The sequence below is a fragment of the Ixodes scapularis genome, unplaced genomic scaffold (genome assembly GCF_016920785.2).
Source record: "Ixodes scapularis isolate PalLabHiFi unplaced genomic scaffold, ASM1692078v2 PGA_scaffold0__279_contigs__length_252992795, whole genome shotgun sequence".
Taxonomy (NCBI): Eukaryota; Metazoa; Arthropoda; class Arachnida; order Ixodida; family Ixodidae; genus Ixodes; species Ixodes scapularis.
The window spans coordinates 166,562,239-166,850,596 of NW_024609835.1; the positions used below are offsets into that span (position 1 = coordinate 166,562,239).

Consider the following 288,358-nt stretch of genomic DNA (forward strand, 5'->3'; position numbering starts at 1 on the left):
TTCGACGCAACAGTAAAAAATGCCTATATTGAAATACAAAACGTCGCGTTTATACGAGTCAACATCCATTTGTTTACCTCAGGGCTTAGGCGCATATATTTTACCTGAATCGAAAAGTTGCTAGGAAGTGTGGTAGGCCGCCTGAAATGCCCGTGATTTGTACAACGCAAAGTTGAATGGTAGTTGTGCACTTGAACTAAGGCATTAATTACAGTGCATAAAATCATGGAATGCACACATCGTCGCCATATATATTCTGCAATCTGGTTTGCGAAATAGGTTTCACAACACATATGAGGACGACGCAAATGAGCCAAAAGAAATCACATTTTGAAAATCTTACGGAAGTTTCTAGAACAAGCTGAAACACCGACCGGCAATCACAACGCTTGTTTTCCTAACCCACAGTAATGTAGGCGAAGAATCAGGTTGAAGCTGGCCAAAAATAGCGCGTACCCAAGTGAACATTTTCGCATTCAAGGTTAAACTGGCATAGCCTGTCTGTTGAGGCATCTTCTTGGCAAGATGCAGGTCAGTTCAATTTGCAAATAAGCGTCATCCTTGCTAATTAATGGTTTTTGTTAAACAGAACAGTGCAGCATTTAATAACTGCATAAAAAGCCCCTATCTTTTTTTTTTTTTACGCAGTCTGGTTGAGACACGGCGTGTCAAAAAAACAAATTTTACGCGAAAAAAAAAACTTTTAAAGAGCAATATTGACGGCGATAGATGTATAGGGTGGTCCAAGTCACCAGGCTCGATCTAAAATGGACCGTAAATATCGACGCCTGCATGTAGCAATCTAAACTTTTCGTCAAAGGGGTATTTCACAAGTCGGTTTCTTGAAAAATTACAAAGCGTAGTTCTCTTTCTGCAAAACTTGGCCAAGTGACTTGCCAGGGTCTACGGCGGGCAGCGACGCAGACGATAGGGGTTCAGTAGCGGTGTGTGTTTGGTGTTCGTATTGACAGATGGCGCTACCTCCTTATTGCGACAGCTCGCGACCACCGTGGTTTATTAAAATGAACATAATATTTTTGAAATGTACCTTCGGTTAAAAAGGTAAATGCGGACAATAAAAGCTAAACTTAGAGTAAAAAAAAAAGCGCGTCTGCATAACGGTGGTGCTTTTGCTGCCAACGGATTCGTTTGCGTGTCGTCTGCTTTCTTTCGCTGGTCGGCTGCACCTTGGACGCTGCTTCCGACGCCATCTATCAAAACGAACGTCAAACACAACCCGCTACTGAACCCCTGTCGTCCGCGTCGCTGCCCGCCGTAGACCTTGGCAAGTTTCTTGGCCTTATTTTTCACAGAAAGAGAACTACGCTTTGTAATTTTACAAGAAAAAACCGATGTGTGAAATACACCTTTGACGAGAAGTTTACATTGCTACGTGCAGGCGTCGATTTTTAGGGTCCATTTTAGATCGAGCATGGTGAATTGGACCACCCTATATTTGAAATTCTGCGCGCGATGCCCATGACGTCACTGGTCATTCCGGAATGATCATCCCGGTCGTGAAGGCGAAGTCGCTCCACCTTTCCTCCACGCGCCCGAAGTACCGAGAGAGAAATGCCGACTGAATCGCGTCTCGCACCGTCAATATTGCTCTAATTAATTAATTAGAGCAATTAACCAAAGAATCAAAGTTTCCAGGAACCCGCCGAAAGCCAGAATAACGGCGGGTTCCTGAAAACTTTGATTCTTTGATTAATTGGATTAAGTACGGTTCATTCATCTGCATATGTTCGTTTATATCCTCCTCGGAGACCACGTACGATGGTGTGAAGTGCCCGTGTTGTATACTATAGTCGGTTACAGGTCAAGAGGGTAGCGGCAAATGCCCCTCAAAGGGAATGAGATATCCCTCCGCCACCTCCGCATCCAATAGCGTCCCACCGCTTCCGTGACGTCGCGGCCAACGCGCGAGGAGGGTCTTGCCTTTCTGTACATATTTGCTTTATCTTTGGACTTTGACTTAGCATTGTGGAAGCCACGAGAGGGAGATTAGAGTTCTCCCCCACCGACGGAAACAAATACGACTTTCGGGGATTAGCTTCCCCCCCGATGGATACAAAGGCTGCTTTCAGGGGCTCGGTTCCCTCTCCGATGAATACAAAGGTCGCTTTCTTAAAAAGTGGGATCGGAGACAAGTGGGAATCCATTGAAGCGGAACAAGGAGCGTTTCCAGTGAACTCTTCTTTCGACTGCGGAGAGATTTGAAACGGGCGCATCACACTTGTGGGAGGAGCTTCTCCTACCTTCTTGACTTGTAACCGACTATATATATATATATATATACAGGGTGATTCAAAAAGAGGCCAGGCTCTTAAATCGACCGCAAGATGTGGTTTCTTAACATATAGCGCTGCGACTTAATGCAGCGTTGCCCAGAGATGGTGCTTTTTTTTTTTTTTTTTTTTTTTGTAAAATTTGCAAAGAGCGAATTTACCTGAGGAAAAAGTAAAAAAAAAAGAAAAAGGCTTAGCTCCTATGGAAACGCAGTGACAGTGACGCCACCGGTCTTCAAACAACACGGCGCCGTTTCGCACGGAAGACAAGAGATGGCGCAACGAACGCCGCCAACGAACGAGCATACGGCGCCGACAGCCAGCGTCTTTAGCAGACGATCTTTCCGACTCAAAAGCGGCGCGCGTTTCGCAGGCGGCGACAGTCGCGGAAACAAAAACAGGCGCGGTAACAACAAGGAACTGCAGTTTCTTGTCTGCTAAAGACGCCGGCTCTCGGCGTCGTATGCTCGTTCGTTGGCGGCAGTTGGCGTCGCGACCGCTTGCGCCATCTCTTGTCTCCCGTGCGAAACGGCGCCGTGTTGTTTGAAGACCGGTGGTTTCGCTGCGTTTCCATAGGAGCCAAGCCTTTTTCTTTCTTTACTTTTTCCTCAGGTAAGTTCGCTATTTGCGAATTTTACAAAAAAAAAAAAAAAAAAAATCACCATCTGTGGGCAACGCTGCACAAACTAGTAGCGCGATAGGTTAAGAAACCTAATTTTGCGGCCGATTTAAAGAGCTTGGACACTCCTTGATTCACCCTGTAAAGTGCGGCTCGGAAACTTTATTGTTTTCGGATTTCCGACCACCCAACGTGGGCAAAGGACTGGGCCGTCATGCCTTTCATCTCTGGGGACACTTTTAATTCTTTTTTCGATGCGAATACGCATGAAGTATTACCGTTTAGCGGTAGACAGCTCCACAACTGAAAATTAGTTTTTTTTTTTACTTTTTGTAATTAGCGGTGTTTTTTTCTGGTGGAAAGCTCTGTGTTCTTCTAAAAAAACTTGGCCTTGGGCAATATTTTTCAGGCGTTGCAAAGAGCTCAAATTGGTTTCAGTCAGCATTGACCTCGAGCAGAGTTGAATCGACTTTCTCAAAACTACCCCCCCCCCCCCCCCCCCCCCCCGAGCTTCTTTGCACTAGACAAATCTGTCACAACGGCTGCAAAAAAAAAAAAAAAAAAAAAAGGAGATTGTGAAATGAAGTTGGCACCGTCCGTGTTGCTTCACTCGACGTCCGCAACGTACGTTTCCGCCGCCGCCGACATCAAAGTTTGCCACTGCGATGAACCTAAGTCGAACACCACGTTTGACAAAAACAGCAAAATCCCGTCGCTGTGAGTGTTGAGCAAACATACACGACGTCCGTGTCTTCTATGTTTTCTATAATTCCATATGACCGCGCTTTACACATTCAAGAATATTATATCAACAAACTATCCTGTTTAGGTCTAGAGCTGTTTTACAAACCTCGTTTACCGACGCCAGATCAAGTGTATAGAAATCGCTGCAAAGCAATGAGATTATTTTCTGGCTTTCCGAAGTATTTTTTTTTTAATATATAACATTAAAATGAGGGTTGCGTAAAAGTTTCAGGATTTGGCACGGTCACGTGTCTAGTGGTCAAAATAGTACAGCATGGCGGCAGCCAAGTGGGGGTCACTTGTGCCTGGTGTACGGGATATCAGTTTATCGCTCTATAGGCCCTTCACCTCGTTGTGCAAAATGCACACTGCAGAAGGTGCACGCTCAGCAGCAAGGCCACCACAATAGCAGCAAATGTAAGGTTAGTGAAAACCATGTATTTGAGATACTCAAATTATTTTTGTTCGGTGCAGCGTCGTGAAGCACGGCGCGAGCGTTTGGAACCGCGAAATGCGCTTTCTGAGTGTTTTCGCGAACCAATTAGTTTCCGGGTTCACGCTCACGGGTCTGTGTCGTAGATGCGAGGCCGAGGAACCTATACAACACTGACATTTTTAAAACTACCGCCTTCTTTTTCTTGTTTTTCGTTGCTCTTCAAGACCAGGGGTGGCCAGGCTGACCCGGCCTAAGAGCCGCAAAGGAAACCATAAAACTTCTAAGAGCCACCGGGGAAGGGCCGGGGGGGACAAAACAAACACCACTGCCTGGTTACCCCCCCCTCTCCTCGAAAGCATAACTAACCAGCTTGCGGGTCACAACTGCAAGCCGGTAAATATAACAATAAGATTGTTCCTGGTCCTTTGGGAACTTGAACATAACGTCTGTGACTATACGAGAAGAGGCTCTGAGTTCCAGTTTCAGGAAACTAACACACATCTTTCATATATTTTTATTCAAATGAGGTCATTGACAACTAGAGCAATCGGTGACACAGTAAAAGTGAGGAGAAACTATATACAGCCACAGGTTCCTTCTGTTGATGAATTGCACAGCCGCCACGCGCGTGCCAAGACTGAATGTCACGAAAGGCGCGTACCGTCAGCCACTCTTCTTTTTTTTGACGATACTGAGCAACCTCATTTTCGTCCAGATACAAAAGATCCACGCCTTTCAGTTTCTCGGATAGAACGCCATCTGAATTGCGTTTATTGAACGTACTCTCTGGGTTGTTTAGCGCGGCCTGGTGCTATAGGAGTCCGCCAACTCCGTCGCATGCATTCTCCCATGTCCAGGTGCAGAAAATAACCACTCGGGTTGTGGGCAATCGTTCTGTGCAAACTGGTGAAGTTGGTAGCAATTCTTAAAATGACTGGCAGCCCCGTCACTTACGTACGTCACGTGCGAGTATACCAAACGTTGTCTTCAAACTAGGGATGTCGCGAACCACCCTAGGTTCGATTTCGAAAGGTTTCGATATTTGCGAAACGAACTGAGGTTCGATTTCGAAAATTTTCGATATTTTCGTACCGACCAAGGTTCGATTTCGAAAAATTCGCAAATTTTGACCACAGCGGAGTTTCGAATTCGAAAATTTCGAAGCTTTCACGGTTTCCAAAATTTCGAATTCGAATATTTCGAATATTTTTTTACTTCAGGTTCGATAAATTCGAAGATCTCGAAATTCTTTGTAAAAAAAATTCGAAAACTTCGAACGCTTCGAATTTTTATAGACATGAAGTTCGAACAATTCGAAGATTTCGATTTTCTTTTTGCATAAAGTTCGAAAAGTTCGAAGGTTTCGATTCTCTTTTAACGCTAAATTAAAAAAAGAAAAAAGAAAAAAAACTTTTAAGATTTTGAATTTTTTTCTAATCCAAGTTTTCAAAGTTCGAAGTCCGATTTTCAAGTTTTTCCACAGTTTCAGTTTCAAATTACGTTTTCACGACTCACTGGTTTTCACGAAATCAAGTTTAGAAAAGTTAGGGTGTGATATCTAGATTCTGCGAAGTTAGTGAGGCAATGAAATGAGACGACGAGTGTCCCGGACGTGCTAGAATATTTGCCAGTGCAGAATTGTGACCGCCAGCCCCGGGGGGGGGGGGGGGGGGGGGGGGTCTTTAACCTGCATCACGCAGTAGTGATTGCACGAACACACTGTTTTACGAGACTCATCCAGTTCGAAACGGCCAGGGGCGAGCAGGAGGTTGAGGCTCAGAAAAACCTTGAAGCGACCTGACAAACTACCTCGCCACCCCTTGCACGCTGGTAGTAATCCGATCCGGTGAAGTTTATAATTGTCCTGGAGGTTTATTCTCTGGGACGGAGGAATCGCCTCGCAAAAAGCACAAAAGCCGACACAACTCGAGGTCGAGGAGCGTTCTACCATACAGGTGGCGTCAGAAGAGGAAAAACGGGGGGGGGGGGGGGGGGGGGGGGGTGCTTCAGCCTCCTTCTCCTTCTTGCAGGTATTCCGAACTGTTAAAGAAAACAATACGGGGAAAGAGGGCGTGGTCGAGCTTATTTTAATCTGAAATTATTTATGCATATGTATAGCTACTGTCGCTCTTCACTGCATAAAAGGTTACGTAGATGGTCATTGTTAGAAACTCGTTGTCAGAAGGCACTGCTCGTCACATACTTAGTGGTTCGGAAGTTCAAAGCTGTCTTTTCGACCTAAACACCTGTGCCGATTGTAACAAAAAAAAAGAATAAATGCGGGAATAAAAAGCAGGAGAAAAAAAAAGCTATCAAGAATTCGTCGGAAGTGTTCTATTCTTGCATATTCAGAGGTTCAGAACTTCGAAACAAGTTTCTTTTACCAAAATGTGTACAGGCTAAAAGAAACACGTCCCAGGAACGTGAAGCGAAAAAAAAAAAAAAAAAGTTTTCTTTTAATGACGTGCTGCACTTGAACACTATTAGAAATCTTCTCCCATGAGTTAATTTATTCCTTAACGTGAAAAAACAATAAATATATTATTTCGTATTCTGCAGATGGCAATGATATGTACTGTCTGTGGTGTTAATTTAAATGCGATACCTCAAACAACTTAGACGAAAATAAATATCAAGTTTAGGTTATAATTGCATGCAGATACATGTTTGGACATTTCTTCGAAACTCACGTTGAATAACAATAATCACATCTTAAGACGGCACTTACCTAGGCTATACATAGATCATTCTTTAAAAAAGTATAACATATCTACCATAAATAGCTCCGGCTGCAGCGTGCTTCAAATCTGGCACAAACGATAATCGTCAAAAACCCGTCGTCCTTCCTCGCCCCTTCGGGGATTTATTTCTTTAAACCTAAGCATGCCAGAACATTGAAATAAACGACATTGTCTTTCGTAAGGAACGCAGCACCGCGTGTAAAAGTTCGAGAAAAAAAAAATATTACGAATGTACCCCACTACTTGAAATCAAATGAAACCGTCCGCCGGTCTTTCGAAGTTCGACGAACGTCGAACTTTTACCCTAAAAGTCGAAGTTCGTCGAACTTCTGACTTTTCAGAATCCGAAAGTTCGAAACTTTTCGAATTCTCTTGATAAATAAGTTCGAAAGTTCGAAATTCATCGAATATTTTGGTCAGTCAAGTTCGAAAGTTCGACAAGCATCGAACCTTGCAGCGCAATAAGTTCGAAAGTTCGAAAAATATCGAATTTTTTAGCGTAATAAGTTCGACGGTTCGAAAAGCGTCGAACTTCTTAGCTTAACAAGTTCGAAAATTCGACCTCCGTCGAATTTTACGATATAGACAATTCGAAAAATCGAAATCTTTCGAACCGCTTGAATCGATCATTGAAACTTCGATTCGAAAAAAAGTTCGCGGCATCCCTACTTCAAACCACCCTTTCACTTTTGCCAAGCACGTGTGAGCGGCGTCGTCACACAAGTTCTCACTGATGATAGCAATGCTGTTTGTAGATTATCTGGTCGTCAATACATATGTAAATATTGTAACTTTTTTTTTTCCAGTGGCATGCTTTACTTTGCAGGAACCATAATAATCCAGTTTCTTGCAAAGTCAAAATGAAGGGCAATGCTCCCGCGTTTGCACGCACTGCTTTTCATCATAAATCGCTTTATCTTGCTTTTGTCGGATATGGTTGCGAAATATCGAACTTCCAACCGTTACTTGAACGACTTTTAAGAAAATTTCAGGATTCATGTTTTTTTTCACAAGTTTGCTGGACTCCCATGTTGTAAGCACAATTTCTTCATTCTCACGAATATGGAGTTCCTCGAGTGTAAAAACTGGTATTTTGGGCAGTGATCACAGTCTCATTAAAGACACAGACCTCTTAGTGGGTCGCACAGAAATGCCGAGTTCATTTCACCAGTGTTGAATGTTGAGCCTGTAACGTTCTCTAAAGCGACAATACAAAGGTAATAATTGGCGGAGCGCACACAAACGCACACTTCGAGGTGTGGAATACATTTGACTCACCTAGGGCGCAAGGAATAAAATTTCGTTAGCCCAACGCCGGAATCAGGATGCTTGTCTTTGTATACAGTACACGAAAAGCCTCTCGGATTGAGCGTGTCAGGGAGCGCATTGGCACGAACGTTTTCTCCCCGTCCTTCTGGTTGGGACCTTGGCACAAACATTGTAGCTGGTCTTTCGTCAAGTACTCAACGGCAGCAGACACGCTCTCAGGGCTCACCTTGAACCTCGTGTAAGGATCCGGCTCATACCACACGCCACGCTTTTCTTTACCTAAAGCGTAAACACTGTCACACTGTTGCCGGTGTTAACCTTTCCTTGGTTAACATGGCGACAGTGTTTACGCTTTAATGTACTTAGGCGGGGCTCGAGTATTTGGGGATTCTGCTGTCTGTCGGTGTTCCCCTTTGTGCCTGATATTATCGCACGTGACGCCAGCGAGTGGGATGGCGACAGGCACGACTGCTCAGCAAACAGGCATCGGCGGCCATATTTTGCTGGTTGAAGCGAATCCCCTTATCCGTGACAGCGAGCGGCGAACTACGAAAAAAGATTGTATCGGCCGCTTTGCCAGAACTAGCGACGAGTGTCGTCTGCTACTTCCGTCAACTATTGCGCTCTAATCGTGATCTTCGCGAGGAAATGATACCTGCTAGCCACAGAATACAACCACGCAGAAAGGAAATGTTTAAAAATGTTTTTATTCTAGATATAAGTCAGGGATATATATAAGAGAGAGAGAGATGGAGATAGAGGGGAAGAAAGAGGAGCATATAATGCCTTAGGAAAATAAAGTAAACCAAGTTCCCAGTGGCCGATGGCTGCAGGATCTTTTCTCGATCACTAGCTCGTAATATGACAGCTTTTTGTAGAGTAGTTTCTCCTCACTTTTACTTTGTGAACAATTGCTATAGTTATCAATGGTCTCATGTGAATAAAAATATATGAAAGATGTGTGTTAGTTTCCTGAAACTGGAACTCAGAGTCTCTTCTCGGCACTGCTAAGTGTAGGCTTTGAAAAAGGACCCTACATTGGGGAGTTATGTCTTCTTTCTCAATAAAATAATGCAACAAACTTTTTAATAGAAATGAATTCCGAAATAGAGTACGACAGGGTACAGAAATTAAAAAAAAATCGAAAGTGTTTTTTTTTTTTTTTTTTGCATCGGAATTTTGTGCTGCTTGACTTCTTCCCTTTGCTTGCCTAAATATATCACGACTGTCATATCATTCGGATATCTAATATATTTTTAAATAATAGCCATAAATAAGTAGAATACTACCTGAAAAGTATATGATGGTGATTAAATTATTTCATGGGATACAGGCCTCCAAATTTTGCCATTTGTCGTTTGAGCAGGCGTGTTTGGCAATTTTTAGATAAAGAAATATAGTGTAGATAAATATACTGTAAACGACTTAATTTTCGCGGGCTCAATTTTTCGCGAATTGAGCCAAAGCTGAAAATTTGAAATTATTTGCGGGTTATAATTTTTGCGAATCGAGTGTAGCTTCCGTAGTGTTCACATATTGCCCGAATTGTTCGCGGGACGTATTTTTCGCGAACTGCAGACGAATCGCGAAATTCGTGAAAATTAGGTACTCGAAAAAATGTTGTCGTTTACAGTAATTACTCTATATTACAAGCAAGCTGTACTCATAATTTGTTTTTACAGAGTATTAGAATTCTCCTAATTTTATCGTTTCAGTTATTCACTTTCAAACGTGCCCCCTCGATCAGTGCGTCCACCTCTTGATGCCTTACGATTTTTCCTGTCCCCCAATTATTTTTTCTGGTCAAAACTAAGTGTGGATTCGTTTATACCAGGAAGTAGACAATTGTATATAAAAACAAAAGTTGATTTAAAAATGTCGACCAGCCACCCTTTGGTCGATCTTATCTGAAATCACCCAGTTGCAGATGCAGCCGAATACCAGATCGGAGCCCCGGGTCAGATTGGCAGCCTGGGAGTAGGAGATCGTAGCACCACCACCCGGTAATACGCTGTGAAAGATACGGAAGATGCGCGCTTCAAAGGGGCTCTTTTGAAGCGCTCCAAATCTGCGAGCGAAATTCACCTGGGGGAAAGGGGGGGGGGGGGGGGGGATTGCCACGCGGAGGTGCGCTCTGATACGAGGGACATCCACTTCATCGGAGATGCGCGGAAATCCGCGCTGATACGATCGACACCCACTTTATCGTCATAGAGCCAGCCGAACCAGTGGCCCATACCAGGTCTTCGATCGACAGGGTGCTCACGCTGCTCAGTTGCAAGCTCGACCGCAAGCTGTGAGACTTCAAGGCCCGCTTTCGCGAAGTCCGCCGCCTGACGATTACTGGAGCCAACCACTAGAGCCCCAACACGGGGATGCGGGACTCCCTGCCTCGCCGGAAATTCGGCCGCCTCGTCTGGAAGCTGGGTACGCAGGGGGCCTTCGATCGCCAGGCGCTCAAGACCGGCTGCCCAAGGAGGCCCCGTAATGACTACCGTAGCGAAGACCGCTGCTAGACTTAACGCTCTCCACTGTCTTCACCATTCCATCATCACCCCCAACATCATCTTGCCCCCCCTACGCCCGCAGGCTTCATTCGAACATAATCAGCACTGTAAAATGCCATTTAATAATCATTGGACGCGGTGCTGCAAGCTTTCGTGGTATAGGCGACTTGCCTTTCTGCGGCGCCGTGGCTCTTCTGAGGCAGAATAAAATATCAATATATTAATATCGAAACCCAGAAACGCGTCCGAATTTGGCATTTTTCCCGAACGCTGTTATATGCTGCGCGTGCCTTATATCATTGTAACGTGGGGTGTACTTAGTAGTTTTCCATAATGCACAGCAAGATTCAAGATTTTGGCCCTATTTTTTACAGAAAGGAGCTGCGCTTTGTAATTTTAGAAGATTAAACCGACGTGTGAAATACAGCTTTGACGAAAATTTTAGATTGCTCCGTGCGCGCGCGCTATAAGTATCCGTCACATCAATTATTTCTCGAAATGCACTCGAATTCACTGGTTTGCTTCAAATTTTGTTCAACATATTAAAATGCACATCTAAATCTAAACTATAGTAAAACCCAAAATGCATATGACAATACTATTTGTCATATTACTGAAGTCTTAAATTTGGGATGAGAAACGTAGGCTCTACTGGCAACCGAAAGTGTGACGTCAGATGGTGTACAATGGGGCAATACGGGGACATTACAGTTTGTTCCCAAAGGGTTACAAGGCGGTTGATGGTGTGAAATGAATGCGGGTTAAGTTTACGGCAGAAAACCGAAGAAACGTGCCCAGAATATCGAGTTGTTTAGACTGCCTGCTCAACCAGCAAGTTTTACAAAACATGACGTCACCCCTCTGCAGGGGAACGCGGGAAACTTTGAATAATTGGTTTTTGAGCTTCCTTTGCCGTTTTCTCGGTAACTAGTTTGAGAATTAGAGATGGTAAATAACATGCCGGAAAGAGTAAAACCTAAGTTTCACAAAAATTGTGTTTAGTTCGAGTTGCTTTCAAACTTTCTGTAGTCTTGAAAAAAAAAACAAAAAAAACATGGGTGCCTTTGACTGCGTTGCCACGTATGCTACCTTTGCACTATACTTCCAGGGCTGAAATGGATAACTGTGACAATATTTTATCCCCATGAAATTTGGAGACTTGGAAGGAAGAGATAAATTAAATGAAAATAAAGCTTTATTTTTCCCAACATACAATAGAATTTCCCAAAACAAACAAAAAATACAAAAAAAAAAAGACTGCTAAAAGCAGTTTGACGGGACCTGTTTGCTCAGCAATAGAAAAACGACGACGAGAGGTCAGAATAACGCCCATCATCCAAATCGCCACAACGTGATCGACGCGTCGTTGGTGACGTGAACTTATCGAAAATGTGCGGAGTAAACTGAGCCTGAAATGTTTTGAAAGGTAAACATTTGCCGTTCCGGATTTGATTGTGTGTGTGTATGTGTGTGTTTGTGTTTCCGTGCGTGTGTATGTGTGTGTGGGGTGAGAGTTGCTATTGACGATGACTATAATTGCTCATCGTTACATGAAGAACAAGTGCACATTTTATTTTTATCAGGAGATGACGATAGTATGGTGATTTTGTTTCAAAACGTGCAAAAAGACGTGCTTAATTAAAAAAAATTCCAAAAAGTTATGTAGCTGGGTCAGCTAATTAGAGCGAAACTGAAAACCGCATTTATGGCAAATATTTCTCTCCAGACTTTTTGACGCCAAGAGCATTTTGGAGATCGTCGCAGTTCGCGAATAGACGGACCTCACTAAGCGCTCCACGCACGCGCGACGCCGTCATAGCTGCAGTTCATAGGAGGCAGCCGCCAGTTCACAAGACAGCTCGTGCTCCGGTCGCGCAGACGGTGGCAGACCCCCAGCAGGGTTGTCGCGCGTGCAGAAACACTAGTTCCCAAGATGCATGGCGGCAGCGGTGCCGTAATGAAACTGGCTGTGAGATCGGTCAATTGGGGTATTTCGCCAGGCTTAGATACTTTTTTTTTTTTTCACATCAAAGAGCCTTAGTACATCTTTTTTTCTTTTCTGACGATAATAGAACATTCTCGAAATTCAGTCTTGTATCTTTAGTGTAAAACATATGTGCCAAACAGTGATGTAAATCTCGGGAAGGGGGAGGGGTATTAGGGGGTCTTCCCTCCCCCCCCCCCCCCCTTGTGTGGTGCCTCGTAGAGGGCACCATGTGCAATTGTCCCCTCTCAAATTTACAAACCGGAAACAATCTCCCCCCGGTTGGTATTGAAGGGTCGAAGCAGCAGCGCAGCACGAACGCAGGGAGATCAAGGAAGGACTCAAGCCTATCCTCTTTTCTGAAGGATGGCCTAGCACCAGTCAGTTGTCCACATAACGTTTTCATGATAGAAATAATAAAGGAGATGCGGACGAGCTGCTAAAATTACATCTTCGAAGTCCAAATATTATTGCAGAAAATAAATTACCCTACGCCTATGGTAAAGAATACATAGCAAACAATTCGTAATCGCAAAATTTTGTACCCGCTAAATATTCCCGACACAGATCTCGAAATTCTCAAGATATTGAGCCCGACAAAATGAAGTCGTTAACAGTATGCGGAGCTTACTTAATTACAAATCAATCACTTCATCTATTGTTTTTTTTTTTTTTTTCGAAATTGTTATAAGAAGCTGTGTCTCCCCCTCCAAGCCTACTTCCCTTTCTCGCTCCCGGAATTCGGAAGGATTATTTACACTATTGGTGCCAAACTAATAGACCTCTTGCAAAATCGATGTGATCCTATGGTCGGTGGCAGGTTAAGGGTGAAGTGGAAGCCCCTCCCACCTCTTTCCCCATTAGCAGAGCAAACGTTAGAGAGGAGGTCGCCTCCTCTCCAGCCAACACCTCCTAGAAGAGAAGGCCATAGCGCTCCCAGTCATTACGTCACAATGTCGGAGAAGGAAGGCCATGGCGCATCTATGTGAGAAAATATGTGGCATCGACGTGAAAAAAAAAAATATTTTCAAGCGGCGCGGTGATGTTCGTGCACGTTTATCCGGTAGTAATATACGTCTTAAAAGCGCAGTCTTCTACAATTTATTGTATATATAATATAAACGTAATATACAACGCGCTACCAAGGTTGAAAGTATCAATTTTATATTTATGATTATCCCCGTAACCGCGGGACTACGTGCAGTCCCGCAGCTCCCTACACTTTTCGAATGAACCGGTCCGGTGCGACATTTTCTTCTCCCGTACGGGCTCCGATTCTGGCAAATTTACGTTGTGTGGCAGCTGCTGACTCAAAAAAATTGTGGTGGCTTAGCTCGGCTATGCCAGGACATACGTGTATACACGTAAGCTTATGCGCACAAAATGAGAGGCGCTATCAAGCGGCTCCGGTGCAGCGTCAGACTTGGCTACTGCGCAACGGAGGCGCACAGCTGTGCACGCGGCGGTGCCAGTGCGTCTGCCGCGGCTAAGACGTCACTCCTCTGGAATGCGCAGACCGGCGAGGCGGGCGCGGCGGCGGCGGAGCGCGCGGCGGTGGCGGCTCCGGCGCGCCAGCTGTGCGCCGTGTGACGTCACTGCTCCTCGCGCATGCGCGGCACGGAGCACGGCTCATTATGCGAGCCACGCGAAACTGCTCATCCTCGGCCAGTGTAGCTCACGCTACAAAAGGAACACTGGGACTTTCAGAAGGGAAGGGAACCGAAAAAAATCCAGTCATCGCCGCAGGAAGCCCACACGAGCAAGAGATGGGTCGACAACGTTAAGCCTTTCGCCCGACACTGCTGCCGGTGCTCTAGTGTGTAGTTCCTTTGAGACTTCTTTCCTTCTTCCCGTCGTTTCTCTGTCGTCACCGCAGTCTCGGGTATTTTTTTTTTTTTTTTTTTTGTGATCACTTGATACTACGGCATTTACTTGGATTCGCGGAAGTGCTGCTAAACCAACGATGACACTGGTCGATTATCGATAGACCTCTCTCTCTCTCGATAGAGAGAGACTTCTTGGAGTTCGTGATCAAGTGTTTTCGTGACAGATATTGTGGGACCTATGAATACGATCAACAGGTGAGAAACAACCTATTTACGGTCTTTCTTGGTCATGTGGGACGCAAGCAAATGCTGCATACGTTGTTGTTGTTTTTTTTTGTGATGAATGGAATCTAGTTTTTCGTCGTTATTCGTGTGCAGTTGCGTCGACATTTGTAGATATACGTGGTAATATTCTAGTTTTCACTGGAAGGTGAATAACAAGTTTGTGTGATTATACGAAGTGCGTTGTTTGTGCTTATATGTTTATTTATGCTAATATTATTTTATTGCCTTTACCGTGTTTATTCTAGAATCTTAACTGTATTGAGGTAATAGTATTATTGTATACAAAATAAGTTACATTTTGTTCTAGGGCAGCTCGAGCCCATAGGGAGAAGTAAATTATTTGACTGTAAATAGTAAGTTTAGTACCGCTGCCACGCGGAAAAGTTAATATATTTTCATTGAATGATATGGGATTTAATCAGCTCGCGGTCTTGAGTGATTATACGAGCGTCGACCGCAAGCTGATTCGTTGACCCCATAATGACATTCGATCGAAATGACATTACTTTTATCATGTGGCCGGGGACTGATGCAAGGATTCAGTGACTGCACGCGATAACATCGCTTACATCATCGTAAATGACCCTTGTCTAGCCGTGTCCGCGTTGACTACGTCTACCTGATTTTTCAATGTGACCTGTTTTGCTGTGTCCAATCACTGCGTGTCTCGCCATTTTGTCGAAGTGTTTCTGTATAAGATATGCATTCCTAGAGCAATAATTGCGTGACTCGATGTTTTCGACTTAAAACACTCACATTTTTCTATAGACGTCGTATACGCATACCTCGTGCCATTTCGTGCCGATTATTTAGCGGTGTAATATTTTGCCCATCTAATAAAATGCTTTCTAGACCCATTGCTATGTGCAGCTTTCATTTTAGCTAATGAGACACGCGTATGCAAAGTACGTTGCGCGTATGCGACTCAAAGCGCGTTACGACGGTCGATCCACGCGCGTTGCTTTCGCTTCGACGCGCGCCCCCGATGGCCTTCCTTTGCGACGTCAAGAGAAGAGCGCTACGGCCTTCTCTTCTAGGAGGTGTTGGTCGTGTTCCGTGCCGTCCCTCCCCCAACCCTTCTTCCCCGGCGTCCGCGACTCCGCTTATCAGTTGCCTTTAGACTCACGATGGGTCGGCAGCGTGCTGTTCGTTCGGAGAAAGAAGAGCGCGGGAGCAGAATTAGCGTCGACGTGCGCAGCAGCGCGAATGGCTGCGAAAACGCCGCGATGCCGCTATCATCTCGAGTTCCACTTCGTCGAGTGGTTACCAATCCCTTGCGAAAGAAGAGCAGATCGCGCGCCTGAAACGCCGCCGAGAGCAGAATAAGCCACCATAGTACAGCTTCGATGCAGGTCTTCCTTCTTCACCAAAGTGAAAAGGCTGAAAGTTTCTTTTTTTTCTTTTTTTAATGTCACCCGTGAGTTGGGAGGGTCATACTGCAGTCTGGAGTGGTAGCCAGGCCACCAGAAAGGTATGGGACGCGGCCGGCCGTGCTCCTACTCCTGTTGAAAGTAGTGAAAGCGCACAATAAAGACGAATACGAAGACGGAGAGGCAAACAGGACGAGTGCTGACTATCAACTGAATTTTTTATTGGAAAAAATAGAAACAGCAAAATAAAACCAGCAAAAGCCACAAATACTACAAATGTGACTAGTTATCAATGATTCGGCCACCACACGTGTCAATAAAGTCCACTTTCTTTTTGTGAAGGAAAAGTGAGGGCTGACTGATACACTTATCAGGACATTCCTTCTTTATCATGTAAGCCTCCAGTACCTCCCTCGCCACCTTTTCTTTACCTCTCCCAACGATTGTAGTGCCTTGAAAGTTGGGAATGCAGCGGCAATCTCTGCAATGTATGTGTAAATGGGCTCCTGTTGTTGAACGCAGTGATATAGCATGTTCACGCAACCGTTCATTCAAGCACCTTCCGGTCCGGCCTATGTAAACCTTGCCGCAGCCCAATGGAATTTTATAGATCACGCCCACCGCACATCCCACGCATTTGTTTACGTGCTTCACTGTGCATTGCCGCTTATCTTTGCCTTTTTCTTTTATCCTCGGACATAATTAGCCAGTTTACGCGGTGCTGAGAATACCAGAGGTACCTCGAACCTTTCTGCCACTTTTTTTATATTGTGTGACACCCTGTGTAAGTAGGGCATCACGTAGGGTCTTGCTCTCTTTTTCTGCTTGTCCTTTTGGCTTTTGCCCCTGAACTTCTTCAGAAGTTTCTCAGCCACTGCGAGCATTAGGGAAGTAGGATACCCTGCGCTTCCAAGTCTCTTGACCTGACTACAGAGGCTGTCGTGCATGGCATGGTGACATGACTTTCCAATTGCCGTCTCTAGAGATGACGACGCAATGCTCCATTTCACCAACTTCGAATGCGCCGAATCATAGGGGAGGATTCCCTTCTGGGCCGCGGGTTTGTAACCCCAGCACACGTGTTCCCCTGTGAAATGCATTCGCAAATCCAGAAACTGTATACAAACTGCCCATCCTAGCGTTCAAGGGTGAACTTCAGGCCTCTAGAACTTTCTTTAAGCACGCTCATCACATCTTCAACAACTTCACATACAGTAAGGTTTTCACAGTTTTGCAAAATCACTAAATAATCGTCTACGTACCTAAACGACTTGGTCACAGGTTTGCCTTTCAAGGCATTCTCAATGGCTCGGTCATACTAGGCCAAAAAAATATCACAGAGCACTGGGGCAGCACAGGAACCAATGCAGATACCAGCCCTCTGCACGTAATGGCGGCCCTCAGAAAGAATAAAAGTCGACTCCAAGTAAAATTTTAAAAGTTCCAAAAAACCATCAACACTCACACCACAGGCGTTTTGGAAACCAACCACGCCGTTTCTCTCAATACATTCACGTACTGCCTCAAACAATTCTTGGTCGGCGATAGAGTAATAAAGATCCTCTACGTCAATAGAAAACGCCACGGCATCCCCTGGAACATCCTTCCTAAGAAACTCCACCACTGATTGAGAATGTTTTACCAAATAGGGGTCACTGATATCTAGAGCACTCAAGTGCTTCTGCAAATAGAGGCTAACCTGTTTTTGCCACGATCCCCTCTCCGTGACGATTGCTGGAAACGGCGTATCAGGCTTATGGGCTTTTGCCGAGAAAAAAACATCATGATGGGCGATCTTGCATTTCTGTACGTTTTTTTCCAATGTTGCAAGCTCAAGGCCATTGCACAATTTGAGCGCAGCACTTTTGACCTTTTTGGGTTCAAGATGAGACAGCTTAAAGTTCTTCTGGATCGCGTTCCTAGACCTGACTTCCATCATGTCTATTGGAAGCGCCACGAACCCTCCCTCTTTGTCTGCCTGTAATAGGCTTAGGTTATTGCTCTAGAAAAACGAAACGACTTTGTTTAGCCTGCCCCATTATGTGTCTGGGCCTTTATCGAGGCACACCGTAACAGGCAATCCACGCCCTCCAAAACGCATCTCTCCCGCTCTTCAGCTGGCGCCTTGTCGGAAACAGCCCGCACCTCGGCTAAAAGCTCATGCGGTTTCATGCGGGGTTCTACACTATACTTAGGTCCTTTTTCCAATGTACTTGCGACATCTTTAGGAACGTGAACATCTTTCAGAATTGTCAGACCACTTTGACTTGTGGTTCCTGACCGAGTCTTTTTGGGAATCCCAAGTCTCACGCGTTGCCACATGAATTCAGTCACCTGTGTCACCAGTTGAAGGTGGTCCTGATGTTTTCGTTTCCCGGTTGTAGGAACGTTGCTGTACAAGTACAGCACCCTAAGGTACTCATGAAAAAACCGCACTTCCCTCCAGCATTCTGATCTCAAAATCCTGCAGATACGCTGGGTGTGTCGGCTGGAAGCCTGCAGACATCCGAAGAGGCTGCACACTTTAGGTGGTGCTTGGCCGCTCCTTATGCAGGATGAAAGGTACCGGGCACGGCACGTTGATGTGGCGATTAAGTTGACACAGACGATGGCTTGATTGCTGTTACCGTTGAAACATGTAAAAGAGCCTGCTGTATGAGAAATGAACTGAACTAATGTAGCGATGCAGGCGAGTTGGTTATGCATGTTGAAAGTAGTGAAAGCGCACAATAAGGACGAATACGAAGACGGAGAGGCAAACAGGACGAGCGCTGCAACTGAATTTTTTATTGGAAAAAATAGAAACAGCAAAATAAAACCAGCAAAAGCCACAAATACTACAAATGTGACTAGTCATCAATGATTCCTCAATGCCTCTCCGTCTTCGTATTCGTCTTTATTGTGCGCTTTCACTAGTTTTAACATGCATAACCAACTCGCCTGCATCGCTACATTAGTTTACTCCTACTCCTCTCTAAGCCTCTCCTTACGGCCGCTGGAGGTTCGTGTTTCAACGGGAGCTGTGAAATGCAAGCGAGCGCTGACTTCATATTTACGCAGTGCTGAGATGCAGTACTTTGACAACCTTCGAAGTACTGCTGAGATGGACTACTTCGAAACAGAAAGCTCATGAAAGAAAAAGTTGAAGGTGCTACCAAATGGAGGATATATGAGGCCTGTACACGTTTGAGACGTCAGTACAGCACGACACACGAATTAGATGCAACGGCTGCTGCGTAAGCGTTTATTTCAGGGTGTGGTCCAATCAATCTCTTGGCACATCTTTGGCTTTAAAGCTTATTAAATAGAAATCAGTGCGTGTCTTTTCCAAATTTTCATTCAGATAGACTAGCCATAACATCGGGAGTTCTCCAGGGCAGCATTTTAAGCCCATTGCTATTCATTCTGTACATTAACGACATCGCAAACGTGGCTCAAAACACTGATGTAAAACTGGTAATTTACGCGAACGATAGCAGGATTTTTTCTTCTCATGACAATATCCGCACTTCTATTTCCGCAATGCGAGAAGTGTTAAAACAAATTACTGCCTGGACACTGAACAACAAATTAAAGTTAAAATGTAGTAAGACCAAGGCCATTCTGTTTAAACCTAGAAATTAAAGGGTAAACGATCCACTTTGTCTTAAAATCAATGATAACAAATTGAATTTGTAAACTGTATTAAAATACTGGGTGTGTTGTTTTCACAAAGACATAAGCTGGAATGCTCATATAGATTACGTCCAAGCAAAGCTATGGCAAGGGCGTTGGCCTAATAACGAAGTTTAAAACTACTTCCTACTCATATTAAATTAACTATCTATAAATCGTTAGTTTGTTCCCATTTAAATTACTGCTACCTTATTTGGGGCACCACAACCAAAACAAACCAGACAAAGTTGCACCTTTTACACAAAAAAAAGGGCTGTACGTGCAATATCTTCTGTTCCCTCTCTCCATCCCACTGCATCGTTATTTAAGGCCCTAAACGTAAAAACAATTCGGCAAATATATGCGCTCAAACGTTTAACAACGTACCGTAGGGCTGTTCAGCAAAACAACGTTCATTACATTCACTTACCTAACCTAAAGCATATCGCATCATCCTGCGCGGTCTTAGGCAAAATCAGCCCTGGGTAATCCGTCCATCCCGCACGAATTTCCTTGATCAGACGCTTCATTTTAATTTGCTCCACCATACTAAACACTCTCTACAAAAAGAGTATAAATTTAGAGGCGCTTTTACATAAAGGCTTAGTAAATTTTATTTTTCTCTATGACTTTTTGAATACTGGCGTTGTTTTTATCCCGTGTGCTTTCTTTATGTATTTGCTGACCGCTGTCGCGGTTTATTGTCGGGTAGTGTGTTTTTTGCCTAAAGTGTCCATTACACCAAACATTTGTATAAAATCTGTAAAATGTAATAGTTTTTTTTTTTATTTACCTTTTTTCTGCTTCCAACTGCACGGGGGCTGACATTGGTCAAGCTACTAACCAGCAGTTTTTTGTCCTAAGTCCCCTGTTGCCATGTAAGGAGATGCGACAACAAATAAAAATTGATTTCATTTGATTTGACTGATGGCGGAAATTTAATCAAGGGGCTTATGGGTAGCGTATCGACGTTTTTTGTTTCTTGTTGTTTTCAGCAACGTAGGTTCCGTATCTGGTATGTGGGACGAAAAAATAATAAACCATTTCAACCTGGAATATGCGAGAAAATTTGCGTGAGGCAAAACAAGAATCTGTGTCAATCACGCACTTTTTGTAAACACCTTCCTGCGGCGTGGATAAATGAAAACGATGTTTTACCGCATACCAGAAGTGACGACATTCAAGATGGCTGCGCCCTTGTGGAAAAGCTGCATAGGGAGTATTCACTGGCGGCCATCACCGTGTGCGCGACTGCAGAGAGCGTGCTGATGGCGAGCTTTCACAATTATTTTGCAACGTGTAATCCACACCATCAAGATTGCCGGTCTTAGCAACCTATTAATATGAGCTCGTTCTGAGCATGCGCTCTAAACAGCACCCATAAATATGGCGACCAGCGAATACTCCCTATAGAAAGTATTCACTGGCGACCATATCCGTGTGCGTTGCTGCTGAGCGCATGCTGACGGCGAGCTTCCGCAGTCCTTTTGGAGCGTGCATTTAGCACCATCAAGGTTGCCGGTCTTAGCAGGCTATTAATGTGAGCTCGTTCTGAGCATGCCCTCTAAACATCACCCTCAAATATGGCGTCCAGTGAATACCTCCTATAGGTGGTATTCACTGGCTGTCATAGTTGAGCCCGCTGTCGCAGAGCGCTATTTCACGATGAGCTTCGACAACACTTCCGCAACGTGCAGTTCACACCACCGAGATTGTAAGTCCTCTTTGAAGATAAGTGGGGTATCGTTCTAAGCATGCGCTGTGAACGCTGCGCTCAAGCATGGCACCCAGCGAATACCACTACGGTGGCTAGAAGGGGAAATGTCAGAATCGGCGCTCGAGAGAAGGACTAGCCGGTCAGGATGCAGCGGTGGCGCTGCTATCGACACGGAGAAGCGTCGTCCGCTCGCGTCCCCTCCGATTCAGAGGCCAGATTCACGAAGAGCTTCTTAGTTTACGACAACTTAGCTAAGAAGTTCGTAAGTTAAGAACATCGTAAGAAGAGGAGAAATCGGTATTCACGAACGCGTTCTTAAAGACAATATATTTCATATTTCAAATTTCAACGAAATTTGAAATATTCCCGTCGTGTTCAAAAATAGGTTGAATATGATCCTCAATATCCGTAAATGACAATCGCACGTTTGTATTTTGAGCCTGGTGGCTGTATTTTTCGTTATAAACGGCCCACTTGGCAAGCGCTCGGAGAAGGCCCAGCTTAGAGCACGTGACATCCAACGCAATCGTGACGTAGGTCGTCTCAAGACGAGCAAAGCTACGGCGAGGCTCACGTCGAGAGGATGGCCTAGTCGTTCCAGCCACCGAAACGGCTGCTTTTGTACGAATTTTGAGTGACGGGTTAATCTTCTAGGGGGACAATAGCGACTTCTGCGACACACAAAAGGGATTCTCGGGAAGAGGGGAGTTCCTCCTTCCCCCCTTCTCTCGTCGTGGCCGGAGACGAGACAACCTCCGTCACTAGCTGTCAAGGTTCCTAGACGAGCGTTACAAACGAGGCGTTAGCGACATCCACCAGGTGCTCTTTGCTAATCGTTTAATTCGTTTTAAAACTCCTTTTCGAGACTTTTTTAACCAGATATTGGTATGTTCCATGTGATACTGCTCTTTTGAACACATATAGACCAAAAAATGAGCGCCGAAATTTCGTTGTAGTATCCCTTTAAGTGAGAGGAGGAAAGCGACGTTGTCATACGGAGAAACTAAAACTTACCGGTGCTGTTGCTATGGCGACGGCGTCTTCGGCAGCACGAACAACCAATCGGAGAGCTCGGCATTTGTTCGGAGCCGTTCGGAGCCGTTCGGAGTTCGGGGATTTTTCATAACACAGGCGGCCTTTCTGCCACCGCTTGTCTGGGGTTCGTATCCGTGCAGTGATATGTCGACGCTAAAACGATTTAAACTCGCCCGAATGTCGAGGCCGGGATGCGTAACCACCCCCATTGACTGCTACGAACTCGATCGCTACCAAGTCAACACAACTGTCATCGTTGGTAAAAGACGGCCCGCAGTCGTTTGCAAAGCGACGTAGATGGGAACAAATTGCCGCGGCGTTTTTTGCGGCCTCGGAGATGCAGGAGCGGGCCGACGTTAAAAAAGATACGTTTGAACTACGACAGTGTAAGCAAGAGCCACGTAAATGTTTGTTTACACTACGGAGCGGACGCGCGCGCTTGGTCGAAGTGCTGGATTTGCGCTGTTGGACCGCGAATTTATAAGCACTTCGGGACCGATCCTTTCCAATTGCAAGTCGATGCTGACGTGACACCCGGCGAAGAAAGGTTGGACCGGCATTGCGACCCACGAACTGTTACAGCGATCGACAGTGAGGTGCAGTCGTGTCAGAATAAAATGGAATACTAATAACAAAGTGTACATACCATGTTGCGAAGGTAATCCATACGGCGTTTATTTGAGCTTGATATCACACAAAACAGAGATAGAATCGATGAGAGAAATACTTTTTCAAGTTAAAGAGAAAGCCAACCGGTCTAGTGGCACACACCATGTCTTCGATCGACAGGGTGCTCAGGTTCCTTGGTTACAAGCTTGACAGCAGGCCGGGAGACTTCGAGGACCGCTTTCGCGATGACCGTCGCGAGGCCAACATCGACGCCAACCCCTGGAGCCCCACCCCGGTGGGTGCTGGACCCCCTGTGTCGCAGAAAATTCGGCTGTCTCGTCTGCAAGCTGCGGGCACGCAGGGAGCCCTCGCCAGGCGCTCGAGACCGGCCTGCTAGGAGTCAGTAGCCCATGGCAGCCCCGCGAAGAGCACCGTCGCGAAGACCGCGCTAGGCCTAACGCACTTGTACTCATAATCACCATTCCTTTCATCGTGTATATTTCATCACCTCATAATCACCATCACGAGACGCGGTACCGCGGGCCTCCGTGGTATGGGCTGTTGCCTTTCTGTGGTGCCGCGGCTCTAGAGAGCCAATAAAGATGATTATTATTATTATTATTACTAAACTGTGTTGATTTCAGAGTGTCGAACCGGAACCGAACCGAACCTAAACTCAACCGACCCGAAATCTTAGCCACCATCTTAAAACTGAACCAGAAAAAAAAAATGGTAACATGTTCAATACGATTCATGGTTTTTTTTTTTTTTGTTGTTGTTTTTTTGTATCCTAAAATTAATATTTGAGAATAAAAACTTGGCAGCTCTATTTCTTTTTGATCAAATCGTCATATACAGGATGGCACTGTATTAGAAATTGTGGGTTTTCGCTGCGCTTTTGCATTGGCACAATGATTAATAGTGTGTCACGTGGTCACGAGACGTCATGGTGTCAAAACATGCTGTCAAGTCATGTCACGTCGCGTCGCTCCGTGACGTCACGTGACAAAATCACGTAACTCACTGCGTGAATCGACGTAAATTAAGAGCATAACTATATTCGTTAGCGTTGCTGATACCGTGACATCACATGACATCACGACTTCGCGCCAAAAGTCACGTGACACCGTGACGTAATTGAGTGTCATGAGCCCGAGTCGAGTGCTCGGGTTCATGATAATCAGCATCGCCAAACATTCGGATAATGGCTCGTGTTCAATCAAAGATGAGAATAGCTGAACGCTAACAATGTCAAAAGCTCAGCCCACGCACTTGCTTTGCCAACCCCAGCGCAGAACTATGAACACTATATAATCAACGTCAGATCACGTAGCCGCTATATTTGTCGATTTAACACCCCCAAATGGAGGAGGGAGTCCCTCAGGAATAAGAAGTATTCTTAAGAGGACTGACGAGAAAAGAAAAGGGGGAGGGGGGGGGGGGGGAGTTTTCAAAACATACTATATTGTAAAGGTTCCTCTGCCCCGCATCTTCGACACATACCAAAAGGCGTGGACCCGGAAACTACTTTGTTTGCAAAAAGCACTCTTGCCAGAAAGCGCGTTTTCGCTGATGTACCAGACTCTCGCATTGTTCCTCACGACGCTGAACAAAGTAAAAATTATTTGTCTCTCAAATGCGTGGCTTGCACTTTGAAAGGGTTGATAAATGGGCTAGTTGGCATTTGAGCATCTAAGCGGTACTAGCGCACACGTAGAGAGAAGATACAGGGAAGATCGCTACTCACAACTATATTTACTGAGATTTCATCTCAATAAACATAGTTGTGAGTAGCGCTTTTTCCGGTATCTTCTCTCTTCTCTCTACGTGTGCTTGCACTTAGCGCGGACATTCTGCAGCGTGCATTTTTACCCACCGGATTTTATTTTCTCAGCAAGGACAAATCGCAAATACCGCCACCAGTGCAAGTGTCGTCTGCTCCGCAATTTTCGCCAATTTAGTTCGCTACAACATCCAACGACGTCTGCACCACTGAGGCCCCAGCTTGCGCTTTTTTTAAAAAAAAAAGTAATTTTTCTCAAACGCATATTTCAGAAGCATTTTTAGAAGCTGAGGAATACTAAGCAACACATGTACATGCACCAGCGTGCCAAAGCCAATTTCCGCAGAAACAAATTAACTCTAGCATAGTCAACAGCTTAGTGCATTAGCTTGCCCTCACGAGAACGTTGATGCAATAGAGCTTATAGTAAGTCACAGGTCAAGAAGGTAGCGGCAAATGCCCCTCAAAGGGATTCATATATCCCTCCGCCACCTCCGCATCTAATAGCGTCCCATCGTTTCCGTGACGTCGTGGCCAACGCGGTAGAGGGTTTTGCCTTCCTGTGAGTATTTGCTTTATCTTTCGACTTTGACTTAGCGTTGTGGAAGCCACGAGAGGGAGATTAGAATTTTCCCTCTCCGATGGAAACAAAAACGACTTTGGGGGGTTAGCTTCACCCTCCGATGGATACAAAGGCCTTGGGTGCCTAAATGTTCCCGCGGCGGAAACATGTAGGCACCCTGCAAAGGCCGCTTTCAGGGGCTCGGTTCCCTCTCCGATGAATACAAAGGTCGCTTTCTTAAAAAGTGGAATCGGAGACAAGGGGCGTTTCCAGGGAACTATTCTTTCGATCGCGGATGGATTTGAAACGGGCGCATCACGCTTATGGGAGGAGCTTCTCCTACCTTCTTGACTTGTAACTGACTATAGTTACAACAGCCATCGCACAGCCCACGAAGCGCTGCTGTGTGAGGTGACGTGTCAAATTATCGTTCCCCCTACACGCCACAATAATGTGTCACCGAAAGTTTGGCGACAGCAAAGCTTTCAGTACGAAAGGACCATCAATATCATGTGGACACCGCGGTAAGAACGTCATTTTTGATACAACGTAAGCTCGTCACACGGGGAGAACTTTTTTGGCAATGAAGCAGGCATGTGAGCGCCCGCGCGCTTGCGGATTTTCAGCGCCAAACAAAGATGTGCCAGCTTGGCAGATCGCCACGAGACGCGGCCGCCGAAAGTGAAAAGGTAGAGCGGCAAACAACCGGTGACAGGAGAGAGGAGAGGCGTGTAACGGGCGCCACGCTGCGGCGAGACACCGAAGCACACTTGTCCCGAGCGATGGAATGTCCGCTCCTGCTCCTCGCGTTCCGCTTCATTTCTCGTCGGGTTTGAAAACCACGTTGCGGGTCCTCTCCGCTGCAAAGCTGTGCGCTGACTACAAGCTCTTCGAGAAATTCTATGTGCTACCACATCCTCGCGCTCCAAATCTGACCGGGCACCTTACGGCTCCGTCGTCGAACTGCCAGGCTTTGTGAGTATAGAGGAGGCTATGGTGCCGTTTTTGTTTGTTTTTGTTTTTAATACGAAAAAATGTCCATGCGCATCCCCAGTTTCCGGGTTGGAATCCCGACGGAGGTGCCCGCAATTAGACGCGGGCTTATTGCCGCGAAGGCGCCGTGTATTCGAGATCTCAGTTACACGTCACAAGATCCCCAGGAGGTCCATATTAATCATCAGGTTTCCGCTGGGGCGTGCCAGGCGCCCTTCGTAGGACTAGCACATAAACCTCCAAGTTCACATTTATTTTCCCGAAAATAGTTGAGTCTGCGCGCCTTGTATCTACAGGTGCATACTCGTACACTGGGAAACGCCCAGCGCGTAGTGCGACCGACGCGGTGGTCGTTTGACCGCGGCATATGTCTAATCCTTTAACAGCCTGAATCGCGTACCTTTATGAAGCTGTACGGCAGACTACACGTTTGTTGTCAATAGCAAAATATTCACCGGAAATTATGAATGCAGTGATAAGTATGCTTCATGTGCACATTCTTTTGGTTTCACAGCGCAATTGATATTGTCACGCACGTATTTGGCTGGTAACAGCAAATTAGTGTCATGACCATAAGCAATGAGAACAGATCATTGTCCTGCGATTTGGCGACAACGGCTTTCCGGAGTTCCACCAGCACGGGATGTCCGTCCTTACATTCAGAGGCGTACTGTCCCGTGGAAACTTGTGAAAGACAGCTCCCGGGCTGGTCAACTGAGTCCGAGCAGGCAGCAGCATAACATAGTGAGCCCATGGATATTTCGCCAGGCATCGCAGTTAGGCATCGGATATGCGGCCCACGCTTGTATCGTAAACAAAACGTCGTTCTCAAGCTACAACCGCGGCGAGACGAAACAGTCTGCTCTCCCTGCACCAAGCTCTCAGCTCTGAGAAGCGTGCAGGGCGGCGCAAGCGCATCCGTTGAGCCAACACCTGGAGGAGAAATTCATGACGTCATTGTTCAATTTCGATCTAAAAATTAGAAACAAACAAAACGTGAGAATGTCGTAGACATGAGTCTGACGTAGTGGCTCTATGTTGGCTGTTCCAACTCCGTGGTACTAACTGCGCTGTTGCTTGCGCCTCACGTCGCACGCTAGAGTTAGCAGATTTCGGCAACCTGGCTTATTTGAAAGTTTGCTGGCCAGTTTATTAAATATATAGACGGAATTAGATCGTAATATTTGGCATGTGACCTTTCTAGATGATACTGAAGAGAGCTACATAATTTTCTCAATATAAGAAATGAAGCGGAGTTGCCCTTGAAAAGGCGACTCCGGTCGAAAGCGAAACCAAAATAAATGACATGTATGGCTTTAGTGGCACGGAATGTGATCACAGCCGAAATATTACGTCAAAGTGAAACCATGTACTCCACGAAAACCGATTTTAAATATGCGACCAGCTACTGTTTAGCGGGCGGCAAGCGGGTTAGGTTTTAGTCAGGGAACACAGGCGCAGCACCCTCGATCGTGACGGAACGTGACAGTTTAGAGGTATGGAAATAAATGAGGAAGGCACGAAAAGTCTGGGGAGCGACCATAAGAGAATCAAGATCAAATTTGGCACAGTAAAACCAGAAATGCAAAATGAAAAACAAAAGGGTAGAAATAACATAAATGATAAACAATTACAGGAGGTATCTAAGCGAATCGAGAACAGAGTATCGAAGCAACCGGAAAGAGGATGGACATATGAAGACTTAATTAGTGTTTTCAAAAGAGAGTTAGAGAAATATCGAATCAAACAAGGATGAAGAAAACTAAAACGCAAGCTCAAAAGCTGGTGGGATAAAGAGGTTAATGATACCGAGACGCCAAGCGGCATCAAGAGGACACATATTGACAAAGAAAAAGGGGGCCACACCAGCTGAAGTAGCATCAAATGTTAAAAAAAAAATGCGCTATATAGAAAGTTCACGAAAACTAGAGATCCCAATGACCTTCAGACTTTGAAATCGTACCGTAATCATCTGACAAACGCCCCGAGAAAAGCAAGGGAGCGTTATCATCATGAATTCTTTAGATACTCTGTACGCCGTACTCACCTTACGTGGAAGAACTTAAATTCAGTTATAGCAGGTAAAACATCCCATCGTGTAGAATGCATTATTTCTGCAGGAAAGAAATTAACTGGTGTGTCGTTGGCAGACGCATTTAATGGCAGGTTTGTTGATTTGTCTCAAATTAACTGTAGAGATGCCACATGGGATAATATATAACTTTTAAAACTAGGGATCCCATTTTTTTTATTGCCAGTTACTGATACAGAGGTGTCTACTCTCTTTATGAAATTAAAAAAAAAAAATAGCCATAGTTATGATACCGATGGTATGCAGATTCGGCCGGTGAAATATGCTTTACCACTAATCACTTCCTTCCTTACTTACATTTTTAATTTATGTTTTTCAATTGTGGTGTTTCCGCAGCTTATGCAAAAAGCTAGAGTGTTTGTACTTTATAAAAAGGGGACAAGAACGACATAAATAATTATAGACCTATCTCTATCTTGCCAATTTTTTCGAAGGGCTTAGAAAAACTTATACACATTCGCCTGTCAAATTTTTTTTGAATAAGTATCGTGTAATTACTAATGATCAATTTGGGTTCATGAAGCATCGTTTGACAGGTCTTGCATTACTAGAACAAAAATATTTTATTTTAGAGAGTTTTGAGGTAAACCACATGACTTATAGCCGTATTTATTGATTTTAAGAAAGCATTCGATTATCTAAATCATAATTTATTGCTAAAAAATCTTTATTTTTATAGAATTTGGGGCCAAGCACTTACGTTGCTTCAGTCATATTTGAGTAATCGTAAGCAGTTTGTCTATTTAAATGTCTTTTCATCTAGAACAAATTTCTGCTTTCTCCGGTGTACTACAGGGGAGTATTTTGGGTACTTTGCTATTTTACGTTTATGTTAACGATATTGTTAACATAGATTCTCTTGCTAAATTTTTTGTATACGCAAACGATACAGCCCTTCTATTTTCGGCCAAGACTAGTGATTAACTTATCAACTGCGCAAATGATACTTTAACAGGGCTGCAAAATCGGACATCCGACAACGGACTTAAGTGAATAGCAGTAAAACCAAAGCAATTCTCTTTCGAACCAAAAAATAAAAGTGTTCTTATGTCGAAAAGTCTCGTAATAAATTCATATCTTATAGCGATAGTAAAGATTTTCAAAAGTCTTTGCGTTATTTTTAACCAGTATTTGTCTTGGGACGACCATGTAAGTGATATACTTCCTAGATTGTCCAGGGTCATTGGATTAGTCTCACGAAACCGTTTTATTTTACCAAACAACGTTAAACTCCTTATATATCAAACTCTATTTATATCCCACTTAAACTACTGCCACCTGGTATGGGGTACAACCTCCAGTTTAAATCTACAAAAATACATCTATTAAAAAAATTGTCCGCCTCATTGCGAATGTTTCTTATATTTCAAGCACCGAAGGTTTGTTTGAAAAATATAATTTATTGCGTGTTTTCGATACTTATACATATAAACTTATGGTTCGCTTTAAGGTAGAAAAGAAAAAAAAGAAACGTGGATATTCTGGCCAAACTTTCTAAACTAAGGGAACATGTATACCTCCTATCCAACTCGTTCGGCGGCACGTTGGGCTGTGCCTCTTTGCCATAACAACTATTCCATGCAGTCTTAAAGGATATGCTACCTACTTTACTGAATTTCCTCTTAAACAAAGACTTATTTTCTTATTTGAATTGAATATATTAGTTTTGTGCGATAGGTTGTAATTTATTTTTGTATACAATGTTGATATTTTTGCTGTTGCTTTGTATTCTAATCTGTCATGTGGAACTGTAAGGAAGCAGGGGGCTCCGTCAAGCTGTTAAACAGGATTTTCCCTCTGTTTCCTCAATTCCTGTATTGAATGGGAAATAAACTTTATTATTATTATTATTATTAGAATGGGGGAGGACTTTCAGGAAAGAAAGCGGGAGGCATCAGCATTAATACAGGTCGAAATTGAGAGGGCAGGAGTCCAGTGGATAATAGAGATAAACCAGAAGGATAGGAATGCGGCAAAAAAGGTTTTGGGAAACCATCAGTGCTCAGGGAAACAAAGACTGAGGGGTACCAGCAGACACTAACCACTCAGGAAGAGGCAAAGCTAAAGGGGGAAGAGGCAAGATAATACATTAGACATACAATCGAAGCAGCATTTTCTGAGCTAGAACCAGATCAGGCCGTAGGGAATGGTAGCATCTACACAACACAAGAGGAGGATCGTACTGAAGAAGAGAAAATGACCACTGAGGAGTGGGAAAAAGCAGGAGGAAAGGTTCCGCCTAGGAACTGTGACAGGTCCAGACCAATGAGACTGATAAAAGTTCTAGGCACAACAACTAAATTGAAACTAAGGCAGGTGATTGACCAGACACTCATGAGAGTGGAGCTACCCAGTGACTGGAAATCGGACAGAATGATATGATTATATAAGGGCAAGGGAGGCAAAGGCAGTATCAAATCATACCGTTCAATCACAGTAACTTCAGTAATATACAGACTAGCTATGCAAATTGTAAAAAGAAGAATGGAAGAATGGGCATAGAGAAAGCAGATTCTGGGGGAGCTTCCAATCGGTTTCAGGAGGGGTAGACGACTAGATGATAACTTATTCGTAATTACTCAGTGCATAGAGATAGCAATGAAAAGTCAAAGGCCATCATGGGTAGCATTTTTAGACATCAAAGGGGCATATGACAATGTGAATCAGGAAAAACTCTGGGACCAACTGAAGGGATATGGGCTAGGGGGAACCATGGTGAAGTTTCTAGAACGGGTCTATACGGAGAATAGAGTAGTTCTAACATGGAAAGCCGAAACTACAAGACCAGCAGCAATAAAAAGAGGACTTAAACAAGGTTGCCCACTGCCTTCCGCGCTCTTTATGATATACCTCAGTGAGATGGGAAAAAAGATTAGAGCAGTGCAACCTAGGTTTTGACCTGACTTACATGCAGACGACATTGCACTCGTATCAGAAAATCGTGAGGCGATACAGGAACTGATTAGGATTTGCAGCAGGGAAGGTGACAATTTAGGCCTAACATTCAGTAGGGACAAGTCGGGTATAAAAGTTTTTAATGACGAGAAAGGGAGATACATGACACAGTGATAGAACATGTAGAAACGTACAAATATCTGGGAGTGTGGTTAATTGAGGGAAGGAAGTATATAAAAGAACATGAAGATGTTTATAATAAAGAAGGGGAAACGTGATTCAGCTATTATGAGACACAGGACACTCTGGAACTATGATAGATATGAAGTGGTTAGGGGTGTATGGAAGGGAATCATGGTGCCAGGACTGCCATTTGGGAATGCGGTATTCTCTATGAGGTCAGCAATCCAGGCAGGTTTAGAGATACATGCCCTTTTTACATGAACAAAATCGCCCTTGGACGCTAGGGGGAAGGCAGTCAACCTCTTCGCCGCCCCCCCCCCCCCCCCTTAAAATAATAATAATAATTCATTTGTACAGAAAAGAGATAATAATAACAATATTAAAAATAATAATAATATTGTTGTAGCCAATTCAAGTAACTTGTAAAATACAAAAAAAAACAAAAAAAACGGGGTCTTTATTCTAGTGCGTCCTTCACAAACCACTTCGGAACAGTATAAAATCGTATAGACGAAGAAGAAAAAAATCGCAACACCGAATGAACACCAACTCCGGACATCGCCATTGACTCCTCGGAAGTTCTAGGGCTGAGCGGGCGCTTCGGGAAGGGGGCGGAATGCAAAGAGAAACAAAAATGCGCAAGATGCTCACGCACACGCCCCAGCGTTGCGACAACGTGGTTGCGACATTCCCCCCCGCGCTCTCCCCCTCCGGTGGTGAGAGGAACGACGTGTCGTCACTGCGGAACAAATCACCCGGCAAGGCAGACCTGACGCCAAGCTGGGCAAGCGCGAAGAGGCGAAGGCCACTTCGCCCGAACTTCATCCTTCACGGCTCTCGCAAGAATTGCGAGGAGGAAAATGACCTCATGAACCGGTGACGTTGTTGAGACCGATCACCCCGAGAGAGGAGATGAGTGGGAAGAACGAGGAACTGCAACGGGAATATCGTTTGGGATGCTGACAGTTCTTTTTTTCCTCCACTCTCAAAGTTGAACGCTGGTCTTGAACCCGCTTTTTTGGCATCCCACGTATCGCGTTGAGTGAAACGGCCGTGACCGCGAACAGGAATTTACTGCCCGTTCGCTACCAGAAGCCTGTTGCTCGCCTTCACCGACACTCGAGGAGGGGTCAGACTTACGTGTGCTTCACCTTTGCACGTCATATGCCTTGCAGCGGCAGCAAGCAGGAACAGGGGTGCTATGCCGCGCTTTTTGCACTCCCATGAGACTTGGAAGAAGGAAGTGACGTCAACGACTAGAGCAAACGCAGATTGGATGTTGACAGAAGAAAACAAAATCAACATCCAATCTGCATTTGCTGCGTTGTTGACGTCACTTCCTTCTCCCTAGTCTCCTGGGAGTGCAAAAAGCGCAACATAGCCCCCCAGCTCTTGACAGTGCCGTAACCACCCCATAAGACCCCCCCCCCCCCCTTTCTCCTCCCCCGCACCCCAAGTCATGAACATCCCAGCCCCCAGCCTCCCCCTCCCCCCCCCCCCCCCCCCCCCCCCCGCCCCCTAAAAATTCCTGGCTACGCCACTGGCCCCATATAATATTATCTGCAGTTTGGAGATTCGATGTCTTGATCCTTTCCAAGTGATTGCAAAATGGCGCGAAAACAAAATCCCCAACAAGTCTTCAGCATTCAGGTGCCTCCTCCGTTTCTCGTGGAATTTTAGCAGATCACTCCGGTAGCTCCGATGACGATATCCGATACCCCGCCAACGTCTTTCCGAAAATAAAAGTTTAAACAATGAAAAAAAAAATATATATATATATAAACTTCCGAAGCCATTCTTTCTAACCACTAAGGGAGGATCGGTGGCCGAGTGGTCTAGCGCACACCAGCTCGGAGCACGTGGAGCGAAAGCTCGCGCTGCAGAACCCAGGGTTCCAGGGTTTAATTTCCACCCCTCCCCGTTTCGATCTGGATGAGCATCGTAGCGGCGTGCGGTCGTGTATCACTACTGTGTGATGCACGTTAAAGACCCCAGGTTAGCGGCTGTACTGCACTGGCTAAATTGCTCATCTACAGCTGGGAGACTCGTCGCCCGTTGAGGCAGATCAAGTTCTAGGCTGTATAAACACACACATAACCCTTTTTTTTTCTTCTAACCACTAACAGGCGTTTCAAGGAGCCGGCTCTTGACATGTCCCCCAAAAGTTTTCGAGAGGCAGTGACTGCAAGCAACTTCTCTGGAGCCTGTGTCTGATCTGCCAGTGCGACACAACACTTTTCGTGTCATCGAATGATATGAGCGCTGGAATATTTTACGAGCCTCTGAGGTATGATCTAATATTCTTAGCTAAAAGTAATACGTTTAAATGAATAAAAATATACCTAATCACTCCAATTAGAAGAAATAAGACCACTTCCAAAACTATTCTAAACATTTTCCCCTTAAAATAGGCAGCATGTGGGAGAAAAACTCAAAAATAAATCATTGATCTTCTTGAGAAATGCCTGTGAATGTGCCCAAATGACAGTGGTTGCTATATTTCAATCGCATTAAGTCTCGCTTATTTATTTTATTATTTAAATGCAGAAGTCTGCTAGTTTGAAACACGAGAGAACAATTATTAGAAGAGAGTGGGCGAAGCGGTTTGAGCCCTAAGTACTTTAACCACCAAGATGACTTCGTTGTCTGTGTTGCTACTGTTCAATTCAGTGATTAATTAAACAAGGGCTAGCTAAACAAGCTCCAATCAATCGGAGCAATTTCTGGAATAAAAACACTGTATTCCCGGGACAGTTGTCGAGTTGCAACTCGCGAGTTGCGAAACATGTCTTTAGGGGCAGCGAAATTGTTTTCTCTTTCTTGTAATGGGAATTTTGCGGGTATCCTTTCTGTTACCATGTTTTATGCAATTTGTGCTCAAGTAATCAAGCCACTCGACATCAAGGGGGCCATATGTTCCATCTGTCTAACTCAATATGATGATGAATTTATGCAAGCCGCCAGAGACACGTACTGCATAAATAAGGTTGTAGACCTGGTCAAACAAGTTCATAGGAACGCGGAGTCATCATTTTCAACTTTTCAACGGAGGTTTACGAGGCCATGGAGCTGCTCAACGTGCGCGACACTTCTTAACGTTTTCCCTGGTCGTTCATGGCTTTGTGCATGCTCTTAGTGAGTGATTGACTACTTCCAAAACAGCCCCTAATGCACAATCGGATCTGCTTCATTTTCACCCAGTAAAACTCAAATTTCTTAATCATCGAATCTACCGATGCAGAAACCTTATAAGGTGTATCATAAAATGCACGAATATTTTATAAGGTGGTGAAATGTGCATGTTGTCATCATCGTTGCTACCACAACCACCGCCGTCACCACGGTGATAGACACCATATTCAGTATTATCATCGTCATTAGGAACCTCATGAACTACCTTTGCCCAGGGCCCCTAAATTCCTTAATCCAAACCTGCATAATTACGGGGCCGTTTACTTGAATGTCTCCATCAGTGCACGCTGAGAAATACACGGTGGAAGGAAGTGTCTGTAAGATACAGACATCAAGGCATGCCAAGAGTGATGCTTTTTTCGTAGCAATGCAAAGTCTGCTAAGCGATGTTTATTAACAATGATTCGGCACAGTTTCGAAAAGGATCCTTACAACGTTGATAAATGCATAGAGCAAAAGGCTGGGATCGGTGACAAAGTGTATTAGCGCCATGCGGCAAAAGCAGTGTGCCAACGCAGGCTAGCAGTCGTTATATCCTGACTAAATTGACTTTTCGTAACAGACTAACTTCACGCTTTATAAACATGCATACAAAACCGATCCCTATAAACTAGTACAGCGAAATAGCGATCAGTAATAGCATGCATCGGGTCACGGTCTGCTAGCGGGGACATCGTAAGCCGATTGGTCACGCTTGATTCCTTTCGTGTCACTGTTCTTCCCGTGGACCAACGATAAGCGCCGTGCATTCCTTGCGCGTGACGTCACTCTATTCACCGTAATCGTGACTTGGCCAATTCTAGACCGGTGCAGAAACCACTCTTCAATGAGTCGTGGAGGCATCGCACGGACGGCCAGAATTTTAGCGATGTTTTAATAATTCCGGCGGCTTTTCGTCTAGGCCGATTCCTTTCTGCGCTATTTGAGGTTACTCATCACTTGTTCTTTGTTCGAGTGATGTGCAGATTCCCGTCCCGAACTTGTTTCCGATTCTTGTCGTCGTTTTCTACGAATTCTAACTCGGGGTTGCACGTTTCATAAACGAACTTTATTTGCAGCTTTCCCATCTAAAATAAAATATTAAAAAATGCGTATCGTTTTCTTTTTTCGTCTTTTTACTTAATCTTAGGATACAGCGGGAATTGCTCTCCTCAAATTAAACGGGTTCTTAAATAGTTACCACTTCGATCACGTGGTATCACATTATTCATATATAAGCGTGTGCCTATAAGTAGGGTTCCACGTTTTCGGTTTTTACTTTTTCAAAATTCGGCGTAATTGTTTTGGTGTTTATTTTAAAATTCAATTTTCGTTTTTTTTCGGTGTGTATCTATTCCCAAAACGTTTACCTTTTTTTTTCGGTAAATATAAAAGAAACATCATCGGACACCGGATCAGATGATTCTTGTAGCTGTGATGTTTGTGATCACTCCAAAAATAACGGCACATGGCATACGTTGTCTTCGCGACAAGTTCCGTCAGGACACACCTCAAAATTGCGGAATTCGCGAGCATAATCTTCAGCGCGCTTAGTTTTCCTTCTCATTCTGACGACGTGACTGTCTGAGGTGACGACCGCACAAGAACCAGCGGAATGGCGAAAAATAATAATAATAATTGTATTTATGTTTTAAACCACAGGGAAGTTTGAGAGAGAGTGTTAAGAAAGGTATTAACGGCTTTCTTCGATGTCCTCTGAAGTGCATGAAGCGAAAAAGATCGAGGTACACGTAAGCACTTCTTATGAGTTGTGAATGCGAAAGCATGCAAGCCGCTCGTCCGCTCCCTTTTTCGTCTGGTGCGTACTTTCCGTCGCCGGTCAGCGCGAGTGCTCCCCTGGTGACCTTGGACGCTCCGCTGGCTCCGCGCTGATGGACACGCAGCGCCATGGGGTAAGCGGTCGTGGAAACTGACGAGCGCAGCGGCCAATGGAAGCCCCGTCGACGCGCGCCAGCCAATGGAACCGAAGGAAACTATCTGCCGTTTTCGCGCTTCAGACTGATGACGCCAGCTCGCTCCATGAAACAGTTAATGCTTTCGCATTAAAACCTTATACAAGCCCACATCCGAACTTCATTTTTTAGGACCGGAAAATTGACACGTAAATCCCGATCACAGAAAGGACACAGATGTCCCGCGAAGGCCAATCCAAGACCTCTTTTTTTTTTTTTTTTGCATGTTGAATTTTGGAAGAGGGAAATCACGAAACGAAGACGTTGCACAATGTCGAACCATGCAAAGTCCTCTCTCTCTCTCTTCCACCCCCTCCCCCACCCACCTCGACGCGGCCCTAGAAAACTGACCTTTTTCGGTTAAAACCGAATTTTAGAAAACGGATTAGACATACTTTTACCGGTTTTTATTGATTTAAACCGAAAACACCGAACCTACAAACTGACCTTTTTCGGTTAAAACCGAATTTTGTAAAATGGATTCGGCGTACTTTTATCGGTTTTTATCGGTTTAAACCAAAAAATCCTAACCCTACCTATAAGGCTATAAGTGACGCAGAGTGCAACAACCGAAACACATTGTGACTCCGAGTAAATATCTTCAAATTAGGATTGAGCACTCATTAACATTTTTTAACCAATTAATCAAATATTTTTGGTTCATTAACTAATCGGTTGACCGGTTTGACGTCGAGGCTCGTATATTGAAGTATCGCGCAATTATAACAATACACATTTGGGAAATAGAGATGTTAGCATCGCTTATTGATTTGTTTGACATACATTGAAATACGATGAGCAGGTAATAAGACAGAGAGAAAGGTAAACCCTTTTACTGACAACTTGCACGCTGTTATTATCTTAAGGGGCATATTGAACGAGGAAAAGGAGAGCCCTGCCCTTCCTCGTCCCGTGACGTTCTCTGGTGTCTGCAATTGTTCCGAGGTAATTGATGATTGATAATGATTTTAATAGAGAAATCGGTCACGCATAAATGTAATGTTTCGTGACCCTTTAAGTAACCTAAAGGCCGACGTACAACCTCGGTTTTCTGCAGGGAAGACAATCTCCTTAGCGCTCCCCTCTCCTAAGCTGCGAAGGGAGCCAAGTTGGGGCAAGCTAAAAAGTGGAGAGGATATGGGAGAGGAGGAGGCGGGCAAGAGTGGGAAGAGCGAAGTGCATGTCAGGCCTTAAGAATGTGAGTCTCTAGAAATTTGTAAATAAACAGATAAAGCGAATGTTCATTTCGAGAAAAAAAAAACAGTTACGAAAATCTGAGTTCCAGGGTTGGTCAGTATCGCGATACAAATGTATCGCGAGAGTATTTCAGAAATACATTTCGTATCTGTATTTCTGTATCGCGATACATTTTTTTCATCGGTATCTGTATTCCTGTATCGAAATACATTTTGAATGTTCCTTTGTATCGCGATACAATCAGGGTGAAATGTATTTCGTTACATTTCTTGAGAAATACTCCCCCCCGAAAAAAACAAAACAAATCCAAACGCATTTTCTTGTGTTTTTTTTTTGTTTTTTTTTCCCTACAGAGGGCACCAGGGTCAGGGAGATGCTGGGGATTTGTTACTATGCTGACCAAGGTTCCTTCCGATACTTTAAAACAGTTTTCTATGCGTCCTCTTCTCTCTTCTGAGAAGTGTTGCGTAGTCGGGGACTCGAACCAGGTGGCGTGCCAGGAGTGCAGTCAGAGCATTTTGTGCCGCAGGTTTTTAGGTAGGGATTCCTTGAGTCATTGTTTGCTGGCATCCAATGCCCGCTGCTAACCGTCTCTCTCGCCTTAGCGTACAGAGTACACCCAGCCAGCAAAGCTGAGTCACAGTCCGTTGCAGCACGAGCCTGGCGGTGGTTGGCTTGAAATAGTAGGATGACTCACGCAGTGAAGTTCAACACATATTCGAATGCGTCTGCGGCTGCGCCCGCAATATTGCACGGCTCAGGGGTACGTCATCTGCCGACGTGAATGTGACCTGCTGTTCTGGTGATCCGAACCCAGGAAGGAGGTCAGACGTGGCCTCTCTGTCTCTGTGCCGACCCAGACTTCGTACACCTGCGACTCGTCTCGAGCGCGCTGTTTCTCAGAGAGCTCGCACTAGGGAGCCTTCATATGCGCTTTGCTAGGGTGATGCCATTCTTTGTAATACCACTCGCCGACAGACCAGCAGCCATCTTGGTTCTCGGCGATGATCCGTGGGGCTTATAACCCTCCTGGAAGCAAGCACCTTATCTCACAAGTTCGGAGCAGCGTTGTGGAACCCACGGAACGAGGATTAGCGTTTTCCTCCTCGGTTGGGAGGACCGATGGACACAAAAGCCACTTTCCAGCGCACGGCGAAACAATGGAGAACCAAACTGGCGGTGTGAGAGGGACTGGGAAAGGGAAACGGGCAGTTGGCATCACCCTATGCGACGCGCACATGAAGGCACCCTAGCTCGCACCTGTGCCGGCAATATCAGGTCGCAATCCACGAGGTCTCTATTCGGAGTATGCAAGACGGAACTTGAGGACTGCAATCCATGCGTTGGTAGCGGAGGGTCGGCAGGAAGCACCTTCACAACAGGGATGCCACCGTATTGTTTTTTCAACCGTAACAGAAGATAAAACATGTTTCAGGATGCTTCAGGTGGTCTACTATTCTCGAAAATTCCAAATGACACTGCCTGCACGATCTTCAACGAGGTAACCTACAACGAAAGTACGTATTGCCCTTTCATATAGCAGCGTGGTAAAGTTTCATGTTCAAGGCCACACGTACAGTTAAAAAGTACCAGTTCATTCCAGCGTGACGTCATGTGATAAATGTTGACCGGGCGTCCTTATTGGACAGGGGCGTGGTGACGCTTTGATGTGATTTAGGATGACATAGAATTTATTTAGAGGTCGAAGTCTTTTCGCATCCCTCGTCAGACAGACAGGATGTCAGGAAAGGGACCACGGTCAGTACTTAATGGAAAGTTTTTTCTGAGCCCATTGAAGACTCCTCGTCGTCCGAAATCACTACCTTCAAGGCAAAGTGCCAAGCCCACGCGAAAGTAATTTCAGGATCGAAAAAGTCCACTTCCAACTTCAAGCTTCATCTCATTTGGCGTCTCAAACAAATTTGAAAAATGTATTGCAGTATCAGTATTTCTGTATTTGTATTTCTGCTCTCCCTAAAATGTATTCCTGTATTTGTATTTCCAAATACTTTTTGCCTCTATTTAAAATGTATTTCCGATACGTATCGCCGATACACTTTTACAGATATATTTCAGTATCAGTATTTTAGCTACTATTTTAATGTATCCCAGTATTTGTATTTCTGCTCTCCCTAAAATGTATTCCTGTATTTGTATTTCCAAATACTTTTTGCCTCTGTTTAAAATGTATTTCCGATACGTATCGCCGATACACTTTTACAGATATATTTCAGTATCAGTATTTTAGCTACTATTTTAATGTATCCCAGTATTTGCATTTCCAAATACATCTTTGAGTATTTCTGCCCAACCCTGAATCTAACATATGAAGTGAGGACATTGGTGCAAGCTAGCTGGTGATGGATCATTAAGAAAAATGTAATTAGTCGTTCGTTGTTTATACAGCGGGAAGTTAGTCTGCCAGAAACATGGCGACATTGTTACTTACTGTAGATGAGAAATTTACTATTTAGCCAGTGCAGTACAACTCCACCTTGTGTCTAACGTGCATCAGGCAGTAGTGATACACTACTGCACGCCGGTACGATGTGAACGATCATAAACTCTGAGAAATGGGAACAAAGTAACAGAAAGAAAAAAGGAGACAACACATTAACGTCTCAATTGTTTTCTCTTCTTTTTTCTGTATTTTATTGTTTTGTGCCTCATAAGTATAAGTATGTCTAACATATTTTTGTGTATTATTATGAACAAACAAATTGCCTTATGTTGGCGCTACCATTCTCCATTCCTTTTAGCGCTCTCTGGGCGGCACCATTTGGTTCGACAGCAGCGCCCTCTCCATACATCCGGGAAATTCAGCGGGTTCGGCGGGGTAAAACGAGAGAGAGGGCACGCGCCCGACTCCGCTAGCAGACGACAAACCGGGAGGTTCCCATTCTCCATTTTTGGGCTGTATCGGAGGGCTGTACGGAACATTGAACTCTCGCTCGTGGCTGCCGTTGTGAAGTGGTTCGCGTTCTTAGAATAGTTATGGCTACTCCAAAAACAGCCTAGAGCTCTCTGTTGTTCTACTTCGGTAAATGATCAACTGACATATATTTTTTCCGTTACTTAAATAGCAGTTGAGTCAGCCGGCGGTACTACCCTCAACTACTGCGTGTATTGCGGCAGGACAGCACATTTTTATTTATTATTTTAGACATCCACTCATGGTCGCTAAAGGCCTATACCAGTTCGAACTTGTGGGGACCCTCTCCCTGGCTCCCCCGCGCTCCGTGACCTTGCCGGTCCCCGCCGCCGTATTGTCGGGCGCTCCTTCGTTCCCTGTGACCTTCCCGTTTCCAGTCGCCGGCTTGTCGCGGAACGTCCGAGCTCTCCTGGAGGAACGGGGCAAGCGCCCCCTTACCCAGCGCTGACGTCGGAGGGTCGGCTCGCAGCAAGGTTCCCGATTGGACGGTCGGCGGGACAAGGACTTGGGAAGGTCTTAAGAGGGCAACGGAGACAAAGGAAGAGGGCTTGGGCTGCCGACTTCACAAGGGACCGGTCATGGAGGCGAGCTCGGACGGCGCCGGACGCTGGCGCAGGGAGTGCGGGCACTACGTCGAGTGGCGGACTCGACTAGCGGACCGGACAGCGACCCTGGACGACGACGTCCCCGTGACGCGGTGTGGATGACCACCGCTGGGACTTGGAGAAGCTGCTGTGGCAGCGGACTCTCTCCCCGGCCTCGCTGATGACCGTCCCCCGATCCCGAAATCCCCCAAGGCAATGAGTGAGTGAATAAACCCTTTTGCCGAGAGCGAAGTATCGAAGTGTCATATTCATCCGGAGACAGGGTCTGTGGGAATCGGAGCTAGAGATGCCCGCATAAACTGGCGCCGCAACGTGGGGCCTGATTTTTGATCAGGCAGGCATTTCGATTCCTAAACTGTTTCCGGTTGAATTGGGGCACTGTTTCGCGCTCTTTTTGGGGGTCATCTTTGTCGCGGGAGCGCCGCACGAAGTTTCGTTGCGGGAGCGCCGCACGGAGGTCCTGACATTATCGCCTGTCTGACTAGAAGGCGCGGATTTCGACCGCTGTTTTAAGGGATTAACCCTTTTCCCCAGCCTGTCAGGAATTTACTTATCCCCCGTTACGAGAAGCGCCGTGAGTATTTGCTGTTCAGCGCACGGTTGGATGGTGGTAGGTTGATCCTGCTACGCAAGAGCGCTGTGTGCGTCGAAATTACCGCACCCCTCGAGGCATGTAGCGTCGGGCGTCACCCCACCTACGCCTCCGGCCGTCCACGTCTGCTGGGAAAGATGCCGGCTCACGCTTTGGGGGATGTGACGCGCCTAACCGCCTTTGCTCGCGTATCGATGTAATGGTTTGTAACGCTTGTTACGGATCGGACGCGTTAAAGAGGCATCGCTCTGGGTGGACAACGCTCCCATTGCGCATGGCGGTTGCATGGACTGTGTTTGGAAATTATTCCCGCATTGCATTTTGTCCGGGAGGAGACTAGCGTCTCGGTTTGATCCCATGCTAGCTCCCAGTTGGCCTTGCTTGAGCTGTCGGCGCGGTTTTGAGCGTCGTTAGTTGACAGCGTTTTAAGGTACGGATACGCTCTTGTGGTTCCGACCAAGATCGCTTTGAACGAGTACCTTGTGGCCAGAGGCTACATTTAGGGGCTGAGCCCACTAAATTGTGCCGGATACGCGATGTCTGGTGCGTAGACATCGAAATCCCGAAAGCCACAGAGTTTCCGTGTTCACTTATCAGTGGCTGTGCGTGTGTAATGCTCCGTGGAGTCCAGTGTGACGCGATGGGCATGACCCGTGCGTATCTGGTTGTAGAGTCGTGAGGTTGATCCCGTTTGATTGTGCGCACAGTTGGTTCCGGATCCTCACACCGCCATATCGATGGTTGAGCCTCGAGGCGGGAGTTACTCTTTATTTCGTTTTCTCCGTCTCCGGAGGAGCGGCGGCCAGCGCGCGCTTTGCGCTGCCGCCGGATACGGTTCTCAGCCGTGCTTTGGTTCGCGTTGGGACGCGAGGGCTTAGAGAGCGTAATTGGTAGTGCAGAGACCTGGATTAAGTGAAATTATAAATTTAGGGAAGAAAAGACAGCTAGGTGAGGAAAGAGCTGGGCTCGTGCAGTCAAAACCTGCACGAGGGGAGTGGCGGTCTTGCGAGGATGTGACGAGTTGTTCATAGTTTTATCCTGTACAGATGCGCGGTTGGCCCGGGAAAACGTACGGTTCACGTCGGCGGGTACGTGCCCGGGAAGCCTAGAAATTATGGCAGCGGCATGGCCGTCGGCGGCCTATAACTGTTGTGCGTTGGGTCAGCCCGTCGCTGTACAAACTGCAGCCTTTGCATGAATGGGTAGCGGGTGTTGGAATGCGGCGGTAAATGCCGTAGACACCTCGACGCTGCGGAAACTGTTTATGCAGAGCAAATATAGTTTATTAGCTCGCCCATCTCCAAGACTGGCCGGTTAGATAATTTGGCATTTTGGTATCGCGCTCATTGCGCGGAAGTTGAGAGGTGCGCGTGTGGGATACTTACATTGTTCGAACCCTGCCTGTCCTTACAGTCGCAAGAAGACTTTTCAGTCATGCGGCGTGTTGACTTGGCTGGGGGCGAGCTTTGTGCGTAACCTACTGCGTTTGTATGTGGACACGTTGCTCGATTCGAGAACGTCGAAGAGTCGCGAGACGCGTTGACGGCGTACCTTTATTGCTCGATCCCGGCCGGCCTTGACATCAGCTGGAAGACTTTTTAGTTATGCGGTGTCGGGGTTTGGCCGAGGGAGAACTCTAACGTGCGTCGATGCGCTTGTCGCGGTTATCGAGCCCGTGCGGGGTTCGGTGCGGACCGCCGTTACGCGCTCGTCGCTCCTGTTGGGTGGTCACCTCCGAGCGGTGAAGCGGTAACGTCTGGTAGATGCCCAGACGTTGCGGACATAGCTTTGTAAATAGGCTGTCCAATGAGATCTGCTGTTCGCACGATCCAGGTACTGTTCCCTTTGTACTGGTGTAAGTGGCCGGTACCACGGAACAATGGCCTCTCAGTAAGGTGATTACCCCTTCTGATGAAGGCGTGCTGCGTAGCTCGGCTGTAGCGTGTTTGTAGCTCGGGTAGCGTGAACGCCGAGTGCATGAGTGCCCGTCATGGGTTGTTGGCAGCGTGTTCCTTCCGAGTCGCACCTCGCGCACGGGACTGGATTTGTGACCGTTTCTGTTTTACGGAAGGTTATTCTTAGTTTTTGAGGTTTTGTGCGTTCTTCGCGAGTGTGTTGGAGATTAATATTGTTGTCAGAGGTGTGCGGTTCTGACGCTCTGGTAGATTGTTTTCTGTTTTGAAAGAATGCGGTTGAGTCTGATAGGAGCAAATGTTGTATAGTGGGCGGATGTACGATTTGAGTATACAATGAGTGCTCACGCTTTTTAGTTCAGGAATAGATTTCCTCTTATGTACCTCATGAACGCGCAGCGTGATGTTCTTGATGATTGCCTGCCTGCTAGTATTGAGATGAAGAGTTTCGTTTTTATTTCGTGGCATGTCCAACGATCGAAAGATTTTGGTTTCGTCGCGCTGTCTGATATAGCGTGCCGGTATTCGTTTTTGCGCGATTCGCTGTCTGCTACATTAGGGACGGAAGCGAACTTTAAGTGCCGGCGTGTTGTGTGTGCCTGAGTGCCCGTCCGTGTTGTGAGCTGTGGTGCTCCGGACCAGTTCGTGGACCGTGCTCCGTCGGTGACGAGCTTCCCAGTGAATGGACGTTCACCGCTGACCTGCCTGGTTTGATGCCATCATCATCATCGAAGGTGCTCGTCGTCATCGGCGACACTCAGCTGAACGAGCTCCCTGCCCAGGGTCCTGGAGACCACGCAACCTCAAGCCCCCCGGGGTCCGAGCCTTGAGGGAGGGGAGGTGTGGGGACCCTCTCCCTGGCTCCCCCGCGCTCCGTGACCTTGCCGGTCCCCGCCGCCGTATTGTCGGGCGCTCCTTCGTTCCCTGTGACCTTCCCGTTTCCAGTCGCCGGCTTGTCGCGGAACGTCCGAGCTCTCCTGGAGGAACGGGGCAAGCGCCCCCTTACCCAGCGCTGACGTCGGAGGGTCGGCTCGCAGCAAGGTTCCCGATTGGACGGTCGGCGGGACAAGGACTTGGGAAGGTCTTAAGAGGGCAACGGAGACAAAGGAAGAGGGCTTGGGCTGCCGACTTCACAAGGGACCGGTCATGGAGGCGAGCTCGGACGGCGCCGGACGCTGGCGCAGGGAGTGCGGGCACTACGTCGAGTGGCGGACTCGACTAGCGGACCGGACAGCGACCCTGGACGACGACGTCCCCGTGACGCGGTGTGGATGACCACCGCTGGGACTTGGAGAAGCTGCTGTGGCAGCGGACTCTCTCCCCGGCCTCGCTGATGACCGTCCCCCGATCCCGAAATCCCCCAAGGCAATGAGTGAGTGAATAAACCCTTTTGCCGAGAGCGAAGTATCGAAGTGTCATATTCATCCGGAGACAGGGTCTGTGGGAATCGGAGCTAGAGATGCCCGCAAACTTTGTATAGTAAAAAAGGTACGGCCACCGGATTCACTTTTCGCCGGAGAGACCGGCCAGTCTGACACAGTTTTCCCTTTTTTTTTTATATGCACGCAGATAACAGCGCAATTGGACTCTGTTAGTCTTCTTGATCTAGCATAGTAATACACGATAACTGGCATACCAAAATCTGCGCATCTGCGCTTGAAATTCCCAAAATGACGCGATTTTAAACAGAGTTTGTACGCCAGCCGGATGCTAGGTACTGCCCACTCGGCGGAGCAGACGACATGAGGGCGAGAGGGGGAGGACATTTTTTTCTCTTTTTACCCTCTCTGCTATGACCCTAATAGAACGGTCTATAAGGCGATTGGGGGGGGGGGGGGGGGGGAATGAGCATTAGGTCAGTCTTTGAAATCCAACAAACCAGACGTAACGTGTAATAGACGATGAATAAGTTTCGGAAATGAGACCCGCGGACTAGGAAAATATACGCATCCCGTGACATTGATATCATGACGGGAAAAATTCGCAGCTCAAGCAGATTTGCAGCGTTAAATCTCACCATTACCGTGAACCGTATAGTGGGCTGCGTGTCCGAATTCACAGATTTAGTGGCTGCTTTTATCGCACGCGTTATGCGGCAGAATCAGCGCCTCTTATGCTTGGGATCGTGCTCCCGCAGCTTTCGTTGTGCTCTAGAGTAGAGCCGTCACGTGCTGCCTTCTGGCAAATCTGGCACCGAAGAAAGCGAACACGAAAAACCTCAGCGATGAAGCGGTGTTCTTTTTTAATTTCGCTTAGGAGACAATTTTCAAATCTGACAATCAGAGCGCCCGCTGCATGAGCGCAGAACTAAAGAGCCTGGCCGCCTGGAGAGCACTCTGCGTAGGCCAGCACGTGCGTGTTCGTCGCCCAGCAAGAGCAAAGCATTTATATAGCCCCCCCCCCCCCCCCTTTTCTAAAAAAAAAGTTGTTTTTTTTTTTTTTTTTTTTTGCAGCAATAACTTGTGCATTGCTGAATGCTCCTTCTCCCCCCCAATCGCTAGCGGTCCGAACCAAATAGCCAAAATTTCAGTATTGTTATCTCATTCAGAAGTGATTATCGGAAATTTTCAATAGGAAAATGGCGGACAGCCTACGGAGCTTTCGAATAGCGTACTTGCTCGAGCCTATAGCCGCGCTAGCCTGTTTTCCCGCGGAGCACGGGGATAGTGGATCACCGCGTTCGGTAGAAAGGAAGCGATTTACGGGACAGAGAGGACGTCTTCACGCGAATCTTTACGCAGTATCGCGTTCTCGATCCTGTTATTCGCTGCGTTTTTTTTTTTTTTTTTTTTCGCGAGCGCTCCAGATCAACAAGCGGCACACAGAGAGGTCCCTCGCATCTCGCGAGGGCCCTATGCGAGGGGCACAGGATTCCGCTTGGCGAACGAGCGCCGAGCGATCGCTTTTTGTCGGATGAAGGGCTACAAGAGCGACCTTATGTGTAACCCGCTATGGATCTCTTGACTCGTTGGATCTGTAGTGCTGATATTGTCACGAATGACAAATGTTGAGGCGGCGAATAACTGAAGAAACTAAATTTTTAATGGGGGCGAACTCGTGCCCATGTCGGCGAAACAGCAAGATCGAGCGCTGGGCGAGACAGACTCCGGCTCGGCACGCGGAGCTACTTATGTACACGCGTGGGCTTTTGGAACAATCGGCGTAGAACATTCGGACTTAGAATAAGCAACAGGGTTCTCGAATTCACCAGAACGCGACATTTGCGGAAATTACAGAAAGGTGCGTCCGCTTTCAGGCCCTCGGCCCAAGGAATTGAGCGCGATAATCATTCGGCCAGGGGCGCACCTGCTCGAAGATGCGCGTGGCAATTTATCCGGCATGGTTCGCGTTCAGTCACAGGGGTCCTTGCGGCGACTTTCCGGCACCTCCCCTTTAAGTCGTGTTGCAGTCGTAGGGGGGCTGACAGTCCTGTTGCGATGCACCGTCGTAATCTGCATTTGGTCGTACTGCGACTGTTAGTGGTGGTAAAATTTTGCCTTTTACGTCACCGTCTAGGATTATAAAAGATTAATCTAGCGGCCAGTTAGTAATCACGCAAAGAAATGCAGACGCCCTTCACTTTCACCCTCGAACTTGAAGTACCGACAGTGTCGTGGGTGATACGTGCTCGCCGGACCAGTCATATGCCTATCTTTCCCCACGTGGTTACATATCTGCCCATACCTACGCGCAGAGAGGGTCAGGCGATGAAAGGAAGCGGTTGAATGGACAGGCCAGTACGTAGCTCCCACCGCACCGTCAGCTTTGGGCTCAAAAGCCAAGCCGCTATTCTTCTCGCATGCTGGCATCTGCTTGTACCACCGGGTGCCTCACCTGGTTCGTTCATCTCAACAACTCTCTAGAAAGCAATTTACCAACAAAAAAACATCAACAGCGGCTCTACTTTTTTTTTTTCTCTGGACGATTTTTTTTTAATTTTAAACCTTTTTTTTAGCTTTCTTTTTCTTTTTATTAGAGAACGAAATCTGCTTCTTTACTGTTCAGCAACCGCATCAAACACTAAAACGGTCAAATTTTTTTCTTAGATCTCATTTTGACATATTCTAGAAATGAGGAAAAAAAAAAGCATTGAAAATTTATTAGGCCAATACATCACTCCGTCAGAACCAGTGCATAGCGAATCACTGCCAATCGTAAAACGTCGAACACCCTAAATATTCTCGAAATTTATACTTAGCGAAATTACGTGTCCGCAAGAATAAAGCTGTTTACAGTCCAGAAATTAAGGTCTCCAAGCCTTTATTCTACGTTGTTCTCAAAGCAAAGAATACGGGAGGACGGCCTAAAACAGTACATGCGTCAGAGGAGGAGACTGCGGTAGGGCATCAGCTTAGAGTTTCCCATGTTGAATAAACCTGGGACTGCAGGCGAGCTGGTGAATTAACATTCACCAGCTCGCCTGCACCCTTACTATATTGTCCATATCAGTTTCCGGCTGAGTTTAGCATGACAATGTTCGACCTTCTAGAAGGGATTCACTGAGTGCCATCACCATGAAAGCGACTCCGAGAAACATCGCTATCCTCACATAACCCCTCAATAAGCGAAAAACCGGCTTACAATGGTGTATAGCCGTCATTTATTGGTGGCATGTCTGCGCCCTTGAGCCTACACCCTGCCGCCGAAACTTAGCTTGGCGCAAAATAATAATTAAAAGTAACAATAATAAGATTACACAATTGGAAGCTCTCCGTTCCAAGTTGGGCTTCCTAGCCGGCGCCATTTTAACGAGTGTAGCGCCGCCTACCCTCATCCGGGCATTTGGGAGAATCTGAACCCGCCCGAATGACCGTCCGCCATTATTGGACTGTTACCCTGCTCACCGAGTCACACCGATCGCAGCTGTTTCTGCCGGCACGGCTGCCGCATTCGGCGTCCTCGGCTCATCGTCTGCGTCCACGGAGGAAAGCCGTATCCTAATTAGTATTTAAGGCATGGGGAAAAGTGCATCCTGCTTTCCTGGCATCTTTTTGTGGGTAATTTTTAGCGCGGATCTGGGGCAGTCGTCGCTCCCAAACCGAACCCGGCGTTTTGATCGCTAGCGAAATTGGGGATCGCTAGTGAAATTGAGGATTGAACGAAGCCAGGATGGCACAAATTACGGCATGCGAATTTGCGCCGAACTCGAGTTGTCGCAGCTTGGGAGCGCCGGGAACATTTGAACTAATTGCGCGGTTAGCGGCTCAGACCTGCGCTGCCACGTCTCCTTTAATTGAAAGAGTAGAAACCTCAAATTTAAATATGAATCGATATATAAATACCAAGTATAGATAGCAAAAGCGACGGATCTATTTTTTTTCCCTGATTTTGAATCTATCGTCACAATATTGGCTCATTGATGTGTCTCTGTAATCGCCTCGCGTGAGAATTATTTGCGCGCAAACTGTGTCGCGGCGTGTACTATTAAATCAGTAGACCAGGAGTCACGCAACTGTTTTCTTTTTTTAATGTCTAAGCCGCCCTCCGCTTACCTTTCGGTCGTAGCCCAGGCGAAGGAACGGCACGGGGTTCTCCGCAGTTCGCCCGCCGACCGTCCAAGAAATGGTCGGAGCACACACGACTGCCCTTCGATGGCAAGACGTCTTTCCTGTTTAAATTCGCCAGCCACCGGCGTCGTAGGTCCGGAGCAGCGGGGAACCGGTGCAGCATAAACATGCCGCACCCAAATTCATCCTGCTTGACAGCGTGGGTCTCGCACACTAAATCGGCGTTTATTTTAGGTGTTTCTTTTTTTTTTTTTTTGTTATTTGCACAACCAATTACAGCACAGTGCTGCCCGGGCAATTCTTTTCTTGCATAGGCCCTGTCACGCGCAAAAACACGCTATAATATCAAAGCGGCGCCTAACATTGTCGAAACAACTGGCCTCCATACACTGCGCACGTGCTTTTGTAACAGTCCATGCACTCCGTGAAGCAGACGAGCTTTCGAGGGAAAGGGTAAGCGGAGCGTTGGCGCAGCCTCGGTGGTGTTGGCGCAGCGCTCTGGTTCGAGAGTGTTTTACCCTTTCTGCATCGACCTACTTGGAAGGGTGTATAAAAAGAAAGAAAGAAAAAAAAAAAACTCCGTTGACCCTTGAGCTGACAGTGCTGTGGAAGTTACACGCGCGCCGGACTAATCGACCGCCTCCCTTTCATCATTTGACCCGGCTCCCTGCGCGTGTGTATGGACGGAAGCGTAATCACGTAGCAAAAGATAAACATAGGACTGGTTCGACGAGTACTTAGCTTCCACGTACGTCAGCTTAGGAATGAGAAGATTGAGTATGGTCCTTCCCGGAAAGAAACGCGTCCACGAATCCGATTCAAGGGATAGCAACAGCACCTTTTGGTGCTCATTTCCTGCCAGTGTGACGAATCCCCGTTTCTAAGGTTTCGAGCCGCTTAGCATGCGAGGACGTAAAGTGAGAAGAAAATGGGAGGGGTTACGAAGGAAATGAGAAATCTTCTGCCAGAATATATTTTTGTGTGCCTGGCTTTAACACGCGCCCGTGATACAGCCACCGTCCCCCACTGCGCGGCATCCGCCGCAATGTTTTTCACATTGGCCCAGGATCCCCATTGCGCTTTATAGCAATAAAATTCGATCAGGCCAATGTTAAAAAAAAAAAAAAATTATATTCTAGAAAAATACTTTATTCAAACTTGGCCCGTTTGCTGTCCTGTCCTAGTTATAAGCTACATGCGTAAAGTATGTAGTATAGACCCAACACCTTTTGATCTTTGCTTTGAAAAACTACATTTTACAATATTTTAATATTGCCAATTACCAAAACTCAAAACTTGCTTTGCGTGTAAAAAAAAAAAAACTTTTTTTTTTCAACTTTGCTTGTTTGTTGTGCAAATTCTGTACTAACCATGACCGTTGACTATATATATATATTTTAGACCGACCACCCGTTTTTTTTTTCTTCTTTTTTTAACAGTATTTTGGCCAATGTTCAATATTGTATATTTATTTTAGACAACACAGTGTAACAATTTTTTATTCGTCAAAATATTCTATAAATATATTTCGTTTTCCTAACACAAAAAGTTTTAAACCTTGATCATGTAGCTGGGTAGTTTTGAAAAAAAAAAGGAAATAACTGCCAAACATTGAATTTAGAATAAATTTACCTACTAAAAACGGTGCTTATTCCGTAATCTCGTTGGGTTTTGTTTCTGCAAATCCAGTGTTGTAAAAAAAAATAATACAGCAAAGATATTTTGGAAAAGTAACTTTTCCATCACTAATAACACAATTTCGAACGAGTCCATGAGGGCTGAATTTAGGCCTGGATCTCGTTTGGCTTGGAATGACCCTACTAAGAGTCAAACAAGTGAAGGTAACTCTCGAAAAGGAAATGTTTAATGGGCCAAAATATCAGCATGTTAGAATAAAATTTTATGTGCTGCTGCCGTTTCTAGATAGACTTCAAGCGCGCAGCAAAAATCTGCAAAGTACTGCTGTCCGCGAGAGACTGCGGCATCTCAAGTTATTTGGTGTGGAGCTAGGCGGCCCTCCACTGCAATAGAGAAGTGCGTCAGAAACGTGTTTGTTAATAAATTCATTTTGGAACATAAAAATGACAATCGGTACACACCTGCTTTGTTTTCATCTCGTGACACACCCAGAGCATTTCACTCGGCTGGGTTTCCGGCACGCTCAGAAAAGAAGAAGAAGATCGCGTGCAAATAAAAACGAGGAGATCAGTTCGATTTTGGAATGCGTCAGACGTAGTCGCTTTTCGTCTGTCTTTCTCTACATTGGTGACCCGGACGTCCCAGCATGGAACGTCAAGACGTTCCCAGAGCTGATGCTGGGCTTCCTGCAACCTCCGCTGCGACCGTCTGGTTTCTTCTCCAAGAAACTTACACCAACCGAGCAACGATATAGTGCCTTCGGCCGTGAACTCCTCGCGGCTTACCTTACCATCAAGCACTTCAGATTCTTCCTGAAAGGACGATCGTTTGTGATCTTTACAGATCACAAGCCACTAACCAATGCCTTCAGATCATCTAAGGCCACATACTCTCCTAGAGAGACGCGACACTTGGCATTCCTAGCTGAATTTTCTACCGACATTCAGCATATCAAGGGCGTCCACAACATCCCCGCCGACACCCTCAGCCGCGTCTCCGCGGCTCAGTACCGCGGGTGTGACCAACTCCCTGCTCTACAGGAGAGTGATGAAGAGCTCCGCAACCTTCGCTCTTCCCCAACCTCCTCTCTCCATCTTGAGGACGTTTACTTCTCCGACTTGGGCACAAACATCGTTTGCGACGTCGACCCGGCGACCGGACGGAAACGGCCTTATCTGCCCTTACCACTTCGGCGTCAGATCTTCAACAACCTTCGTGCACTCTCACACCCAGGCATCCGCGCTTCTCAAAATCTAATCGCGGAACGATTTGTCTGGCCTGGGATGAACACTGATGTCCGCGCGTGGGCACGAGCATGCATTGCTTGTCAGCAGAGTAAGGTGTCCCGGCAGGTAACCGGACAAAAGCTCACCGGACAGAAGCTCACCGGACAGAAGCTCACCCGTTTTTTGACAGACCCGGACAAAAGCTCACCCATTTTTTGACAGACCCGGGCAAAAGCTCACCTCGATTTTTTTTTTTTCCTTCCCGGGCGAAACACGGGCTGAAGTAAAGTGCGGACGCAATGGACATTCGACCATTTTTAGGATTTTTTTAAAAGTACTTTGAAAGAACGGGAGTTCGGCCTTTTGGAAAAGTACAAGACAAATGACCAATTTAAAAAATTGTGCGGGATTTTAGATAGGCTCGGGTTCCTTCCACCACAGCTTGTTCCACAAAAACTAACCACCAGGGAAAAGTTTACCGGTGACATCGGCTACCTGCTGGACTATTTTGATTGCACGTATTTCAACGGCCGCTTCCGTCATGCTTCTGTTCCATCTGCGGCGGCACTCAGAGCGAATTCTTCCCTTCGCCTGACTCTGCGCCGACGGCGACCGGAGTTTCCCCCGGTACGGTGGAATATGTACGACAGCAATCTTCAAGATAAAAACCGGATGAACACCTGCGAAAGATAGAGTACCGGGTTCCAGAAGCTCGTCGGCCACGCCCATCCAAGAGTCTTGAGGCTGATTGAATGCCTGCAGCAAAATCAGGCGCTCGTTGCCACGGCATTGACAAAAGCCCGGAGAGGTGAGCCCACCGTAAAGCGGGTGCGAAAAATTACTCTGCACCAGCAGAATCGTCTTAGAAATATTTGCGACGGCTTGCATGTACATCGAGATCTACCAAGACTGCTGGAGCTAGTGGGGGACTGCATTCGCTTCTAAAGAATCGATAAATAAACTTGTTTCTACTAAAATCAACAAACCATGCGCCTGTCAGATTTAATTTATCGTTGCCTTTTTGTGTCGCACGCATGCACCTAAGTTGTCCGTACTCCTGTGAAGACCAACATGAAATTTTCTCGTGGTGAGCTTTTGTCCGGGTCTGTGAAAATATGGGTGAGCTTTTGTCCGGGTCTGTGAAAAAATGGGTGAGCTTCTGTCCGGTGAGCTTTTGTCCGGTGAGCTTTTGTCCGGGATTCGTCCCGGCACACCATCACGCCTCTGGCAAAGTTTGCAATCCCCGACACGCGTTTTGCCAGCATTCACGTGGACCTCATCGGACCCCTACCGTCATCGCGGGGCTACCGGTACCTCCTAACCGTCATCGACAGGTTCACGCGCTGGCCGGAGGCTTGTCCTATCAAAGACATCACTGCCGAGACTGTCGCCTCTGCGCTTCTGTCCACCTGGATCTCCCGCTTTGGGGTTCCCGCCGAAATCGTGACCGATAGCGGGCGCCAATTCGAATCGGCCCTTTTCCGAAGCTTGACAACTCTTCTTGGCATCGCTCACTTGAAGACGACAGCCTACCACCCGCAGGCAAATGGTTTGGTTGAGCGGTTCCATCGCCATCTCAAGGCCTCCCTCATGGGCCACTCCACACCAGATAAATGGGCCACGTCTCTACCCATCGTCCTCCTAGGGTTGCGCACAGCCATAAAGGAAGACCTCGGATGTGCCGCATCACATCTAGTTTATGGAACATCGCTGCGCCTCCCAGCTGAATTAGTCAGCCCTACCACACCGATCCACGGCGGCCCTACGATGACTGCAGGATTGCCTTACGTGGAGGACTTAGCCCGTCTGTTCGGTGACGTGCGCGCTACACCGACGCGGACACGCCAGACCAAGCCTCCTTTCTTCCATCGCGACCTGCACAACAGTGGCTACGTGTTTTTGCGCGTCGACAGCGTTTGCCGTTCGCTCCAGCAACCTTACACTGGTCCCCACCTCGTCGTGGCACGTGGCGAAAAAACATTCACGCTGCGAGTTAACGGCCGCGACACGGTCGTGTCCGTTGACCGCCTCAAGCCAGCATTTGTTGAGAGCGATACGATCGCTCAGCCGACTGATCTTCCCAGCGTGCAAGCCACCTCGAGCTCAACAGTAGCACCCGCGACCCACATCAAACACTCCAGGACAGTTCACTGGGACGACTCCGTCTCCAAAGGGGGGCTATGTGGCGATAGCCACTGAGAAAAGAAGAAGATCGCGTGCAAATAAAAACGAGGGAGATCAGTTCGATTTTGGAATGCGTCAGACGTAGGGTGCCTTCATGTGCGCTTTGCTTAGGGTGGTGGCATCTCGCCATTTTGTCTCACACGTTTAGTTTTATTTTTTGTTCAGAGGCGCCTGAAAGAGTGTGGCCCTGCACGCGTTTGTGGCGTTGACTGTATTATGGCGACATTTTGTTTTCGTTGATTTCTTTGTATTTTCCCCGTTAGCGCGTGCTGTCGGCATCGGGTACTACAAAGGGTGGCATCACCCTAAACAGAAGGACATTGAGGCACCCTAGTCAGACGTAGTTGCTTTTCGTTTGTCTTTCTCTACATGTTTATTGTTTATTCTTATTTTCAGTGACCCACCAACAGCTTGACGCCTCCTTAGTGGTGCACTTATTCCTTCAGAAATACAACGCTAAACAGGATAAAAGCGAAACGTTAGGAAAGAACAATAGCCTCAACACACTGTCGAAATTTACGCTTTTCATCAAATATATCAAGGCTAGCATTCGCACAAATCTGTTCTAAATGGTTATAAGTCAGTTGTAGGCGTGTTATGGGTGCAGCATGATAAAAGTCGATAGGATAAAACAAAGTATAAAGCCTACAAGACTGACGAGGAACGTGCAAATAGATGTGGCTGAGTAGCTCTGGGGAGTGAATTATAACATTTACAATCTTATACATTGCACTGGTCCTCCTCGCTCGCCTTTGTTAAATCAAGAGGCTGCACATGCAAGTCATGTCAGCGACTCCGAGTACTACAACTAATGTGACGGTGCCATCTTGTTCGACTTCCTCAAATTTCGAAGCTAGATGTACCAGTTATGCGTCCACGCTTCGTACCACTACGACTGGTGGTGACATGCAAGCAGGGAGACAAGTACACCCCCTACCAGTTTGGAACCGTGCACCTAACCTGGAGCATGGGGACCCCTTCGTAGCTTCGACCACCGGTAACCACGGCAGTCGATCGACTACTGACGAGGACGGATACACCCTTGTGCAAACGAAGAGGAGAGTAAAGCCCGCCACGGGCACGAACTCTACAAGTAAGCTGACGGCTGTACCTCGACCTCCGAGGAGTAGGGCGCTCTTTGTGTCTCGGCTTGATCCTACAACCACTGTTGACGACATCGCAGCAATGCGGAGGGCAAGTTCGTCTGCTTCTTGCGCAGGGGGTAGCGGTGACGTCAGAACGCCGAGCCCTGATTGGCTGATCGCGACCCCCTATCTGAGCGTCGTCTGCTCCTTTGCAACGTCGTCTGCTCGCAACGTCGTCTGCGTCTGTCTTACCTTTCCTGCGACTTTCGGAAGTGCAGAGGCCAGATTCACGAAACGATCTTACGCCAAAAATGTGCGTAAGACAAAACTTAAGAACAAATCCGTATTCACGAAACGAAATTTTCGTACGTTTTGCGCACGTTACGACGAAATCCTACGACAGCTCCGGCCGAAGCTGTCTTACGCACTTCTTACGATCAGATCAGCATGGCCGACAGCGTCGCAGTCGCGACTACCCACGGACGTTTATTTTTCTACGTGCGCTTCTCACGCGTCCCGACTTCAAGCAGCAAGAAAAAAGAAAAAAAAAGTACTTGAAACAGACCACAACGAACAAGAACGCAGGATCCACAAACACCCAGGAAAAGCTCCAGCGGCCATGATTCCACCGAACGCGACCAAGCGAGTTCGGCAGTTAGGCCTAGCAGGCACTCCGCGACTCGGCGACCGTCTGCCCACGACCGGCTGGCGTGCTGAATGGAATATGCCCGCGCGACCCTCGTGAACTCTTCCCTATTATGCTTTGATCGCTGACCTCAATTTTAGATTGAGAGGTCAATTTCTTCCTCTTGTTATCTTCTTGTTTCCCGAGGCAACGGTGACTCTCGCCGGTGAAAAAGCGGTGAATCTCCGACAGATGCAGGAAAGGTAATCAGCCATCGTTTTGACTATCAGACTTAAAGCAGACGACGTTAACTGCGCCAACCCGCCGACGCCGTTAAAGAATTAGGGGTCTCGCCGCACACGAAAGGAGGGGAAAAGTATTTGGGAGGGAACTTGCGGACACTAACACGCTCACTCTCAGTTCTTAGCAAACAAACCTCGGCGCCTCGAGACAGCTCGCCAGTGAGTCCTTTGACTTCCCTCCTTGATGCGCGTCTGCTAGTTGTTGAACAAAAACAACGAACCGCTCGAGTTATTTCGTCTGCCCCCTCCGAAAGGCGAAGTCGAGCTTGCCTCGTAAAGACCTGCACTTCCGAAAGTCGCAGGAAAGGTAAGACAGACGCAGACGACGTTGCAAAGGAGCAGACGACGCTGAGATAGGGGGTCGCGATCAGCCAATCAGGGCTCGGCGTTCTGACGTCACCGCTACTTCCTTTCTCATGCGCAGCAGACGAAAATGAGCCCACTTGCGAGGCGTATACTTAGCAACGTCGTCAAAACATTTCTGTACCCCACTTCCCTCTAGACATGTAAGCTAGGCATCGTTCCACATCGCTGTAGAGTGGGACGATTTTGACAAGGTGAATGACGCGAGTGTGTGGCCCATTGGCTGTCTCTTTAGGCAGTTTTCTGGGTTGTTGAGGAGAAACGAAGAAGATGCATGATGAGTGTACCATTTATTATCAGAATGTACGTGGTTTGAGGACTAACGACGGCGAGTTTTTTTCGGAGGCTATGTCAAGCACGTATTCAATCATATGCCTAACAGAAACTTTGCTTGTAGATGGAATTTCTAGTTCTAATTATTTTCCACCCAAGTATGAAGTATATAGACGTGATCGTGACTACGTGAAAACGGGAAAGAGCTTGGGGGGAGGTGTCTTGATTGCTGCAGATAGGAGCTTGAAAGTTCATCGGAGGAGCGATCTCGGGTGTTATCCTGAGAGCGTGTGGATTGAAGTACTGTCTACCGATGGTAGAAACTTTCTCATTGGCAATTATTATTTTCCGCCGATGTTTGATCAGATTATTTTCTGTGAGCATATCAACTTTCTGGAAGAATTGACTTCTCTAAATTTAGAGTGCACATGTATGGCGATTTCAACCTTCCTGGTTACGATTGGGAGTCAGGCAGCTTCTTAGTCAGTCACACGAACACAAGGTTGAAGCTACTTTGTCTGTTAGACTTCATTAATTTCAATGGTTTTGAACAACGTAATACTGTACGCAACTGTTGTGGAAACATACTTGACCTTGCCCTGGTCACTTCGGCTGTTGATATCAGTCTTGCCAAAGCTTTATTGTATCATTTTTCTTCCCACTTGCCAAGCAAATTTTCCATTCACAATCATGGTTTTCCTACTCCAACGGTGATTACTATTCATTGTATCAGTATCTTCGGGACTAACTGGAGTAGTGTTCTAGCTGATCAGTGTGTTGAATCATCAACTTCCACACTTTCGACTATTGTCCAGGAAAGCATGCGACTCTTTATACCAAAGAGGGTGTCTCATAAAAGTGACTATCCCATATGGTTCTCGAAGGAACTAAGACATGCTACACTATCATCGCCTGTACAAAAAAACTGGCAATGTCGTTTGGTACACGAGATTTAGCCAATGTCGTGCAGAGGCGAAACAATTGTTTAAGCGAGATAAACAACATGCTGACATCGCCGAGCAATCATTGAGCACACAGCCGCAGTGTATGTGGAAGTTTGTCAAAGAGAGCATCAAAGAGAATGTTACCACGATCACATTGCGAGATAATGAGGATTGCGTCTCTGACCGTGTTGATGTAGCTAATCTTTTTGCGCGCCACTTTAGTGCTTCATTCAGTACAAATAATGGCCTAATGCCTAGCTCGAATATAAACTGCCTGGATTTTTTTACTGTTGCTCCAATTAATGAATCTGAAGTCTTGGAGGCAATTAAAAAAATTGAAACCAAAGTTATCTACGGGAATAGATGGAATTCCCAGCTTCATAGTAAAAGGTTGTGCTCCACTCCTTTGTCCAGTTTTGGTTCATATCTGTAACTTATCACTTGCATCTGAAACATTTCCTACCGCTTGGAAGCGCTCTGTTGTTGTTGCATTACATAAATCGGGTGATCGATCCACGGTTAACAACTATAGGCCAGTCTCACTCCTTTGTAGTTTTTCTAAAGTTTATGAAATTGTTTTGCACACCCGCCTTTACGCATATTTTTGTCGGAAGATTATTCCTGAGCAACATGGTTTCATGAAAGGCCGCTCCACAGAAACAAACCTGTGTTCCTTCCTACATCAGATTGTACTTAAATAAGATATTGTACAAGTTTTTGCACGATTGTTTGACATTTTAGTGTTACAACTTATCTTTTGCTGGCAGTCCCATACAAAATTCTTTTCGTCGACTTTGATAGAAGTGTACCTAGGAATATCCCTCAAAAAGCAGCTGTAGCTACTCTCTCGGTAGTTGCGACCCCATTTCCAGATCAAAAGCCCAAATGTTTTATTGTCTGACTAACCACGAAACATCCTGGATCGGGCACACTGGCAAATCCAGCGACCTCGGTAACATGCAAAGCTACAGACGACGTGTCCATCGTGAAGCATACAGACAATGTCGAGAGGAGACTTTAGAGACAATGAGGGGACCTTTTTGTTTGGGGTTGACTTTCTCAGTATCAACTGCAAATTGAATTCCTTTTTTTTTGCAAGTTGTCACAATAGTGATACGCGAAACCTTAAGCCGTCATTCTTGCGGATTTATTAAGAGTCTTTGCCTGTGACCAACCTGGCTGACCTTGTTTGGGTGGACCCAGGCTGATCTTTTTGGGAAGCCTGTTAAAGGGGCCCTGCAATCATATTTAAGCGTCTACCTTTTTTGCGGTTTCCACGTCTCTTGGGGTTCGGGCAAGCCAGCGGGCACGGAGAGAGTAACTAAATATCAGTGCGTCATATTTTAACCGGACGACGCGGAAACCTCTTCCACCGACGAGGGCGACCCGCGGTACCGAAAGCGCGCAAAATCTGACGTCTTAGGTCCTGGGCTCATTACCGGTCAGAGCCGCTAAAAGCTTCGTTTTAGTCGAAATACAAAATATAAGTGGCGCGAACCGCTTCAATTATTTGCAAAAGTAGTTTTTGTTTACTACTTTAGACCAGAAAAGAAACAAATGCAGTTTATAAAGTACGGAAAGAAGTGACCCGTCGACATACCCGCCACCAAGCGGTGGAAAAGGCGGCGCATACTAGAATGGAGTAGTGGGATCAGGTGCCGACACGGAAAGGTCCCGGATGTACGCGGCGGCACTGCGGTCGTTTACGGACTGGGGGATCCGACCGGCTCCGAGCGTTCCGAAGGCCTTCGGCGAGTAGCTTTGTCATGCGGTTTGGCTGTTTCGCGGTACGGCAGCGCGAAGTGGTTCCCATTCTGAACTGATCTTTACCCCGTGTTTGCTGTCGTTTGTGGCCGATGAAGTGTCATGTAGAATTAGCGTTTATTCGCGCAGCAAATGCAATGAGAGCCGCTCTGGCTGCCCGCTGTATACAGCCTATACAAAAGATGCTTTAGTGGCGCCCTCTCGTGCCTTCAACTAGGAGTGCGGCAGCCGTGAGCGCTCGCATAGCTCGCTACCCCTCCTCTAGTTCACGGCCACTCAAGCAACCAAGGACGTCATGAAGGAGGTTATTTTTTGTTTGTTTTTGTAATTTTAATTTGCCTATAACTTTTAAAATAAAGCGAATTTCGAGAAAAGAAAAGTTGCATTAGGTTACTACGTTCAGTGCGCTCAGGTTCGGTGCAAATTAAAAACCAGTAAAAAAGTGCTTGCAGGGCCCCTTTAAGAGACCCAAATAGAGCAAAACACAAAAAGCCCTTGGGGTATATGTGCAACGAGTTCTTACAGCAATGAATCTTCCTATGACCGAATGTTTTGCAGAGACGAACGGGTCTATTACCAGTTACCCTACGACGAACTGGCATGTGACAAATGGGGCATATGCTGCTCAAGAACATGCCCTCAGTCTTAACAGGCGTTACTATGCCAACACTTTCTTCCCTTTGACTTGGGAGGTCGCCAAGCACCCCCTAATTCCACGCAACAGCGCTTTTCTTACGAATCAACTTTATTAACGCACACACGTCACAGACCGAGTTCCAGCAGCAAACTTTAAAAACTTTACAACCCTTTTAATAAAACAAAGATGAAAACGTCGTTATAGCGCTACAGTGCGGACGCATATATATATATAGACAGTTATATATATACGCTCAGAAAACGAGTGCCTTTCATAACCAACTTTTTTTTGGCTTCTTTTGATCTTTCGGCTGTACACACACACAACACGCGCACGCCCGCGATTGCACACATAAAACTGCACTCACTCATCACCACCAACATGCTGTGCCAAACAAACAGAACAAAGTCCAAGTGAAACAGGAACCTACACAAAATCAATTTCGGGGTGGTCAAAATAGGCAAAGTGCTACCAGGGCAACCACATCACGTGAAAATCAACCTGGCAACACAGAGTCCAAACCAGCTGCTCGAGCTCGGGAACAAGTCGACTTCCATAATGTGTGGTCATCCTACAAAACCCAGTGCGACATTAAAATCAAAGAACCGAGCTTTAGTTCTCCCTTAAGAGTCTGTTGTCAAACCAACAATAAAAATCTGACATGCTGTTCGAGGCTAAAAAAAAAGGTAACGAAGACAAAGCTTTGACAAGAACACAGGGACGGCATAAATACAAGCCCCAGTTCTCGTTGACTTCTGCTTTCTTTCTTTTCATGCAACGTTCCTCGATGCAGACGACACGGAGAAAAGACGGACAAGTAACACGGATCCACGACGATGACGAGCGAATTTCCCGATCCCGGTGCCCGTTCCGAATAGAGACACGCAACCGAAAAAACATACTTTGATGCTTTTTCATGTAGTTATTTGTTCGCGGAACGAGAGAAAGTAACGTTGCGACTCCGCTGACCAGACGTGCACCCTGGCACGTGGCCCCCTCTCCTCTCCCCCGCGAAGGTTCGCAGACAGCGTGCTCTTAGCAGACGAAACTGTATTAGCAAACCACCGGTTTCTAAAAAAAGCACCAGAGGGAGTGCTGCATTATTTTAGCTTTTCCCTTTCTTTTTTTTTTTTTCTTCTTTCGTTCGGTTCCCAAAAAAGAAACTGGAGCTACCGTTGGCTGGGGAGTTGCTAAAAGTGGTTGGTTGACGACACGCTATCACTATTTTCTTCTTTTTTTTTTTTCCTTGAAAGCTCACTTACCCACACCGGGGATGAGAACATGCGACGAAAACCTTTTATCGCAACTGTTTTTTACACAGTCTTCACCAGACCGAGGACTGCTCGGCGCCATTTAGTCCCGATAAGCGTCACAGAAGCAAACAACTTTCGTCATATAAGTATATATATATATATATATATTTATATATGTAGCAGTATATGTATAATATATGTGCGTATGTAAGTATGCAATATAGATGGACAGATAAGTAGCATGAACAGTCAAGTAAACGTCCTTGGCAACCAGCCCCACAACGAACCGCAAAAAGAGTAACACGGCGCAAAAAAGGAACCAACCAAACCCAGAGACCTGCGAACGGCTCAATATTAAGCTAAATTTCCCGCATTGCTTCTGCCTCAATTTTCATTTATACAAAGCAGCTCTCGGCCCCATCCTATAAGTGTCAAAGATACAAAAATACGACGGCCGAAGAACGCCAGCAAAAACGCCTCGTCGCGCTCCGTCGGAACAAGGTTCGGTTGTCAGCTGCCCTCCTCTCTTCGTTAGCCATGGACCTCCGTCACCGCTGCGGCAGGTCGCGGGTCGGGGAAAACCAGAAGTCAACGAGATCGCTGCTGCGGCGCCTGCGTCCCTCTTCCCCTCAAGCAAACCCAAACGCTAGTGACAAACAGACACAGCGAAACACGACAGAGAGCCCCCACACTCCCACGAGCTATGGATCTAACATTGTAAATAAACCCGAGCTCCTGTTTCCGGGTTCCAGAGCAGACAACCTGGCAAGGCTCCGTCTTCTCGACTCCCCTTCCCTCCCAAAATGGCAGTCGTCGTCTTCCCAGAGACAAAACACGAACGAGAGATTCCCCCCGAATAAACAACAACTTGGACACCGGAAGCACCACCTGCGACACTTGAGCGCACCATAATTGTCTGTGTAGTTTACGCCATCGTTTATCACCTCCGACGTCCAGTTCCCGACGAGTAATGGGCGAATAAAGGCTAGATAACAACAACTTCCGGCCGGGCCCATGGGGCCGCGGGGAAGACGACTCCGACACTAGAAAGGCGCAACCGTCAGAGCTGCCGCTCCCCACAACGTCTAGCTTGCAGCACACGGACGAAAAGAACGCTAGAGAACACTTTGTACAAACGAAGAACCGTAAAAAGCACAATCCGAGCATGCGTGCACACACCAACGCACACACACATACGACACATGCACGCAGGTCACCAAAAGATTCTGCTCCTTTCTTGAAACAGGAACAAGTGTCTTCTCTCCTCGCCCTGACTCGGCGAGGAGAGAGAAACGTGGATCCAACTAAAAAGTTGTGGTGCGAAAGAAACGCAGAGGAACCTACATAAGAAGTGAAGCCTTACCTACAAGAGATCGGGGTCCCTTTCCCTCGTCTAAACGACCCCTCACAAACACCTGAGCAAAACTTTCTCATCTGTAATCACTTGTCCTTCCGCACGTGCAGATTGATAATAGTAAAAAATAAAAATAAAGAGAAAAACCCCTAAGAGTACTAACTTGTGCAAGTATGGCGTACGTGGAATGATTCGATGTGAGAGCAGTAGTGGTACTTGCAGCGAAGCCACATAAGAAACTTCAATGGGCCGAGAAAAAAAAATGACTGTTCACTTTCCGTTGAATAGGCATACAGATGAAGGTTCTGAAAGGAACTAAGTGAAGATTGACTTTTAGAGTTACGTTCGCGGGAAGTCTCACTTTTTGTTCTAGATGCCACATCCGTGGCACGTTAAATGAGCACCACAAATGTATTCCCGCTCGGTACGAGCGAGAGTTTAAAAACTTAAAATAGGCAGTCACGCTTTACATAAGGAGTAATAAAACAAAATACCACCCTAAAAAAAATGTAAATGATGAAATACGACACTGCTGCTTGACATAAACGTGGAGATGAGATGCCCCGAGAAGTCCGAATAATGAGGATAAATAATCAGTCTCTAGAGCGAAACGATGCATGTCGAGCACCGCAAAGAAGGAAAACGAAGAGCTCACCGAACAAGCTGCACTCTCGCTCGCGGAAATCTAGATTTTCCAATCTGCGACACGTCCAACTCCCTCCCTCCCGCCCTAACCCCGAGATGAACAAAAAAAAAAAAAAAACCAATGAACGCCGTCTGTTGAAATAAGAGAGCCTGACCCGCTTGGTACGGCACTGCTTGGTACGGCAACGACAAACGAAGGGGGAGGGGGCGAGAGAGAGAGAGAAGGGAGCATCCAGGGAGACGCGAGTTGCCAGAGGACGACACACGCCGAAGAGCACCCCGCCGCAGCCAGGGAGGGAGAAGAGTGAGCGGGTTTCGGCGATCATCGGGAAAAGAGTGAGGCCCGGTCCCGTGCATGAATGCACGCCCCCTCTCAGCTCCTCGTCGCTACCGCCGTCGTCGTCGGTCCGGGGACGGCCAACGCGGCGGGAAACCCGTGGTCGGGAAGGGAAGCGGGCGTGGGGCGTCAGACCATGCTGTCCTTGGCAATGCTCGACTTGGAACCCTTGAGTGACGAGTGGTTCTTGTCGCTCGCGGGCGGTGGCTCGAACCTGAGGTCGTGCTGCTTGCCGTCCTTCAACCTGCGCCGCAGAGGGGAGGAACGGAATGGAAATGGAAGAAATGCTTTATCGACCTGTCCGTGTACTCTTTTTGTGGGAGACGCAGAAATGTTTAGAGTGCCCTACGAAAGTTTCGAGGTGCGTACAAACACCTGACAGCCGTTGTGAAGTGCCTCTGCACTTTGATAAAAGTTATGAGCAAACGGGAAAACAGTTTCAGCTAAGTGTTTCGTTTTGTCAAGGCTGTTCGTAAGATTGCAACAATTTAAACAATTTGTGGTTTTAAAAAAGTTTTCAGACCTCAAACAAGCACATTGTTAATCTGCTACAAAAAAAAACAAAAAACAGTTTACAATTAAAAAAACACTTCTGCCACTACCTGCTTGTGCTCTTGTCTCGGACTTGTAGCAGGAGTCATTCTCAAATGGTACACTATAAAATTCTGCATTAGAAAGTTACTTTGCAATGTCATGCAAAAATGCCGATGCTGCGGTTGGCAAGTAGAGGGTCTCGGCCTTCAAATTGCGACTCTTCTTAAAGCTCAGAAACGCCGACGTCGATGCAGATGTTGCAAGTTAATGCCCTCTCGATACCATTAAGGATGCCAAGCAAGAAACCCGGCACATCCCCTACACACCCCAAACGTGCCACAACAGTAACTTTTACGTAGAAAGCAATCTCTAAACGTAGGCAGCAGATGCAGACAGAGAGACTCCCAAAGCAAAAGGCAACGGTAGGCAAAGACACGAAGAGGAAATGCAGAAGGAGTGGCTAAACCGTCGCACTAGAAATCGACGAGCAGATGGCAGATCGGCTAGAGCGAGAAAGGGAGCGGACTGCGACGAGACGCAAAGCGGAAAGGAGAAAGAAGCAGAGAATGGAAGCCGGCGCGTCCCCGGGGGATTTCCCGCCTACCCTTTCGTGTCAATCATTGGCGTGTCCTCCGAAGCGTCCCTGGTCTTCTCGTCGGGGCCACTCAACAATTCCTTGCTAAGAAATTCAGGGATAAAAAAAAGAAAAAGCAATGCCAAAAGAAAAGGGGGTCAGTTCTACACAAAAAGGCAGTGGAGGTGGGCAAAATGCAACAACATAGTACAAATGCATGGCTCAGGCAAAACAAAGCAGAAACTTGAAGACATGCCACAGGGAGCAAAGGGAATCGATGCTGATTCACTGGTGAGGCACACACATATCGTGCAGTATACCTATTGCTCAACTGTGCCGATTGCAGATGAGGAGTTTGCTACTAGTGTCTAAGATCAACTGGGCATTTGCAAGAATTTGCAACATGTATCAAAGAAAGCGGGAACTTTGTATGAAAGTAGATGTAAGTGACGCTGATCGAATGGGCCTGTTGCAACCTAACATCACCTAAATAAAAAAAATTGAAGACATTATCATAAAATGGTAAATGAAATGATGGCATATCACGAAACCTTAGACATAATAAAAAATGGCATCTACATAACAAAAAACGCCATCTTATAAAAAAACTTGGGACGCTTTGCCTTTAAAGGGCAACTCTGCTTCATTTTCAATATTTAGAGAGAACTATGTAGCCCTCTTCAGTATCATATAGGAAGACCCAATGTCACATATTACGATCTAATTCCGTTTATATATTTAATAAACTGGCCAGAAAATCTTCAAGTGAGCAAAGTCGCCGAAATCTGCCAACTTTAGCGTGCGATGTGGGGCACAATCGTCAGCGCAGTCAATGCGACGGAGTTGGAGCGGCCAACGTTGAGCCACTACGTCATTCTCACGTTTTGTTTGTTTTTACTTCTCAGAGCGAAATTGAACGATGACGTCACGAGTTTCTCCTCCCGGTGTTGGCTGACTGGGCGTTCACGTGATTACTGTAACGCGGATGCGCTAGTTTGCGCTGCCCTGCGTGCTTATCGGTCTGTTTTTCCGCTCCCCTTCTCCTCTTTCGTCTTATCCCCTTCCCCCTCTCCCCCGGGCCATCATCGTCCACGCCACGCGAAGCGACCTGCCCGCGTCGCGTGTCCTGTTTCTCGCTCCCTCCCGAACGTCACAAGACCACGTGGTTCGACGTGACAAGGCTATGACTCTGACGACATGAGACTAATGTTGCCTGACGCAACCGAAGTTTCGGTTTCGGTATCAGCTGATGTTTAAATTAGGATTACACCAATAATATTCCACATTTCGTGAATCCGAAGACATAGAGTTGTTTAGTAGTGCTTTGTGAATTTGAATCACATGTCAGCCTAAATTTTTCAGAATTGAGCGGAGTTGCCCTTTAAGAGTGGAAGGCAAGACCGTTTTGGGGTCCCATTCGCAAAGCCTTTTCATATAAATGCGTGCTCTTTGCAGAGCCATGCAACTGTGTGTGCATGGCCTAGTCCGTAACGTCATGTGTCACGTGACGTCACACATGGCTGTGCTTCATGACCCTATTAATCCATTAAACTCAGCAGGAAAATTTTCCACTAAATTTGGCAGGAAAATTTTCTGCTAGATTGGGCAGGAAAAATTTCTACCAGATTTGGCGAAAAAACTTCCAGCTAAATTTGGTGAGAAACTTTTCTGCTAAATTTGGCCGGAAAACCTTTCTGCCAAATTTAGTGAGTAAGTCTCATAATGCAACGTGTGACGTCACGTGCGACAGATGTGGCTGCGCGAGTTGCATTATGGGATTTGTTGATCCCACTGATGCCAACGCCGAATTTTCTGCGACACAAACTTCTAAACGCTACCGCGTTAAAAAGCAAGTACTCAACACTTTCTTAACTCCTGATGTAGGCCATGGTATGGGCCGAGACTACTGCTGCTCAATATTGCTGCTAGCACTGCTTTCACGAGGATCAGTTTCCTGAAATGCAGTTAATTTATACAACACAAGGAATACTGTGGATTGCCTGGAAACACCCAGTTCTTTCCCTGCTTCGACAGTACTGTAAGAAACCAGATCCTTGTTTGTAAAGGTTTCAAGTCTGCAAAATACTTTAGCAAAAGTTCTGACAAACAAAACAAATGTAAATAAAAATATTATTGGATAAACTAAACATTCAGAACCCTGACAAATCGTACACAGCTGAAGCACAAAACCAATGTTCGAGAACACGACAGATTTGGAAGAGCAGAATGACTTTTGGCAAGAGTTTGAGCATGTTTAGAGAAGTAGTAGGGACTAAGTGGGTAAAGTACAGTGCCACAGGAACTGTATTTTCCAGGAAATGTTTTACCATTGAAACACAGTGTTTACATCAGGTCGCCATGTACTGACATGCTTCGATTTATTTTGCTCCTTCGAATACTATGGAAATTTACCATCAAAAGGTTAGCTTTGTGAGATATCTTTCCTGTATCTATTTGAATGTCAGTTTCAAATGAAGGGGGGGGGGGGAAATAATGTGGTCCCTTCACATTAAGAATTACAATAAGCCTGATGCCTGTCTTTTTTCTAGGACATGCACCTCAGTCCATTTTCCAGAAAGTTGAATCCTTCCTGTGAAACAAGTTCTAGACTAGAAAAAAGGAGGAATGCATTCCACAAGATACAAGTGTTGTTACCAAGCGAGCATGGTGCAAAAATATGTTGCGTCACCACAGACAAGACACCTCAATGCCACCTTGAAGCAAAGTGTTAAAGCCACAAGTTTTCCAAAGTTTTGGCATTCAATGGTATTGTTTGGGTATTTGTGCTTAACCAGTCCCTTACCATTTTTTTCCTCCTGTGTTATGCTCTTATGCTTTCCCGCTGTGGAGTCAGAAACGCTCTACCACCTTAAAAGACTAGTGTTCTGCTTACAAAGGCCATGTTGGGTACAAGAAGGCCAGCTAAAAACTACTATGATGTTTGAGGAAACTATGGTCTCCTGTAGGCAAGAAAGCTTCGACATGCAGCTGCAAAGCCAGCAGAATGCCACAAAGCCCAAGCTTTTTCTCCTACCCCATCAATTTATGCCGCAGTGCCTTCATTGATCTAGAGCGATGCTAAAAGCAAGGTTTTTGTCTAAAAGTTTGGCAAAAAATTGCTGGCCCAAAATGTAAAAAAAAAAAGAAAAACACATACAAATGTGCAAACAAATATGTCTTACCATGTCACCTAAGAACACAACACCAAAATAACACACCACACAAGCCAAGACAAAACCAAAAAAAAAAAGTTAATGGAAAAGCCGACACCAGAGAAGCTCAATGCACATAGTCAAAGTGGAGCGAGTTTTTGGCATAACTGAGCTCGAAACACATTGCCCAAGTGTCTGGCAGCTTGGCGTTCAAAGACGAGCCAACACCAAAGGCAACGCCAAGCTAACTGGAGAAGGAGAGGCCGGCCACCAATCCCAAGTAGAGAGTGAGAGAGAACAAACCAAAACCAGAGGTTACCATGGAAACGAAAGGAGGCAGAACGCAAGTCCAACCAACAACTTAGACCAGCCACTGCACAAGGTGATCAACCACCCAGTACTGCTGGCGGCCCTCAGTGAAACCACAGATTCATCGGTTGTGGAAGTTAGCGGCAGGAGCTACGGTAGTTGCTGTAGTATTAGTAGCAGCAACACGAAGGCACCCTGGCACCACTGCAGCCGGTCAGATCCAAACCTTGCAAGTTTGTTCATTTAGGCGAGACGTCAGACAGCAGACTGTAGGAGAATATTAGGAAACAGGAGGACAACCTTCCAGTTTAGTCACAAAGCGAGGACAACCTCAACTGAGCAGAGTCAAGCTTCCACCAGCGTCGGACAAGGAAAGAGAGAGATGGCGGCGGCGAGCCAGCCAATTGGGGATAGGAGTCCTTACTCAGTGGAGACGCATTTCTCAGCGTTTGATTTTGTCTTCTCCCGATCCGGTTCGGTGACTGCAGGCAGGCTGAGGCAACGATGGACAAGAAGAGTCAGAGGAACCCCCTCAAAAAATTACCTAGTAAAGCGGCCCCACCTAGCTTGGGAGGGCATTAGTCTGGAATCCCAAGCTCATTTGCATGTAATTAGAACCTTCTACAAATATATGAGTAAGCTAGTAGGCTAACCACTTTTGTCTGCAGCTTCAATACAACATTAAAAACAATTCAGAAAGAATTGCTATCATATGTTATCAGCTGCGTTTCACAGAAACCATAAACATTATAAATTTACTTGGAAAGCTGCAGCTGTAGTTGAGCAATGTTGATGTAAAGGTCAATACATTGACATATTACACCAGTGACCCCAGTCATCATCACAATGTAAAACATTACATAAAACTTGGTTATCAGCCAGTAAGAGCCTTAAAGGTTTGTGCATGACGGGTGACTTCTCATGGCATCACTGTGTAAGGTGAAAATGTTTCCTCACCTATTACACTTCAAGTGAGGAAACAGCCTGTCACCCGTCACACTTCAGGTGACGGGACACCCCATCACCCACACCCTTCTGTGATGGAGCACCCATCACCCACAGCCTTCTGGTGATGGGGCACCCCTTTGCTCATCACACTTTAGGTGATGGGGCATACCACCACCCATCACACTTCAGGTGATGGGGCATCCCATCACCCATCACACTTCAGGTGATGGGTCACACCATCACCTGTCACACCTCAGGTGATAAGCCACCCCATCACACCACCATACTTCAATGGACTTCTTCCAAAACCGACGCGCCCCATCGCGGCGAAATACGACGCAGTGCACTCTGGGAACTAGTTGGCCACTCAGTTTCGGTTTCGACTGAGCAGCTCCATCTCATGCTATCGCGTCGCGACCGAACGCGCTGCTTGCGTTTTCGATTATCTGACTTTTCACGAACGTACAATATACTCATTTTGGAGCGATACAGAATGAACACCGGGGCACTTTCCTTGGTTCCGGAAACACCGGATATTATGAGTGCGTATGCAAACGTAGTAAGACGTGGCTTAGTCACCTCACCTTTGAGTTCAATTTCAATAATCAAGTCTAGTAACAGTGAACAACAACTGAAATTTGGTCACCTGGAGCCTTACACATATTTTGTTTGCCAAACGTCCGCTTTTTGTTACTTCATTGGGCGAAAAGCAAGCCGCATCCTCACAGGAGTATCAAAGTTGAGCCCAGCGTTGACGCATAAACTTTTAAGGAAACGCAATAAATTCGACCTCACCACTGCACCAAAGTTACTATGTTGTCTTCCTCGTGTCATCATGTATCTCCCACTCAAATTTTATGCTGATAGAAGATTAAGTTTTCGCAAACGCTGAGATCGGCTAGCTACGACGGAGGCCCTAACAAGCGTCCCTACTCCTCGCTAAGCCTTTTTGGACGAGCTTTTACTGACGCCCAAGATCTGTGCCTGAACGGTGTGTCTGAAATTATCTTGGCATACTCAGGCAGGAAGAAAGCAAACACATAACAAATATTATGGCCATTAGCAACCGTCAAATGCACTTCGAATAATTTCGTTCGTTTGGCGCATTGCATAGGGGTTCATGCCCGTCCGGCGTACTTCAGGCGAACGGTGCGACGTTTTTCACACAAGTGCTCGACTTTTGCTTTCTTAAAACGGTTTGTATGTGCGAATTTGTGTATACGATTGCAGGATAACGTTATGCGCATACGCGATGTTGAATATTAATAAAATGCAAGTGGGTGGGGACTTCGTTTCGTGCAGTGCTGCGGGTCAGTACAGATAAGAGATAACAAGTGAGCTTTTCAATGGCGCCTCCGAGTTTTACCTCACGTACTCAGGCGTATTAAGAAAACAGTAATTGCAAAGAGTAATATTTCGTCTTGGACGCACGAAACAAACAAACTTCCTGATCAACAACACTAATGTAAAGTCGCGAGCTCGATGTGTGCATACTTATTGGTTGCTGCAGCTTGTTAATTCGTACACAAGCAAGATCCCCGAGCTTCGCAGCGTCGACATTCCCAGCACTGGCTGGTCCACATACTTCGAGGTCTGGCCATTTAGGTTAGTTTAGAGACCACAAATGACGCTCTCGGGACCGGAAAACGACGACGTGTCGATCGAAACCGAAACCCTGCCACTCTCCTCCCTGGCCAACTAGTTCCCAGAGTGCAACGCGTGCCGTGTTGCATGCAGGGCTTTATGGAAGTAGTCTATTGAAGGGGCATCCAGTCACCCATACTCCAGGTGACAGGTCATCCCGTCACCTGAAGCATCCCACACCCGGGCCGCCCCGTCAACGGAGGTGTCCCAATGCCCAAGTAGTCCCGTCACCCACCTGCTCTTGCCGTCGTCCTCCGTTGGACTTCCCTTCCCCTTGGAGCCTCCCGAGCCGCAGAAGGAATGCCTGAGGCAGAAGAGGAATCCCCATCGGAAGCGGAGGTAGCAGACCACGTCGAGCAGCAGGAGCACCAGCAGCACTGCCGCCACCACAATAGCCACGATGGTGGTCAGAGGCAGCACCAGGGTGCCCCCGAGGCGGGCTTGCTGCCCCTCTTCCTCCGGCACCTCCCCTGCAGGTGGTGGCCATGGCAAGAGAGGAGGGGGAAGAACAGAGGTAGGGACAAAGAAGGGAAAAGTGCAGAGAAGTGGGAAGATGGGAGACAAAGAGAAGGGTAAAATAAAAAGAGATGAAATAAACGGGGAGGGGAATGTTTGCAGTGGTAGAGAAGAAACGGAGTAGAGAAAACGAGGAAAGAGCAATACAGTGTTACTCAATAGGACAAGGACGAACACAATCATGATTTATTACTGCCCCATATACACTACAAAAAACTAGACCAAGTGGAGCCTGTAACAAAAAAAGATACTGAAACGTGCCAATTTGCTGAAAATTTCACTTCGGGTTGACAGTTTCAACCGATCCAGTCAAAGGCTCTGGACGCTCTTTCTAGTGCTAGAGTGACTGTGAATTGAGCAAGGAAGTCTACATGCCTCCGTGCTATGCCTTTTGCTTTTCCTACAACACTGCATAAATTGTCTAGTGCAAGCACATATCCATCCACAAAACAATGGGTTTATAAGCCTATGTTGTCCAGAAACTCACATATACCTTAAGCCCATTCTTTGCATCGGTAAAAGGTTTCCAAAATCAGAGCTCTAGATTTAACGTGGTATAAGTTAAGTGCTGCAAGAAGTATTTCTCACTGTCAGGTCTAAAGGGAAGGTCTGTAAATTTACAAATCTGATTCCTATACTAAAAGCAAAACGTGTTTCCACAGATTGCAAGCAGGCAATGCAATGTTTCAACTTATGCACTACACCCAGGAAAAGATGCACCACAAGATCATTACAAACAAGAAACACCAATCTACTTGAGAAGAGCATGCATTTGACACATCCAGCCAGAACTCATCAAATCTTTACTTCTGAGCAAAAAGCACTCGGAGAGAAAACCATTCACAGAATATGCGTGCATGCCAAATAGTCCTTATGGTTTCTTTATTTTACGAAAAAATATTTTAAAAAAATCTGAGAAAATAAAAAGATGCAAATATTAGAGCCAGCTAAACTCCAATCATATCATCTCTCAATTAGAACCAAAAGGGAAATTTTTGTGGAGCAGTTTCTTCCGCATTTTGCTATTGTTAAGAGACCCTAACATAATTCTATGCGAGTTCTTAAATATCCATGAAAACTAATCTTCAAGACTTTTTTGGGCACTACACAGTGGAAAATTCCCATTATTTTGGAGGTAATAGACACTTGACATTCTCTTGCAAAAGGTGCCCAAACAAACAGCAGAAACGGAAATGAAGGAACCCCCTTCACCAAAGTCACCTCGACAATGTAAACAAAAGGCATGGAAGTGAACTTCACCCAAAAAGCCTGAAGGTCACGATGACACAACACTTTCATTTTCTGTTTCTTATTTTTTGCGTCTCCATTACTGACATTACTAGCTGTGTAGACTTAGTCGTGTATCATACTTGTTATTAAGATCTTGCTTCTCTTAGAAATAAAAACCATATACCTAGATTTCATGTCCTACGCTTTGCTTCCAGAGCAGCATGCACAAATTATATCTCTGTTTTGCATCACCGTGCTAACTAGAGATATAATTTTGCTACAGGGTCGTTGAACAGCGAGGGAATCGAAAAATTAGGGAGGAAAATATTTCGTATCAACCAGCTGATGGCAAGAAGGGTCAAGAGACTGGACCAAACCTAGCATTACTTAAATATTAAGCTAGGGACTGCCACCCAGCACAATCAGTAAAGACAAGCTAAAACCAGCTGTTTAGTCAAATTCAGGCGTGCCCTTGTAGTTTTGCCTCGCTAAGTTGGAAATATTAATAATTATTTTTAATTTATACCAGAACTGCACCCTCCCCTCCCATTTTATATGCCAAAAAATGTGCTTGCGTCACTGCAGAAAACTTGAAACTTCAACTGAACACTGAGCACTCCAGAGGCAATCAAAAATTTTGTGGCTTTTCTGCTACACACAAAACTTTCGCAGAATGAAGACACAGGAATGAAGGCTGCAATCTGACTGGATGAACAGCACATAATGCTGGACAAATTAAAACATTACCAACAGAAACAGATAACTACTCTAAAGAAAAAAAAAAAAAAAAGCAAGAAAAGTTTAAAAAGAGGGAACAGACTAACACAAGTCAAATGGCAGCCTGACAGTCCATATTGTCTTCTTTATAACTTCTCTAACCTGCGCTCGAGATGCCACACTGCAACAGCATAACATATGGCATTCCACGGCTAAGCCTTGCGCACCTTTCGTTGCAAAGAATTTGTACCGTTCCACGCACCAGAAACATTGCAAGTCACAAGCGACAAGTTTGTGCAGTAGTGAGCCGTGCACAGGAAAGGAAAAGGAGGGAGAGGATGGACGGGCAGTTGAAGAACAAAATGCAGGCAGCACATGACGGGACAGCGGGGCCAGACACTTAGGACGGAGGTACACGACTGCCTTGACCTTGAGTCGGGCTTGATTCACTGTACTCCTTCACCCCCAAGACAACACTGCGGGGGCAACTACTGGCTTGACAGACCAATCAACTACCCCCTTTTTTGATCACTTCACTCTGACCTCTCCACGTGGGCAGGGGTTAGGGTGTGATCACGGAGCGGAAGATGGGATGTACAACTGGTCCAGCGAGCATGTAACTTCCACTGCACTGTCAGCATGGGGGTAAATGTAGTACAAGACCAAGCGGGCATTTACTTTGCAGCAAGACAAGTTCTGGAGTTACGGCTAGTACAACAAAATTTAAGTCTGACCAAGTTACGAAGAGACTCCAGTACACCCTGGTTATACAAGCATTCTCGGCAGTCGCCGAGTGCACGACAGTTTTGTTATCTGGGGAAATGGCAAGAAAACTGCAAATATAATAGTTCCCCCGTCTGCTCTAGAGTAAGCGTAGACGGCTTCAAGCTAGTAAAATAGTATGAACAGGGCCAATGGCCAAAACAAAGTTTTAAGAAAAATGACAATTGGAAATAAATACGACACCTGGCTAAAAACAACCAAGGGTGCCGACCCAATTGCAATTAGCTGGAGTTTCATCGCATGGCAATTTCATCAAAGGCTGAACTCAACTGACGCCCTACCACTCGGGCACCATTGTGTACCAGCAAAACCTGAAGCAGAACAACCCCCCCCTCCTGCACAACTGTCCTGTATTCTCCGTCCGGTGTCTGGCGGGACAGGCATTGACAGAAATGCACGTCGCAAGCGGTAGTTCGAGAGCGGGCCATGGCTTCCGCTTTCTCCGGAGAGCAGGCCGAGAAAAAGAGCCAAGAAAGGAAGAGAATATGTACCAGCAAAGTTGGGTGGGTTCACTGGTGTTTGGATCGAGGGATCTAGACAGGGCAGAAGAAGAAAAAGGGCGAGTGCAGGAGTGATTCCGGCTCTCTGGACAAACCAGGAGGTTGGTGTGCCAGTCCCGACGGTGCAAGGAAAGAGAGAGAGAGATAGACAACAGAAAAGAGCACCGCAGAATCCCTGTCTTCCCATGGACGGGCGACCAGTGGAGGTGGTGTTTGTGGGGAAGGTGTGCGGTGCATAGTGAGGGGGGTGCACGTCTGTGCCTGCACCGACGAGTAAAGACCCGACCCGCTTGCCCCTTTTTAGAACGCAGCTCTCAGGTGCCCGTTTTTGGCTTGAGCGGCGACGCTGTCGGCGTACTGAGCGCTGCATCATGGGATGTTTCCCTATATGACGTCACAAGGGTTACCCTCATGAGGGTTATCCTCACGAGGGTCACCCTCACGAGGGTCACGAGGTTTACCCTCACGGGGGTCATGAAGGTTATCTTCGTGAAATCACACGTGACGTCATTATAGGAAACACGTGATGTACGACACGTGACGTCACATGCATCTAACATTGCCAACATTCACACTAAATTTAGCAAGGAAATTTTTCCGCTAAATTTACTCGTGTGATGCCATGTGCGAGGTCACACGTGACGTCACAAGGGTAAAAGTTTTTCCGCTAAATTCAGCGAAAAATTTTCCCCGCTAAATTTAGCGAGGAAGGAAGAAGGGCATAGCCTCTTTTCCGTACCCTTCCCTCTTCCTCCTGAAGAGCTGAGCACTAATTCAGCGTTACAGAACATTGTAAACGTCTTAAATTTTTTTTCCTCATTGCTTCAAGGACCTTTCAAATGAGGAGTCGGTGTCACTCGATGATAGAAACGGCAAACTTCCAGTCTCTGTCACGTTTTATGTCACTCTGCACTCACGCGTCAGAAGCACCTTTCGGGGCAGCGCCTGCTTATTTGGCACCCAATATGTAATGTTCTGAGAAGGCCCAAAAACCTACATTGGCCCCACAATCCCTCAAAGAAATTTAACCTTTTTTTTTTGTCATTAAAAACAACAATGGCGAGTGATTTTTTTTGTTTTTTGGTACATGGACATTGTTAAGTACGCTTAGTGGAGCCTAATTGCAGATAATGCATAATTGTCCTATAAAACCATTTTTGGCGACTTCCGGTTTTCGAATCTTTATCATTTCGTTGAAACTCGTTTTATGGATTCACGTTTTGTGGACAACTTTTCATGGACACACGTTCTGTCAACATGATTGCTTCGTGGCGAGTCTGCAGCGGTTCATTACAAAAATGCTAACCCACCTGATCGACCCGCACATGTCGCTTCGCAGCGGCAGTCTCATGCAGCTTATTACAGAAAAAAACTTATCTGAACAAAAGGTAAGGGCGCAAACGAGCTGGTGGTGGTTAAACATTTTGACAAAAACCCCCGAGACTGGGAAAAAAAGGGACGGACAAACACAAGGTCTCAAACACAGCTGAATTTTATTTGACAACGAAGGGTCCCTTCGTTGTCAAATAAAATTCAGCTGTGTTTGAGACTTTGTGTTTGTCCGTCCCTTTTTGTCCCAGTCTCGGGGTTTTTGTCAAAAAGCTTATCTGAGCTGCCGATGAAACCATTTGACGATGAAACATTGTGTGTCGATGAAATCATCTGTCAATGAAATGCTGTTGGATGAACCGATTGCCACCGCCAGTTTTCTCTTATCTGGGAACTTGACTGCCAAAACGCTTTCCGATCTTTGGATACTAAACATGCTGTTGTATGTGGGACTTTACTCAGTGTTAAATTGTTTTTGATGTTGCTGTGCAAAGGTAAATTCTTCCGAAACGTCTGGTGTTGGGCTTACCGAAGCGCTATGCGATTGTGAGAAGCTGTGAACCAGCTCTCACAAGCAATTTTGATTGTTTTTTTTTCTCCACATGATAAACATCGCTGTTGTGACCGTCGCTTGTGGACGGCAATGCGGTCGTGTTTTGATGCTGAAATGCAGTCGTGTCGATAAAACGTCATTGGACGACATGTACGAAACGTTTGTCGATAAGCCTTTTATCAATGAAATGTCACGCCAAGTCTGCCAGGCCAAGATGTTTTTATTAGTAGGTGTTTTAAATTCTTTAAGTAAGAGGAGAGCTCTATTTCAAGCATTTTCTTCTGTCATTTTTAATCTAACTCATATTAAACTTTGACATCTACTGTAACTTTGTGTGCTGAGCAAACATAAGCTCATTGTTTTAAAAAGAAACCTCCTCTCTATCACCAATGTTTTTGCCAAACTTTTTTATAACACCTTCTAAACAAAATATGACACAACATAGGTAGGCATGTCAACATGCTTTAGAAACAATAGCAAGTACAACAAAACCACTCTTATAATTTTAGCCTCTTTCTAGAAAAAGTTATCGAAAGTTGAAACTTTTCCACTGATAATTAGGAATGAGTTGATGAAGTCTTTGCCAATTAGGAAATTTTAGAGTTAATATGTTCAAGAAATGTTACTCTTTAAGCTTTACGATTTATGAGGTATTAAACCCTGAAAAAAGAATGCAAATCCCAAATCGTAGATAAAAAAGATACCGTGGGCAAAACTTTGCGTTGTGACTAAAAAACAAATTCTTAGAAAACAGGGAATGCTTTTCAAAACTTGTCTGTAAACATCCTGGATATGAAACTTTGAATCAATGTAACTATATAGATGTGCACTTCCTGAGTGTAGTACTTACAACATATGTTCTAGACCTAGAAATCAAAAAAAGATGTTCCTAAAAATTTTTTTTTTTTAACTTTAGTTTTTTAGGTGTAGAGCCTCTTATTAACATGATGGTATGAACAAAGAATAGCCTTGTAGTCTTAACTTTTTTTCATTGGGTCTATTAATGTGGGAATATGTACGCTTTGTAATGACAGGCAGCCATAAATTATGAGCAAACTTATAACTCCTTAAAAGTAACTTACCCCATAACAAACACTGACCGGAAAGCACAGGGGCAGACTGTTCCCCAAGAATTAATATACTTCATACATCTTGCAATACTTTTGCCCTGCATTACCGCAGCACCACGGTGACCTCACGTCGCGGCCGTGTGGCTGATGATCAGTGTTGCCATCCTGCTAGCAGATGGTTTCGGTTTTGCCGCAGGCACACCAAAACCAAACTTTAAGCTGCGGTATTTATAAAACTACAAAAAAAAAAAAAGTTAGACCTTGTAATTCAGGGACATTGCCTTAGCTGAAAACAGTCGTAATCCCAAATTAAAAAATACTGACCAGCTTTGCCCTTTAATGCCCTTGCGTTTGTTGGATCAAAAGGGTCGGCGAGTTTAGGACCTCTTGGGCACACTGACTCTTGCCCATCGCGAGGCCGATCGTTCGAAGGCAGCAAGCATCGATATTACGTGCTCGTAATCGCGCGAGCCCCGTAGGAAAATGCACACAATTACCCAGCAACCGGAACTGAATATGAAAACAGAAAGTCACCATCTTCTTTGTTGTTGTTTACCTCCAAAATGGGTTTCTACGGTAGCTGTCCGTACACCAAGGATTCATAATAAGCTTGGATGTCTACCGCAAGATACATATACAGCAACACCACACAGCTGGTGCAGCCTCATTGCTCCTAAATCAATTTCCCAATTGTTTTCCTAGAGCACTGCAGAATCACATGACTTGGGGGATTTCTGTTTTGCTATCCGAATATTTATTCTTAGCAGTTGTTGTATGTGCCAATTCATTTCTATGCAAACTTAACGCATTTACCACCACTTAAAAAAAGAGCATTAAACAAGTAGCGACGGCAACCGGAGATGGACATTCAGAAGTAGGGTACTTTTAAAGTTGATAAGGATAGATGGGCGAGTTGGTGAGAGTTCATGTTGAAAAACAGCGCGACTGGGACAAGGACACAAAGAGACGAAGAGAACACAAGACGAAGCACTATCAACTGGTTTGTTATTACAACATAAGGAAGAACGACAATAAAATGAAAAACATGGAGTCAAATGTTCGCGCGCCTGCTTGGCGCCTCGTGGAATATGTCCCGTTCTTCTTTTTTCATCCGATTGTAGACCGGTTTTCTTCTTTCTTTCCTCAGGAGCTTTTGTTACCTTGGAAGTTTTGTTATCATTTGACTCCATGTTTTTCATTTCATTGTCGTTCTTCCTTATGTTGTAATAACAAACCAGTTGATAGTCAGCGCTTTGTCTTGTGTTCTCTTCGTCTCTTTGTGTCCTCGTCCCAGTCGCGCTGTTTTTCAACATGTACTTTTAAAGCTGGCTTGGAAGGCGTGATACAAAGTCCTGGGACTGCAAATGGACAAGACTGCTATTCTTTCCCACCCTTGGTCATCAGGCCCGTTTCCTTAGGCTGCTTTAGGCTGTCTAAATATCTTGACACACACAGGAAGCAGGCAAGGGGAAACAAGAAGAAGCATGAAAGAGGCAACAGGGACAGCTGATCCCTGTTACTGCCATTAAGGTACATCAACTTGAAGAACGCGTGCACATGTACTGGTAAAAGTTGTAAAGAACAAAGGTAAGTGGAATAAAGGTGCCTTGAAGCTTTTAAACAGGTGCCAAGGTCAGTAGACACATGTGTTGGGAAGCTCAACCCACCAATATTACTACAATGAAACTGATTTAAGGGAAAAAGGCAGCCTTAGTACAAAAGCAAAACATACATCCCCTGGTAAAATAAAAAATAAAGCTTTACCTCACCTCCCCCCCACAAAAAAAAAAGAAGAAAAAAAAAGCAGTAAGGAAGTTTTTTTGGATTTAGCTGCCCAATTTGAAGAATTTGTAAATGCGCTATGAAATGCAAACAAATACTAGAAACTAGAAGCTAATCCTAGAAGTTCATCTCTGTCAATGCCATATAGACCCTTTCAGGCAACCTTTCATGGGCGCCGCCATCTTGACGTCATGTGACGCTGCCGCCATAACCGCCCTTCAGTTGCTCGCCGTTCCTCCGCGTTGTGTGCTGCACCTGCCACTACCGGACCTTTGTTTTCGTGTTCTTTTACATTCCGCGTTGAATAGTGTGTTTTCTTTAGGTCTTTTCGATATTTCGGGCTTTCATTTAATCATTTGATATCTATATTTCAACATAGTTCTTGTATTTTTTTATTTATGAAATGGAATCGAACAGCGAATGGATCGACGATACAAGATTATGGCTCCAGAGACCATGTAAGTTCATCCCATTCTAACATTTTTCTCGCTAATAAAGGGCAGTCAACACCGTTGCGACATATGCAAATTTCAACTGACGCAGTAAGGCTATCCAGTCGTGCTTCTCGCTGCATGTGCGCGCTCGTTTCGGTAAAGCCGGCCCGCATGCGAGCGATATAGCGTGCGATGAGACGAGCGACGGCAACAACGACGAGAGTCAGCAACGAAGATTTCTCACTGTCGCCTGTTACATCGCTCGGTTTTTTGGGGTTTCTAAAAAAACGTCGCTCACCGTCTTGGTCGCTTGCTCCCGCTGCTTCCATACGGTTTGCCTTGTCGCGCGACTGCCCGAGCGACAGCGAAGCGGGTCAGCGTCGCTTGTCTCGTTGCACGCTAAATCGCTTGCATGCGGTTTATAGTTAATATCGAGGCGCGAATGGTTCAATGGTGTGTGCATGGAAATTAATTGAGTATAAACCGCATGTAAGCGATTTAGCGAGCGACCAGATAGGCGACGGCGACCTGCTTCGCTGTCGCTCGGGCAGTCGTGCGACGAGGCAAACCGTATGGAAGCGACGGAGCAAGCGACCAAGACAGTGAGCAACTTTTTCTAGAAATCCCAAAACCGAGCGATGCGACGGGCGACAGTGATAAATCTCCGTCGCTCGTCTCGTCGCACGCTAAATCACTTACATGCGGGTCGGCTTTATGGAAACGAGTGCGCACATGCAGAGAGAAGCAAGACTGTGATAGCCTTACTGCGTCAGTTGCAATTTACAATATGTCGCAATAGTGTTGACTGCCCTTTATTAGCGAGAAAAACGTAAGAATGGGATGAACTTACATGGTCATTGAAGCCTCATAATCTTGTATCGTCGACCCATTCGCTGTCCGATTCGATTCAATGAATAAGAAAATACAAGAGCTATGTCGAAATATAAATATCAAATGATTAAATGAAAGTCCTAAATATCGAAACAACCTAAAAAAAATACAAGATTTCAACGTGCAACGTAAAAGAACACGAAAACAAAGCTCGGTAGTGGCCTGTGCAGCACAAAACGCAGAGCAACGGCGAGAAACTGAAGGTCGGCTATGGCGGCCCGGAAAGCGCGCGAAGGGCGCGCCGACTGGTGGCAGTTCGAGTAACTGACTCGCTGAAAGCGTCTATACATATAGCATTAAATCCAACATGACAAAAAGGACCTCTTGATGATCTGAGGCCCAAAGATTGAGAGATAGAGTGAGAAAGGCCAAGCTTTCGAGGGTTACCAAGCTGTTGGTCAGCTGCTAGAAGACTAATCTTGAACCAGGAATTATAGAAGTCACTTGTGCCTTTGCTAACAGGGCTCAGAAGTTTACAATAAAAAAATACTAAAAACTTCTTGTCTCATTTAAGAAAAAGTGACCTAGTACGGCAGTGATACTAGGTACTATATGCTCAACATACATTTCTCTGCTGGCACTAATGCGTTTCAATCCAGGCTTTTGCACTACCTAGAGTCAAGAGAAAAATAGTGGGAGAAAGAAGCAGCACTTTCAAGAGGCTGTCTAGCTAGCATCACCATAAGGTACCGTGCCTTCGAATCGAGCAGTTTTTGCAGAGGACTCCTTCCCCACTTCTGTCTTTCCAAAGGAAGCACCTCATCGAGTTCCAGAAAAGACTCAAAACGCCCACCACACTTAATTCTTCGGAGGAAATGATGGAGGATTTCCCGGTTTCCAACAGTGCATCGAAAACGAAGGTTTGCTTTAGCTTATATTTTCCTAGCTAACACTTAACTTATACTATTACATCTCTCCAATGGCTCATCCAGTGGTATACTCAAGAAGACCATCAAGTTGGAACACACATATTCCTTTGGACCCCCAACAAAAGACGAGATAGGATTACACTATGTTTCACCATGAGTCAGAGATCCATCAAAGCTAGAAGACACACAAGCAAACACAAGGAGTGCAAGGTCATAATGCACTCTCGGCACTTGATTAGATTAGCTGGGGATCCCACAGACCTCGAAAGGCGACGCACACAACAGTCGTGTCTAGTTAATGCGGACTACATTAAGGGGTCAACAGGGAAAAACTTTTTTTTTATTATGCAAGATAGCTGAATTAAATTTTCGAAGTTTATAGTGCTTGACCTCCTTTTTTATAAATACAGTGTATTTTGGACATAAGTTTGTTTTTATGCTCTACATACGATGCACACGCAGAAAGAAAACATCTTGGGGGACATGTGGCGCAGGGCAACACACTTCACAGAGCCTAGTAAAATCCACTAGCGGGCTCCTTCTAAACCACAGACTGCAATGAAACAAAATAATGTATACGAGACTTATTTTATTTTAAAATAATTAAAAATAATAAAAAAGCCATCTTCAAGGGGCTAACAAAAGTTCCTTAAATTTTTCATAAGTATAAAAAATTTACATTCTAACAAATCCTATGCTCCATTTCATGATAACTTGGCAAACAGAAGAGGCTAGGGCCCTGCGACCCAATAAAAGCACCAGAGCGAGGCACGTGATCTGACGTCACGGGTGCCACTACACCAAATGTGAGGCGCAAGAACCGGAATAACTAGCTGTCCTTTACTAGCCAAGAGCCGTATGCTCCGAAACCAACCAAGTTCGGATGAACGTCCACCACAGCAACATTTCCGTCCGCTAGAATAGCAAGCGCTTCGGAAACAGTCCACGAGACAACTATACGCTCAATTTAGCTGCAAATCTGGGACGGGTGCTAATGTCAGGGCACAGTGCAATGTTCTGAATGGAAACAGCTGATTAAAACAGTTGCGCTTGACAATGGCCACGATGCTACAAGGAGAAAAAAATTGTTAGCGGATACAGATGTGGCATTATACTTTTTTGGTTTAAATATAATTGAAACTCATAAATTTGTAATTATTTATTCTTTATTCTTCATAAGTTCTCGTCAGAGATGGAATCACACGAGCTCAAGTGCCGTTAAAAGAAAAAGAAGCCTAGGACTACTTTTTGTCGCGTACGGCGCTGTTGCTGTGGCAGTGATGAGGCAGGCCCCTGTGGCGTCGACCATGAAGTGTTATCACGTGCCTTGCACCGGCGCTACTATTGGGTCGCAGGGGCCGCAGCCTCCACAGTTTGCCAAGTTATCGTGAAACGCAGTATAGATAGTTGCACATTTTCTAAAGTGTATACATGCCAAATTGGTTGTGATAGGGCATTTTTAAAAACAAAAATTGGAGTGAAAACTGTATAGATGCCCTAAAATTACATAAAAAGAAAAACGCATTCAAATGTTACCATAGATGTGTAGTGATACTCTTTCGAGGTGGGAAAAAGCATATTTTGTTAATTTTCCACCACAAAAGCAAGCTACAGAAGACTGTGATGGGGAGGAGATGGCTAGGCCAACTCGTCAAAATAAATGTGATGGCGGGAGGTGTCACAGTTTGAAAAACCACGCACAAAAGAAATGGCTCTAATTTATGCCATTCTGGTGTGCAGGGAGGTCTACAAATGTGTATTTGACTAAATTCGCAATCATAACTCCCACTTATCATTTTCATACATAACATAGGAAGATTCGAAGACAATGAAACTCCATGAAAACTAAATTTGTTTTTCAAAATGTTGCTGTTTATTTATGTGCACCTCCCGCATATCCAAGAACTAAATTCTAAACACGCCCCAACGTGAATCGAACCCACAACCATGTGACAACGAGCTCAACATTCTACCATTGTGCCAAGGTTGTCAGAGCAGCAAGCTGTGGCTGGAAAGATTAGTGGATAGACGCAAAGCTACCTGCCGTTGTCTCTATTCGCTGTTCAATTGCCAAGTGCCAAACACCATGCAGTGTTCAGGGTTCGCGCTCAGTCGGTTAGAGGAGACCCACTAATCACTCCAATCGGAATTCAGCACTCCGACGTCCCAGCCAGCCCTCATCTCCTTCTCTCCCTCAGTTTCTATCCATATGGGAAGAAATAAGATATCCAAAATAAGCCCATTATCGCAATAAAAAGGATGCAGTTCGGAAGAAATTAAAGCGCTAAAAGTTAAAAAAAAATGCGAGGAAAACTGCAATGTCTACTACAAACCCCAAAAGAATGCCGCAGAAACGAGTTATCCGTGTACCGACGTTATCCGTGGAGTCAAGAGAAATCTAGCGTTTTTCTTTTCTTGGAAGATCCGAGCCGTCTCTTGATGCGTAACTATGTGCCAAACGTTCGCTTTTATGTGCTTCATAGTTTAAAAAGTCAGCAGGATTTTGCGCTGCTTTAGGCATCAACACTCAGACCGGGAAGGGTTAAATGGCTAGCAGTCGCGAGGTGGGGGTTACTCGCAATTGAAAACTTTGAGAACCCCCGTTTCGTGAGAACAGGGGTGTCCACATTGACGAGACACGACAGAATGACGTTGCACTTTCGGCGCCGCTCGATTAACTCTACCAGCTTGAAACTTCAGCTGCGCTCCAACTGGTTAGAAAACAAAGTACTATGCAGAGCGCAAGTTCGTCTGCTTCTTGCACAGGGTTGCGATGATGTCAGAACGCCTTGCTCTTATTGGCTGGTTGAAAAAGAAATAGTGGGCGGACCTCGAGGCATCCAGCAATAAGGACTACCCACTATCCTTTCAACCAAAGCCAATCAAAGCTCGGCGGCGTGGCGACGTGACCGCAACGCCTGCTAAAAAGAAGCGGACGACTTGCCCTCTGCATAGACGCAACGAGTGGGGTTACAACAAACGCGAGCGAGCGAAGAGTGAAGACGTGTGCTCAGAAGAGGGCTCACCCCTGGCTGTGCGGAAGACGAGGGCGACCCGCTCGCTGTAGCCGATGTCGTTGTAGGCCTCGATCTCGGCCCGGTAGTAGCTCTCGGGCTGCAGCTTCTGCAGTTCCACCCGGGGCACGTTGTGCCACTTGGTCACCTGCACCACGTTCTCAGGCCCCACACGCACAAACAGGTTGTCCCCACGCTTGTCCACCTGCCGGCGGGAGAGAGAGGGGAAGCGGGTCGTGAGAGGGCTCGGTTTAAACCCCTTACGGCCAGTGCACGGCTGCCAACCACTGGTTTACGCTTGGCTACAAGTCATTGGCCAGTGACAAGAAACTGGCCAATGCCTTGAAACATTTCAGTAGTCACAGGTGAAATATAATCAACCTGACAACAACCACAGCTGGCATAGGCCTTTCTGGTTTGGCCAGATGTCGGCCAGCGAGAAGCACACTGACCATAACTTTTCGGTCATCGCCCGGCCGCAAAGTTTGGGCCATCCAAGTTGCTACGGCATAGATGCAGTACCATGGCCCCTCCAAGTATCGTCCGACGGTGCTTTCCAAACTCTGCTACCCTGCGACCCTTAATTGAAATACCAATCGAAAGATACGGGAGTTTTCCCGATATCGAAAAGTTTGAGAATCCCCAGCACTATATTGTAGGTTTTGAGATTTAACAGCAACTCCCAAGCACGTTTCTATTTCGAGACGTCAACACCCAAAACAGAAATGCATTTCGGGATCACTCTCGACTCAAAATGTGTCCAGCGACACAAAAATATTGGGCAAGACATTTTTTGTTTTTTAGGAAAGTTTAGTTATTGACACACATGTCCTATCGAGGCACGTAAAAAAAAGAATTGGCAACGACCTTTATCTCGAAAGTTCTACGGTGCATGGAATGCGGTATATAAGGAATGATTGTTTAGATTGGTTTAGAAGACATTCTACAGTTGTTTCGGGAGCGAAGAACATATATCTTTATCGATTCCCCCGCTAAACAAAGCGGGGAAACTAAATCGCTGTAGAGGGCACGTGGCAATCACTATGCTAAATTTAGCGGTGAAACTGAATTGACGTCCCATGACACGATGTGCTATATTTAGCTGTGAAATGCGCGGACGGATGAACACAATATTGGGATTCGTCGGGGTTCTGCCAAAAAGCATCCCATACCTTAACCCCTTGCCTACTATTAATAGGGAGCTTTAAAATAAAGTATGCAATTTTAGCGCACGCTAGCGCTAAATTTAGCGCTTGCATTAGCGCATGTGACGCTACAGAGTTTTAGAATAGAGTTTCTCCGTTGCGACGCAAAAGCCCAAGCATGTCGAGCTTGCGACGCCACCAAGATACAGTCACAATTTTGATTTCACAAACGTAATGCTGTAACTTAAAAAAAAAAAAAAAAAAAAAATGTTTTTTGGCCCAGAGTATTATTTTAGATTTGTTTAAACATGAGAATGCAATGCGAGCGGTTCACCGGTCGTGTCCGCTTGCGTCGCCTCGGCAAGAGGGGTCTCGTGTACTGACCTTCGCACATCGTACCTTTGCCGAGAAATGTTCGCGCGTCACAAGCATGAAGTTGCCGGTGATCGCTGCCAAACCGAGTACAATGTCGTCGCAGTCGCGAGGATGCCGCCGACGTCGCACTCACGACGCCGCCAAAGCAGCCGCCGAAATCCTGGAAGCCGCCATTTTTTTAACGCTGCTCGTCTTGGCTTTAGCCAACTTCTCATCACGAATCATCCTTGGAGAAGCGCAAAAACTCTTTGTAAACGTACGCTATTTCCGAGAAAAAGCGCACGCTAAAATTGCGCACGCAAGGTGCAAAACCTCATTTGCGTTCGGAGCATGCGCAGTGGCGACGACGCTGTTCTTTGCGTACGCAAAGCTGTTCTTTGCGTAGCAAAGGGGCACGACACCGCCGCCGGAATGTGTCTTAAACATCCTGTCCATTCCCAGGTTGCTGTGGCTGTTACCTGTGCTCTTCTTTTTGGTTCGCCGATTTGGTCGGCACCGGATCCCGTTTTCCATCGCACCGGAGAAACCCCGCCACTCCTTCAAACCTTCGGCCCGCCATCGTCAACTTCAGTTGGATCCCTTCCACGATGCTGGCAACTGGGGCAAGCCGGGCAACCCTATCTACACGGAGCATTTCTTCAAAAGCGGGCACAACCCCCTGAGTGCCTTGGGCACGACACCGCCGCCGGAATGTGTCTTAAACATCCTGTCCATTCCCAGGTTGCTGTGGCTGTTACCTGTGCTCTTCTTTTTGGTTCGCCGATTTGGTCGGCACCGGATCCCGTTTTCCATCGCACCGGAGAAACCCCGCCACTCCTTCAAACCTTCGGCCCGCCATCGTCAACTTCAGTTGGATCCCTTCCACGATGCTGGCAACTGGGGCAAGCCGGGCAACCCTATCTACTCGGAGCATTTCTTCAAAAGCGGGCACAACCCCCTGAGTGCCTTGGGCACGACACCGCCGCCGGAATGTGTCTTAAACATCCTGTCCATTCCCAGGTTGGTTTTTCATCATCATCCTACCGATGCAATAACGTGTGCATCATTGCGGTGTCGTGCCCACCTTGTGTGTATGATTGTGTGTCTTCAGCGCGTTCCAGGATTGTTTCTTTTGTGTCAGACCTGTGTCAAATTGCTGATAGCATGAGAAGAAAACTTCTCTTGTCCGGAGATATTGAGGCCAACCCTGGGCCCGATAACAAGCCTTGTGACGACACATCGCCAAATCAAATCATAACGCTACTAAGCAAGTTATCCAACGGCCAAACGGAAATCCTAGCTGAAATTAAATCCATGCAAGAAAAGCAACGTCATACTGACTCTGTTTTAGCAACCCTCAAATCTAAAATCGACGACATCGACCGCGAAATTTCGAGCCTTAAAACAATCAAAGAAGACGTGGCTGCGGTATCAAAAATCACTGCAACAAACACATCCGCGATAGCGGAAATGACACGAAGGTTTACCACTCTTGAGGATCACTCGCGACGAAACAACTTGCTTTTCTTTAACCTACCTGATGCGCGTGGTGAGACCTGGAAGCAGTCTGAAGCAAAAATAGTTTCCTTTTGCGAGGAAAATCTTGGTGTCAAGATACTCCCCCCTTGGATCGAGCGGGCGCACAGAATTGGGTTTTTCAAAGATAACTCCACGACAGCCAGACCCATCATCGTAAAATTTAATTCTTTTAAAGATAAAGAACTCGTGCTATCACAAGCAAACAGACTAAAAGGTACAGATTTCCGTTTGAGCGAGGATTACTCGGAAGAGACCCGTAAAGCACGAAAAGAGCTCCTTTCTTTTGCAAAAGCACAAGCTCGTGACTTCAAGCTTCGCCACGATAAACTAATTATCGGAAATTTGCGATATATTTTTGACCGGGAAACCGCACGTGTTATGCAGCTTCCCTCATAGCTACAGGAAACCAGAAAGTCATCCTCCCAACAACAGAAAAGACCATTATCAACCCTAAACTTTTTTATTGCCAATGTTAGAAGCGTTTATGCCAAACAAGAAGCGCTGCATTCTGCTGTCCACTCCTGCTCTGCAGACGTTGTTATCATCAGTGAAACTTGGCTAACTCCGGATATTGCAGATAGCGAATTAATCCTAAGTGACTCGTATTTTATCATCCGGAAAGATAGGATTGAGCGGCGGGGAGGGGGAGTGTTGATTGCTGTTAGAAGTACTTTGCATGTTGAAAAGTGTGATATAATATCAAGTTTTGAAGGTGTTTGGGTAAGGATTAGGACGCCTACTGTTTGTATTTTAGTAATCGCATGTTATAAGCCACCTGACTTGTCAGACTTCTCGCCATTACTTTATGATTGCTTAGAGACCCTTGCTCGTTCTTATCCAAATGATCTCATAGTTCTCTCCGGTGACTTTAACTACCCCGAAATAAAATGGCCGGTTGTTCCAAATGTCATATCTTTTGATGCATGGTATAAACTTTCAAAGCAAAGTCGGGATTTTGTTGATGTGATAAACGCCTTCTTTCTTTTTCAAATGGTTGACAAGCCAACTCGTAACTCTGCTTTCTTGGATCTTTTTTTCATTTCGGAGCCAGATTTTATAGCTTCGGTAAACTTTATGGAACCGCTCAGTGATCACACTTCCCTAAATGTTGAACTTGCTCTTCCTACGCAAAAGCACAGTCCGCTGGTAAAAGCTATTTATGATTACTCCAGGGCTAACGTCGATGACTTCTGTCGTAGCTTGCAATCTTTTTCAAGTATTTACATGGTTGGCTTTGACTCTAGGACAGTTCACGAAAACTGGAGATTATTCAAACAAAAGCTACTTGATCTATGTGATCAGTTTATTCCAAAAATAAATATACAGTCTTCTATTGAGAAACCCTGGTTTTCGAACCGCCTTAAACGACTACTGAATAAAAAGCGGAGACTATTTCAAACAGCTAAATTGTCTTTGTCCCCTTCTGCGTGGACAAAGTATGACGAATTCCAATTAGTATGCAAGACAGAGATACGTCGAGCGCAGAACAAGTTTTACAACGAAGACCTCCGCAACCTTATGACAGCTAACCCCAAAAAGTTCTGGAAAGCGGTTAACCCTAAGCAAGTGTCGAAGCCTCACCGATTCACTAATCCTGCGGGAGACGAGCTCGATGTGGGTGCAGTGTGCGAGGAATTCAGTCGTTTTTTTAGCGAGATGTTTTCTGAAGATATTTTCCCCTTACCAGAGCATTCGCCTAATTACGACATAGCCACACAAATGTGCCCAATCACTATGTCTGTGAGCGGAATTCAGAAACTAATAGAACATCTCCCAACAAATTCTGCCCCCGGTCCTGACAATATCACGACGAAGCTACTTAAGCTTAGCAAATGTGAATCTTCCGCAATCCTCTGTTCTATCTTTGAGCAATCCCTAACTAGTGGCCAAATACCTGCTGATTGGAAAAGGGCAAAAGTCACCCCGGTCTTTAAAAATGGTCAAAAGAATGAATTCACGAACTATCGACCCATCTCTCTGACGAGTGTTCCGAGTAAATTAATGGAACATGTTTTATTTTCAAATATCATGGATCACCTGTCAGCCAACAGCCTACTTTTTGTAAACCAGCACGGCTTCCGTCGGTCTCACTCTTGCGAATCCCAACTTTTTGAATTTGTAACTGATATACACAGTAACCTGCATTTTAAAACTGAGACGCATGCAATTTTTATTGATTTCCAAAAAGCATTCGATAAGGTGCCGCATCATCGACTAGTTCTAAAATTACGTGCTTTCCAAGTGGAGCCATTCGTGATAGACTGGATATCGAATTTTCTTTTTAATCGCTCGCAAAGTGTTTGTTATGATTACAAATCTTCATCCCATCAGAAAGTAAAATCGGGAGTGCCGCAGGGGACCGTGCTGGGTCCATTGCTCTTTCTTTTGTACGTGAATGATTTACCCGATAGTATTCTTTCAACCATCCGTTTGTACGCTGATGATTGTGTGGTGTATAGGAAAATATCTTGCATTAGTGATTGCATTCAACTTCAAAATGACCTGATTACCCTAGAAACATGGTGTAAAAAATGGCAAATGCAAATCAACATCCTAAAAACAAAATTCTTAAACTTCAACACTAAGCGAAGTGCCACAGTGTTTAGCTACTCTCTTTTTAATACACCCATTGAACATGTCCACACGTACAAATATCTCGGGGTTCATTTCACGTCAAACTTATCATGGGAAGCTCATATTAATCAGATCGTTGTAAAGGCAAACCAAAGCCTCGGTTTTTTGAGACGAACACTACATATGGCTAACCGGGAGACAAAACTCGTAGCTTACACTGCCCTTGTTCGCCCGCAGCTCGAGTATGCATCTACAACATGGAACCCCCACCAGGCTTACCTAATTCAGAAATTAGAGTCGATCCAAAGCAGGGCAACTCGGTTCATTCTTAAAAACTATACACACACTAGCATTACTACGCTAAAAAAAGAACTCGGCCTTCCACTGCTCGCGGAAAGAAGGAAACTGACCAGACTAGTTTCATTGCACGCTTTGTATTATCTGGCCCCTTTAAAGAGAGAATTGTACTGTCCTGCGGCTCATCACATTTCTCCTCGTACAGACCATTCTCAGAAAGTTCATCTGGTAACACCAAGGACCAACCTTTTTAAATTCTCTCCACTGCAATTATCACTTTCAGAATGGAACTCTCTGCCAGAACATATTGTTACAATTCAAGACTCATCTGGATTCAGAGCTGCACTTGCTACTTTTCTCGATATTTAGCAACCTTTAATCCTGTTTTTTCCTTTCTTTGTTTGTTTTTGTTTGCTGCCAAAGCCCCCCCTTATGTAAAGCCCTACGGGCGCTTTAAGAGAACAATAAATGAAATGAAATGAAATGTAGCGTGCGCTATTCTATAACTCCCTAATGAGTGTCGCTCGTGCAACCTTTTACGGACCATCAAGCCCAACCATGAGTGTGACTCATGTTTTGGTTTCGGCGCTTGTATAGCCCGCCCTCTTGCAGATGATAAAACCACACCTGTTGCTCCATTTAGCTTGGGCTGTTTGCTCGTTTGTTTTGCTGTTTGAAAGAAAAAAACACTCCATTTAGCCAAGAAAAAAAAAAGAAGCAGTCGCTCGTAAGCATTTGCACTAAAACGACGTGGCTTTGGTGCAGGGGTTTGCTTCAGCCGACGAAGAGATACAGAACCTTATTTTAAAACGATTAATACTGGGGCCACATGCAATGACAAATCCTTCGGCATTTGCGATTTTTTGGAATCGGACCATAGTTTGATGGACAGTGACAGGAGTGATAAAAAGATGCGAATCCTGCAAGTATTTCATCTCCATCAGAGTCTGCACATCGATGGGACTCGGACCACAAGTCCCGATTTAGAGCAAGATATTATCACACCTGGAAGCTGAGGAAATGTTTGTCTCATTTCGATGCAAATTCCCCGTTTAAAATAAAGTGTCGCTGTACGTTCCTGGAAAGAAAAAGAAGCGAGTACCGTAATGCTTCGAGAGATTGCCCACCTAAATTCGAGAGTAAATTGGGTGAAAATACGGAGCAGGCTAACTTTCAACGTAAACTACAAACAAAATTAAAGAGAGAAAAAAAAAAAAAAAAAAATTTTTAGATTGCGTTTTTCTGCCAAACTTAAAGGAGTCATGAAACGCTTTTTTAACTTTTTCCTGTTTAGCTTTCCTCCTCAACTCATAAATCGCGCATTCTACCAAACAATTCAAGAAGACGGAAAGGGGGAGTCCCCTCTTGCTCAGACTCTCGCTTGTGTAGCCGGATACAGCCATTCTCCACCCCCCCCCCCCCAGAAGATTAGCCTGTCACTCAAAAGTCGGACAAAAGTTGGTTTCCCCACCCCATCCACCCCGAAGTTGACAGTGCAGTGGAAGCTATGTGCTCGTTGGGTCAGCCAGACTTTTGCCACATGATCACGCTCTCTTGCGCATACCAACGCAGAGAGAATGGGATCAAGTGATGAGAGGGAGGTGGCTGATTGGTTCGGCAAGCATGTAGCCTCCACCACAATGTCAGCTTAGGGGTGAAGGGAATAAGTAAGGTCCGGTGCCGTGTGACGTGCGTTTGGGCCCGGTGACGCGCTTTGGGAACCGCGGATGTATCACAGCGAAAAGGCAGAGAGCTTACGAAGAGAAGGAGGTACGAAATAGTCTGCTGTGTTTTCAAAATTTTTGTACCGAAAGTCAAGCTTTTGACTTTCTACCTTTTTGCTTTTGGCCAACTTAACGATGTGCTATAAGTAAAATCCCAATATAAATTGATTTACTCCAGCCCAAAATATGTTTCATGAGCCCTTTAATACTGCGGTCAGGGACAACGAAGCAAAGAGAACCATACTTCTGATTCAGCAATGTTCGCTCGTATCCCACCATGCCAACTAGCCGCACTTAGCCGAGGTCTTCGTTGATCCCAACACTACGATTACTAAAAGTGGGCTATCTTTCGGTGTTTAAAATAAAATGGCAAATTGAGCCAAAAACAGGGGCAGGTTATCTTTCGGGGGGAAGGGGAAGGGGGGGGCATCTTCTGGGATATTACGGTAGGCAAAGGGTTAAAAAGGTTGTATTCCTACAAAAGAGGGCGGCCGAGGACACCCACCTTGAAGTAGGTCACCCGGAAGTGTCGCACGGGGCGGCCGTTGTCCCGAGGCATGGCCCAGCGGATCTCGTACTTGTTGGGGTACATGCTGACCTCGTTGCTGAGGACCGTCGGGGGGTCCGGGGCCATCTCGGGGGGCGTCTCCCGCCAGAGCGTCTCCGAGAAGGGGCCCGTGCCCACCGCGCTGTGCGCCGCAAACCGGAACCAGTACTTGGTCTTGGGCTCCAGGCCGTCCAGGGTCACTGTGTCTGTGCGGTCCACTGGAGCACAAGGGGTGGCCATTATGGCTGCCGACGCTTCGACAGACTTACTTAAAGAGCAACTCCGGTCGAAAACGAAACCAAAATAAACAACTTGTATCGTTTTAAGGCACAAAATATGATCACACAGCCAAAAAATTAAGTCAGTGAAGTTGCGTACTCGACTAAAACCGATTTTAAAGATGCGACCAGCTGCTCTTTAGCGGGTGGCAAGCGGGTTGGCTTTTGGTCAAGGAACACTGGCGCAGCACCTTTGTGACGTCACATCGTGGTAGAGCGGCGGGTAATTGGTTGTGTCGAGTGCTGCAGCACCGCATTGACCTGGCGTCACGGCCGTACGGCTGATGACCAGTGTTGCCTGCCATCCCTCTAACAAATAGTTTCGGTTTTACCATAGATGCCCGAAACCAAACTTTGAGCTGTGATATTTACAAAACTACACACAATGTCCAAAAAACAGAAAATTTTTTTTTTTGTAATTTAGGGACAGTGCTTTTAACTGAAAACAGTTGTATTCCCAAATTAAAAGAAGACCCGGACTTGCCCTTCAGGAAGAGACATGGGTCTTTGAAACTAAAAAATCAATAAACATTAAAAAAAAATATATATATATAGATCGTTCCATTAGGGTCATAGCAGAGAGGGTAAAAAGAAAAAAAAAATGCCCTCCCCCTCTCGCCCGCATGTCGTCTGCTCCGCCGAGTGGGCAGTACCTAGCATCCGGCTGGCGTACAAACTCTGTTTAAAATCGCATCATTTTGGGAATTTCAAGCGCAGATGCGCAGATTTTGGTATGCCAGTTATCGTGTATTACTATGCTAGATAAAAAAGACTAACAGAGTCCAATTGCGCTGTTATCCGCGTGCAAATAAAAAAAAATAGAGAAAACTATGTCAGACTGGCCGGTCTCTCCGGCGAAAAGTGAATCCGGTGGCTGTACCTTTTTTACTATACAAAGTTCGTACTGGTGTAGGCCTTTAGCAACCATGAGTGGATGTCTGAAATAATAAATAAAAACATGCTCTCCTGCCGCAATACACGCAGTAGTTGAGGGTAGTACTGCCGGCTGACTCAACTGCTATTTAAGTAACAGAAAAAAGATATGTCAGTTGATCATTTACGGAAGTAGAACAACAGAGAGCTCTAGGCTGATTTTGGAGTAGCCATAACTATTCTAAGAACGCGAACCACTTCACAACGGCAGCCACGAGCGAGAGTTCAATGTTCCGTACAGCCCGCCGATACAGCCCAAAGATGGAGAAGGGCAACCTCCCGGTTTGTCGTGTGCTAGCGGAGTCGGGCGTGTGCCCTCTCTCGTTTTACCCCGCCGAACCCGCTGAATTTCCCGGAGGTATGGAGAGGGCGCTGCTGTCGAACAAAATGGTGCCGCCCAGAAAGCGCTAAATGGAATGGTCTATATATATATACTATATATAAATTGACAGCTTTTTTTTTTTTTGATCTGACAAGTTTTTTTAGATTTAAGAGCAATATTTGAGCCATAACATCACTATAATATCTATGCGAGCTGAAATTGCACTAAGCTCAATGCTAAAACATTTTCTCGAAATGCAAATTTTGAGCTCTGCAAATTTTCAGGAGGGTTACCTCAGCATCTAGGGTAAAATGTCAAAAATATAACTTTTTTTAGCAACATGTAGCTAAATGGCCTACAATGTTGCAAGCAAATATTTCAATATTAGGTGTATGAAATATTTCAACTGAACTATTGTTTTCTTGCTTCCCATTGAACACTGAACTTCAATGTGTTGTAAAGTTTCTAATAATTATTTGATCAAAAAAAAAAAAGCTGCCAACAGTGCATTCTTAATAATTTGTATTATCTCACCGTACGTTAACATATTCTTTGAGAAATGGTTTTTCGCCATTGTTTTTGGAAATGAAAGGCGAGTTTAATAGAATTATCCTGAGAACTAACATATATTAATTCACTTAAGTATCAGATATTTTAAATCAGCACAAAAACCTGAACAAGCTTGTGCTGTTCATTGGTTTTTGTCGAGAAATAGGAAAAAAGCTCCAAGACAAGCGTTTCCCATCAAAATACCGTCAAGGTGTAACACTGAAGAGGAGAGTGAACTAAAGAAAATTATCACAAAGCGCACATGTGTTAGTAAGGGAATTCTTAAACGGGACAATAGCGACAATATTAGCGATCGAAGTGGGAAGGCGGTTCCAATGGGCCCGAGTAGGGGTAAAATAACTGTGACAAAGATGACATTTTAAAAGTGGGAATACCAATCTTATGACTATGATGAATGTGAGAAGAGATGCAGGATGGTGAATGCATTAGTTTATGATGAAAAACAGTGTTTTGATGGAAGGGTTTCTTCAAAAAGACACAAACTAAGGACATCGAGGTGGTGCACTCTACTCTATTGCAAGTTAGGAAAAGTGCAATAAGCTCTACTTGCAAAACCCTTCCCTCTTTCGACTTTAGCAGAGCGAATGCTCTGCTAAAGCTATATTAAAGTGACTACCCTATAGGGTGAGAAACAGTGGCACTAACTGTCGCTCCATTCGTGAATCTGCGCCAGGTCCTCCCGGTCGCCGTCCTTCCAGCGCTTGATGAGGATCTTGCCGATGGGGAGGCCCCCGTCGTCCGTGGCGTGCACGAAGGCGAAGGTGATTGTGGTGGGCGTTACCCCCTCCACCCTGGGAGTGGACAGGGGCCCCGGCAGGCGGGCTTCCTCCAGCTTCACCTCCACCGACCCCTTGCCCAAGAAGTTCTGGGCCTCGCACGTGTACGTGCCGAACCGGTCCGGGAAGCTGGGCGACACCTGCGTGCGGAGAAAAGGTTCTTTTTTATGCGTGCGGAGCCTGCGTGCGGAGAAAAGGTTCTTTTTTATGCGTGAAAGCGAGCAAAAAGAACCGAGCAAAGTCGAGCGCGATGAAGCACCTGAACGAAGAAATTCACACCTAGCGTTTACTACAAGTACCGACAACCAGTCATGGGTAAGTTACTTTTAAAAAGTAATTCGTTACAGTTACAGTTACTTTCAGAAAAAAGTAGCGAAGTTACCGTTACAGTTACCGGAACAAAACAGTAACTCGTTAAAGTTACAGTTACTTTTAAAAAGTAACGACGTTACTTTTCAGTTACTTTTCTGCAACACAAAAAAAAAATTTAGAAAAAACTAGAAAACGCCCCTCACAACGTTTTAGTGCATAAAATCAAAAAGTATGCTTTTTACTTTATATTCTAACTTAGCAGCAGTTGCTTCTCGAAGTTATTCTTTGAAAGTTTCCACGCCAGAGTAGTGGTGCAAATCAAAATACGAAACATGTGCAGTGCGGAGTAGTGGCGCTAATCAGAATACGAGACATGCGCAGTGCCCTTCACGTGTATTGTTGTTTTACGGTTGATTCACCCGATTAAAAAGCGTTTGCACAGAAAATAAAACAAAAAAAAACAACATAGGTAGTGCTTCAAGACACTAAGATGTAAGTGTTCAGGCACAAAGTACAAGCGCGTGCGTAAAGATAACTAGATATTTTTTCATAAAATCTACACGTGGCTATATTCGGGTCGTGACTCGCGAGAAAGAACGTATTCACAACTTTGTGCAAGGCCAACTTGACACTCGAAATGTCGAAATAGACGATTTGGAAAGTGCAACAAAGAATGGCTAAGTTGCACCCTCGTTCAGTGATATATTATTCATAAAACACTGCAAAGTAACGACAAAAGTAACGTCGTTACTTTCATCGCGAGAGCTAGAAGCGCCCTAGACAAGGCATTTAGGTGCGCACGGTTTTGCACCGCAGCACGGTACACAAACCCTCAACGATCCGGAAAACCCATCCTCCAATCAAAAGCTAAATCGAGATGGCTAGTAGGGCTAGCCGGCTGTTTATCTTTAACGCACTACGCCTAGAAGGTGCGCGGCAAGAGCCAACGTTTTACCGTTTGAAAACCGCTGGTCGAGGGTCGGCTGCTCGGGACAGACGGAAAAACTACCGCACTGTGGCTTCAGATGGTCGTTCCAAGACCCTAACAAGCACGTTCGCAAGAAATGCAGCCTGCTCAGGAAGCATTGCTCTCATTGTAAAGTGTAAGAGTACAAAAAAGACTAAGTAAAATTGTAAAAACAAATAAGACAGACGGGCTCTAACGAAAATAAAGATAGTTGGGCCGATATTTGACGACTATTTCTTTTCACTCGTTAATACAAAGAGAAAAATTTATGGTGGTCGTCGTTTTTCAATTAACAGGGAAGACTAGGTGTACTAGCTACAGTAGAACCTCATTAATATGTTCTCGGTTCATATGTTTTCCCGGTTCATACGTTCACAAGCGAGGGCACAGGAAACGACTCAGAGTTGCGCTGTTTTTTTCCGGTTCCCACGTTTCCAGATAATACGATTTCCCAGAAAGCACGCTCAAGATTCTGCCAAATGTTGATCGGATTATACGTTTCTTGGCAATCAACTTTGCACTCGCATATTCGGAGCTCCGAATATCTGGTCTCGACAAATGAGCGCCGAGCAGCCGTCTTCTGGAGGCACACGACATGGCGCGCGCGTGCAAAGCGGTCTGCTCGCTGATAACGCCGCCGCTGCGTCTATTCGCGACTCCAGCGACCTATAGGGGGCGCCACCCCCAAACAAACATGGCGGCTGAGTCCAGGTCGCGTCGCCTCGGCCGGGCCGCCTGAACAGGTGGCGCGTTGAATTTAACAGATTTTCTTTTGTTTAATGCCCAATTTTATAGGTATTTGAACTGAGATGGTTAAGTGTAGCCGGTGCACATAAACTTGCAGAGCATAGTTTTGTTTCCCAACTGTGTTTTTTGTTCTTTTCATGTCAAACTTTCGTTTCGGAGATTTCGTTCGAAACCGAAACCGAACTGAGACGGTAATATACTAATCAGTTTTGATCATCTAAGGAAAGCGGCAATGACTGCAGAATTCTCCCACCGACAGTAATTTTCAGCCAACTCGCATGCCTCGACCATGCGACTTATCTGTCCGCGAAATCGGGCTTTTGTGCGTATCCGCGTTTAAGAAACAGCTTCAGTGGTCTGCTCGGTCAACAACACAGGCTGCAGGAAAATTACGAAAATTAAGCAAGCGCTTCTTGAGCCAAGGTGCACGTTAACCCGCCGGCGCCCCACTAAGCAGCTGATACTCGTATTTCAATTCAGGTTTTAGTAGCAATCGAGAAGTCATTTTGACGAGCGGGTTATGTATTATATTACGTACTATGTCCCACTAAAGCTATATTAGTATATTCTTCGGTTAGAAATATGAGCTTAGTTAATTAGCTATTAGGTGAACTGCTGAATAAAAGTTTATTTGACAGACAGAGAGATACTAAGTTAAACTTAGCCAAATGGTTCTAGCCGGCAGCACGGAGACGAATGCGGACAAACTGAAGAGTCTTCATTGGAGATTCACGCAGAACCTCTCTGCATTCAACCTGACTTCGAATCGTGAACGGAAAAAATGGGTATTTTTGTGGCCGGTCAACCTGAGCAATGTAGACGTATATTGCTGCTGGCTTAATTCGACGGGGGTATAATATAAATATTGGAGGCGCGATAGCTCATAATGCCGTGACAGCTTCTAACGTTGCGAGACGCGTCCCCCACCTTTTGAAAAACAGATTATTTCCCTCATTCATCATTTGCAGCGAGCAGGCTTTCCTGAATCAAATAATTGCGAAATCAGCCCAACTCCTTCAGAGTGGTCCAGAGGATTTTTCGGCGAAAAGCAGCCAAGATGACTAGCCAACGCACCGACCGGCGTGGGTGGCTAATCGAACACAACCAAACTCAGGAAAAGCAGCTATCGAACCTTCCCATTCACTTAGAGGGGGTGGCGTTAATGTTCCCTCCAGTGAAATGCCCTCATCTGTCGTCCTCCCACTGTTCTACATCCTTATAAAGAAACCCCTTATCAGTTACCAAGCAGTCGTCACTTTGAATGTGATTCGAGGCAGACAAGAAATCAAAACGTTTTTCCGCGATTCCTCCCCATCCAAGAAATCGAAAACACGTGGTGGAAGGAAACAATCTAATGAGGCTTTACCGCACTAATGAACACTCGGGCAAACTTAAGAAATTCCCGGACCTTCGTGAAATTACACTGTTCGCCACCGCGCCGACAACACGTCTCCGCGAAAGCCACCAGAGACGCGGAGGGGCGCGGAGCGACCTGGACCGGTTGGTTCCCGGGTTTCCCGCTTGGTGGCGTCCGTTTTGCTGGAGTCGCGAATTGTTCTGTGCAACTTTCGAGAGCCGTCCAGGTTAACAAGGGCGTTTTGATCGGAATTACAGAACACACAGCGGGGTTTTACTGTCTTAGCTCATTACTCTATAAGTCATAGAATCTTTTCCATGAAATAATAACAAAGGATTAAAGTATGTACTTTATGAATCTCAAATGCAACTCGGGCAGCTTGGGTGAGAACATCGGCTCTCTTCGGCGGCGCTCTCGGCGGTTGTCAGTTAGTGTCCGCACCGCTTCGTCGGCGTACTCACCACTTGCAACAATGTGTCCATCTGATGTTGTCATTCATTTTGCTCTCTTCAAGTGCTACCGCTGGCGAAAGTGGAGCTTATGCTGTCGTAAGGAGCAACCGAAGTAGCCAAGGCAGCACCGTAAAACTCAAAACCCAAATACGACTGTCTACCGATCGAGCTTCACCCGTGCGAGCGTATGCTCACTTCAGTTGTCAACAGAGCAGTACGCTCGCTTATGGCTTTCCAAGCGTTTCCAAAGTAGACACGTGATTATGGGTCACTCTCGATAACTCCAGCAAGCACTTTGACGCATTGTTCGGAGGTGCGCAAGAGTAACTCTAGACTAAGACATAAAAGGGAGTAGTAGCGGTTGCAGTAAATGAAAGAATCTGGCATTTCCTTGTTTCCTTCTTTGCGTTGGTTCAGCTCCAGTTGCTTTGTCAAGTTTCGCCAACGCTTCAGCAGCTTTGGTTTCGCATTCCACCCCAAGCTCGTGCCATCCCATTTCGCCATTTTTCCTGTGCCGTGTAGGCTCGTTTCGTTCTATGATCAACACCATCGCAGAACTGCTTGTTTCCTTTTTTTTTTTGTGTGCCTCAAAATGTAAGTTTGGATCGTACGTTTTCCTGGGTAATATGGTTTTTATCGCAATTTCTTCAAGAAGTAGTAACGAGGTTCTACTCTAGTAGTCGCCCGGCTCTGACCCACAGAGAAGCTCAGAGTTGTCAGTTCACGGGCAGACCAGTAGTCTCCGAGAGCGGGCCGAGGAGGAGGGGGAGGCCCACCGTGAGCACGCTGGCGCCGGGACTGTTCTCCACCTTGAAGTACTGGCTGACCCGCTCCTGCAGGGGCTGCTTGCGGTAGAACCAGGCAAGGGTGGCGTTGGGGATGGCCTCCGCCAGGCACTCCAGCACAGCGGGGCGCTGTCCCCATGTCTTCACGGGGTTCTCCCGGGCAGACACCTGCGGCGGGACTGGGGAAGAGGGGAACGGAACAAGGACATGCTCGGCTCCCGTCAACGTTGCCTCCGGTCTGTTCGTTTTCGCAGGGGGGTACCGAGTCAAAGCCAAAGACGATAAGCGAGACAGCCAACTCTGACCGACCTCAAGCATATGCAGCGTGTGCTGGGTGGCACGACTAGAGGCCAGTCAGCAAACTCGCGATTGCATACCACCGAAAAGGCTTAAAATCCGGTTTTAGGCCTCTTGTTACGGTTTACGACCAGCTGCACAGAGGCAGCACAGCCAGACGTAGGCAGTCACAAGAGGATTATAAACTGGTTTGGCGTTCTCAGTCGCGGTTTCCGGAGTCAGTTCCTGTAAGCACGGGTGTGCCCAATGTTGGTCAGTGTTGGCTCATTAATTCCTTCAATTATAAACCCCCAACAGAGGCATTACACAAGGAGGGCAATACAGGAAGAAAAAATGTGTGGAACAATAACAAAAATAAAGAGTCAATGTATGACTACATCAAGATACTCAGTAGGTACAACGGGGAGGGGGGAGTCCACTCACACTGCACGGTGAGGTGTCCCACCCGTTCCACCTTGCCCGCCTTGTTCTCGGCTGAGCAGTAATACAGGCCGTCCATCTCCCGCGCTGCGCTGGTCGCACTCATCGTCAGCACCGTCTCTTGCTGGTCATTCTGCGTCTGCAGGATCTTGAAGTGCTGCACCGACCAGGAGGCGTGTCATTCGTAGGCTCGACGGAGACTCACTCGGATAAAGAGCGTCAGACTACCCCATCTACACGATTAACTTGCGCGCCGTTTGTAAACGAGGCCCCTGTGTCTAGTTGTACATGAAGAACGTTCAAGTTAAAAAAGGTGTGCAGTAATTAATGATGTCCTAGAAAACACACATGCTTGAAAACACTATTTATACTTTTAAAACCAAATAAAATAATTCCATCAACATGCTCTGGGAATTGTTATCCATGTTTCCACTATTGCTCAAGGCCTCCCCAAAGCTGCCCGAGGGCCAGGGGTGGGACCTTGTAGCGGCGAAGAAGACTGAGTTTGATGGCGTGGGTTGTGCACCCCTACCAAGAGAGCTGTTGCGAGGTAGCATAATTCATTTGTAGGATAACTCGCTCATTGTCACCGGTGGATATGTTTGTAACCGTCGAGATCGGTAGTATTATGCTTGTGTCCCGAGCCAGTAGCTCCCGTGGGGGGGGGGGGGGGGGGGGGGGGCGCGACCCGGGCTCCGTCTAATTCAGTTTTCTTTGCCGCTACACCAGCAAGTTGAAAGAGGTTTGTACTGATTCTTGTTTTGTTATCTTACTCTTTCTACGGGCCCAATGACATTGAATGTAGTTTTTTGCGTTTTCAGGAATATTTCTTTTTGGGTCTCGTCGTCCGCTATGCCCCTGACGCAGGTGACAATGATTGTTAATCCACGTGTTTTGCAGGAAAGAAGAGACATTGTTGTTACTCGGCAGCGATGGAATTATTCGAGCAAACAGGGTAGGTGCCAGGGGACTTTGAAAGAGCATGGTTACGTCTGTAGACACGAGGCAGCGTCGTTAGAATTAACCCAGGCAAAACATGCAGACTGGACTGATATTGACCCCTGACAGACTTAAGGGGGGACACCACCCCAGAAAATATATTTCTGCAAAAAAAGCTGATTTTGAAAAGGGCCCTATTTACGTCCGCAAACATCTAGAGAGCATTTCCAGAAAGTTTCATTTGTTTACAGTGCATAGTTATTTTTCTATAAATTAATTCGAGTCCACCAATGCTAAAGAAAAGAGAGGTTCGAGCACTTTGAATGCGTTTTTCTCCAATCCGTTTTTTGGCATAAATCCCACCTTAAACGGGTAAAGAAACGAAATTCCAGCGCTCATTTTCTAGCTTGAATGTGTTGCATGTTGCACCCTAACCTCAAAAACACCAGTCTTTCGTTGAAAGGCATAAGAAAACTAATTTTAAAGCTAAATAAACAATCTTCCAATGTGCACCTGGTGGGTGTATGCGGAGCCTATTTGGGAGGTAATCTAGCAACATTGGGGAACTTGCTACGTAGTTGTGATGTGGCAGATTCCTTCGGAACAGCGGCACCCTTCGGAATTTCAACAGTTTCCTTCTTAGCTTTCCTCCTAGCTGAACTCACAAATTGCGCATTGTACCAAACAGTTCAAGAAGACGGAAAGGAAGGACTCCCCTCTTTCACGAACCCTCGTTCGTGCAACCGGACACAGCCATCTCCCCCTAGAAGATTACCCCGTCGCTCAAAACTAAAAAGAAGTCGCTTTTCCCACTCCGTTCAGTCCCAAGCTAACAGTGTTGTGGAAGCTACGTGCTCCTTGGGCCAGCCACACGCTTGTCACCCCACGGGTACTTCGAACGGCTCGGTTGCAACGCGCTGACGCTATTGACACCACCACAACGCTGACAACGACACCAAGGGCAAAGCTCATAACCACGCCTGCCTTGCTACTCCACGAAAGCGGGAAATCTTTTCATTCTGTTTTTGTTTGCGCCGGATACCCCCATGATGCATCGCGCTTTCCGTTCGCTTCTCTTCGAGCACTTGCACAAGTGCACCGTTTGGAACGAAAAATATAGCCAGTCGTTCAAAATACAAACGTGCGATCATCATTTACGGTTATTATCAGTCATGCTTGACTCATTTCCGAACGAAATCTGAATATTTCAATTTTTGTTTCCGTACCCCTTTAATAAAATTATTGCTTCAGCATAAAACTATCGAGAGAGTTAATATTTTACGGCTTATATGCCGAAATATTATGGAGCCGCTACTACGTACTTAGATTTTGCATTTTAATGTGTGTTTCTTATGAAAAATTGTAATTTGCAAAATTTGGTAAACGTGAAGAAACAAAATTTCATACATTTTTTTTATTTGAAAAATGCACATTTCCTGAAATTTCTTTTTATAGCAATTGGCAACAGGTATTCCAGTATGCATTCCACCAGAAATATATATGATTATCAACACCATTTCTCAACAATAGATTCATTGAGCAGATTTCATGCAAAGCTAGGCTTTACTTCGTTCTGGGGGTATAAAATTGGTTCACAGGGCTGAAGCTTGGCATGCCCTCTTTCTATATGGCTACAAACACCCACCTGCAATTATCACGCCGATTGAGTGAGCGGTTCAAAAGCTGACATTCCCAGGTAGTGTCCCTCCTTAACACCTCAATACTGAACACCTAGCCGACAGACATTACAGCAAATAGATGCCAGGGTTGTCCCAAACATGCATCCAATGTGGCCTGAAGACCGGAGCAGGTTGGCAAAATTAGGTGTGGCTAAGAACAACAGCTGGAGATTTTATACATCAATATTTACACAAATGTGTGGTGCACTACACCAATCAAGGGCCAACATTGCCTTGGTCATGTGAAAAATTGGAATCTGCTTAAGCATTGTTAAGGCCTGGGTCCTTCAATTACAACAGGTTACATTTGCAAGTCAAGAACAGTTGCTATAACCTTGTCATGATCGACTTACATTATCCTTTCACTAGTTAAGGTGTAATAAGTCTGCAATGCTTACTACTTCTTTAGTGCCATAGCACTAGCATAGGTACTGGTAACTTCAAGTACTAAATATCGAGACATTAACTAATCAGTAATTACAACAGTTACAATGCTCATGGCAATTGGGACTTAGAGATTTATAGGATGGTATAAGAAAAAGCATGCAGCAGAAATAAGAAAAAGAAAAGGACAAGGAAAGAACAGCGTAATATCCCGAGAGATGCCCCATCCTTCAAAAGGTAACCCACCCCAATTTTTAGTTTAATTCGCTATATTTTTTAAACACCAGAAAATGGCCCACTTCTAGTAATCATAGCGTTGAATCAGTGACGGCTTCGTCGTTGATGCGGCTAGTTAGCTATGGCGGGACATAAGCTAACATTGCTGACTGGGAAGTACAGCCATCCTTGCTTCGTTGCCCCTCGCCGCAATGACAAGTTTGGCAGGGACACAACCTAAAATTAGCATGTTTTCAACTTTTCTTGATCGCACACCGAAATAGCCCACTCCCTATTTTCACCCGATTTGCTCCCGATTTGAGGTGGACTACCTCTCAGGATATTACGGTAAGCATGCCTCAGTAAGCATTACAAAGAGACTGGCACATGCACAAAGAAACTTGGTTAATATGCCTTACATACACCACAAAGAGCTGAGAGATTGTTTTAAGTCCATTCTGGAACAAAAGCAAATAGCACAAGAATGGGGTATTAACTAGCAAAGCAAATGAGCTTTAAAAAAGGTACAATAGATGCGTATCTAGTCCTCACCATCATGAAGGCAAATACCGTTGAGAATAATACAGGAAACTCCGGGCTAAAATGGGAGACGGAAGTAGAAAGCGATCCTGGCGGTGTGGAGTGGACAACTCGCCACTTTCCCCGGAAATGAATCAAGTGGTTCTGACTCACTAGAGAAATTGATAGTCTATGAAATATCCCCATTTTTTGATGGACCATAGGGACCACAAGCTCGTGATATTGGACCTCTTGGTATTTTGATGTCAAAATGCAGCGTGTTGTATAGACCAGTCAGGGTTTGTATAGTGATTTTGTACAATCTAAATGATTATTAACCTTTTCTGAGCTTGTTGATTTATTTGTTTTATTCCTACCGAAACATATGCCCTTGGCTCCAAGTGACCATAATTGGCAATAGGCATCAATTTTTTATGAGACCGACTTGAAATGACTCCAAGTGACTAGAAGTGATTATTATTGATAATTATGTGATTTTTCCGTTTGCTTACTCTTATGAACGGCTTCAGGTAACTTTGGTTGGCTATTAGCATCATCTTTGACCAGATTGACCTTAAATGGCTGCCAATGGCTATTGATAAGATAATTGACCATTATCTCTTTTGGCATTGGTGAATGCATATGGTTTCAACTAGCTAATATTGGATATCAGCCTCCACTTTTATATATATTTGATAGATATGGCTACAAATATTAATGAGTCATGAAAACTGATCTATTTCTGTTTATAAACTGGAATTACTTCAGGTGGCTATTGTTGACTATTAGAATATATTTCTGACCAGATAGGCTCAATGGCTACTAATGGCTGTTAGTCAGTATAATATCAATTATCTGCTAGGGGTGTCGCGAACCGGCCGCGGTTCGAGTTCGACCAGGTTCGACTTTTTCGAACTTTTAGTGGAAATTTTGACGAACCTTCTATTGAGGTTCGACTCGTGTGCGCATGCGCGACAGGCTGGCCAGTTGGCTTCGGATTGGATGATAATGGCTAAGAGATGAATGAAGTGCAGCGCTCATTGGTTATTTCAGTTAATACAGCACAAAACAATTAAGTTAATAACTTCTTCAGTGATTAGAATTGGTTTCTTTAATTGCAACTGTTCATAAATTTAAAAATAACCCTTCGCATAAAAAAAATTTCTCCAAACTTAGACATGCTTTTATAAAGGTCTGGCCACACTGTCCACAAAGTCGAACCGGTCGAATCTGGTTAAAAGTTCGAAGGTTCGTCGAACCCGTTCGACCCAGTCGAACCCCGAAAGTTCGACCAAAAAATCTGGTTCGACAAAAGTTCGCGACACCCCTATTATCTGCTGTCTGAGTGTTTATGAATGAGGATGGCTTCAAGTGGCTATTATTGGCTATAAGCACCTATTTTGCAATAGATTGGGTGCAAATGGCTACAAACCCGCAATTAGTCGATAACTATTACTCGAGCTATTTTTATATTTACAAAATGGATTGGCTTCAAGTAGGTAATGTTGGCTATTTGTATTTATTTTTGACCAGACTGAATTGAAATGGCTGCTGATGGATATTGATGAGATCATTAAACAATTATGTGCTATTTCAGTACTTAAAATGAGTATGGCTTCAAGCGGCTATTATTGGCTTATGCATCAAATTTCAGATAAATTTGATTGAAATGACTACAAATGGCTAGTAGTGACTAGTGTTGATATTTATAGGTGTTTTAGTGTTTACTGACTGGAATGACTTTAAGGGGCTATTGTTGGGTATTAGCATATATTTCTGACCAGATTTGCTTCAAATGGCTAGCAATGGCTATTTGTAAGTATAATTGACAATTATGGGTTTTTCAGTGTTTATGGATGAAAATGGCCACAAGTGGCTATACTGGCTATAAACATTTATTTTTATTGCAATGGCTTAGTTTGGCTACAAATGGCTATTAATGACTACTGTTGATAGTTATGAGTGATTTTCGTGTTCACCAACTGGACTGGCTTTAAGTGGCTATTGTTGGCTTTTCTCATCTATTTCTGACCAGATTGGCTTCAAATGGTTAGCAATGGCTATTAGTGAGTATAATTGACAATTATGTGCTATTTCAGTATTTTTGGATGAAACTGGCTACAAGTGGCTATTACTGGCTATAAGCATTTAGATTGGCTTAATATTGCTACAAATGGCTGGTAGTTACTAATATGGATATTTATCAGCAGGTTTTATGTTTATTAACAGAATGGCTTTTAGTGGCTATTGTTGGCTATTAGCATCTATTTCTGGCCAGATTCGCCTCAAATGGCTTGCAATGGCTATTAGTGAGTATGATGGACAATTATGTGCTATTTCAGTAGTTTTGGATGAAACTGGCTATAAGCATTTAGATTGGCTTAAAATTGCTACAAATGGCTAGTAGTGACTAGTGTTTATATTTATAAGCAGGTTTTATGTTTACTAACTGGAATGGCTTTGAGTGGCTATTGTTGGCTACTAGCATCCATTTCTGGCCAGATTTGCCTCAAATGGCTTGCAATGGCTATTAGCAAGTATAATTGACAATTATGTGCTATTTCAGTGTTTTTGAATAAAACTGGCTACAAGTGGCTATTACTGGCTATGAGCATTTATATTGGCTTAAAATTGCTACAAATGGCTAGTAGTGACTAGTGTTCATATTTATAAGCAGGTTTTATGTTTACTAACTGGAATGGCTTTTAGTGGCTATTGTTGGCTATTAGCATCCATTTCTGGCCAGATTTGCCTCAAATGGCTTGCAATGGCTATTAGCGAGTATAATTGACAATTATGTGCTATTTCAGTGTTTTTAAATGAAAGTGGCTACAAGTGGCTATTATTGGCTATAAGCATTTAGATTGGCTTAAAATTGCTAAGAATGGCTAGTAGTGACTAGTGTTGATATTTATAAGCAGGTTTCATGTTTACTAGCTGAAATGGCTTTTATTGGCTATTGTTCACTATTAGCATCTATTTCTGGCCGATTTGCCTCAAATGGCTTGCAATGGCTATTAGTAAGTATAATTGACAATTCAGTGCTTTTTCAGTGGTTTTGGATGAAACTGGCTACAAGTGGCTATTACTGGCTATAAGCATTTATTCTTTATCGAATTGGCTTGAAATAGCCACAAATGGCTATTAGTGGCTAGTCTTGATAGTTATGAGAAATTTTAGTATCTACTAACCGGACATGCTTTTAGTAGCTGTTGTCTTTTATCATTCATTTTTAACCAGGTTGGCTTCAATGGGCTAGCAATGGCTATAGCAAGTATAATTGTGGATATTCATGAATAGCCATTCAATGAATATTCATGAATAGCCATGCATAGCCATTTGAAGCAATTCAGGTGAAAATGGATGGTAATAGCCAAAACTAGCCGTATGGAGCCATTTCAGTTCGTAGACAAAGAAATAGTTGCTAATTATCAATACTACTCACTTTAAGCCATTTGTAGCCAATTCAAGCCGCCCAGGTTAGGAACAGATGATTATAGCCAAAAATAGCCAATCCAAGCCAACCGTCATGAATAGATGCCTATAGCTAATAATATCCATTTGAATTCATTCAAATCTATATAGGCTCCAATTGCATAAACTGTAAATAATAGTTGCTGATAGCCATGTATAGCCATTTCAAGCCAATCCAGCAAAATAGATACTAGCAAGCCAATAATAGCCATTTGAAGTCATTTTCCATCATAATCACTGAAATAGCAAGAATTGTCAACTTTATTCATGAATAGCCATTTGTAGCCATTTGAAGCCAGTCTGGTAAAAAATAGATGGTAATAGCCATAACTAGCCGCATGAAGCCATTTCAGTTCGTAGACAAAGAAATAGTTGCTAATTATAAATACTAGTCACATTAAGCGATTTGTAGCCAATTCAAGCTGCCCAAGTCAGGAACAGATGATTATAGCCAATAATAGCCAATCCAAGCCAACCAAGTCAAGAATAGATGCCTGTAGCCAATAATATCCTGTTGAAGTCATTCGAATCTATATAGACTCAAATTGCATAAATTGTAAATCATAGTTGCTGACAACCATGTATGGCCATTTTAAGCCAATCTAACAAAATACATGCTAATAGCCAATAATAGCCATTTGAAGTCATTTTCAGTCATAGTCACTGAAATGGCATAGATATGTCAACCATATCCACGAATAGCCATTCATAGCCATTTGAAGCCAGTCTGGTAAAAATATATGGTAATAGCCAAAACTAGCCACATGAAGCCATTTCAGTTTATGGACAAAGAAATAGCTGCTAATTATAAATACTAGCCACTTTAAGCCATTTGTAGCCAATGCAAGCCACCCAAGTCAGGAACAGGATTATAGCCAATAATAGCCAATCCAAGCCAACCAAGTCAAGAATAGATGCCTATAGCCAATACTATCCAGTTGAAGTCATTCAAATCTATACACACTCCAATTGCATAAATTGCCAATAATAGTCGCTGATAGACATGTATAGCCATTTCAATCCGATTTGGCCAAGAACTGCCCATAGCCAATAATAGTACACTTGAATCCATTCACATTCAAAACATCATGAATACTATGTCGCTAAATGTCACCAATGTTCATTCTGAAGCAATTTAAGGTGATATTGTTAAGGTGATGTGCAATTGGCTAACAATAGCCACTTGAAGCCATTTTCATTCATAGGTATAGAATAGCAGAATATTGTGACCAATAACCAGTAATAACCATTTTTTGGCAATTCGAGCCAACCAGGTCAATAACAGATGCATATAGCCAATAATAGCCATTGGAAGCCAACTCAGCCTGCATAAGATCAAATAAGTCGAAATAGTGACTGATCATTGATAGTCACTAGGAGTGATTTGGACCCCAAATTTGCCATAGAATTTATAAACATGATAATATAGCCAATAATAGCCATATGAAGCCAAATCAGTCTGCGCACAATCAGGTAAGTCGAAATAGTGACTAATAGCCATTGAAAGTCTCTAGAAGTCATTTGGACCCCGAATCTGCTGTAGAAATAAAAAATATGATTGCATAGCCAATAGTAGCCATTGGAAGCCCCAACTGAGCCTGCATAAAATCAAATAAGTCGAATTAGTGACTGATAGTGATTGATAGTCACTAGAAGTCATTTGAACCCCAAGCCTACATTATAATTTATAAACATAATCATATAGCCAATAATAGCCATATTAGGCCAACTCAGTCTGCACACAATCGGGTAAGTCGAAATAGTGACTAAGAGCCATTGATAGTCACTAGAAGCTATTTGAACCCCGAATCTGCCATAAAAATATAAAAAATAATATTGTATAGCCAATAATAGCCATTGGAAGCCAACTCAGCCTGCACACAATTAAATAACTCAAAATTGTGACCAATAGTCATCAATAGTCAGTATAAGTCATTTGAACTCCGAATCTGCCATATAATTTATAAATATAACCATATACTCAATAATAGCCATATGAAGCCAACACAGTCTTCACACAATCAAATAACTCGAAATGGGGACTGATAATCATGGAAAATCACTAGAGTCATTCGGACCCTAAATCTGCCATATAATTATAAATGTGAATGTATAGCCAATAGTAGCCATTGGAAGCCAACTCAGCCTGCACACAACAAATAAGTTGAAAAAGTGACCGATAGTGATTGATAGTCACGGAAGAAATTTGGACCCCATATCTGCCATATAATTTATAAACATGATCACATAGCCAATAATAGCCATATGAAGCCAGCTCAGTCTGCACACGATCAAATAACTGAAATAGTGGCCAAAAGTCATTAAAAGTAACTAGAAGTCCATTTGAACTACATATCTTTCATGTCAAATTTTGATCAAAAAGCCAAAGTTGGCCACTGAAAGCCAACTCAGGCCGTGCGCAACCAAATAACTCAAAATAGTTACAAATAGTCATTGATTGTCATTAAAAGTCATTTGGAACCGAAATCCACCATATAATTAGGAAATAAAATAAAATATCAAATAATAGTCATTCAAATCCAATCTGAGACATAACATTACAAATATCACGAAATGGTCGCTAATGGTCATTAAAGTCTATCACAAATGGAACAACCTAATAAACAGCTGCTTGGTCTATATGCCCCGAAATAGGTTAGGAAATTGGCCCAGAGCAATTAATAGCCCTTGGAAGGCAATCTAGTCTATACTCGTTCAAATAACTCAGAAATATAATCCAATAGTAATAGCGGTCATTAGAGGCTAACCAGGCCCCAAAACGACAGGTAAAACTGAACCAGGCACTATTTCTACTTATAAATACTGACTTTTCGTTAAACAGCCAGTGTAGCATTTACTGGCTGTAATTACTACGTAGTGTAGCATTTCCAGACTCATTGGAAGTGAATCTCATACAATTTAAGATAATGACCCATGGAGCGATTACATATTTGAATTGCTGTGCTTTATTTATAACTGCAAAGAGCCAGTCACTGCAGCTCCATAAACTGTCAATTTACTAAAAGTCACTAGTTGCCGGTAGGTCATTTGTACCAGGTGTAATACATAGATCTATATAATCTAAACACTTAGTGCCAATATGAAGCGCACCTCATTATCAGAAATACCGTGTATCAGCTCTTGCTCAATTGAAATCGGCACACCGATTTGCCATATATTCACAATTCCTGATAGTGTGAAGAGAAGAAATAGTGTAGTGAATGATGGTTTTCCTTTTAATTTCGAGCGCATAGTTTACCATCCCACACCGAGATGGCAGCACTTCTGTGTCTCCCGACAACCCCATGTATTTTGGCTCGAGTTTCCAGTATTGGCAGTCAATGGTATTTGATGAAGGTCTAAAGTCTACTAAAAAGATTCCAAAGCAAGAAAAGGAACATTTGCCTCGGCATGATTGTTGATGCAAAAAGAAGAACAAAAAATGCTTCGCTATTTTTTTTTCTCTTCTGCCAAGCCATTTTTTTTTTCTTTTGCAAGAAAAATGCCTTTAATTACGTTATGCTAGAACCTTGAACAAAGGAGAGCATTTACCATAAAACCAGCACTAAGGGCTTGGATCTTGTCTGGTAAAAAAAGGGCAAAGTAGATTCCCAAACAAAAATTAAGGACACGTTTATCTAGAATATTACCTATTGTAAGAGCCATAAATGAAACCGCCTCCTTAAAAGAGAAATTTTAAGGCACAATAAAAACAGCCTTAGCAACAACCTAGCCTGCACCTAGCGGCCAAGGCACAAACACACGCAAGCACATAAGCGCATGCGAAGCACAACAAAATAATAAATGCAAAAGCATCTGCAGAAGCACATAAAGCAAAGCAAATCAAAGTCAAGCAAAGCAGCAGCAGAACTGGTCCCATCTTTAGTGACAGGAACAAGCCTCGCTTTTGCTCATGCACCAGACAGCCTACTGCTAACCTGGACGGAGAAAAATAAAGCCCAAAAGCGCATAGTCGCCGACAGGATGAGAACCGGGGGAGAGAGCTTTGACTGTCTCGCCACCGGCGTGAGCTTCCGGCCCTCCATGGTGCTTCGGCACCTTGGGAGCCTCGAGCGTGCATGCGCAGCCAAAGCACTCCCGAAGGCACAAAGCACGTGCTGTGGCCTGGCGTTCGAAAGACACGCTCCGCCGTTCTCATTTTGTCAGCGACTAAAGCGCACAAATTCCCAGGGTAGCCTGCGGAAAGCAATGTTTGCAATTCTTCGTCTCAGAGGGATGCCGAATTTCAAAGAAACATTCTTTATGAAGCGAGATACGACGTTGCTCTTATCCCTGGCTTTATCTTAGTGTCTTGAGTGTTTCCAGCAAAGAGACGTCAAAACGAGCCTCCTGCAAATACTGCCAGCACTTTTAAACAGACGTTCCGCTAAGAGTTTCTATAACGACGATAAATGTGCATATTTTACACGCTAAAAACAGCCACTTCTAAAAACAAAAAAATTGGCACCAGCTAGCCCACACTTAACCCTTCTTACAGTCACCATGCATAGCAGCACAGCTCAAAACAGCATATAAAAGCTTCCCAAGTGTCCAGGAAAGCCTATCTCACGACCAAACTTTGAGCAGAAACTTGCTTCAAAATATGAAACTGCTTCGATTTGCCACGTACGATACTACAACATAAAATTTAAATGGAGTTGTGGAGGGAGGCAGGTTCGCAGCTATCCTCGGTCCACTTTTTTCTCGCACCTTTTCTCAGAGTGCGAAGGATGAAGGTGCGGAGGAGAGATGGGCCCTGGGTGTACCTGTCCTCTGCACTCTTTCCAGCCAATGGGAGGCTCACAAAATGATTTCTATTTTGACATCACTGTGACGCTGACCAATTTATAGAAACATTTTTGAGCTGGTACAGGGATAAAAAAAATGAGACGTTTACAGATCTCTGATGCTAAATTAGAGAGCAGCTCTCGAGGAGGAGGAGGGTACATAAGGGCAGGCATGCTCTCCTCCTCCATACCCTCCCCTCCTTCTTTGTACCCTCCCATCCTCCTCCTTCGTACCCTCCCCTCCACCCCGTTTCCCCGCTAAATTTAGCCGGAAAATTGGCGCCATATGACCTCAACACCAATTGAGGTTCCCCGCTAAATATAGCGGGGAAAATGACGTCGCATGACTTTGTGTGACGTCACCCATAAAGAAATTCAGTTTCTCCGCTAGATTTAGCGGGAAAATTGACGTCATGCGACCTCAACACCTATTCAATTTCCTGCTAAATTTGGCGGGGCGGTTACGGCGACGCCGCTATACGCGGAGACTGGCGCCAAAGAGCTGTACTCTAAACCGCATACCGTGACGCAACTATTGCATCGATAGTTTTCTTTTATTTCTCGGGGCCTTAAGTTCTACTAATCGGGCAATTAAAAAAAAGATTTTTCGGGAGAGTGTAGCGCTCCTTCGAACTTTTCTCTTAGTTGCTGCACAGAATGGCACAGTATATCAAAACAGCACATATCGCTTTCAAAGGGTTCCAAAGGAATCCCCTTGCCCCGGCAGAACTGCAAGCAGCAACTCGTCTCTCCAAAGAAAAAGCAAGTGCCACATTCAAAGTCTCTGCAAGGGGCACTCACTTGGTCGAGGGGAAAGCGCGTGGTCCCGTCCTGCCGGATCTTCATGTCGGGGGTGGGCTTCCCGTGGGCCCGGCACTCCAGCGTCACCTCCTGCCCCACGGACACCGTCGCATTGCGGAACTCCGTGATCTTGGGGATCACTGCAGGGGAAAAGGCGGTCCCGACAGTCAAAACTCAACCTTCTGAAACTGAGACGCACAAAGAACGGGAAGGCGAAGTAAGAAAAACGCCCAAAACTTTACATCTATCTTAGTTCTACAAATAAAGTTGGGAGGTATGAAATGTGCAGCTCCGTTTGAGCTCCGCCGGTTGTTTACAAGCCTTTCTTTGGATGAGCCATGCTGAAGTCTGCCAAATGTAAATCCACTAAATTCAGCGGGATGCACCATTTCCCCAATAAATTGAATGAGGAAACCCAAAGAGACTCTTCTCAAAGGTCCGTGCCAACGCCTGTCCGCCATTGCTTGATCACATACTCCGAGGACGCATAAGGACAAGAGGCCTGCTTCAGCATTCGGCGTGAACTCGGCTCAGCTAGTGTTGAAAACAAGCGCTGCGTCAGCGTTCGGCAAGGACTCTGACCCAATCACGCGAGTCATGTCCGAACAATGGCGACCGCCAGTGCTGCTCGGTGGACTTTTGAAAAGGGTCTACTAATGTATAATTACAACCAATTGAATTTTCGCACCAAATTTAGTGTGTTACACTTTCCTGGGGACTTTTTTTTTTTTTTTATGGAACCCTAGTTTTAAACACATTCTGCATAAAACAAAGGGCTACAGACGAAGATGAAGAAATTATTTGTGGTCTTCTTGGTGCAAGAACAAAAAAAGAACGCCATGCTGCACCGAAAAAAAGAATTAAAAATATAAAGAAGATGAGCAGCTATCCATGTTTAAAATTTACCAAAAACTGTTGTAAAAGGATTAGTATGTTATTGAAAAAAGCTAAGACAGATTCAAATGCAAATGGCAGGCTATGAAATATGGTTTTTCAAAAGGTTTGAAAAGGAAGTTTTGTGGTGGTGCTGCAGAAAATATGAAAAGTCTACAACTCCTTCCCCACAGTGCTCAAAGTAACTGCTCCTCATTGCAAAGTAGTCATTTCCATGCAATGTAGCTGTGGCCAATTCTTTTAGAGCAGTGGTTCTCAACCATTGATGTTTCGCGGACCCCTTGTGGATCGGCGGAGAGGATGAAGGACGCCGTTCGGGGTGAGAGGAGAGGAAAGGTAGAGGTGACGATTTAATAAATGTACATAATTAAGGGCTAATGTGAAGTAGACCTCTCTTATTGACATAGTACACATGAAAAAACTCGCCCAAAAGCTGAAACATTTCTTCGGGATCTGAGAAAATACAACTTTTATTGCCGGGCTTGACTGAGGAGGCAGGGCTTTGCAAACCCCCCTTTGAGAACCGCTGTTTTAGAGTTCTAAAACTGAATGAAATTACTACAGTAAAGTACCTTCATAGAAATCCCCGTGCGACCGACAAGAGTGCTTGCTGTGTAAGATGCTTCGCTCTACGAGTGTATTGAAAAAAAAAAATTCAACGTGCAAGATCAAAACAAGCTTAGTGCACAGTGATAGATTCGTGCAACATATGCGCCACTTAAAAAAGTGATGGCACCAAACCTTGTATAGCAATTACACATCAAAGTCTGACATTTCATAACATTTTTCAACTATGAAAGTCTGCAAGTTACAAAATGGATCTTCAGAGGTGTCATTATATTTGCCTATCTCTTATCCAAAACAGTGTTCAAAGTAAATGTCCAGATCTCCCCAAATTCACCCATGAAGGCTAGGCTGTGCAAGTTCATCATGAATTAAAAATAAATTAAAAACAAACCAAACAGGGATTGCATTAAAGGACCTTGATACAGTATAGACCACTTACAACGTAACCACTTATAGTGCAGGACCGGGTATAACGCGGCTTTTTTAAACCACCGGTTCGCCTCCCATAGAACTCCATGTAATTGCATACCGCTTAAAGGAGTACGGAAACTAAACTTTAGCGCCAATCTTTTTGCATAAATATGGGCTAGGAACAGGCACCACCTCGAAAATGTCAATATCGCGTTGTAAAACACAGGAGAACTAATTTTAAACCTAATTAAACGATTTCAAATTCACATCTGGTGGATGGTGGGAAGTTCTCGTGACATCACTTGTGGCATAGGAGCAGCGTCGTTCTGCGGCGATTCGGCGTGCCGGCAGAATTAGCCAAGGCCTGAACGCTTTTGCAAAGCCTTGGCGGAGACAGCCAAAGTGTAGTTGGCCACAGTGAGCTCATTCTCGTTGCGGCTCTTTGCACGACACGACCCGAGCGTGCTTCTGGCACGGCCGGTATTAGTGGCTGTGAGTTGCGAGCCGACGTTAAAAAAGATGTTTGAACTACGACAGTGTCAGCAAGAGCCACGCAAATACCTGTTCACACCCCGAGCGGGCACGCGCGTTTGATCGAAGTGCTGGATTCACTCTGTTAGACCGCGTTTCGGTAAGCGCTTCTGGACCGATCTTTTACGATTGCAACTCGATACTGACATGACACTCGGCAAAGAAATGTTGGACCGACAATCGCGTAGCTCCCACGAACTGCTATAGCTCGACAGTGACCTAGCGTCGTGTCAGAATAAAAATGGCATACTAATAACGGAGTGTACATACCGTGTTGCAAAGGTAATCCGTGTGGCGTTTATTTGAGCTCTATATCACACAAAACAAGGAGATAGAATCAATGAGAGTCTCTTTTCGACGACAGCGTTCGTCACCGCTGTCTCGGAAAACAAGGAGATGGAGATGACAAAGGGAAAAGATTGACCTCTGAAACTTAGTTAAGGGAAAACAACTATTCATCCGGGAAGGGTCCACAAGGGTCACGCGGGCATATTCCATTCAGCAGGCCAGCCGGTCATGGGCAGACGGTCTTGGCCAAGGATTGCCGAAGGAACGGTGCGCCGAGTCCATGTTGCTGCTAGGCCTACTATATTCTGCCGAGCTCACTTGGTCGGTAGAATCCTGGCCGTTGTAGCTCTTCTCGGGTGTTTGTGGATCCTGCGTTCTTGATCGTTGTGGCCTGTTTCAAGTACTCCTTCCTTTTTACTTGCTGGTTAAGTCGGGACGCACGAGGAGAGCACGTAGAAAAATGAATGTCCGTTGGTCGTCGCTACCAAGTAACTGAACGACGCTGTCGGCCATGTTGATTTGATCATAAAAGCTGCGGAGCTGTCGTAGGATTCTGTGTAAACCTGCGCAAAAGTTGCGACAATTTCGTTTCGAGAATACGGGGTTTCTCTTAAAGTTGTCGTACACACTTTTTCGACGTAAGTTCGCTTTGAGAATCCGACCTCAGAGCTGGTTTTCTCAGTGGTGCCGTGGCTGCCGACTTGCAGTGGTGCAGCGTGCGTGCAGCCCTTGCATATCCCAAACGGCCACGTTGTCAGAGGTCGTAAATCGTTGACGCGCCACCAAGTGGCAACGCTTGTAACCACAACATCCACGCCGTAGCCTTTCCCGGCTGGCACAAGTGACGTCACGAATGCACCCAATATCCCAAGACGCATCGCGCTCTCCGATGGCTGATTTTTGAGCGCGCCCCCAATCGGGCCCCTCAGGGTGAAAAATATAGCCATCCGTTCAAAATATGAATGCCCGATTATGATTTACGGATATCATTGATCATACTAAACCTATTTCTGACCATAATAAATGTACTTCAAGTTTCGCTTCAGTATCCCTTTAAAATGCAGGCGCGCGAGGGAAATACCGGTTATAGTGCGGTTTCTGGAACAGCCCGCCGACCACGCCGACCGACGGGCGCAGTGAGCACGCTTCCCTGTGCGACACTAGATAACGGCGCTAGCCGCAAACGGCACTTGCGGGGCAAGGAGGTTGCTCGAAGAAGCGGGGAAAGCACGTACATGTCGTTCACGTGCATGCATCCACGGCCAATGCGTGTATCCCTCCGCTGCGTTGGAAACAACCGCAACGAATGTTCGCGCCGTTCGCGCGCGTTGCATGCCGGTCGCGGGCCGGCTTCTTCTATCCGCAAACATGGCGTCGGTCATGATTGTCGACGTAGACGGCGTGGTGGAAGCTCATCGTTCCGCGTAAAAGCGCTATCCTTGACTGTGAATTTTCGTCGTGTGTCGCTATGATAACCCAGCACGTACTAGAAGGGAAGATACACCTACTCGTGCGGCGATGTCGTGGCGGCACTCTCAAGACGGCAGAAACGCCCATGTCGTCGTGTTTGTTTACTTCGACTACAGTGGTGCTTTCTAGGCATTTGTGTTTTCGAACATTGCCCGCATTTCTTATTTGGAGCATTTCATGCCTGTGCTCAAGTTGAAGGTATTACTGGCGTGTACCGTAAAAGGATGCGAATTTTCACGCGTTTCCATCACCGGAGAAAAGTGATAAGGGTTAGCAATCCTGAACGCTCGCAACGTCCGGCCGCAACCCGCGACGCCGTTAAAAGGCTGCGCCAGGCAAAAGTCGCTCATTTTGTTTCAAAATGTGTGACACACTTGAGAGAAAAGTGTACTAGTCTGGTGAAATAAAGACTTTACTCAAACTAAGCTTTATTTTTCATCTAACATAAAATAAATTCTTTTACAAAGGTAAGTTGTCTCATGGCATGTATTTTGGCCTGAAAAATTGATGTTTTGGTTATAGCGTGGTACCGCTTATAGCACCGATTTTCGTGACTCCAGCAACATATGTTATATGCGGTCTTCACTGTATTGTGCTTGACCAGTCGTGGCTGCCCTTTAAGTCAAGAATTGTTGCATTTTTTCCTCTCTATGGCTATCTCGGGTGACAATGCAATGCTTTGGTTCCTTGTCTTGGTTCTCTTTGCTCATTGTTAGTACTGTGGAAAAGGATAAAGTCAGATCCCAATAAAATTAGCAAAGGGAACCAAAACCAAATGCCCAGTTCTTGCGCCTCTGACCATCCTTACATGCTTTTCAATATGGAAAAAAAAAAAAAAAAAAAGATGAATGAAAAGAGGTTGCATCTCCACATGGTGAATGATGTTGATTGGGGAAAAGCTCTGGTGGTGCTGATGATACTGATTTTATTGTTCATACGTAGTGCCGATTTTTTTTTTTATTGCTCATAGGTTGTGCTGAGTTCCGGGTTGCATTTCGACTTCATTATTACTGCTTTATGGTCGGTGAAATGCAGAGCCAGTGGTTCTTCTAGCGGATCAGCTTTGATTCGCTAGAAGCCGTGGGAATGCATCTCCACTGCTTAAAGGGATTGTCCGGTCAAATTTTGTATTCGAGAAAACAATTGAATATCCTTGTTATTGCCTCGAGACACATCGTACGTGCAATATCTGAATTTTATATGCCCCTCTGCCTGAGTAATTGAATTTTTACTGCTCCAATCGCATTCTAGCGTAAACGCTGCTTTCGTTGGCAACATTGAAGCTCCGACGTCACAAAACACAAAGCGAGCATTTTTGTCTCGTCGTTTGCCTGCGAGTGAACGCCCCAGCGTGCTTCGTTTTTTGTTGTTGTGCTCAACTTGTTTCGTGGTTGGGCAAGATTTTTGTTGCGCGGTTGGGTGCCACAACCACCGGGCAGCACATGCGAGCCAAGACATGACGTTCCACACTTTTCCGCGAGACGTGCAGTGACGTGCAAAGTGGATCGTCGTCGTGCGTAGGGACTGGGTTTCCGTCAAGATTGAGATCCCGCTTATGCAGCAATCATCTCAGAGAAGAGAGCTTTGAGCTGAGCTCTAAGCGGACAGAAGGCTTGTAAGCTGAGGTGTGATGCTGTGCCAACGATATTAAACTACGTCCACTCACTCCTCGCCCAAATCGGATCAGTCAATTTAGGTTTGTTCGATTCGCCTGAACTGGTTGAACTAGTTTGGCAGTGCAGAAACTGGAGCATTCGATTCAACCGGAAGTTGCACGACCTCTGCACTGGCGCGTTCGATTCATCCCAGTTCTGAAAGAGTTCAGGCCCATGCAGTTTTTCAAAATCTTGCACCGGTTCCGGACTCGGTTTAGCGTCTGTGCAGAAGCAGACGACAAGAGCAGATGGGGACAGCGAACTCTTCGTCTGTCTCTGCTCGCGGTGCCATTTTTCGCAGCGCTTGCTCAAATGTCGTTGATGTTGAACAATAACGCCGATACGGAGGTTGCATTTCCTCTCATTTATGGTAATAACGTACCCGCGGTGGACGCGGAATCGAGATCATAACCGAGGGTAGGAATTTGCTTGATTATGATATTCTAAAAGCGTTTTAGGCACCTGCTCGCGTAGGTGTGGCTCCCTGTGGTGAGTGTTGAAATATTGGCTCATGTAAATTGTTTCTTTTTGATGCTATGTGGGGGGTCCACAGTGTTGATATCCTTACTTACAGACACGGGAAAGGTATTGCCCTCTTGATAGTCCCCGCCTTCAGTTGCTCTTGGATGCATATTGACGACTCCGATACATTGCAGAGGTCTGGGATTTAGTGCGTTGGCACTCGCATGTCCCTGTAGCTGAGCATAATACTGCATGCTTTGTCCGCTGGTATCTGTGGACGCCCACTAACGGGCTTCGGAAAAACGCCGAGAATAGGCATTTTTTGCCGATCCTCGCTTCAACTTGACGCCAAAGTTACGGTCGATAACTGTCTTGGCCACGACGCTATCGTCAGGCCTTCGTCTTCAAGGTGACCGGTATACCGACCGCGCTGCCGCCAGTGACTCCCGACGCAAAATCATCCTGCTGCCGCAAACCTATCGTCGAAATGCAAAGATTTCTTTTGAGGGGCATTTGCCGCTACCTTCTTGACTTGTAACCGACTATAGCACTATAGTTCAGAACTTCCTGGCCGAATCGAACAGATCTTGATTATGCAGCGAAACCGAAACCAACAGCTTGGCCATCTCGAAGTTGTATTTAGCACGCGTACAGCCCGATATCTGTTTGACCTGCGTGTGAAAATGGAGCGTATACTCTGATTCACCAAGCTCGTACAAGTCAAGTGACGACATGCATTTGAACGGTTCGCGGTTTGCCTTCGACCCGCGGACGTCGCCTCTGAGGGAATGACCCACAGCCTCATCACCGATCCAGTGGATCCGCCGAAATGTGTACCAAGATGCCGCTTCGTGTACCTAAGTGCCGCTTCAAAGGCGAAATCTGCATCCTTTGCTTTCCAAGCGCCCCCAGTTTGATCGGCGTCCGTCGCGGTTGTGTTTGCGCGAAACGGCGTACGTCTGCTCGAAGCTTATGGCTGTCTGCGAGTAATATCCTGCCAAAAAGCGTGACTTTTTTTTTTGCACGTGCTTGGGAACTGCATTAAACGAACCGTAATTCAGTAGGGTACAGCCTAGGAGACTATATAATTTGAAACAAAATACAAGACATCCATCGACCTACGCTTGTTAACCCGACCATCCGACAAACCTTTGCGTTTTGTGACGTCACGCAGCACCTACGGATGTCAGCCATTGACACTGGCGAAATTCGGGGTGCAGCTTCGTACATAGGATCATGAAAGGTTTAATTATTAACGGGAGATCATATATCAAAATAAAAATGACGTTTGTCTACATGAAGGCTCTCCCGACGTAACGAGCGCAAGAACTTAAGTACTTCCGGTTTTGACAGGACAATCCCTTTAAGTCAACGGTCCATGTCAGAAAGAGAATGTGTGGTATGGATCGTGGTTATATACACAGTTGAGCATTTGACCGCAGCGCCCTCTCGTCTATAAACGTTAAGCCAATGCATGCAAAGGTTAACGCGATTATATACGGATTTGACCGCAGCGCCCTCTCCTGTATAGACGTTGAGCGGCTACATGCAACGTTGGAGTGTAGTGCAGTGGTTAAAATGTCTGCCTCGTAAGCAAGCGGTCCTGAGTACGAACCCCCGTGCGGGTGCACGTTCTTTTTTTAAAAGTGGGCCGATCCCGGAGGCAGTGCAATCGATTTGAGCACAGACGCCGGACGGATGGACAAGGCTAGACCCTAAGGAGCCGCCTCACCCCTAAAAGCTACAGGGTGGCTCAAGGCCTAGTGTGATTGAAGATGTGGCCACTGCTCTCATCCTAAAGCATGCCGCCCAGTGCAGAAGTGAGCCTAATCATATATTTGAAATCAATTACGTGATACCTCTAACATTTGCAACAGTAGTGACTTATACATTGTGCAGCCATGTATCTTAGTAATAATTTTAAAAAAAAAAGTAGTATCAATTTGCAACAGTAGTGACTTACACATTGTGCGGCCATGTATCTTAGTAATATTTAAAAAAAAAGTAATATCAATATTTAAACAGAAATTTATTATGGATTATGCTAACTATAATAAAACAATCAAGACAGGTTCAGGACTTTACTTTGCAAAACCAGCATTTTTGATAAAGATCCATTCATCACGAAGATGATCCGACAGTATAAAGTTTGTTAATTGAAGGATCTGACAAATCTCCTTCCAACTTGTGACATGTGTAGACTAAACATGCATCAGTCGTGCAATTTCTTGGCTAGTCAAGGCGACATATCCACCTAACACAGCTATGCAGGAACCTATCTGGATGACTCGCAGCCTACAGCCTAAGGGCACTGATGAAGAGGGGTATAAGTGCAAATTTTGGAGAGAAGTTAAAGAATATATTTATGCAATGTCCATGTTTATTTATACTGTTTGTCCACCATCTCTGGAATGATGTTGCCCCCCACGGCAAAGTACTTTCTGGGAACTTCACAAAGGACACTAGTGCAGAACTGTCACTCAGGTAGCGTGCGATTGCTTCCAAGCTGCTGTTGACGTCTAGGAAGGCTACAGTTGACCAAAACTTGGCCAAGGACTCCAGAGTTAGACGCAGCGGAGTCCTCCAATAAACCGGTTCTGGGAAAAGAAACTGTATGCCGGCGGGAATATGAGTGAGACTGGTGAACTATATTCTATTACTATCCAGAAACTTCCTGTTCAAATTGCTTTTGAGAACTCGGCCCTCAGCCTCAAAAATGACAAACTCCAAATGTGTGATATAGGAGTGAATGTTGTAATAGTGCATCTGTAAAAGACTGACATTTCTTTATAAATGTATATCTGTAACTATGCTACCACCTCCACAAAGGATCTCCCAAAGGCTGAGGTATATCCTTTGTGGTCATATTATGGTAATATTATTCACAAGTGTCCATATTATTTTTTTTTCAGGTGTAATCCATACAATTGCTAGATAAACATTACTTCACTATCAGAAAGCAAAGGAATAAAAAAAACTTCAAAGAGCTAACTCATCCAAGCAGCAGTACTTGGACCCATTTGGCCATTAAAATCCAAGGGCAATGTAAATGTGATTTTGACTTGCTCCAATGAAAGGCACACTAAAATAAGAAATTCCCGACCAAGGGAAAGCTGGAAAGGCCACAGCAACGAAACCAGGTAGCAATTCAGATAAACACGAACTACTACAGTGTTGTGCAGGTTACGTGAGGCTCACCAACAATCTTGACAGCCACCTCCCTCGAGTCCAAGTTGGCTGGATTGATCGCCTGGCAACGGTAAGTGCCTTCGTCTTCCCTCCTGACGGCATTTACCTGCAGGGCGGGTCACAATGGCTAGTATCAGCAATGGCAACAGAAAACAAATGTAGATTGGGGGGGGGTAATTTCTCTAAATAAGCTTTTCTTCAGACCAAAACAACTCAAAATCCTCAAAACCCAAAAGCAAGCAAGCAAGAATCAAAATAAGCAAGTACAAAGACAAGCACAAGGCAACCAGAGAAAAACAAAAGCAAGACAAGGAAGGTGACAATTTTCATTATATTTAATAACAACTGCTAACCAGGCCTGATCTATGACTGACGTCTCACTAGCTATATTTTTTCTCTTCTAATCAACATTTAAAAAAAGGTATATATTTCTTAAAATATATTTATGTTTGCAGTGCTAAAGCAGAAGCAGACAGGGGTAACTTATTTTTTAATCTTTTTCCTAACCATCAAAACTCAAAATCTTATGCATTCCTGCAAACTCGCACAGCACTATGGTGCCTGGAACGAGTCTTCGACTGGCGCATTTAGCATCCCGTACAGGCCATGAATAACGCATAGAGTCCCCAAGCTCCCAAATTTACTCCGCTATCTCAGCCCCAAAAAAGGTGTTTCCCCAGTTTCAGCTCTATTCTAGCAGATCTGAGCTGCACAGAGACTCATAACTATGAGTCCAACACTCACTAACACGCACATTACTTTTTGCAAGGTCCGAAGGCTTCAGCACCGCTGTGTCGCATCGAGGCTAAGAACAAGGGAGGTTCCTTAGCTATCGATCGAGACATATGCATTCCTCGAGACAAAATAATTTTTAGAACCCCTGGCCTAGCCGTCATCCAGCATTCAAACTTGCGGCTGCCGACACTTCCATGGACTGCCAAGTTGGGAAGCGACCTGTTGCAGTACGGGTGTCTGCCGTACCGAACCTCGCTGCTGTGCAACTGCCACGGTCGTGGCAGGCAACAACCAGGCACGTGTGCAACGCCACGATGCAGTAATAGAGGGGCCACGAATGAGGATGCGCTCAGCACGTCAGTCGAAGACGCGTTTCGGGTGCCGTAACGGCACCGAGAAAGCGGCAACCGAGAGTGGCACTTACCTGAAGGATTCCGCTTTTGGGGTCTACCTGGAACCCGTTCACCGTGCTCAGGTTGCGGTTTGCCTGAAACGGGAACCAAAAACGAGAATCAGACCCTCGAACATCGGTAGGGGAGGAACCAACACCTTGCTGCGACGCAACTTTAGAAGATTTCATGAATTGGAAACAATCCAAAAAAAGTTGGATTGTACGAGTGATAAACCATTCGTGGTTCGTGGAAAAATTCACCCGTGATCGTGAGCCTTTGTTTTTGCAAAATATTCCAGAAAGTGGCACTTGGAAAAATTCATGCAATGTAAAGGCTGTGATTTCAGTTTCATAGTTTATAAAAGCACCAAATATGTTAGCAAAAAAAAAAGATCTACATTTTAATGAATTCTGAGGACGTCCAAGCACTTCTTACGAGTTGTGAACGTGAAAGCATTCTCGGCGCCAAGAGGAGGAAGCAACCGCAGCGCCGGCAGGGAGTGCGGCGGTGCGCCGCGCAGAATGCCCCGCGGCGTATTCAGAGACTTGACTACAATGGTGAATTTCACCTACACGCAGCGCATTTTGTAGCGTGAGCTACACTGGCCGAGGTTGAGCAGTTTCGTGTGGCTTTCAAAGAGCCGTGCTGCGCATGCGCGAGGAGCAGTGACGTCGCACGGCGCACAGCTGGCGCGCCGGAGCCACCGCCGCCGCGCGCTCCGCCGCCGCTACAAAGTGCGCCTCGCCGGTCTGCGCATTCCAGAGGAGTGACGTCATAGCCACGGCAGACGCACTGGCGCCGCCGCGTGCCCAGCTGTGCGCCTCCGTTACGCAGTAGCCAAGTCTGACGCTGCACCGGAGCCGCTTGATAGCGCCTCTCATTTTGTGCGCATAAGCTCACGCTACGTATATCCTGGCATAGCCGAGCTAAGCCACCGCAATTTTTTTACAAACAGTGCACTAAGTCTTATCGCACACGGCACTGCAGCGGTGACATCATGCTCCCCCATTGCGCAGGCACGGCGAACCTTGTCGGTTTCAAGATGGCTTCCATGACGGAGCATTGCGTTTTTGTGCTTTTTTTTGCTTCTTATTTCTGAAGCGCGTCCACTTTGACCTTGAGCGTACCCGCTGGCTTCCATGACGAGGCATCCGCATCGTTGTGCTTTTCTTTGCGTTTTTTTGTAAACTTGCGAGGCACGCTTGCTTTTACCTTTAGCGGCCGAACTGGCTTCCGTGAAAAAGCATCCGATACGACGCATTGCAGCCAATTTAGGTGCAGTTTTTTGCGGTTACTGGTTTTTATGTCTAATTTTTTAACAGTTACAGACGCCACTAGCCCTGCTCTATGGGACCAGTTAATGCTTTCGCATTAATATAACACACATACTGAAGGAAAACCAAGGATAACATTTAGCGCACCAGAAGTGCGCTTGCAAAAAAAAAAAGTAGAAGTAATTAAAAATTGTTTTGTTAGTCTGGCTGTGGCGTCTTCTACCTCTACACCTTTCTTCCTGATTGGCATGGCGGTGGTTTACATTTTTTAATGGTTAACCCTTTGTGTTTCTGAGATGATCCTTATCTGCTTCTGAACCGGCAGTTCACAGTTGCAGTGATGGAAGTGGCATTTGACCTTTTGTAGTAGTTTCTATAGCAGACAAAATAATGGTTTGGAGCAGCCACTGATCCTTTTGGAGCAGATGGCAACACCTGTTAGCACATCACTTAAAAATGAAAAAGTGGTTCCAACACTAAATGAGTTCATCTCTGATAATGATTGAGGGCTTGTTAAGTATGTAGAAATCCTGCTCATCAATTGAGGTGTTTTTTTGTTTTTTTTGCTAGAAAAGTTGCTCTTTCCAGACTTCCGTCGACATTGTTTTTTTTTTTAACTTTCTATGTTGGCGTTGGCGTTTTGGAGGGAGCATTTGCGGGAGCATCGCGGCCGAGGTGGGAGAGCTTCCCCCGCGATCGTTAAAAAATGTCTCGGGTTTCGGGAGAGCCCGCGCGTTGAGCTGCGTGTAGCTTTTAACCAAGTGTGCCTGTGTACAGAGGGTTTCGCCGCTTAGTATCAAATTGTCGCTTTTTACTCAATGTAATAATTTAGCTGTTGGCGCCAGCCAGACTGGGAAAAATGCAGGGAACGACTCTAGAAGGAATTTGGCTTTGGCGGTTGGAGCACCAAGCTAACAGCTCCCCAACCATTGGGTAACAGTGTACCACCTGGGAGTAATGGAACTTGAAGGGATTGGTTGGTCCCTCAGGGGAAAGGAGGCCCCTACGAGTCTACAAAAGGAGTGCCGAGAGGATTCTCAGGGACTGGATTCGATTCGATTTTGGCAGACTGGGGACAAAAGTATGGGGTTTAATTTTGGGATTTTAACTCACTGTTGAGTTGTTTTGTTTCCTAATAAATGTGGCCACACTGGCCACTGTAAAGTCAACCAATGTCGCAATGTGTTCAGCGGGATTCGACAACTTTTAGTTGTTTTTTTTTTTATTCAACTTCCCGGGGGCTTCTGTCGGGCAAACACTATCATCGGTCGTTACCATCCGGACCAGGATGCCCACCCCCCCTCGAGGACGAGGAAGTTGAATGGGCTCCTCTTTGAAACTGGAGCATATTAGGCACTTATTACATTCTGTAATAAGGATAGGGTGAAAAAGGAACAGAGAACCTTCTTTTCAGATATAAGGCTTTGGTCAGGGTAGTCTCTGTTTATAATGTGTCTTAAAAACATGTTTAGTAAAAAGAAAGCATAGCACAACACTTCAGTTGACATAAAGCCTCTCCCGTCCTCCCCTTTTTAGACTAAATAGTTTATTTACTCCGCGAGTAATTTTATTTATTTTTTTGTAAACTGCTGGCAAAAACTAGCATATCTGCAAAAGGTTCATAAATAAAAATATGTCTTATTAACCTACCAAACTCGAGATTTTAACATTATAAACTGCAAAATCAACCACCCACAAGTATTGTGAAAACACGCTTGTGCTTTAGAAGTGACACTGCTCTTTAGCGGCATTTAAAACAGAGTTAAGTCAAAGTTTGCTGCTCTTTTGATTGACAGTTAAACAGAAACTACCTTGACTACTGTATTCTGTTTACATAATGACCCACAAATTTTTTCCATTTCTCGGCACAGCATTTTAAAATTAGAGATTGCCTACAATCAAGACCAAGTTCGGTACCCCAGTATTGAGCATAATATCCAAGTTATTGCACTAATCCAGGCACTCACTTATGTCAGCAGCTGATCCTAGCCCTCCAGAGCAGAGCGATGAAGCTCGTGATGATCAAGAGATCTCATCAGGAGTACAAGACCCTGGTTCTGTCTTATCACAGGAGCCACCAACCCTACTATTTTGTAATTCTTTCTCGTGACTTTTAGCTCTTGGCGTCGCTGACACTAGAAATTTAGACGATGAAACCAACCAAACGGCATCAAAGCACGACATCATAGAACTCGTCCATCTTCTTGCACATGTTCTTTCATAGAATAAACCAATGAAGTGCAGAAAATGTCCAGTGACGTGTGCTTTTATGCGTGTTCATGGTTGGATCTGTTCGAGCCTTGGACTGCACTCTGACCTAAGACGAAATAAACTATAAGGCGAGTAGAGATGCTATGCAATACATATTTGTATGATTTTCCTTTCCTCCTACTTTCCTAAATATTAAGTTTGACCAATAATCAAATATTTTCTTTTTTTTTTGCTTTGCTTAGGCCCATCTCGGCGCAAGCGAGGCGCAATTTTCGGCAGGAATGGCACTTTGGTACAAGATGTAGCAGACTTTCATTCATACCGCAATTCGGAGCAGCGCTTTTATCACTGCAGTAATACTTTACATTTCTATCATATCTATTTTTAAGCAAAAATGAATGATTAATTTTACACTGAAATTACACTATCAATTATGTACTGCCATTACCATGAAACATGTCACAACATTACATGACAAGTAATGAATTCTCCATAAACCATTACTTTGAAGTTGTAACAGGTAACTTCCTAGGTGTGGAAATCATCACTAAATGGACCTTTCCTAAGAAGTCTGCTGCTGGGTGCCGTTTACAAGCGGAAAAAGTCCATTACCAAAAACAGTTTTCAAGTCAAGATCAATTTATGGCAAATTCCACTGGTCATTCTGGAGTGCATTTATTTCACTGGGCGATCGGGATCGAGATGGATATGTTCCACTCGTCGTTTTGGATCAGCTCCCACTCCAGATCTCAATCCGGATCCGAGAAAAGTCGCTCTGCCGATTTCGACGGATTTGACTGGAAACCAGCCTTGCCAGCGCTCGGCGCGCACACTTGACTTCCTTTCTCGCCAGGCATGTAGCCTCGGAAGAATTCGTAATGGCTGCCTGCGAAATGCCGCCCGCTTTACTGCTGCTGCAGCTTGATGGCAGCTCGCCGTCAAGTTGCTCGAGCAGCTCCTGCAGCAGCAGCAGCAGCTCTAGTAGCAGCGATGACGAGGACTGCTTATATGTCCCGCATGAATTCGACTGTCTTTTCGGACCTCCGCAGAAGAGGCAAAAAATTGAGACATACATGGACACCTTTCACGAGTATTTTGATGAAGAGGCAAGTGGGCTAAGCTGATGCACCATCGCTTATTGACACGCATCTTTCACATAATGATTAACTATGCTCATGCGTTGAACAGAAGTTGTTAGCGCCGTGATTGCGAAAACACGTGCTTCGAGATCTAGGACCACGGGAAGGGAGTTCCCGAGAAGGTGAATGATGAAAAGGTATCCGCCGATCCCAGAGACGTGGTCACGTTCCTCTGGGGCTCCGGAAGCAGAGTAATTCTGTTCGGATCACTTGCTCCATCTCGGATCTGGCCTACTGATCCTGGTGCGCTCCAAAATGACCAGTGAAATTCACCATTAGAGTGTGCCAGCTATGTCAGTTCAGATCCTGTAGGCATGTCACCTAAAATCTATTAGTTTGCCAAACAATTACATAACTGGTTATAGTGTGGTGCTTCGTCAGGAGCAGGGGGGGGGGAGGGGGTTACCTCTGAACGATCAGGGAAATTGTCCCTCCTGTGGAACTGGCACACCAAACGTTTATGCAACATGTTGGCTTCCTACCTGTAATTTCTAAAATGTAGTTGTCAAACCCAAGCGTGCAATTGGTAAATTTAGCATTATTCCACGTTTGAGCCATTCAAAGAGGACACTGGTCATTAAAATCAAACCTTATCAAAGGCCTCCACAATTCCATAGAAATTAAAAAAAAAAAATGCTGCACTTCCTTAATTTTTTTTTAACTGCTTGAAAAAAATGTATGTAGTGAAATGCATGTTTTTTTTTTTATAAAAACAATTAATGTAATATTTACACCACAAGGACACCACTAAAAAGAGCTGTACGAATCAGAATCAGTCCTCCACTTTTGCCCCCCTCCCCTTTCCCGGTTGGTACACCCATGCTGTTGACACCAACCTTGAAATAAAAGCCACTCTCGAGTCGGTGCACACAAGCAGATGAAATTGATCTCAACTAAAATTGCATCTGGCAAAACCAATATTCCGGTAATACTTCTTTTTAAAGGGGGTGGGGTGGGGTGGGGTGGGGTGGGGTGGGGGCGTAGAGCATATTTTTACATAACCTATCTGGGCAACTTATTTTTCTTTTTTTTTTTTTTGTTTAGTTTGGAAGTGCAGTGTTTGGTATTTTGTGCACTTTTTTATTATTTTCTTCTATAAAAATTTATTCTTTTGGTGGCAAGAAGAAACTGCTGCTGGCAACAAGCATCACCAGAGTCGCCGTAGCTATACTCCACTACAACTTTTCTTGGCAATGCAGTGGAAAATACAGGCTCGCTTTCCCTCTCCCATTTTGAGCGCTGAATAAAGCTGTGCACAGGCTCTCCTCCTCTCCCCGAAAATTCCAAGAAAAGTTGTCGCGGAGCATAGGAGGCACGAGCTACCACCCGATATAAAGGGTAGAGCCGTCAGCATCAATCCATCCATCCATACATGCGAGGGAACCCACCTGGTCGAACCAGTAGTAGAGCGGAGGCGGGTACCCCTCGGCGGAACACTTGAGCGTGCCTTGGGTGCCTTCCACCAGCTCGCTGGAGTGTGGCATCTTGGGGGAGATGCTGGGGGGTGCTGCACAAGGGCAAGGCACGCCTCAGGACAAGTCCCAAGAAACTCGCAAGCGGTGGGCGACCACACCACAGAGAAACCGGAAACCGACGACAGAAAGGAGAAGTTGTGTCCTTTGACGTTCTGTACTAGAGATGCGGGTGGTTTGGTTCGTGCTTGAAATAAAAATGTTTGGTTGCAAGATAGATTCTTGTCCCATTTACTTCTTTTCTACCGTCCTCCTTTTCTACGCTGGATGTATTTTTTTTTTTTATTTTTACCACCTAATATGCTGTTGTTCTTAGATTTGAAAGTGGCCGGCTAAGAAATGAGGAAATGTAAGCGGGTGGAACAACACATAATACGACTTTCGTAAGTGTGTCAGAAAAGGCAAGATCGATAGTGTGACCTAAACTGAAGTCCTAGATGCCTACTTGCAGCTCAACATGTGGCTCGAGTGAGGCTTTCAGTGGCCACTGCGCTTATTTATTTATCTGTAAGCTACATAACCCAAGTAAAACATCATTACAGTAAGGGGAATCTCTGACTACAGCAACAAACCCAAGTCGGCAAATCTTGCATAAAAAAGTGTCATTCATACTAATACATAAACAACACACATATGCAGACCGGGGGAAGCAGAAGCAGCAACCCTACCTTCCAAATGAAAGATGTATATCTTGATGAATCATATGTACTTACATAATTTAGTATAGTAAAGATGTTCTCTTGATTCAGGCACACATAACCTAAGATTGCTCGAGCCCCCTCTCAGTAAGATTTCGGGTGTTCAGTATTGCTTGCCACGATGCAACATTCACATTAAAACTCTAAACTGAAAGTCGTGCAACACGTTGGAAATGCTCATCTGTCATTCCGCAAGACCCACATTTGGCTTTGCAGTCTTCATCTTGATAAAGCATGTTCGCAGATAAAGCGCCCACCTCGATTAAGGACACTACGAGATTTTGTAGATTTGGAAACTTGAATTCAGGGAGCCACATTGTGACAAAATCATTTGCTGCAAATGCATTTTTCAGCTTATTGTCTGCTTATGGATTACCCTATCAACAAACTCTATCTGGCAAAACTCTCGAACATGTTCAGAGTTAATACGTCCGATTATATCGGGTTGGCAACCCAACACACCAATTCTTCTGGAGTGTGCCTTTGAAGGATGAGGAGTTCATTTCTGATGGCGTGCCGGGGGCCGCATAATATTGCTTCGTGGGCCAAATGCGGCCTGCGGGCCGCCGGTTGCCGACCTCTACCGTAGAGGGTAAAACATAAAAGCCACCCCTAAATGCCTATTGCCATGTGGCCTACATAATAGATTCAAAACGGCCAATTGCAGATAATGCCAACTGAATCTGCACTTCTATGAATTTGCAGGCCTCTTTAAAAACCAAAACTTTTAGCCTGAGGAACAAAGACATGCAACACAACCTCTTTAGGTCTCACGGAACACGTTCAAAGTTCAGACAAATAAAAAAGCAGTACACGCAGAAACAGAAACATGAAGGGCTGTCAACATGAAGGCTCTTCCCACGGAGGTATGAAGCTTCTGGAGGCGACATGAGGCCACTAGACGTGAAGCCGCAAATGTGGAGGGACACGCCAACAACGATGACCAAAACCAAGAGACGTTACTGGGCGGAAAGGAGAGCTGACTCCACTGCTGTTGTGGTCGCCTTTGGGGCCCCTAGTCTTGGTTATCATTAATGGCATGTCCCTCCATACTTCTGGCTTCACCTCTGGTAGCTTCATGCGCCTTTAGGGCACGTCTGCTCCAAGCCGGTTAACATTAACCACGCTAAAAAGTTAACTGCCCTTCCCTACTAGGTAGCTAGCCATATTTAACAAGGACTGGATGAGCGATAGCTCCAGGTTTTATTATGGGGAGGTAGCTGCTGTCACCTACTGGTTCCAGCAAATATTAGTTGCTTTCGTAGAAAAGTTTCCAAAAAGGGGGCATCCAAAAACACGTAATACCAGGTTTTTGCAATGCAGCATAGCATACATTTGAGCTTAAGGGACACTTTTTCTCGCTTGTGGCACAGATATTGGGTAAGGTAAAACTAAATTAACCTTGTTTGGAAAATTTCTAAATTTTTGGCTGTCTGAAGCGAAGACAAGCCTTGTTGAAATTTCCTTCCCAGTTCGAAGGAGGACGACGAAGTTCCGTCTTAAAAACAATGAGGAAGAAGTGAGTAGTGAAAGATGGGTGTTACACTGGCAGCATGGTTGGCCAGCATGTAATAACTGTATATAACACCATTATAAATTGAAAACCAGGTAGTTCGGTTCTAGTGAAAACAGACCTATTACTAAATTACCCAAGCATCGAGGAGAATGCTCAAAGTATAGTTCTATGCTCTGCGCACGCTAGTCTTCCCAGTATAAAACATTAAAGTAAATAATCATAATAAGGCTTTGACAAATGCACATGCAAGGTAAAAATTGTTTTAGGCTTTTGCTTTAGAACAGTTAATAGTGCAGACGCCAGCACGTGCAGCACACGTAACTACACTCGTAGCATGAACATTGGTGCTTGGGAAATTTAGCGAAGGGTCTTTTGGGACGCTGTCTGCTTCTGCGTGCTGTCAATAGACCTATCGCTAATTTACCCAAGCATCAAGGGGAATGCAAGAAATGGTGTTTCATGTGCCGCACGCGCACGCCTTTCCCGCATAAAAGATTTGAAGTAAATAACCAAATATTGAGCGCGGACGAATGCGCGTCCAAGATGCCATTTGTTTTACGCTTTCGCTTTAAAACAGTTACTGCTGCAAACGCCAGTAAGTGTGGCACGTGGAACACCATTCCCTGCATTCTCCTTGATGCTTGGGTAATTTAGCAATAGGTCTATACCTGACCGATTGAGTCAAGGCAATCCACTATAGTATTCCAAAAACGTTGCCATGCCGACAATTACTGCAATCATTTAGGCTTAGGAATGGCCAGAATCGAAAGACTATCTAAAAAATGCAACGAGGTCATTGCTCATGCTTTGCAATTTAAGTGAGGTAAGACAAAGCGAGAGCCTCCTGCACCATTCATTGCTGACTAACGCACCCGTTATTGCAGCTACTACGACATATTAATTCCAAAGCGAGCAACACTCGTTTGCAGGGGCACCGCCATGTTTCTCCGCCGCCCTTACTCTGCCGGTTACATGACCTGAAATTCCCCCTCATAGCGAAATGCGGTTAACTTTTTACGGCAGTTAAAGTTAACTGGCTTCGAGCAAACAGGCCCAGAAGCTTCCCACCTCCATGGCTCTTTCAGGGTTCATATACAGCTGCTACGTTTGATTTACCTACAGCTCATGTACCAGAAGCACACGCTTGCATTTCACCTATGAGTGCAGCCTACTCTTAAAACACATAGTGGAGGTACGCTGCCTTGCACCAGTGTAGGCTAGTGCGGGTAAATCGAACGAGGCCAGTGATCGAGCCCGGCGATCGAAACAAGAAAGAGGGGGGGACTCACTGTAGACGTCAACAGTAATGTTGCGCTTTTGGAACTTTCCCGTGACGGCGACCATGGCAGACACAAGATAGAGCCCCTTGTCCTGCTCCTGGACGCTGCGGATGAAGACGCCGTCGTCCGTGCCCTCGTAGCGCTGGCTGTCCATGAGCCGTCCATCCTTGGTCCAGGACACCATGGGCACCGGGTTGCCCCTCACCCGGCAGCGCACCTTCCCTTCCTGCCCCAGGATCACATGCTGGCTCAGGGGGCACTCCTCCCACGTGATGTCGTCTGCATGGCGAGGGAGCGGGTCGGACAGCCAGAGTTCCCAAGGGAAGATTGCAACAGACCGCACAAAGCGTGCTGCAATGCATGGCGGGAGCTCTTGCGTCGTTGAAGAATGTGCTTTGTGATACTTGCTTTATGAGATATGCTTTTAGTAAAATAGTTGTAGGAGATGTACAAAGGCTTTTACAAGATGTGCTTTTGCCAAGAAATTTGACGCTGAAATGTGCTTTTGGTTGAAATGCTCTTATACAATATGGTTTTGGTTAACTGCTGTTTCTAGACCTGCCAGAGAACCTTCCAGAACTCCAAACTGACCACATCTGCGGTTTTGGAGCTGCTGCTGTGTGCATGGCAGTGGCGAGGGGGAGAAAGAGAGAGACAGGAGGCATTAGTATGTCTTGCCATAAATGACACGCTTGTAAGGGGCAACGGTGATGGGAAGAGAGCGATAGCGCTGCAGCGATGGGGCAGCCCGTCCCCTGCGATCATGGGTTTTTACATGCGAATGCTGTCGGATTTAGCCGGAATGGGGCACTAACAGCTGCTGCTGTAAAAGAGACAGCACAACACAAGCTCCTCAACAAAAATGTGACAAAAAGTTGTGTTTCCACTTTTACATTTGGCATACAAGAGAAACTTGCATCAAGGTATATTAATTTTTATGCTTGAGAGTTAAAATGAGCCAAAACAAGACCAGTTGTGGCATTTTTACGGGATCTCAGGAAAGGGTAACAAATGTTTACTCATTAACATATGACTTCTACAAAACAAGCTGCTGGTAGAGTGCTCTAAGCATTTAACATGGCAGTTCTGTGCAGCTGACAAACAGCTGCAGTTCACAAAAGCATGGCAATGACAAAAGACCCTTAACTTGTGTACCTCCAACAGCAATGCAGAAACAAAGAAACAAGAAGTCAGAGTGACTCAGGGTTGAAGAAAGCATGGCAGTGACAGGAGACCCTCAACTTCCATACCTCCAATAGCAATGTGGAAACATAGAAACAAGACGTCACAATGACTCACGGTAAAAGGTGATGTGAACCGAAATGGTTAGGCGGATGGTGTTTCCATAGAGGGCGCTACACGTGTAGGTGCCACTGTCTTGGGGTGACGGCTTGTCAAAGGAGAGGATGTAGCTGTCATCCGTAGATATCACCTGCATATCCGGGCCCCTGAAAAGAAAAGCATTGGGGAAAGCATAATAGTCAGGACCACAGCAAGTAAACGGAAAGCTAGGACACTTAATCATATTGTGTAATAAGAGGGACTGCGGTGAAGGAAAAAAGAAAGAACTTTCAAATAGAAGAAACGAACACAGGAGCCTCAAACTCAGCTCAGCTTAAATAGAGACGTTAATCTCCTGTCTGTTTTTTTTGTTTGTTTTTTCTCCTCTAATACAGCTTGGGTGTTACACAATGTGATTAACTATCACCAGCTCGCCTGCACACTCAACATCTTTTTGCTAGGATAGGACACTGACATTATTAGAGTGACCAATTTATAATAAATTACAAAAATCGGCTTTGCAAAAAATGGCACTGTAATTTCCCATAAAAATGCGGTCAGTGTGTTTGTTTCGTGAAAATACTGAAGGGGCACTAAAGAGGATTCTGCGATCATCTGTTCTTGGTCATAACTGATCCTACGGGTCCTAGGCATCCTAAAAATCCAAAGATTACAATCACACGACACCCATTTCCTTACTAAAAATGCAACAAAAGGTCGGAACACACCACTTTCTAAGGCAATTTTTTCACTCAGCGCAGTGACGATGGGTGCGCATCGGTCCCATCGCAAGCCTCCTCTCCGAGAGAGCCAGCTTGTGATTGGCCAACGAGAGCCCATTGTCACCACACCGAGACCACTGCTGGGGTATGCCCCACCTTGCCTGAGTGGAAAAATTGCCTCAGAAAGTGATGTGTTCTAACCTTTTGTTGCATTTTTAATAAGGAGATGGGTGTCGTGTGATTGTAATTTTTGGATTTTTAAGTTGCTTAGGGCCCGTAGAGTCAGTCGTGACCAAGAAAAGACAACTGCAGAATCCTCTTTAGTGCCCTTTAAAGGATGAACCTTTCTCAATCAGAACTTATAAATAAAAACTAAGAAAAATGAGGTAATCATTTTGGTTTCGCTTTTATTTTATATTAGTCAAATGAAATGCCTCCTGCCCACGGCGACCTTTATTGCTTTGAAGTGATTGGCTGAACTCATAGGAATTCCTTTACATTACCCAGTCACATTTAATGAAGGCAAAACTTCTTAGAATACTTTTATACTACAAATATGCCATCAAACCTTTGGGGCAGATTACAGTATTATGCCTTCCAGATGATTTGTAGTTCATAAGGCTACTACTACTGCACAACTGCCAAAACAAATGTTTTATCTTTTGCAATAGCACATACATATAGCCGGAAATTTTGTTTTCTTGTTCTGCAATTTAACTTGATGTAATGTTTTAAAGGAATGTTAGCAGCTTTAACCTGTATGCCAGCCTTCTCATAATCAATCCTTGTTATATTTTATGAATGCAAGGGAAATTTAGTTAAAACCCAACAAGAAATGTTTTAACTTTTCATTATTCACAATTACTTTGGACAGCATGAAGATATTAGACATCTGAATACTTATGAAACCGGCTAGTATGTACCAAATATTCATAAAGTAAATCTGTAACCAGAAATTATTAGCTTTCAAATTCCAATACTCCTTTAAAGATCGAGACATATTACTGTACATGACTAGACTTTTTTAGGCTCAATATTTCATGAATTTTGAATTTTGGGGAGTGTAGGTTTTACAAATATTTTGCAGGCATGAAATTTCGGAAATTGGATAGATATATTACCTTATAGTGATTCACACCATGGGGGTAATATATTTTATGAAATCAACTTTTAGCACTACCTTTAAAGTTGCAAAATTCACATAAATGAGGACCTCGTAAAAAATAAGTCATTCAAAGCACTAAGCAAACATCATTGCGTGAGGTGCACCTAGATTCCAGTACTATGCAAACTCAGTCATATGAAATTCAGCAAGCAAATTGAAGTCAAATTTCAAATTCAAGATTGCCTGAAAAGCCAACACCCTTGCTTATTGGCATTCTTTTCAGCATTCTTCGTCTACTCGCCCAACTATCCACTTTGTAAAGTATTGTGAGAAATCCATTTCATAGAACAAACAATAAAATTGCTCCCGTGAGGCCTTTTAGAGACAACTCAAACCATACAGGAGCAAATCCTTTTTACTAGTACAGGGGTGGAACTCATGAAATGTGCTTGGGAGCAGCCACGGGAGCAGCTGAAACAGCCGTTTTAGAGCAGGTTGGGAGCAGCTAAAACTACATTCTGGAGCAGGCTAGGAGCAGCTCAGATCAGTTTGCATTGCACTTCAGCTTGTGTCTTAGACAAGCACGGGAACAATTTCAATTTTGCTTAGGAGCAGAGATGAACATCAGTGGTTAGGGACCCAGGCAGATGGGATAACAGTGTAATAGATGCGAAAACTTGAAACTTTGTGAGCCTTAATGAGAATCAAAAAGCTAGTACCTGATGTTTCTGAAAATAGCGTCCTTGATATTTTCTTAGTGGCTTTCGGCTGCTCAAAATGCAAACCAGCACTGCTTATCGCACAACCCGCACGTGATTGACATAGTAATTATATGTGCGAACCACGTGACGAGCGTAAACAACGGACATGCAGTTGCACGGAGGAGCAGGGCAACAAATTTCGAGTTTATCCTATTGCGCAACTCGATATCGAAGCCGCAGGCTACGATTAACGAAGTTATCGTATTTGAAGCGATAAGCAGGAGCAAGGTTAAAGTACTCCGAGCAGATAAGTAGAGCTGCTGGCCGGCAAGGTAAGAGCTGCTGGCCGGCAAGGTTTCGGATCGGACCGCGTTTCAGTCCTATCAAATCACGATTTATCTTGCGAGAATGCGGTTCCAACTGCTAAGGATGAAGTACTAAAAGGAATCTTTCGCTCATTTGCTTTCGACTGGATGACGTCCGGATCCCGGGCCGCAGAGCCTCATGCAATCTGATGCTTAACGACTCGACCTCACCTCGGCCGACTTGCCCTACCGCTTATGGTTGAAGAATAACAATCCAGTCGCAGGTGGTGTAGCGCTTTGAATCCGAGTTTTTTTCGCGCGCTTCCGACTCGGGATAGACAGGGGGAATAAACACAACAAAGGATTACAAGGCCGACCAGGCTAAACGCCCTCATTGTTGCCAATTGAGTCGATAGAAACCGAAACTAAGACGAAATAAAAAGTTTTTTTGGCGCACGTTTTGCGATTTGGCGCATAATGGCGCGAGGTATTGGCTGTGGCGCAGTTTCTGAAACATGGCGCAGGATGGCGCAGACACATGCGTCTGGCGCAAAATGGCGCAAATGGCGCAGCCGTTCTACCCCTGCTACTATCAAGCCACAAAATCCCATTATCAAAGCTTAATCACAGACCAGTACCATTCTCAAACTTCGAAATATACCGAGTGTTCCATTTCAATTAGAACAGATTTATAAAAAAAATCTGTAAAAGATACACCAATACAGTTTGGGTAGGGGAATTATATGGCCAGGGGGACATCATATAGGCGGCTAATCTTTGCGAGAAGTTGGAGAATTGACTACATTCCTTGATTAACTTTTAACTAGTAAAAATAATCATATGGCTTCAATTAGGAACATGCTGAGCATAATGAAAAACCACAACATCAGTCAATTTTAGAACGACCTGAAGCTTGTGGGAAACTCGGGGGCGTACCAAAGTTACCGCTCGTGCAGCAGGCGCAAAGCTAGCAGTGGCAAAACGCAGATCATTAGATTATCATTGCGATCCGCCACAGCTAGCTATGTGCCTGCTGCACAAGTGGTAAATTTGGTGCACCCCCGAGTTTCCCACGAGCTTCAGGTCGTTCTAAAATTGACTGATATAGTGGTTTTTGATTATGCTCAGCATGTTCCCAATTGAAGCCATATGATTATTTTTACTAATTAAAAAGTTAATTAAGGAAGTTTAGTTAATTACCAGACTTATCGCAAAGATTAGCCACCTATATGATGTCCCCCTGGCTGTATAACTCACATGCCCAAATTGTATCAGTGGATCTCTTACAGATTTTTTTGTGATAAATCCGTTTAAACTAAAATGGAACACCCGGTATACTCCACTGCAGCTCTCAGATTGCCATCCGGATAATGCAGACCCTGTATAAAATTAACTCTTTCCGTGCCCCGTCTCTGACCCCTTGATGTGACGATGCTGCATTACTTTGCATCTATGAACAGAAAATAACAAAAAAGTATGCACTAACCCGCACAGTGTGCACAAGGCATTACGATGCCAAGCCCCGAGCAAAACCACTGCCTCAACAATAATAGCGACTCGCACCGAACATCGAGCAGGACTAGGAATTCCATTTGCGGTCCTATGCACCCCAGAATCTGCAGAGGGCAGCAGATTCAAGGTGTATCTAGACGACTACAGAGGTGGCACGAAAGCAAAAAAAAACATCAGAACAAAAAATAAATAAAAAAACCTCCCCCTCTGTGTGTTTTGATGTTATCTGTTAGACCGCATTCCCATTTCCGATGCGGCTTAGTCACACAGCTGGCAAAAGGTGGCGGCGAGGTTGGTTTTAAGAGTCTGGCGGCAGGGGCCACACTTATTCTCGGAGGCGCAGGTGGGGAGGCGAAAATAAGTCGCTTCTGACGACCTGCTTCCTTCGGCATCGACCGACTGACGGCCCTCCTCTCAATGCAACGCTCTCCTCACGAGTCAAGCCCCTGTCACATGAGGGGGAAGATATGTTTTTGAAAAAAAAGTAAAGTAGAAGTGCACGCAAGCGTGCGTCAGCTTTTAGCCGTGGCCCACTTTCAGCCAGAAGCGCAAATGGCAAGGAGCTCTAGCCCAACTTGGAGAGTTGGGGCCTCGTTTTTGCTTATTCTGGCGAGGGAGAGGCATTGGTACCTCGATAAACAGAATGACTACTTCGGGATGTGTCTTTTCTCGTCCGAAGGATATTGATTTTTGTCTACCGACGTGCCTTCCAAAATGGTTTTGATGTCGTCTTGCAAAAGAAAAGGCTCCCCTCTACGAAAACACCCCAGAAAAAAGTGAGCCCTGCACTCGGACGCATAGAAAGGAAGAGTGCTTAGCCCTCTACACCCGTTTTCACCTCAAGAACTGTAGTAAAACAAGTCCGGCTCCTCGCGGAGCATTACCAATTCCCCTTTTTATGTGGATAATTAAGGTATATGCAAGTGAGTATTTTTATTATAAATGTTATGTTATCAACACATATACATTCCAAACGCTAGAAGCATAGCTTTTTTCTTCGATAGCCAAATGTCGTAATAAGACTTGCTTTTTTCTTGAGGTGAAAACCGGGATAGAATGATTTACTCATCATACACATTTCATACATTTTTTTTATGGGCTTAAATTCTTCCATAACTAAAAACAGTCTTAAAGGGCATACCATAAAGATTTATCCAAGATTTTGGGATTGCGAGCATGATACAGGTCTGGCTTTAGAGAGAAAAATTTTAAAAGGGGTCTTCCACCACGCTCTGTCCTGCATAAGGCAGGAACAGATTTTGAGAAGGAAGACAGGCCATTCAGCCCATTCTGTAGACTTGCTCCTCAGCTTGGTTGCTGAGCAGTTCTACAGGCTTGCACATCAAACATAAATAGCACGAAGGACAGACAAGCACACAAAGAAGATGGGACAAGCTCTATTTATGTTTAGTGTGCTTAACCAACTAGCCCATTTAAGTATTTTAGCATAGTTCCTGGCTACAGTGATGCCTCGTTAATATGGACACCTCCGTTTCCCTAAAATTGTTCATAATGCGAGTTTTCCATAAAAACGTGAAAAAAAATGCATGTATTTACCCAGTTCATCCTTGAACCAGGCACGTAGCCAGGGGAGAGGCCCATGGCTACGTGCCCCCCCCCCCCAAAATCTTCCATTTTGCATGGGTCCTCCTATCCCCCTTCCCCCTCATACAGCATTTTGTCATGAGTGGGCCCCCCCTGAAACAAAATCCTGGCTACGTGCATGCCTTGAACATGTTGTCCACATAGCAGGGTATCTACATTAATGAGTCCGTATTAATGAGATGTGACCGCAATTGCATCTTGCACCATGGGAACACCTCGTTTTACTTATATTCAATAAGTAAAAGAGACAGCTAAAAAAAAATGTATCCTCACGATTTTTAACAGATTTTTGACGGTCTGAAAAATGTTTTGTCTCCCCAATTTTCCGGGCTTCCCCTTTGGGTATTTAAGTCTACAGTTGGGGACCTTTCAGTTAACGACACAAGTGATGGACTGTGAGAACAAGCACACAGATAAGACTAAGGCACACGGGAGAGCAACAGAGCATACTGACCCCAAGATCTCCTGGTTGTTGGGGCCCGTCCACTTGAAATCCGTGTAGTCTGCGTCGCCCGAGTTGCCCTTGCAGAAGAGGACGAACCCTTTGCCGGCTGGCTCTGTCTTGTTTTCCCCGACGGGGTTGATCACGAGGGTGCCTTGGGACTCCACACCAGACACTGTATGGCAGAAACGGGGAAGCAGATAGGAAAGGTCAGGCCAACTCGAGCACCAACGAACTCGTAAAGCTTGCCACGGAATAAGAAAGGGAAAAGCAGGGAGAAACAAAATTGTCACCGAAAAACGAAAGCGTCAGTCAAGAAGGACACAAAGCCGCTGGAGGAACGAAAAACAATGTTTTACCTACATCGTAGTCGAGCGCGGGGACCCAAATCACTTTCCGACATAGGAAATGTCAACACAAAAAGATTGCCTTGAGAATAGATTTCATGGCGAAGATGTCGAGAGTTCTCTGAAAATTACATTAGAGCTGATAACTAGAAATAAATGCCGCAAAGGGAGAGATAAGCAAATGCAGAAGGTAATGAATGAACCTTCCCAACTCAAACATTTTAAGTTGACATGTCCACATTGACATGTTAACATTCAAAATCATTTCATAAGATACATTTTTTTTTATAAAGATTTTTATTTACGGCATAATGCTTGAGGAAAACACTGACCAAGGTCTGGGTGCATAAGAGAAGTTCACACTGCAGCCTTGCCCACTAATTCCTTCAGAAAGCTCATCTGATTGAAGCCATTCTTGGCTTCTGCTTCTAGTCCTACGTAGCTAACCCCTCGAATACATTATTTACGGTAATTGCCAAAAGGTGAGACAACTAAGGTACAGCGGTTTTCCGATCAGTGGTTCGGCCTGATGTGATAAGAAGTTAAGCTAAATGTTAATTGAAATAAAAACTGCCAGTTCGAACAGTTCAAATGATATGCAATAGTATCGTGTAGTTTATTCCAAAACTAACTTTAGTCATAAAAGAGCATGCAGTGGACTCAACCATGTCGAATTAACCTGAGACTGGGGTAGAGAAGAAACATCAAAACGTAGAAGGGACAGAAAATAGACAGGACGACGTCTCAAACTCAGCTAACTCATTCATTTAGTCCACCTCCTTATATAGTCTCATACTCAAGGTCATCTCAGGTTAATTCAAGGTTAATATTCACCAGCTCGCCTGCACCCTTACGATTTTTTCAGTGGACTCGAGTTATGCTATATCGAAAAGGTGCACCAACAATTTCTGCAAAACAAATAATAAGAATAAAAAAAAAAAAAAACTTATTTTCTTCTTTCAACGATCTCTGGGCCTTTGGGCGCTTGCGCCATTGCAGTGAAAAATGATAAAAGGGAAGAAGAAAAACAGACAAGCTGGTGGACTAGCTGAAAAATAATAAACTTAAGACTGGAAGAAATAGAAAAAAAATATACATAAATAATGGACAACCACTAAAAAAAAACTGAGTATTTTTTTTTTTTTTTATGTTTCGGGTTCTTGTAGCGTTAAAGAGACCTTCCAGCTGCACCGGTCAGAGGCTCTGCATCTCAGTATTTAAAAACAGGAAGAAGGGATCGAAAATAATTATGCATCTGCCCACAAAAAAACAAACAAAAAAAACAGGAAATTAATTAACGTTTAAAACCCGACAAAGTATTCTCTCCCCCGTCTTTTCCCGCCCCCCGACAGAAACTTGAGTCCACGGTCCTCCACCAACAAAGCAACCGCAGGTGCTGCAAACACATTTGTGCTCAGCCTCTTAAATGACGATAATGGGAAATAATTAAACTGTCCCGCCTTTCCCCTGAGAAGCAAAGCAGCCGGCTCTTTCAACCGTCCCTTCTACTTTCTCCAGGGGGGGGGGGGGGGGGGGGAGTGCAAATTATAAACAAAAAAAAAAAAAAAAAAAGCAAACTCCGCCCCACTGACAAAACAACTCGACTCATCACTCAACAGACCACATCGCAATTGTCCACCTCCCTTTACTAAAAGTAAAAAAAAGCGGAAAACTAATGAGGTTGGTTGTAGCGGATGCCACCACACGCATGCGCCCACCGCACTCGCAGGGTTGAAAAGACAAACAAAGGCAAGGGAGCAAAACCACTTGGGCTCACACTTGCGGCGGCCAAGCGAGGAGAGAAAAACTCCGACGCCGACGGCGGGTTCTCGACCGAGCGGCGCAGCGGCGGCGCGTCACACCACACGGTGGTGGTGGTCGTCGCCTCCGTCCTCGCTCGCGACAAAAGGGCGCTCTTCCAAGCGGCGTTATTTCTAAGGGAGGCCCCTTCCGCCTCTAATGGGAGACCCCCGCGGCCTTTATGCCTCCCTGAAACACTCGGCAGCGAGAGGCAAGGACCCCCGGCAGCAGCTGACTCCCCCTCCCTCCTTTGTGAGCGAGGTCCAAAGGAAGCCATGCTCGTCGCATCTGTCTAGCGTCGCCGGGACCTAACTAACGACGCGGTCTTCTTTAATACGCGGCCCCGACGAGAGGCAGCGCGGTGGCAGCTGGCAATTAAACGAGGGGGCCCAGATTTCCAGTTCCCTTGTGTCTTATCTCGGCCGCCGCGCACAACAACGCAGGCCGACGCCGAACTGTTGTCTACTCCTCTGGCCGCTTGTTCGGGGTTGGTTGTGTAGCTGCGCTGCCTGTCCCACGCCGGGAAGAGAGCTGGTGGTGTAACATCTGCTTCCCGGCAGAGCGGTTTGCAGCGTGTCTCCTTAGCAGAGACAACGGCACGCGCGACTACGACAAAGGCAACCGACTCCCCGCTCAGTGGAGCAGAATCCGATCCGCTTCGGCCTCCCCGGACCGCATAACCAGAAAACAAACCGCCGTCGCAGGGTTTCGCAAACATAGCTCGCCGCATGCTTTTTTTTTTTTTAGTTGATCGGCTTTTTGTGGACACGAGGACATTGCCGACGTGCCTCTCACACGCGGCCTTTTGTACAAGAGCGCGACATGAGAAGATGTTGATTCTCAAAACTTCCTTTCAAGATTTTTTTTCTTTCTTTCTTTTTAATTTTGCAGCATACAGTCTCGGATTCTCGGTACTTGTTCAGCCTCCTAAATTTCCCTTTGTGTTTGCGCAGGGTGGAAGCTGACGGCGTTCGATATTGGCAAAGATGTTGTCACACTCGTGTTGTACATAATACAAAACCACACAAAAAAAAAAAAAAAAAAAAAAAGATTTTGAAGTGTGACAGCAACACTCTCGGGTCACGAGTAATTTGCGATTCGCCCCAGGTTGTACGGACACCCGAATAAATGCAGCGCACGTATCCACGAGTCCAGTAAAATTTCACTGCGGTTTAATTCGCGCAGCTTCGTGTTTTCACCGCAAGGCGCTGTGATGTTATTGGTGGTGCCACGAATAGAGAGCGGTAGCTACTTCGTCTATGTGTGCGTCGGCACGGAGCTGTGACAGCACGAAGTTGCCTGGACAACTAACGCCGCCTCTTCGCGACCACGTAAGGCGTTTACAGCACCCAGCGGCCAAAACATTATGCCACGAAAGTGTGTGAAGGGGAGCTTCTTCTGGAGAAGCTGCAGTGCCATTTTAAAAACACGCCGCCACATCGCCTAATAATCCACAATCGACTGCACATCTGACTTGTCTAACTCGCTGCTGTAACACCTGCTATGGTTAGCATATTGCGCCAACCTCAGTCCCATTTGAGTCCATGGAACAGGGCTGTCGAAGTGGAAGCCCGCAATGACAATTATACCGATTTCAGCAATATTGTCACACAAGTTTATTAGAGCCCGTCAATATCCCAAACCCCTCACTAGATATGTGAATCAGCGAGCGCTTCCTGTAGTTACCGCGAACAAGGCACTATTGTCTTTAGCTGGCGTAGTACTATTAGCGACGCGGTAGCCATAAATAGCAATTATTAGGGCCATCAATATCACACAGTGATTAGGGCAATGCACCAGATGAGCTGCTAGGCTAGGAATCACACTGACTCAGCGTTTATAATGATGTGCCTCGAGCTCTTTAATTGCGTAGCCGTGGCTGTAGACGACGGTCGATGAAACTCGTTCTGAACAGGGGAGGCAGAGGAAGGCAGTGCAGCGCCCCGTGCGAAATGAGTTTGACCTCACTGCAGAACAAAGTAGAGGTGTTTCGGTGGCGCCCTCTTATGGTTCCATCCGTGAGGTCACGACCAGGATTTGCCTCGCCGTAACATAACGAGCTGTAACCCTGGCTTACTTATCAGTTGCGAACGGCAAGTGTGAATATGCGTGTAAAAAGGACGGTGGAGGCCCGGAGTCCTCGCATTCTGGATGGATGGATGTTAATGGCTGCACCTTTTATAACGAGCATCGCACCACCTAGCCCAGGAACCATACGTATACTCCTCCCTTCGGCCGTATAAGCCAATTTGCTTCCCCTCTGCATTTTTTGGCAACTATCACGAGGCAGCGTAGGATATTGTTAGGATGACCTTCAGCCAGAACCGTCAAGGTTGGTAGTCTGCACGACTTATTTTCGTCGATGAAAGCAAAATTAGTAATCGAATTCAGGACGTCACAGTGAGCGTCTAAGCCAGGGGTGGCCAAACCGCGGCTCGCGAGCCGCATGCGGCTCTTTGCTGGTCCAAGTGCGGCTCGCGGATCCCTCGTAAGGGGAGACCCGCCCCCTTTCGCCCCTTTCCGCGTTGCCCCAGGGGGAAAAAAAAGAAAGAAAAAAAGATTTCAGAATAAAGCAGACTGCAGCTTGCAGTTTGGCAGCCTTGTACTCCCATACGTACCGTATAGTCGTACACACTCGTGCCCCCATACGTACAGTCAGACTCTGAACAAAGGTTAAGTTTGTTCAGAGGTCCAAGGAGAAACAAACGACTTATTAAGATACAAAGTAATTGATGGCGTGTTTAAAGATAAACTTGGCATTCAGGTGGTAATTATAGAGCGCCCACATCGCGTGGGTCGGAAAACTAACAAAAATCGACCCGTTGTGGTTAAGTTTTTTGACTATGCAGAAAAGGAAGGTGTGCTCAAACAACGCAAATACCTAAAGGAGACAAAAATAATGTTAGAAAACGATTATTCCTGGCAAACCATCCAAAAGCGCAGAAACTTATGGGAAGCCAGTAAGAGTAACCGAGATAATGGAGAAACCGTCTAATTCGTGACAAAATAAAAATAGGTAGTCAGGTCTTTCAATGGGATAACAATGCAGGTCAAATGGTCGCAGAAAGGTTTCGACCATCTCATCCAAATACTGGAAAGTGACGCCAAGACAACTTGATCAGCGCCCACAATAAACGTTACGACTTCTGAGTTTCAATGCACTAAGTATTGTTAGTAAAACAGACGAATTGGAAACAATCTTGCTAACCCCATGTGGCTGCTATCACAGAGACATGGCTTCATAGCGGTGTCAGTGAGAGTGAAGTTCTGCCACCGCCTTACAAGATGATTAGGAAAGGTAGGGGATTTAGAGGCGGTGGCGAGACGATTATTGTGATTTAGTCGATCTTGTGCCACTGGATAAAACGGCCCAAAATTGGATTCTTTTTTTTTTTTCTAGGCTACAACGATGTTTTGTCGACATCGGTATAAACTACATGCATTTTTCTCTGGTTATTATGGAGAACTCACAATATGGACGCTTTATTATTTTTTTTATGGAACGAAGGTGTTTTTGTTAACGAGACATCACGTAACACATTTTAGTTATTTTTTTTCCAACCGATTTCATATATTTTTAAGATAATTTTTCCCCGTGGAATGTACAGTGCGCCTCAAACTTAACGCAGCCACGGCATTTGCCGTTTCTGACAGTCCCTACGGCGGCCGATTGAACTATCCGAAGAATGTTTGGGTTCCCGATTTCTATCCCTTCCCTTAGAAGGCATCCCTAACGTTTTGGTGACAAATTTAACGGTAAGTAGCCGACACGAGCTCAATGTTTGGAAACTTAGTGGCGGCGTTAAGTTTGGGCTGCACTGTACATGCGAGGGGCGTTCATACAATCCGCGCCATTTCCACACAACAGCTGCGATCACGAGGAGCGGCGTCGGTGGTGACGTTAGCCCACCTCCGCATATGCATGATGACGTGGGCAGACACACTTCTCACACCGACTAATGAGCTAGAGGACACTTTGGCTCTGAGGAAGTGTTTCAATCACCTGGTCATCGCCCTGGAAACGCACGTCACGCAGTGGCTTGTTCGCGAGAGGAAGGCAGCATATGCAACTGGGTACCAGCCAGGGCGGGTAAATACGCAGAGGCAGAATTTTATAAGCTAAAGCAGCCGCATGCGTCACCGGTGCGTTGTGGTATAGAGCAAACGCACTCCCTTGGTGAGCTTCCGTGAATAACGAGGACTTTATGAAGGCACCTCGTCCAACGGAAACGGTTCCGCGTGAATAACCTAAGCTCTCTCTCAAACGACCGTGAAAAGGTTCAATCACTCGCGGCGCTCGAAAAAGCAGAGACATGCAGCCTTTGAAAAACAGAAAAATGTGCCAACGGCTGAACTGTTTTTTTTTTTAATTAAATTGATTATTTATTTTTTAAAAAGCGACTCCTCTAAACATGTGGAACCGAAAACTACCGTTTAGCGCGCTTACAACGTCCGAAATTGATAACTGCTACTGATCCTCGTGTACATACATTTTACCAATCCCTGTCTGTGCGGGCCATAGATTTGTGGACACTATACACTCCCCGGCGCCGTAGTTTCTCTCGAGTCCATTACTGAAATCGAGAATGATCTACGTTTATTGCTTCAGTAGCAAAAGTCTGCCGACGCGAGTCTCGTGTCCCCTTATAAAAGGACGACAACGGTCCGTAATTTGCCTTTTCTACGGGATTTTCAAAGCCTGGACATGACAAAAAAATGCCCTAATACGAATGTGGAAATGTCGTCAAAGGAAGCAAGCTAAAAAAAAAAAAAGAACTAACGCAAGATTAAGAAAGGTCTAAAGCAAGGTTTATAAAAAAAAAAACACTTTTAAGCAAGATAAAAAAATGTCTGAAACAAAATAATAAAGAGTTATAAAAAAAAAAAAAAAAAAACCTCTAGATTTTAAAGGAATCGAGGACAGCCGCGTTTACAATTCCTCAGCGACGATAATCGGTTTTATCGAGTAAAAAAAAAAAAAATTATATGAATGAAATAACAAAGCTGGACCGTGATTGAATCTGCGATCCCTTTAGCAGTGCGGCCCCATTATCTTTCACATTTCGATTTCAGCCATTCTAATCACCCGCGCAAGCCCATTCCAGGGTGTCTACCCAAAATTACTTCTTTCAAACTCCCCAACTTTTCCAGGTTTTTTTTTTTCCTAAATATTTCGATTAAATTTCCCGACACTCACGAGAGAAGGAAAATCTGGGAACTGCTGCTGAAATACAACACATAAAAACAGTCTGCAATAATAAAAAAAAAAAGTATTGACATTACAGCAGTGATTGAACACTTTCCTCGATCTGCGTTCACGTGACAACATATTGTTACTGACCAGGACTATCTTCAACATGTCTCCGAACAATGGTGCTGCGGAAATGCTTTGGGAAGTTCGGGGGAACCCAAAGGCTGGTTCATACACACACTGGCATTTGACTATGCTCGAGAGCGTTGCATTCCCTTGAAATCGCCTACAACGAGAGAAGACAGTGGCGCCACCCATCAGGTAGCACTGGAACATTTTAGATCTGCGTATATAACTTAGATAAATACTCCGTGTTCTAGCACGGAGCTAAGCTATAAATCTACGAGTAGTTTTTTTAGTTAGACAAGTCTGTTTATATTCTTGGAGCATAGGTTGTGAGGTTCTACTCCTTCGGGAGAACATAGAAGTGTCAATCTTAATTTATTATGGGGATAACTTTTCTTGGCATTCTCGAGGAGCGGAGGAGAGAGCGCGCACAGCTTCGATCAGTGCTCAATGAGAGCACGAGGGCACGCACCTTTGACTGCATTCCAAGGAAAGTTGTCCCCGAGTGCAATAACAAGGCTAGTTTTACAGGAAACATCGACATCGTGTGAAAGTTCATTGATTTCACGACTGTTCCTCTCGACTGTATGAAACACGAGCGCATGCAAGCCCGACGAAGCAACAATTCCTTTAGAACGACTCCCGTTTGACCGATTCGTCGGTTGTTTTTTTTTTATCATTTTTTATTTCACTTTTATTCAACCCATTGTCGTTTTGCTTGGGGTACATGGACATTAAATTATATCGAAAAACTTCTTTTTTTTTTTTGTTACAAAAACAAATATTAAGATGACCATGAATGTGCCGTGACTCCCAGCTAGATTACTTAGGAACTGTCAAATAATTGACAGATAGAGGAGTAGATTATGCGCTAGTTTTTAAGAGCGAAAAAAGGGAGTTCATGTTTGTTTTCGCTTTTGAATGCATAGTTTTACAGTTCCAACTTTTTTATATATTTTTTTTATATTAATCTCCATTTTGGCAGCAACACCGTTCACTATTCAAACCAGGTATTTTTGCACTTCGTTTTTTTTTTTTTTTTTTTTTGTTTCGTTTAGCAGAATGTTTGATTTGATATGAATTTCTTTTTTGTTTTTTTTTTATTATAAATATGTACATTTTATTTGTTAAGCCACGCAGTTGGCATGTGCACGTTGCTAGTTGTGTCTAATGGTGAACTGCACATTCGCAGTTCACCATTGCTGACCTAAGAAACTCTCGGACCCCCCATCATAACTGATGGCTCTAAATCCTTATTCATTTTATTAAAGACAGTGATGCGATTGATCGAAGACATGTCAAAGAGCCTCTCGCAGGGGTGGAAGCAAGCTTCAGCTTTTTGTAGCAAGCCTGGGAGCAGCAAATGCCCCTTTGGAGCAGCTTTGGCTACTTTGGAGCAGCTCAGGAGCCACAAAAGTCGAGTTTCGTGGCGGCATAAGTAAATCGTGGAGCTGGTCACCCAGGTCAAAGTTGAGGCTATATAGCCCAAACGTGTTTTTCTAGATACAAAAAAAAAAAAAAAAAATGTGACAACGAAAAAATATTTTTATGTGACCTTCCAGAACCATTTCCAAACATACCCTTTCTTTAAATACAAATCAGCGCATAGCATAAAAAGCAAACGGCGTAATTGCAATTTATCTCAACGGCAGCTATTGAAAACTGACCTAATAAAGGGCTGGTTCTTCTCACAAATTTCCAAAAAAAGGCATAATAATATTAAAAAAAACACAGCCTAAGTTTTGTGAAAACAAAATATGCCGATTTAAGAACTCAAATCACAAAGTCCATAAAATGAAAAAAAAAAAAAAAAAAAAGCTTTTTAGGGTCCAATAGTATGGTATAAAATGAAGCTTAATACTTAGCACAGTTTTAATTAAGAAATACAAACGTTCGAAGTTCCTGTTTAGCCAACATAAATCTATTCCAATAGGAGGGAGAGAAAGGGAGGGGGGGGGGGGGGCGATGTTTGAGATGCTTGATTTCTGAGGGGCGGGAGTTCATACGAGACTTTACAGCATGGAGGTAGGAAGCTTATGGAGGCGGCATGACGCTGGGGAGAGACAAGCCCCGAACGATGACCAAAAGAGCGGTTGGCCACAAGTCAGCTTCCCTTTTCGTACAAGAGCGTTTCTTGGTTTTGGTCATCGTTGTTGGCGTGTCCCTCCCCAGCGTCATGTTGCCTCCAGAAGCTTCCTACTTCCATGCTTTACGGTATACGCGATTCAATATGCACAGTATTTCTAACACACGCGGTCATGCCCAACGCCAAACTGAAAAAAAAAAAAAGCAGTAATAAAAAACATTAAACGACGAATTGATGTTCCAGTACTTCTGACAAAGCCACCTACGCATGTTCCATTTTCGGAGATCAAACACCGCCGTGTTTGATCTCAGCTTAAGCCCCATGAAAACAAAACGTGCCGTCAGTTGTGGCACTGACGGCAAAAAGCAACGCGCCCAAACAAGTGGCTCGAAGGCACTGGTACGGGGAACGAAAATAAACGCACAGCCTTTATTGTACGTTTTTCATGTTCGTCCATATACGGTATATTTCTGAACAATAAGGACATTTTAGCAAACCGTTACCGTGTTCCGCACACCGCACCACCGGAGCCCGCGAAGCGTGCTTTCAAGGGATGGCACCCCCTTCAACTGTCGACTTTTAAACCAGTCGCTCAATATTGGTGAAAGGGTCTATTCATCGCGTTGCCTACATGCGCAGTATGACGTTTCATCTCCGTAGAACAATTTTCGGATAAGCTACAGGGAGCTACAAGATAGAGCTATTCATGCAAGGAAATCTACGATATAAAATTGCTGCGAAGTATTGAGCATTTCCAAGTTTTAATCGTAACTAGAACATATTGGCCAGGGGGGGCGTCTATTCTTTACCCTGAAATCTGTGCTTTTTCTATGCAAAATGTGAATCTGAAAAGCAAGCTACATAATGGGGCATTTTCTCCTCATCAAAACCCTGTTTTTTATCATTAAAAACTTGATTTAGATAAAAACAAAGCAACACCTAGCCGCATTTCTCATTAGATTTCAGTTCAGAAGCATCCACAGTGAGGAAATGCGGCAATCCACTGAAATTATAGATTTGCTCAAATGAAAGTTGCCGCAAAAAAGTGCAACTGAGAAAAACCTATTTGAAGTGTCCACACCACTACATTAGATTTCACTGGTGGTGGTGGTGGCGAGTAAAAGGCATCAAAAACATAGGTGGTGCCCTCTGCTTACCCCCCATCTCGTCCGTGGCCTTGCTGAGTGAGTCCGAGCTCAAAGCGCTGCCTTCGAATGACATTTTGTCGTCGACATGTGGACATTGATTATGAAACGAGTGAGGAACTGGATATGCTTGCACTACACCAACCAGCGTCAGCAATTATGGGCATGGCAAGCATCGCCGAAATACAAAGCAGACAAATCCACGTGACCTTCTCTAAACCAATGTTGGTTTTCGTTAGTTTTCTGTTCAATCGGGGCGGGCTTTTTTAATTCTTGGCCATGTGCATAGCCTCTTACACGGGAAAGGTGGACTTCTACTGCGAAGTGATTTTCTTTAACGAGTGTATGATCATGAAAAAACAGTTAGGGCGCAGGCGAGCTGGTGGAAGTTTACCATTTTGTTAGACCACCTGAGACTGGTAGGAAGAAACACGACGACGTCTGGTTAGCTGTGTTTTAGACGTCGTCGTGTTTCTCCCACCCAGTCTCAGGTGGTCTAACAAAATGATGTATGATCATCATTCTAGGGCGTACCGGTGCGGAGCTACAGCTGTTAGAAAGTAGGAATCAGAAAAGTTCCACATTTCCAAAACGTATGATTTTGCATCAAAAATATAAGAAATACGCAAAAAAAAGAAGAAAAAAGAACGAGGCACACAGGACAGGGCGAAACTTGCAACTGAATCTTAATAGAACACACAAATAAAAAAATTAAAACCGCACATGCGCACAAAAAAAAGAAAAAAAGAAAAACAGAAGCTTGATTGATAAAGGCCCGCTCACCAGAGAGGGCGATAGAGGGAGCGCTAATGCAAAAATTCGGACCATGGGCCCTCATCACGAAGGCCTCAAGTATTTCACGCTCCAGTTGCGCTTTCAATCTTCCCGTAACTGGCGTACTTCCCATCATGGGTATCTGAACCAACTAGCCCAACTCGCAGTCTTATTACCGAAAATGTTTTGTTTCTCCTTAAATATTTCTGATTTGCAATACAACATTTGCAGGAGTGTGCACTATTAAGGCCCGTTCACACTCTTGCAACCGAGTACGACCGAGAGAGACCGATTACAATTTCTTAGGACGAGAGAACACACTGGCACGCTGGCGCCATCTATGCGGTGACCCTGGAACTGCATTTCACAAGAGCGAAGGTTTTGCGGGATTTCCGAGGTCAAATGTGCGTAATACCTATAAAGAAGGCTCGTTTATAACGTTGACAAAAGTTTTTCGAGCCAAGAAAGAAACGATAATGCGAGAGAAATAGAAAATATGCCGGACCGCCACGCTTACGCTGCTACCCAATAGATGGCGCCAGTGTGTCCTCTCGTTGTAAGAGGTATTAAGGAACCCAGTTTTAAGAGGTCGCAAGAGTGTGAACGGGCCTTTAGTTGGTGAACCACATAAATAAAAATAAAAAAATGAGTTTTTTTTAATCTCAAAAATTTGCAAATTTAAGGTACGCCCGGGCGATACCGTGACCGTGGTGAGCGCGCTTAAAAGCATGCTTCAAAGGCTGTAGATGAGCAACTTAGCCAGTGCAGTACAACCGCTAGCCTGGGGTCTTTAACGTGCATCACGCAGTACCGATACACGACCGCACGCCAGTACGATGCTCATCGGGATCGAAACGGGCAGGGGTGGGGATTGAGCCCAGGATCCCTGGGTTCTGCAGCGCGAGCTTTCGCTCCACGTGCTCCGAGCTGGTTCGAAATAGATCATGATCATTCTCGTTAGATGAAAATAGGCTCTTGGCTCCTGTTTCCATCAACCGAGAGTCACCTGTTTTGACGTTGACACATTGGTTCAGAATGATCTAAACAAACACAACACGGTAAACAACTGCTGCCAGTAAAGCTAAGTACTCCAATCAAATAGCTTTGAAAAAAAAAAAAAAAAAACTTTTTTGGTTAGCTCTGGCGCAACATTTGCGCTTGGGAACAGGATGGCAGAGCAAAGTGGATAAGCGCACAATGGCGCAGCACTTCCACCCCTGGTTTCGAAACGGACAAAAGTATGGTCGCCATTTAGGTAATCTTAAAAGACGCAACGAAAACTCTTAGAGCACAACAACTGTTCCATTGTGAAAAAAAAAAAAAATGTTACGTTGATGTCCCCGTACTGGCCAGTACAACTAAAAGACAATGCCTTCTATAACCCCAACATTTTTCCCGCGCAACCACCTTTTATAACATCCATTACTCAACAGACATATTAGTTCACCCCAAACGCCCAACCAGCTGTTTTGTTTAAAAATACCAGACACGGAAAACATGAACGCTGTGACAACAACCAGCTGCCCCGTGTAAAATGCACCGCTGCAGCAGCCGTTTTTGAAACGCACGCTGATTGCTGAAGACAACATTCAGCGCGCGTGAACGGGCCGCCGACGGCCTCTGCCGACGGCCAACTCGTCGGCGGCCCATTTGTCCAATAGGTAAATTCGTCATGGGCAACTCGTCGAAGAAAAACTCGTTGAAGAGACCAACTGGTCGCCGCGCTTTGCAAGCCAAAATATGTAATCTTTGTCCTGAAATTTGAAAGTAAATACTGTCACATAGACCTTTTTCGCTTACTCCCGTTTCTAGCCACCTGGTAGGCATTCCGGTATGGGCGACGAAACAATAAGTAAGCATTTCAGCCTGCAAATAGCAAAAAAATAGAGGGAATGGGTGGATGGTTGCGACCATCTCCGAGATGTATTCTATTGGCGTGGCGATGACAATACAATGTTTTCGCCCAACTGGAAGTGGCAATATTCAAGATGGCGGCGCCCTTGTGGAAAAGGTCTACAGTGATCCGTAAAATTGCCGCACGGTAATTGACTAACGCATAAAGTTGGGCGAGTTGGTTTGACATCATGGAAGGGGAACAGCGCGAAAATAAACGAGGGACGAGTAGAAGAGGTAACGACAGACACGGCGCTGTCCCCTTTCATGACTGACCTCCAGTGTGCTCTTTCTTCTTGAAGATAACTTGCCGCTTTCACGGCAGATCGCTTTCATGGTGCTTTCACGGCGCAGGTCACTACGTCACGCATGTGTCACTGGGACGCGTGTTAACCTACCCGACCCACCCGTTCACGCCGCTTAGAGGCAACAGTATGCCGCGGCTCATTACGAAAATGTTAACCCACCCGGCCTACCCATTCACGCTTCTTCGCGGTGACAGTCCGCAGCGGCTCATTAAAGGGACCATGAAATGACCTTTTACTTTTGCCAGATAACTTTTACATTAAACCTTCAACGTTCACTGAATGCCGAACAGGCATCCGTTTTCGTCTCGGTTTGATAACTTCTACACAAAACATTAATGAACGCCGCGTATCAGTGAATTGAGGTGGCCCGGCGCTTTTCTTGTTTACAACGCATTCGCGGTACGACGCGGCCGGAGTCTCCGGCCGAATTTGAAAGTAGACATTCATCACGACCTCTCGCGCCTGGCGCCCAAACGCGCCTTTGCGAAAGGATGTTTTGAAGCGACTCGGTGAGGAAAGCAGCGAAGCACATGATTCGGCCATTACGAAAAAGAAATCGCACAGAAAAACCGAGCGCTGCAGCCGTGTTGCTTGCGGATGTACGTGTTTTCACCAAACCGCATGCATTTACATATATCAATAAAAAACATAAACTTCATATATTTAATTCCTTTAGTTGCAAATCATTCTGAGCAGTACACATCTGCAATATTGTGCAATGTTTACGCACAAAATAGTTATTAAAAGAAAAATACTTTTGCGGACTACTTTGTGGTGCGTAGGAATGCTCTTCTCGAAGTTGCGAACCGTCTCTCAGCCTTTTGCTGCGCTCGGACGGAAGCTGAAACGAAGTATAGATGAGCATCGTACCAGCGTGCGGTCCTGTATCATTATTGCGTACTACATGTTAAAGGCCCCAGGCTAGCGGTTGCACTGCACTGGCTAAATGCCTCATCTAAAGCTGAGACACCAGACCGCCATTGGGGCTGACTAACTTCCGGCTGCATTAACATGCACACAGCACAATGACTTTTAGATTTCGCATTTCGACGCAGCGTGCAGCAAAGCTCCGCAGGAGCGCATCTCCCCTTTCCTCTACGTACCTCCTTTTTTCCGGGTCTTTATTTGTTTATTTATTTATTCTGAGCAAAACAACGGCAAGCACAACATCCGGACTCCGGAGATGTACAAAAATCGCCTGGCTTAGACATCCCTGTCAAGCGCAATAAGGCATATGATAGAACTTGATGGGAATTTTAATTAACGACACTTTTCGTCAGAAATTGGCGGAGATGTTTCACCGTCAAATTTAGAGGAAATTTTGACGTCACGTACCATCATGAAGTCACGCAAACCATGACGTGACATGTGAGCCGTTACGTTACCATGACGTCAAGTGACACTTCACTTCTCGTGGGAGGGGTTGATGACGCAAACCCAGCAGCTTCGCTCCGCTGTTGACACACTTTCTCATGCAATGCTACGGTGCGACCAACACGAGCAACCAAGGTCCGTGGAGGGCACACTATCGGTAATGTGTGTACACTCATAGCCTCCTCTATAGTCACAAAGCCCGGCAGTTCGACGACAGAGCCATAGAGTGCCCGGTCGCAGATTTAGACTGCGAGGATCTGGTGGCACATAGCATAAAAGAGCTATTTCTCGGGGAACCTGGACGTCAGCGCACAGCTTTTGCAGCGGCGAGGACCCGAAACATGGTTTTTCAAACCCGACGAGAAACGAAGCGGTAGCGCGAGGAACGCGAGGAGCACAAGCGGACATTCCATCGCTCGAGAGAAGTGTGTTTCGGCGTCTCGCCGCAGCGGGGCGCCCCGAACGCCGGTCCACCGTGCGCTGTCTTGCGGAATCTCGGTCCGCCTCGCGCCGGTTCTTTCCCATATCAAGCTACCGCTTTAAGACACCGCCTTTGCGTCACTCATCGTCAGTCACCAAGAGCGTGTGAAAGGGCACAGATTGGAGGAATCACGCTGATTCGGGCGATTTGTCACCCTCGATGCGACTCGGGAGTCGCGAGCATCCGGTGTCTGCCGCCGCGACAGCGAGACATCACGGCCGGGTGACTTCCTTCGCCCGGCCTCCCGAGTCCTCCCTCGACTGATCGGCGCTAAAGACGCCGAGGGCAAACCACTCCACGAGTGCGCCGGCCTTGGCCGCCAAACGAGGGTTGAACGCTCGACAAAACGCGAAAGGAGGGTCGCGTGCGACGCCTTCATTTCCGAAACTGACTCGAACGCCGACTGCGACACTAACTCTTCGAACAAAGCAGCCCACTGTGCGATGCAGCGATACATGCGGCACACATTTTTCGCGGGAGTGCAGCGTTCCGCGAGGCACGCCCGAAAAAGTACGCACCGAGCTTATCAACCGACGACGCGTAAGAGACCACGATACATAATAATTTATGAGCGGGAATGCATGGTCGCCGGTTTTTCGCCTTTTGTTTTCTGCCGTCAAGAGTGCGACGCAAGTGTGCGGCCGCCAACGATAGATGACAAAATCCTGCTGCCCAACGACGCCGATCCGCGAGACGGTGCGCCAATATGAGCTGGCCCAGCGGCATTCATGTAGGGGCGGCACAAAGGCCATCCGAGAAACTTCAAATACGTTACCACTGCTAAAAAAAAAAAAAAGTTGAAACCGGCAACCGGCTGATACGATTTTTCATTGTCAAAATGCGGTATCATGCGGGGACAGCTGATGAGGCATTTTTACCTCTTTCGCAGGTTAGCACTATACTCCGTTTCAAACATAGCGTGCAACGTAGTCAAAGCTAGCGCGCCGGTTTGCACAGCCGACCGCGACTACGTTCGCTCCACAAAATAGTGCGGCCCCTGAAAAAAAAAAAAAAAAGTCGAAAAGTGTACATTTTTGTAGCTGGTAACTAATAGTGGCGTTATGATTTCGAGGGAACACCGATTCTTTTTCAATAAAAAGGAAAAGATAATGTAAACTACTCCAAATTATTTTCCGTTTTCGTTCGTGCGGCACTCGCACTCGCTTCGGGTTTTCGGGTTGTGCGGCTGCCCCTGCCTCGCCGGTTTCGTGAAGATGGCGTCTTACGCGGGAAGCTTTCTTTTCCTGCTCGGATATTTTCGAAGATTCGTTGTGTGAAGATCTCGCAAAAGTGCAAGCAGGTGATCGCCAACGTGTACGCGAGTTCAAGAACGTGTTTCCCGGAGACGTCGGTCCGTGAGGTCCTGGAGACGGTCAGTAACGACACCGGAGTGTCTGGCAAGGTGGCGTCCCCGAAGCGAAGACCTCGCAACGTGAAAGTTCCGAGCACGCGGACAGTGTTGTGAACTGCCACCTGTTATTTCTGGTGTTGAAGTCTGCCTTATGGCTTCAAAGTGAAACGAGCCTCAAGAAGGAACTGTGTCGGTGATGAATCGTGCCTACGGCTCCGTATGATTGCGGGACCTTAACGTAGGCGGTGCCCGTGATTGCATTCCGAAGCGTCTGGGTTCTTCTGCCTGCGGGACCGTAACCATGGTCGGCTCCGTCTGCCTGAGGCACCTTAACCTTGGTAGGCTAAGTAAACGACGCACATGCCCGTGCCTGTATTCCGAGGCCCCTGCTTTCCTCGAAAAGGAAACAACACTCGATCCTGATCTCGAGTGCCGTGTGTTGTGTACGCGTCTATTGTGAATCACTCCCGCTTCATGGGGGCGCCGGCACCAGAGCACCGAGATACTGCCGTCTGGATGACTTCTTCCATACACCGGCGAGTATTCTGACTGTGAAAGAAACTTCCATGAAGTCACATCACGTGAGGGAATGCCAAGCCGTGTGAACAATGGCAGTGCGGTCCTCTAATCACAATATTCGTTATATAAACGACCGTCCACCACACTCTCAAGGTACTCTCTGATTTTCACGCTACCATGTAAATAAACGGCTTTAAATAGAGACGCCCTGGATCTCGACCGTTCTTCCGTTTTGACGAGGCCGGCGCAAGTTCGAGCGGAACACCAGCCCCTACTCTACCTTCTTATAAATAAAAATCAACAAGAAAAGAGGAATTTAAATATGCACTTCCGCAATACGCACAATCTTGCACAAAAAATCGGTCGAGGAAAAAAAACAAAAAACAAAACCTTTGCGCCCTAAGTGGATTCGAACCACCGCCACCGAGATGTCGGCATCGCCGGCATCGCCAGAGCAGCGCCTTGTACCGCTCGTCCACGAAATCTCGCGGAGTAACACAATTTTGTGTGTTTTTTCATGCGCACTACTTCAGTAGCTTTCCCAGCGTTGCACGCGATGTTTGAAACGGAGTATAGAGCCACTGTATATGGCAGCGTAGCTGCCAGAGTAGCGCCACGCTTTTCCCTGTGCCGCCTCTCACAGCGATTGGTCACACGCGGTACCATAGCGACCAGCCGAGCTGTCTCGATTTCCATAGCAACTGACAGAGCCGAACACGGATGGATGGATGACAGCGGCTGTACCCTTTGTAACGGGCAGTAGCTTTCGCCACCTAGCCTGAAAAGATGCTTTCCTTGCCCCCTTGAATGCCCAATTAGTTTCGCTCCACACCCCTGCGTCTATCACCGGGCCGGGGTAAATAAGCACCAGGATGACCTTTGGGGGATCGGGCAAACACAAAGCGTCTTTTACCACACTCTTCGATGAACGGCTGGAGACATCAACGAAACTTGACTAAAAAGTTGCCACCTGGCGTCGCCTAGCAGCACGGTAACCATGGCAACCTCCCAGGCCCGAAATGGAGATCGCTAACGGCGCTTCTCACGTCATGCATCTAGATATTTTAGCGTAGTGTCGCTACGCTGCCATATACAGTGGCTCTCGTTAGCCCTAAAGAAGGGGATCGGTGGCTGCGCGTGTTAACGCACCGCGGCTCTGAGCACGTGGAGCGAAAGCTAAGCGCTGCTACACTCTAGCGCTGCAGAACCCCTGGGTTCCTTTCCCGCCTCTGCCCGTTTCGATGTCAATGAGCATCGTATACCGGCACGTGTATCAGCACTGCCTGATGGACGTTAGGACCCCAGGCTGGCCAGCGGTACTGCCTTGGCTTAATTTCTCAACCACAGCGGGGACACCAGACGCCCCTTGGGGCTGATCACTAACCTCCCGCCGTCTAAACAAACGCGCGACACAATTATTAAAAAAAAAGAAAAGAAGAAGACTAAACTGAGGCAGCGCATACTGCCGCTGATTATACACCTAGAATGCAACAGAATGTCAATGACGTGTTCGGGCTGACTAATTTATAATTATTGACAAAAAAAACAACATGATTAGGGTTATTGAAGATAAAGTAAGTAGGCAGGCGAGCTGCTTGATGTTACACATTTTTGGAAACCGGAGACGACAGACGAAGAAGGGGACAACACACAAACCGTCTCAATATTAGGGTTACGGGCTATAGACCGACACGCTGTTTACAAACAAGCCCGCCTTTGCCCAAACCAGGTGTGGGCACTGCGCGTGCGCAGAAACCGAATCTGGGAGGAGTGAAGCGTCTGCGCATGCGGATGGATGGATGGATGGATGAATACGGCTGAGCCCTTTGGATCGGGCTCAGCCGTATTCATCCATGCAACCTAGCATTTTGCTAGGTAAGCTACCTAGCAAAATGGCTAGGTAGCTTACGCCACCTAGCCATTTTGTTTTACCATTTAAGCTGTGTCGCCGACAACGCCACCGCAGCTGCATGACGTCAGGGCCGCGTGTTGGTCTATAGTTAGGGTTACGTGCTTTCGGTACATACCGACATACCTCGGCAAACCTCACTCATGAGGGCCCTCACTCACCCTCATCTTCACAGGTGAGGTGAGGGTGAGTGAGGGCAGTGAGGGCTGTAAGGACCGTGAAAGCGTGAGGGCCGTGAGGGCGGTGAGTGCGATGAGTGCTTGAGGGGCGTGAACGCGGTGAGTGCGTGAGGCCCCCTTCAGACGGAGCAACTTTCTTAGCAATTTTGGTGTTGCTAACGGATTGTTCCCTAGATTCCCCTAGATCGACACGAATTCCTGAGATCGGGTCCGTCTCGAAACAAGCGAACAACTCGGAGCCATTCGAAGACGTTTGAATCGGCTGCATCCAATCAGGGACGCGATATATCCACGCGATACCTCGTGCCGGTGATGACAACAACAAAAGACTTGGTTCTGGTCTGAAATTGATGGTGTTTGGAAATAAACTGTTTCAGAAAGATGCATTATACTCGCGGTCAGCTTTCTGTGGCAATCCGAAGAGAGAAGGAAAGCGCATGTACAGCGGTTGGTGCACCCTCTCCCCTAGCATTGACTGCATTGCCACAGAAAGCTGACCGCGACCTTAGTATTCTCAACGAGATTTAAATGCATAAAAACACGTTTATAGCACGTAAATTAATTGTCTGTATAAATAGTACAAGAAAAATAAATTTTCATGATGATGATGGCAAATTGCAGCAACTGGTTGTGCGTGTGAACGCGGGCGGCCCATGTTACTAGTGTTGCGACGTCAAGTTTCTGGGCGAAATTGCCCCGTCTGAAGCTGGCCTGAGTGGCGTGAGGGATGTGAGGGCCGCAAGGGCGGTGAGTGCGTGAGGGCCATGAGTGAGTGAGGGGCGTGAGGGCGGCGAACGCGTGAGGGCCAGGAGTGAGTGAGGGGCGTGAGGGTGGTGAGTGGCGTGAGGGCCACGAGTGCGTGAGGGGTATGAGGGTGGTGAGTGGCGTGAGGGCCACGAGTGCGCGAGGGGTATGAGTACGTGAGGCCGGTGAGGGGCGCGAGTGCATGAGGGCGATGAGTGCGTCAGGGCCGTGAGGGCGGCGAGCGCGTGAGGGCCAGGAGTGAGTGAGGAGCGTGAGTGGCGTGAGGGCCATGAGTGCGTGAGGGCGATGGGTGCGTGAGGGCGATGGGTGCGTGAGGGGCGTAAGGTTCAGTGAGGGTGAGTAAAGGGCTGAAGGTGAGCGTGACTGTGAGGATGAGGGTGAGTGAGGGGCTGAAGGTGAGTGTAGCTGTGAGGGGCTTAGGTCAGTGCGGCTGTGAGGGTGAGTTAGGGCCACCTAAAATGCCGACCTCTGCATACCAATAAACACCGAGACTTTTTTTTTAATCAGTGAAACCAAAAAATTAATTTTAACTGTCCTTGAAAAAAAAAAAGTTCCACCCTACTTTTTTTTAATTTTTGTTGATTTGGAACATAACCGAACTGAACCGTTCTTGGGGTTGTTCCTTTCAATTGAAAACACATTCCTTGCCCGTTCTCTTCCTTATTTCCACCACCATTACTGAAGAAAATATTCAAATTTATAACTTATAAATTATATTTTCTCCAGTAATTATACAGTCGCTTTACGACAGAAGACCAATAAACACCGATTTCTCTCCGGCATTGAAATTACGACACCGAAAAACACCGATTCAAAGGGTAATAAAATAAACACTAATAAATAACCCCAGAATTTGAAAAAAAAAAAAAAAAAATACCGAAAACACGAAACCCTATTTAAATGTGCCTCGTGGGAATACCACCTCTGCGAAAGCTCGTTCCCAAGATTTAATCAAAACAGCGGTATATCGACCACTTTCCAATTGCTATGAACCATTTTTGGGCAATAAACGTATTGAAAACATCCATTGATAATGAATAAAATATTGAAACAATATAATGCTCCCCGGTCACTCCTTCCTGGCCTATGTACTCCTCAGAAGGCAAGAACACAAATCGACGAAAAAACCAGTCGATCTTCTTGCATCCGTGACGAGACTCGACACGAGTTACGAAGCAACCGCCGTAACCCGACAGGAATGAGAGTTCAAGAACCTGGACAAAAACGGAATTTAAAATCGAAAGCGCCCCCTCAACCGATGGTAGCTTTTCCTGCCCTCCCCGCCCCACGTTTTTTCGGTCGGTTCGGACGTCGCCGCGCCTGGCGGGCTGACCGCACGGAACCTCCTCAATAATCCCCTAGACAGCTGACGCGGAGACAATAAAAACTCCCAAAAACCACAACAACAACAACAAAAAAAGAGAGAGAGAGAGGAAACAATGTACGAAGGCAACGCCACACACACTTCGAAACCCATTCCCCTTCGTCGACAACACCACCACCACCACCGCCGAACAAATTTAAAACGCTCGCCGAAAAATCGCGAAAAAAAGAAAGAGAAAAAAAGCAGCCGAATCAAAATTCGCGTTTACACACAACAAAGGCAAGCACGGGGGAACAGGTTGGGACGAAAGACCTCCTCGTCTAGGGAAAGGAGGACGAAGAGGCAGACCTTCATTCGGACGCGGAGCCCCGTCGCTTGTCAAGATGACTGATGTCACGTCACGCAGAAGGAACTTCTTCCAGGCCGAGTGCGCAAAGTGCAAGCGGCACAAGAGCGCCTGACGAGAAGAAAAAAAAAAAAAAGGGGGGGGGGGGGGGGGGGATCGCAAGCGCGACACCGAACGCTGCTCTCGTCCGTCTGAGGTTACCCCGGAGCACACGACGCTACTCGCGGACGACGAGCACCGCGACAGAGACGGTACCGCGTTTCAACACCGCCACGCATGATCCTCCTTGTGTTGCGTGTGCGCGTGCAGTATGCATTCCCGAAAGAAAACGGGCTGTAGGACCGACTCCCGCTACAGGGATGCGTGCAATGACTAATCAAGTTAAACGCATTATCCACCACATTTTGTTTTCTCATTTTTTAAAGTGCGCCAGAACTGGCATTTGGCGGGACGGCTTAAAATTTTTAATGCGCAAATTCGACCAGTAAAAGAGATATTCGATGAAAGTTTCTACCTGTTACGTCGAGTCCCCGGTTTTTGCGGGCAATGTTAGAGTCAAAACTTCCTGGAGTCGTAGAGCAACAGGTTTGTATTGAAGCAGAAGCTGCAAGCGCGTGCATGTTGGTTTGCACAAAGCATGAATCGTACAGGTGTGTACGCGCTACAGACAGGTTAAAGCGTGGGGTCGTATGGCTCCGTGCGTACATAACGCATAATTTACAAAAGTTAGAAGCACCGCGAGCTCGCGCATGCGTGAAGCTACGCGCTCGCGTCATGCCCACAAGCGGTACACCACGAGCAACATTACAAAGTATTTGACGCTTTGATTTCTTCAGATGAGCTCAAACCTAAAAACTCTACCGCCAAACACTACGAGGTGAGATAAAAAAACACCGGACTCAAACGCCCAAGGAGCGTTGGGTGGGAACGCCTCGTGTTCCGTTCTTGCGCTTGAGTAGGCAAACGTCTGCACGGCTACGTTCCTGAATATTTCCACCCGACCGACGCCCGTCAACCGATAACGCGCCCACTCTGCTTAAACAGGGGTACGCAGCAGTACGTTGGCATCGTGGGCCGTGGAACTGACGCAAGACTAGCGTCTACGGCTGATGCAGCGGATGCAACGACGCACCACTACCCTGCAGCATGACGGCTGGCGCTGGTTGCCGTTGGGTACGACAGATGGCGCTTTGTTCTCTGAGGGGTCTTATAGCGAGTTCGTTTCACACGCACTGGCACCGTTCGAGTTCTTTCCCAGAATGCATCGCACTCGCAGAGTGTTGCACGGAGAACTGGACTGAAACGAACACGCCAAATGCACCAAGTGCAGAAGACTGATGCTGCCGCCATTTATGTTGTAGACACGGTACCAACCGCAAACCGAAGCTAGCTCCTTTCTGTTCGGAGTGATGGGTGGGAATGCGAGCATGCAGTCGCTACCAACGTTTACCTACAAACGTTGGTCGCTGCAACCTGTGGTTTATATTTGCGATGGCTTTAAGCAACTCGGTTGTTGTAGAGGATAGTTACAGACGGCGTAAATTTCCGCAACCAGCTGTCTATAAAGCTGCTGGTTGCGATCTCTGTATAACCGCTTACACTGAAGTAAACTGATGACGCTATCCGAGCAGAAGCTTGATCCATTTGAGCATGGTGTTATGCGTGAATCACTGAAAGGGTAAGGCTTGAAACTAGTCTCCTGGAATATCCAGCAAAACTTTTCGTGGGACTTTCGATTTCGGTCGTCATTACAGGTGGATCAGATATTAGCCTTGGTGAGGGCCTCGAAAACGGGAGCTTTCTCGAACAAAATACGACGGGGCAAGTCAGCTGACGTAGGTAAATGTTAAACATGATGATGCTGCCCAAGCCTAGGGTAAAGTATGTTTAGCTTTCTCTGATGCTTATTAGGCAGTCACAGGTTTCTGCTGGGGGAGTTTTGTCGACAAATGTTCAATTTTTCATCCGCACACGGTTGGTGATAAACATCTCGGGGGCCGCTGATGCCTTTGTTCTGAGCATTTCTTTACACACTAGTATATTTCAGCGTCTGTATGGCAACAGAGCGACTTAAAACCTGCAAAGAAAGCACAGTTTATCGATTGCTTCCTTCATGAAGTAGCAGACGCTCACAATTTAAGCTCGCATTTGATTCCGTTGCCCGCGGGACGCGATTTCTACCTTAAAATCTCCTTGTTTTCTTTTCGGTTCCGCGACACATCGTAGCAGACGAACTTTCTTCGTCTGCTCCCGCTCCTCGCCGGAGCGAGGCATGACGGGATTGCATTTTGGCGTACTCCCGATTTTCTCGGTGCAGCGAGTGCATGCACGCGTGGGGTGTCGGCGCTGAAACGAACTCAGTGTGCAATTACTCGTGGAGTGCCGGCTGAAACGAACCCCGCTCCACGCTGCGAGTAGGCACGCGTGGGCACGAGTGCCGTGAAACGAACTCGCTATTAGACCTTTGCAAAAATCGCCTTTTGCACGCTGCCATCTTCGTCTGCTGGGCTGCGGAACACGTTCTCAACATGCGTTGTTGCTCTGCTGTGCGGTATATCGAATGCTACGCATGCGTCCACAGCTCAGTGACTCAGCGTCATGGACATGGCCTTTGACCATGGCCGCCCAATTCCGGTTCTTCGGGGTACAGCTCGCAAAATGACGCCTTTTGCCCGTGAAGTTCCCAGAGAGGCCGCAGGGAGCTTTATCGGGCCACCACCGGTCACGGCTGTGACGGTCGGAGGTGAAGAGAACGAACTGATGGTGCGCTTTGTCAAGCTCGTTTTCCGTACAGATCGGTGTTTACCCAACACGAGGCGCCAGATCCTTCACGCCATCTTCCTCGATCGAGCGCGGGACACAGATCTGCTGCGTCAGCGCCCGGCTGTGACTCGTGTTCAGTTGATTCCTTCCCCGATCGAACACGAGCCCCAGACGAACGCTGTCACAACTTTCAGCTACGCCAGCCGAGCGCCGCGTCAGAAACACAAACAAGTAGTTTGTGTGGTCGTTGCCCCTATAGGCCGGTTCTCACATGCAGCGAAGCGCTGATGTAGCGCTCCTCACGTGCCATCAGCTACTTATCGTATGCCATGAGCAACAGTTTCGACGGTGCGATACAAAGCTGGTGAACGCTGCCGTCAGCACGCGCTTAGCGCGAGGTTAGCGCTATGCTTGTAGCGCTCCGCTGCATGTGTGAACGGGCCTTTAGAGTTCAGTTCTTAACTTCGCCGCTAGGGACGCGACGGTTGGATCTCCCGAATTTACACCAAGACGCGGCGCTGACGTCACACAGCTGCGGTGGCGCAGCTACGAACAGACGGATGCGCAGAACTTGAGGCGAATCTGGTTTCTGCGCATGCGCAGTGCCCATACCTCGTGTGGGCAGCTGCGCGAAGCACAAGCAACGCAGGAGCCTTTCCCCGATGCACCTTAAAGACCCTACGGTAGCAGCCGTATTGTCATGGAGACATCAGATGCCAACATTACTCGATCAGATCAGTTGGCAAACTCCCACGGAGAGCTTGACCCCTTCTCGTACCCCTCAGCCGGGCAACGCTGTTCGAAGCGCCACCCTTCTTGCTCGCTGCGGCGCGCCTTGCAACAGTAGTTCAAAACACGGCCGCGGCGGTCAAAAAGGATGACGCTTCAAACAGCATTTCCGAATCTAGTCGTTATCAGCGGAAACTCACGTGTGTCAGCGCTCACGCTCTCCGTGGTAGTATGCCAAGTGAGTTGATCGAGTAACGTTGATCAGAAATGGGGTACACAAGATATCCACTGTCCAAACATCCATATGCCGAATTACTCGCTCGCCATAAAATCGCGGCAATGACGTCACCATAATAGAACGCCGCTGAGCAGCTGTGGGGCATCCTGCTCCGACCACGAGCCGGTGGACGTTTATAGCGCCACGTGTAAGTGCATTGACCGCGCCTACACGCTCAAAGCTCTCCTGGCTATGGCAGTACACCCTGGCGTGACAACGCGTGGCGCCATCGACCCAAGATTGTTAAAGGGGCGATGCAACGATTTTTGTATTTTGCGCAAATATCGCTTAGAACGCATCCCTGACGTTAATGACCTGTGAAATACCCGTTCGTTTTTCACCACACGCAATCGAAGTCTCGGAAAAAAATAAAGACAAACAAGCAGAGTTCATCCCCTCAACCCGCAGCCAGAACAAGCGGCCACGTGATCTGGAGCTGATTATATGCCGCCAATTTTGATCATAGCCATGCGCTGGGGTTGGCAAGGCACAGGACACGCGCTGTGTTCCAGACATTGTTATGGTTCGGCTGTTGTCGTCATTGCAGCGATTGGACACAGGACACTACCCGAATGCTTCTCGAGCTATCGATTATCACGAGCCCAAATCGAGTGCCCACTCATTGCTCGGGTCCAATCTATGAGCCGCATTAAAATATCGTCACTGGGCGGTACTGCTACCGCCGAGCTACGTCATCAGGTTTTCCGAAGGAGAGATTGAATGAAAACGCTCGGTTTTGTCCTCGAAATTACAGCGCAACAAAGGAGTTTCTTGGTCAGTGCCGTTGCGTGCGAGTATCCTTGAGTCCCACTAGTGCCAGTAAGCTCGTGTAAAGTTAAAAACATTCCAATTGAATATCGTTGCACCGCCCCTTTAAAGGGCAAACGAACGTCGCGTGTGACAGCGTCGTGAAGCGGCTCTCCGCCTAAAAAAGAGGAATCAATCTCGCGCGTCTCGTTAAAGGAGATCATAACGAACTGATTGATCATTGTGTACTTAAAGTAGACTGACGAGCGAAATACACGCCAGTAGGTGATCAACTACGATGCAACAATGATGTAACTGATTTAAGAGCGACCAATCCACACTCGACATATAGACGTCGTTTGTTTCCTGTCGTTCGACTGACTTGCAGCAACGATACAGGCCACTACTTTGTCTTGCTGGAGGAATTCGAATCCAACCAAACACTGGGACGGCAATGTCCAACGAGGTGCTTGAATCTATTGTTCCACCCCTCGCACACGTTATTGGTGCGGTCCTCGCCTTGAAAAGTAGCGTCCATCACATTCCAGAGGAGGGAACACAGGGTGTCGGTGCCGCGCAGCTGTCAGTTGCCCAGATCCTCCCACTGTTTGAACAGTGTCAAAGGTTCCGCTTACCTAGGCCGCATCAAAATACCTGAGTAGGTCGGCCATATCATCAGGAGTGTCGTCGGGGACGTAGAAAGTCCTGACGGTACGAGGTCAGGAGGTACAAATGCAAGCCCGTCAAGCGTCCCGAGAAACTTACTGAATACATCGTCGGTCCGACAGTCTAGGTATTTTCGGTGAGCTTTCCTCCGCATCCCCTCAAAGGCCGGTGCGCTTTTCTCTGCACCTGCTGGTTTTGCGGTGAGCTTTTCTCCGGTGAGGTTCTCTCCAGAATTCATCTGCCTCGACCGGAAAGACACCTTTCTATATGGTGTTCGGCCGCGAACTTGCTACGAACTGAAACAGGCTATTTCCTTCCCCAGAAAAAGAGGAATAACCGGAAGAACAGTTGCCTACATCCAGAGCCTTCAAAGGATAGCCGGCGGCTGTTGTCAAGTTCGGGGGAGCTCCGAGGTGGGTCAACAGCACACTCGTGACTAATAGAAACAACCTGGCTAATAGAAACAACCTGGGGAAGGATGCGGCGGCGTCTAAACCATATCCGACGACGCTCGTCTTTATCAACTTCGCCTGCAGCATAGAAAATCGATGGTTCTGACTAGGGTGCCTACATGTTTCCGCTCCGCTTTAGGGTGGCGCCAACTTCTTGTTACCCTTTCCCAGATTCTCTCCCACCGCCATTTCTTCCCACTTCTTATTTTGCTAAACGTAAACAACGTTGAGTTTCTGTAGTCTCGAAGCACCGGCAACACTGTGAGGCCACTTCCATTCATAAGAGGAGTCGGAGGCTCATCGGGATGGCGGTCGTGGTGGCTGTCGCTCTCTTTATTCGGGTGTTTCATATTTTGAAGTTGCGAGCAGGAAGTGTGCGTTGCTTTTTCACGAAACGCGAGTTCCCGCGACAAAATCAAACGCAACAGACCGGCATTGCACGCCGAAACCTTGTCGTCGAAACGAGAGCGGTGAGCGCTCCCTAGCCCTAACGAGGATCAGCGGCGTAGTGCGAGCGCATGACCGGCGAGTGTGACAAAATGGTCGACGGAAACAGTGAAGGTTGCCATGGTAACGAAATAGGCAACACTGGTTCGTCGGCAACAGATATCACAAGCGTTGTCGCCACCCCAAAGAGCGGAGCGGCGGAAACACGTAGGCACACTAGCTCTGACCGGTCCTCGTTTCTCTCCTCGTTAACATGGCATCTGGATCTTGCAAATGGATCTACAGCATCACAGAGGATCTATCCACCAAGAAGCAGACGTCCGCCAGATCGCTATGGTGACTACAGTGTGTGAGGTTGGAGCAATGTTGTGTAGCTAGGATGCAACAGGCGGGGAGGATAGTGGGCAACGAGAAGAAGAGGAAGTATCTGCGAACAAAAACCGTGCTGCACATATTGGCAGATGCAGCAGCAAGAATTGGGGTATATGACGCAGTAGTCTGCAGTTCAGGGCCTTTTTCAAAGACAACTTGGCTGAGCGGACAAGTTGTTCATACAATCCTCCCCACCATGAAACCCGTTTAACAATGAAGTTTCAGTGGTTCTTGAAGGTCCTCACTTGATAACGTACCTACTGATTCTGTTCCAAAGGTTGTGTAGTTCCTTCTTGCTTCTTTAAAACGTTCGCGCAATGTCCGTGTAAATCACTCGTGGAATGCCTCTCCTCGATATGAATCGGCGAAAAGAGTTCAGAAAAGATGTCGTTGTGATGTGTTCCACGAGGTCCAGGAGCATGGCTCTTATCACTGCACAAGTCAACAAAGCTACATACGCTCTATGGGATTGTAGCTTGCCCTTGACGAAGACCTGATTGGCAAAATCTATCCAAGCCACCTCAAACAGACTGGCTCTCGTTACGCGATAGAGAGGTAACTGAGCACTAACTTCAGAGGCGGGTGTTGAGCGTTGACAGACGATACATTCCCTGATCACCTTCCCTAACAACTCTCGACCAGAAACAATCCAGAAATGCTCCCTCGCCTGTAGGAGGGTGTCATGTACTCCAGCATGGAGCAATCGCGCTCTTGAAGCGCAAGTAGCCGGTGCTGCCACATGACTCTCGACACTGGTGTGCCTCAAGTCCAGTGACGGAAGCTCTGTTGAAACCCTGTTTGCTATGCGTCCATCGATAAGTGGCCGGCCGTACGAAGCGGCAGTGGGCAAGTGGTCGTAGTCCGACTATGCTTACGTTTTGTTACGGCGCACACTTCGTTGCTTGGTCACCACTGCTTCGGTATGATTTTTCTCGGTTTATTTGAATTTTGCAAACGCGCTTACGCTCTTCGCATTGAAGACGACGCGACGTCTGCGGAGGTACTGATCTTGTTGCGAAGAGCCTCGTGGAACGGCGGAAGCGATATAAATAAACGTCGCAGCAACTGGACCTCGTATCTTCACGCAAGATTCCGCAACACAGCCAAATGCTACTGGGTGAGCCTCGTTACCTCCGGCGGAAAGCCACTCGCGCTTGAAAGAGCGCCTCACGTCACCGCCGTAGAATGGACAATTTGGCCAGTGCAGTACGATTGCTAACGTGCGTGTCTTCGGCGCGCATCACTCTGTAGTGATTGCATGGATTAACACCAGACACCTTGTTCGTCCCTGTGAGAACTCGCAGAAGTCGGAATGCTGCCTCAGTCTGCAGCCCCAACCTTGAGTTCTTTTTTCTTCTTATGACTAGTCTAGAATTTATAGATCCTATATATTATTACTCGTTATAACTTATAAGGTAGGAAATAGAAAAAAAAAGCTTTTGTTTAGAAAGGGTGAATACTGGACAGAAGTCCATAGAACGAACGGGAGTTGGTTCGAATGGCCCGAACATCAGCTTCGGTTTAACGTGTCTGCGAACCTAAAATAGTGACTCCGCGGTCACTGGCACAGCTTAGGCAACGAAGAGCGTGGCTTAATATCACCAGGTTTCGCGATTCGTTCTTATCGGTTAATGCTACATCTGATTATCTGTGGAGCGATAATCAGGTGCTCAAAGACTCGACACGGCCTGCGTTTCTCAACTCGGCGGCACCTGTCTCGTGAATGCCTTCCCACAAGTACGCGGAGAGCAAGTCGTCTGCTTCTTGCACAGGGATTGCGATGATGTCAGAACGGCAAGTTTTTATTGGCTGATTGAAAAAAAAAAAAAAAAAAAAAAGCGAGTGCACGTGAAGGCATCTAGCCACTGAGGTCTCCCTATTCTTCCAATCAAAGTTAATCAAAACTCTAATTCTTTATTGATTCCTGAAAGGACGCAGAGAAAAACTAAACTCAAACGCTGCTTGACGAGCCTCGGCCCCCGTAGCAGCACAGGGAAATACGAACACACGTAAAGACATATTCGACATATTCATACGACAGCATGGGCAGCATAAGACGGCGACGTCATTCTGACGTTACCGTAACCCCCGCACAAGAAGCAGACGACTTGTATCCGCATACCGCAACCTGGGGAACGCCTCTCCGACTGGTGCGTTTAGCGTCCTATTCTGTGCACGCATCGAAAGTCGCCACAAAGCGGCAACAAATGACGTCACAAAAGCTGGAGTGTCACGCTGTCGTATATCGTGATCCTGGCGGTTAAGCGCAAAAGCTAAAGAAAAAAAAGAACACCAGAGAACGTGAGTGTTGTCGTCGCGGCGTCCCAACTTCCGGCTGCCCAAGCTTCCGCGGACTGCCCATCTGGAGAGCGGCCTGCAGCAGAACAGGCGTCTGTCACACACACCACCACCAGAGCTGCTGGGACACCGCCAGAATCGCGGTCGGCGACAGCGTTGACACTTCTACGACGTCATCGGGCAGAAATCGAGGGACTACATTTTTTGAACGCGGCAAACACGCCAGTCGAAGACGACAATCTAATCAAAGAGAATAAAATAATCACCTTCGGGCGCTTTGGCATCTTGTCTACTGGGCTGTGAAACACGTTCCTGGCACGCGCAATGGCTCTCTTTTGCGGAGAAGCCGCCGCGCATTACGTCCACAACCCAATGGCCCGACATCTTTTTTTTTTTTTTTTTTTTTTTTGCCAGGTTAGGCGTTGCAAGTTTGGCTTCAGGGCGCTGCCATCTTGCTCGCCTGGGGTGCGCTTAAACGCGCCATAATCCGATTACGAAGCCTTGCTAAGGCGTCGTAATCAGATTATGGCCGCGCCCAGGAGCGCACCCCACTGAGCAAGATGGCGGCGCCCTGAGACCGGACTTGCAAACGAGTAGCTGCAAACGGCAGCTGAAACGGCAGCGCGTCTCGAGCGACCTTGCAAGCGACCTTCGACGTGACGTTACAGGGAATAGAGCGACCCAGCACATCGCGCCGGAGCACCGATATCGCGGTTTGGCTGGCTGAACAAGTCCCCCGTCGAAAAGTTCAAAGCCGTGGAATCCCACCCTGCACGATGGCGGACACGCACACCATGCGAACACACACTACAAACCAACGTTACTAAAACACTCAGTAGGGAAACTCCCATAGAGACAGCTTTGAAAAAGTGGCCCCAATCTGTCTCCGAGCACCGAGCTAATGAAGAACACAGCGCCACCCTTCCTCCCGCAGCGGCCACTCGAGGAACTGCACGTGACTTCTATTTCGGCTTCAAGAACAGATACAGCAGTAGAGGTTACGGGGGCGCCACCCCCGTCTCCCCGGCGGACGCGCCGCGTTCAGCTACCGAGGTTAAAATGCACCTAGGTCTGGACGCGCTACCTGAAAGGCCCGCTGAGGCATGGTTGTATAAAAACAATATTAATTGTTCTGCAAAACCTTGCGAACTAAAGACGATAAAAACATAACGCGCCCATCATTTGGTACTAAACTCCAATAAATTTCATACAAAAAGAGTCTTTCCCGTTTGTTTTTACGCAAAAACAGGCTTTCAAAAAGCTCGAGGTGACCATAGTACAGACAAACGAAAAAGAGTGGCGCTGTTGTCGCATTTAGCTCGGTCTCGGTGGACGCCAGCGGCCCAGGTTTCGACGGCGAGTTTTCCAACTGAGTGTTTTAGTAACGTTGCTACAAACTAAAACTAAAACCCTGACGGCGCACTTTCCGCGTGAAAATAGAAAGCACACCCCCCCCCCCCCCCTCCCTCAACCCCCGGCCAAAAAAAAGAAAAAAACAATAAAAAAAAAAAAAACGATGGGTTTAGTGATGACAACAAACGCGCTGAGACGACAAACCATGATGATGCACTTTTGCAGCTGTTCGATTGGTTCCATATCGGCTGAGGTCGGACTTGCGAGTGAAACGGAGTGTAACAACCAGCCGAGTGATTTTCGGAAGGGGTTTTACACGCACTTGTTTCGATGCACGTGTTACGATGTTAGGTCAGGCTTTGTTTGGCTCTCTCCGCCTTCCTCCAAAAAGCTGTCAGAATACTGGAAGCTACATGGAAAGCAGGCAGCGACTGCTCAGTCGCGTTGCAGAACAATGTATGCGCCCAGTGTTCACGACAATCGGATGCATGGTCTGAAGCAACGTACGAACGCGCTCTCGAGAAACGATGAGTGCTCTTATGGCCGTAGATAATGCACCGGTGTGCAACGAATTGCAGAACGGAGGGACGTTCCTGGGGCAACCAATAACCACCCGATGGGGGACCACTGAGAAACACCTATAAGTAACAAAAAGGTTATTAGAAGTCACATAAGAGGGCAGTTGATATTGCCTTGTTCGTTGCCGACAAGTTCACTGTTCTTCGGACAACAGCTTCGCTTGTCGACTCTCCAGTCTGATTAACTGGATGCACCGAAAAAGGATCGCCTTTACGTCGCATTACGGACTGGAACATTCATCACCGCCTTAAATCCCCCTTAAATAAAAAATAAAAATATGACCACGGTCCACATACTAATGAAGCAACACGCCTCTTTCATGAAACCACAAAACCACTCCCAAACAGATCATATGTCACGCAAGCAAAACAAATAAACTACTGGAAGAAAAAAAGAAAGCTTAACACCAAGAACAAACAGGATAGAACTTGGCAGCACGCAACCGCACCCGAAAAATCCTGCACACAAAGCCGCTTGGGGACGGGCACTTCGACAGCGAGATCTCTCCCCGGGACCACCAGAAGAAATCCGAGCATCCCGACCGAGATTCGGAGGAACGAAGAGACCTCGAGAGAAGACGCCGGGCGCGTTTCGCAAAAAGTAGAGCAGCGAATGGGAGGGAGGATGGCGGCAGTCGCGTGTTTCTCTGTCGAAAAGCCGCTGCCGTCCCCAAACCCGAAAGGCGAGGGACACGGATGACCTACGCAAAGCTCACAAGAAGAAAGACCCCGAGCCGCCAGGGGAAAAAAAAAAAAAGAGAACTCGTTCTGTCACGGTCATCCCCAGTGGTCTCTCGTCGTATCCTGCTCGTTCGCCCGGTTGCGCTCACGCACGCAAAATTCGTGTTGCCCGCAGGAAACAAGCAGCAAAAACCACCGCGAGACACGACTCGCCAGAAAAGAAGACCCCAAAAAATGGATGCGAATAAATGCGGTAAAAGAAAGCGTCTGAAGAAGAAAAAGGAGGGGAGAGGAAGCTCGGTCCAGCGACTTTTCGAGAAAAGCCAGCCAAGTGGCGAGCGGCATTCTCGCCTACGCCATTCTTTTTTAGAAGTGCGCGCGCTCGCTCTTGTATGTTTGTGCACGAGGAGCGTTTTCGTCGTTAGGAGTGCACGATCAAGACGTTCCGGCAAAGTTCCTTATCGCCCTTTGCGCCATCACACACACATGCACAGACAAACATCGGCCTTTCTTATTTTGTTTTCCAGCCGTGGGGCGAGCATCCCCCCCCCCCCCTTCCCCACCCATTTTTTTGAAAAACGAACATCGGATCTGTTTTGCTTTGCCCACCCAACGCACAAACATTGCAACACGAACGGGAGTGTGTGTGTGTGTGTTTCGCTACAAATTCGGAAAGCACGACGCCAAAACCGTCCCATTTTTCGTTTGTTATTTAAGAATAGTCTCTTTTGTTCAGAAATGACTGGGACGGATGCAGCAGCAAAAACCCGTCGCGGCCACACCCTTCAGAAAAAAAATATGAAAGAATTTGTTCCCCGTCCCGAATCCGTCTCAAACAAATGGGAACAAAGCAGCGCAAAAGACGGGACGACAGGCGAGAGCGCGACATCGTGGGGATGTAACAATGGCCGAGCCAACAAATGATCGTTAAAAAAAGAATGAAGGCAAAAAGAGTCGGGGTGGCGACCTAGCGTGTCACTTTATCTACGCCCCACCCCAAGGTCGAATCGCGGAATCCGGGGCGCGATTTTACAAGATACAATAGCGGACAACTGGTTCTTGCACAATCGTTCGTCGGTTGTCAGCGACTTCGGCATGCTAGGAATTTTGATCATGACCCAAAACTTGCGTTTTTTTTTTTTTTTTGCTCATTTTGTTTTTTAAAAGAAACATGGTCCTACGAGGTAAGGGCATGAGTCTGAACGAAAGCGCATTAGGTAAAATGCACGAGCAGCGGTGAAGCTAGTGACCGAAACCTCAAGCGAGTTCGTTCCAGGGAAGATCAAACATAATCCCATTCAACGGTTGCCACGAACACGACGTTGTGCTGGATGACGGAAAACGGGCAGTGGCTCCCGACAGCCATGATCAGAGGATAGTTCGCGTTATTTAGCCTACACAAATTAAAACTACTTCGTTTCAACTCGATGTGTCCTCTCCCTTGACAGCAACCATCATCGGGCGGAGACACGCATTCCGGAGATAAGGACCAAAACGAAAGACCAGAGGAAACTAATCTATTCTCTTTCCTCGACGCCAAAGAGACACAAAATATTCCTCATCTCCGGTCAGCTTCGAAGAACCAGACACATGGACGACGAAACGACTGACCCGTCGAGCTTGAAACGGGATTATGTAAAATCATAACCTCCATTTACTCCATCCTGCAAGCTCCCAACCGAATTGTTTTTCGTCGGCTTTTCGCACACAGTGCTAACATGGCCAATGCCGCTACGGCCTGTTCCACACAAAACATGCAACAAAAGTGTGCGAGGAAAAAAAAAAAGTTTTTAACGACGTAGTGGGTTTTGAACGCGCTACGTCTTTCTTTCGAAGGGCTCAGGGCGGTGTAGTCTCATAAGCAGGCCGCAAGATCATGTACGACAAAACGGCCATACTGGTCGATGAACGATCAACCAAAGACATAACTCGGTCTGCCTCTGTCAGAGTTTGCGTGTCTGCTCAGGCACAGACTTCTCGTTTCCCTTCCTTTCGCAGTGTTTCGTTTGCAATAGGGCACCACGTCGATTCCGACCGCAAGGGGAAAGCAGAGAAAAACCTGAACGCTCCGATTCGCTCAGAAGGGCGCCGTTTCTTGCTCGTGTTCAGCTTGATCTAGATATTTATGGCTTAGGAATTCTTTGATTTCATTACAAAAACTCTATACTCAAAGAATCAAATGACACACAAACCGTAGAGACAATAATAAGGTAATAAATGTATATTTTCCTAGAATTATTATGAGAAAAAGGTTTGACTTATATCAATAAAGCAAAATCAGTGTCACTTAAACCACAATTCCGAACATTTTGACTTTCATAATCCACCATGCTTACGTTGCCTTAATTATTTCAAGCCCAAGGTAAAATAATGTATACGGGGCCACCCGCTAGATGGCGCCAGGTTAGTATCTCGTCCAAAACGGTCGGGCACACTGAAACGCATATATCTCAACCAGCCTTCAGGTTACGGGAGTTTTGGTCTGCTACGACCGCGAATCACCGGAACATCGTGCTTCGTATTTTTGTGATCTCGAGAGACACTTTCTTATCAAGTTTTCCGCTTATAGTAGCAAGGACTGCCCCCTGTCATGCTGCCTGAGAAGATTCCAATAACTAACAATATTTTTGTCTTCTTTGTGGAGAAAAAAAAAGGGGGGGGGGGGGGGGGGGGAGGGGAGGGCAGGGGCATTTGTAACTTCCTGTGATCTGGTTGTAAGCGCCACGTCCGCTAATCTTCGATGATTGGCGTTTGGATGGACCTATCATTGTCACAAAATGTCCCACAACTTCTGCGTTCTGATGCTTCAAAACGTGGTATCGATTGATTGCATATGGCGACCGCACTTAAAGGGCCACTCAAGTGGATTCTGAGATCGTCTATTTACTATACATTCAAGGGCGCCCGATTTCCCTATTAAAAATCCAATCAAAGATCGTGCCATGCCCCCTTCTCTGCGCCACAACGCAGAACACCAGAGGAGAAGGCAGCAGGGGAGGGCACGCGACAGCCGATCACGGGTGACGGTTTCTCGGCGGACTGAATTTTCGAATACGCGCGCCTTCGATAAGTCAGTCCGCCTGGAAGCCGTCACTCGTGATCGACTGTCGCTTGCCCTCCCCTGCTGCATTCCCGTCCTGTGGCGCCCCCTGGTGTTCTGCGCCGCCGCGCAGAAAGAGGGGCGCGGCACAATCTTTGATTACACTTTTAATAGGCAAAATGGCCGCTCTTAAATGTTGTTTGCTGGGTTTTTAGGATGCTTACACTCTGTTTCACACTTAGCGTACATGAGCATGAGGATTGTTCTCCTTGACTACTCGCACGCGTGCTCGCGCGAACGAAACAATAGACAAAGCCACGAGCTCGCAGCTTTGACATCACTGCATATTAAAGGGGCGATGCAACAATTTTTCTACTTTGCGCAAATACCGTTAAGAACGGATCCCTGACGTGAATGACCTAAAAAACACGTGTTCGTTTTTCACCCATAGAAGTCTCCGAAAACAATAGACCATTTGCAGTATTCCCAAGCGCCCCGGCCCGCACTCAAAGAATCATGGAAGCGGTGTTCCTTCAGCTCCCTAATGATCGCTAATTTTCGACTAACTCCAGGGTTACACAATTTTTGAGCGTAATTCGAGGTCACCCTGAACAAGCACCTGATATACCCCAAGGACCTGTCATATCACTTTTAAAATCGTCAGCATTTTCGATACTGCGGATGCCTTTCAACCTGGCCTGAGCTGCAGAAATCTCTTACAATATTATCATTCTCGTGATTGTTGTTTGAGCAGGAATCGCTTAAAAAGCCGACAATTCACAACAAAAACCAGGGTTTAGCTCGGAGTCCCCGGGGCTGTTTATAGCATTTTTAGCGTTTCTAACTTAATATCAGCATGATAATATTGTAAGGTTTCTGCAGCCCATCCAGGTTGAAGGGTGGGCAGCATGCACAGTATCAAAAACGCTGACTTTGAGAAGAAATTTTAAAAGCGATATGATAAGGCCTTAGGGTATATCAGGCGCTTGTTCAGAGTGACTCCGAATTACGCTCAAAACCTGTGTAACCAAGAATAGAGTTGAAATTACCGACCATTAAGGAGCTGAAGGAACACCGTTCCCATGATTCTTTTCGCGCGGGCCGGGGCACTTGGGTGATAGAGCAAAGGGTCTTTTAAAGAAAAACGAGCAGCGTTCACCCCCTCAACTCGCAGCCAGAACAAGCGGCCACGTGATCCGGAGCATATTATATGTCGCCAATGTTCATCATAGCCACGCGCTGGGGTTGGCATGGCTCAGGACACGCGCTGAGTTTCACTCGGCTATTGTCGTCGTTGCAGCGATTGGACACCGGCCACTACCCGAATGTTTCTCGAGCTATAGTAGTTATCACGAGCCCAAATCAAGTGCCCACGCAATGCTCGGGTCCAATCTACGAACAGCATTCCAATATCGTCATTGGGGTGTACTGCGATCCCCATGTTACGTCATCACATTTCGCAAAAAAGAGATTGAGTGAAAATGATCGCCTTTGTTCTTGAAATTGGACCGCAACAAAAGAAGTTTCTTGGCCAGTGGCGTTGCGTGCGAGTATCCTTGAGTCCAACTTGTGCCAGTAAGCTCGTGTAAAGTGAGAAACATTACAATTGAATATCGTTGCACCCCCCCCCCCCTCCTTTATGTATGAAACGGAGTATAGATCCCTTAGGTTAAGTTACGGCAGTAAATATATGATCTCAGAATCTACTTGAGTGCTCCTTTAATGTACCACTTTACAAAGTCGCCGTCGCCGGTTCAGGAGGTTCTGGTTAGGGAGCCTCCATGTGGAAAATACGTTAACACGTGCTCAAGCCAACACGGGCACTCCCTCGACCAAAAAAATAAGATCCTGGTGGCTCTGTTGAGCTGCAATGACCTAGATTGGGCTCCTCAAAGTCGATTTTGTAACTATTGTGGTTTATCTCTTTGCCCCTAAGTTCGTTCTATGAGGCTTCTTCCCTCGCCTTTCTAATCCCTGCATTGTTTAATCCGCAGAATCCTCGAACTCCGTCTTCTGCCAGGAGGGGGAAGGGAAGGGAGGGGCGCAGTTGTTTGTAAAAAGGTGGAACACTTTTTTAGAAATAACTGCCTCGTCTCGTCTGTTTGCCAGTAGTTTGCGGGTACATGTTGAAAAGGCATTTTCAACAAAGTTTTATCAACAAAACAAACAAAAAAAAAGGGAGGGGGGGGGGGGGGCGCATTAATGAAAATACACGCTTGTGTTCATAATAAAAAAAAATATATATATATATATATAAATACATATATATATTCCGATATCGATTATCACCAAAATTCAAAGTATTTTTGAATTATTTTATAAGTTGTATATAATAATATCGGTATTATCTTATCGTTCCATTTTAATGCAAATCTCGAGGGGAAAAAAAAAAACAAGTTTTGCGCACTGTTCTTACGCCGCGCGAAGTAAAAAGATTCTGTTGACGGGGGAAGTAGCGATTCTTTTGGCGGTGGAAACGTGGACGTCTTGATTAGATAAAACATTGAATATAAAATGCACCTACATATATCTTAACTCTACACATAAAAAAGGAAATTAATAAAGCTCCGCTAAAAGTCGACTTTTTTTTTTACTTCTATTTCTGTTTTTGAGGTTACAACGAGTATAGTTGTCGGATGGACATCCTTTTTTTGTTAATACTCCAAGTAGAACGCATCACTTTAAAAAAACACAATGGGTCAGTTGGCTATATCCATACTGATCGCCTTGCGTACAAAACGACAAGCAAGGCAAAGACCATCTGGTCTCGAGTTAATCGGAGACTTCGCACATATCACGGATAAACTGTCTTGTGTACGCATATGCACCGAAGGCCAAAAAGAACGAACACTGCTCTTATAAAACCTAGAAAACACCAGATTACCCTATCGGAAAGACCAGTTCAAACTGGTACCAGTTTCAAACTTGGTTATTGCTCCAGGTTGACCATTTTCATAATAGTTGAACTGGTCAAGGTGGTTCGAACTGGTCACACTGGTTGACTGGTCATGGCGGTTGGACGGGTGATACTGGTTGACTGGTCATGATGGTTCAACTGGTCATGGTGGTTAAACTGGTCCCACTGGTTCTACAAAAAATATTTTAATTTGTTCCACCACTGCGCTTCGAAAATCTTTATTAAACTCAACAAATGCTGACACAATACGCCTACTACAACCATCAGCTGAACATACATTGTGCGCATAAACATACACGGTACATATAAACATAAGCACAACAGCGCACTCACATGATCACTACTACCGAGCTCTGCGTTTCCGTCTTTTATACAGGTCGTTTTGAACGTACAGAATTTCTCGGTGACCGCCTAAGCAATAAAAATTATTCCGAGCATGTTGACTTTTTTCCAGCAATGTCATACCTCTGAGAGTATTTTAAACGGCTCAGGGGATTAATCTCTTAATAAAAAGTAAACGCTCGATCATGCCGTAATTATTTGAAAGCCAATAAATTAAAGTGAGAAAGCCAATAGATAAAGGGAGAAAGAGGGGTAAACTGGTAACCAGTTTGGTCAATCTGGTTACCAGTTCGGCCAATCCGCTGACCAGTTCGGCCAGTCTGGTGACCAGTTCAGCCAGTCTGGTGACCAGTTTGTCCAATCTGGTGACCAGTTCGGCCAATCTGGTGACCAGTTCGGCCAATCTGGTGACCAGTAAGGCTAATATGGTGACCAGTCAGGCCAATCTGGTGACCAGTTAGATCACTATGGTTACCAGTTAGACCAGTCTGGCTACCAGTTGCACCAGTTTGATTTCCTGCTAGACCAGTTGACCAGTCCAAATACCAGTTTTACCCGTCTGACCAGTTAGATTTGCAAACTGGTCTTTCCAATAGGGTATAGCTACATCCCGTCTGCTTTAGAATTCTTGCAACCTAGATAATACAAAAACACTACCACATAACATCGCGAGCATTTTTCCAGACATCAAGAGCATGATGCATAAGATATACTTTATTATATGCAACCAAAAAACGTGTCAACAGTTATCTTCGCGTCTCAAATTATCAGTGACTCACATGGGCGTCGGCGGGATTTTTTTTTTGGTGGGGGCAAAACTTTCGCATCAGACGTTCCTTTTTTTTTAACCTGGAGGGGGGCGGGTGCAACCATTACATTTCCGGAACAATTTAACAACATATTATAGGTATAAATCTTTAAAACAAATGTTGGCTTAAACAATGTTTAGTTCGCAGTCCTAATCGCTTATGTAAAAAGCCCCCCCCCCCCCCCCCCCCCCCCCACACACATTTAATTCCTGCAGCCCCGACGTAAAACGCTTGTGAATAGTGAACGGGCCATGAACATATCAGGACCAACGTGTTATCGCTGACGAAGGGACCACCGGCCATTTATTAATTTATCAGATTCTGCAACACGGCAACTCAGTAGGAAACTAAAAATATATTCTTGGATGCCCATTCATATACTTTCAAAACACGAAGAAATATGCAAGCAAGGAAGCTTGTCTACAATGTTTCCAGTCTTCAAATAAAATCCAGTTCAAAGATCACATCGACGAACTACACTTCCTTCACGACATTTTAGTTTCCCCGATGAACAGTCAGTCTTTTCATAATACTCAAAATATGAAGAGATAGAAAGCCAGATAACACCAAAAGGAGTGTGCGAGCTTAGAAGCTACACAACTTTGAAAAAATCCATCATTTCACTTATATTCACTACTTCACATCATTTCACCCAAATACAAAGTCCACAAATGCAGATCCCCGATTATAATCTGTTTTCGGGTGCCTGGTATCACTAACGTTTTTGGTGAGCCTTTTTTTTTTAAATGTAGCTATTTATTTATATATTTTTCTTCAATAAGTCTCTCCTTCGTCACCTCAACTGAAAACTACAGGTAAGAAAATTTACAGAAATAAATGAGGCTCTTTCAGTTTTATTGAGAATTAAAAAAACAAACAAAAAAAAACGACGTTAGAGCGCTGTTTGCTATCTTTGGGTGGGTCTTGTATTTATCTGGGCAACTTTAGTTTTGTCTGAAAATCACTCTAGGCGTACCTGTAACAGATGAGTTGAGGGTGAATCCTATATTAAGCTGAATTTTGGAAGGCAAAGGTCGCTTAGGAGTGACTGGGATAAGGATTGTCTCAATAGAATCCGACTCCGACTCCCGGCAGGGGTCAGAGGTGCCTGCTTTCTTCGTCCCATAAAATGGAAAGCTGTGATCGATGTAATTTTTTCGGTAAAACGAAGACACCGATGGAGAAATCCAGAGCTGGCAAAATAGTGACGGTCGCTACACACTTTCGGAAAGAACAACTGTACGGTTGCAATTGTGGACTGGGCGGTCTCTGTCGCACCTTTCCCTGGTGTCAAACGGTGACAGTAAATTATGGCCCGAGGGTCAGTTGCGTTGGCGACTTGGTGCGAACATGGTTTCGTGCAAACGCGGACCGTCTGACCCCTCCCCCTAACCTGCTCAAAAGGTCATATTCAGAGTCGCTCATGGCTTGCTCTTCAGTGAATAGTCTCGAAAACACGTGGCTTATTACCCAGACTGGAGAGCCCTGTCAGCTATGCGGCACTCGGCGCGGCTTTTGCAAATGCAACCTGAACCCCCGCGTCCTCAGCACCTGGGGTGCGGAGTTGGAGAAAACACAGAAGAAATTACCGTTCAAATGTCACGTGGAGCTAGGCTAGCGAAGTTGGAAAAACAAGGTGCGTTAGGTATTTTGAAGATAATATCGTTATTTTCCTTTCCCTTTGTCACAACTTTTTCCAACCACCCTATGATGTCCGCACGGCACCCAGCACACGACGATATTGAGGGGATATTTCCACGGGCAAATGAGTGGGGATCTAAGACTGCGCAAAAATGAAAGGGCCCGAAGGGAAGTTGAGAACTTGTTTTTTTGGGCCGTTTCACCAACTTTCTACTCGGAGCTGGAGTCTGGGCTTCATCACCACTGAGTATTCACTGCGGGGGACTGGGTGTTCTCAGAAACGGGTGCGCTCCCAGCGAGGTTTGGAGGTGGCAACGGGAGCAGAGGCAAAAGTAGGGCTCAGTTGCCCATTTCTTTGCAATTGTTTCTTCTACGGAATGCGGGGCAAGACATCTCCTTTTTTTATGTTTTGATAGTTACTCTCGATTTTATTTTTAGATTGGTCTCGGTTGTTTTCTCGCTTGTTAACGAACCAACGGTCACCCCGCTTGCTCGGAGGAGGACGAGGGGAAAGGGGGGCAGTCTGTCTGGGGGTGGCAACTGCCCCTTTTGCACCCCTCTGCCGACGCCATGGTGACTGACCCGGCCCGAAGCGGGGACCGTGCGAAGTCGAGAATGAGTTCATCCACGATGTTCGAATTTAAAGAGACAAGAAAATTAATAGACGTACAGCCCGCGCTGCGCGACTAAACGGGTATAAACAGAAAAGTTCCCACAAAGCTAATACCCCTTCTTCACAGTGTGGGTGCGTGCAGCGGCATTCTATGGCGCAAAAATAGAAACAAAATAAAATAAAAAAATTAAAAGGGCAAAAACAGAAGTGTTGTACAGACGAGGATGCTTCATTTCCTTCCTCACTCACCGGCGAAAGACAACGGCCTCATTTATATATCGGAACGAGGAAAACAAAAAGAACAAGAGGAACACTACGAGCAGAAAGCATAACTCCCGATCGAACTCGTGCGCGCGCCCAAAAATAAACGGTCGATACGTGTTGTTGGCGCACACAAACAAAACAAGAAAACCAACTGGCGTAGCAACTTCCCGCGCGCTGAATCGCCGCTCTTGACAAGAACGCACAAAGATGAGGCGCCGAAAGCCAAGAAGGTGCCGCGGCCGTGTGCAACCCACTCGCGCACGAAGACACCGGCAAAGCGCTTATATCGTGTCCAGAAGGAACACAGAAAAAGGAAACTCGAAATCCTAAGATAGAACAAAGGAAGCAAAAACACGAAAAAAAAACGACACGGGCTGGCTCCGCAACCCAAATCAAAGCCCGAAACGATAGATTGGAAAGGAGAGGAGGCTGCTTGGCGGCGTTCACGACCGGAGGGAATTAGAACAAACGAGGAGCTGGCTGCGAACTTCTCCGAACGTTTTGCTCGTTCGCCTCCCGGCTTTGAAGCAATAATAATAGCGGACATCGCGACGTCTCTCGAAAAGTAGGTCTCGGTCACGAGCTTCAATCGTAGACGAAAAAGTAGGAAACCAACAAAACAAGAAACATTTTTAGAACCTGCTTTCCCACCCTTTCCTTCTGCCCGAGCAAACACGACCACCGCGAAACAAAGAAACGAAACACGAAGCACGAGCGAAAATCGGGAGATGCACCGGCTGATTGGGCGTGCAATAACGCCCAAAAGGAGCCGGGTCGCTCGCTGCTCGCGCCCGTCACGGAGGTCGAATCTGACTGGCGGAGCGAGCGAGTACCCGTACTGCAAGAGGTTGGGATGCACGGCAGATAACAGGCGCGCGCGCGCACGATAACGACACCTAAACAATGCAAACATTGCCAACGAGATAAACGGAATACGTTGCGACGGGTGCAGAGGCAACGCACCACACAAATGTTTCCTGACCGTCGGCAGCGTTCATCCCGGAGCAGCTGCCTAAACGCAGTTAGCCGGAATAGCAACGCCGTTTGGGTAAACACGGGGGAAATAAAAGTCAAATGAGCCCCCACTAGGGCGGGGAAATGGGAGAGGGCGACACACGAAAACAAAGGCGAGCAGCAGGGCGCTTCACCTTGAAAACAAAAAAGCCGCAAGCTGCTTCGGCGCGAACAGCCAGTTGGCTTGGCACAGAGCGTCCGACGCGAGCGGACGGGGAGGCGGGCGTCCGCTCCAGCGAAGTCCCCGTCGGCGACCGAGCCGCAACGGCCGGACGGACCCGAAAACCTGCGCTAGGCCTAACTCCTGTTTCGTCCGTTTCGCTCTCCTCCCCGACGTGCACCCAACCACGCGCCCAACAGCGCCGCCGGGGACGCTCAATCGAAGGACTCACCCGATAAGGACGACACGATGAGGCCGAATATTAGCCACCGGGAAGGCATCCTCCACACGCTGCACAATAATTTACACGCCATCGTCCCCGTGAGATCGTTGCGGGCGTCGTAGCCCCGACGCTGGACGGCGGCGGCGAGGCTGTCTTGCAGACAGAAACGCACCAGAGAACACCTTGCGCACCCCGCAGGGAGCTCAGCTGCTGGCCCAGCCAAACACAAGTCACTCACTCACACACACAAACAAGCGCACGCGCGCGCGTTTGAAAGAATGTCGTGGAGCCCGTCGCTTCTTCCGTCTATCCACCGGCTGGGTATCCGCAGCAGTGATTCACTCGCGCAGGAGGCTCCTCCGGACGCCGTCGAACTACACCGCGGCGGTTATCAGTCGACGAATCCCTCTAGCGCTCCGTCGGCTTTGCGGAACTGATTCATGAAGGCGGCGGGGTTTTGAATCCTCCCAAAACAACGGAAGCGTCGTCGCCCCGACGTTGATGCGGCTAGCGTTGAGAGCTACCTGCTCATTGGCGGTTCCCTTTGCTTTGACATGTCAAAGTGCAACAACGTTGCGCGCAGGGTTGCCAGCGCCGTAATGGCGTCCGCCGCGTCCCGCGTCTCGCTCGCGCGTCAGGCGACGTGCGCGACACCACGCGGCGGTGGCGGAAAAGGCGGCGCCGGCGAGGGTACGTTCGCATCTCCAAAACAGACACGCCAGAGTTTTCAGGAGTCACTCTTTACGTATTAAAACAACTTGACGTTTACAAGATTAATGCGTGCGAAGGCAGAAAAAAGGTTACTTAGAGTCGCTCCTAGAATCACGTGACAACACACTAAAATTTATATATATATTTTTTTGTTTTTGTACGGAAGATGTTGGCGCAAACGCAGACGGAGAGGAGCCACTCGCGAAGCAGACGACGGGTGAAACGGTGAAACGCGGAGCAGAGAAGGCAAACCCGAAACTGGTTTTTGATTCGCTTTTTTGTTGTTGTTTTTTCGTTTGCATTATTGTTGGGCGAATAGCTTTTCCTTATTATTTATTTTTTTTCTGTTGGATTTGGAACAACACCGTTTATTCTGTCGACTCGTGACAGGGTAGCCAGTAATGGTGGCCTCTTTGAATGGCGCAATGCGTGGTTTGGTGCGAAAGCAACAAAACAAAGAGAGCAAAACCAAAAGAGGTGCGGCCATAGCGAGTGGCTTGTTTTGGACATGTCCGACTTCTAGCAATTCCACAAGAGTGGAGTGAAGTGAAATGGCGAAAGGGGCGGAGTATAAGTCAGTAAAATATGCAGCATTAGTTGTTGGCACTAAACGGGACTACGAAGTTGCACGGATCTCTATTCGAGAAAATAAAACGATGTAAGTTTTATGGAGCCAAAATGGGGTCATATAGCTCCGACTTCTTCATACGTCTAGCTACTAGAGAGAGAGAGAGAGAGTATTGACATGAGGAAGCAAAATCGGTGTTTCTCAGCCAGTAGCAGATCTAGCTACTGTTGGTGAAACTGGTTAAGTGTATAAATAAAAAAATAGAAAAGTGGTACCTAAGCGACTGAGTGTTCCGGCTACTAAAGGTAGTTTGATGAAAATCAAACTTATATCTATCTGAAATACTCTACTAAAAGTACTTTATTTCAATTATTTTTTTCGTAGTAATTTGGAATCTTGTACATGCATTTCATCGGGAGTATTTGCTACTTTATCTTACTTACACTTCTCGGTATATTGTGTTCATTATCTCAAATATATTTTTCAACCTTTTGAAACAATTTGTCACGGGAATATTTTACGGAAATAGTTATCGGCACAAACAAGCGCAAACTAGAGCCGATTGCAAACTTGAAGCGGAAACGGCCGAATACTGAACAGGAAACAAGACAGGACCAAAGATGCAGACTCGAAATGCAAACGAAAGAACAACAGGAAAGAAATAAGAAAACGCAAAAACCAAAACTACAATAGCTTTTTTTTTTTTTTTTTTTTTTTTTTTTTTAAGTACGATTTTGCAATGGCAAGAACTGACTCTTTCATGGGGACAAAAATTGCAATAAGACAGAAAACATGCTACGAGCAGGATGTGCTCCCAAAATGCAAACAGAGTCCTCCCAAAGTTGTACGCCTTTTCGAACAGGTTCCTAGAGGCCAGACCAGTGGTTCTAAAATGGTGTTTCGCGGACCCTTTGGGGAGGTCCCTGAAGGTCTCCTCAGGGTCCCCGAAGCCCTCGAATGTCAATCTACCCAAACAGTAAAACTTTTTTTTTTCTATTCTGGTTTTTCTTTACAAAGCTGCGGTGCTCAGAACAGCGGTGCGTCCAAGGTGCTCAATATAAATCCACCGGAACATCTATTTCAGCATTCGCATTTTACTCATTTATCTTTAAACTTTTTTATTCTGTATCATGCACTAGTGATGCCACTTCTCGTACTGGAGCTGCAATACAAAGAGTAGCACTGCGATTTTAGTTTTGTTTTTGTTGTTTGCAAATGAAGCATTCTAGTGTCATGAAAGTCGACGCAAACTACGCAATTACATCTCGAAGCACTTGTTCTCTACTCAAGATATTTCGCAGGGAAAGTATATTGAGTAGTACTCTAAATACTTCATGAGGCTAGCATTTAGTAACTTCTATTAAATACTTTTGTCGAGTATCCTGTCTAACACTGATATAAAATATATATTACATATTACACGATCGCAAATGGAACTGAGTATATTTCTCACACTACAATAAAGTAAGCATATTTCTCATACCACAATAAAGCAACCATTCCATGCCATGTTATTTTCAGTAACAATATATATTTTTTTTTATTCTAACAAAGGGATAATAAACGATATCGTGCAGAAACGGCCATGTAAGCTGACTAAGTAATAAATATTTAAAAATGTTTTTAAAAAGAATCTCTCCCGAAATTTCTTTTTTTAGAAGAGCTTGTAGTTGGGCTAGTTAGTGAACGTTGGAGATCGTGGTGTAGGGCGCCAGAAACAACGGACACAAGAGAGGCGCCTGTATGTCTGATTTCTCGCTTGTGTACGTTGTTTTTTGCGCCTAATTACACCATGATTTCCTTCTATTATTAAAAATGGAGTTTGCATATCTCTTGAGTTTAAGTAAACTTAAAGACGAATCTGAAGTTCCACGAAAACAAGCGAGAGGTAGTGTGTTCGGATTGCCTACGGGATGCCCAGGTCAACGCTCCTACGAGATATAAAGCAAAACCGCACAATTCCCTCGAGCTTCTCTTTTTCTGATTTTTTTTAACTCAAAAGAGCTACGTGTTCCTTTGAACCTCATCTTTCTCTCTTATAACGCAGTATTTTTCGAACTACTCCCTTCCTAGGCTTCCAAGCTCCAGGAAAATAAAGCCCTAGTGCGGCAAAGGCACACAGTGCCTTCACACGTCCATTTGTGGCAACGCATGGCTGGATATTTCGATACTCTGATATGATGTACCTGCACAGTAATTCCATATCGAAGTCGTTCTCTGCTCTCCCAACAAGGCAGATCTGAACGACTATTTAGCCGTTCAGATCTGCAGTATTTACGGCCCCCAGCCCTTTTCCTCTTACCAGACCAGCATGCGCTCTGAAAAGCAGGCCGTTCCAATATATATATATATATATATATATATATATATATATATATATATATATATATAGCAAGCTTCCGGAGGCGACGTGATGCCACCAGAGTTGAAGTGTGGAGGGACACGTTCCCATCGATGACCAAAATAGCTTTGGTTTTGGTCCTTGTTGGGGGCGTGTCCCTCCACACTTCTGGCTTCAGCTCTGGTGGCATCATGTCACCCCCGGAAGCTTGCTACCTCCACGCGTGGCAGCATGTCCCCGTTTTTGTGGCTCATCTCGTTATGAGACGCCGCAAGACAAACTGGCGGCGATGCTGAGCTAGGCGACGCTGCTGGATCCACAAGGGATGATGTTTGGGAGGGGGAGGCCCAGGCCTTGTCTTCTATAGTGGTATTGGACCTTGACGCTGAGCTTGCGAGAAAACGGGATGATCGAAGCTCTCGACAGAAGAAAGGTAAACAGCGCGCGACAGGAAGGCAGGACACGGCACCGGAAGAGGCCGGGGCTACTCACTATGCGTGAGATCGCGCTCTCCGAAGCACTGGAAAGAAAGAGCTATTTCAACGGGAAGACACGACCCTGACAGCGCGGTGACGTGCATGGGCCAATCCGAAGGGCAAAACAAGAAATGCCTACAGAAGCGCCGAAAAAGAAATTTCCGATTCCAAAACCGAGGCAAGTTTGCTTATACTCAGTCTCACTAAAACCGCGTAGTGGACGCAAAGGCAGCGCTGGGCGAGTGGAGTAAGGGCAAGCATTAGAAAGGCCGGGAGGAAGAGGAGGGTAACGGCGGGTGAGGGGAGAAATGGCGAGCATTCGGTACGTTGCAGGAGAGGTTTCTCTTCTCCTCTCCAGGCTTCCCAGTGCTTTCCCCCCTCCCCCCACCCAGCACTGCCTTTGCGCACACGGCACAGTTTTAGTGAGGCAGAGAATAGTTTTCCCCTTTGATAAATAACAGGGTATGAAGGTAAACATCTTCGACAGACGTCTGTCTGGTTGGGAAGTGATAATGGAAAAATATTTGACTCCAACCAAAAATTAAACTCGGACCCAACGTTTCAAAACCAGTTCGGTTTCTTTTTCAGGGGCGATTGATCTCGTGCACATCAGCGTTCCCTGCGTTCAAGGTACTAGCGAAGCACTATCACGGGTGCTTGCAAAACAAGGCATTCACGTGGCTCACAAACCGGTATCTACTCTTGGACGGTTCATGCCAAGACCAAAAGATCGCCCCCAGAAGGAAAAAGCACCGGGAATTGTTTACCGGATCCCCTGCTTAAAATGTCCTGCATCTTATATCGGCGAAACAAAGAACTTTATGGAATGGTCACGCCAGCACAAGAACGATGTACGCAAATTCGACCGAGAAAGCAGTGCTCTTGCGGAGCACTGTGACACCTTTGACCATCCGATAGACTTCGCGAACGCGTCCGTTCTTGGTGTTGAAACCAATCTCCGAAAAAAGACATCACCTTGAATCATAGCACATCCAAAATACACCAGGAAATATCAACAGATCTATGGGTACCTTACCATCTGTTTATGTGAGCGGACTACGACACGTGATTAGAAAAAGACTGGATGGCAAGGCGGAAGCGCGATTAGAAAATATTCGTACCACCAAAGAAGACGAGGCTGCTCCCACGCACGAGATCAATCGCCCCTGAAGAAGAAACCGAACTGGTTTTGAAACGTTGGGTCCGAGTTTAATTTTTGGTTTGAGTCAAATATTTTTTTCCATTATAACAGGGTATGTTCTAAATTCAGGCTTTATTTCTGTAGGTGCAAGTGGCCAACCCTATTACCTTTTATTAGTTGTTTTATTATAATATATATATATATATATATATATATATATATATATATATATATATATATATATATATATATATATATATATATATATATATATATATATTAGACATTGCTCATTTGAGGTCGGTAGACCTCTGGACACACTCTCCGTGGGGCATGGAGCCGAATACTCTTGCACCACCTGTGTGGCAACTTTTACATGCTCTGCCGAAACCATTTTATTAAAGTGCATCGCACCCACTCCCGGACAGCTGCTTCTAGCTCATCAATGACCGTGAACTGGCATTTGCGCAGAGGTTGTTTTATGGCCCCGAGCAGGTGGTAACCAATGCGCGGGGGAAAGATCGGGCTGCACACTTGCACGGCTAAACACAAACTAAAACAATTGTTATCCTTTAAAAAAGACGAAAACAAAAAGTCAAAGCCAATGCTTATTGGTTTAACGTCCGTGCACCCGAGGCAGCCAAGAGCAACCAAGTGCTGGCTGATTCCTCGCCTGTCTGTTAACAACTGTTGAAATATGATAATGATGATATTTATGTACTAGATTTTATGTACCGGAAAAAAAATGTTTTAATCACAGATATGTAAATGTGATTGGAAAATACTGAACCACTTCAAGTAGTTAAATTGTAGTAATATGAGTAAAGTAGTCGACCCACTGCATCATAGAGACCTACATAATGAACCAAGATAACGTGCGTGCTCGAGGTCTGTTCATGCGAAACTTCATGCTGCATCGCGGCGCAGACAGCCTATTGGAGAACACAACATTGCTGCTTCGTGAGTACACAAATTCCTGGTTCACGAATTCATTCTCTCTTCTGGAAAGTGAATGTTCGTATACTGTTCGTAAACAGCGCTGATATCATTTGAGTACGACACCGGGGATGCTTTTACCTTATCTATCGATTCTCTTTGATAAAAACTAAACAAACCAATGAAAAAGGATGGCGCAAAGGTGTACATATACACCGAAAGGTCATTTTTAGGTGATCCAACTCCTTGCAAAACCTGCAGTCTTTATACCCGTTTTTGCCTAGGAAAAAAAAAAAAAGAATGTTTGGCGCATTGTTCATACGCGGCGCGAAGTAGTTCTTACGAGATTTGGTTGTCGGAGGAAAAAGCGATGCTTGTGGTGTTTGGAACGTGTGCGTCTTGATAAGATAACATATATCTAATCTGAAATTCACCCACATATCTCTTAATTATTCACATAAAGGGAAAAATCAAATTAGTAATGGTCCGCGAGGCACCGAACTTTTTTTACTATGTTTCTTGAGGTGAAAATGGGTATAGTGCGAAATTGCAGTCCCGCAATCGTGTCAATCCAGCGGCACAATTAAACTATGCGCATAAAGAAATGAAACAACGATTTTCTGGCGCCCTCGAAATCTCCGATTGCGCGCCCAGAGCTTGACGCGTCGCCGAATCACATGGTACGAGTCAACACCTCGCTGCAAGTAGCGACGTGAGGCCACGAATTAGAAAATAATTAGGAGTGGCTCAATCCGACAAGAAGTAGCTCGCTCGTTTCGTGACTCAAGAAGGCTCCGTGGAGTTTCCGCCGCCCTTGTCATGACCGGAACCCGGACTGGGATGTATCGCGATACAAATGTATCGCGATAGTATCTTAGTAGTGGAGTACAATTACGGTGTATCAAAATACCATTGATCAATGCTGACTGTAGGTCAAGTTGGTGCTGAATATTTGAAGGGAAGAACAAGGTTATGTTTTTGTCCGTGGCTATAAGCGCGAACGGGTTTTCGAAGAGCTAAAAACCTATTTTTTGGGGCGAGTGGTTGCAGGATTTTTAATATGAACGCGTCGCATAAAAGGGGGAGAGGGGAGGGAGCATGGTTCCATGTTGTATTGAAACGGTCGCCACAATTCAGGCTAAAAACAAAATAAGAAAACAAAGTACAAAGGTGGTTTGAGGAAAGGTCACCAGAGCGAGCACTCGGAAAAAGGCGAGTGAAGAGTAGGAAACCACCAATACCAGTAGAGAGATCGTGTGAGGAATTTAGATTTATCTCATGTTGCAACAGGTTCCCCGCAGATAATGCAAACAAGCCCGGCTCCGTTATCTAATTTTCACACCCTGGTTGACTCAGAAGCGCTGACGACAGTTTGGAACGCGCAGTCATTGCAAAACACGGCTAAATTTGGGCAGACGCCTTTCGTCAAGCATGGCTTTGGTGCAAAAACTGAAACAAAGCGAGGAAAACAAAGCACTACCATTCGCAATCGCCACGAACTCCACTCGTCCTGTCACGACCGAGCGGCTGTCCGGGACTTCGAGAACGGCAGGGAGCCGAGGCAGGGCAGGTCCTCATCAGGAGAGATAAAAAGAGCGAGAGAGAGGGAGAAACTTTATTAAAACAGCCCAAGTCCGGCCAGTGGCTACTAGAGGGTGCGGCCTTCCGGGAAGGCTTGGAGGGTTAGGTTGGAGCTTGGGGGAGTGTTGTTGAAGTCAAGGGGTCTCGCACATGGGAGATGTGCTGCGCAAGGCGAGGCCAAAGGGCAGGGCGGATGTCCGAAGGTGGAGTGGCCCAGCCAGCCGAGCCAGCTCTCCCGGGTAAAGGGCATGTGGGGAGGGAGGAGATTTGAAAGGAGAAAGTGGGGAGATTGTTGGGCGCGTGGACAAGACCAGCAAATGTGTCTCACGTCGGGATTGGCGCCATAGACCTGACAATGGGAGGTTCCGAGGCGGTTCATGATGGGGTGGGTTATGAGGTCGCACGGCAGGGAGAGTGCCTCTGCCTGGAGAACTTATGTACCCTTGCGCCGCGTGAGGTTAGGGGTGGGAGAGGGAAGGGTGCGGCGGGAAAAGCTGGTCTCTCAGGCGCTGTCGCTGAGCCTTGCGATGAGCAGCACTTTCCTCTTTCGGGTTGCAGTCTGGGGGCCAGGATTCAAGGTTGCTCAGAGTCTCGTTTGCGCGAACAAGGGCGTGGGCCCTTTCATTCCCTGCGATTCCTTGGTGTCCGGGGACCCACTCAAGAAAGACTTGGAGATAAGGGCGGGCAGCCATGTGTAGGATATCAGGTCGTGTTTCACCTTTGCTTTGATCTGTTCTAAAGTTTGAAACTGAGAGAAAAAATTTATTGAAATTCTACATGCGTGCTATATTGATTCTACATCTGTGCTATATCCAGTAACTAAAAAAAACATTTCTACACACGTGTCTTCGCGAGAGAAAAAGTGTTTGTGGGCAAGAGCCGTTCTAAATTTTACTTTCTGGGTAAATATTTTAAAGTACCTACGGTTATTTTTGTAAAATCTACTTGTAACGAATAGGCATAGTTTCGGTTTGCTTCTAATCGCCTGGTGCCAATTTAGAAACTGTGTACTCCCGCGAAAACGGGGCACGATTCTATATTGGGAGAAAAATACGGGACGGCAGAAGTGGACCTCAAAAACGGGACTGTCCCGGCCAAAACGGGACGTTTGGTCACCCTAGGTAGAGTGCTTATCAGGACCCAGGAATCGGGAAGGTCCAGGGAGCAGGAGGGCTGTCAGGTAGAACTGTGTTTATTTACATATTAGCGGGTTTAACTTTGGAGTACACGCTGGCAGCCGCCTGTTGGTCCTTTTATAGCGTCGCATTTACCCCTATCTCCTGCAGGGAATCTTCATGGTCAATGCCTCGACCAAAGCGGTGGGGCCATTGTTCCTAACGTCCAGGTCCTAATGCCATTAAGAATGACATTCTAATGTCCGTCTTGTTCCCCTTCTCCGGGGATTATGTTCGTCATTATTGTCCAGCTCCCTTGCACCTTTGCATTTAATTGCATTATAACCATAACCTTAAATTGCAAGCATCATCCTTGTTGGTGTAAGACTGGTGGCAGCTGATAAAACTCGTTTGCTCTACTGACGTCTAACCCCTGGTTACCTCAGTTGGTAGAGCGCTCCACCAGTAATGGAGAGGTCCCGGGTTCGATATTCGATACCCGGACCAGGCGGATTTTTTCGGTCGCGCAGCAGTCACCTAGCTGTGTTTGGAGATTTGTGTTTGTCCTTTGTCCCTCTTGTTCCCCTTCTCCAGGGATTATTTTCGTCACTCTTGTCCAACTCGCTTGCACCTTTGCATTGAATTGCATTATAATCCCGACCCTCCCCTCTCTTCCACACACCGCCACTCGCGTCACGCACACCGATGGGCCAGGCGTCCTTGGTCACGGTTTCGCCGGTCAATTTCGGGCGTTCCACGGTGCCATCGAAGTCTGAATAGAGGAAGAGAGTTAATTCTCCCAAGTGCAGGCTTCTTGGCTTCCGTGCAGTAGGGAAGTAATCCCATAAACGCTCCAAGCTGGGATTAGGGCGCAACGCCCACTCCTTTGTCCAAGAGCGTCCCAATGCCGTCGGGGCGCCGTGCGTCGGAGCCAGACAGAATCAGCAGGAGAGGGGCCAGTTGGTAATGACGTCTCGGGTTGACACTGGCGTCGGTCAACTCTATAATCCCTCGTTGTAGGCCAGGTCGACCTTTTGTACGAGGGCACGTTAGCGACCACATGGCGCCTCTCGCTTTGCTTCCGGGCACAGCTCACCAGAACCACCTGGTGACGACGCTCAAGGCCGTGTACCTGTGGCGGTCGAACTGCAGGGCGAAAATCGTCTCGGGGCCTTTCACAACACTCCGCAATCACACAAGTTAGGGAAAAGGATATTTCTATATGTACCTATATCTGCAAATCGGGATACTTTTTTTTTATATCGTACTACAGGGAACTTCCAAGAGCCGCGGGGGGGGGGGGGGGGGGGGGGGGGGGCAAACTTTTGTCTAGAGCGATAAATGAAACTCGCACTACTTTAAATCTTTCCAAGCCAAAAGCAGTCCAACTGTACGTAATGTAGCAGTAGCACAAGACTACCAAACCGCAAGCTGCCTTTCGATTTAAAACGCGTTCCACTTCTCTTTTTGGGGAAGTGCGCGGGAGGGGGGTGGGGGGGGGGGGGGGGGAGGAGGGAGGGAGCCGGGAGCCGCACTTTCACACGCGAAGAGCCGCAGCTTGGCCACCCCTGTCCTATTACATAAAAGACTAACGTATCTCAACACGAGGCGAGACACAAAAGTAGCCGTGATGAATTTCTGCAAAATTCATAGTACCAGCTGCCGCCGCTAGCAGAACTTCGCGGTACCCCTTCCAAGTCAGTTTAGCGGCACGTTGTGAATTTTTTTTTCAAATGCTTTAAAATCATTCCCCCCCCCCCCTTTTTTTTTTTGTAATGTCTGATTTCAAGGACTTTCCACATCCACAAAATATTTTCCTTTCAAGACTTTTTTTGAATAGCGAAGTGCAAAAGCGGTCTCATGCCATTTTTGCTCTAAAATCATTTCACTGACAAGGCAATGTGTGCTGTGGCATCATCGTGATGGAACCACCAGTTCCCCCCCCCCCCCCCCCCCCCCCCCCCCCCCCCCCCCCCATTTTCACAAGTTGGGGCGTTTCTGCCTCACTGAGTTACGCAAGCGTCGCAAAACTACCAGGTTAAAGGGACCATGGAGGCAGTTTCGAAGTTTTATTCGACGATTGAAATGGATGTCAGGCACGTCTCAGATACTGTTGACCAAGTTCTAGCCCGAACAGAAGTTTGGGTGCCGCACCAATCGAGCGGCGCGGTAATAATAGCGCCGGGAACGATGCTTGAGACCCCACCGAGTCGGCGGCAGACAGGTGAACTAAAGTGCGCCGAAGCGTGACGACAACGGGCACCTCGTCTGGCGATTGGTTCAAACGATAGACGCGCTCTTGGTTTCGATTTCGGTGGAGAGATGTGATGAAAAATTTTTATTTGAACGTTGGATAATCTTTTGAAGTTGTAGTTGGGAAATAATAGGTTTCATACCGTGTATAAATGCATAATCGGAAGCGATCCCTCCGTTTGTCACTGGTTGAACGCATCCCGCACTGCTACTGCTGCTACCTCGGGCGCGTAAAAAGCATCGAGCAACCATGGACAAAAAGAAAAGAAAAAGGTACGAGCGCCGGGGGCGGCGGACTTTTGGTTTTGGTTTCGTACGTCGTCTCGTGTTCGCTTTGCGAACTGGTGTCTCACCAATCATGCCGCGTTTATGTGCAGAAAGGTCGGCTAAAGACGTGCGGTCGATCGGGTGACGTTAGTTTGCATAAACTGCCGACCGATGCAGCAATGCGCAGCATTTGGTTGCGCGCTGTCGTCTTGCGTAGAGCTGTGGACAGCGGTGTCAGGATTTGTTCGTCGTTAGTTCCGCGTCCTTAGCAGCATCTCCCGTTCAGTCGGCGTGAGGTCGCTGAACGGGAGCTCAAACTCGTTTGCGAGCGCGGCGTTGTCGTCCATTTCTTCCAGGTTTTCTTCACAGACCGCCGTGCACTAGAGCGAACCACGGGAACCACATTGAGTATTCACTAAATCCTACCGATGCCGACAGTGCTCCCTGACGTCACTAGTCTTTCCAGAGGCGAAAAAGGGAAGAAATCTGAATGTTTGTTTCGGTTTCGCAAATTTATTTGCAGGTACAGAAATAAGAGTCACAACGTTCTAGAAAAAATTGTGTGGCATGCCAGGACCCCAATGCTTCCGAAAACACCTTCTTTTTTAAAAAAATCAAATTGCCTTCACGGTCCCTTTAAACACCGATTAACGGTTTCACCAGGACGAACAAACTCGCAGTGAACACTGTCCGAGCTTTCTCGATGTTTCTATCAGTAGAGGAGCTTGAGGGTCGCCCTGAACGAGGTTGGTTGTCGATCATCTCTTCACCGGCCTTGAAGCAAGAATACGGCCCGTAAACCTGCAATTTCTTCATAGCATCTTTTTTGTAAGCTGCCTGAAGAGTTACAAAAGTTTCCGCCGCCGTTTTTTTTTTAAATAAACAATTTCACGGCCGCACGCCGTCCCTTTAAATCAAACATTGAAAAAAAAAAAAAAAAAAAAAAAAAAAAAAAAAAACGAGGAATGATTTTTAAGTGCTTGGGGAAAAAATTCACAACATGCCGCTACAACTTTAGGAGACGACGCCTGTCGGCAAACTGACTCGGAAGGGATGCCGCTAAGCGCTGCTAGCGGCGGAAGTTGGTACTGCGAACGGCCTCTCCTCCACAAATTCATTCCAGTTGCTTTTGGGTCCCCCCTCGTAACCTTATTTTGACCCTAACATACATGTACCTTACTCGGTGTTTATATTCTCAAATATTTTTTTGAGTACCTTTGCCTAGCCCTACCTGAAACACGCAACCCCAAGATTCTCGGACAGGCGAGCGCCGTTACTACTTACGCCATCTATCGGCCGCCGCTGCGCCGGCGCCCGTAACTCAATGGACCAAAGCGATCTTTTTTTATACAAAGAAAACTAATCACTCAATGCCTTTGCACTTTTGTGTCACGTTTTAATACGTTGCCCTCAACCTCCACGATAATTTTCGTGGTCCTGGGTTTATATTAAGTCTGGCCAAAATGCAACCAAACTTTTACTCATTGGTTCCTATGGCGAACCGCAGAAAAATCATACGTCTTTTCAACATTCGATGCAAACCCTAAGAAAACCACACGATCAATTTAGTTGCATTTTGCTATATATATAGCCAATGTCTCTAGCTCCATGGAAACAGTTTTTATTTTCAAATTACTTAAATTTAATGTGGTTCCCCAGGGCTTTAAATACCAAAAAGAATCCGCAGTTGGTGAGGAGACTCGAGGATTCAGTGACGTTGTTGTGTTCCTAAATACATTTTTTTAGCAACATATGTAATGTATAACAAAACGGCAACTACACTGAATATTTTCTTAATTGATAAACACAAAACCTAAATGCAGGTTTTTTTTTTTGTTTTTGTTTTTTGTTCTTATCGCGTAATTAGCTCAAATACATTATACTTGAAGCGCTGAATAATTAAGGAGTCAAAGCGTTTTTTGATCCGAACTATCTTTTACAAAGTGTCCAAATTTCATTTCACCAGCTATTCCACTTCCAAGAATGGTAGTAAAAATAAAAATGCCAAAATGAGTGGGCGTGGTCCAGACACTTTGGCGAACGGGACATGAAGAGTACCATTTATGGCGACATTTAGCACGCTGTTACTGCTAATTAATCAATCTTATGTAGGTTTGCTTCGCGTGCGCCCAAGAGCTTTTGAAACGGCCCAGTATCTCTTAAGTCATCACAACCTCAGACGTCAAAATCAGGCAAAAAAGGGGTGTGTTCCAGAAATTTGGACATACGCGCCGCCAATTGTACCATCAATGGCGACACTCAGTACTCTATAAGCCATAATAATGCATCTCCTCCAGTTCTGCGACGCATATGCCCGAGAGCTTTTGAAGCGGCCCAGAATTTATTTAGTTATCACTCTGCAAAGCTTGCCTCAACCGTCAAAATCGGCCAAAAAAGGGGCGTTTCCCACAAATTTGGGCATACGCGCCGTCCATTGTACCATCAATGGCGACACTCAGCAGTCTGTAATTCATTATAAGGAATCTCCTCTAGGTGTATGACGCGTATGCCCGAGTGCTTTTGAAGCGGCCCAGAATTTATTTAGTTATCGCTCTCCAAAGGTTGCCTCAGACGTCAAAATCGGCCAAAAAGAGGACGTTCCCCACAAATTCGGGCATACGCGCCGTCAATTGTACCATCAATGGCGACACTCAGCAGTCTGTAATTCATTATAAGGAATCTCCTCTAGGTCTGGATAAGGAATCTCCTCTAGGACGCGACTGGTGTCTTTACGGCGTCTTCAAACGTGGTCCCTCTATTTCCTCCTGACGACGCCACGAATGTGTCATGCTCTGGCATGTTGTGATCCTGGTGGTGACGCAGCAGCGGAGATGAATGCGCAGACTTCTTCTACGGGTTGCATTCGCTTGACAGACCGCCAAAGCTTCAGCAGCCACGAGTTGGGACTTCGCGACTACAGCGACCATAGCCCTCGCTAGTACTTTTTGGCGGACCTCTTCCGACCAACCGCTAGGATCGCGACATCCGACAGCATAACACGCCGGCTCTTATTACGTCATAGGTTATGGTTATAAGTGGAAGACGCATTTCAAGGACGATGTAGTGTCACCCACGATGTTCGTGCCATGGCTGATATCAGCACGAGAGACGTGTTCAGCCAAGGCTCATCCACCCAAATTTGGTTGCCGTCGGGCTGCAACTGATCGTCGGTGTTTGGCTGGACTTGATGTTCATTCATCTGTGCCGAAATGTGGTGACGTTTCATGAAGGAGGTAGGGAAAGTAAGCAGACTTCGTCTATAGTCTGTAGGTGGTGTTGGCTGAGCGCCGGAGGAGCGTTCGAGCGCCACCAGTCCGATATTTCTTACGTGCACATGAATAATGCATTTCTATAGCGTATCGGCGCCGGGGTATATCGTGTGTCATGGGATCACGAACGCGTGCGCTGCATGCTTCGTGTGTAAAATACGAGTAAACATTTTTGAGGCTACAGAGTTTTGTGATGCCATTGATATTTCTTTTTTTTTAGATGTGCCTACTTTTTCCGTATAAAATATTTTGCATGTCAGTGTTTTGCAGGTTACTCCCCTTTATTGCCTTTATTGGTATATGCCTCAATTATGTATATCCATGTATTTAATTTATTGGTTTAAAAAGTGCTTGTAATTTACTTGTTACTTTCACTCCTGCTTTAGCCAATATGTTCTAAAAAAAAAAACGAAAAAACTGGTTGTTTCAACAATTGGGCTGCAAGACTCAGCTGCTGCGTGCTTTGCGGTCAAAGCCAAATTGGACGTTTTAGTGATTTATACAGCCTAAGGTTGGTCTGCAAGAAGGGGCGACATGGTTTACACTGTAGATGAGCAATTTCGCCAGTGCAGTACGACTGCTAACCTGGGGTCTTTAACGTGCTCACGCAGTAATGATACACGACCGCACGCCGGTACGATGCTCATCCAGACCGAAACGGGCAGGGGTGGGGCTCGAACCCAGGATCCCTGGGTTCTGCAGCGCGAGCTTTCGCTCCACACGGGTCGAGCTGGGTGTGGGCTTTAGCCCACTCGGCCACCGATCAGCGCTCTATTACGCATGAACAATTCCCGTCCAGCGGCATCAATGCCGGAAAGTTTACGTCATCTCATCTTGCTACACCGCGGATACGCGAACACACGGTCACATTGGCGATAATTCCAGTCTTCTGTTCACAACGCACAACACTGCCATCGCGATGTTCCTGCTATGTTGGTGACACGCAGAAGCACAGTACCACGTTGATTGCCGGTTGGCACTTGGCACCGTAAAACAGAACCAAACTCAGCACAGAAGGCACCCGGCAGCCAGACCTGCCTGTTTGGGTGCAGTTTCCGCAGTTTCCGTACTTCGTCAACGTCGAAACGTCGTTCTGCAATCGGAGGCGGCCTTCTCAGCCCAATGTACGTAGTGCTGCTGGCGCTGCTCCGGAACTTCGCTGTTTCTAAAGGCTTCGTTTGCTCGTTTGATAAAATTAGTAATAAAAACGTCAATGTAACCGAAATGCTCTGCACGTGTGGACTGGGAGACGGAATTACAGGCGGCCTTCACTTCCGCTGCAGCTCGATCAACTCAACAACATTTATTAAACAATGCGCGCGACGTGCTCGAAAAACGAAACCGTAAGAAGATGAGGAGACAGTTCGGAAACGTTTTTCCATTTGCATGGAGAAGGAGAAAAACGTCTCGTTCCTCCTTTCTTCTCGTGTCCGCTTGGGGACGCGTCAGTAGAAGGGAGGAAGACGCGCCGTTGCTATCTTTTCGTCCTTTTTTTCTTAGTCTGGTAAATCTTAGTTTGACAACACCATTGGCATAATATTGGAAGCATGTTGGAAGGAATAGACTGGTTTAGGGATATTCGCTTTGCCTCGACAAGTTGAAGTTACTCGACCGCTTTTCAACTTTATTTAATTTTCTCAACGCGCGATTCAGGGGTTTTCCTGCAAACTATAAAAAGAAAATAACAAGGAGACACTTACAGATGATGTTCTGCTGCTTCTTTGTGCATGTTAAGGCGTCGCAAGCGATATGGGCTCATCGGGACGGCCCAATGGGGCCGTCGATGTCCGCGTCTATGCGTCTTGATCTTGACTCCATGATCGTCTTGACTCCATGATCTCGACAGAAAATCTTCATACCCCAACTACGGGTTTGTGGACGAAGTTCGTGTCAGATGAGGAACATCTTTGCGATCGACTAGGGCAAAAAAATATTTTGAAATGTGGTTATACAAAGACGGCTTTATGACTCTATAACACTGCCGCTGCCACAATTAAGGCTCGTTCACACTCTTGCAACCGAGTACGACTGAGAGAGACAAGACCGGTTTTTAATCCTCTTGCGACTTCTTAGGACCGGGCGCGCTGCTGCGGAGCTGGTCCTAAGAAGTCGCAAGAGGATTAAAAACCGGTCTGGTCTCTCTCGGTCGTACTCGGTTGCAAGAGTGTGAACGAGCCTTTAGACGTCGAATGCCTCCAACATGGCGTCAAGGCACGGATAGCAGACGACAATTATGGTTTCGATTTGAGTATAACCGGAAGTGACGTCAAGTGCAAAAAACCTATACTTTAATGCGCAAAAAAAAAAAAAAAAATGAGCACAAAGAAGCAGGTCTGCACACTCGGAGCGGTACTGGCAACTGACTTTTATTTGGAGAAAACGAACATATGCACACACTTTATTATACATACCTCACCCCCAAATGAATCTGAATTCCTTATTTAATAAAACGAGCGATAACGCACTGATGCAACCGCCATCCTCCTTTACACTGATTCTAAACACCTAAAAAATTTCCCCATCTGTTTTGGGTTCCTCCTGTCCCGGAATCTGTGTTTTCTCATGCCAATGATCACACGAACTTCCAAATTCCCCGAAGGAGACCGCTTTACAGAACGTTGATGCCCTATGTATATGATCGCGTAGTGCACAAAAGAACCCGAGGTCAAGAGCCTCGCGTCAAATGTCCACGACTGACACCCCGCCCTTTAGCCCCGCCTTAAAAAGGACAGTTTGATCAGAAGCCCATGACGCGAATCCCCACATCAGGTGGCCGGGTCCTCACCGTGAGGGCGGCTTTTCATTAAGAGACAGTGTTCCTTTGTACGCCGGAAAACAGTGCGTGCAGATGGCTCTAGGAACACGTGTCGTCCCTCCTAAAGGGAAACACGGGCGATTTCTCGAGCAACCTCAACTAACTATAGTTTCGAAATCGCCGTCTTTTACTCTTTCCGGTATGCTATTTAGTATCGCAAAATTCAGAATAGTTATTGTGAAATCGGAAAATGAAAATGACGCCAAAACGAAGATTCGATTATATCCGCGCTTTTCATTGCCGTGACGTCACGGGTGGGCCGGCTTGCGGTTCGAGCGGACAGTCTAAAAATGAGCTATGCCGAGCATTTGTATCGTGCTGCTGCGCGGGAGCTGGAGCGACTTACCAAAGCATTCATTTGACACCATAAAACGGTTTGTAATCAGTTGGTAGCAAAGTCTACAGCCCAATGAGTGAACCCCTGCCTACCCATGACGTCACTTTTTCAATGTTGCCAGTAGAGCTTTTCACTTTGAAAAACACTATGAGGACCAAAATTGTAAATTCTGTAACTTCGCGAGAAAAAACGTTATTTTGTTGAAATATTTGGGTTACTATTTGAGCGATGTTTTTTTGGTGTTTTTAGCAAGTTTTTAGGCAAATCGGGGACTATGAAGAAAACGGCGGAGTACCCCTGTGTTGTTTCTCCTCTTTGCTTTTGGCTCGGGGAAATTTTGTATTTATACGCGATGTCAGATCCATTAAAGCTCAGTTGTAAGTCAGCGCCGTGATTGTCTTACGTTTTCTACTCTGTCCGTGTCCCTGCACTGTTCATCGGCCGTTAAAATGAACTACCGACTAGCCCATTCGTCAACGGTCAGCTATGTTTAGGTTTAGCATAGGGGCGTAATCTGCATCTATGGCTAATTTCGTCTAATACGTCTGATTTTGTTTTCTGTCTCATAAATCCACTAAATTCAATTAAATAATCGAATAAGTTTACCATGCTGCGTCTCTAGTGTGACGTTTGGGAGAGGAAGACAGCTGCTAGACTTGATGCATGGCCACCCGAATTCAAGATAAAAATAAGGTATCTGTAAGAACAGGCTGCTGCAGGTGCGCCTTCGACCAATGCGGAGCGCAAGTTTGTCTGCTTTTTGCACAGGGGTTGCGATGATGTCAGAACGCCAAACTCTTATTAGATGATTTGGAAAAAAAAAATAGTTCGTAAATCTTAAGGAACCTGGCGTTGTGGTCTACCCATTATCTTTCCAATGGAAGCCAGTCAGAGCTCGGCGTCATTCTGACGTCACCACAACTCTTTCGCAAGAAGCAGACGACTCGCTCCTCGCATACCACCCACGTGGACCTTCAGAGCGTTTGCCACTTGGGGCGGGTCGGGCATCTACGAAAGATGAGGTCATATCCTCAGGCATTGTCTTCTAGGTGGTATTGCTGCGACACCTTTGAGACGCAGACAATCGCGTTTACATGGTTTGCGCCCAGAGCTGCACACTTTTTGACCTTAGGATGGACCGCAGCAGACGCCACAGGCCATTGCACCGCGAACGCATCACGTGATTACGCGCCCGTGCGTCGTCGCTTTCCTTCGAAGGTCACGTGACATTCCCGCGGCTTTGGATTGGCTTCGACGGCTCGTAGCGTCCTCTGAGGTTCATCCCTCCTAGATGGCACGGAGGAGTAGTCACCCAGTAGCATCAACCTAAACTGACATCTACGTATACATTTTTTTTAAAATTATTATTATTGAATTATTTTTTTTTCTTTCTCTCTCTTTCAGACGCCCGCGGGTTTTATTTTTTAATTTTTTTCTAAATATTTATCGGCGTAAGCGGTGCTGCCCGTGTAGCCTATATATAGCGTATCTTTTCTGCGATGTCATTTCTTAATTGAAAAAGAGGTGAGGGGTAAAAAGGAGGAGTGCGGCGTAAGTGGCCCACCGTAAATGGGGCCAGGCACGCGCCGTCGTCCAAACGGCGCCGTCTGCGATGGGACCCCTCGGCTCGAAGAGGACGACCGAAGACACGAAAAACACGCCTCGCATAAATTACGAGCCCAATCGTTGGGTTCGGCAGCAGCACTTATTCCGGTACGTTTGCCATGGATGGCGAGGATTTCGGGGAAGCGATGTGCTTGGCTCTTCCCAATCTACCGGGCCTCTGTTGTTTATTGCACGATACGTCTCCAACGAACGAAGTTTTAATGCTTTGTCCTGTGCGATTCGTATACCTCCTTTTCCCGAGAGAAGAAACATAAAGCTTTTATTTTAGGGTAGTAAATTAATACACGCTTCGGTGCCGCTGCAGTGCACAGCGCCGCCATCGACGGGACGCTTCTTTATTTATAGTCAGGGACACCCTTTCGTATATTTGGGTTTTCTGCACTTTTTTTTTTTGCTGGCAGAACTATAGAAGTGACATTTTTAGAATAGAAGGTTACGGTTACATGAGTTCAATTAAGGTACAAATGCAGCTGCATGGTTAGAACTGTACGAGTTGAAGTTCGTCACTAAAAACATGTCACGAAACGGGGTAGACAAAAATCGTGATTTTTTAAATAAAAAGAAAACCTAATTTTCGGTATAAATTATATTTACTTAATTTAAATCAGATTACTTCGATTTGAATCACCGTAGTCATAAAATAGCGCTCTTTAATCACTAGTTTTATTTTTTAAAAAAACAACAACAAAAAATGGTAGTCGATAGATCAATCCGCCCGGTCACTGAAAAAAAAATTGCAAAAAAGAATTACTGTAAACTGACAACTCTTTTATTGGGTAAACGCAGCCATAGTTTATATATATATATATATATATATATATATATATATATATATATATATATATATGGGTCGCACCAACCTTATCTTAATAAAGTGTAACAACACAATATATATAGATAGAGTAAGAGAAAGAGCTTGATGTTTTTAGGTTAGTGAAAAAGCTTTATTTGCTTTTATTGCGTTTTGATATTTTTGCTCGCCTCCGCGTTCTTATTTCCTATTATTTACTTGCTATAGGACGTTATGTAACCGATGAATGAAGTGAATGCTAGAAAGAAAGCTCAACGTTCTGATTTGCTAAGAAGACCACTGCTTTGTGCTCGTGTTCAACCGAATATACACCTTTTTTGCTTCATGATTCGTTTATTTAAAAACAAAACAAATGCACACAGAGAGCACCAAATGATAGATAAACGATAAAGTAGACATTCTTGGGATTACTTTTGGGCGAAAAGGTTCGATCGAGTCATAATAGTAAAACCCGTCCGATTTAAATGACGATTTAAATCATCTTGCTTTTTATTCTCCACTCTGCCACCAAGTAACGCATGCAGTGACCTTCTAAAGTATTGCACGATGGCGAGGCTTTGCGTGCTGGGATTAGTTGCCCGCCATTTAGTTTCCGATGACGGAAAAATATGTCGTTCCGTTTCGATTCGACGAGTCATTTCGTGGAAGTTGCGGGATCACGTCATCACTAAGGTCAAAGCAGCATACCCTGGTACATGGTTAGAAAAAGTGAAAGCCGTTTACAACTCCCTGTAACGCCGAATTAGAGCGCAGCTCTTGAGGAGGAGGGGGCAAGTTACTGAGGGGGGGGGGGTGTCACGTGACCTCGGGGGGAGGGGGGGGGGGGTAACGTGACCCCCCAGAGAAATCTTTCCGCTAGATTTAGCGGGGAAGTTTTTCGCTAGATGTAGCGGGAAACTTTTCCGCTAGATTTAGCGGGGAAAATTTTCCGCTAGATTTAAAGGGAAAAAATTTCCGCTAAATTTTGTGGGAAAATTTACCCATAAATCACCGTGTGGTTACGCCGACGGCGACGCCGACGCCGCTTAAGCCGGAAAAGGGCGCCTAAGAGCTGCGCTCTAAAAAAAAAAAATATATACAGCAGATTAAGACCCTGTCGCGAAACCCTCTAACCTTTCCAGTTAGCAGAGGAGAGACCGTCGGAGAGGAGGCTATCCCTCCTCGCGTTGCCTTACCTCCTCTCCGGCCTTCACTCTGCTAGGTGGAAAGAGTGGAGGTTTTTCGCGGGAAAAGCAGGGTTTTCGCGGGAAAAGCTTTTCCTGCTTATCTGACCCCCGCAACAAGGTACGAAATATGTAAATTTGCAAACCTGAATTTACTTCGTTTGTTTTGCAACAAAGCATCACACCGGTTCTTTGCGTTCGAGTAATGGCATTCAATAAAAATGAAGGAATAATTAAGTAAGTAATGAATATTTTTGAACCAGCATAAGTAGAAAGAGAAAAACTCGGCTTTTAAATAGAATATAAATTGATTTTGGAATCTTCTATATTAATTAGTCGCTACTACCGTACGCTTGCTTTATTTAAGTAACCCAGAGTTCAAGAAGCATATGTTTGTACCAGAGAAGAAAATTCCACCCTAGCAATGGACGTCTGTTTGGATTACTCCAACTCTATAGTTGCTTAGATATGAATCCGAAGTAACCTTTTAAAATATTAAGTGCTCATGTATAGGGTATTAACCGCCTAAGCTACGGTCTGTTGCAGCACAAGAACAGCCGAATAAGCTTCGCCTACAAAATGATCGAAGTGCCAAGGTGCACCGGTTAGGTGGAGCTGGGCGCCGACGGACGCTTTTCCCTTACGTGACATCAGAAACATTGTGGTACGTTCGTACTGAGTGGCGTAGAGACGTCATTTCTGCCTGAGAATTTGCGGACGGAGCCGCGGATAAGCCTGCGCAGGGGTTCCAGCTACCATGCCGGTGTGAATCCGGACGTATTAGAGAACGCCGTTTTATCGAGCACCGTTTCATCGAAGCCGTTTCATCGAACGCTATTTCATCGAACGCCGTTTCATCGAAGCCGTTTCACGGAACGCTACCTAGTTGAGCGGTAGGGATTTTTGATATAGGAAATTGTTTTGTTTTAGCGCAGGAAGGATCCATCATTATGATTTATGAACGTTCTTTTCCTACAAAGTGCGGAACTCATATGAGATATATTATATTCTCCTCTAATTCTTTCCTTTCTTTCTTTTTTATTGTAACCGACAACTTGTGTTGTTAATGTGACAAAAAAAAAAAAGAAAAAAGAAAAAAAAGGGAACATCAACTTTTTATTTTTTTAAACCTATGATTATCAGGGGCAGCGACGAAGGTACTTCCTTCCAAAAATGTATATCCTCGTTCTTGAAGAGACGCATTCTGCTTCTAGCACAAAAGCTGTCCTTGAAGCAATGGCCTGTTGTTATGTCACAAAAAGAAAAAATAATTGTCTTTTCCCTTTTGTGCATTTTTCATAATTGACCAAACCATGGACTTGCTGATTTTTTAGCCAATGTTCTTTGAAAGGGAGCTATTTTCCTAAGATAGAAGGAAAACATAAGTGAATATATAAATACAAATTAACGAAGGCGCAGCGAAGATAGTTATATCCCTTTTCAAGAAGTACCTTTCATGCGCAAACAACTAGGGGAATGAAGAGGAAACAATATGCGTGGTGGAGAGCAGTCGTGTGTCTTACCTGAAAACAGTAAGTCGCACACCCGCTCAAGTTTCGTATGATTCAGTAACCAAAATTTTTGTGAAAAAGTGACCAAGGTAGTTACGAGACTAAAAAAATCTAATATAGACTGTAATGCTTCTTCTAAATGAAAGGGCGTTCGATGAAATGCCCGATGCCCAGTGGCGGTGAGTAGCGTCTCCGTAGCCGTGGAGCAGCGGTGGCTAATCAAATTTATGGTGAAGGAAAAAAATTTAACCGGCTGAAATCGGATTGGAAACTCAATATGGGGAACCAACGATGTCACGGACAAGAACGTACGAGCGGTGTCAACAGTTTGGTGAAGGACGAGAACCGGTGACAGATGAACTGCACGGACACGTTCGTCAGACTACTGCAGTTACGCAACCCAGTTCGTTCTAGTATACAGGGTGTTTCAGAGCACGCAGGCCAAATCGCTCCTGCGAAAACTACTCATCGCATCGAAAAAAGGCTTGTGGCGTTTTGGTCCTGGGCCAGGGGCCCATTTAGGAAAATTATTAAAGTCCGGGATAATTAACTTGTTAAATATTTTTGCGTAATTAACTTTTTAATATTGTGTTTAGGGCATGGTTTCAATTAGAAAATTTCTCAGCATCATCGAAAAACACTAAATCAACAAATTGCAGAACGATACAAGGCACACAAAGAATTTTACGGCTTTCTGAAAAACCGCACAAAATCGACGGGTTTTTAAGTTTCGGTTTGCTATCGGAGCGCATATTGGCCCTGGCGGCACCGCGCCCCGTGGATAGATAGTGAAACCAGACTCCGCATGCTGCGTCGCGCGATGACAGCGCAGCAGAGGTTGATTGCACTATCTTCGATTTTTTCTGCATGGCTAAAAGTCCCCGTCAACCTTGAACGACCCTCGTACTTGAGCGTCCCACCGTAAGCATTCGGCTTCATGTTTTTGATAACAGTCTTTTGCCTCTAAGAGAAAAATACCATCACTAGCTTTATCATGCTAACAAAGACAGGGGAGCACATAATGTGTTCTGAATGAGCTAGGCAGATGCTGTATGTGTGTGTGTGTGTGCGATGTCACATGGCGTCACACCCACACACACGTCACACGACGTTAAGGTGTCACGTGATGTAGTGTGACGTCACTGTGATGTCACAGTCCTTTGTGACGGTTCTTCGTGACGGCTCTTCGTCACCGCTCTGTCATAAAATTTGGCTTATAAAACACGTTCTGGGTTAAAACGCAGAGCTTCTCGGTAATTGTGTGCTCATGTTATATTTAGGGTTCGGAGTTTTCAGTTTAAACCGATAAAAACCGATAAAAGTACGCCGAATCCATTTTCAGAAATTCGGTTTTAACTGAAAACGGTCAGTCTGTAGGTTCGCCATTTTCGACTTAAACCAATAAAAACCGATAAAAGTACGTCGAATTCATTTTCTAAAATTCAGTTTTAACCGGAAAAGGTCACTTTGACCTTCCAGTCGTACCGCAGAGCCGTGGCGAAAAAGTGGAACGACAGTGCCGACCGAAACGTGTCCGAATGTATGGGATACACGGATGCCATCATGACGTTATGGTTAAATGTGCACATCATCGATCGGAACTCGATGTCCGAAATTCCCCATGACTTCGCCATGAACGAACCTGTTTTCAAACTCGTTGTAAGGAAGACTGGATGCAAGCTCTGCATGTTGTGTTGTGCTTCAAAACGTCGCACCGTGTCTCTTTTGGCGGTCACAACTGGTTGATTGGCCGATTTTCGCTCAGGCAGCACTTCAACTCCTCAGCCCGCCAGTGTCCAGTGTTAGCGTTGAGAGGGCATTCTCGAAGCTCAGGGTCATATGAACAAAAAAGAAAAAGTGCGGACCAACGAAGAAAACCTGGGAAAGTACATGTGTGTGTACTATAATAAGATTACGTAATCCCGATGTACAGAAGGTAAAGCTCCATGTGTTTTGGGCATAGGGTTCATATCTGACTTGTTTGTACTTCCGTCTTTTTTGTTTTTTCTTTTACAGTTGCACACATTTGCCAAAAAAAGTGTCGATTTTTTTTTCAATCTATCTGTGCAGTTATTCTTTGAGTGATCACAAATATCAAAGCTACAAGGATTGTCTGATCCGGTGTCTGTTAGTGTTTATTTTAATTCACCGAAAGAAGCCGATAAACTTTTTTGGGCATAAATATGAACCGAAAAAAAAAACGAAAATTGAATTTTAAAGTAAACACCGAAAAAAGTAGGCCGAATTTTGAAATAATAGAAACCGAAAACGCGGAACCCTAGTTATATTCTGTCGTCACAAACTGCTTTCAAACGTGCCTGAGAGTTGCCGAGAGGTAACTGATTTCATGATTTTATTAGTTTTTATTTACCTTTAATTCACCCATTTGTGTGCAAAACTCTTCTGGAAGTTCGCTAACGCCCAGACACAAGATTAGTGTGAGAGAGAGAGGGCCAATCAACAGCGCGTAATTACGGACTGCATGCTAATTGGGACTATTACGGGTTGTAGATAGTTGAAAACGCGGAAGATGCGGCGGGCCGAAGTTCATCTCCCCGAATGCATGGAAGCGGCGGTCGGAAGGCCATAGTTTGCCCTGCCAGCTGGTCTTTGTCCACGAATTTACTCTTGCGAATGTCTTTGCCCTCAGCTCGACTTCTTCTGGGCCCGTTTGCTCGAAGCACTAACCGCGGCTAAAGTTAGCCGCGGTACCTAGGAGAGGGATTTTGAGATCACGTGACTGGCTGGGTAGGGATGCGGGGAAACATGGCGGTGCCCCAGTGAGTGAGCGCCGCTCGCTTTGGAACTAATATGTCGTTGTGGTTGCAATATCCGGCGCGTTAGTCAGCAACGAATGGTGCAGGAGGTTTTCGCTTTGCCTTACCTCACTTAAACCGCAAAGCATGGGCAATGACATCGCCGCATTTTTTAGATAGTGTTTCGATTCTGGGTACTCCTAAGCCTAAATGAACGCGATAATTGTCGGCATAGCAACGTCTTTGGAAAGCGGATTGTTGATAGCACACAAAAGCAGACGGCGTCCCTACAGACCTTTTTTCTAAATTATCCAAGCACCGAGGTGCATGCTACGACTGTAGTTGCACGCGTCGCACGTGCTGGCGTCTGCAGTAGTGACCGTTCTAAAGCAAAAAGTATAAAACAAACTTTGCCTTGCACGCGCGTTCGTTAAAGCCTTATTATGATTTTTTTACTTCAAATCTTTTATAAGAGAAAGGCCAGCGCGCGTGAACCATAGAATTACACTTCCAGCGTTCTCGTCGCGATGCTTGGAGAATGTAGAAAAAACGTCTGTCGGGACGCTGTCTGCTTTTGTGTGCTATCAACAATCCGCTTTTCAAAGACGTTGCCATGCCGACAATGATCGCGTTCATTTAGGCTTAGGAATGCCCAGAATCGAAATACTATCTAAAAAATGCGGTGATGTAATTGCCCATCCTTTGCGGTTTAAGTGAGGTAAGGCAAAGCGAAAGCCTCCTGCATTATTCGTTGCTGACTAACGCGCCCGATATTGCAGCTACAACGACTAATTAGTTCCAAAGCGAGCGGCGCTCACTCACTGGGGCACCGCCATGTTTCCCCGCATCCCTACCGAGCCAGTCACGTGATCTCAAAATCCCTCTCCTAGGTACTGCGGCTAACTTTAGCCGCGGTTAGTGCTTCGAGCAAACGGGCCCTGGCGTCCAGCAGTACAAAGTTCCATCGTGAATTGTCAAATGAAACTTCTTGGAGTATTGTTTTTACTTTCCGCCTTCTTTCCTTTCTAGTTTCCTCCCCTTTTTCCCAATTTCATTACTTGTACGTCCGTATTTGATTGCTAGTTTTCGGATTAAGTTCTAATACTTCATATCCAAGCTTTCGTTTATAAATTCCTTCTGAACGTTGCTCCACTTAGTAAGTATTAGAAAAAAACTACGTTCCCTTGCACTTAGCATACTAATAACTTGCTTAATCATGCGTTCTAATAAAGCGAAATGAGATAACACTAAGCCGCATTGCGGGGTGGAAAGGTCACTGCTGTCTACAGTATCACGTTTGCGCTATATCCTCAATTACACACGTTTTTACATTACTATCAGACAAGTGGTAACATAAAACTATCGAAGAGAAAATAGATCCTTTACTTTATTGCCAGGTATATAGATGGCGGAGTTGGCAACGCACGCTGTTGTCACGCGGAAGATCAGAGTTCGAACACGCTGGACTATGAATTTTATTCGAACACAACGCTTGTATAAAAGCACCGGTATCGCGCGGCTTTGATACAGTCGCCCTTCCGTCGTCGACGCAGGATGCGTGGTATATACCTGTCGCTTTAAATTTGGGGACACAAGTTCCCCTCATCATCATTAGACGTGAATTCTTAGTTTCACATACTTGCGCCGTTTTTTTTTTTTCGGTGACAATATAGGCAGAACTTGTTGACTGTATATACTCGTCTATATTATTGACCTCGCCTGCGTTGTTCTTGCCGAGCCAAGTTTGATATTAGATATAGCTTGGTGGTGCGCGCACTGTGTGGCAGAGATAACGCGAATAGGCCCCCATCGTAGCTCTTCGACACCTTGCTCGGAGAGGCTGTTGGCCAACTTCATTTATTGTGGAATAAATTATGTTTGTCAGCCTCTCGGAGCACTATATCAAAAAGCAGGCTCGCGCCCGGTACAGCCTCGTTTCTCCACAATACTATAGATTTAGACGGAAACCTTTTAGTGGGTAAAAGAAAGCTGAGCAGGTTAGCAATTCTTTGTTTGTGCTAACAATGTGAACCTTTGTAAATTTATTTAATGATTGGTTATATTGTTTTATGTAGTTAGTGCAACTCTTCCTGCGAAGCTACTCTGGCCGTTACATACAATACAATTTTTTTTAAATTTTTTAATACATTCGTTTTGAACGTAAGCCAAGAAGGCTTGTGTGTAGGACAATGTGTGGGACATACACAATATGATCGCCTGTTGAAACGGCGTCATCATAAATTCCTAATGTCTGGAAATTGTCGAATCTGAAGTTTTTGTTTTAATTGCGTCTTACTTTTACGCATGTATTATTTAATATAAAAACGAATGTTGTAGCATATATGATGCGAGTAACCCTTCGTTATTTAATTGTATGACAGCACTGCGCATCCAGGTTGGGCTGCACGCATGGATTCCAGCATGTGAGGCAGAAAGGGGGGCAATCTCCCGCGAAGAGTTTCGCATTTTTGAGCGCACCTTCGCGCGTTGTAGCAGTGCCGCTGCAACAGTTGACAAAGACGCACGAGCATGCAGCTTCATCCAGTAAGATCCTGAATCGTGCGGCCCGGCTCGGTCATTCGTTCAGGTACAGTTTCTATGGAAAAGAGTCGTTCGGACTAAGGAGAGGCACATGATTGCAAACGTTGTTAATGCAAATCTTTGTGAGTTCTTGCAAGTTCCGACGGAGCTCATTTTCGAGGGCCTTTTGATATCACTCTTTTCTGAATTTAGATTATACAGGTCTCTATAGACTATTATCACCATACCCATCGTTGTAAGACATGTTTCTTCCTAATCACTCTCGCTTTTCCTGCAAAAGGCGAACCGTATGAGTAACCGACAACAAATTATGAATAACAATAACAGTAACCGGTGATGTCCTCGGTGTCGGCGGGATTGGTATTGATAGGAACAATCTTGCCATCTCCTTATAATAAATACGGCTGATACCTCTCGCCGTGCTTCGTTGAAAGCAATCTACCTTTCCAGGCTGCGACCTATTGCGGCAGTGATTCATATTTATGAAGAACCAGCGGTATAAGTACCGTATAACAATAGGCGTGCTAGTTTAAGATTGTACTTGTGGACTCGTCTCCAAGTTTGGTTAGTCTCCGACGAACTTTGGTTTCCTCTTTGTTCTCAAATAATTCCCCGGTTTAAATATGGTGCCCGGCACATGTCTTCGGTCGACGTGTTTACCGTTCTGTACCTCCTATCGATCAGAATGTTCCCAAAATAGCCCCGAGGCATGTCACCGGAGCTGCCTTGTAATGGTTCGTGTTGTTTGGATTATTAGCTATAAAAGCGCTCGCGAATAAGTCGAGCGGAGGCGATCATCGCTGTCATGGCGGCGTCCCATCCAGGGACTAAAACTGGAATCGAAACCGGAACCGAAGACCGTTAAAGAGCGAAGCATTTTCGGTAAATGCAACCGGAACGAAGCCTTTATATGAAATTGATGAAAATCAAAACCGGAACTTGAACTGGAAACAATTAACCGGTAACTAATAATAAATAATGCGGCTCGGCACAAAAAAAGAAAAAAAAAAAAAGAAAGAAGGTTAAGAAGCATTTACAATAGTAAGGAATCTCGTGGCATGGTCTTCCGCTGCACAATTATACCCGTGCCACACGGGCAACTCGAATGCCATTTACAACGAATGACATTTGTGTGATCGGCGAACCAGCTCGCAATCTGTCGCGCGTGGAATGCGCCACGCCCGGAGTGTCGCGCGCTGATTGGCCGTCCGCTCAAATGTCATTCGTTGTAAATGACATTCGAGTTGTCCGTGTGGCACGGGTATAAGTGTTGTTGGGTAAGATGCTTTAGTTGATTTACATTTTTAGGTTGTGGAGAAATGATACTATAGGAAGTATTCACTGGCGGCCATAGCCGTGTGCGCGACTGCTGAGCGCGTGCTGATGGCGAGCTTCCAGGGTTCTTTTGCAACGTGCATTCCACACCGTCAAAATGGCCGGTCTTAGCAACCTATTAATGGGGGCTCATTCTGAGCATGCGCTCTAGACAGCATCCACAAATATGGCGCCCAGTGAATACCCCTTATATATGCACTTCAGACATGAAAAACGAACGTATATCAGATTGTCACGTTAATGTGCAATTGAGTTTCGGCGGGCGACAATTTCAGTGAAAAAGCGTTTGCTCAGCAACTGCGTGACGTCACGGGACGCCACGACTTGACACTGTGACGTCCCGTGACGGCAGGTTATTTTACAACGTCATCGTAAAATGTGACACCACAGCTTGAAACCGTGAGGTTTTGTCACGTGATCACGTCATGTGACGTCAGGTTACGTGACGTCAATTTATAAACAGCATGTTCTTGTTGACTCAGCGAAACGGCTGTTGAATGTCTTCTAACAAAATTTGAACGATTGCTCTTTAAATACTGCACTCCCAGCCATATAAGACTTTGGAGACAAAAGTTAGATGCCAATTTTTACACCTATATTAACACAAAATGTGCTCCATGAGTCGTTTTCTATGAGAAAATCGTCATGAACGAGAATCAAGAACAAGCGCGTCAGGAGCGAGCGCCATGAACGAGCGTCAGGAACGATCGACATGGACGAGCGTCGTGAATGAAGGTCATGAACGAGTAACACGCTGGGAACTTTACATGACGTTAAGGTTATATATAAAGTAAAAAAAAAAAGCAAGAAAAACTTAAGAAAGACAATCCAGCGGGTCTAGGACCTGAGTTGGTGTGATGGCAGTTGCGTAGTAGAGCTACTGTGCGAGCGTTGCACTTTCGGCAAAACGGAGGCAAGAGCGGTGTGACGTCATACCATATGACCACCCGCCGAATTGGCGTCAGGCGTCGCGCAAGTCATATAAGGAAGCACGTTTGCTTGGTCTCGCTCTGGCTAACATCTGTGGTGCACGATGAAAAATCTTTCCCAAACCACAGACGGAGTGCGGTTCGTGCAGGACAGATCCTGCGCTTCCTGGTCTTCGTCAACATCATCACGCTCGTCTAATTTTCCTATATATTCCTAGCTTTTGATTACGGAGTAGCATGATAGGACATATCGTTCAAGCAACCCAAGCAACCATCTCTGTCCTTCCAAGTTCCAAGCAACTCCCCCCCTTATGCCGCAGTTGTGCGGACGTCGTCGAATGTCGTAGACACCAAAGTGCGGTGCAGGCTACCTCGTTGGGTGCAGACGACTTTTGCGCCTGGCACACGCCAGCCGCAATCCCGCCCGTCGTTGCGTAGAGGATCACGTGACATCTCGTACCACGTGATAGCCATGTTCTTGGCGGCCCGAGGTCAATGTTGCCGGACGGAGCCAACATTTTGGTTTTGATTTTTGCTCGTGTTTAAAATCAGATTTATCAGTATATATCCAATTTTCGCGAAACAAATGAGGTAATGTTTTTTGTTTGTGCTGTTTAGGTGTGAAATCCCTCATTATCCCGAAATCTTTAGAATTGAGTGGACTTGCCATAGCAGCCGAACCAACTGCATCGAATTGCGTCAATATGGTATTGGCGACGTGCGAAGTCGAAAGCGTCGCTGTGGTCGGCCTTCCACGATTGGCGGAAAGCTGACTATGACGTCAGCAATAGATTTCTCATTGACGGAAATAAGAGTAATAGAAGAACTACTATTTTGACGGTGTCGGCAGCGTTCGCTTCAGTGCGGAATCATTTCAAGCATCCACCTTGCTAATTACAAACACCATCGACCTTGTTGTTCGCAAGGTAATGACGTCGCGAGAGGGAACCATAGGAGGGCGCCACCAAAACATCTCGCCGCTAATGATGGCCAATTGAAAAAAAATGTTTTACCCCATGTCTCTTGCCGCTAAAACTGGGGTAAGACATGCTCCATACATCATACAAAAAACAGTTTGCAAAACGAGTCACCGTAATATCCGTGGTTCGAATGTCGCAGGCCAAGTTTCACCCTTGAGGTCAGTGCCATGCGGCGTTCGAAGCACGAATCGATCTCGCGGTGATTCGCGTTTCAACGCGGGTAACTCCGTGCTCGCAGCGCAGCTTGATCGACCGAAGGGTACGCGTCCGTACACTTCTGCTAGTCCTAGTGATTGCATGACCCACTTATTGCTCTGTTACCTTAATGTGAATTGTGATACCGACTTTAATTTTTAGGCGGAACGTCGTGGAATAAGTTAGCGGTTCACTATTACATGCAATAAAGGAAAACAAGCACGTCGTCGTCCCGTCCTGGACAGAAAGTAGGCAAGTGAAATTTACTAAAAACACTGCGCGAAGAGGAAATAGACGCATGGTAAAGACCATGAACACCAAGAGAGCTTGTGGGGATTGCGGTGATATTTGCTGAAATACGCCACCACAAGGAGTGACTCGATGAGCGTTGAAGTCTGTCACTTGAAGAGGAAAAGCAAATTTAGAAACAAACAAGCGACGCGCAAGAATAAACAGACCGTGAAACGCGAAACATGAGAAGCCGTCGTGAATTCGTAAGCGACATTTGCTAGGCAAATGAAGCGTTCATGTTATCTCGCTTTTGAACACGTCACAGCTACGCCTAATCCAAAGCGCCCATTTGTCGCTGTGCGCATACGAATACGTGCTTGCACGTCTATCTGCGTTTTTTATTCTTGCGCAATATATTTATATATAGTTTTAGGACGCTTCTTTTTGTTAGCGTCGATATACTCTGGCCCATAAAACATGCACGTAGCCTACTCAGTGTATATGGCCCCAAAACCTCGGACTGCCTTTCCTCATCTCTTCACCTCGTCTGCTTGCTGCCTTTTCCATGGTCGGTTTTTTTGTCTGCGTGTGTGTGTGTGTGTGCGAGAGAGAGAGAGAGGGAGGGGGGAAGGGTAACGTCGCCTGCGATGGGAATGTCGTCTGCGCTAATAGGAAGAAGCAGCCTTCTTTATATATTTACGTAACGTCCTTCGTCTAGCTTGCGCTAACCTCTCGGGGCTGTACCGAAATGTCCCGCGTCGCGCTTGAGAAACTGTCTTAATCCCGGCGTTACGCACGGTCTAACAGCTTAGGGACCTCCGCGTCGCAGGGAGGATATCCCCCTGCCTTGTCGGTCGCCTGCCGCGGCCGCAGCCGATGTAGCGCGCCGAGGCGCCGCCCCATGAAGGGGAGCCCATCTGCGCCGAGCACACGGACAGCCGGGCATTGCGTAAGAAGAAACGCCGTCTCGGTTAAGACACCATCTCGAAGTACGTCCCGCTACAAGTGGGACTCGCCGAAGCTTCAATGCTCCAGGGAGAGGGGGAAGAAAACGCTGAACGGAATTTTAAATGGACCATGAAATGACCTTTTTACTTTTGCCAAATAACTTTAACAGCAAACCGTTAATGTTCACTGAACGACGAACAGGCATCCATTTTCGTTTCGGTTAATTAACTTCTACACGAAAAATTATTGAAATGTCGAGTTTGTCTTCCTCTCCAACTCACCGCAAAACAAGACGCGATGTCATTTTCATGGTCGTGACGTACTATGCTACGGCACCGGGCGGTAGGAGAATGGGAGCGTTAGCGGCGAGCTGACGGTGTGCCGGTAGGTTTTATCATAGGGTTTTATTGCGCCGATGGGGCCGATACCACCGACATATTTTCTGAATCGGCGCCTCTCATCACCGCGATAGCCATGGACACATCGCAGCTGAGAGAAATCCAGTTAGATATGTTACGCTACAGCGACAGCATGGGACTGATGCCATGCGGCGGTGCGATGCGCAGCAGGTCGTCAGCACGACAGCCGCCGCCGTCAGTCGTTTCCGCGGTATCTCTAAAAAGAAGGAAGCGCGCTGTCACTCGCTGGCGTAGCAGAAAATGCACAGAGTTTTTTATGGCCTCCAGCTTTATTAACTTTTATTTTGTCAGGATAGGCTTGCATGGCAGAGTGGACGAAAAAAGAAAAGAAAAAGTTAAAAAGGGCGGTGCAACGATTTCCGAACGTTGGTCGAACATTTGTGGAAGTTTCCCTCTAACACTTTTAATGTAAAGAACAAAAAACCGATTTCGCCTGCGTTTCCTACACTCCGTGTCACTAGTTGGGTGCAGTGCAGGCGAAAGCAACGCCAGGCGAAGAGACAGAGGGCGCGCACTAGGAAGGCGGGACGGGGGAGGAGGGAAGTGGAGGGCGAGGGGAGAAAGGGGAGAGCACTAGGAACATTGGAGAAGAGAGGAGGTTTCTCGCCTCCTCTCCAGGCTTCCTCAGGCTTGCCCTATCCCCCCTCGCCTGGCGTGGCCTTCGCCTGTACTGCACGCAACTAGTGAAAAGGAGTATAGTTGCTGTGTAAAAAAGAAGAAAAAAAAAAAAGAAAAGATAAACATTGGCCTTTCTGGCACCCCTCAACTCACTCCCCGCCTTCAGTTCAGGGTCACACCTCCTCCTAGTGCCGTAATTCGGGTTTCCGTGTAGCTTCCAGGGTGCCCTCTCGGAGGACCCTTATACCCCTGTCAGACGGGCACGTAGCAATGTAGTGTTTGTATTATTATTAATCCGGCAAACTAGTGTTCATCTTATTGTTTACTAAGTAAATAAAATGTAATGAACTCTCAGAACATGGATTTCAAACACGGTGGTGAGAACTAGGTACACGTTTTGTCGGAGACAAAACGTGTACCTAGTTCTCACCACCGTGTTTGAAAGGTGTTTTGTGGCAACTATGACACGACGTCAGCAAACCCAAGCAATCCGTAGCCGTATCCGTTCTGCCGCTTGGCTCGTCTGCTTTCGGAACTCCGTGCATCTTGCTCGCCGTTGTTCCTCGCGCTCTTTCGTTCTTCGCCGGATTCGTATACTCCGTTTACGTCTGCGATCGATTTAAGCGAAGACCGTGACCCTGTAGCGATGGAGCCTGCTGACGACCATGATCGTAGTGCGACGGATCCGGAACGTCGGATCGCGTTCCTGACGCGCAACTGAGGCCGCGAGTATATTAAAGAAATATATCGGAAAAGCTGTGCGAGATATACACGTTATAAGCATTTCTTTTTCTAAAAATAATTGCTACAGGCATTGCTTTCAATTGTATTAATATTATATATAATGTTTTATTTCAATTCGCGGAACTTGTGCTGACCGCTGTTGACAAGACTACACATTTACGAGCCGTAAATGAGTTTGGGAGAACTCAGTTGGGCTCGAATGCCATTTAAGTTAAATGTCTTTTGAGTTGCCGCGTGACACTGCCTAAATGACATTTACAGTGAATGTCATTTGGGGTAAATGTCATTTGAAGTGCCCGTCTGACAGGAATATTAATTACTCTCCCTCTCTCTGCTGACATTAGCGGGCGTTATGCTGCAGCTTAGAGCCGAGCGAGGTCACGTAAACTTTTCGCCGTGGTTCCTTCAGCTGCCACTCGCGGCTGCAGGTCGGGGAAAGCTTGACTTTTGCTTTGCGATTATGCAGCAGAATCGCGACATTTTTTAATGAAAAAGAGGTTTGCTGTATTCTCCGGGACACGATAAACAACGTAGAAATTACGAGAGGCAAATTCTTTCCATCTTGAAATCGTTGCACCCCCCCCTTTTCAAATGACGAAAGGAAGGCGGTTGATTGGTCTTGCGAGCCCGTAGCTCCCATCGTACTGTCAGGTTAAGGGCGAACGGAGTAAATGTGCTTCCCCATAACCAGGCAACTCTTTACCGCACGCTGCATCGCATCCCACTCCCCCTCTTTTCCGCGACTTGCTTGCGAAGCGTCTCGGCAGCAGTTGGGTAACAACTCCCCCGACCCATATCTTGAAATCCGCAAAGTTACGCATTATTTTTTTTATTAGGTTCCGCGCCCCCTCAGCGACAGAGATGAGGCAATCGGGCGCCCCAGGCTCCTTTTCAGTGCCTCCCGCGGCGAGGTGTGGCGTCATCCCGGCGACCCGCGCCGGAAGCCGGCAGCAGACGGTGCTCGCCAACGCCGAAGAGCGCTTCCCGGAAGCAGACGACGGCGCTAGCTCGCCGAAACTGAATCGCGCGTGAGCGCGTCCTCAAAGAGGATCCTGAAGGTGAAGCGTCGGAAGGAGTGCGCGCCGACGCGTTGCTGGCCAATCACGCGAGAAGCCGCCCGAAAACAATGCCGCGGCTAGAATCCTGCTCTCCACACAGAGACAATATGATTCTGATATTTTCGTCGGCCTCCGTGCGCCGGCTGCGGTGACGACGCGCCCGACGGATGCGGCACGCACCAGCGACTTGCCCGAATGCGGTTCCTGACGGATGGCTGCCGTGAGCCGTTCGAACAATGGGCGTCAGGCCTGACACGTCTCTTGCGCGCCTAAAAGCAGGGTTGCCACCGATACGCAAACGGGCTAGACAGCTCGCTCCGTCGCTCGTAAAGGCCCGTTCACACATTTGCGTTCGGAGCGACCACTATGCTTACGAACGAATGCAACCGCTGCGACTTCAACGACAACTGTGCGCGACGTGTACACACACATGCAACCGCATGCAACCATACGAAGCAACAGCCAATGAGAAACGAGCTTCAGCTCTTGCTCCTAGCCAATAGGAGGCGACCCAGCTACGCTTACAAACATGGCGGACGGTTTCGTGCCCGACGCGGGGTAGCGGGGTCCTCACCGGAGCAGCCCGAGGGTTCGGCTACGGCGTACAGTCACGAAGATCTGCTGTGCGCCTACAATAGCTGTGTAAAGGCTGGTTCAGACATCTAAAACGAACCCGTTATCCGCGACTGCGTCCGTTGTGACCAGAGCGACCGGAACGATCGCTCTGCGCCGCGCGTATACTCCTGCTACCACTGCAACAAGCGCAGCGGGTCGGCAGCACGGCGACCGCCTCTCCGTTGCCGTCAGCTGTTTCAGCGGTGCCTCCAAAAAGAAGAGGACGCGCTGCCACTCACTTGCGTAACAGAAAATAGACAGACCGCCTTCCATGACCTCAAGCTTTATTACTCTTTATTTCAGGATACGCTTGCAGGGTAGTGCATTAAAAAAAGAAAAAGATGCAGTACGCCGTCTTGGACGATCACGACTTTAATACACGACTTTGCCAACAGTACAAATCTCGCCACACGCCCTTTTTACGATTATAAAAGACGATGTAATCTTAGCAACGATATAGCAACGTAGAAATATAATTTGACAGACGATGCGAGCGTTCAGGATTGCTAACACTAATCACCTTTTTCGGGCGATGAAAACGAGTAAAAAATTCGCATCCTTTGTACGGTGCGCACCAGTAATACCTTGAACTTGAGCACACGCAAGGAATGCGCAAAAAAAGAAATCCGGGTGATGTTTGAGGACACAAATGCTAGGAAAGCACCACTGTAGTCGAAGTAAACAAACACGACGGCACGGGCGTTTCTGCTGTCTTGAGAGTGCCGCCACGAGATCGCCGCACAAGTAGGTGGATCTTCCCTTCTAGTACGTGCTGGGTTATCCTAACGACACACGACGATAATTCACAGTCAAGGATAGCCCTTTTACGGGGAACGATGAGACTTCACCACACCGTCCTGCCGACGATCACCACCGACGCCATGTTTGCAAATACAAGGAGCCTGGAACGACCGGCATGCAACGCGCGCGACCGAGCTCCTTGACCTGTGATTGGTCTGTCGCTCCCGTCGTTCCCGAACGTAACGAAAAAGTTCAGCCCGGCTCAACTCCTTGCGTTGCGAACGAACACGAACGAAACGACCGCTTGGCGCTTCGTTGCTATGGTAACTTGTCGCTCCAACCGGTTGCATTCGTTCGTAAGCGTAGTGGTCGCTCCGAACGCAACTGTGTGAACGGGCCTTTACACTTTTAGTTTTTGTTCCGTTCTGGCCGCACAGAATACCGGAAGCCTGTTCTCGTGTCTCACCACTGCGAAACGTAATTTCCGACGCGGCTTTTTTTCCTTTTTTTTTTTTCTTCGGACTTTGTTTTGAGAGCGCACGCACGCTTCGCGTTAGTTAAAATGAGGCTCCAGCAATTTGTGCGAGGCCTATTCAGTGTCGAGTGTCACTGATGTCATCGCTAATTGCGATGACGGTCGATTTCGAATGTCGTTAAAGTTGGGATGACCCCTCCTTTGGTACGTCATTCCGTTTACTTCTCGAACGCCCTTCCTTCTCTTTGCAATAATGAGTATCTGAAAATTCACCATAATTTCGGACAGGACGGGAACGGCTGGGCGTCTCGTTTCGATGGCCGGTCTCCAGCACTGGCTCTCCGCCTTCCGTTGTGCTTCGCCTGCGCGAGCACGCCCGAAGCTCACCAGAAGCCGGAAAGCTATCAAAGGTAGGAAGCTCGTGCTTCAAGCGGGGCAAGTAAAATACCTCTCTGTTTCTCTGCAACGTAAAATCCTGGCCGGTGAATGCAGCGGGAATAAGGACTCTGATACAGAAGGCCTCTATTGTGCTCTTCATCAAAATGAAGACGTTAACAATAAAATTTAAAAAAAAGCGGAAGCCCGCGTAACTGTAAGCGAGAAAGCGTTTGCGTATAGAAAATGTATATATTTTTTTAATTATTGCGAAAATAAACACGCTTTTGGGAACGCTCATTCTCCGTCCACATGTAACGCTAGTGATTCGGACCAGATGCCAAAGTTTTAGAGCTTGCCGTTAACCGCTTAAAAAGCCATAATCGATTTACTCAAATCTTCAGCGTGAAAAACGTGGGCGGACGGAGCCGACAAGTATACATGGAAATAAAGGGCGTCACCTTCCTGGAATGGGCCCCATTTTCTCCGTGAAACGTTCACAAAATGACATATGACTTTTGACTAAGGTATACGGTAGGTACTGGAAGTTTGGCGTTTGGTCCGTACCGCTACATTTAGGTGAAGGCTGAGTATTCGGCGAAGCGTAATTTGTTTTTATTGTAAGGAAAAAGACAACAACAACGACAATTACAACAAAACACTGTCAGTATTGTTTAGGGGACACGCTGTACATAATTAAACCCTAATGTCGATTATATTACTCCCGAGTTAGAAGACAATAGGTTCGCAATGGGGGTGGAGACCACGCACGAAGCAGAATACAAGACAATGCAAAGGCGTGTCTGCTTTCTCGAATACGCAACAAAGAAATGTACCACCGTTGAGGAATTGGAATGTCCTCGTATACATTCCACAATTGCACAATGTGTCTGAACCCCAGAGGCCGTCTCCTTTAAGTTGCAACTCATTTCCTAAGAAAAAAAAAAAAAACGAAAATGATTATATAAAAAATACAACGACATCTTCAATATGTAGAACAGGTTTTTCTCATTTGCTCGAAGTCCCCGTTTCTCGGTGCTTATTGTTTACACAATCGGCGGGTGGGTTTCAGCGTTTTTATAATAGAGTTCTTCGAAAATTCGAAGCTCCTCATTGCGGCGAAATGCCACGCAGGGCACACTGGGAAGTAGTTTGCCGCTCAGTTTCGGTTGCGATGGGGCACATTCAATTCATGCTTCGGTTTCGATTGAGCATGCTTCAATCCATGCTATCACGCCGTGACCGAATGCGCTGCTTGCGCTTTCTATTGTCCGACTGCCCGCGAATGTGCGATACTCAAAGCATTTTCGAGAGATATAGAAAAAAGACCGGGGCACTTTTCGTGGTTCCCGACAGGCCGGATATTATGCGTGCATATGCAAACGTCGTAAGACGTGGCTTATTCACCTCACCCCACGATTGTATCATTCAGCTCTCTTGACTTTAGACTTACTTACAATACTTCTGTCTAGTACCAGTGAAGCACAATTGAAATTTCGGAACTTTGAGCCCTATACACGCATTTCGTTTGGCAAACATCGGCTTCTTGTTACTTAGTTGAGCGAAAAACAAGCCGCATCCTCACATGATACTCACAGTTTAGCGCAACGTTGGCGCATGAACTTTTAAGAAAACGCAATAAAATCGCACTCACTACTGCACAAAAGTTTCGATGAAGTCCTCGTCGTGTCGTCATATTTCTCCCACTAAAATTTTATGCCGATTGGAGATCAAGTTTTCGCAAACGCTAAGATCGGCTAGCGACGGAGCCCCTACCAAGCGTCCCCTAGTCCTCGCTAAGCCTTTTTGGACGAGCCTTTACCAACGCCCAAGATTTGTGTCTAAACGGTGGTTCTCAAATAATTTCGGCATACTACGTCACGAAGAAAGCGATCACATAACAAATCTCATGACTATTAGCAACCATCAAATACACTTGGAATCCTTTAGTTTAATTGGCGTACCGCAAAGGGTTTCAAGGCGTATACGTGCTGTGCGGCGAACAGTACGACATTCTCCACGCAAGTGCTCGACTGTTGCTTTCTTAAAAACAGTTTGTACGTGCGAATGTGCCTATGTGATTGCAGGATAACTTCATGCGATATTGAATTACTCGAACGCAAGTGGATAGGGACTTCACTTCGTGCACTGCTGCGGGTCAGTATGGCTATAAAGGGATAAGAAGTGTTCGATTTTAGCTTTTCAACGGCATCTCCCAGTTTTACCTAGCATGGCGTAGTAAGAAATAAAGTAATTTCAAAAAAGTTATTTCGTCAATGGACGCACAAAGCAAGTAACATACTTGCTGACCAGCAACACTAATGTAAAGGTGCGAGCTCGGAACGCGAACTTATTGGTTGTTACAGCGTGTTGCTGTTGACTCGTACAGAAGCAAAATCCCCGACCTATACGCAGCACCGAGATCCCTAACAATGGCTCGTCGATGTACCTTGAAACGCAAACAGAAAGGCTCGAATACAAAAATAAACAAGCATGTGTCAGGACAAACTTTACATGTGGTTCGGTCTTGTGCTCAAGCTTCGAGGTCTGGCCATTTAGTTTAGTATAGAGACCAAAAACGATGCATTCGGGAAAAGGAAACATGAGATAACAGCTGTTTATAGTCCACGTTCAGTGTATGATTTCTTGTCGACGGGTAGATCGAAACCAAAACCATTCCACTCTCCTCCCTGGCCATTTGGTTCCCGGAGTGCAACGTGCTGTTGCATGCAGGGATTTATGGAAGTACTCTATTGGTTTATTTGACAGTTTTTGTTGTTTATACTTTGCGATTATGACGATTTGAAGTTTTTTTTACACTTTAAAGAAATGTTGTTTGTTAAATAATACTTAAAATATTAAAGGGATCCACACTGCACTGTCAAGACCCAATACTTATTCACCGCCACGCACATATTTTTCACAAAGAGAGAGATATCGGAAAACAACGTGTTTCCTTCCATTTTTGTTTTAAAAGATGTACAATCGTTTCCCCTAATTTCAACTGCTGTAGCAGCCAGGCGTGTTTTGCTGTTAAATATTCGGAACTTTAAAATCGCTCTCTTCACCTTTCCACTTGATAATGAGAAAGCCATGATTTTCGTTCACGGCCTCAAACAAACATAACTAGTCTGACAAATCGCACTCCTTGAAATCGGTCGTCTCATCTATTTTATACCAGTTGTGCTCAGCGAACTCACCCTCCAAGCTCTTGAGTCGTGTCATCGTGGCGCACAGCAACGAAGAAAATACGTTTGTACAAATGAGAGCCACGCAGGAGCTCGAGTTTCAATTTCGGGTTCAGAGTGCTTGCTTTAAACGCGAGGTCCTAAGTCGGAGTGCCATATACATCTGCCTTTACGCAGCAAGGAATTGCTCGAGGATATTGCGGCAGGGCTTATTTGTCAATTTAAACAGGCGTTTACTTCGACATATAATGGCGCACTTGGACTTTGTTGGACAATCCAATTGGCACGAATCGCGTGAATGACATATCAGAAACAAATGATTTCTCGGCCTAACTAAATGTTGCTGCCGAACAGAGCAGAGGCTCTCAAGACGCCAGCAAAGCTCACGCGTCTTTCTCATACCTAATTTATTTTGGTATCATCGCAAAATAATTCGGCGCATACAAGCGTTTGATCAGTCCCCTTTTTCAATAACGCCACGGTTTGGGCAAACAAATCGCATGTTAACAGACTTCGTCGTATAGTCTAAAGAAAATAAATCAAAACAAGTTTTCGCAAGCATAACGATTTAACGATTATCTTTGCGTCACGCCTAACTGTGCGTTTATTCCGAGAATGCATTCTACATACGGCACACTTGGATGGGCAGATCAAGCTACCTCGGTGACTTCAAGGTAAAACGCCGACCTACGTATCTCCAGTTGGCGGGTTCGAATCCCGGCCTAGGTACCCGCGGTCTGACAAAGGCTTATTGCGGAGAAGACGCCGTGTAACCGAGATTTAGATTGCACGTCAAAAGTTCCCCCGGTGGTATAAATTAATGTTCAATTTTCCGCTGGGGCGTGCCAGATACACGCAGACGCGGAGAGATGCCGAACAAGTGTCGTGGTGTATCCATGACTCAGCTCGAAAACTCGTCCGGCGGTGCGCTCCCTATGACGTCACTCAACGCCGCGGCACCGCCCATGACGTCATCTCGTTTCCTCCCGACGGTTGCGGTCGGGGAACACGTTTTCGAACTTGACCCAGATCTCCAAAGAGATTGGGCGATTCGGTTTGAGGGCCGGCTCCCAGATGACTGATCACGTCGCCCGACACTGTCCCCCGAGATAGAAGAAGGCCACGAAACGAGCAACTCATCGTGGAGCAAATTGTCCGTTTCGGAGGAAATTGGCTTCCGACTAAGCACGCGGTCGGAGTCCTCGCTTATCATACGCCTTCGGTTAGCTCGTTCCGGCCGAATGAATCCTCGCTATCGGCTCGAAATAATCGTGGCGGCTGCAGGGAGATGCGTTCGCGAGCGTCGGATATCGCGAGCGTGCGGCACGGGTGCTCCGCCCGCCGAAGGACGACCGGGCTCCACTGTTCTCATTTAGAGCGACAACATCCTCGTTTGGCTTTTCCTTTGTCTTCTGATGAACCCGCTCGCTACGCGTTCTCTCTCATTCTCTCGCTCTCTCTCTCACGCACTGCGCACGCACTCGGAATTTCGGTCTCTAGCTGTTTCCGATTTGTTGGTCGTTCTGCTCGGTCCCTTTTCCGTGGTATAAGAATAGCGGTCGACTCCAAATCTCGGGGGGATGTTGGCCAATCGGCAAAGTACATATCGTAAATGAGCCATCCCGCTTTTGTTGTTCGACCAATCAGCGGAATCGAATATACTGCGAGCAAACTTATAGACCTTTTCATTTCAGTAGTTGCCTGACAGTCGGGTAGAGAGCGCTGGCGAACTCGCCACCATGAGGTTGCTTCAAGTTGGTTGGTTTCGATTTCAACGCGCAGGTGATTTTGTGGCTGTTTCATGCCGTTTTTGCTTAATAATGTGGTGAAAATTTCTTTCTTGTAGCATCGAATGAAACTATGGTGCTGAGCCACTTGGAAGACTACGAAGTGGTTTCGAGCCTAAATTGCGAGCATATTTACGAACACCAGACGCGTTGGATTTCGTCCATCGTCAATTTCGGCCAGGTTCGGCGGTGAAACAACTTCGCTGTTGCTCAAGGAGGATTAATCACCGTCCACGGCGGTATACGCGGACCCTGTATATCCGTTCATCCTTAAGCTGACACTAGAAGCTCCGCCTTCAGCGCTAGCTCGCTGGCTTCTGCTGTGCTTTGGCTGCGCGTGCCTGCGCGTGCACGCTTGAGTTAGCAAGGGCAGGAAGCTCGCGCTGAAGGCGGAGCTTCCTGCCCCACTTTTTACGTTACGAAAAATTACGTTAAGTCACCGGGACTTCTGTGCTTCATATTAAGCGGGGTTACCGGTTCGAGGAGAAAGCATGACACGCGAAATTCGAGGCACGAATGTTTCGGTGACTTATACGTAACGTAACTTAAAGTAAGAAAATGGGGCAGTGTGAATGAGCCTTAAGTACAGTGTTCTAGAGGGGGTTGTAGTGGCAAGAGCGGCGGCCGCTTTGTGAAGATTTTGCGCGTAGACGACACCATGGCGCTGCTGTTCTGTGCCCTAGGAGCGCGCCCCCGTCAGCCCCATCATCAGCGCTGTTCGGCGCTTACTACCGTGGTTTGACTGGAGCTTTTCGCGGTGCGAAACAACTGCCAATGTTGTTCTTTATTCTCTGTTTCACCTTATGATGTACCGTAGGAAAGGCTACAAGCGCGAGCTCTTTGCTCTGGGGCACATCTCGGCGGCACACGCTCTCGTGAATTAAGAGCAGCTGCCAAAGCTATGAGCTCGCGCTTCTAGCCTTCGCTGCGGTACAACATAAGGTGAAACGAAGTATAGTAAATTGTAGTTCTGCCTTTGGACTAATGCCTCTAGAGTGTGTGCTATCCTCTACTTGAAATATTCCCGTGTTTTGAGGGAGATTATTTAATTAATATCGACTACCCCCAGTACTGACACATCGTTCAGCAACGCTATCACTTGGGCTGCAGGCTTAAAGGAGCAATGCAACAATTTTTGTACTTTGCACAAATACCGCGTAAAACGGATCCCTAACGTTAATGACCTATGAAACACGCGTTCGTTTTTCACCTCACGCAATAGAAGTCCCAGAAAAAAATTTAAGAAAAACGAGCAGCATTCACCCCCTCAACTCGCAGCCAGAACAAGCGGCCACGTGATCTGGAGCCGATTATATGCCGCCAATGTTGATCATAGCCACGCGCTGGGGTTGGCAAAGCGCAGGACACGCGCTGAGTTCCAGACATTGTTATGGCTCGGCTATTGTCGTCGTTGCAGCGATTGGACACGGGTTACAACCCGAATGCTTCTCGAGATAGCAATTGTCACGAGCCCAAGTCGAGTGCCCACGCAATGCTTGGGTCCAATCTATGAGCCGCATTCAAATATCGTCACTCGGGTGTACTGCGATCCCCGAGTTACGTCATCAAATTTTGCAAAGGAGAGATTGAATGAAAATGATCGCTTTTGTCCTTGAAATTACACCGCAACAAAGGCGTTTCTTGGCCAATGGTGTTGCGTGTGAGTGTCCTTGAGTCCCAGGTGTGCCAGTAAGCTCGTGTAGAGAGAAAAACATTCCAATTGAATATCGTTGCACAGCTCCTTTAATAGCCGCGAAAGAAGTTCTACGGTGCTACATTTTGGAGAAGCGTACCGCGTCACCCTCGTCGTCTTCTTCGTTCATCGCACAGGTGCCATTAATTCTCCTAGGGCACAGAACTCCAGCGCCACTCGCGGTATCTACATCGACCGTCTTCACGCGCTTCATTGTAAGCGGGCGCCGCTCTTGCCACTACACCCTCTAGAACACTGTACCTTAAGGGTGCAAAAAGTATAGTTTCCAGAAGAAAAAAAGAAAACAGTACAAGCTCTGCTTTTATCACGCGCTCGTTGCCTGTCGCCATGCTTGGGCTGCGCGTGCATCGAAATGTACGGAAAGTAGATAGCTCGCGCTCAAGTCAGATATTGAACTGATCATCTTATATTGTAGGCCATAACTGCGTGAGCGAGTGCTGAGCGCGTGCTGACGGCGAGCTTCTAGAGTTCTTTCGACACGTGCATTCCACACCGCCTAGATTGCCGGTCTTAGCAGCGTATTAATGTGAGCTCGTTCTGAGCATGCGCTCTACACATCGCCCTCAAATATGGCGTCCAGTAAATACCCCCTATAATGTATGAGTGATTAGTAAAGAAGCAGGTCGGCAACATGATTAACAATGTGTTGAATCACGAAGAATGTATGAACTGACAAGCTTACTGCTTGATGTTTGGTTTTCGTACAGATACTTTTTGTAAGCTTCGCAGACAGAAAAAGTCTTCTCTAATGACGTAGATAATATGAAAAAAAAAAGTGATATTTTTTCGGCCTGTTTTCTTTTTAATATAAATTAACTTCTCGAGAAATATTTTGGTAGACCAAGCTAGGCACACAAGAAAATTTCTTTAACTAAAGTACTCATTAACAGCATTTTACAGTATTGGCCCAGCGTTATATGGACATTTTCTTACCACGTTCTCAATGTATGAGATGAGTAACAGGCACGTCAAATAAAGTCTGACATTCATCTCACGTAAAATTTGCGAACTTAAATTAAAAGGCGCAAAAGAAGTGATCTCTGGCAAGTTTGGCTCAAGTCGAGTGTAAGGCGCCACCAAATGGACCTGTGTAGAAAGCTCTTTGCTGGTTTGAGCAAATGGGCTTTGTAGATTTCGGCGTCGCCAGCTACTGACAGTTAACCCCTATTCGCCGTCGACAATGCTGCACGGGCGGTTTTCATGCAGGCGGATTCTTTTCGGCGTCGCATTGGGGACCCAGGCATTCTCAAGCTGTCTGTGACAGTTTCTTACGCGGGGAGCCCCAACGTTTGTGTTAAAATGAATTAATTGATCTGAACTGGTTATTTTAAGGTTTTATTTTATCTCCGGTGAGCTTTTCTCCGGTGAGCTTTTCTCCGGTGAGCTTTTCTCCGGTGAGCTTTTCTCCGGTGAGCTTTTCTCCGGGATTCGAAGCAACCTGATGGCGGCCGCATAACGTGATTCCAAGATGGCAGCGCCCATGCGGCGGAAGGTGAAAAGGTATATATGCGCAGCGGAAAACGGAGCCGTTACACGGCAACTATTTATTAAAATAGTTTTTTTTTTCAAGTATTAATTAGTATCGTTGGGCAGTATAGGGGAAGAAAGCGGTAACATCTTCAAAGTTAGTGTCATTCGCACACATTTTAACGTTCAAGTTTATTTGCCATTTCTGACACCACACAGAAATAATTTTAAGGCTATCATCTAAACATGTTTGGCCAGGAACGCAATCTATATAAAAAAATATGCAGTCATCTGCAAAAAAAAGAAAAACAACAACACTGTACTGAGGGTTTATCTACCATCAGATCGTTGATAAAAACTAAAAACAGCAATGGACCATGTACCGATCCCTGGGGAACTCCAGATAGCACAGGTACTTCAATAGATTCTGCATTGCCGGCAGACACGAACTGCTTACGGTTTGTAAGGTAAGAGTCTAACCATGCTAAGAGGTTGTTATCATCTAGTACCTGCTTTAGCTTATGTAGTAACTTGCGATGGGAAACCCTGTCGCATGCCTTTGCGAAATCTGAGAAAATAGCATCGACTTGACTACCATTATCGATTACAGTACCAAAATTATGAACCGTATGAAGAAGTTGTGTCACAGTCAAGCACCATTTACGGAACCCGTGTTATTCATCTATTAGAAACGATGTGGATTCTAGAAAAGTCATGGTGTGCTTGAAAATGAAATGTTCAAGAACCTTACTACATGTGCTCAACAACGATACAGGTCTATAATTGAAAACGCTCTTTTTGTCACCACTCTTACATATAGGTACTACTTTGGCTACTTTCCAGTCTTGTGGCACCTGATCCGTTCGCAAACCGCAAGAATAAATAATATAAAGAAACTTGGAGCACTCTGCGTACTTTTTAAGGAAAGCGTTTTGAATTCCATCCTGTCCACACGACTTTCTAATGTCTAACCGTAGGAGACTATCAGAGATCCCTTCTGTGGTGACTAATAAGTCACTGATTCCGTAACTGTCATAATTGAATGAGGACAAGACAGAGTTATCAAGAGTGTACGCGGATGAAAAGAGGAATATGCGCCCAAAACTTTCTGGGATTTTCTTTGAGGAAGCTGGGCATTTTGATATTGAAGTAATTATATTTGGATATGTTCACCAGGGCACGTAATTGATGTCGGAGAGAAGGAAGCAAAGTATCTTAACTTGTATGGAATCTTTCTATTCGATTTATGTTTCGCTTTAGACGTAAAATTTCATGCGTCATCCACGGATTGTGTTGCTTTCTTTTAACTGACCTCTCAGGGACGTACTTGTCGACACATGTAAGAGCGACTTGTTTGAAAAAAAAGCCAAAGCTTATCTACCGACTCCACGTTCGTCTCGAAAAACACAAGAAATCGATCGAGGGCTATTTCCAAGAAATCAAGTAAATCGACATCATTTGCTTGATTGAAATCACGATAACGTTTCTTTTCAGTTCCCATAACAGACCGCGGAGCGGAAAGGTCGCACACAACTAGTTCATGGTCAGATATGCTTTCTGTGATTGAGACATCAAGTACACTGTTGGTAAGGGTCTCAGATAGGACTACAAGATCAAGTAGCGACTCGCTACCACTTGACATGCACGTGGGACTTTTCAATGTACTTGACCTAAATTGTAGCTAAAAGCCATATCAACAAGAAGTCTTGAATGTTAACAAATCCCTTTGAGTCTTTGAGTGTAACGTTTTCCCAAAACGTTACAGCCAAACAAAACAAACGTAATGTTTAACAAAACGTTACAAACGTACCGTTTAACAAAACATTACACACAAAACGTCTTCGCACTATACCGCCACATTCGGTGTCGGCGCTTGGATGCATTGAAAATTAGTTTTTCTGTTTTGAAATACGCAAGGTGAACATTATAATTGTAAGCGATCCGTGGAAAGGGGCATGATTGATAAGTTGATTGCTTACACAGTGCCAAAGACGCTTATCTTGACGAGGAACGCCTTCAGTATGATAATGCTCTATGCTGGTGATCTTGGTGTGACCAGATTAGAAAGACCCTTTCGAAGCTTCGAAGATTTTGAAGGGGCCGAAATGACGATTTCCATAGCAACGGAGACCAATTAGCCAGTCGCCTTGCGAGGTTCTTGTATTCTGTATGTTAGTATTACTTGTGTTCGGCCAGGAGGCAGGGAAGGCAATGACGCTACTTTCTCAGGATCCAGTGACTTTAGTATAACCTTTTCCAGAAGGCTGCAGCTATCTTGAATGTCGCCACTTCTGGTGTGCGTGAAAACATAGCCCCCTTTATACTGAAAATGCCTGTCCGATTTCTGGCGTACCCATGCTTTGGCGCCATTGCGCCTGCTTTACATAATCACCGCTAGGGCGCACCTCCCCATAAAATGAAGATGATGATTGTCTGCTGCGGACTGCTAATACCGCCAACGTACTTAATTCCAATACTTCAGAGGACATATTTCATAAAGGGTGAGCTGCAACATATTGTTGTGGAACATTAACACTTGCTCCGCAAAGAGTGTTGTGCAAGACGAAGGTTCACACCGCAAAGGGTGTCGTGCAAACAGTGTGTGTGTGTGAAGGAGTGAACGCCATTAGAGCTTGACGACGGAACCTGATGAAACAAGGCAATCGAATTGCATTTTACCATAACAATATGTAGTTACAAAAGTGAATAAGTGAAGTACAGTAGGTATAACGCAACACGAATTATAAGCCAGATGGACGAGCAGGTGGTAAAATTTCACAATGTCGTAACAGCGAACACTGAAAGTTTATATTGCTGAGGTCAAGGACCAGCCGAAGAGCAGGTGAAGAGAAATTGCAACGGCCAGGGTCCTCTGGGGCTACAATTGCTACAAGGTCCTCTAAGCAGTACGGAAGGTGTTAGGAGTGTAAGGGCTCACGTTTTGTAATGACTACTGTGCCTGTCGTCAGGCACAGGTCATTACATCGAGCTGCGAGAGAGCGCTGCGCAGGTTAGCCACTCAGACACCACCGAAAGGTGCCGTGGAAGGGTACATGGTCTGATCCAGCTTTGACGACAGGGAGGCCCGAATCAAGCTGCAGGCTTTGAGTTAATCTTCAGCAGGATGCTGATGTTTCACTTAAACGAGCTTTAAGGAGGGCCTGTCTAGACGGGCCTTTCTTAATGCCTGTTGCGAAAAGGAGTCTACTCCATACTTTGGAGTAGCAGAAGGTAACATTTGGGACCCAGTCTTTCCTCAAAATGGGCTTTAGGCACCTTTCAGGTGTCTGGGTGTAGCTTTGGGTTCATATATATATATATATCTATAGAGTGAAAGGGTGCCAGACGACCTCTTAATGTTTATGTATAAATAGTCCTTCACTCCTTCCAGAGCACCTCTGCACTGCTATTTTGCGAGTGTTGACGCTACGCGAACGACGTCGCAACTGAGAAATCGAGGGCTAAATTGCTCGCAAAATGGCAACAGTTGAATCGGGCCCATTTGACATATCTGCAAAAAGTTGTCCACTTTTGTTCGCACAGCGATTCTTTGCGTCCGAGAGATACGCAAATGAAGTATAAACGAAAACGCAGCGAGGCTGTATTGGATGTTTCCCTCTAAAATACCGAGCGGCGCGTCGCACACCAACGCACGAAAAGATGCGCCTTGTCGCCTCAGGCTGGGCCAAAAGAAAAGCAAGACGAAGCGCACGCACCGGCGCGGTTGAGTCGTTTCCCTCGTCCCCCGACATTCGGGAAACACGGCTCTAAACGTGTTTGATGGACCGATTCGAGGATCGTGTGACGCGAACCTCGCCGCGCTTCCGGGACCGGGTCCCCCTCCCCTCTGGTTCGACCGCCGATGCGTTGCCGCTTCCTTCCGCCCTCGCGTGGTTCGTGCCGCGGCCATTGCGTGGCCGAGGTGCGCGACCCCCGTGACCGCGCCGCCGCTTCCGACAAATACGGTCCACTTTTTGGCCACGGTAGCTGCGGGCGGGCACGGATGGGGGCCACCACGTTTCGACCTGCGCCGTTGTGGCGCGTTGTCGTGGATCTGCATGGCCTTACTAGGCGAGCGGGGTCGTGGCGGCGTGGAGTGAAGGAGGCCGAACGGCGAACGTCAGACGGAACGAAGCGAGCACCGTGGGCTTGGAGCCAATCAGGCGGCGCCAGAACTGCATCGTCACGGCACACATCTTCTTTTGAGCGTTTGACATCACCGACTAAACGAATCACTCACAGTTAATTCCCAGTATTTTTTTTTTCTATTTCGAATAGAGGAGCCACAAAGACAAGGAGCGCAGCGCCATGTCGATGCACTTTTGGCGCTGCTGGATTGGCTCCATCGGATTGCGGCTGCGGTGGGAGTTAAAATGAAGTGTACCGCTCGCGGTTTGTTTTGAAGCCGCATGTACAAAGCATCCGCAACGATGGGCCAATAAAGTGAGGGGGAAGAGGAGGTAGAGATCCAAGAGGCGTCGCAGTACGCTCGAGGAGGAGGAGGAAAGGAGGAGAGAGAGGAGGATTAGAGAGTACTAATGAAGAAGGGAGCGGAGGGTTAGAGAGAGAGAGAATGAGGAAGAGGGGTGAGGAAGAAACTGGGAAACAACTTCTAAAAATTGGATGAAAAAAAAAAAATAGAAAGAGAGAAAACCTGGAAATGCCGCCCGTCCCTTGTCCCCCGTGATCGGCGGAACGTAACGGGGATCGCTTTGCGGTCGGGATCTGTAACGAAAAGGAGACGAGAGCGCCCTGGGACGTCAGAACGCCGAGCTCTCGCTGGAATGACTATTGGGTAGACTCGAAGCTAGCTGTCTTTGTCTCCGCTGCACAGGACCGTTCGAATGAGAGTGCCAAACTCCGGACACCGGCGTTCACGTGTTCGACGAGTATGCAGTGGCCTAGCCTCCTATACACTGACAAAGCCTGGGAGATCGGCACGAGAGGCGGTCGCCGAAATGGAAAAAGGGGGAGCGGCAGACAACGGATGAGAGGAGAGAGCCACGTGACTGGCGCCCCGCTGCGGCGAGACTCCGAAACACACTTCTCCCGAGCGAACAAGTCTGTTTCGGGTCCTAAGCTGTGCGCCGGCGTCCAGGTTTCCCGAGAAATGGCTCTTTGATGCTCTGTGCTACCCGATCCTCGCGCTCCAAATCTGCAACGGGGCACTCTATGGCTCCGTCGTCGAAATGCCGGGATTTGTGGGCAAAGAGGAGGCTATGGCAGTGGAGACAAAGGATCTTGAGGTCTACCCACCGGTCCTTTCAACCAGAGCTCGGCGAACTGACGTCCCCGCGCGCTCTGGTCTCCTCCTCACTGACAAGGTGAGAACGGGATTGAAGACCTTCAGTTGTTCCGCTTCTAGGAAGCGCACGCATCCTTACTTTCCTCAACCCATCGAAGTCTCGTGCATCCCTAGCGCCCGTGCGCAGCCGACGCGCAGGGGAAGGAGCGCGTGTTCGTGGCCAGGTGTTAAAAAAATACGTCTTGCCATTCTCATTTTGAAACTCCCCTCTTAACCGGACCCTCCTTTGCGTGTCGCAGACGTAGCTTTGTACCCCTTCTTAAAGATTAGCCGCTCACTCGAAATTCGTAGAAAAACGTCTTGTCTCTCTCTCCTGCCCGTGGTTTCGATGACACTGTTTTCACCTCAAGAACCGTGGTAAAAAAAAAGTACAAAATTGAGAAATATGTAGGTGCATTTTAGATTAGATATCAAGGGTGTCCCAAGTCACCAGGCTGGATCTAAAATGGACCGTAAAAATCGGCTCCTGCATGAAGCAGTCTAAACTCATTTAGATTATACGATTACTTGAGAAGAAAAGCAATAACGCCGTTACTTGATAAAGTAACTGTTACTTTTGCGATTACTTCTGATTCTCAAAACGACAAACTTTTCTGCCGGTTTAAAAACGAGTCTTTCGTTTTGTTCATCATTGAATTAGAATCACCAAACTATAAGCAACCTATTTTCTTAATCTATCAATTTTGTTAAACCAACCTCCTGTCGGAGTCTTGGTTTCAACATTTTTAAACTTTTACGAGCAAAACGTGCCACTGAAAAGGGAAGGGAAGAAAAGTAGCGGTTACAAACAAGTTTAGGACTTCCTAAAGTAATCAAATTATTGGTGCGATTAATTCATAAAAATGTGGTAAAATATTTACGTAATTACTGAAAAATTAATGGATTACAAGTAAGTTGATTACTTCTAGTGAACACCGTACAAGTGTGGAACGAAGTACGCAAGATCCCAGTTTCCCACTTTTACGTCTTTCCCGCTAGGTGGCGTGGCCTGCACTGGAATTAGAAATATAAAAAAAAAAAATAAAAGAGACGAAAGAAGTTGATCTATGACCTGTCCGGCTGTAAAAAAAAAAAAAAAAAGGAACACTAAAATGGGGCTGAAGTGGAAATACGGTAAGAAAGACCGTAAATTTCCGTCCCGTCCAGAGTTCGAGAAAAACGACTGCTTAATCACTGTGCAACTGCAGTTCGGAAACTAATCATTCTGAGTTTTATGACGACAAGTGTTCTTCATTCTTATTTCTTTCAGCGAAGTGGGGACATGAAGGAGATTTTGCTTCGAAATTCACATTGCACACACTTTGATCTCTTATTCTTCTATCATCCAAAACGATAACTTTCTGACACGCTGTGTGAAAGCCAGGGGTTTTGCCCAATGTAGTCCTTCTAAACTGAAAGATGAAAAAATGTCGCGTTTGAAATTAAAAAAAAAAAGAAAAAAGATAACGTCGAAATTGCGGTTTTAAGCTTGTACCTACCTCGACGTGGACTAGATCGCAAAGGAAGACCGACCAAATGTTCGGAGTTATACCTCGAAAAATGGAGCACAGCGCGCATCGAAGTATGCCCCAACTTGGTCGCATCGCCACCCCAATTCAGGTATGTATTGCACACCGTCGACAAGATATCGTACAAACGGGTTTGTTGCCGACGAGGACATGGCACCTCCGTCGGATTATTCTTTTTTTATATATATCTAATCGCTGACTGCAATGCTATAAAATAAGCAAATTCTTGATATTTCTCTTTATCGTTATTGCGGTCGATGCCATCGAAACTGCGATCCAGTGATTTCCCTTCACTCCCCCCCCCCCCCCCCCCCCCTTGCTTTTCTGAAGGCACCCCCTTAATTCGCAACGACTCCCTAACACGCCCTAACAAATGCAAACTAATGCGGCCTTCCAGGCAAGGTGTTGCCGGGAATGGGTGAGAGTGAGAATACGCTTATTACAGAAAGTGGTCAAAATATCCGGTGTCCCTTTTCTGTAATAAAGGTATTCTCACTCTCACTCATTCCAGGCAAGGCGCGCGCCCTTCAGCATATACACTGACCGATATCCCTCCCCCCCCCCAACTTGAATTCGTAAACTCATACCGTTACCTAGGTGTTACTGTATCATGGACTTTAACCTGGAAACCTCATATTTATATAATAATCGCCAACGCTAACCACATCTTAGGATACCTCCGACAGAACTTCAGAACGGCCCCTGTTAATTTAAAACTTCTTCCTGATAAACGCTTGTACGGTCAAAATTAGAATAAGCAGCATCTATTTGGGGTCATAACCACGCCGTTCTACATATTTATCTCGAACTTGTTCAAAATAACGCCGCTCGTTTCATTCTGTGTAATTACAATCGAACAGCCAGCATATCATCAACGAAGTCCAGTTTGTTGTTTCCTTGTTTGTCACTGCCTAGAACGTTCATTCGACTTTGCCTGTTTCATGAAGTGGATCATCATCAGTCGTTACGAGACCATTTATTTACATTGCCTAACTATTGCATCAGAATAAAGTTGGATTAAGACGTGGCCAAACGAACACGTTTCTTTTTATTCATTTATCCCGCATACATCAAACGACTGGAACCACCTTTCAGCAGATACCGCAACAACAACCGATTATACTGTTCTTCGCCCATTTTTGTTTACACTTCTGTTTGATGAGCCAACATGACTCATTTTACTTGTTTTATTCTCGTAACACATGTTGCTTTCACCTTTTGCGAATCAGAGTGTATTTTTGATGTTTGTATCTCTCGCCGCATCTTTTTGTTTTGTCTGTTTATGTTTGTTTGCTTGTCTGCGCTTGAGGGTATGTACAACAAATAAATAAATAAATGAATAAATAAATAAGTGATCTCTGTGCTTTATGGTTAAGCACGTGATGAGAGCGAGCCTGATCACCAGATTCCTCTCGTATACCGTCAGAACGTTCGTTCATGGCAAACCTACACCCTGTTCCCAAAAAAGCCCATATTTGCCCATACCGCGTGTAGGCACTGCGCCTGCGTATGAACCAGGTCCGTTTCAAGTGATAGGCCCATGCTTCGCAGCGACAGCAGCGCCGCCGCAGCTGCGTGATGCCAGAGACGCGTGGTGCAGTGTACGCTTGTGCGTGACTGATGTCTCAACTTGGGGGTGAACTATAATTTACCGTCTGCAGAAAGACAAGACATATGATGGTGTGAAATAAGCAGAAGCGAAAACGTGCTGGAACTTTGTAGGGCAGCGAAGGCCGCAGCCTGCCATATATGCCCGCTGCGGGTACTTCGTGGCTACGGAGGCACTCGACGGAACTGCGGCGGACGTTCGTTCTTCACATAGCCTGTTGTTTATAGGGGGACCACCAAAGGGCGCGTCACTGTTTCATGTCCTCTCTAAAGTATATGGCGAGGATAGTAGTGAGTCTGTATCGTATATCCGTATGTACTCTTCGTACGAGAACAAAGTTCCGCCCTTAGCAGCAGCCTTTTACCGAAGCGGCAATAACACCGAATTTTCGCGTACTAACGCATCTCCTTTCCCGCTTCGGCTACGGAACAAAAATTAAGCAATCATTCCGAGTTGCGGCAGCCGGGCGCCGCAATCTCTCGAGCTCTCGCATTCAGAAGAAAAACGCGCGCATTTCTAGAGCTTTCTTGAGCATGCGAGGCAACTGCGGAGCGCACGCGGCGAGTGCAGTGAGGTATATCTAAGTTCGTAGCACGGAATTCCGCTTTTTCAACTGCGAAACTCGTTGTTTGGCGCGACCACTCTCTTGCCCGTCTCTCTCCCTCTCCTCTTTCTCTAAAATCACGCACAGACAGACTTACGCTTGCGCGACGCGCTCCTAGCAAACAAGTGAAACACACGTCTCTCCCCATCGCCCTCACGCCCCGAAATGACGTGTGCACAACACGCGTACATGCAACACGAGTTTCGCACACGCGGCATACGGTGATACGCGCGCACGCGCGCGCTCGTATGAGAACGGGGTTCGGGAAAGGGGGGGGGGGGGGGGGGGGTGATACGCAAATTAGGCTAAACGAGTCAGTCGTTTGTGACGCATAACATTAGGGCGCAGGGCCGGCGTGGCCGACTTGGCTCTCCGGCTAGGAACACAGAGAACGGCCGCCCGTATCTAATTACGAGGTATCCCGACACAAAATCGGGCCGTAATTAGACGCTGGATGCAAATGCCCCCCCCCCCCCCCCCCCTTCCCCCCCGCCCCCCGCCCGGTCTGCCCTCTTTTTCTTCTGCTTTTTCGTTTATATCTTCCCACTCCCGGGTCCGCAAACTCCCGCCACGAAACATTCCCCCCATTGGCATTGTGTCACAGTATGATATGCGTGGTTGAACCTTTTTTGTTGGCATTAATCCCTCTCGCGAGAGGTTAATATTTTGGTCCCTCTCCTTTTTTTCTTCATTTTCTCAGTTGCTTGCTCCCTTATGTTTTCTTTTTTGGCCTTCCCCCCTAACACCGTAACATTACCTCCACTTACCTGTAAAGCACCGCGGTGAGCATGGCTTAGCGTGAGACTTGAAAGAATGGAGTAGTCGAGCGTGAATAGGTGAGTTGCGTTTGGCAACTTCCGGTTCCTTAGGAAATTTAGTTTAGCTGTTGACAAACCACTACGATGATCTGCAAGCGTGTCTAAGCATGCGGTTCTGAAAGCTACAGTCTGGAGATTTCAGAATTATGCTTGCGCAAGATTGCAGCTCATTTTGCCAACAGTGAAACGAAATTTCCTAAGGGACCGGAAGTTCCCAAACGCCGCTCACCCATTCACAGTGCAGACACAGCGATAACTGCGTCACCTTATTGGAACGACTGAGCCTCCCTTATGCATCTTGCACTTATGTATCTTGCACCTTATGTGAAGGATACATCGCCAGTGTCTGCTCGGAGAGTGACTCACGCACTTATTTGATAACCCAAAGGCATTCTAGCGGACGTGGCGTGAGGCACAGGTAGCGTAGTACACATCGTCGCCGCAGCTGCGGCCATCTAGCGGGCGCTGGGCAAAACCCCTATGTACAGCTCAACACACGCGGTTTATTAGGCGGCGCGTTGAAGCAGCTGGAGTGGTTTTGTTATAGGGCTCTCTCTTCGCAATAACCAGACTCAAAATTAAAGAAAAAACAACAACATAATAATTTTTTTTAGGCATTTGGTCATGTGGAGGACGACGATTGAAGTCTAACGCAGGATGTGGCAAACCCTGAGTATCTTATTATCGTTCTTTAGCCAATCAGATCGCCGCATTAGCCGATAACTACGCCGAACAACAAATCCCGAAGCAGGACGCGTAAGCACAATAGTCCACGCCCTATACGTCTCTTGAGTTGTCGGCAGACGACTCCTGAAATTACTTGTAATCGATTACTTTTTGGAGTAATTTTTATAATCATTTGAATACATTTATTATAAAATGATCGCAAGAGTAATCTCATTACTTTTGGAAGTACTCAAATTAATTGAAACCGTTACTAGTTTTCCCTACCTTTTTTAACGGCACACGTAGTTTTCACAAGTTCCCAACCAAGTAGTCCTCGAATCAAGTGATCGACGGGAGGATGGTTTATCAATATTGCTGGACTAAGAACACAAGCAGTTAATAATTCGATGATTCTAATTCAATATGAACAGTACAAAAGACCCGTACTGGCGTGGTCGTGTGTCACTACTGCGTGGTACTTGTTAAAGACCCGCTTATATTGGTGCTGCACTGGCTAAATTTCCTATCTACAGCTGAGACGCTGACCACTGAGGCTGACTATAACTCCGGCTGGATAGCCATACGCGCGACATCATTATTATTCTTACCCTTTTTCGTACCGGCAGAAAAATCTCCTTTTGAAAATATGAAATAAATGGCAAAGTAACGCTTACTTTTTCAAGTAAGGCCAATTATTTTTCTTTTCAAGTAACCAAGTTATTTCATTGCATCCTTTTTAACCGAGAGTAATTGTAAATGTATTCGATCACTTTTTTCGAGTAAGGTGCACACGACTTGTTGTCGGAAGATAATTTTGAGTGAGGGGAAGAGCGCATAACAGCTGTCGCTGCAAAATTCTTGCCTAGCGCTAGTGCTCGCGCGAACAAAGCATTTGGGAGAGCTACGCTCGTGTCTATATAACCTCCGTGGTCTTGATAGCGCTCTGTGCACTGTGCGACACAGTGCGAACACGACATCAGCGCTTTTCCCGCATTTCGCTCAGACACAGCATCAAAGAAACACGAATATCTATCACTAGGTCGGCCTACGCTGATTGGCACAATCCATCACGCCAGCAGGTTTGGTGACAAGAAAAAAGGGAAAAGACAGACAGTCCCTAGGTCGTGCTAAGCCGCTTAAGGCCCTGTCACACTGAGGCAACACGACGGCAACAACTACACATGTTGTCCGACTGTCGGGCAACTTGTTGCTCGCTCCCAGTGTTGTCCGACAAACCTGTCACATCTTGGCAACAGCAGCACAGCATGGGCGACAACTAAAATGTTGCCTCGGTGTGACAGCTTTCGACAACAAAAACAGGAGCAACTTGTGTTGGACAACGTGCGTTGCCCTGATCGCTGGCTGAGTGAATTTCGGGCCGGCAACACGACAACTTAGATAGCTTCGACGGCAGAGCTAGTTCCCTGTCAATAACAAATTATTCTAATAAAGGCTTGGAAAACGTAATTTAACAATAATTGAGGCTGGCATGCAACTAAAATATTTTTATTAATGTTTTTACTGCGTAATATTTTCTTGTATTTATTAATGACATATCATCGACCATCAACTCGCCCATAAGGCTGTTTGCGGACGATTGTGTTTTGTACAGCAGGGTAGACAGTGTTGGTGATTCAGCTTTTTTTGCAGTCGGACCTAGATAAAATATCGTATTGGTGCAGGATTTGGGAGTTGGGCTTAAATGTGTAAAAATCTGTGCAAGTCACTTTTGGGAGGAAACGTAACCCTGTCCCATTATGCTATTTTATTGATGATGATAGATTAAATAATAACACTGGTGTTAGATATTTGGGGATCACTTTGTCAAGCACCCTTTTTTTTAATGTCCATGTCACTGAAACTGCTAAGAAAGCCAGCCGCACTTTACATTTTTTTATTCGAAATTTACGCGGTGCTCCACAGAAACTAAAAGAGACTGCCTATTGCTGTTTGAAAAGACCTACACTGGAATACGCATGTGTTTTGTGGGATCCGCATCAGAAGTACTTTGCAGGTAAGTTAGAAAAACTTCAAAACTGTGCGGCGAGACTTGTAACAGGAAATTATAGTAGGAACAATTGCGTAACAGAGACTAAACATGTACTTGGTTGGGAAACTTTATAGTCAAGGCGCAAAGATTTTCGATTGAGGTTCTTGCTCGCAATTTTTATTGATGTGACTGGTATTAATAAAAGCAACTACATAAAATTACCTAATTACATTTCAAATTGTGTTGATCATACCAGAAAGATAAGGGAAATTTCTTGTAGAACAAATTATAAGAAGTTTTCATTTTTTCCACGCACAATCGCTCAGTGGAACCTGTTACCAGTCTTTTTTTATTCGTGACGACGTGGGACAATTTATCTCAGGAAATGGTCTTGATTTTTAATGTTGTTTATGTTCAATATTTATGTATTTTCTTTATTGACAGCCCAGGTTGTATATTCAAGTGTTCTGTTATTATTTTATTGAGCGTATTAATCCATGGGCTGTACCTGCTAGAATGCCGAAGTTTTCGGCGCTGCAGGTTTTTTTTCTGTAAAAAAAAAATAAAAATGAAAATTACGGAAAACGATTATCAAAATGGTCACTGCTAGGGTTTTGAACGTTCAGAATGGTATTGATATTAAGAGCCACCGAGAGACCAGTTCACAATACTGCTATAGCGGAATGAAATGGCACGCCTACTCACCCGCTGATAAAGTATCATAAAAATAATCCAGGAAAGCGAAGATTAAAAGGCCTAACAAATAAAACGACCACTCTGATCGTAATTGTTGATGCTTGAAACTTGGAAACAGTCGCTACCAGACACCTGAATTGATTAAAAAATCCACAGGACGTTTTGGGAAATGAAGCGATCACAAAGCAGGTGGTAGGCAAATAAACAGCGTTGAAAATGTTTATTCCACCAATTGTTATGGAGACCGATCAGGTCGGTGTCGCAGTTTTGAAACGCTGTCAGTTCAGCTCAACACCACGTTTCAAAAGACGCTTTGGGGCACTGCCGGTGCTTACTCAATTTTACAGTAGAAATTCGAATTGCATGAAATAAAAAACCCGCCAGAAACACTTCATACCGGGTCCCGAACATATATCAGCGATCTCACTTTCCTCGGTTAGGGCTATCTGCCTTCTCAGCGAATGAAGAACATTTTTATAAAATAAAGGGTGGAAAATACTCCCCGTGTCATGTTTTCTAATCACAGTCACTGGTTGATGTTGTCCCGTGGTAATTTCTGGCCTTCCGAACGCACCAGCACTTTGTAGAGTCACATTTTTAGCGATTCCGCGCCGCACACGAACGAAGGTAAACAATCAAGATGGCGGAGTGTTCCCCGTGTTGTCCTCGCCGTCAGCGCAGTGTGACAGGGTTGTCGGACAACAAATCGGGCAACACGGTTGCCGGGCAACATGTTGCCCGGCTGTTGTTGTGGCCGAGATGTGACAGGGTCGCCGGCAACACGATTTCCTCGTGTTACCGGATAGAGTTGTCCAACTGTTGCCTCAGTGTGACAGGGCCTTTAGAGCACTGCGATACAAAACGCCATCGAAGCATATTTTCATGGGGGAAGGAAAGTGAAGAAAAAGTAAAGCCTTCCTGATATATCTTGTAGGAATGGTAGATTCCACTTGCCGCATCGCTGTCGAGCGAACAACATTTTGGGGAAACAGCGAAATGGGCAGTGTCAGGGAAGGCTTAACGTCCGTGTCTTATGGCTGGTCCACACACTTGCGACTGCTTAGGACCGTGTGCCTTAAAGCCTCTTAAAATCTCTTACTACGAGAGAACAAACGGACACGCTGGCGCCATCTATATGCAGTGACCCTGGAACTGTATCTCATTAGACCGAAGATTTTGCGGTATATTTCAGGTCGAATGTATAAGTGCTATGAGAAATGGTGGTTTATAACATCGATAAACGTTTTTCAAGGCAAAATAAAGAAAGTCTTATGACCGGAAAAAAAGAAAATATACGATACCGCCAAATGTTCCACAGTCGCCCGATAGATGGCGCCAGTGTGTTCTGTTGTCGTAAGGGATTTAGAGGGTTTCAAGGCACACTATCCTAAGCAGTCGCAAGTGTGTGAGCCGGCCTTAAGACACACGGTTCAAAGGAGTCGGAAGTGTGTTATCGGGCCTTCAGCGTTGAAGAAGCTTACCTGCTGGTTCCCATAACCACGTTATAATATCAAAACTCAGTTGAAAAAAAAAATGGTTAATATGAAATGTTAAGATCATTGTTCAGTTTTGAAAGACAATGGAAACCGTTTTCATTTGGTTTTATCACCGCCATGCCATTGTATTCGCCCTTTCCATTCAAACACACACACACACACACACACACACACACACACACATATATATATATATATATATATATATATATATATATATATATATATATATTAAAGTGCCTGGATAGTACGCATTCGTTGCAAAATAAACTTTCACTGAAAAAAAAAACTCCTGTGATATTTAGTCGGCGAAGTTCGTCTTGAGTAACATGACTGGGTGCTACTATTTCAGGACAATGGGCTATCATAACAAAAGCACGTTTGAGAATCACTCCCTCACTTAAAATGGCTCACGATGAAAATATTGCGTTATTTGTTTTTAGGAAGAAGTCTATTTTTGGACATGTTTGCAACAGGCAACTTGAAAAATTATATTTGCCACTGAACACAAAAATAAAAAAAATAAAAAAAAATAAAACGCGGGAATTTAGCCGCCACAAGCGTCCACAATTGTGCCTACGCAGGCTGCCACAGCCCACTGACGAAAAAACCCACAGCCCAGCGCAGTCGGGCAACACTGACGTACACTCTCAAAACCAGGGACTCGCGCTGTACATCGGTTCGTTCGGGACTGCCACTGGAAAGGTTTATAGACGCTTTAAACACGCGCCAAATTGGGCCGCCATAGGGCGCGTTCAGCAGCGGCTTCCTCGGAACGGAGTCTCTCGAGTCGAAGTCCTAAAAGCGCCTGCTAAACAAAAAGAAAAAAAAAAAAAAAAGAAAAAAAGAATGGCTCCAAACCTGTTTTACGCAATTTCCGCTTCCTCCCCTGTGCCAGACGGTCTCCGAATAAACTGGAAGTAGACGATGGCAAGCACGATCGCTTTTATTTGACGCCGGTATTGAAGAAGTCTTTACAAGGTCGTTAAAGAAAAAGCGAGTGACTGTACACTTCAGCGCCGCTGTTCGAAGCGATGCAACGCGATTGAGCCCTTCGCTTGGCCGTGCAAAGGCCAGCTACTGTTATAAAAACCGACAAAAACGTCGCCAGCACACGCAAAATATACATAGAGGTCGGCGAATCTACGCCGCCGGTTGCGATACTTTTATACGGCCATACGTTTGTTCTGCCCTTCGTAACGAGCTTCCTACAAAATGTATTCGTATACACACGGGAAGTTCGGCCACGCTCGGCGATCAAGGTTTTGTCGGCCGAAGCGAGCGTCAGCCAACGTGCACCCCGATTTAGCTACGCAAACAAAACATCAATCGGGATCATGCTCTGCGTGAGTGTTCAACCGGCTACCAAAGTCGCGTTCACACCCTGCCTTGCTCTGTTAAGCGCGGACATGACTATCGTCGATATTCACCGAGTTTCCGTGCAACGGTGATCAAGACACGGCGTCAAATAACGTTTACGTTGTTTATTAGCATATACAAACCGAACAAAATACGGTCCAATGCATTTTCCGAAAGAGCCTTACCTGAAAAAGAAATTCGAACGCGTTATTAGTCTTACCTTGAGTACTTTTCATTAACAAAAGCGAGCAAACCGCACACCCGCGACAGAACCGACGCAGCTTATCCCGCCATTTCGTTTGTTTTTTTCTCTTTTAACGCCGGAAACCGTCACCAGTTAGAAAATGACGTCATCTTTAGCTCCTTTGACTCTACGTGCACCGTCTCCGGACTCGGTGCTTCGGAGCTTGACTCCGAAGCCCCGGAGTTACGTGCACCGGAAGTGACTTTTACCGTCCAGTGGAAGGAGTCAGTGACTCCTTAACTCCGGAGCCGCTAATGAAAGGCGAACACACCCATAGCTGACCTTCTCTTGACTCACAGAGATGCCAAGCCACTGAAGAGGGCGTTGACGAGCCTCCAGGCCTGTGCTAGTGAAGAAGGACACAGTAGCACCCAAAGTGGCAATAATCTGCCCTGCTGTGGCAATGATAGATAGATAGATAGCTATATAGATGGGGTTTATTTGCGTGCCTGCAAACAGCCAAGTGGCCTGAGCAGCCAGTGCACTGTCCTGTACACAGATACATAAAAGTATGCGATAAAAGCATAGTCAGGCGAAAACGTCTGTTTCATTAAAAAAGGCATCGTGAGTCTGTTGCAGACGTCTCATTGGGCAAGTGGCCCGTACATCAGAATAAAACGTATCTCTACGCTTTAATGTCCTCCCTGACGTTACCCCTAACCTCAGCGACATGAGGAGCTGGGCACGATCAAGAGAACCATGCACAATTTGACGCAGGAAATGTATGTCTCTTGGAATTCGTCTATCGTGCAGAGGCACTAGTCCGAGGTCAGTGAGCAGGGAATGGTAATTGTAGAATCGGCGGTGGCCAATATACCGATCGTATAGAATTCTTATAAACTTACGTTTAACGTTTTCAATAAGATTACTATGTAAAATCGTTACAGAGTTCCAAACCACAGACGCGAACTCGAGGCGTGATCTAACCAATGCACAATTCAGACATAAAAGACACTCAGAGCGACGAAATTTGTTTGTCAGTCGCGAAATTACACCCATTTGGCGAAGTCCTTGACCAACAATCCGAGAGACGTGGAGGCGAAAATCCAATCTCGAGTCCACAAAGATACCAAGATCCCGTACAATAGACAACCCGCAGCACTTGCTCTTCAAATACAGTGTAGTCGAAGACTATGTTCCCCTTCTTCCTGGTAAGGCACATTACTACAGTCTTTTTCGGATTCAGTTGAAGCCTACTTTTTAAGCACCGATGTTCAACAGATTTGATGTCATTTTGTATTTGAATACAGTCATTCACATTGTCAACCACGCGAAAAAGTTCAAAGTCATCGGCGAACATTAGCATTTTCGAGTTTCTGATGGAAGATGGTAGATCCTTAACAAATATCAAAAACAGGAGTGGTCCAAGGTTAAAACCTTATAGTACGCCAGATAAAGATGCAAATCTCTCCGACACACAATTTAAAAATCTAACATAATTTTGGCGATTTGAAAGGTAACTTTCAAACCATGCGCAATACAAGGTGCATAGTCCGTATTCTTTTAATTTCAACAAGAGTATCTGGTGGTCAACCTTATCGAAGGCCTTTGTCATATCAAAGTAGACTGTGTCCACCTGACCACGGTTGCATACTGCAGGACCACTATGACCGAGGAAAGTAGCTAAGTTCGTCTCCACTGATCTGCCCCTGAGGAATCCGTGTTGCAAAGGTGAAATTTTTTATTTAAAATATGAGTACAAGCATCTACACACCACCATCTCAAAAACCTTTGGGAAGCCACAAAGAAGAGACACAGGGCGGAAATTATTGACATTACAAGGATTTCCTGACTTGAAGACTGGTTACGACTGACACTTTCCAGCGAGAAGGGTAAACCCCATACTGAAAGGACAGATTAAATATATGTGTCAGGATAGGTATAAATAATTCAGCACATCCTTTGATAATAAAATTAGGAATGTCATCACAGCCAGTTGACAGTTTTGGTTTGAGCTTCCGTATCGAGCACATCACCTCATCCTCGGTTACACTGTGGTATGCTAAGGAGTCAGCAAAACCCTCAAATTCAAAATCATTAGCCATACTGTCACGTTCCGAAAAGCAAGAGCTAAAGTGATTAGCAAATGCTTGGCTCACTTCTTGTGGCTTGCATAAAGTCTTATCGTCAATTTTTAACACAGGAGTGCTCACACTATCCTTACTTTGGGCCTGAGCATAATTCCAAGAACAACTTGGTTCTTTTCTAAAACTGTTTTCCAAACAGCTGTGATAACGAGCAGGGACGGCGCCAGGATCTTCATAATGGGGGGGCAGTGGGGAGGCGAACCAAATTGGGGGGGGGGGGGGGAAGGGGGAGGGGCGGTTGCTTTGAGGTGCTGTCGCCCACGGACTTATGGAAGATAGCTTATGCGGTGTGCTCATTGAAAATAGAAATGCGGAGACACGAGGAGGAAGAAAGGGGGGGGGGGGTATCACAGCAGGGACCTCTGCCCCCTGTGCTCAGACTCAAAACCAGGTTTTGCTTCCCTTTCTGAGACAGTCCGGAATTCCCCATGACCTCGACTTTAACTAAGCTCCCCTTCGTTCACGTCTCAGGTCTCCGCTGAAGATAAGCGCCACAGAGCGGAATACGGAGAGAAAAGCCAGCAGGCGTCACAAAGGGGAGCTGCTTTTTCTAAAGCGCTTGATAGCTTACTCGCCCGCGATTAGGGAGACATGAAGGCACCCTACCCCCGGACGACCTCCAGCGGCTGGAAGTTAATAGAGAAAAAAAAAGTAAAACGCATGAACGGCTCTAAAGTCGTCCCGACTTTAGAGCCGTTCGTGTGTTTTACTTTTTTTTCTATTAACTAATTTCTATTAACTCGTTACACTGGGTCTTCAAGCCGACGTCGTAGGCGATTATTTGTGTACAAAGCTGCTTCATCTTGGGGTGGCAGAAGAAATTTTAGGGGAGGCGCCCGCCACCCCTCGCATCCCCTTGGCGCCGTCCCTGATAACGAGCTACATCTCGAGAGTAAAGCTTCTTAACTATTGCTCTGCAGACGGAAAACCTCTGATACCAATATTCACAATTTGACTTTTTGTAGAGTCTGTGGTAATCCTGCTTTTTACACATATAATATTTCAGGTCAGATGAAAACCACTTAGGAAATTTTGATTTCCTTGGACACTGCTTAGGTATGAATTCTTCTATAGCCCGCTGAACAGTTGATGTTACCAATTCGACACAAGAATTAGCGTCCGTAAGTTGAAAGAGGCAAGACCAATCATAGCCACGAAGACGATTGTATAGGCCGAGATAATCGCCACGCGTGTAGATAAACTTGAGTAGTGACTGTTCACGTAGTTTTTAAAATGATAAAAAGAAACATAGTGTAAACGGATGATGAAAATAATGGACTGGGACAAGCGTCTCGCGTGTCTCGTTCACGTCGAAGACGGGTACATTCGATATGATCAAATCTAAAACATTTCCAGCACAGTTTCTTATCGTATTGTGCTGATGAAACCCGTTAAAATAGATAAAATTGGTCAGGCACTGTGCTTTATGACGTACTACAGCGCAGTCACTTTGGGCAAAGCCGGTTAACCAGTCGACCTTTGGAAGGTTAAAATCGCCGTAAACGTGCACTTTGTACTTTGAAAAATAAATTCGGTTCTCTAGGTCTCCAAAATGGTCTATGGCAACACAAACGTCAGAATTCGGCGGAAAATAACAACAGCCAACAAGGTAGTTTAAGCCATACGATGCCGGTATTTCCACCCAGATATATTACCTATACGTCTCAAGGTCTGTACGCCTAATTGGATAAAAATCAGACTTGCACGCTATTAGAACACCACCACCGTATTTAACAAGTTCAGTGTAGTTTCTGTCTGTTCTAAATTCTGAGAATTGACTTGGAAAATAAGAGCTGCTAGTGCAAGATTCATTTAGCCACGTTTCTGCCAGACAAATGATGTCATGGTCACAGGAAAGGGCATTGCCAAAAAATTCTTCACTTTTGGTTCAGAGACCTCTCGTATTTTGATAGTACAAGTTGGTTTTGCGCGCCATCATCGGGGGTAGATTGGACAATGTTAAAATCTTCAAAGTGCCGTGAAGGCGACAACTTGCCATAAAATGGACGGAAGACGCAACCAACAAACCACACCTCAGGCTTGTTCAAGAGTTCAAACAAGTCCTTCTCCAAAGAGACATGGAAAGAGCTGTATGTCGGATACCTGGTTTTCAGTTTGGTGCACACGACAGTCTTGTCCCCGACAAGCCCTGCCAGAAGTCCTTGCACATCCGATGCTTTGGTGCTCGCAGCCAGACGGGAGACAAAAAGACCTGTCACTGCCGATGGCCTCGGGGCGGTCTTCAGCACGGACTGCTTAGCTGTGCCAACTGTGGTTGGAGGCCTCTGCGTCTGCCTTTCCGGGTCGGATGAGCGGTGCACGACCGTACGTTGATGGCGACCAGGAGACTTTTGTCGAGCATGTAACTTTGGTAGCGGTACGCCAGCACGCGATGCACTTGGGCAGTGCTGGGAATTCTACACTCCCACAGACACAATCCCGCAGGTCACGCACCGCATCACGAAGCGAAATGTTTTCCACTCGAAGCTCCCGCACTTCGCTTGTAAGCTCTTCCAGTCGACTCGCCATTGACTGAATCAACTGGATAATACTTGCAGAAGAATTACCGTTGACAGCGTCTGCAGAATCAAAAATAGCCGCAGAATCCTCGGGGGGCGGGATAGTGATGCCGGCCTCGCTGATAAGCTCCGCTGTCAAAGGATGAGGTGAAGCGAATGGAATAAGAGGAAACAAAAACTGAAGATCGGTAATGGCGGCGAACATGCACAGCTGCCTGAAAGCGTCAATTGGCGGCGAGATGTTTTGGTGGCGCCCTCCTATGGTTGCCTCTGGTAGCATCATTAACTTGTGAACAACAAGTTCGATGGTGTTTGTAATTAGCACTTCGGAAGCTTGAAATCACTTCGCACAGCAACACCGCCAACAACATCAAAATGAAAGTTCTTACATTCCACTTATTTCCGTCGATGAGATACCCTTTGCTGACGTCACAGTCAGCATTCGGCCAATCGAGGCTGGCCGACCACAGCGACGCTTTCGATGGTGCACGTCTCCAATACTCCGTGTCACTAGTTGCGTTCAGTTAAAACACCGTAGTGGAGTACTGGCGAAGGCTACGCCAGGTGAGTGGAGAAAGGGCAAGCACTAGTAAGGCTGGGGAGGAGGAGAGAAACCGCCTCTCCTCTCTAACGTTCCTAGTGCTCTTCCGTGTTCTCCTCGCCCTCTATCACCCCCCTTTTCTGTCCCGCCTCCCTAGTGCTCGACCCTTCTCTCTACGACTGGCGTTGTTTTCGCGTGCGTAGCACACTAGTGACAAGATGGGAAACGCATGCTCTGACATAGTGTACAAATACACGAACGCCGATAAATAACTCAATGCCTTTTTCACCTTCAATTTATGATTCGAAGCTTTAATAAAATTTCATGTCTGTTGAACCTTTTTACATTGCTACCTTGACGTTTTTTTGCTCATATTGCTCAAGGGTGTCGCACGGTCGTTTCAGGCAGTTCAGAAACACGCTTTCTAAACAGGGTTTGTAAAATGCAGACGAATATTTTACCGGAACATTTAAGAATCAACGTCTTCGTGATTTAATGAATATATATAAAAAAATCAAGATCCAGTAGATACATTTTTTTCATGACCCCTTTAAAGTGAAGCGAATTGTCGCCTCTTCAAGACAAGGGCGGAGACAGAAATGGCCTCTGACCAACCTTCCCTGACTATGACATCTTGCCGCCAGCCAAACTATTACATGCCATTATAACTTTAGTAACTTAATTATGCATTTACGTCTCTCGCCTTCTTTTCTGAAGATACAGCTGACTTTTTCTTGTCGCTACACCTCTTCATCTGAAAGGCGTAGAAACTATAAAGTAAGAAAGTAAAAATAAATGATTAACGGATTTTGAGAAGACCCCAACTTGCAGGACGGCATCCGAACCCACGGAGACAGCGTTGAAGCGGACAACTTCGTTCTATTTTTTCTAATTTATTGCATAAAAAAAAAAACAGTAATTAAAAAAAAAAAGAAAAGGAACTGTACAATGATCTGAACGGCATACTAAAACTTGCGAATTTCGAAAAGGGTTTTCCAAATGCCAGTCCACTCCAACACGGATAACTCCGTTCTTGGACCCTGACACGTCAATCGTTGCGAAATATATAGGACTTTTTTGTGGTCAAGAAATCACCGTCTTCTGTCGCGCCTTTATCAACACAGTTTAAAAATCCAGATTAAGCCACACACACACACACACACACAAAACACACACACTGACAAATGATGGGGTCTAAAAACTACAGCGCATTGAACCACTATGAATGCATCGTACAGACTCCGAGCTCCTTACACAAGAAACATCTGTATCAGACTTTCGCAATTGATCATTGAATTAAAAAAAAAATTTGGAAACCAATGTCTTTCGGGTTTATTCTGATATATTGCTTTGCGGATGGTTGTGCAAAAGCAAATAAGTCATTGGATCATAACTATATATGCGGAGCAGAAGTTTGTCTGCTTCTTTTGCAGGGATTGTGGTGACGTCAGAACGCCGAGCTCTAATCGGCTCTGATTGAAGAATAGTGGGTAGACCCCAAAGCAAGCTGCCCCAAGTCTATCCACTTGCTTCAATGAAAGCCACTTGAATACACACATTCTAATCTTTCGTGATTCGTAACAGTCGTTCAGCATTCTTTTATAGAGAATTGGTGTTTTAAAATATTATTTGGTTACTTATTTGCAATTAACTTGTAAAGAATGACAAAAATCCATTTTCTTATATAGATGTCTTGACAAATAAAAGTTAGACTGCTTTAAACGTCGTTGAAGTTAAAGTTAATAAGACTTTACATGTTTAGACAGCTTAAGTTTAGTCTGCCAGGGTATCGCGGCACCGTTACACGCTATAGATGCGAAATCTAGCCGGTGCATTAAGACTGCCAGCCCGGGGGCCTTTAACGTGCGTAGCGCTGGTGGGAAACACGACCGCACGCCGGTACGATGCTCATTGAAATGGGCCAGGGATGGGGATGGAACCCAGGATCCCTGGGCTCTGCAGAGCGAGTTGAAATGGCGTCTGGAATCAGCCAGTACAAAACAGCTGCTAGAAAAAAAAAGAAAAAAAAAGGAGAAAGGTATGGTTTAAAAAGTTAGCAACTGTACAGCCACTTCTATAGCTCAATCTTTGCCATACTCCGCAGCTGTAGTCCAATTAATTCGTGGTACAGTTCAGTCTTCGTTGAATTTCGACACTACAGCGGAAAATTAATTGGCGTTATGCGAGGCAAATTTTTTATCGCGCTCCTTCTGTAAATCATTTGCGAAGGTGCGCGCGCGCTCGAATAACCGTGGTAGGACGCTTTCAGGTCAACGAGCACCTCCGATTATAAAAAGAAAACAAAACAAAACAGATACACACAAAACACACACACACAAACACACACAAAACTTTGAATCAACGGCAAGTTCTAGTATACTCATGACGTACAAAAAGTTGTCGCTCACTAAAAACAAAGTAAAAAAAAAAAAAAAAAAAGAAAACGAAGTTTCCTGTTCTTTTTTTTCACACCGTGAGTTAATCCGGTGCACTTCCGACAAGAACTTAAATGCACGCATGCGCGGACGCCCTGTGCCGTTCCGGTTCACTGGTTGGAGGCTTTTCGGCCTGGATGCACACGTGATCAGGAAGCAACGCGCAGGAGGGACGGAGTCTGCCGAACTTTGTCGTTTCTGTTTTCTGAGTCGGCGATTTTAAACCCAAACTTCGCACAGACAACGCGCAACTCTCTGAAGCGGGATGTAAAAAGTCCCCCGACTATCCGTTCGCCAGGTGTTTAACGACTAGAAAATGCACGCAGCTTGGCAGTAACCGGAACAAACTCTGCCAAACTTGCACGTTTTGTTGCGCGTCTAGAACGATGTAGCAAACAACAGAGTTGGGTTAGCAAGCGACCATGGTTTGGTCACGCTGTTAATTTTAATTTTACTTCGTCTGCACTCTTCGTTTTAGAGCTAGAACTCTCGTTGAACATAAGTTTGTTACAGCGTAGCCTTACCCAGAACTATCTTAGAGATATAAGTACACACAAGTAACAATTTTGATCGTTTAGGCTGAAGCAATAACAAATGCATTTTGCATTGCTAGAGTCAGCCAGACGGTGACGGACTTTTCCCTTTGCTCTTTCAGCTACTGCAATGTAACTCTTTGTTTTGTATTTGGAAGGCTCTGAGAATAAGTTTGATTATTTTAAATGATCATGTAACATTTAAAAAAGTTACATGCACATTTAGAAAGAGCGTTACAAAAAAAAAAAAAGGCTTCTTAGTTGCGAGAATCATTTTTCAGTCGGGAGAAATTCCGAGACTTGATTCTATTTGGGACGTCCGCTTCGAAGTAGAATAATGTTTGAGGATTACTCCTAACTCAAAAATAACTCTCGCGACATAAGTATTGCGCTATATTGTAGTAGGTGTTAAACTTATTTCATGACATTCGTTTTATTAAAGCAACTGAAAAACTGTATTGTATCGGGAGTTCAGTATCGCGTTCAACGTCATCCACTGTCACTAAATAACACGAAATTGCAAACATCCCCAACTGCCGACGATTGCATGGACGGCCAGAAAGCTGATGTTTCTGTGTGAGCAGGTATACTGATATAGCGTTGTTTCTTTGCTCGCCCTGGAATATATCGCTTTCGTATAAGCCTGTCCGCGGGCCTTTCCCCCAAACAGTCTTACAGGAAGACAGTCTACATCCCTCGTTTCGCCAACGTCGATAAAATGACATATTGACGGTAGTGTCCAGTCGATAGCAGTGTATCGACAGACGGTCTTTCCGGAGAATGCCGTCTTTTTTGCCATGTTGCTTTATTGACGTGTCGTATCTCCGCACCTATTTTTTTGTTTTGATCGGAGGACGAATTGTGTATTGGAGTGATGTTACCGTCCGAAAGCTGTTTCGATTGACTACACGCTTGGGGCGCATCGTATCTGCGGCGTATCACGTTCGATTTCCATGCGCCCAAGCCGTTTAGGACAGTGAAACGGACAAGACAAACGGCAGTGAAAGAAAGGAATAGAGTATTGACATCCCCCGCGTGAGGCCCTTCTGCCAGTTTTGCGGCTACTTCGATCTGTCGGCTATTGAAAACATAACAAAAGTGCCAACCGCGGCACCAAATTAAGAGAGGCCGCTGAAGCTGCCACCATGCCCACTGTACAAATATGTACTGGCACCTGCTGGCGCTGATGAGCCCTGACATTTGGGGTTTATTTATGGCGGCAGGCTCAGATTGAAATAAAACTATGGTAAATACTACTACTACTACTGCTACTACTACTAGTTCTACTAGCAATAATAATAATATTGTTCATTTTATGTGCCCAAAACAATCACGCGGCTCTTCAGATTGGCGCACACTAGAAGATAAAAACAAAACACATCACACGCACAGCATCAAATGAAAAAAAAATTAACCTGGCCACACATGTTGGGCACACTTCAGACAAAATGTACTACAGTTTAGTATTTAAACTAGACTCTCCAAGTCCCGGCGAAAAACTGAGAGATTCGTGAAAATGTCCAAGGTAGAGGATACGATTTTATTAAATAAAATTTGCCTACGAGACAGTGGCTCATTGATTGATTGATTGATTGATTCATTCATTTTATTTGCTCCTGCACATTGAAATACACTCGGAGGCAGGGACGGAAAGCCGACAGTTGTCGGCTTGACGAGATCCAAGCCCATCACTTCATTGGCATACAACAGGAAGGAAAAAAAAAAAAAACACGCAACAATAACAATAGGCAGAAACATTTAGGAAAATGACTATAGTTTATGTCAAAATAAAAAGTAATGTATATATTCTAAATTTACATGTCAAGACATCTTCGAACAATCATCAATTAAAAAAAAATGAGATGTGAAATGCTTGATGATGATGTTATCTCCTAACAATTGGTTTAGTAAAAAAGGAACGTGGTTTTTCAGCAGTTGAGTTTCATATGTGGTTCTAGTGTATGATATATTCCAAATTTTCTCGTCACGTACGTTGTAAACTTTTATATTCCTGGGTAATTCCTACATGTTACTAATATAAGACATGTTTCTTTTTAATACTTAATATATCTCGAAGAAGATTGTACTCGTATATTTTGTTCGCAGAAATAACACACAGATTTAAGCAATGGTTTTGTGTGGATTTTTTCAGACACAGATTGAACGTAAAAACAGTAAAATTTCTGGTAACGCGAACAGGAACATGAAAATCGACAGAAGTCAGAAGTAGGTTAGCATCAAACCAACCAGGTACCACCATGTGCAAAAAAAAAAAAAAAAAAAAAAAGAAAAAGTCAAATCAAACGTTTGAATGTTATCTTTGACAACGACCTAAGTAAAACAATATTAATAATAAATTCATAATCATAATAAAAGCGACGCTGAACGTGTCTATCGTAAACAATGCGTATAATGTTTTTCTTTTACCGATTCAATGCTCAGAGACTGTAAGTGTTAGGGAATTCCGAACCACTGAGGCAAATTGAAGCCAAGAACAAACTAAAGCACACACAAAAAAAATAATTATGCAAGCAGGGTATTTGAACGTTTGAGTTACACGATATATAATACCAAGAGTTTTCATTGCACGACCAACAATAAAAAAAAAGAGAAGAGAAAAATAACAAAAAAAAATAAAAAAAGAACATTGAAGGACAACGTGCTATCAAGGCACACACCGAAATCCTTAATTATAGTCACGCGTTCGATTGGAGTTCCTCCCAAAGAGTCAGTAAAATGCATAAGAGGGTGTCATCTGCTCAAAGAGAGAAAGAACCTTAGTTTTGGTATGATTTAAGAGCCAACCATTCGCCAAAGACCACTGCAGAATGTTATTCCCGTCGTGCTGAAGAGCATTGCGATCAAGAGGAGTAGCGAAGCGCACAAGAATCTTAATATCATCCGCAAACGGTAAGAGCTCAGCGTTTTTGAAACATGAGGCTATACTGCGAATAAGTATCAGAAGCAGAAGATGATAGTCCCCTAGGAGACACCTGAAGTTGACCAAAATCGTTTAGAATGGACACTAGAAAAGAGAACATGATTTGTAGTTTTGTACGATGATAAAGAGATTTGAAACCAGAGGAGTAGTTCAGAACAACAACCGTATAACGATAATTTGCGGAGCAATAGCTCAAGATCAACTTTTTCGAATGCTTTTAGAGATATCAAAATAAATAGCATTTATATGTTCCCTGTCCGCAACAACTGGTGCAGCGAAGTGTAAAAAGGAGCACAAGTTGGTTTCAACTAACCGTCCCGTAATTAACCCGTGCTGCGAAGCCAGTAATGTTTGATAAAAGTCATGTTGTACGTTTATGAAAAACTTTCTAAAACACCTTACAAAAGCTGCTCAGTAAAGAAACAGGCCGATAATTCCCTATGACCGATGAATCACCCCCTTCAATATTGGCGCGACAACAGCTTTCTTACATCATCCTGTAAGAAAGCAATTCCCGTGGGGATTGCACCCCATCGGGAAGCGGATCGAAACGGGAAGGGGTGCACCCCTGCCCGTTTCGATCTGGATGAGCATCGTATACAGGCGTGCGGCCATGTATCACTATTGCGTGGTGCACCTTAAAGACGCCAGGCTAGCGGTTCTACTGCACTGGCTAAACTTCTCACCTACAGCTGGCAGGCAAGTCGCCCGTTGAGGCAGATGAAGTTCTAGGCTGTATAAACATACACACACCCAATTTTTTTTTTTTTTAGATAATGATTTGAACGAATTAGAGCGAAATGAGTTGAAAATGTGTTTCGAAATTGGTGCAAGCAAGTCACCACAGCCTTTGATTATAAAGCTCAAAATACAATCTACCCCAGTAGGTATTTTCGGTTTAAGGTTCCTAATTCCTTCCACAATTTCATCCGGATCTACTCTAAAACCCGATAAAACATCCTGGCAGTTTACTTGTATATCAGTAAGCTGAATAATTGGCTGACCAATCGTGTAGCATTGAATAAAATAGTCTGCAAAACAACTTGCCACCTCTGGGTGGATGAAATATACTTAGTGTTTCCATCAGAACAATCCCGCAGTAAAATTTCATGTGCATTGTTACGAGTGTGCTGCTTTGAAAACTTCCAGAAAATTTTGGGGCGGCGGTTCAGACTTTGCTTGACATCATCAAGATGTAACGTTTTATCGCAGGAGTACAATTTTTTTTTGGCGAAAGCACGATAAATACCGAATTTCGCGTACCAAAAGCTATAATCAGCTTAAAAAAAAAGTTCGTGGAAATGAGTTTTATTGTTGTGGAGGTACATTTTTATATAATTGGAAAACCAGTCGGGGCAAATGGGAAGTTGAGAAATGCCTTTCGTAACAAAAGTGCTAATCGCGTCTTGCGCAATGAGTAAACGCTTTTACTGTGAGATTGTATTATCTGATGCAAGAACTACGGTCCCGTTATATTTATGAAGGTAACTATTTATACATTTCCCGATAATCTCCTTTGTTGTAACAGTAAGCAAAGCTTTCTATGGAAAACATTATGAGTTTTTAAGCCAAATATTGTTTAAAAAAGGAGGGGCAAGGAAAACGAACAAAGTAGAAAAGATTACGTAAAACACGGAAGGAGTGAATCAATTGAGACAGTTACGCGTTTGTGTTTCTGTGTTGAGTATCCCCAGGTTCCCCCTATATGTTTATTCATTCGCTACAATCAAGATACCTACTTATATGGATAGAACATTCGACGAGAAGGCATACATCTGTTAATGCAATCCGGTGCAGTATTATAAGAAACTAAATACTTCTTCACCCATAGTCTTTCTGTGTCAGGGAGGGTAAATTTCTGATGACATAAAGTGACAAACAACTCTTGCTTTTTTGCGCAATATCCGTATTTCGGCCTTAAAACAGGGGCTTGAAATTCCGTTTTCAATATATCACTTTCAGTTGCAGGGCATGTAGTTGGCGAAGCCGTGAATTTTAAGAAATCGATTCTCAAAGTTATTATAAAAAAAATATGAAACCTACCTTTTTCTTGGCGTCGAGGCATCTGGTTAGTTCTACCTTCGTAACAATTTCAACTATAGAAACCAAACTTCACATTGTTGGCTGACACGTCGTTACTAGAGAACCGCAATTCTTACATTTTTATATTACTACGCATATTGCTCCTCGCTTTATCCAGCCTTTTTTCCACACAGTCTTATTCAGTTTTTTCATAGTCGCGGAACACCCTAAGATGCCCACGTCACGGTTCTCGCAGCGAAAGCTCTCGATGCAGAACCCAGGGATCCTGGGTGCAATCCCCACCCCTGCCCGTTTAGATCTGGATGACCATCGTACCGGCGTGCGGTCGTGTATCGCTACTGCGTGATGCGGTTGTATTGTACTGGCTAAATTGCTCATCTACAGCGAGTAACTTGTCGCAACTTTCAAATGGCTGACCAACTACACGATGTATAAATATCCAAACAACCCCCATTATTATCACGGTTCTCGCGTTCAGGCTTCTTACTTCGTGATTTGTTCTTCGACTTTCTTATCGGCTAATTTCGTAATCTTATTAAAAAATAATAAAAACATTGGTCGGGGCGTGGGTGTATTATGCTGCATAAATGTTTGTAGAACTATGTGTGGGTGGCACAAGAAACAAGAAGGGGGGCGGAGGGGGGGGGGGGGTGGTTAGTTAACGCTTCGCTGAGTCGAGCTTGAGAGTCGCGTGGACTGCCCGTGCCCGACCGCTTGGCCACTGTCCAGAGCGATGAGCGAAGATTGTGGAATCACGGCTGCCAGAGCGGCGTCTGTCGCCGTTTCAATCAGACAGGAACACGTCGCGTTGAAACGAGCAAACGACCAAGCCAGCAGATAAGAAATTGTTGCAGAAACCACTATTGTTGGTTGTCTATGAATTGCGATAGCATTCTTCAAGGAAAACATCAAGGACGACGTCAAAAGGCCTGTCCAAACAGGACACTTCAAGAATCGTGAGGCGACACGACTCCGGCAAAAATCGTGGAATTTGAATCGTCCGGCAGTCCGGCAGTCAGATGTCTGTTTGAACGCCACCAAGTCAAACATCCCGATTTTTCCTCTCGCTTCCCTCGTTTTTCAGTGATCTCGGGGCTCGTCAGGCTTGACGTCACACGCCAGCTGCCAATGCTGTCCCTCTCTTCTGCCGGGCCCTCGTACCCCCACGTATCCTTGGACGCGTTCCAAAATTTACTGGATCTTACTCTAGGGTAAGGTTTTTCTACCGTTGCGCTCGAAGAGCTACCCGCGTCCAGCGTCGCTGTATCTGTGTTATCGCGTGGTACAACCCGCCGAGTAGCTCGGATTTATTTTGGCAAGATTTCGAACACAACCCTTCCCTTTCCCGTTTTCGGGACCTGAAGAGCAGCAGAGGCCTTAAGCGATTAAAGGCCGACGACCAGACAAGAGATTCTGCAAGACAGAAGATCCTCCTCCCCCTGGGGGAGGAGGAAACAGGCAATGGTGGACAGGGTAGAAGGGGGAGAGGAGGAAGCGGGGAAAAAGTGGAAAGCGCGAACTGGTCGTCGGTCTTTAACCGACAGCCAACGAACCCACGTGACGAGCATGCTCAAGGACCCCGTGGAGGACACGGGCGAAAGTTGACGAAGAAAACTTTCCCCCAAGTTAAAAAAAAAAAAAAAAAGAACCGGACGAAAGCGGTCCACCACACAATTTATGTCGGAGTCCTGTCGCCTCGCAATTTTTGAAGTATCTTGTTTGGACGGGCCTTAAGACGACGTCGAGGACGACGTCCAAGAAGACGACATCAAAGTCAACGTCTAGGACGACCTCTAGGGCGACCTCTAGGGCGACCTCTAGGGCGATCTCAAGGACGACATTAGGACGACCTCAAGAACCACGTCAAGTACAACGTCTAGAACGACCTCTAGTGCAATCTAAAGGACGACCTATAGGGCGACCTCAAGGACGATGTCGACGATGACGTCCTAGAGGACGACGTCAAAGACGATGTTACGAACGCCCTCCAGGACGACCTCAAGGATGACCTCTAGGACGACGTCGGGAGCGACGTCAAGGTCGTCAGGTCCTTCGAAGAGGGTGCGAATCTTAAGGAGTGTGTGAAGGCATGTGAGCTGAAATGGTCTACTGCGTATAACTACTGCGCATTAGGAGGCCAGAAAGTCCAAGAAATCCGGGGGGAGGGGAGGGGGGATAGCTGAAAAATGCTATCGCATAAAAGGACGCGCGTGCGCACTGCGCGGTTTTCGGCAGCAGGCACGGCGCGGCGTCAGGGAGCATTCGTGACGCCGCGCCCGACGCCGCTCGTCAGGGGTGCTCCCCCTCCCTGACGCCGCAGGGAGCATTCAGCACACTGACGCACTCCTGGGGATCGCATTGTTGGCATTGTCCCCCCAGCTCCGTCATCACGTGTTGCAAAGGGGAGACTGAAAGAAAAGGTCCGCTTTTACCCTTGGAATTCCACCGCGACGAAGACGCTTCTTGGTCAGTGGCGTTGCGTTCGTGTATTCTTTGGTCCCACTAGTGCCAGTGAGCTGGTGTAATGTGAGAAACGTTTCTACTCAATATTGCTGCACAGCCCCTTGAAAGACCACAGTTTAGCAGCCACCCTTCACTACTCAGATTGGCCCTTACAGCGTTGGTGCATTACTGAAAATTTACAAAATGCACAATCACAAACGTTTAAGTATTTTTCTCAATTTGTACAGAACTTCTTTCGACATCTTTCAGAAAAGTTTTTATACAGGAATCTCCTTCCCGTATCTAGTATAACAACTACGCGGGAAATCTTGAATGTCAACCCCCACTAGTGCCTTAGTAACAATCATCAGTGCCTGGTATTGTACTTATTTCATACGTTTGCGCATCCTTTATCAAATTCTCTACACTTCCCCACCTAACGATTTCAGTCATTACGTAACAAATCCACATTTAAAAAAGCAATACTTCGCTCCTATTCATTTCTAGAGGATATGTAAGCCTAGAACATCGATGGTCTTATCTTGTGATTCTGTAATTTTGGTTGTTGCATCTTTCTCTATGTAACGCACCCACTGATCTGTATGTCTATTTGCTGGATCGCGTTTGACCAGCTCCGCCTATGGACGGGAATGCGGCCACAGTAGGCCATCTTTTTGGTAGAGTTATATCATCTCTAGCCATCATAGTAATATGGCGGACAGTGCAATGGCGGCAGGGTGCCATAAAATAGCCGTGGATGTAGTACACCGTACTGTGGGTGATATTTCGTGCTTGATTAAAGTTTTTCGACGAAGCAGATTCTTGAAACCCGGCGTGAACTGTAGCCTCATCTTTGAAAGCCCGGCGAAAGTTCTACGAAAGCGCAGCACCGGGGGAAAGCAGCGCAGCTCGCATCGAAAGCAGACTCCGTGCTAGCGTCTGCTTTCGATGCAACTTTCGATGCGTGCTGTGCTGCTTTTCCCCGGTGCTGCGATTTTGTGAAACTTCCACCGGGTCTCAAAGATCAGGCTACCGTTCACGCCGGGTTTCAAAAATAGGTTTCGTCAAACAATTTCAATCAAGCTCGAAATATCACCCCCACTATCTTCATGGAAGCCTGCCACCACAACTACCACAACGATAAATCTGCCATGGATAAATGATAGTGGCTGCAGCAGCTTACATTGGCTAGAGGTAATATAACTCTACCAAAAAGATGGCCGCGAGTGACCGCATTCGCGGAGCGGGCAAACGCGATCCAGCAATTGTCATAGAGATCAGTGAGCGCACCGTTCAAGAGGCAAACCAGAGGCGGTTTCTAAATATCAAACGTCACACACAACTACAAGCCCTTCGCGCTGCACTGAGAGAGTGCCGCGATGCAATATGAATGTCACACTGATGACTGCATGGTCCCAATGTAATTACAGTGTTCCATGGTCCGTGTCTCTTTTTTATTGGGCCTGCTCAGGTGAGCATAAAAAAAAACGGATGAAATGTGTTCTTTTTATGTATTTCTCGCGGATATTTTCTTGCTCTTTTCCTCCCCACACCAGCGGGGTCTATTCAAAATACGCGCAGTATGTGCTCGATGAATAAATAATTCCTCGGAGTAGAATAGCGCCAAAATTTTATCCCAAAATGTCGAGCGGCGCGGGGCAAAAAAAAAAAAAAAAAAAAAAAAGAAGAAAAGAACAAACGCCGGCGTGGAATACCAACACGCGTGTGCCTACCGGCGCCCGTGGGAGCGACTGCCATAAGAGTCCCCGCGGTCGCCTGCTGCTCGATTATCCCGATTCGACCTTCTTCCTTGCTGTTTCCTCGATGCGCCCAAAACTTCCGTGCAGATCGAATCGAACGCCAATTCCCGCGGGAAAAAAGCAACAACTAAGGAAACACACACACACACACACTCAGTGAAGGAGGGTCGGCACCGTGCAAGGTCTCTCGTTCCACGCGAAGACGGACGCGTGCTCTTCGTTCAATTCCCGGGTTCCTTACTTGCTTTTCTTGTATACCTCCGTTACTCTTTCTAATTTCCTTTCCCATTCGTTTTCTTTTTTTTTATGTTGTTGGCTCGAGTGAGCGGCGGCACGTCTACGAGCGCCGGGACGGTTCTCCCTTCCCAGTTCTCGGGGCACTTGTGTTTTACGTGACCCTCACGAATCTCGTGCGCTCGCGATGGAGTCGACGGGATTAAGCGTGCGCCGATGGGCGTGTGTATTCAGCTGCGGCCCCGCGCTCTTCTTGCCGCGCTTCCGACTCGGTGAACCAGGATCTCTCCCTTAAGCCGGGGTTCTACTCATGGGCATACCAACCGGGGGGGGCAAGGGGGCGCTTGCCCCCCCCCCCCCCCGTTCTCAGAGTGGGGAAGGGGGGGACAAGGCATGTGTTTTGCCCCTCCTGAAACAGACGCCACTGGGCAGGGCAATCACTGGCTGGCGGCGCCCCAGGGATACCAAGGGCACCACCCCCCCCCCCCCCCGGCCCTGGGGGGGGGGGGGGAGGCTGATTTGCCCCCCCCCCCCACTCAGACACAAGTTGGTATGCCACTGGTTCCACTGCTATTACACGTCCCACAAAAGACAGTCTGCAGACACGGTCTGCGGCTTCCTCGGTCCTGTCCCGTGGTCATGCAAAAACTGTCTGCAGACATGTTTTAAGCGTTCCATACGTGGGAAGCGAAGATGTTTCATGCTTGCTTGAGGCGGGTGCACAGATAATTCTGCCATCATGTCTGCATTGAACACCGTGGCCTTTGCATGATGCAGCAGAAGTCTGATTGCGGCTTTAAGACGCGCGGGAACTATAGACCATTCCATTTAGCGCTCTCTGGGCGGCACCATTTTGCTCGACCGCAGCGCCCTCTCCACACATCCGGGAAGTTCAGCGTGTTCGGCGGGGTAAAACGAGAGAGAGGGCACGCGCCCGACTCCGCTAGCAGACGACAAAACGGGAGGTTGCCATTCTCTATCTTTGGGCTGTATCGGCGGGCTGTACGGAACATCGAACTCTAGCTCGTGGCTGCGGTTGTGAAGTGGTTCTCGTTCTTAGAATAGCTGTGGCTACTTCAAAATTATCCTATAGCTCTCTGTTGTTCCATTTTGCTAAATGATCAACTAGCTTATATTTTTTCCGTTACTTAAATAGAAGTTGAGTCAGCCGGCAATACTACCCTCAACTACTGCTTGTATTGCGGCAGGAGAGCACGTTTTATTTATTATTTCAGTCTTCCACCCATGCTCGCTAAAGGCCCACACCAATACGAACTTTTGTATAGTAAAAAAGGTACAGCAACCGGATTTACTCTTCGCCAAAGAGACCGGCCAATCTGACGCAGTCTTCCCTATATTTTATTTTTATTTGCACGCTGGTAACAGCGCATTTAGACCCTGTGAGTCTTTTTATCTAGCATAGTATTACACGATAACTGGCGTACCAAAATCTGCGCATCTGCGCTTGAAAGTTCTAAAATGACACGATTTTAAGCAGAGTTTGCACGCCAACCGGTTTCTAGCTACAGCCCACTCGGCGGAGCGGACGAGATGCGGGGTGAGAGGGGGAGTGCATTTTTTTCTCTTTTACCCTCTCTGCTGTGACCCTAATGGAACGGTCTATAGACAATTGCAAGCATGGCGCCACAAGTGGTGCCCCATGCGTGCAAGCGCGTGCAACGCGCGGGTGAACGTAGCTTTGGCAAGCTCGTAATCGCACGGGCGTGCCTGCTCGAGCAGAGACATGGCGGCGGCCAGTCGCCCAGCTTGCAATCGTCTATACTTCGTCTCACCTTGGCACGGACTATCATTAGGCGCCCATGGTAAAAGCACGGGCTAGTTGCTTTGGATGAAGCCAAGGCGGCTGCACGAGCGCTGGTGCAGTGAGTGCTCCAGCATAGCTTTCTCTATAATTAACGGTGACAGCTGTCGCCGTCAAGTATGGTTCACCAACTCGCCCAAGCTTCCATCCTATCAAGTTACATTCCTCTATACTACGGTGTAAGGTAATACTCTTCAGGTGAGGACAGCGCGCTCCTCGCGCAGTGCAGATAAAGTTCGCTTTTCACTCTCTCTCTCTTTCTCTTTCTCACTATGGTTTCAAGCGGCGCCGGCAGATGACTCGTCGACCCGTGGGCACGGCAAAGACGGCTCGTGCCGCCTCATGCTCCACATGCGCAGAGCTCCAGCGCGGTTGTCGCTCGTGCAGAAAGACCACGGTGTACCAGGGTGTCATGGCAACGAGAGAATTTGTTTCGCTCTTACACAGCTTCGCCGATTGGCCGCCGGCGACACTGTCAGCCGCGGGCACGGTGGCCGCGGAATAATGCAGCCTTTCGGATGCCCGTCGAACGAACACTATCTGATTCCTCGCGCCGCGCGTTCAGCCCCGCTGTGTCCTCACCTAAAGAGTGTATCTTACACCGTGCTCTGTACTCATAAAGCCTGGCAGTTCGACAACGGAGCCGTAGAGCGCCCGGTCGCAGATTTGGAGCACGAGGATATGGTAGCACAGAGCATTTCTTGGGGAACCTGGTATTCAGCGCACAGCTTCTGCAGCGGCGAGGACCTGAAACATGGTTTTCAAACCCGACCAGAAAAGAAGCGGCAGCGCGAGAAACGCGAGGAGCACGAGCGGACATTTCATCGCTCGGGAGAAGTGTGTTTCGGCGTCTCGCCGCAGCGGGGCGCCCGTTACGTGACTCTCCTCCCATCCGTTGTCTGCCGCTCTACCTTTTCAATTTCGGCGGCCGCGTTTCGTGGCGATCTGCCAGGCTTTGTCAGTATAGAAGAGGCTATGGCTCCAGTACAAAGCCTGGCAGTTCCACGACGGAGCCATAGAGTGCCCGGTCGCAGATGTGGTGCGCGAGGATCTGGTAGCACAGAGCATCAAATATCCATTTCTCGGAAAACCTAAAGCCCTTTCATGTTTAAATAATAGCACAAAGTGCGTCGATGCAAGATTCCCGTGCAACATGCAGCTCTTGGGAAGATCGTGGAGGCACAGCACAACACTGAGCTAGATTTGAGACGCCATGTTCTTCCCAAAAGTGGCGCGCAGCACGTGCCTCGAGAATTACCAAAACAATGAATGGCACCACTTTTCCCAGGATAAAGAGACTTTAGGAGAACTTAGACGTCAGCGCACAGCTTTTGCAGCGGCGAGGACCCAAACCACACTTGTTCGCTCGGGAGAAGTGCGTTTCGGAGTCTCGCCGCACCACGGCGCCAGTCACGTGGCTCTCCTCTTATCCGTTGTCTGCCGCTCCACCTTTTCCATTTCGGCGGCCACTTCTCGTGGCAATCTGCCAGGCGTTTTCAGTATTGAACAGGAAATCGAACTATAGGGGGCGCTCTGAACCGTTTGTTTCCAAAGGGCTCAGCCGGATTCATCCATCCATCCATCCTTCCCCACACCTCGGTGTTTACTGAACACAAGGCCTGGCCACATGCCCACAGGCCTTATGGGCATGTCCATGTCATCTTCTACAATAGAGCGCGGGGCACAGTGAAATGTAGAAAAATACTAACAATCGACGAAGTGATGTTAAGTGCCGTATCTCACCCGAAAGCAGTCGTCAGAGAATGCGAGCTTGACACACTTCGGCTTTTTTGCTGAGCGCTGCATTGTTTATGCAGGCCGCAGTGGAAACAAAGGAGCCCCTTCTCCCCCTCACCGGAGAACGCGTACTTCAGCCGAACGCTGACGCCGCGTTCGGTTATGGCGGCCGAGCGCTGAGTCATTGCATTTGTTGTCCCCATCCGTGTAGTTCTAAAGTTAACCGCTTTGGGCGTCACGGTCACTCTTCCTCCTATGGCTCCAGTCAAGGCAGTCAAGGCTAGCCGCTCGCGCTTGCACAGCCTTCGCAGTTAGTCTATGCTAAGGTGAGACGAAGTGTATACTAATCTTAAGAACCTGAATAAAAAAAAGTATATTTTCTCGAGGAGTATTACTAATTTGCCCCTGTTTGTGGTGAATTAAGGTATATATATATATATATATATATATATATATATATATATATATATATATATATATATATATATATATATTATATGTGCATTTTACTTCAGCTATATGTTATTTTATCGAGAGGTTTCAAACACCAAAAACATTGTTTCTCCACCCGACAACCTAATTTTGTAAGAACTACTTCGCGCGGCGCACACAACCAACGCTCGAAACTTGCTTCTTTTTCCTTTTTTCTTTTTCTGATGATAACCGGTATAGGTTCGTCGTTTTCGTACGATTGACGTGAGGTTTAAGACAGTTTTTCGACTGAAGTTGGATTATTACCCGCGTGCGTGGAAATAAAGGAAGAGCTGTAACCGCCTGGCGAAGGAGTGTAACAAGCTAATTAAATCGCTTAAAGGGGCGGTGCAACGATATTCAATTAGAATGTTTTTAACTTTACACGAGCTTACTGGCACTAGCGGGACTCCAGGATGCGCGCACGCAGCGCCATTGACCAAGAAACTCCTTTGTTGAGCTGTAATTTCGAGGACAAAATCGAGGGTTTTCATTCAATCTCTCCTTCGCAAAACCCGATGACGTAGCTGGGCAGTAGCAGTATAACCCAGTGACGATATTTGAATGCGTCTCATAGATTGGACCCGAGCATGGCGTGGACACTCGATTTGGGCTCGTGATGATCGATAGCTCGAGGCGCATTCGGGTGGTGTCCTGCGTCCAATCGCTGCAATGACGACAACAGCCGAACCATAACAATGCCTGGAACTCAGCGCGTGTCCTGTGCCTTGCCAACCCCAGCCACGTCCGGACTGGAAGAGCGGAGAGCGCGCGCTTCCAGTCCGGCCGTGGATCAACATTGGCGGCATATAATCGGCTCCAGATCACGTGACCGCTTGTTCTGGCTGCGAGTTGAGGGGGTGAACTCTGCTCGTTTTTCTTATTTTTTTTCTGCTACTTGGATTGCGTGTGGTGAAAAACGAACGGGCATTTCACAGGTCATTAACGCCAGGGATCCGTTCTAAGCGGTATTTGCGCAAAATACAAAAAGCGTTGCATCGCGCCTCTAAGTCCTGGTATTTCATTTTATATTCCGTATATGTTTGGTAATAAATTTTTTAAACGTTAAATATTGTACAGAATGAATTTTCCTTTTTTAAATTTAAAATGTTTGGCTGTTTTCTAAACAACTGTTCAGGAGTCGAACTTCGTCGAATTTCTCTTAAAAGTTTTAAGGTTCGTCGAACCAGTCGAACCTTAGGTTCGTCATAAAGTTCACATTATCCTTAAATCGAAGCTCCGGCGCCACCGACTCCAATCACGGTGGTTATCGCGGTTCGTGCTCAAAAGCTAATCGTCCGTGACGCTCCGAGACGAACGAGAGTCTAGTTTTATTTTTCTAACGAAAGGAGGTCGACGTTCTTTTTTATTTTCGGGAAGAAGAACCTTGGATGTACGCTGCAGATCCGTCAAGGACTGATGCGTTTAAACAATTCGGCCGTACCGTGAAGTCAGAGGAATGATTGAGATCTCGCAACTCGCCGTGGTACGTGTGCAAATCGCAGTGACTTGTGCGCCGATCAATCCGCACGACGGAGGTGGGAAATAATGCGACCAACATCGCGTTCTTAAAATTAAAGATGCACCGCCCAGTGTACGTCTATCTCGCACACTCTTGATTCTGTTTTTTTTTACCGGCCGACTCGATAACTTCCATGGTCGTCTCAGTCTCCGAGAAAAAAAAAAAGAAGAAAAGATTCAAAAAATGGTCCTGCTGTAGTCACTGATGGCACAGTAAATGCGGGGCGTGATTTATTATTGCAATGCATTTTGCTTCGTCATTCGTTCTTTAGAATTGTTATCGGCTTATGCAGCATTTTCATTGGCTATGGAGCGATGAGGACACGCTTGGAAGTCGTCACGCCCTGCGTTTCTTGAGCTGTCAGTTGCTGTAATTACAAGGCCCATCTCTTCATGCGGAAAGCAAGTCGTCTGCTTCTTGCGCAGGAGTTGCGATGACGTCAGAGCGACGCCGAACTCTGATTGGCTTTGAGTGGAAGGATAGTGGGTAGACCTCAATGCTATCTGCCTTGATGTCTGTACCACAATTTGTTTTAATCAGCCACTAAGAGCTCGGCGTTCTGACATCATCGCAACCACTGTGCTAGAAGCGGACGAACTTGTTCTCCGCATAGTCTCTGTGTCGAGTAAAATGATGGACCGAATGATAAAACGAACTGAAATGATAAAATGATAAAACATTTCTTTTCCAGATCTGATAAAACGAATTCATTATGTGCGAGAAAAAAAGTGCTTTTTACGAACAAACATTTCTTTTCCGAATCGTGCGAATTTCGGTTTCGTGAACTTGCCCAAAAGATATCCCCATAAACTTACAACGTAAACATGAAACCCATGCCATCTTTATCGTGTAAAAGAAAAGATTTGGAAATTATTTAGTATTATTGACTCATCCAAAACCGCAACTCTCTCTAAATACAAATGCTTATTATAAATGAGATTACAATTTTTGGAGATTACAACGTTGCTACACACAGCATCTTCTCTTTGCCAGAAAGTCCTTAAACCAAAACAGTATCCCAGAAAACGGTGCTAGGCCCTCTACTGTATTTAAAATATATAAACGACGTCCGACCTCCCAGATATATCTAACTGAACTATCAATTTATATGCGATTGACTGACCAATTTATAGGAAAATAACAAATATATGCGACTGTGTCTTTTGCAAAGTGACCAGTTTTATGGTCAATTGCGGTCTTAGGATTGGTAGATGCAGATCAGCGTTTACAACGCTAAATGTGTTTAGTTCATTACAAAAACAGCAACAACAAAACACTACCAAGTTTACGCATTTACTCATTCCTAACTTTCTTGGACATCGACGCCTTTTGAATATCCAACAACGACTGAACAACAATTCAAACATCGCAATGTTCCCCTGGAATATTTTAGATGACAGTCATAAAATATCAATAAACAGTAATAAAAATTTTGGACGCGTATAATTTCATTACACGGTTTATTTTGCATCGAGTCCTAGGCCACATTCATAATATTATCAACTTCTTCTTTCCTTGACAAAAGACCGTAATGTTGCTGAGGGCTGTAATTGCCTAGGTATCATAAACGCAAATCAATTATAAATTTAACATTTCATTGAAAACTTTTCAATGCACGGAATTCAACGGAATGTCCCAGAAAGTTGGCCATGTTTTTATTACTATTATTCTAGTTGAAGCTTTGATAACATACAAATATCGTGGCATCAACTTTAATAATAACCTATGATAGAAACCATATATAAGCTACATCACTGTAGGTTCTAATAGAAGATTAGGATTCTTAAAGTGGCACTGTTATGAGGACACGCAGGAAAATAAACTCATCGCATACAACATTCTAATCCATCCTCGCACTCTAAGAAATGCCTGCGCGTCTACTTGCCCGCAAAACACTCAGCCAATCTTTGCGATCTAGGAAATCACTTCAGCGAATGATGAGGCGGAACATCTGTTTAGACCTCAAAATTAAGTCTCAGCTGTGGCATAACGCAATGTAAGCATGACGCTTTGCATTGCGTAATGCCAAGGCGCGGACTTCATTTTTAGGTCTAAACGGATGCTCCGCCTCATCATTCGCTGAGCTGATTTCTTAGATTGCAGAGATTGAATCTTTGATTATTTTGCGGGTAAGTAGACCTGCAGGCATTTCTTAGAGTGCAGCTCGAATACGCATCAGTTAGAAAACAAACTAGAAGCTTTAAAATATTGAGCCATTCACTTCATTCTTTGTATTTATAAGCCTGCCAGTACCACTGCGTTGAAATCTGAACTAAACCTCCCTCCTTTGAATCACACACACACACACACCCACACACAAAAGAAATATTACGTCTTACACACGTGCACAAAATATATCACTACTTCCCTTAAAAAAGAAAACCATGCTGCCCGGCAGGCTTTCTAGATTTCCCCACTCACAAATCACCCACTCAAAGCTTAGGTGGTTACATTTAGAGCTGATCTATTTTAGTTTTTTTTTATTACACATGACTATCACTGACTGTAACAATTTACCCGAGAATATTTTCTTCACCCCATAAATCTATATTTTCGGATCTGTTATCTCCCTTTGATGCCATTTAACATCCTATCTGAAAGACACGGAAAAGAAAACAAAAACTAGAGGTTCTTGCATTCCCTTTCAATTATCTAACTTATTTTATTAAATTGCAACCCCCCTCCCCCCCCCCCCCCCCCACCACACACACACACACACACGTACTCGTTCTGCGAAACCAACCTCGGACATTTAAAGGGACCCTGCAGTATTTTTATAATTGGTTCGGAATTTACGCTGAAACGGATCTTGTTGGACGTAGGATCACGAAGGAAACACACTTTCCCGGAAGTCCGGATTACTTTAGGAGTTATATGCACCTTAAAACTACAAAAAACAAGCAAGACATTTTTGCTTCCTTGCTCATTAGGGTAAATTCATCGATATGAGGGTTGGAGCCAAGCGGCTGGCCAATTGGCTGCGAGTTAAGTTCATGGCTGCCGCGCTGTGGACGGGTATCGCACAGTCGCCAAATCCCACTGCATCGTCCTAGATTCAGGCTCCAAACGCGATCGAGCCGACGTCGTCCACTACGCCACGCCCCCCCCGCGGTGAGAATTAAGAGCCCGACCAGACGTGTTGAGTCCAGCGCGGTCCAGCGCGCACTGCTCCACTTCTGTGCCGCTTTCGCTGATCGGTACCAATGTGATCGGTGTGCTCAAAGCAGCGATTTGAGGCTAGAATTATCAGTACCGTGATAGGTTAAAAGAATTACAAATGATGGTGATAACAAGTTTAAATAACCATTACTTTCGCCCGAATGTAATTCAAATGTCGGCGGAAAGAGATCATAATACCGCGCCTGGCAAAGTCGCTCGGCGCCAATCCACCGGCCGGCTTCTGTTTGGACAACTAAACATATGAAATTTTTTTTATAGCGGAAACGGCAGCTTACGCGTACGACTAGCACCTGATCATACATAGCTCATACAAGAGGTTGTCATGAATTCTAAATTAACCTTAGGCACGTCATCTAGCTTCAAACTTTTGCCGGCATTCCGGGCAAGTGCATCCGACTCCCTAGGCCTATCCTTCTCGGAGTAGAGAGTCCTGGGAGCGCCGCCCACTTCCATGCAAGAACCCGCATACGACTCAGGGAAATAACGGCAGGTTCGAATCGGAGAAATTAGAGTACCGCATGCGCCTCGACTGATTCCGACTTCCAGAATCCCTAACGGGGCAACAGGGGCGCTCGAGCGAAAGTCTGGTGCGCTTGCACGCCGGTGGTCTGGTTCCTCCGCTGGGAGGCGGGCGTCTCACTGCACATTTTAAACATATTTTTATTTATTTTTAATCGTTCTCACTCAATAAAAAAGACCCTTCAAAAATAAATAAATCACGATACTTCACGGCGTGATACACTTCATTTAGCCTGCATAAATCAAATTCTGACTCTTGCCAACGCTGCCAATCACAAGATCGTTCCACATGCGTGGAGTGACTGTCCCTGTCTACTGTCCTTCTCTAGTCTCGCCCAGAGGCCGAGCCACTGAAGCGGGCGTTGACAAGCCTCCACAGGGGCCAATGCCAAGGAAAAGGACACAGTAGAAACTAAAATTGAAATAACCTGCCCTGCTGTGGTGAGGATGAAGTGGGGTAGACGCCGTAAGGAGAAAACAAAAAAACAGAAGGTCGGTCATGGTGGCGCCCATGCACAGCTGCCTGAAAGTGTCTATAACAGGGGTGGCCAAACTGCGGCTCGCGAGCCGCATGCGGCTCATCGCGGGTCCAAGTGCGGCTCGCTGCTTTTGAATGAGCGTGCCTCCCTACCCCTCCTGTGTTCCAAAGACGAAAATAATTTTAGAATTTAAAAAAAAGCTCACAGACTTGGCACCCTTGTATTACAGTACGTAGATACAGCTGGACTGGTCTTTGACACATTGATGTGTCCAGTCACACTGTTCCCTTTATTGTTCTAGAAAAAAATTCGCATAACGGGTGTCAGGGGCGGGCAGTGGCTGGCTAGCGAACGAACCGAAGCTTTCATTTTTGCTGAGCGGTTAAGGTAACGTTCTGCTGCTTGGTGTTATTTGTTGCAGTCAAATATTATACTTGTCCTTCTTGGAAAGCACTGTTCCATCCATAACGTTTTATTTATTTAAGTAGCCTCCCCTCCCCCCCCCCCCCCTTCACGTTTTCTGTGGCTCTTTGAACTTCTGTTATTTTGTCTACATGCGGCTGTAACCCCGTGTCACTTTGGCCACCCCTGGTCTATAACGTCACCACTGTGCCCCCAGTTGCGCGTTTTGAACACACTGTGGAGCCACCAGACGTTGCGCTGTTTTTGTCTGATCGAATTAAAGTATGATGCGCTGATATTTTCTGCTCTCCAAGTAGCCTGACCCAATACACCCTAAAAAGAGCCCGTGCATCTCCTTTCCCCCACAACACTCGGGCAGCCAATCACCGCAACTTACGGAGGCAGCCCAGTGAATGACGGTGCCGAAACACATGTTTAGACCAAAAAACGCAGTCTGAGTTGTGACATTAAGCAATGTCACTACAATGTGCTAATCTCTTTTAATGGCGACTGGACACACTTAATACACTATTAAAGAAAGCCCGTGCGTCTACTTGCCCGCACAACACTCGGAGAGCCAATCACCGCAAATTACGGAGGCAGCTCAGCGAATGATGATGCCGAAACATATGTTCAGACTAAAAAAAACGCAGTCTGAGTTGTGACATTAAGCAATGCCAGCGTGACGTTGTGACATTGCTTAAATTCCAGCCAAGTTATATTGAACATAACCGCTAATTTGAGCGATTTCGCTAAAACTAGCGATTTATTTCAGGAAATTACTGAAATCAGCGCAGGAAATTATTTCATAGCACATTTGCATTTAGGGGGAGTGGCGCGAAAATTGATTTATCTATTTACCGATTTCTCTCTCTCACTTCAAAAAGAGAATAGATTTACATGAAATAAATAATATACGTAAATAATCAGTGTTTATATAACTTTGCATGCGGTATCTGCTGCTTTAGAAGCGGTTTCTGTGTGGCACCTGTTTAAATTGTTTACTCAGGAATACCGCGATTCGGGGGAGGATTATTGTAGGAATTAACGCTCGTAGAAAAAACACGCACCCTAATTGGCGCTTAATTGTAAGATAATGCACATGATACCACTCTCGTGAAAAGTGTACTAAAGAAAACGTTATTAAGAGTCTGAACATTCGCAAAAGTACCCAAAACATAACAATATACATGTAGATTAGGCCGACCCAGTTCACCGACGCAACTCAAAGAATACAAATACTGGTAAATTGAATCATCTTAGGTTGTGCATCTTTATGTAACAAAGTACAACAAAGTATCTACCTAAGTTAGAAAAAGATGTAATGGTTGTGTTGTTAGTAATGGAATGATCAAGTTTTCATTTCTTTGATGACCGAGGAAGAAAAGAACACCGAGACAATCGTTTTTAAATAAGTATTCAAAAATGTTTTACGGTGCTTTCGGTTAGTCGACCTAGTATAATAATATATAAAAAAGAACACTTATATTTGTTTGCTTTTAGGTAATTTTGATGTGGGAGGTGCACATACTTAAGCTTACGTTGGGCTACTGCGTCTTTAAGGTTAAGCGACCAGCTTCCTTTAGGTTTGCCTGGTAAGTCCATCCGCCATTATTTAAAAAAAAAAAATATATATTCTTATTCTTTTAATCAGTACGTCTTCAAACCTAGTTATATTTTGGTGTTTCTGTGATGGAACCAAACGCTATTAGCATATTCAAGTGACTAACAATGAGACGTTTTTGTGGACATGTTGGTTAGCTTGAGCGATCTCTTTATGTAAAATAGTCTTTTGAGCACTAGTGATATTATGAAGTTCACGCGAAAAATTCCACCTGGATGAATATTAAATGTAGATTCTACAACTGCATTACCGTGAAAGTGTAACACCATTAAGGCCGCATGGAAATTCAGAAATACGTTTTCTCTTGCTATGTATGTGCAAAGTAATATATTACGAATAAATAATTACAAATAAATAAAAACATAAATTTACGTTAAAGAACAATGCACCTGCTAGTCAGTGCACTTCTGATGTATGTTTGGCAGTTAAGAAGTGCTGTGCTGTTGAGGCCGTAAAACCAACCTACTTAATAAGCGTGTATGAGTAGCAAACTTTCACAAAAAAAAACAAACAAAAAAAAACTTTCAGTCTTTCTACTTTGGTGAAGAAAGAAAACCAACAAGCTGTACTATGGAGTAATGGCCGGCCGCAAGTCGGCAAATCAGAGTGGAAAGGCTGGAAAGGTAGCTGCCATCTATAAGCGACGGCCGCCATCTATGAGCGATGGCGGTAACCAGACAACCGGCAAGTCGGTTGTTTGGTTGCCGCCATCACTCATAGATGGCGGCAGCTGTCCAGAGTTTTGTGTCATCATTTGTTTGCTGGCGGACACGATACTGGGGAAACTAGACCTTAACAGCTCCGCTGTAAAAATTATTTTAGTTGTAGAACTTTCAAGCGAGAAATAGTTTGGACAGCCTATAGTGTCGGTAAATGCAGCGGCTAATTGTCAAGTGAAAACTGCGAGAATACTTAGGTACATTTACAAAAAGAAAACGTTAACGTCGCTAAGGCTGAGAGGCTAATTTTAAGCACTAGCTGCATATCGTAAGCGTAATCAAGCTCATGATGAAATATATAAAATACATATATTTTTATGAAAACAGTATTCAATATCGTAAAGCTTACTGAAATATTTCCGTTCTGATTGAAAAGTGAGCTACATCAACGATGGTGTATATTTTTAGAGCGCAGCTCTTAGGTGCCCGTTTCCGGCTTGAGCGGCGTCGGCGTCGCCGTCGGCGTAACCGCGCGGTGCATCATGGGACATTTCCCATAATGCAACGAGCGGGGAGGAGGAGGAGGGAGAAGGAGGGGGAGGAGGACGAGGGGGAGGAGAAGGAAGGGAGGGGGAGGGGAAAGAAGGATGAGGGGAAGGAGGGAGGAGGAAGGTTAGAGGAGAAGGGAAGAGAGAAGGAAGCGGGGTGAGGAAGAGGAGAGGAGGAAGAGGGAGGACGAGGAGGAGGAAGAGGAGGGAGGAGGGGAGAATTAGTAGCAGAGAGGATGAGGAGGTGAGGAAGAAGGAGGAGGGGGACACCCTCCCCTCAGTACCCTTCCCTCCTCCCCCTCAAGAGCTGCCCTCTAATTTGGCGTTACAGGGTGTTGTAAACGTCTTTCATTTTAGAGCGCAGCTCTTAGGCGCCCGTTTGCGGCTTCAGCGGCGTTGGCGTCGCCGTCGCCGTCGGCGTAACTGCGCGTAACCATCGTAACCCTCGTGAGGGTTACGAGGGTTACTCTCACGAGGGTTACGAGGGTAACCCTCGTGATCCTCGTGTGGGTAACAACCCTCGTAACCCTCGTAACCCTCACGAGGGTTACGAGGGTTACTAGGGTTACCCCCTTGAGGTCGCGTGACCCCACCGCTGAGGTCACGTGAACCCCCCCCCCCCCCCCCGCTGAGGTCACGTGACCCCCTGAGGTCACGTGATCCCCCTGAGGTGACATGACTTTCTGAGGTCACGTGACCCTCTGAGGTCGCGTGACCTCAGGGAGTCACCTATCCCTCAGTACCCTACCATCCTATCCTTCAGTACCCTTCCATGCTCCTCTTCAAGAGCTGCTCTCTAATCCGGCGTTACAGGGAGTTGTAAACGGCTTTCATTTTGTTCTTTAAGAAGTTAGATATCTTATTTTGTTGTTTTCATTGTGCCTTATAGCGGACGAGAACCCGTCAAAGCTGCACCCTGCAGCTTTTCTTCTACTCCCCCTCCCCCTTTATGAACTATGAAAAATAAACAAATTTTTATATTTATAGTTAACGTTCATGCAATTATTATTACTATTATTATTATTATCACTAAGATGACATTAGTTCAATAATCTTAGATAATCTTATCGCGCATTTTTGGTAATCTTAGGTTATCTAAGCGGCATTTTTCAAATACATTATACCATAAAAATAGGTTAACGAGTGAATTAAGACCTACGAAACCGCTGAACCCAAAAACAAAAGCAAGAAAATTAAGAACACTGAGCTGATATTTCTGTTTGTACAATTTGTGGCCAACAGATATGAATAAAAAAAAATGACCACGTTTGCTTTTTGCTGCCAAAGGGCACATCAATTAGATGAATACGCGCGTATGAAACTGAGGAAATAGGTTGCATGCTCACTTTCACCAACATCTGCAGTGCTAACAGAGGTGCGGACGCGAACGTGTGATTTTGGGAAGTGCCATTCATGCGCGAGTCCTCGTACAAACAGAATAATTTTGCTGAGCTGGGTCCAGCGCCTGCGCTACGACTCCTCTGTCTACAAACATTTTACACGATTTAGATATTTTTTATAGTTCAGACAGCGGTGCGTTCGCAAATATGGCGAACTGAAAAAAAAAGCAGAAATCATTTGTGCGAGGCACAAAAATATGGCAATGACCGCGCCCTAATGTGCTTTTATGGAAAGGTGTGCAAACCAACACTGACGTTACGTTACCGCGGTGGCGCCGCAGTCAGTACGGCGCATGCCCAGAGACTTCACCTCATGCGAGTTTGGGTTCTGCGCACGCGCAGTGCCCCCACCTGATGTGAGCAGGCGCGGACTTGTTTGTGAACAGAGCGTTGCCCAATAGGACTCTCTTAAAAATGCCTGCGCGTCTACTTACCCGCCAAACACTCAAAGAGCCAATCTCTGCGATCTTCGAAATCAGCTCAGCAAATGATGAGGCGGAACATCTGTTTAGACACCAAAATTAAGTCTGTGTTGTGGCATTACGCAACGCAAGCATGACGCTTTACATTTCGTAATGCCACGGCGCAGACTTGATTTGTTAGGTCTAAAACGGATGTTTTACCTCACCATTCGCTGAGCTGATTTTGTATATCGCAGAGATTGGCTCTTTGAGTGTTTTGCGGTAAGTGGACGTGCAGGCATTTCTTAGAGTATATAGCTTCTAACCAATCCGTTTGTGTTCAATTTGTTTTTTTTTTTTAACTTTGGTATTTCGATCTTTATGGGTTTGAGCGCGCACTGGATGTAGGGGCGCTCAAGCTGAGTCTCGTTCAGCCTGATTTTGTTTCTGACGGCGTTATAGTCGTCAAATAAACTCCTCTATTTTTCCGAAAATTTATACGAATTTAGTGACATTCATGTTATAATACATCTTTCGTTCAGACATCACATATTATATCGCGCGCCCTTTCCACTTTGAACACCTACAGTTCTATATTTGACAAGCAAAATGATGCGACGACTTTCGGTACCGCTTATAGACAATTATCATGTTTACAAAATCATAGCCCCTGGTGTGCAATGTTCACGGCCCAGTACACTCGAGTTTGTCGCTCCAGAAAGCGGGATAAGCGTGCCACACGCACAAACACCCCAAAACGCATCACCGGCTAGAAGCCCCTTTCTATAGTGCACGTAGCGAATCTTTGTTTTCGAAAACGCCAGTTCGAAATTTGAAATATCGTTGTTGGCGAAGGGCAGCATGCTACGCTCGAAGTCAAGTTTTTCTTACCACTTTGTCAAGGCTATTGGCGGCGAGATGTTTTGGTGGCGCCCTCCTATGGTTTCCTCTCCTGTAGTCAATACAATGCAAACAACAAGTTCGATGGTGTTTTAAAACTAGGATGGAGGAAGCTTGAAATCACTGCCAACACCGCAAAAATGGAAGATTTTTACATTACTCTTAATTTCGTCGATGAAAAATCCTTTGCTGCGCCCAATCGTGGCAGGCCGACCACAGCGACGCTTTCGATCGCTTACGTCGCCAATAGCGTCTCCGCAAAGTTCCGACGATGTCAAAATTTATTGTGCGAGCGCGTGACTTTATTTTATGTTTCAGCGATGATTAGTTTCGCAGGCGCTTTTAAAAAATCGTTTAATCAAGAGCAGGGGAAATAGACGACATGGAAAATGAAGAGCGCTATCTAGTGGTGTTAAGATCTGAATTCGCCATCTTGGTAGCGGCAAAAAAAAAAAAAAAAATCCAGCGTTTGGACCGACGAAGAATAGATGTAAACAAGTGATCACGTATTCTGTGACAGGTGCGATAAACACATTGCCGAGCTGTTTACATTGCGAGGGACCTGAAAGTTCTGTGAGAACAAGGTTCAGGCTTTCTGTTTTAATTTCTTGCTTTTCACGCAGTTTTCGACAACAAAAATTGGCGACAATTAGAATAAACTAGCGGATGTTCTCGCGCAGCGCGAACTCATTTTCAACTGTTTAACCGAGTATTAACCCCTTCACGAAGTTCCACTGGATTTCTTTTTGAATTTGTGTTCCTTTCTGGTGCATGTTGTAGAGTCGGCCTGCTTTTGTCTTTAGCAAAATGAACTCAACGTATGTAAACGAGGCCACGCCTGAGATTCAAGAACAAAAATATGGTAAAGCTTCAAAAATCTATGTCATCAACCATAATTCAAGTAATGCATGGTTAACAGTGCACAATACGAACAAAAACATCACGTATATCTTCATTTGAATGTCATATATGAAGAGATGTAAAAATATTCGCTTAGGACAGCCAGAAAACAAAAACACAGCGTAGGAAAACGAGGTTTGTAAATAACGTCTTTAAGAATAAGCAGGAGTGTGTGTTGATCAAATGTTCTTGAGGTTTAGAACAAAGGAATGCAGAGCGGAAAACACATTAGACACGGCGCGTGCGTATCCTTTCAACTCCTCACAGAGACGAAATTTTAATGCCAGTTTTTCAAATGCCACTTTCGACTACATCCCCTGCTGACGTTGATTGCATTAGCTTATACTTGGATCACGGCTGCGGCACAAAGTGACATGAAGCTGCAGACCCCGAGTGGAGCAATATCGGCAAAGCCAAATTCGTTTAGCGACCTCCCCTTTTTTTTCCTTTTTTTTTTCTTGCCGTAGCCGAATTTAGCTTCTTGTTAAGTGCGAAGGAACTCGGCAGGTGATTTTGGAAAGGGGATGTTTTACAAAAGCGATACCGAAATGCAGCCACCCTGTCAGAGTTAGACAAATCCTTGTTTACCTTCGTGACATTTGTCACCTGCGCTCTACTGAGTATAAAAATTCAAAAGCGCAAACACCAAGGAAAAGAAGAGGGGACAGGACAGAGCGCTCTCTTCTTTTCCTTGGTGTTTGCGCTTTTGAATTTTTATACAATGTGTAGCCAACTAGCCCAACAGTTAATTTTGGCTCTACTGAGGTCCGACTGTCGGAACAACCTCCAGGTGACTTGAGCTCTTTGCGACGCCTGGAAAGTAATGCCAAAAGCACCGTTTGCTTCACAGGAACTTGGATCACTTAACCAATTAAAGCTTTCACTGGTAAAAAAAAAACAAAAAAAAACATGTAACATTTAGTTGCATGCATGTACCGCGATGCAGTACAAGTTCTGGCGCCTCCACGTTGAAGAACGAAGTTAAAAGCGTCGTCAAAAAAAACTAAAAAAAAAAACAAAAACACGACAGCCTAGTTTTTCGTTTACGCTGGGTGATCAGAAGTCGGAAAATCACCGAGTTTGTGCTTCACATATTTCACGACCACTGACAGAGCGCCACTGCTCACGAAATGCAGAGAAACCAAAACTGAAGAAACCTGACGCCACCAAGATGGCCGCGTAAACAGTGTTACCGGACTTTCAAACAGTTTACCATGTTGTCTATTGGAATGCAATGCAGGCGAGGAAGATGTTGCTCGTGCTGGGGCGCGGAACCGTTTCTTTGTATTTACTCGACGTGAGTCGCGCTAAATTACGGGAGTGAGTGCATACGAAGAACCCTTACTTCTAGGTTTGAGCTCACTAAAGCCGGAGTCCTACTGCTCAAACATTATTCGAAGGACAGTCAGCAAACACGAGACAACAGTGAAGTAGTTGGGTACATACCGAGAACAAAGTACTATTATACACGGAACCATTCATTGTATTTTTGGTGTCGACAACTTTAATCAATTCCATAAAATGACATTTCGCGTACATAATTCAACGTTCCCACTACCGTCCGAAAACACAGAAACCTTAGTCACACAAAGTGATGTTAATAGTACGGGACAGAATGTCGAACCGGAACCGAACCGAACCAAAAAGCGAAACCGAGCAGTTATTTTTAGCCGAATCGGAACTCAACCGAAATCTTCGCCGCCATCTTGGAACGGAACCAGAAAGAAAATATAACGAACCGGTTCAAAAAGGGTTGACGGTAATTTTCTTGTTACTTTTTTGTTAGTATAACAGAATGAACACCTGGGAATAAATAATTGGCGCTTTATGTCTATGTATTGATCAAGTCACCATATTTAGAATTGAAATGTTTGAGAAATGGGAGGTTTTCGTGGCGATTTTCAATTAGCACTATGAATAACCATGTAACGTGTTCACGTGACGTCATGGTGTCATTACATGCTGTCAAGTAATGCCACGTAACGTGACTCACTGCGTCAAGTTTATTTAAATTGAGAACGTCAATGGATTTATTAATGTTGCAGACATCGTGACGTAACATGACATCACGACTTCGCATCAAGTCACTTGACACTGCGACGTACGTGATTTTTGTGACCCCGATTCGAGTGCTCGAGTTCGGGACAATCGATCAGCATCGCCAAACGTTCGGACACAGGCTCGTGTTCAATTAAAGATGTTAATAATTCAACTCTAACAATATCTGAAGCTCAGCCAATGCTCTGTACTTTGCCAACCCCAGCGCATGATTATGACGAACACTGACGGCATATAATTAGTTTCAGATCGCGGTGCCGCTTGTTCTAATTGCGAGTAGAGAGAGCAAAGCCCTTTCTTTCCTTTATTTTTTCTGCGTCTGTCATTGCGCGAAAGGGAAACTAATGGATAGTTTTGCAAATTATAAACGTCAGGGGCTACATCTTAGCGACATTTACTGAAAGTACAAAAATGTTGCACGACCTATTTTACATGTACACACATCATTGAGGCACCCAAACATGGTTTCGTTGTTGCTAAACTGCCTGAGAAAGTTATCCCCGACAATAGAAGTATTGAAAAGACTAAATGTGACTTACTAATCCGACGTTACATTGAACTACAAGTGTGTACGGAAGGAAATACCTGAAAACAACAACAACAACAACAACAACAACAACAACAACAACAACAACAACAACAAGAAAAATTATTATATGGTCTCAGAGGGACAGCCGAACGTTAGCAGCCGCTCTAAGTCGCACAGGAGTGTCGTTCTCAAGTTCTTCCCAAGCTTCGAAGACCTTGTTGCATCCAAGCACTTAACAGTTTTTAGATGCAAAATAAACACAATGGAATATTACTATCAACAAGGGACACGAAAATAATTGTCGAATGAACATTCCGAAACAGAGGAGGCAGTCCCTCAGGAATAAATAGCATTCTATAAGAAAGCAATAAAAAGAAAGAAAAAAAAAGGCAGAGGGGTGTGTGTGGGGGGGGGGGGGGGGGGGGGGGGGGTGATTAAACACACACGGTGTTTTAAAGTTTCCTCTACCCCGTATCTTCTGCGCAGACCAGAACGCTTATCCTTGGAAACTACTTTGTTCGATAAAACATTTTTGCCAGAAAGCGCGCTTTCGTCGTGTCAGACGCTCGCGCCGTTCTTCACAACGATGCGCCAAGAACAAGAATTTGTGCCGTTTAAATACATGGCTTGCGCTGAGCGCTAATCTTCTGCAGCGTGCATTTTGCACCACCAGATTTGATTTGCCCAGCAAGAAAAATCGCAATGACAACCACCATATAGTGCGATGACTTCACGTGCAAATCATGTTATACTTCGTCCCAGCTTAGCATGGACTAATTGCAAAGGCTGTGCAAGCGCGAGCAACAAGCCTTAACTGCCTTGAGTGGAGCATTCGCTGTGCGAGCGCTCCTGCAGCCGCCGAGGCTTTTCATCCAAAGCAACTATATAGCTCGCGCTTTTAGCATGTCCGGCTAACGAGTCCATGCTAAGGTGAGACGAAGTGTAAACAGTTCTGCTTTCTTGTGAAATGCGACGTTCGTAACACAAGAATTTGTGCAAATTGTAAAGTTGTGCAGTATTTGTAAAAGTCTCGCGATGATACAGGGAGCACTCATTGAACGCCATACTTGTGGGTGCTGTTTAGAGCGCATGCTCAGAACGAACTCACATTTCTAAGTTGCTAAGAACGGCAATCTTGATGGTGTGGAATGCATGTTGCAAAAGAACTGTGGAAGCTCGCCATGAGCACGCGCTCAGCAATCGTGCACACCACACGGCTATGTCCGCCAGTGAATACTCCCTATAGGGAGTATTCACTGGCGGCCATATCCGTGTGCACTGCCGCTGAGCGCGTGCTGACGGCGAGCTTCTGCAGTCCTTTTGGAGCGTGCATTTAGCACCATCAAGGTTGCCGGTCTTAGCAGGCTATTAATGTGAGTTCGTTCTGAGCATGCGCTTTAAACAGCACCCCCAAATATGGCGTCCAGTGAATACCTCCTATACACCATTCTAATGTGTACAAGTCCTCAGCCCAGCGTGCGATTTCCTCAGCCCAGCACGCGCAAGTTCGTGGCTTCGGAAGACGAGCAAATCCTGCGTCACGCACGAACACGGAACATGGAACCGGCCAGGAGCCCTTTTTTTAAAAGGTATATACGGCGGCCTAATGAAATGTTAGAGCACATTACTGATAAAGCACACAGTTAACTAAGGGTCCAAAACAAGTGCACATAAAACCGAATATAACATTAGCGTCTAGAGGCAGTATTTCGCGAAGTTTCGAGCTCATGCAAACAAAAGCCCAAATGTGATTTATATAAGTATTCTAAGAATACTTATATAAATCTAAGAAGTCTGCCCTTGGCGCTATTTATGTATAATAAGGAATATCATTGCACGCATCTCTATTCACTTTATTTTTTGAGTAATGGTTTATGTAACGGATTATATGGAGAAATACAATTTATTACCTCTCTTTTTGCACATTTCCTGTATTTACTTTTCGGTCTATCATGCAAGCACAAAGTCATTTTTGGCACACCCCGCGACCTGGTGCACTGCCAAACATCGAACAAAACAGTACGTTTCCGCAGATCGGCTGAAGAGCTGGCGTATTTTCGAGTATCGTCCTCCCGTCTAGGTCTGAAGTACTTATGTGTACTTTAAAAATGTCAAATGTATTGACGATAAAAATATATTTCATTACTTACTGAAGATTTCCCAACACAAATAAAAACCGACGACCATAAAGATATATATCATAAGTAGGATTACGTGTTTTCGGAGTTTATCGCTGAAAAGCTGAAAAGCCGGAGTTCATGCTGAAAAGTCGGATTTTATCGAAGTTTATTTTTGTTCGATTCTCTATTGTCCGAAATTCTGAGCTTAATTTTGCGTTTTTTTTTTTTAAATTTAAAATAATAATGAAAACATTCTGAGTGTAAACGTGTGCTAGATGCAAACGAAACGCGCATGTATCAATTAATATTTTTTTTCACTTTGATTTGGCGTTGGTGCTATTGCTATTGGCAATACTAATTTTGCCCAACGCAAACGTTGCAAACAAGTGCTGCTTCGATTAACGTCGATACCTCAAAATCTATGTAATCCTGGACGTATTCGCTAGGAAGCTCGTTTTCATACAATCATATCTATGAACCTATCCCGCGGATGCGCGGAGTGGAGTGGTAAAGGGTGTAATACAGAAGCTTCAACTGCCAATCCCGCTCAACCCCTTACCAAAACATAATTCATCCTTCCTCCAAGAAAAACAAATAGTATGGCCTAAACTGGTCACCGGAACAGTGTCTCTTAATCATGACGTTTAAACCCTGATCCTGGGAAGGAACTTGAGGGTAAATGAGAAGGGACATAAGAAAGGAGCTGAAAATACAGTCAACCGAAAATACATTGGCCTGTTTCCTGAAAGAACCTTGACGAGATATGTGGTAAGAATTCTTTTGTCAATAAGTAGAGATTTAAAAAAAAAAAAGCAACAACAACGAAAAACAACAACAACTGGGGTGGCATTTTTTTCGGGACAATTTAATTCTAAAACACCGTCTTTTTGTGCATTGATA

General features: G+C 45.8%; 1 protein-coding gene and 1 non-coding gene across 4 annotated transcripts; one reads left to right on the plus strand and one right to left on the minus strand.

Annotated features, from left to right (window-relative positions):
* Positions 1-60,616: 60,616 nt before the first annotated feature.
* On the minus strand, positions 60,617-186,956 carry LOC8030970 (fasciclin-2). 3 transcript variants are annotated; one of them, XM_042290337.1, is made up of 17 exons: positions 186,330-186,956; positions 142,029-142,191; positions 135,643-135,791; positions 134,353-134,622; positions 130,766-130,884; positions 124,786-124,848; positions 123,636-123,732; positions 114,160-114,299; positions 101,364-101,517; positions 100,635-100,822; positions 95,893-96,163; positions 93,103-93,362; positions 84,977-85,169; positions 71,512-71,746; positions 69,109-69,177; positions 65,254-65,328; positions 60,617-64,359 (listed from the first exon to the last, which is right to left on the minus strand). In XM_042290337.1, the coding sequence occupies exons 1-17, from the start codon at positions 186,409-186,411 to the stop codon at positions 64,245-64,247; spliced, it is 2,643 nt and encodes an 880-aa protein (XP_042146271.1). In that variant the 5' UTR covers positions 186,412-186,956; the 3' UTR covers positions 60,617-64,244. The 3 variants fall into 3 exon arrangements, with proteins under 3 accessions (XP_042146271.1, XP_029826054.2, XP_029826106.2); XM_029970194.4 differs by lacking the exon at positions 69,109-69,177 and having other exon boundaries at positions 186,330-186,925; XM_029970246.4 differs by lacking the exons at positions 65,254-65,328; positions 69,109-69,177 and having other exon boundaries at positions 186,330-186,925.
* Positions 186,957-195,620: 8,664 nt separating this feature from the next.
* Positions 195,621-195,700, plus strand: Trnat-agu. Its single transcript has one exon. It is a non-coding gene; the product is annotated as a tRNA-Thr (tRNA).
* The last annotated feature ends 92,658 nt before the right edge of the window (positions 195,701-288,358 follow it).

Excerpts from the sequence above, each read along its gene's own strand:
- LOC8030970 (XM_042290337.1), bottom strand. The coding sequence starts at position 186,411 with ATGGCGTGTAAATTATTGTGCAGCGTGTGGAGGATGCCTTCCCGGTGG. Across the intron at positions 134,623-135,642 it reads GGTTCACATCACCTTTTACC|ACGACATCACGTGGGAGGAG; the intron begins GTGAGTCATTGT and ends CTCGCCATGCAG. Across the intron at positions 114,300-123,635 it reads GGTGGCTGTCAAGATTGTTG|TGATCCCCAAGATCACGGAG; the intron begins GTGAGCCTCACG and ends TTTCCCCTGCAG.